At 40.6% G+C, this 276,005-nt stretch overlaps 10 protein-coding genes and 1 long non-coding RNA gene across 43 annotated transcripts; 5 read left to right on the forward strand and 6 right to left on the reverse strand.

Moving 5' to 3' along the window:
• Positions 1-2,405: 2,405 nt before the first annotated feature.
• Positions 2,406-4,768, reverse strand: LOC114446403 (oligodendrocyte-myelin glycoprotein-like). Its single transcript, XM_028422036.1, has 2 exons — positions 4,663-4,768; positions 2,406-4,050 (listed from the first exon to the last, which is right to left on the reverse strand). Exons 1-2 carry the CDS (start codon positions 4,668-4,670, stop codon positions 2,664-2,666), a joined length of 1,395 nt encoding a protein of 464 aa, XP_028277837.1. The 5' UTR covers positions 4,671-4,768; the 3' UTR covers positions 2,406-2,663.
• Positions 4,769-6,953: 2,185 nt separating this feature from the next.
• Positions 6,954-9,127, reverse strand: LOC114446263 (uncharacterized). Its single transcript, XM_028421767.1, has 3 exons — positions 9,054-9,127; positions 8,905-8,963; positions 6,954-7,844 (listed from the first exon to the last, which is right to left on the reverse strand). Exons 1-3 carry the CDS (start codon positions 9,059-9,061, stop codon positions 7,090-7,092), a joined length of 822 nt encoding a protein of 273 aa, XP_028277568.1. The 5' UTR covers positions 9,062-9,127; the 3' UTR covers positions 6,954-7,089.
• A 2,839-nt stretch (positions 9,128-11,966) lies between these two features.
• Positions 11,967-30,392, reverse strand: LOC114446174 (kinase suppressor of Ras 1-like). Of its 4 annotated transcripts, none has more exons than XM_028421638.1 (21): positions 29,849-30,392; positions 23,001-23,141; positions 19,969-20,116; positions 19,400-19,886; positions 18,219-18,400; positions 18,036-18,105; positions 17,875-17,958; positions 17,663-17,724; positions 17,473-17,582; positions 17,212-17,380; positions 16,999-17,040; positions 16,659-16,707; positions 16,509-16,572; positions 16,078-16,371; positions 15,807-16,003; positions 15,633-15,729; positions 15,425-15,558; positions 14,949-15,080; positions 14,723-14,858; positions 14,440-14,573; positions 11,967-13,509 (listed from the first exon to the last, which is right to left on the reverse strand). In XM_028421638.1, exons 1-21 carry the CDS (start codon positions 30,068-30,070, stop codon positions 13,503-13,505), a joined length of 2,961 nt encoding a protein of 986 aa, XP_028277439.1. In that variant the 5' UTR covers positions 30,071-30,392; the 3' UTR covers positions 11,967-13,502. The 4 variants fall into 4 exon arrangements, with proteins under 4 accessions (XP_028277439.1, XP_028277438.1, XP_028277441.1 ...); XM_028421637.1 differs by having other exon boundaries at positions 19,400-19,889; XM_028421640.1 differs by lacking the exon at positions 29,849-30,392 and adding an exon at positions 27,710-27,758 and having other exon boundaries at positions 19,400-19,889.
• A 4,258-nt stretch (positions 30,393-34,650) lies between these two features.
• LOC114445983 (vascular endothelial zinc finger 1-like) lies at positions 34,651-47,337 on the reverse strand. Of its 2 annotated transcripts, XM_028421356.1 has the most exons (6): positions 47,212-47,337; positions 41,173-41,921; positions 37,859-37,928; positions 37,578-37,740; positions 37,375-37,398; positions 34,651-37,131 (listed from the first exon to the last, which is right to left on the reverse strand). In XM_028421356.1, the coding sequence occupies exons 1-6, from the start codon at positions 47,242-47,244 to the stop codon at positions 36,764-36,766; spliced, it is 1,407 nt and encodes a 468-aa protein (XP_028277157.1). In that variant the 5' UTR covers positions 47,245-47,337; the 3' UTR covers positions 34,651-36,763. The 2 variants fall into 2 exon arrangements, with proteins under 2 accessions (XP_028277157.1, XP_028277159.1); XM_028421358.1 differs by lacking the exon at positions 37,375-37,398.
• LOC114445984 (uncharacterized) lies at positions 42,241-43,302 on the forward strand. Its single transcript, XR_003671721.1, has 4 exons — positions 42,241-42,324; positions 42,413-42,489; positions 42,583-42,655; positions 42,800-43,302. It is a non-coding gene; the product is annotated as an uncharacterized LOC114445984 (long non-coding RNA).
• Positions 47,338-49,394: 2,057 nt separating the features above from the next.
• Positions 49,395-50,516, forward strand: LOC114446290 (gap junction delta-2 protein). The gene has a single exon (XM_028421804.1). It carries the CDS (start codon positions 49,395-49,397, stop codon positions 50,514-50,516), a length of 1,122 nt encoding a protein of 373 aa, XP_028277605.1.
• A 2,193-nt stretch (positions 50,517-52,709) lies between these two features.
• Positions 52,710-101,768, forward strand: LOC114445655 (unconventional myosin-XVIIIa-like). 12 transcript variants are annotated; one of them, XM_028420729.1, is made up of 48 exons: positions 58,083-58,219; positions 58,862-59,121; positions 59,249-59,272; positions 59,779-60,642; positions 61,986-62,072; positions 62,225-62,296; positions 62,865-62,891; positions 63,602-63,661; positions 64,384-64,471; positions 64,765-64,871; positions 64,960-65,136; positions 65,254-65,464; positions 65,548-65,690; positions 65,792-65,892; positions 65,979-66,042; positions 66,149-66,293; positions 68,539-68,709; positions 69,443-69,533; positions 69,811-70,003; positions 71,955-72,041; positions 73,644-73,782; positions 74,425-74,584; positions 74,658-74,844; positions 75,346-75,571; positions 75,717-75,826; positions 76,943-77,008; positions 78,330-78,458; positions 82,756-82,899; positions 83,038-83,127; positions 83,254-83,373; positions 83,464-83,578; positions 84,726-84,853; positions 84,940-85,094; positions 85,897-86,020; positions 86,170-86,370; positions 86,487-86,597; positions 86,951-87,055; positions 87,242-87,388; positions 87,490-87,603; positions 88,482-88,598; positions 89,252-89,335; positions 91,664-91,801; positions 91,977-92,162; positions 92,248-92,387; positions 92,943-92,987; positions 96,595-96,717; positions 97,209-98,634; positions 99,928-100,062. In XM_028420729.1, exons 2-47 carry the CDS (start codon positions 59,083-59,085, stop codon positions 98,620-98,622), a joined length of 7,569 nt encoding a protein of 2,522 aa, XP_028276530.1. In that variant the 5' UTR covers positions 58,083-58,219; positions 58,862-59,082; the 3' UTR covers positions 98,623-98,634; positions 99,928-100,062. The 12 variants fall into 12 exon arrangements, with proteins under 12 accessions (XP_028276538.1, XP_028276530.1, XP_028276531.1 ...); XM_028420730.1 differs by having other exon boundaries at positions 84,729-84,853; XM_028420731.1 differs by having other exon boundaries at positions 59,779-60,636.
• A 23,959-nt stretch (positions 101,769-125,727) lies between these two features.
• On the forward strand, positions 125,728-196,202 carry LOC114446030 (seizure protein 6 homolog). The gene is made up of 17 exons (XM_028421422.1): positions 125,728-125,833; positions 162,585-163,298; positions 163,708-163,829; positions 176,713-176,905; positions 182,965-183,150; positions 183,858-184,026; positions 184,443-184,609; positions 184,693-184,887; positions 186,634-186,772; positions 192,100-192,296; positions 192,965-193,159; positions 193,615-193,806; positions 193,884-194,078; positions 194,243-194,281; positions 194,383-194,491; positions 194,581-194,677; positions 196,104-196,202. Exons 1-17 carry the CDS (start codon positions 125,749-125,751, stop codon positions 196,110-196,112), a joined length of 3,003 nt encoding a protein of 1,000 aa, XP_028277223.1. The 5' UTR covers positions 125,728-125,748; the 3' UTR covers positions 196,113-196,202.
• A 25,949-nt stretch (positions 196,203-222,151) lies between these two features.
• Positions 222,152-224,687, forward strand: LOC114446317 (LIM/homeobox protein Lhx1-like). The gene is made up of 5 exons (XM_028421843.1): positions 222,152-222,321; positions 222,781-223,001; positions 223,114-223,388; positions 224,005-224,161; positions 224,311-224,687. Exons 1-5 carry the CDS (start codon positions 222,152-222,154, stop codon positions 224,685-224,687), a joined length of 1,200 nt encoding a protein of 399 aa, XP_028277644.1.
• A 7,372-nt stretch (positions 224,688-232,059) lies between these two features.
• On the reverse strand, positions 232,060-257,583 carry acaca (acetyl-CoA carboxylase alpha). 18 transcript variants are annotated; one of them, XM_028422416.1, is made up of 55 exons: positions 257,415-257,583; positions 256,124-256,382; positions 254,716-254,866; positions 254,407-254,545; positions 254,114-254,223; positions 253,929-254,010; positions 253,739-253,837; positions 253,534-253,640; positions 253,336-253,446; positions 253,027-253,236; positions 252,768-252,938; positions 252,130-252,291; positions 251,780-251,943; positions 251,549-251,699; positions 251,360-251,463; positions 251,042-251,269; positions 250,777-250,927; positions 250,541-250,675; positions 250,061-250,207; positions 249,781-249,969; positions 249,129-249,229; positions 248,958-249,046; positions 248,704-248,828; positions 248,459-248,572; positions 248,099-248,212; positions 247,916-248,005; positions 247,704-247,822; positions 246,588-246,611; positions 246,017-246,166; positions 245,479-245,622; positions 245,277-245,379; positions 245,075-245,182; positions 244,924-244,980; positions 244,580-244,624; positions 243,364-243,405; positions 242,584-242,799; positions 242,310-242,465; positions 242,016-242,219; positions 241,055-241,210; positions 240,816-240,962; positions 240,156-240,425; positions 239,868-239,965; positions 239,584-239,704; positions 239,300-239,410; positions 237,341-237,484; positions 237,108-237,228; positions 236,149-236,245; positions 235,952-236,048; positions 235,737-235,872; positions 235,467-235,644; positions 235,285-235,397; positions 234,575-234,729; positions 233,842-234,012; positions 232,765-232,901; positions 232,060-232,645 (listed from the first exon to the last, which is right to left on the reverse strand). In XM_028422416.1, the coding sequence occupies exons 2-55, from the start codon at positions 256,351-256,353 to the stop codon at positions 232,519-232,521; spliced, it is 7,221 nt and encodes a 2,406-aa protein (XP_028278217.1). In that variant the 5' UTR covers positions 256,354-256,382; positions 257,415-257,583; the 3' UTR covers positions 232,060-232,518. The 18 variants fall into 18 exon arrangements, with proteins under 18 accessions (XP_028278217.1, XP_028278214.1, XP_028278216.1 ...); XM_028422413.1 differs by adding an exon at positions 257,025-257,081 and having other exon boundaries at positions 241,995-242,465; XM_028422415.1 differs by having other exon boundaries at positions 241,995-242,219; positions 257,415-257,582.
• Positions 257,584-262,389: 4,806 nt separating this feature from the next.
• On the reverse strand, positions 262,390-267,042 carry LOC114446555 (T-box transcription factor TBX3-like). Its single transcript, XM_028422203.1, has 7 exons — positions 266,687-267,042; positions 266,215-266,482; positions 265,912-266,058; positions 264,368-264,444; positions 264,119-264,282; positions 263,071-263,606; positions 262,390-262,737 (listed from the first exon to the last, which is right to left on the reverse strand). The coding sequence occupies exons 1-7, from the start codon at positions 267,040-267,042 to the stop codon at positions 262,390-262,392; spliced, it is 1,896 nt and encodes a 631-aa protein (XP_028278004.1).
• Between the last annotated feature and the right edge of the window lie 8,963 nt (positions 267,043-276,005).

The raw sequence follows: 276,005 nt of genomic DNA on the forward strand, positions 1-276,005 counted from the left end.
CACAATCCCCCTTGTCTCTCGCTGCACTGTTTAAGGATAAACATTAATTTCTGTCTCTCCACCACAAGAGGGCACTTAGTGCACATGTAATCAGCATAAGTACTGATGTCATTTGTGTTCACGTGTCTTTGTGTGTATTACATAGCTAGGTTCAAAGAGACATATCTTGTATACACTCCAGTGTTTTAGATAACAGCTTGGTGGTGACAAAACTGACTGCAGCAAAGATGCATCATTTAAAAACTATTTTTACACACTCTCATAGAATTTCCTGCTTTAATATCATAATACACTGTGAGGTTCCTAAAGCCTTTCTGTCAGAACACAGTGATATACTGCATAAAAGTGATCACAGTAAATGTATGAGAACACAAGAGGGCAGTACAAAGAAGTAGACCAAGGGTGAGCCTTATTGAATGTGGCTGAAAGAGAGGAGGGAGCACACTCACAAAACGAGCCTGGGTTGAGAGATGAAGAGAGGGAGGCATGGCAGTAGTAAATGATGCTGTAGCCTTCTACACCTTGTCAGTTATTAGGAGAAGCCAGAGGAGATATCTGACACGACTTTGTGTTGTCTGCAGTGGAAATAATTGGCCGGCTCACAGGAACCTAAAGTGCTTGGAAGAGATGCTTTAAAGTTCAAGACACACACACACAACCACACACATATATACTGTATGTAGGCCTGTGGGCCAAAAGAAACTTTTGCTTTATAATCATTATATTAATAATCCTGACTATAATGTATATTGCACAAACAAGACATTAAAACATTTACTTTCACAATAAGGTTTAAAATAATTTATTAATAAAACAAGAGAAGAAGAAGAATGAGCACTATATTTTCATATGCGGACTGTAAACCACATGTTTACTTCCATCAGACTCTACTATTGAGGAGGTATTCCACAATATAACATGAATATAAATACAATATGTGCCATCATACAGTATTTTTTCTTCTCTGTTAAATCTCAGCATCATATTACTGGATTTTTCAAGGCCATAGAGCCTTATTGTTCTCCTCGGCTGAACCGCAGGATCACCAGGCTCGCACCTCTCTGTGCCATTCACAGCCGTAGGGGCAGCTCTGCTTTCTCTGTCGCAGATGTTCTTCCCGTGAGATTTTCTCACTTCTCTGCAACACAACGATACCAGTCATATAGAGCGCACTCATCTCTGGGCTACAGTCTCTGTTCCACTTTGTATTTTGGCATTCATTACTATTTTTTCTATAGTGGTTGCTCCATGACCAAGAGATAAGAGTATGTTTGTTCTGGGCCCTATCCAGGGGGTGATACAGCGAGGAAAGGTCCAGCTAAGTGCTTTTGTGCTTGGTGAGCATTTCCAATAAAAATAAAAAAATCAACTCCAAAGCAGTCGAATATCATCTAAGGAGCTCATTGTTTTTGATTTATGGGAAATACAGTGGTGTTTCTTTCATGCAGCTCTCTTGAGATTTTTATCAGTGAACAGATACAAATTAAAAGCAACAGTCTAGGTTGCTGCATATCTAGGTGGAATACGGCAAAAATTTCGCGTCAAGAAAAGCTGTTGCTGTAAAATTCAAACAGTCACCAGAAGGTGTAAATAGCTCATATTTTATTGACATTGCGGAAAACACCTGTGAGAATTATGAAGGAGAATCTTCTTTTCTTTTTTTACTTTATCAAATGTAGTCTGCTGTGTTGCACAGTATTGGCACCTCTGAGTTCCATGTGCACTACTTTAAAATCCATAGGCAGGGACATCAGTGCTGTTTAATGCAATCATAATGTGAATATCTCAGCTTTTGAAATAAACAAGCTGAAAATGCATGTGCTTTAATGCTCTGCAGCGATATACCAGTAAGTTAGCATTCCTGGAACGTTCAATCACCATGCAGATAATTTTTCTGAGCGTCACTGATTCATGAAGGGCACTTAAGTCTGAGATGTGATCAAAATACAGAAAGGGGTACTCGGAGGGTTTTCGTTAAAAACAGTGATGAAACATTGTCCGTATGTTTGCCCTCTGCTCCTCAGAGTTGGTTAGGTCAAGACCAATTTTCCACCTTTAACCCAAATATTTACAATAAACTTCAAAGACATCTATAATAAAAAAATAAACAAAAAATAAAATAAGTGATTTTTTTTTAAACTTTGTTCTATGAAAAAAATAGTAACAGAAATAAAATATTCAAATAACATTTCAAAAAATGTAGAAAGAAAGTGAAAAAAGTCAAATCCAGTGCAGTGAAAAATTTTGCAGAAATTGAAGGTTAAATCTGTGTGACCATACGGTGAAATGAAAAGCACCTTGGCCAGCCTTGAAATAGACTGTAGCTGCACATGAGCCTCAGGCATTCAGTTACATAACAAACTGCTGCCTGAATGTATAGTGCCATCATGTGCTAAGCTGTAATCATTACACTTTGTTGTAACATCCAAGGGCTTGAAAGGGCTCTTTGTAAGAGTGTTATTAGAAAAATCAAGTCAGTGTTATTTTTTTAACATATGATTATAAACAAAGAAAAAAATGTTCATGTTGGATATCCACATGTATGAACCTTATCATAAAGCCTGTTAATTTGTGCTGTAAGTAGCCTTTTGAAGAGGGCTTGTACAACTCCAACAGAGTTTTATTTGTTTGTGCTATAGGTGTTAGTGGCTGCCACCTGTGTATCAGAGGACTTGAGGGAGAATAAGAGAAAGAATGTTGTGAAATAGAGGGAGTAAGAAACAGGCAGCAAGACTCTGGCTGCTGCGGCTGCTAGGAAGGTTCTGAGTGTTCCTCCTCACACTCCTGGTGCGAAGAGTGGTTGTCTTCTTTGTTTGGATGGAGGGACCCTCTGTTGTAAAGAATCTGTCCGTGGCCAGTGCCACGTCGCCCTCTTTGGATGTTTCAGTAATGAGACTTGTGTCAGAAAAAGAGGATGTGTCAGAGGGTGAGGTTTCCTTTGTGGCAGGGATGAAATGGGAATTGGTGTGCCACAAGTGATCCACGTCAGTGGGGATTGCAGTTGTGGAAAGGTGATTAATAGTTAGGTGGGTTCTCTGTCTCTGAGTGGAAATGCTGATGGGCCTGGCTGTGAAGGAGTGCTCCTGTGACTCTTTAGTGGTGTGTGGGGTGCTGAGCAGAGAAGACGAGGGCAAGTACCACCACCCTGTCACGCTGACCGGGGAGGTGGAGCTCAGATCCTGTGCATTTGCAGCTAGAGGGGGCAAGTTGTAGGAGGCAAAGTGCCACCCTCCTGTCCTGCTACGGCGCACACCACCACAGACAGGGTGGGTGTTGCAGGGGCAGCCCAGGACATGTGCAGAGGTACGCTGAGTCCAGGAGACTAAGTAGGAGATGTCGGCATAAAAGTGGCATGCCCAAGGGTTGTTGTCCAGAGTAATGAGTCGAAGTGATGTCAGCTTGTCCAACACACCAGAAGGCAGAGTGGAAAAGCGGTTTGCATGCAGGTAGAAGTGAGTTATTCTGGTGAGCCGGTCAAGAGAGCCCTCCAGAACCCTCGCAAGCAAGTTGTGGGACAGGTCAATGGTCTCCAGGTGTGCAGGCAGGTTTGTAGGCAAAGTCGGCAAGTGATTATTGCTGAGGTTGAGCTTGGAGAGACTGATCAGTGTATTGTTGATGAAGATGGCCCTCTCCAACTTGTTGCAGGAGAGATCCAGTACTCGCAGATTCCACTGATAGACCGTATCATTCTTGTCCAGCAGCTGGATGCGGTTGGAGGTGGCATGGAGCTGCCAGAGGGAGCGAGGCAAATCCTGGGGAAGTTTGCTTAGCCTGTTGTAAGACAAATCAAGGACGCGTAGGTGCGTGTACACTGTGAGCTCGCCGTCTAGGTTGTGAAAGCGGTTGTGGGACAGGTTGAGGGAGCGTAGGTTGTGCTGCAAGTCGTTGGGCAGCTGCCTCAGAGCCCTCCAGGAGCAGTCCACCTCCCTGTGGCTGTGGCTGCAGGAGCACACTGAGGGACACACAGCCAGAGAACCTGTCCCCAGCAACAACACGAGCACAAGTTCCAGAAGGGCCTCATTAAGAAAACGCTTCAGCAGCACATGCCTGCTGGAAGACAGACAGGGAGACAAGAATATAAGTGTTTATAGTACACAGCAGCAGAAGGCACACTAGTAGAAGTGAAGCCTGCAGTTACCTTGGATGTTGAAGACAGAATATCTCTCACACACATACTGTACAAACACACACAGGTAGCACATCACTTCATTGTTTGCCAAACTGACTCTACCCAATTATACAGTCATGTCTTCAGAGATAGCAAAATCCTTTAGATGCACCATTAGTCGTGCATTGAAATGTGTCCTTTAATACAACTGATAAACATTTGACCCGGACTGTAAGAGGATATTTCTAGTCTACTGAAGAATATCATTCATCACAAAGGATGAGAAATCCCTGCAGTCATCCTCCCTGGCATCAGTTTGCGTGTTCAGTCATCAGTGGTTGTCAGCGAAGTCAGTCCCGTGCTCTCAGAGGAGGAGAACTAGCTCAATAGATGGGCTTTTATTAATGACTCCACAGAGAACCCATGCATCATCTGGTCCAAAGGCAGGCAAAGACACAGTTCTACTCTGCTGTTGGAACTGCAGTATAAGTGAGCCAATGGGTGTGGCAGAATGTGTGTGTAAAATAGAGTCTTTAAATTTGTCCATAACTCACCTTCTCATCTTATCATTCCAGGCACTTTTCTCTGCTCCCCCCTTCTTTTTTTTTCTTTGCTGTCCAGCCCTTCTTCTCTTCTCCTCGGGACCAGCTGGTGCTCTGCTGAAGGTGATTTTTTTCTATTATTTTTTCTCTCTCTTCTTAGTTCCCTGATGAATTTGACCCCTGCTCACTTGTCCTGTTCAGTTTTTTTAAAGGCTGCCCTCTCTGCCACGGGTCCTTTTAGGAAAGAGTTTACTACTGCCTGTTATGGATCTTTTGGGGTTGGCGCGATCAGGCACTGCAGACTCTGGATTTACTCTGTGCAGTGGAAGTGAGCAAGGAGGGGTGGGGTGCTGGTTGGTGGAAGTATTAGGAGGAGGAGGGGGGTTGAGTAAGGAGAAATGGAGCGCATAATGAACGGGTCTCTGCATAAAAGACTTCTACAAAGGAAACTCCTGAGTCCCTTTTAAATCTGCCAGCGTTTAAGATTTACCTCTGCATTTAAAGTGACAGCCATTGTTGTGTTTAGATTAACTGGCTGGTTTTCAGTCCTGTTTGTATTCAAAACAAGATCGGCTGTTATCAGTTATCGCCTAAATCTGTATTATCCTCCCTTAACAATGTAATGATGTGCTGTAATTGGCTGTTATTTTCCCTGTGCAAATTTAGAGGGTGCCACAAAAAATAGCACCAAGATTTATTGCAGAGGACTCTCCCCCACTGCAGCTTTCTACCTGTCATCAGCAATACAAGCAACTCTCCATTTTACACTGCATTGCTGCACTTCCACCAGAACAGTTACACCGCATCCCAGGGGACATCTAATCAGGCTGTAAGGTAATAAAACGTGACAAATTCAACAAAGTCATGTTGCATCACTGCGTGGTGTCTCTGTTTATGCAACCACAGCAGACGTGGGATTCATTTTGAGCACTTGCCTTCACTCAGTGGTCATGTGAAGCATCCATCTCTCCCTCTCTGTACTTTCCTTTCTTGCCTGCTTACCCTTCCTGCCTGCACTGAGATTGAAACTTGTGTATCCTGTCACTGTCCATTCCAACAAACCTTCACCTCCACTGTCAGTCACAGTGCAACATGCTGACAGTTTGAGCTGTCTTTCCAAATACTGTAGCAGCAGCAGAAAGAAAAATCACACAAATCCTCCATATTTGCTTCAACTGTATGTTTGGTGCTATGGCACAGATGTATTGCAGAAATACCTACAGCATCCCACCATCACGTAATACCACTTTAAACCACAAGATGGTATGGTGAGTCACTGTGCTGTATTTGATGGACAGGTTAGCAGTAACCCTATAACACTGTGTCCCAGTATGGCGCAGAAGGAAGCAACTCACACTGCTGATTGTGCACAAATACAGGCAAATACAGTTAGTTTAATATAGGCAAATTTACATTTACATTTATTGAATGATAGCCCCTTGAGATGTAGAATCACATTTTCAAGGGATACGTCTGTATCTCTTTCTATGTGAGTCCATATCTCTCACATACAACATTGGAAGATGATGAATGAACCACCTGTCAGGGGTTAAATCTGATCAATGAATCATACACAATAACATGGCATGACATATCACATGACGTATCATATTTTCCATTACAATAAGGGTACTGCACAGAATACCACAAACACCAATATTATTAGCACCGTGGGTCGTCACCATCTCTCTCTCACACATACATAAGTGCCAAAATACCATATGTGCTCATAGATGCTGATTGGTCCACACTGCTTAGCCTGGGTAGATGTGTTGGAGTTTATGATCTCATGAATCTATTCAGAGTCCAGGTGCTTTGCATAGTAGGGTTTATTTTTGTACCTTTATGCATCCGCTGTACAAAAAGAGTTGCTTCTCTATTAGTGCACATCAGTCAGAGCAACTCAAGATATTTCCTTTTGCATTCAGATGTGTACAGTGAACAAACTATTCAGGCTTTTTTTTAATAAACAGTGCTCATCCATCATGACGTCACGAGTAAGCCGATGAACGAAAATGAAAAGGTTTTTTGTGTGGCTTTGTCAGCTCTGGCTGAGGTGAAAGAGAGCGTTCTTTCCGAGTTGTGCGGCACTGCCTGGAAGAGGCACATTCACTGCTTGCTAATCAAGCTGACCTCTCTCTCTCTCTCTCTCTCTCTCTCTCTCACACACACACACACACACACAGACATGCTCACATGTTACACGACTTAACGGCTGTGTAGTATTCACATCAGGTTAAGGTAGTTACACTTACAAAAAAAATGCAGATACAATACAATACAATACAAACATGCACAAAATGTATTACAATAAACATTTTAATATCATAGAACATTATCATGTGTTTTCACCAGTATTTGTAACAGTTTAAATGAAATTAAAGCTGCAGGAGGAGAAAATAGTTGCTCAGGAAACTTTCTGGCATTGCACACAACACTCTACGGGGCATCCTTCGGTTCCTCTGTGCCTTTAGATGAGGAGGAGGCTGCTACAGTCGTGGCAGACTGTGAATTGCTGACCTCCTCTTGAGGCTTCGAGGTGGAAGAATTTTCCATAGCAGTCCCAGCAAGATCACCTGAAGCCTCCTCTTTCTTGGCAGTGTCTCCCACCTCCTTCTCTTCTCCCTCCTTCTTCACCTTCTCCCCTTCATCCTTGATGGTGCCGTTATTCGGCTCTTCCTGTGTTGGATTTAGGTCAGACATTAAGACGGTGGTCTCTTTGACTTCTTCTGCTTCTTCTTCCTCTTTTTTTGTCTTGCTTTTGTTCTTCTTTTCAGTTCCCGTCCAGTACCCGGAGCTGCTGATCAGGTTGTCATTGCTGCTCAGAGCTTTGATACGCCTGTTCAAGTGGCACACCTTCCACGTCAACAACAACGTAGATGTTAAAAGAATGGCGCAGGCTATGATCAGTCCACCTGTCACCATGAGCACTGTGAGCCAGTCCTTACGGTTAAGGATCCCATTAGGTGTGGTAGTAATGGTAGCAGTGGTGGTGGTGGTGGTGTGTTGGGTACCAGTTGGAACCTGGGTATGAGGGGATGTTGGGATAGTGATCAGCATGGCGCTGGTTTGGCTGACATTAGTGGAAGCTGTTGTTTCCATGTCATTAGTTGAGATGACGGAAGGGAGGAGCACACACAGGAGTTCTGTGCAGCACACCAGGAGAAGCAGGCCGTTGGTCATCATGTTGGTATCTGAGAAGATCACAGTTTAGTCTTAGATGAGCTTTAATACACACTTTTATTACATTTAGTCTAGTCACCAACATCATGTGAGTTTATATGTCAACACTTTAATGGTAAACATTACAAACATTACATTTAGTTTATATAGTTTGCAGATTATCCTAAGACATTAAAATGCAGTATAGTAGATTTAGCTGACCAGCTTTTTATGGATTAGTTATATACTTTGGTTTTAGGTTGTAAAGCTACTAGTCTTGCTCTCCATTACTTGTCATTTCTATTATGAGTGTTTCCATATGGTGGTTTTAAAGTAGAATTTGGCCTAAGAAGGAGAAGCAAAAATATTTCTGTAGTTCTCATTTTAGTTAGTGACTAAATAATTTGTGGTTTTTGTGGTGTAAGCGACTACTTTTTAACACTATTTTTGGCAGTTATTTGATAAAGGGTTTTTTTTTGTAGTTGTATTTTGGATTAGTTTGTATTTTTTTTATTTGTTTCACATATTTTTAGATTTAGTTCTTCTGTCAGCACGGACATACAGGGAATAAAAATAACCTTGCACTAATGTGTGATTGCTGAGAGGATTTACTCATCAAAATGAGGATTTATTTAAAAGACTGTATATGTAGATGGTAAAATATGATTTTTGAACCTGTAGATCTGTAGGTGTTTGGCAAATCAAGTGCTAAAAGAGAAAGATTAGATACATGAGTGGATAAAAAGGTCATGTCAGTCAGATTAGCTTCTTGTTTTGAGCTGAGCCTGCAGGAGACAGCCATGTAAACTAATGGTTAACTGCTCTGAAGGATCAATTTTATATGTTGACATAAGAGATAATATAAAACATAAAATAATTATTTATAACACATTGCAGTACAGAGCAGACAGAGTGGGGGTATATAAATAAACACGCACATATTTTTATTATTAGCCTTAGTATATAATACAGCTGTTGATTTGTCTGTATGAATACTCTATATTAACTGTGAAGACTATTCCATACATTATTTTTTAACAGTCTGTTCTAGCTGGGTGTAAAGGTAAAATGTACATTTCAAAATATACTTACATTGTTGGTGGTCTTGATATATTTCCAAGATGAAGTTTGTATGAATAAATGTGTTTGCGCTGTGATGGAAGAAGAAGAACTGAATGATGAATAAACAAGAGAAGACTGACAGGAACCCAAATAAATGATACACCCATCTTCATGCTTACTTCTCCATTTAGACTATATTAGGAAAAGGAAGTGGTTTAGTGTTCAGTTGCTGCATGGACATCTGTGGCCTATAAAATGATATGATCACAACTTTCGTTCTCTCTTCACACCTACATCTAAATAACACATAACATATAGCATCTTTAGTCCAGCCCACACAAGACGACAAAGGCACCAAAGAAACCACACATTGCATCATATGTTGCACAAAAATGTCTCTTTGAGCGCTGCAGAAGCTGATGAACCGCCTCAGCTAAACATATATACGTCATCTTTTAGAAGCAGGTAGATTTTTTTTATGCTCAAACCACATAACCTCAGTCATAGTTCCAGTCTAATGTTGTGCACAAATATGCAGGGCCTGTAGAAACTGCTGCAGCACATGTTTGCTCATAAGTCACATCCAAAAATATACACGCTGTACAGCTGCTCAACAGTAAAATAAAATAGTAAATTGTATTAATTTGCATTGTCTAGTAAAGTTCCTCTTTCTCTGCAGTTACCGTACTATTACCGTGCTGCTTCCTGTGCAGCTCTGTGCACCTGCAGCTAAGCAGTTTAGAAAGACATCTACCAAAGACAACACACTAAAAAAATCTAGTATCTCAGGATGAAGGGTAGAATCTAAAATCATTTCTTAATGGACTGAAGCATAAAATAAATCAACATATACTACATGCATAGAACCTACAGTATACTGCTAAGAAAATGCAAAGTATGCCCTCTGATGCCAATTTAATCTGTGAATCATCTGGTTACAAATGTGTGCAGAGGGAAGTGAGGACTGACAAAAGCCCCACTCTTTCCTGTAAGTGATGGAAAGTCCCCATTTGTCTGTAATAACAGTCTCAGTGGACACACGATAATGGCAGATGTGTAATGTTTGTTCTTGTGTGTGTACCTTCACTTCTATAAATAGCTGACTGGCTGGCTGTGATGGTGGACAGCTTCATTAAGGACAATCCCAAGGCCATCAATTGATGGCTGACAGTTGTAGCAGTGGGCTCAGCAAATGTCAAAATAGCCTCCAGAAAGTCTCCCTCTCCCCTCTCTCTCTCTCTCTCTCTCTCTCTCTGGGTGCTTTCACCTTCACTGTGGCTGATTGTGTGGATGTGTATGTGATTTTTAAGTTTATTATTATCACCTTGTAATTAGAATATGCATCATTTTTTTAACATATAACAATGCAGCAGTTTAACAAAACCACTAATTGTCATTGGGGGACTGACCTCCAACTAAATGGAAACAGTTTTCCTGTTCACCAAACGTGTGTGTGTGTGTGTGTGTGTGTGTGTGTTTGGGGTGTCATGTGATTCAGTACCAGTTGGAGTAACAGAGCTTTTTAGCCTCAATAGAGGATACAAGGTCCTCTCTTTTCCATCGGATTGATACCAGCATACAGATCTCAATCCATCATTCTTCAGTTAAAGCCACACTTCACATGCAACCTTACTAATAATAACACCCTTCAAGGACTGAATGCAGACGGTATTTCTCATTCTATAGTGACAGCTCCCAAGGCCTCATATTATAAACTCTTAAAGGATTCATCACTGAGAAGCTGTCTGGAGTTTCCTTGCTCTCATATGCACAATATTAATCCCAATGTCACAGGTCTAAGCTGCTTTTAGATCTTTGAGATGCATTAATCTGAGTTTATTTGTTGCTGAGAACAGTTCTGATAAAAAGCAGCAGTGTGGGTTCCAAACAGAAAGACAGATGGTGACCCCCCTAATGCTGTCTGTTGGCTCTTTATGCCATCTAGAGGCAGAATGAGAGTTTGATCACTGTGCAGCTGCTGCAAGATCACACTGCTCTACTGAAATGAGATTCATTAGCGACCTTGGAAATAGCAGTCATACAGGAGAGAAATCTGAATCAGCTTTGTGTAATTACAGATTTAAACGTCTTATATTAATAGCCTTTTCTTTTGACGAGTGGCCTGTGAATCGAGATGGAGTGATGGGCAGTTGCTGAGGATACTGCAACTCTTAAATCCTTCAGTTTTTTCATTTAGAGTCATTATGAATTATTGTCCTATTATTAATAGGTTTCCATGAATGCAGCTGAATGCTCCTGTATGATGTCCAGGTTTTTTTGCTTCTCTCAGCAGTTAAATCATCAATAAATTTCTATGTGTCAGAGCCACTGGCAGCCACACACTTACTGGGTCATAAAGTGCTGCGCATTGTTGGCCTCTTTCCTGCATTTTGATGTAGGCCTATTTTTGTTTTATCATTCAATTATTACTTATCTGCAGTCTTGCAGGGGCCTTGGTATTGAAATAAGTTTGCCTATATGTCCTGGAAATGATGTGTGTGTGTATATATATATATATATATATATATATATATATATATATATATATATATATATATATACATATATATAAATATATAAATGAATATGTGTGTGTAAATCAGACTTCACAAGAGTAAAAAAGGATTCAGCACAACACATAGAAAAGGGCCAGAAAATAAAACAGTTCTGGACATAGTGGACAGATGAAACAAAGAGTAAGGAGAGAGCTTGGACTGAGTCATTATCAGAAGCACTGTGACTGTCTGATGGCACTGGGTCATTTTCTGTGTCTTTTTTGATTTGGCAAAATGCAGCAAAGTCGACTGGACAGCACATTATACCGACAACACACTAAAGTAACCTGGGAGATTCTGAAGGTGAAAAAGCTTCCACACTGAAAAGCTTTTATTTCTTATGTTTGGCTGAAGCTTCTGTTATTTATTTTTAATATTGACCTAAATTATTATTTTCAGTCACACTTTTTAACACACCCACAATGCACGATTCAAAAGCAGTAACTGGAATGTGTTATGAAGGTATGTTGAAGGTGACACCAGTTTTTCCAGCTGCAGTAAAAAAGCATCTGCTCTGTTGTTACATGACAAGCCTCATTTTATTGTCCTCCATGGATGGAAACAGAAACTGCGTGTACAGAATGGTAGTCACATGCAATACAAAAATATGAATTTTTACAATAACATAAAAAACATGTATTGGCCCGTTTCTAAAAAAATTGTACAGCTTTTATACAGTATTTTATACATGGAGAAAAATATAAATATATATATATATATATGTACATATCTGTAATATGCCATAGCAGTACCTACTCAAAAAACTGTGATGTATTTTTACATATAAAATGTTTGTACAAATATTAGAAGAATCCTCTTCATTTGCTATACATTAAATAATGTATGTACATTACATACCATTGGATTCACAAAAAAACAACAACCCTACATTTTCCGACACGGTACGCTCACGCACCCACACGAAACATATGAATACAAGCACGCCAACTGAGGCCAGCAATCACTAACAGTATACACAAGCACGCACAAGAGGTACTGTTTAAGGAAGATATAGGACACTTTTGCGCCAGGTTCCTGATTTATCTTTTGTTTTTTTTCTTTTTTGCGCAGAAAATAAAATCAGAAGTAACTCACATGTTTTTAAGGTGCACTTTACACTTCAACAGATGGACATTATTATCATTATTATTATTAAACAGTCAGCCAGTGTGTGAATTTGATCTGTTTCTTCTTACTTTTCGTGCCCCGTTTTTCAAAATGCATCCAATAAACAGTGAATTTACCAGGTTTATACTCCCCAAAAAAAAAACGACACACAAGCATATCAAAGCCTCTGAGACCCTCCTGAAGAGGAAAAAAAAAATAATAAAAACACTGCAACTATTCAAAATAAAAACTAAATCACAAAAAAATAGTCTGTGGTATTATCGTTTTTTTTCCCTGTTGACAAAGTGCATATTGCATGGGCTGGTGAACATATCAGCACATGCCGTCACACAACCCCTCCCCCTCCTCAAAAAAATAAAAAATAAAAAACAAAAAATGAGGGAGAGGCAGTTGATTTGAGAATGTCACTCAAGCAGCGTCAGACCCTCGGGAAAAACACAGCTAAATGAAGTGGTCCATTTGGTAATAAGGTCCATTGTAAGTCCAGCAACTGTGTTAAACTGTGTGTGTTTGTGTGTGTGTGATTCAGGAAGGGAAGAATAGCCATGTGGTCAGGACCCCCCGGCGAGAACAACCACATCACAGCAGCACAGAGAAGGTGAGCGGGGCCGAGGACCGGGCGGCCGCCAGCAGGCACAAACCACAGCAAACCAGTCAATCTCAGCACAGACACTACAAGCCTCAAGAAGAAAACCCAAAGGAAGGCCAAGAGATTTCAGACAAATGGAGGGGGAAAGCGGGCCACGCCTCGGTCCACCGGTTCTCTCTTCCCAACAAGAAAAAACGCAACGGTTAGACATGGAAGATCAGACTGTGGATTAGTGGAAGCGTTGCCTGTTTCGGGCAGAGGCAATGCTTTGATCAATCCTGTAAGAGTTAAGGATTCAGGAGCATGCAAGGCAGACCCAGGCTTTGTTTTGCATTGCTTATGTTTCAGAGCGACTGCTACAACCTAGATTAGAAAAAAAGAGAGAGAAAAGAGCAAAGGAAGACACAAACGTTAGACGGTTAGTGAAAGTAACAGGCTTCCATCCACAAAAGCACACGTAGATTAGTCACAGTCAGTGCATACATACAAGTCCAGATGTATAGAATTGTTTTAAGAGTCATGTGACTTCACATCTGTCACATCATACATTTAAACAGCTGTACAATGGTGAGGCCTTTAAATTAAAGGAAAAGCTATAAAGAGGTATGTAAGAAGAAGATGAGAAAAAAAGCAGGAAACATGGCAGGAAAGTGAAGCTGCAATAAAGCCGTGTGTGTGTGTGTGTGTGTGTGAAATGTGCAGGATTATCAAGTAAATTATGTTCATTTTACTAAGTCGTTACTCACACCTTCAAATAACAGCTACAAAATGGCCCATATGAATAAGAGGCTGACATGAACTGCTATCAGAGTTCAGATAGTTCAGATCAGTTAGAAAGCAGGCAGGATGGGAATGATAACAATAGATCAGTCATTTTTAATATATCCTCTCTGGTCTGGTGGAAATTGCCATGGCATCCAATAACCCAATTGTAAAGAATATGTTTCTATAGTAAAAAAAAAAATCCAGTATAGATATGACATCAGAGCGCCCTCCTCTAGACAAACCTTTCAGCCTCTATTCAAGAATTTTGAGTAAATGTGAAATATATGGCCTTAAATCATATTTATCATTATAATATTATCTATAAACCACACGTCTTTTGTCTGACTGCAGAGATGAGTAGTAACAAAGTGCATTTTTATCAAAGAAATCCATTTATATCCATTTTTTATAAATACTATGCAGCCCCAACTACAAAGGTCCTCACTGTCAATCCCACTGTACCACAATTTGTTTTTGTAATCACATGTCCAGTGTCTTCACGTCCTCTTTCACTTCTGAGATACCTACTCTGCAGACTTCCAGAAGTGTCCAGGGTGAGACAGCCTGCGGTTGAGTTTGGGCAGCTTCTCCAGCATATCTGCCAGCTGGGTGAAGGTCGGCCTTTCCCTCAGATCGTACGCCCAGCAGGTGGAGAGGATGTCCTGAGATAGGAAATCACTTTGGATCAATACACCTGGCACAGCAATGACTCATGCACTCACTGGACTATGGACTACGATTGATTGATATCACTGAACTTAGCTGTTAAGGCAGAATAAACATCTACAACTACAGACGTGCTTCTACTCACAGTGACCTCCTTGCCCAGGCTGATCTCCGCCAAAACCTTTTTTATGCCCTCTCCGCTCCCCACCTGCCAGATGGTAGCTTCCACAGGCTGGTTAGTGATTGGCCAATCCCTAGCTTGAAGCTCATACCAAATTGTGCTTAAAAGGGAGGAAGCAGCAGCAGCATTATTATTCTGTTAAGTGATGAAGAAACAGTTGAAATAATGTGTGTGTGTGTGATGACCTTACCCAAAGGCGTACACATCTGCTGCGGTGGAAAAAGGGAGGCGGTCTTCATTGTTACCTGGGCTCATCTTGCGCACAATCTCCGGTGCCAGATAACAAATCCAGCCATGAGGGAGTTTTAGTTTATTCTCACGCCTGGAAAAAAAATTAAACAGTGACAAATCAAATGAAGCGGAAAATCCTGGTGGAGAGACGCATTAACCTGAGTGGAAAACACATTAACAAAAAGCAGCTCATCTCTAAACACAAAACAGCTACTCATGAAGCCATACACACAGGAAGTACAAAATTAGTGTGCTCAAACTGTACTTCAAAAACAAAGAGCATGAAGGAAATTACTATTTTAAGCCTGGCTGACAAGGGAGATAGACACTGGCAGGACTACCACTTCTGGACCTTAGCTATTATTACAAATCAATGGAGGTCCTGTGGTAATAGCAGTGGTGGTGTGAGCGGTGTCTCGAGTGGCGTTTACTCACCTCCCCTCCTGAACGACTCCCGAGATCCCGAACAGCCCGAAGTCTGTGATCACCACTTTATTGGTGTCGTGAAAAACGTTCTTTGACTTCAAGTCTTTGTGAACGATGCCTTTGGCGTGCAGATAGCCCATTCCCTGCATCAGAAGGCAAACAGTGAAGACGGAGCCTGGTGTGTGGTAATGAATGATTTGCTCCTATTCAAAATTACCTTTACAATCTCCTGAGCGATTTGTCTTGTCTTATTTATATCCAAAGTGTTTTTAGTGTCTCGAACCACTGAATACAGCGTCCTCCCTTTGCAGAAACTGAGAGAAGAAAACATTAGTGTGTGTATTTGAATTTTTTCTTTTTTGTTTGGTGTGTTCGATATTTCTGCTCCCACCTGGTGATGATGGCTAGGTGGGGTGGAGCCATGCAGGCCCCCATGAAGAGGACCACATTCTCGTGCCTGGTCTGCCTGTAGTTCATCACCTCTTTTTTAAAGAGCTTAAGATGGTCCTGATTGTTCCCGTCAATCTCGAGAAGTCGGATGGCTACTTCACCGTGCCACCGGCCTTTGTGCACCCTGCCCCAGCGGCCCTGTTTGAAACAAACAAACAAGCTCAGTAAATCCATCTTCAACACGTTTGCTGTGAATGTGTAGATTTCCTCACCTTTCCTATCAGTTCTCCGAGGTCAAGCTGCTCGAAAGGGATGTCCCATTCCTGCAGGTAGACGCTGGTCTGGCTGGCCTTACGGGAGATGGGGCCTTTCCACTGGTTCCCCCGAGAGCTGGGCAGATCATCCAGCTCGTCGCACTCGCCGTCTGAGCCCATGTTCATCCTGATCTCCTCCTCGTAGTCCTCCTCATCATCATCCCTTTCGTCCTCATTCTCACCGTCTTCCTCCTCATTCTCCTCCTCTGCATCTGGGTCCTCATCCTCAACCTCAATTTCATCCTCCCCTTCCTGAAATAATGGTAAATATGGTAAATTTTAAAAAGACAAATTTCAGAGCATACCAATTAGCAAAAAGTTTATTGACGTAAAACTGTGGAAATAGCAGCTTGAGACACAAGAATGTGTGGTTTAAAACCAAACCTTACCTCCTCATCTTCATCTTCTACCAGCTCAGCATGTATGTCATCTGCTGATTGCTCTATCTCACTTCTGTGGTTTTTAAAAAAAAAAGATCTCATCAGCAGGAAAATCTAAATTGTGCAATTTGAATTTGAACTGCCATAAAAATGTCTTACACTCTGTCATGGAGTACGTCAGAGTGTAAAATTGCCGGGCTGGAAACATCTGTGGGGAAAAATAAACACTGTTTAGAGAAGTGTGAGAGCACATCTAACATGTACAGCAAATGACTGCTCATGCAATTCCCCCCTCTCACCAGCAGATGGTACCAAACTGCTGTGTAAAGATTCTAGTACAGACAACACAGTGATAGAAAAACAAGAATGCCACAACAACTTCCAAAAGCTAACATGCAGGAGTCAGAGAAAGCTGCAGGGAACCTAAGGTGTTTGCAGAGTGAGAGTATGGAGTATAATAGCAATAATGTATAATGACACTCTGGGACAGTCAACTCACCAGGGAAGATAAACTGCTGTCTATGCTGAAAGTAACAGGCAGCTTTTATAAAAAGGGGAAAGAGAGATACATATGACAGGGAGAGAGACTCTTGGTTAGAGAAGCTTCACATTAGGAGATCAGTAGTGTTAATATGCAGAAAGAGAAGGTGTGAGAAGAAAGGCCGGACATTTCAGTGTTACAGTACATGAGCCTCTGTTGCTGTATTCTTACCTGGGAAGTTAAAGCGGCTGTCTCGATGGCCTTTAGGCGAAGGGTTGGGCGGTGGGGTGGCGCTGGGGGGGTTGCTCTGTTGGAAGGGGGCTGGAGATGAAGGTGTGGATGAGGTGGTGGAGGACGGATTACTGCTGGAGTCCAGCTGGTTTAACACTGGAGGATGATCCTGTCGGGACAACAGTTCTTAGTTAATCAATTTCATTAAGTATCTGCCAAAGTTGTGCATACATTGTGTTGTTGAAGGCTTATTTTTTTTACCTTCTTTGTAATGGCCTTTGGTAACGTGCCAAACTGCGGTGCTTCTTGCGGTCGGTCCACAGGGTTGTTTATGTCCGAGGGAACTGACTCCGTCCTCCGAATTTTGGCGACTGCAGGAGAAATTTGGAACGTATTAATGCACAATAGAGGGTAACTATTAACCGCAAACTGAGGGTGAAACAAAGCTTACTTGGTAGAAAGGAGATTCTGCAGGATGGAGCTTCCTTTGTGCATTTGTTGTGGCACTTCAATCTGCACAGAAAGCAGGTAGCACAGAAGAGGATTGCTAGTAATTAGTGAATGGCTCTTATAAACAATTCCTCAAGTCCAGACTGAGGATCAAGTCCAGACGGAGCGTCCTCATACTATTACAAACAAGTCAAAAACACCCTTTCAACTCACCGACAGTGTTTGCACTTAACCCCAAACATCATGTTCTTCTGGCAAACTTGACACGTCTGGGACAGCCAGGACTTGGTTGAAAACCTGTGCAGCCACAGGGACGCATGTTAGACTGACAGTATTAGATTTACAGTGGAGTTATGTTTAAAAGAAAGGTGTACCTGTGTGTGACTGCTAGACCTATGTCTCTCCTCACTGCTTGTGGAGAACTGCGATGAACTGCTACGTTATCTACACACAAGGATGCAAAGAGAGCAAGATTAAGTTTAAAATACACAGAACTCCATAATCAAACGTATATTTAAATTGGAATTTTTACAATATCTGCATGTTAAATGACTCACTCTTTATTGTGGTGTGCTCCTCCATTAGGGTAGGCGTTCCGGGAAGGGTGTAAGGTGCTGTGTTGGGAGCCGGGGTGATTCCCGGCGTCCGTGCAGACACGATAGGATAACGAGACGGCGAGTCCTCACACCCATTACCGTTCACTTGCATATTCAGGAACAACTTATTCTTTTTAACACACCTGAAGCGCAGCAACAGACATACCAGCAGGTTCAGTATAATGACTGGGCAGCTCTACAGAAACACTTGTACGCTTTACCTGTGTAAGGTGCAGGTTACATAACAGAGACACTTTGGAGTACATAAATAGCATTGGCACAGGACTATCAGGGTGACGTGATTAACACCCAGACTCACAAGTCACACGGACTAAAGCAACCAGCGGTGCCAGGTTGGTGGTTTAGGTGCACATGCACAAACACATGTGAGGAATCATGGTGAGAAAACGTACACAGTTTTTCAATTTTATCCTACATAAATTGTTAAAAATGAGGATAAACTAGCAGAATGTGTTTGCTGCAATGGATCCATGTCAGCTGTGCTTGCCAGTTTTTTTCAACCCCAATAAAGCTTTCTATAAACTGACAGGATATTATGGATAAACATGTGGCTTGTTTGTGTATGTGCGCCCAATCACAATAGCGGAGGAGACAGAGAGAGAGAGAGGGAGAGGGGGAGAGAGAGAGAGAGAGAGAGAGGGAGAGAGAGAGAGAGAGAGAGGGGGGGGGGATTGTGTGTGTCTTGCCACCTCTGAGCATTAGACCTAGGAAATACTTCCTGTTTTGACATGACTCATCTATGGGAATCTGTGTGGGGATTAGCTCTGCTCATACACTGGGAGAAAAGGAGCAACAGGCAGGATGTGAAAGAGGGAGGGAGAGAGCCAGCATGAATGTGAGTGCACTAAAGAAAAGCTCTGCTCCGGTCTGGTCCAGTCTGAATTGAGAATGAGACACTGAACAGATGTGATGCGTGTTTGTTAAGAAAAAAAAACTCAACTCTTTTAGTTACAGATCTGTATATTCCTACAAAACAATATAAAGAATCTGATTCTATCACAACCCAAGCTGTCGCCACTGCCGCCAGAGGATACTCGTTCAGTTCTAATTTGACCTTTTTATGAAAAATCTGTGAACTAAGTGAATCCTGTTAGTCCACACAGTTTTAGCTCAGCACTCACTTGTTGGCAGGAGGATCCTCGATGCGGTTTCCAAGCTGGGACTCGTGGCTTTTGCTGCGTGTCAGTGTGATGTTGGGAAGCAGATGAAGCACCTTGCGGGACGGAGGCGGAGGTGTGCATGGGGGTTTCAGGCGGTGTCGCCTCTTTGAGGGTGGAGTTATAGGTGGGGTGGAGGTGTGTCCGTGGAGCCGGGCTGTACGTGCTAAGGTCATGGGGAACGGGTCCGTGAGGGGGCTCTCGCTGTGCATGTGCGACGCCAAACCCTCCGGCGTGGGCGCCGCTGACATCGAGCCCGATCGAGGATGAGGAAAGGTAGCACTGGGAGTGGATGGGGTGGACTGGATGGTGGATGGGCGTGCCAAAGGCGAGGGGCTGTGAGGACGGAGTGGGGTCCCCAGGTTGGATAGCTGGTCTGCGGTCAGCAGGGAGCCGCTGTCTCTCCTGGTGGGCTCGGACAGCCAGGCACTGCCATCTTCCCTCAGTTCACCTCCTCAGAGTAAGACAAAAGAAACACTGCCTAAATACACTGCAATACTCACAATCACAGCGTTCATGGTGTAAAAACATACCAGATTCAGTTGCACTCTTCAGGCAGGAGAGGGCAGCACCGAGTCTGGCACATTCTTCTGAATTAGACCCAAGTCTTCTCATTGTATCTCTCACCTGAGCACCTGTCATCTGCAGTAAGGCATCCAGGGACAACTTTGCCTCTACTGCCTGCAAAGGAGCAACACAAAGAAAACAGATACTTAATATTAATCACACAGAAAATTCAGATACTAAGCAGGTCATCCAACCTCTGACACTATTCCTGGAAATCAGTAGTAATCCTGTTTGTTTCTTCTTATCTGAGTGGGTAGATTACTCCAGGTATCACAGGCATGCTCAGGCCCAATCACAGAGGAGTTGGAGTCAAATTGTAGTCTAAACAGAGACTTTCAAGATCAAACATTTTATTCCTGCATATACAGCAGTAAGATGATAATGTGTCTGTTTGAATAAATGAATACCAGTAATGCAGTTAATTATTACAGCACATGATCTGCTTCGTGCAGTGAAGTGAATCTGCATCAATAGTGCAGCTTTGAATTGATTTTTGTTGACCACGGTTTAGCTAATTGGTTGATTATAGTGGAAACAATTCATAGAAGAAGAGCTCTTGAGATTCACATACTGCAAATACTTGATGCATTTTCATTTCATTACAGTATACAAAGACTATCAATGAGGATGGATCATCATGGTTGTTTGATTGTGAAGTATTTAGCTCTACAATTCACTGATCTGTGCTGTATAAACAATTAGTATTAATATTAATAATGTATGGAGAATTATAAGCATTAAGAATAGAACCAAGTTTGTTGTTTTGACATCACTTATCAGTCAGGTTAAAGCCTTGCTTTGAGAGGGCAAACGCAGATCACAAAACTAGGGCAACCTCCCACACACATGTGTACACTGTAAGCAAACTGAAGCATGCACATGCAGAAGCACAAACACACACACACACACACACACACACACATGAGTGAGTGATGCAATAGTCAAAAGTAGCTGTGGGTCCTCTACTCCCCGCAAGCTCCCTAACTCATAACCTTACAGTGTAAGCACCACGAATAGCATAGCTTCTGCACATGATTGTTGTTGTGTTAGTTAATATGAAGCCTCCCAACAGGTTGGTATTTTGGAATTATGTGTATTCAAATGCACACGCTGAAAATAGGAATTTATTAAGCAGTCAAACTCTTTTTGTTAAAACTTTCTGGCTTGGTTCAACATGCATTGGCAGCCTTTTCCTAAAAGGGATCCCTGGGTTAATCAACATAAGGCTACTTAGCAGAGGCACAGACAAAATTAATTAGCTCACAGAGACACACGTGCTCATTTAAGAGGGCTGCCAACATGGGATCCACATTATGCAATAGCTCCCTGTGAGTTGAAGCAGAAGAGTTGTATTCCAGTACAATAAGCCAACCATAATCGTTATAATGTTTTCAGACCACCCGTTACATAATCCAGCTCATCGTTGTACAGTGGAGTGAAGCGATGCACTGTAGATCACATTCTAATAATGTTTGATCTAAATGGGTCATCAACATGCCATGACAGCCTCACATCAACTGAGATATCCCAGTGGTTATACAAAACATATAAATGAGCGCTTGCTGTTTTATCATATATATATATAAAAAAAAATCTCATTTTCTAGAGCAAAACTGAATTCTTTGAAAGGAAGTGAGGTTTAAACTGAAAAGCACACAGAGCGCCGAGCAGATATGACTAAACCATAAACAGAAGCCAAATAATCAGATATGGGAACGGAGCCATAAAACAAAACAAAAAACATGTAGAAGCCTGGGACATATTAAAGAATAACAAGTGCAGAAACACGTAAAAACAAGCTGGCTTCAGTTAGGTCATAAAAACAAAGACAAACAGAGGAGAACAATAAAAACATACAGTGGCTGAGAGGGATTAAACAGTTTATAACGGCGCAGGAAGGAGAGCCAATGAGAGGACAGAAAGTACAACACAACAACATTTTGTTAGCTCGTGTTTAGCAGCGATGGTGACCGTTTACATATGCAAAAGCAAAAAAAAAAAAGTATGCCTTGCGCTGTAATATTACAATAACCAGCTCTAATCTTACAATACAATCTTACATGTCAAGATAAATAAAAACCCACAGCAACAGCCGCACATAGCAGTCGGACGACATTTCTCATGATCAAAAGTGACCTAGTTTCAGCTCTGTATAGATATCTACCCCTGCACAGGCGGGCTAAAGGTCTACAGACGAGCAGGACACTGACCATGACCGGAGACCTCTGTGTACCCAGCAATTGCACATTCAGGCTGAGTGGTGAAGCCCATGGATATGCATATCTATACGTGCTGTTGTTTCAGAGAAATAACTGTTGCATAATGTTTGATTTTGTGCAATCAATCACACATATAATGAGAATTTAAAATATAGATTGTTTCGGAAGTCAAGAAAGTTTGTATTTGAAAAGTCTAAAAAAAGGATGCAAAAAGTCTAACAGTACATACAGTCTGATACAACTATTTATAGTAGGTAATGTTACAAATATTATTCTACAGCTGCACTTCTCCATGTAACATCTGCACCCCCTGTGAATTATCAATTGACAACCGTACAGCATAAACAAATGCTTGACGTTCACGGAATTTACTGACATTCAACATTAAAGCTGTCCATCAGTTCCGATAGAGACCGTTATTACAACAGCTGCAGAAAATGAATGCAGTTGATGTGAATATGTGAGCCTCCTTTCTTTTGTGAAATTCCTCATACACTTATAAAATGCACTCTGCAGTCTCACAAACATGGCATCAAGCTATAAATGGAAAGATAGATTTACAAGCTTCCAACAGGAGTTTGCACTTTGCTTGCTGCTTCACTATTTATACTGAACAATCTCATCTAGCCTGCATTCTGGTTTAAATATTATGATCATAATAATAAGGAAGCTTCTCTTTCAGACAGGCATTTTAATGGCCACCACCTAAGTATGTCCTCCTGCACATGTGACAGCAGGACACACTGGATGTATTTGATACAATAAACAACACGGCCTACCTCGATGAGCTCCGGTCGCAGGTTGATGGTGCGCAGCCAGTCTCGTAGGTGTGGGTAGCTGTCCAGGGCCTCGGGCCTCTCTGTCTCTGGCACTTTCTGCTTGCACTGCAGCTGTTTACAGATGTATTTCATCAGCTTCACCTGCAGGGAGCAATAGAGAACATAGCACAGATAGGAGGGGCGTGTTAGACAGGGGGAGACTCACAGCATGATAGGAGCTATGGCAGAAGGAGCAGGCCTTTGCTGTGAAGGGTATCTGTCACACCTGTATTAGCAGTAAAACAGCCTTAGTGTGGAGGACACAAAACATTCACTGTATATGCTGCAATTTACTTCCTGGGAGAGAGAATCAGTCACCACTGTGGCTGTAACAAGAGTGACATAACACACTGACCTGACAAATATTTTCCATTATCTGTTGCTCTCGCAATACAATAACTCAGATGTATAAATATACTAATTTAATGTGTATTTTTTTTCCATTCTGAACTCAGTGTACCTGTAATGTTTGTTTCCCTGTGGCCCCGGCACACAGGACACAAGCTAATTAGATATAAACTGCTATTACTTCACAGAGGAACTAATGAGAGCATATGTGGTGCTGGCATAGTACATAAGTGTATTTGGAGCAAGGAAGCAGTGAGTGAGAGTGACATCAAAGTGCCATATGACTATTCAATTTTCCATTTAGTTACAGAAGGACAATGCTTTCCTTTCATCTCCAACTTTGAAGCAACATGCACCTTTATGTCACAATGAACCACAAGGTCTATCTAAGATTGTTGTAGTGATATTTACAAATGACATCATCATCAAAAACTGTCTGGAAAGGACAATACGCTTCGCAGTGCGCCGACGGGTCCGAACCACTGATGTTCAGCCAAAAGTGAGGCTTGAGGCAGACAAGAAGAAGGACAAAGACAAGGAAGCATCACTTTCTTTGTCCTCATCCGATCTGAACAACCTTTAAAATGTGTTACCAGCGTGTGAGGAGAGAGGAAGAACAAAACAAAGCCTATAGAAAGAGTCTCCTCCACATCCTCAGGGCAGCAGTGAGTGTACTGCTGCACAGAAACCCACAGAAGCCCTCATCTTGCTAATCAGCACATTAATGACTAAATCCTGGCTGTGACCTTTGCTGTAGCTTTCAATGACGTCAGGCAAAAGCCAAATGATGACAATGATAATATACATCTGTGTGACCCAGTGCTTTCTAAACCCTAAGTCAAGTGCAGTGGTCCTGTGAGTAAGTATTACAATGAACACCGCGGTGTTGGTTTGCAGCGGCCGGCATTGTGCAGCTCAGCGTGACTGTATAGTGTGTCCTTATCTCACAGCCTATCTGTAAGAGTCCATTACAGCAGGCAGCACCTTCAGATGAGCCACGCCGACACCAGCTAGCTCTAGACCTGCTGCGCACCTTTCGAGTGCCTGGGCAACAATGATGAGCGTGTGTCTTTCTCTGCTCATTCAGCTTCCTCCACACGCCGTGCTACAGAAACTCATATACTCTCAGAAAGTGTGGCCTTGGGATGTAAAAAAAAAGGAAAAAAAGGCTGCTTCACAAAAGCATGTAGGCCAGAGAGATGAAAGATGTGAGAGAAATAGGATGGAAAGGAGGTAAATACTCTACATGACGACCCTGAATGAAGCTTTTGGCCTCTTCATTAATTATTGGTTGCACTGAGAGTGTTAGGAACTAATAAGATGGAATGTAAGCTAATAACACAGTGGAATTTTAAACTTACAAATGCTACTAAATACCGGCCCTGCATATCAATATCTAAATAATCTTAAAATGATTAAAAAAAACACTATTCTGCATCTCAGAGCAGCTCCTTTCTCCTCATTTGTGCTGGAAACCTTTATACTTATATACACACATGCAGCTAAACAGATCAGAGTGTTTCTTCGCATTTGTATGACCAAAAGTCAAAAAATGTCTCAGTGTGGCTAAATGAGCTAGCCTCCTGCTTTACCTCCCTATACACTAGTGCAGTCCTGTGACGTCAGGTTACCTAGCAACCCCTCTTCTGAGTCGTCAGCAACATTTCAGTGGGATTTTCCCATACATGTGAAACATGGAGCTCAGACACAATGCAACTCGACATACAAATGTCATCATGCGTCTCCACCTGCTGTGCCAACAAAATGTGACCAATGTTTTTAAATCGCACACAGCACTCATTTTTACCTATTATCATCCTAAACAAATAAGGTGGATTACACAAGCACACATGTTCCAGGATCCCTCAGTGATATCATAAGGATGTGTGTGTTTGTGAGATAATGACAGGGCCTTCGCATTATTGGTACAGAGTGAGAGAAAGCAGTGCTTGACGTGTGGCCTGGAGGTGGAAGGAGGGGGAGGGAGAAAGAGCGTCAGAGCCCACCTGTCAGCAGAGCTAACCAACGCCATGGCAACGACCTAATGCTGCGAGAGGGGGGGGGTGGGGGGGGGGTTGGTAGGGTGAGTGACAGGCAGCATGTCAGCCACCAGAGAGGGGAGAGGAGTCCCAGCAGTGGTCGGACCTGACACAGCAGACTTATGGAGCAGATCCTACTGCTTCATTTGTTTTCTCAAGGCTCTTGCTGACACTACGATGCACCTGCCAATGATAGCATGGCCTATCTGAGAACTGAGTGACAATTTTCCAGCATAGATAATGATATTTTTGCACAGGAAGGTCAGACGATGCGCACACATACACGTTCTTATGTAGATAGATCTGGAAAGCTGACGGACATTTAAAGCACAAAGAGTTTTATCACTGTTAGCCACAGAGAGACATCACATTCTTTTGTTTTTGGTTGCAGCCTGTGGGTTCGTCTGTCTTTACATGTGGCAGCATTAATCAGTGTCACAATCTAAATGGAATGTGACAGCAGGACCGTGGCACTGGGGCAGAAAGATTTCAAGGACAGGTCAAAAACAAGGCTTATCTATGCAGAAGCCAGGTCAAAAGGGAGGAGGAGTTGTCTGCTGGGGTGCTCAAGACAAAGACCTGACACCCCTCCTCCATTTTTGTCACCACCAAGCCACACTGTGTGTGGGGGGCAGAGTTTCTTGTGCTAATGTGCAAAGTGTCTGTACTAACAGCCAGGCGCAGCAGCTCATGATTTGGAGCTGAAGCAAGACGGAACGTAACTCATCCTGAGTCTGTTTAAGAATAGACACAGGCCTGCCTACACTGTTCAAGCACATCATCTTATTGGCTACACCTCCCATACTGTAAGACAAAAAGGAAACAGAGTCAGGGTCAGCGCTGATAGTTTGTTGTGTTTCCTCTGGCCCTGTCTACTTCTAGGCCTCCGACACACACACACACACACACCCATGAACACAGCGACTGTCATGTCATAAGCAGCAGCCCAGCGGATTGGCTTTGATATTCCCCTCCCCTTTCCTCCCTGCTCTCCCTCCTCGCACAGGCTCTTTGCGCGTCATTTGATTTTCTTATTTAACAACCAACCCTGAAAATGCGTAGGAAGAAAGATGTCTAAATATAGATACAGCCACAACAGCTCGCACCACGAGCGTGCAGCATACTCTCTCCAACACCATGAGGAGACAAAACAGAGCGACGCTTCGCTGTTTGCTCATCATTACAGAGAGTGCTGATTAAAATAGATAAGACAGTGGATCGCTTTTCCATGTAAAGGTTTACAGCTATGTTTGACATTATGTAAAACAAAGCAAAACACTTAAGTTGCTGGTAATAGGATGCTTTTAAGTTCTACATGTCTGGATCATGTATCCTGGTTTGCATGAAGTTAGATAAACATACAATATAGAAAAAAGACAGGAGAGCTACAGTACAAGAAACACAGTGGCAGAATGAGAGAACCAAGCTGAGTGGGATTAACATGTGAAAAGTGAAGTACCAGTTGGAGAGGCCAGTATCATTATCCTCTCACTAGCAAGGCTAGAAAAAAAACACACACACAGTTCAAGTGGAATAATAAAGCTCTCTCAATGAGAGAATAAAGTGAGTTCAAGCCGCTCTTGGTTGCACTCCAGTGTAATACGGGAACCATAACTGCTCTGACCTCGCATATATTGCTCAAATGCAATATGTGAATTTAAATTGCTTATAGGTTCAAGGTTCAAGCATGTAGGTATCCCAGAATCTCAAGACCACAGCGCCCTGTCCATCAGGCGCCTCTCTCATCAGATGGATTTGGACACATACATCAATTGACATCATGTAAAACATTCACCTATGACTGCCACCCTAATCTGCTGAGGCAAGAGAAATTCACAAGGGAGGGCAAAAGCAAGAAGTGAAAGTGCACCCGTGTGGCAAGATGTAGTTTCAAAACATGGTGCCAGTAAAGACATATAGGAAGTAAGACTGCTGATCAACACGGCACCCCGTAACCTGCCACAGACCCAGAAGAAAGAAGGTCTTGGTGTGATGATTTCGACAGATTTTCATCATTCAGTATCACAAACTAAATATAATATAATATAACTTTAATTAACACCACGCAAAATGCAGAAACGTTTACAAAATCAGCATATGGCAGTTCAAGGAAGTTTCCTCTTGAGCGGTGATCTAAGACGTTGCTTACCACATAGTGTGTGTCATAAATATACACAAATGAACAAACACAACAGCAGTATGAACTTATAATAAGTAAGGCAATAAGTAAGGATACAATGAAATAATAAATACACAAGCAGAAAGTTTCAACAGTGTCCATACCAAGTGCAGCAACTAAACATCAGTGAGCAGATTGCAAAACAAAGCTTCCTTGTCGACCTCGCCATAAACTTGAAAAAACTAAGCTGAGGTAACCTCACTGACAGACACTTCCAGAGACGGCCTCCCCCACTAACCACCCCCCCCCCCCCCCCCAATAACGGCCTCTGTAGGCACAGGAAGGCCTTCAAGAAACATGTGAGAGCGACACAGGGCCTATCCATTGTCACGCAGAACAATGCCGATGCAAAAACCTATCTACAAGACAGCATACCTCAGGAAGTACTCTGCCAGATCACGTCCTGTTGCAGTGACGAGCTACACATGACGACGGATGAAAAAGAGTTGGTGCATGTTGTAGGCCGTGAGTTCACATTTCTTTGTCCGGGCTTTGCTTTATAGGGTACAACAGATTTATTTGCTCCTATATTGCACACAAAAAGCAGCAGGCTGACATGAACAAACTGATTTGCTCTGGTTTCAGTTAATAATCTGATTTTTTTTTTTCATTTAATACCAAGCTTCTTTACTTGAGCCAGTAAAAAAAAAATTGTTCCCACACAGCATCTTGCCAACTTGCAACCGATGCCTGCCAGCCAGCCAGCCTAGGGAGCTACCAAATCATTTTGGAGAGAGTCATCTTCTCACACTGGTCTGCTTTGTCATCTCTCCCTAGTTCTGCATCATTTTTTTTTGCTTACTTTGATACACACACCACAAACACAAACGGATCTTTTCAGCAGCTGATATTGCGTTGCTAAGGCAAACAAGTCGACAGTAACAAGATTACAGACACAACCTAACTTAGTGATTTGGAAACCACTTCATTGTGTCTGTGTGTGTCTGTCTGTGTGTGTGTGTGTGTGTGTGTGTGTGGCTGAAACTGAACGCTCTGGAGCTTTCTGGAACGATAGTTTTTGGGGGCAACGGCATATTGTTCTTTGGGTGCTCAGTTATACAGAAATAAAACAGACATGGATAATTGATAGCCACGAGCCAATCAGGACTGAATATTCCTTTTAGCCAAGGTATAAGGCTTGAATAAAGCATGAACCGGAAAACCCATCATGTCTCTTGAATGTCAGCATGAGCCTACAAAGATACATTCATGTCTCCTCTACATGTTCACATCTCATCAAAATACACGGTATCAGCCATTTATATCCCATACCAGCCCCCACTCCATGTTCCCATCTCTCTCCTCAGAAGCAGGGCCCATCACCCCCTTATGGCACTGCTACCAACAACACGAGGCTTTACTTTGCATGACACTATTCCTTCAATCCATGACCATACACATCCCATAAGTGGAGACATGCAGGTCTGAGATAAAACACCTATGAGCTGAAATAACAGCAACACTTGACATAAAAAGATATTGATTAATCAGGTTTGGATCAGAAACATCATTTTCATATTCCAATATGAACATTATGACCGTTTCAAATATGCAAATTGAACAAAAAACAAAACACACATAGCCTGGTGTGCTTCTGATGCCTGCATGCGCCTTAGCTCCTATAGGACGATATGCTGCCCTACAAAAAAAAAACGATGGCACTTGCGCAAAGCAATGTCAAGTCATCCCAACACGACTGAGGACTGAATCTGCATCCAGATGCAGGAGAGAGCAAGCCAACCCTGCCAGCTTACGGTTCACACAAACACACACGGAACACGTTCTGCATCTTATTTTTGTGTGTTGCATGGTCCCGATGCCGAATTATCCAGTGCAGGGCTGACATAAATAATAGCAGTATCAGATTATTGAATGTGTGCCATTAGGCCAGGCTGGATTCAGATGCACGGCACCGCGCTGACAGATAATACAGAGAAAGAGGTCACATAAAAACACGGATCGGGCATGCAAGAAGACCGATGTCTCCACCGCTTAGGAATATTCATATTGCATGAGTGCATTGCCATTGCTTGCACATTCTCATCGTCATCAATTCATTGCATTGAGTCAATGCAAGCGACAAAAATGTGCACAAGCTCGCTGGCACTGACAGTGCGCCTCGCTTGCTACCGATATTCCGCCTGTGAGGCGGACATAGCGTTAGGGCTTCATGACTCCGCAATTTGCCTAGACTGCCCTGTATCGCAGCACGGGGCTTTTGGCACAACTGAAAAGATCTGTACCTCCAAAGTGCGTATCTCTTGCTGTGTGAGGTCGTTGGACGCGGCGCACTTGGTCCGTAGCCCCTGTAAACTGGAGATGGAGATATCAATCATATTCTGGATGAGTTCGCATTGATGTAGTGCGGCCATCGCTGCGCCACCGCCGCCGCCACCGCCGCTATCCCTCTCCGGCTGCTCATCACTCTCGACCATCTTCCCACCTTTCGCAGACACCCTATCCATTCCTCAGCATTGGGCACGGCTGGAAGGGCTGGAGTCAAACTGTTAAGCTAAAATAAAACACATGCAGCACGGTCCACGGCGGCGCAGCGTCCTAGTGTGGAAGTTAGCTGGCCGTAATTGTCCCCCTGCTCCCAACGTGGAAAAGTCAGGATGCAAACTGGATATATTATAAATGTATACTTGAACTCAGAACAATATATTCTCGGCGGCGGTGAAGAGTTCCAAAGTCCAGAAATGCTCGGCTTGTATTTTCAGTCCGTATACAGGCTAACGACGAGAGGATACTCAAGCGTCCACCGACAGCTCTGGCAGAGGCTTTCACCGTCTGTCAGCTGTTGGGAACATCATGGGGCGCGGTGCACTATGGGAAGTGAAGTCATATAGATTACAAAAACTGCACTCCGCTGACGCTACGCCCCCCCCCCCACCTATGTGCGCATGCGAGCGCGCAAACAGCCTACAAAACAATACTATAGGCTGATAGTGTACAATTATCTGCTGTATGGAGACAGTGGAATATTATACAGGAATATTACAAGCAGCCTATGACAACAATGATGATGGCTGCGTTCCATTTAGCTGTTTAGCCCTGTCGCACTTCCTCTACTGATATTTCACATATATACATTTCCATATCATCTCAATATTATTTTTGGTGATAACAAAGCAAGTTAAAAAAAAAAGGTGCGGTGAAATAATATGACAATGTGCATTGCAGGGGTGCTCTGAGAAATTCACCCCCCCCTCCCTCCGTCCCCCCTTCTTTCACTGGCACCAGCACAATGGTACAGTCGAGGCAGGGCTAGCAATTGGGTGCTGAGAATAATCACTACCTTTCACCTCACTTACAGCACCCTGCACTGTCATTACTGTGTTGAGCTCAGCTGATGCACCAAAAGGCCAACTAGGACTTTAGGATTGCGATTCATATACTAAAAGATACTTTTAAGTGTACATTAATGCAATATTTTACAAAGTAAAACTTAGTATATGTATTCATTAATCCATCCTGTGCTAGAGGGTCAAAAGGGGGGACTGGAGCATCTCCAAAGATGTCACCCTGAACAAGTTGCAAGTCTATCGCAGGGCCACACACACACCTCAAAATTGGGGCAAATCTGATATGTATAAAAATCAGAATTCAACAATGTGCCTTTTAAAGTGAATGTAGCCTAATACACAATGAACAAAGTATGTGTTCAGTTTGGGACTAGAATGAGCTGCAGTCAGTGAATGATTTCTTGAACACACATGATGGTAGCAGTACAGGCCTCTTTTAACTGAGATGTGATTGAAAATCAAAGGGGCTATTATGGTTCATCGGCCTACATTGCTGTGGAGTAAAGTTTGTCATACCCTAAAGTTGGCTGAACAAGTTGTGAAGTTGTGAGAACACAGTCACACAACGAGATTTCAGCCAAAAATGAAGGGAAGAAGAAGAAGAAAAACATTTGTTACCCTGAATTTAATCACATATAATACAGTCAGGGGTGGAATGAATGTGCTGGTTTCCACAACCGCTCAGCAACAGTACACATGGCTTATTGCAGCAATGAGGGTGTGATGTTCCTTCCTTTAATATACCCTGATTATACAATTGAACGTGAGTCACTTGTCATGAAGCTCTGTGTTCCTCCTCTCCATCTGTCTATCTGTCTCTTCTCCTCTTCTGACTGCGAGTTTACAAAAGAAAACACGCCAGTCCAAATAAGCAGCCCCACATAATAAGAGTCAGGCAGTGAAAGAAGTGAAAAACTCAGAGTGGTCTGAGTGGTACACCGCTGACCAGCTTACAATTACCTGAAGCCTCTGAATCAACAACAAAAATCTGACATTGACTAACTATAGAAATCTGAGCATTGCGATGATGTAATGACAAAAAGAGAAAGTTTTAGGCATGAAGTATTGTTGCTGCTGGCCCACCATTTGTCCTGCTGAGATAACAGCACAGATTTGATGGTGACATGCCAGCAGAACACCATGCCAGTATCAGCTCATCTTTGCCTTCAAAATCAAGTGGTAACAGAAGGACCAGCAAAGCAAAGGCCTTACAGAGATACTTAACGTTGGTAGTGCTCACACAATAGGCATATACTGGACATAAACACTGAATAAAAGTGATTCATGAGTGCTAATGATGGCCTAAAATGTAAGGTATATATCTATTTTTTTGGCTCATTATGTGCATAACAGCACTTTAATGACTAGCAGTGATTATCTATGTTGCTACTTAGCAATTCAGTTAACAGCTCATGAAAATATGAACACAATAAAAGCCACATTTTCAAACCTCATTGTTGTATGTCTCCAAGTCAAAATGTATGTCAAAGTCTCACCATTTGTTCCTCCTCCACCTTGTATTCTCTCTTTTTGCTGCACTTCTGCTAGTAAACAATGTGCATTGTGCACACAGGTTTTAAAAAAAGGAGTAAAAAAGCAGCACACATAAGCAACGATCAGCCAGCTGCCACGCACCAGTGACAGCAGAGCTGAGGACACCGTGATCCCTTTCTCAGCCTGATGGTCTGTTAAGCTGTTTAAACTGTTGTACTATTGGACAGCCAAGACACCACGCATAGCATGGAGCTCACAGCTTCAGATTAAATTAGAGTGTGTGTAGACAATCTGATTCCAGAGTCTTTGCAGGTCCAAGATGTATCCTTTCCAGGTCTGCACTGAGGTCTGTGCAGTCTTCCCATGAGGACTTAAGCACAACAGCTAGCAGGTGCTTTGCAAAATTTGGATACGTTTGTCAATAATAATCAATATAAGAGGACACATTAAATGGAACAGTTATACATGCTGGCCTTTCTCTCCATTTTAATGCTACACCAACCAATTCACCATGGGCTATATGAAATTGTGTGTTACAATCCAGGAAATGTTGTGTGTGTCATAAGGGCAGCAAGAGTCACATAGGTGGGTTGAGCAAGGTTCCCATTAAAATGTTATGCAGTCACTCATGACAACATCCCACACTGTGGAGCAATTCAAAAGAAACTGTGTGTTTCTGTACTTCTGGCCTCTCCCTGTCTGTCAGCAGCAACATTTGTATTACAACTACAGTATTAGAACCACTATCAGATGTATGTATTTGGCTATGAATAGAATAAAAAATGAAAGTATACATGTATTAGGGTGTTTTAGTAAAATTCAATGCAGGCATTGTTGCCAACAACTCAAGAATTGTTATAGATTGATGGGAAAACACCTTTAAATTCATAAAAATTAATAATTATTGTTCTTACTTTTGGCCTCAATGAGCGAGGAGGCAAAGGGAATAAGCTGAGAAAACAGGTGTAGATAAATCTACAGACACTTTATACATAAAACATGCACAGACAGCACCACCTGCTGGATAACAGTAAAAACTACCATTCCTCATGTTCCAGGACTTCCTCAGCGGGTGCACAAAAATCAGGAATACTCTTTCACATACATTTTTATCACCTCCTATTTATTTTCACTCTTACCCCTAATATTAAAGTATGCACTGCTTAGTTTGGATATAAGGTAGTAGTGCATACTAGGGAATACTTCAGTGTGCATAAATGTCCACCAAAAGTGCCAAGACTGTCCCTACATTGTGTATGTTACATGTTGTTTTCTTTTTTTATTAGCTAGTCGCTATAAAATTAGATTTTTGCGTTTGTGAAGTCACTGGTGCTGCTGGTTGTCATGTCTCCTGTTGTCCAGGTGAGGGTGCTGTAGGACCAACACACTGGTTAGAATGGAAAAGAGAAGAGAGTGAAGCTGCTAGAATATGAAGAGCCATTCAGTCTGATCAGAGCACTGGGTAGAACAATATAAAGCAGACTAGAAATGATTATTCTGCTATAACACAGGGTGAGTGTGTGAGGCAGTGGGGGCGGGCTGAGCTCCTGAGCCTGCAACCAACAGAAATTAGTGTCCACAGCAATAATAAGAATGAGTAGCTGCAGGTTCACAGACCAAACACTAGGTGGTGGTATAAGCAAAAACTAATAATACTAATGACGTGTGATGAGAGAATGATGAGTGTGTAGTGATGTTTTAACATGTCAAACAACACCACTCCATTTCTGAAAATTATTTGAACTTAAACTCACATCACAATATATAACATCACATTACTGGGCTGAGCCTCAAATCACTGCCGGGCAGTTTGGAGGAGGCTGGGAGGCTCAGACACGGCTGTACTAGGGTCACATGCTCTTTGTTTTGATGCACAAACATGGAAATGCTCAAAGAGATGTTACTTCTGTGGTATAGATAAAAGAACCGATTGGTTCAATCCTTCATCTGATTGGTGCATTTGGTTTGCAGAGACCAACAAGAGAAGAGTTGTTGTTTCTGATCTGATAAAATGACCCACATCACCTGTGATGTGAATTTTAGGTATTTACACCAGCACAAGACCAAATCTAAAATCATCAGTACAGCCACCTGTCCCTCCCACCACACCACCAGCATCTCCAAGAATCTTTGACTGGAGAAACAAATGCTCCTTTCAGGAGTTGGTAGTCGGTATTGTGCATGCTTCTGAATTCTATACTCCATAATGTATGCACACCTACTCTACAAAACACTTAACACATAAACACATTTGATAGTTTTCTTTTATTTAGACAACCCAAATAAAAGGCACATAACATTGCGCATGTTTATGTAATAATTTGACAAACGTACATTTAAAAAAAATGTAGGAATGTTTGACCTTTCTGCTAATCAGAAAGCCTAGCCTCTCATATATACAAAATTATCAATGTTAATGTTCTAATACAAAAGATTTATAAAAAAGGTTATCTTATCTTTCACATCTATTGTGACTACCATATCCTTGGAACTAAAATAGTTTTGTACAAAGATATACATTCAACTGCTTTAACAAGGGTCCTGGAGTTTCCAATTCATTGTTTTACGGTAAAAAAAAAAAAAAAAAAGTTTAATTCCACAAGAAATATGCAGTTTATCACATTACCGTTTCAAATTTGGCAAACAGGCTATAATAGTGTATCTACGTAAATGCGTAAGAATGAACAAAAAAAAAAGCTACACTAACATTTTGTTTAAAACAACCGAAAAAAAGACAAACATGCATATTGCATTTTTTCAGTATGAACCGAACCAACTCAAAGAGCTGCAACACTGCTGAGATAACATGGCATTCATTCAAAAAATTGTTCATGTTCCAACAGCTACAGTGTTCAGGGTCATGCAATGTCAATCTTGTCCCATTTTTTTTTTCCATGGACACAAACTTGCATTTTTTTAATCAAAATTTCAGTTCGTAGCCACAAGACTATGAAGACCGAACTGGACTTAAAAAGAAAAAATAAAATCAAAAAAGGTACAGCATTTATTTCATCGTACAGTAAATTTTAAATGGACGGCTGTTTAAAACCAATAGGTCTTGGACTTTTTGTTCCTGATTCAAGTCACTATAATGCCAAATGTTCTGGGGTATCCAAAAAAAGGAACGCATTAAAAGGCAAGAATCAAGATACATAAGATATAGATTTAAAAAAGGTCATGAGTAATGGGCTTTCTGTGTGTTTCCTGAGTGAAGAGTTCTTAGAATGATCTTGGGGCTAAAACAGATATATGATAAATTAAAAAAAAAACAAAAAAAACAAAACAGTGTACAGAAGAGTCAGCCAAAACTATTTAGTCACCATTATGATGACAGTAACAGCCTGAAAAAGCTTCACTACAAGGCCAGGCCTTTCTGTGTTCAGCCACTGGATGGCCCTCAAGTGTAGGCTGGCTAACCGAAACACTCGAGACTCCAATTTGATCTTTGATAATACTGCTGTTCACCTGCATGTAGGATATGCTTTCAGTGCAAGACTCGTTCCATTCCGACTTCATGGAAAAAACAAACACTACAAAAAAAAAGGCAAATGAAAACAAACCTTTGCGTTTCCATATAAACAGAAAAAACAAAGTACAAATATTTCATAGTCAAGAGGACAGTGTCGAGACATCCGCTTGAATGACAAAAGCAAAAAAATTAAAATGCTGACGTGAAAATACATTACTATGTCAACTGTACAAGTTAGTCACTGTACCTCAAGAGCATACCTACTATCTCAGAAGAAAAAGAAACGCTATAGAATTGTGAAAAAATAATCTTCCATGCAAGTGGAAGCTGCTGTCCCTTTTACTAGACTCGTTTCCTATAACATTAAATATTGATTAGCAGGCTATAGTTAAAAAAAACATACAAAGTAACACCCAGAGCCTTTGGGAGAGAACTCATAAAACATCAAAAACAGCAATTTATCGTTATTGCTTCAGTCCATTCATATCTCTCCTTTACAAAAGCACAGGTGTGTTTTTCTATGGAGTCCTCAAAGATGGTTGAGGACTCCTCTCCTCTTATTTGTCAAGATACAAATCACAGTTTCATCTTTCTAACTGACTACACTAAGTCTTATGCTGTCCTGATTTCAGAAATCCTACTCAAATCCTACTCAAGTGTTCTGCACCATGTCAGTCACCTAACCTTAGTTGGGACACAGCTGTGACTTGGGGAGCTCCTTACTGGCCACAAAGCTCATGTAAATATTCACTTCCAGGGTTTGATGAAATGAACATTGTTCAGCGGGGGGAAGGAAGAGCTGGGCTTGAGGTGCAAATACGAGGACAGGAGTCTCTTGTTTCACTTCATTTTCCCTTTCTTTCTGGCCAGTTCTATGCTGTCTCTCCTTCTTACCATGGTGGGGAAGAAGGCAAGACTTGGGACAGAAAAGGCATGCTATCCACTGGCCTCATTGCGATGTTGAGCGGACCGGCTATATTCATTGGCATGGGGGTTGTGATTGCGACTGGGTGGGCGATATTCATAGGCGCTGTGGCAGGGATGTTGACAGAGGCAATGTTGACAGGCCCAGTGATGGTGACTGGATGCTGGAGGCTGACTGGAGATGTGATGTTGACTGTGTTGGTGCTAATGTTCATTTGTGCGGCTATGGTGACTGGGTTGTTGTTGTTTGCGTTGCCCCTGTTCATCGCTGAGGTGATGGGGGCAGAAATGGTCACAGGTGTAGCTGAGGCAGAATTGCAGACTTCATTACCATCTGGAAAAAAAAGAATATTTAACTTTTATTAATTGTACATGTAGCTCAAAATATCAAAAAGTGCAAAGTAAAATGTATCACTAGTATTTTCATGTCTGTTGCTAATCAAGGCTGCTGCATTTACATGTAATACATAAATGTCAGAAAAGTCATGCAACTGCCATTTTGTAAAGACACTGACATAAACAACAATATTGCAGAAGGCTGCACACATTACAGAAAATAATAGAGCACAAGACTTACAGACAATACTGTGGTTGGTCTGACCTAGTTTCAAAAACACAACACAATGGTGATTTGATTTACACTTTCCAATTGCATAAGATGCTTCTTTAATTACAATTGCAGTCTATTTACTGTCCCATATCGGAATGAGTTACAGAAATATGCCGAGAATGTTGATAAGAATGCCATCATGGCAGGTGTTTCTGGTGTGTGTTTCAAACCTTTATTACAGGAGTTGAAGTTGGTCTGCCCATGAGTCTTCAAATGACTGGTGATGTAGGCTGCGCTCAGCATCTTCCCACAGATGCTACAAGTGACCTTGCCTTCATGTCTGATCATGTGAGAACGGAGTCTGTCTTTGGTGGCAAACGCAGAGGTACAGGCCTGCAGAGGCACAGCAACAGGGTCAAAAGGTCAAATGACTGTCACGACAATTTTAACAATGATTTAAAAAACAAAAATCTAGAAATTCATAAAGAAAAGTCTGGAAAATGACTCTTACCGTTACTTGACATTTAAACGGTCTTTCTGAGGAATGCACATGCTTCACATGGCAGCTCAAGTGGTCTGGTCTAAACAAAAACAAAAACAAACATGTAATCTTTCAATTTGATGCACTCGAGTCACCCAGGATGTCCTTTTGTTACTCTCATTGAAACACAGAAACAGTTGACTGGGTATTCCTAACTGAAAATAGAATTGAATAAAAGGGAGGAAAAGCCTAAAACTACAAGAGAGATATTTGCTAATTTACATTTTTCATTTTTTTTTTTACACAGAATTTTAATAATGTAAAGAAGGCTTAAACGGTTGAACAGTAAGAGTAACTTTGTGACAGGACAGGAAGTATCAAAGAAAGGTTAAAAAACATATGCAAGTGCTTTATTTATTAATAAGAAGCACAACACGCAAGAATGAAGCGAAAAGCCTCCTGTGCAAATTTCAAATGCATCACAAGTACAGAAGTGTATGGATGTGCTCTGTTTCCTTTGATAATGAGGGGATGGGTACAAAAATCCCTAAATTTCTGTCAATGGTGGTTAATTCTCTCTGATCAATCATGCGTGAATTAGTTTGACCTACTTTCAAACACGCACCACAATGAAGTGTTTTTGGATTTTCCACTTGACACTTGAGTAAACAGTCAGTTTGCTTATTATTACCATCAGGTTATTTCTCATCTTTGTCATTACTTATAGAAATATGCATCATGAGAGTTATATCTCCTCTAAAGATTAGGAGTAGACTATAAGGTACAATGTTCAATTCTCTTACAGCATTAGTCCATGAAGTTAGAGAGAGATACTGCATTTCTAAATGCCAACTAATGGGAATATGCCGAGTCTATTGTATTGTATATGTACCTATAGCCTATTCTAAAACATCAATAAACAACACCTAAAACTGACATGGCTGGAAAAAACGAATACCAGGTGTGTTTTAAATGTCACAACTACGACTCAATTTATATGTATACATTGCTTCCTTTGGCTTGTCTACTTCTGCCATTCTAGAAAAAAAAGCTTAAGCAAGAAAAGCAAAAATTGCTGCAGTGTATTATTGTTAAACTAACAAAAAACAACAACAGATAAACACAGATCCTCTGTGTTTATCTGCTCTACAGTTTACAGAGTTCATATCAAAACAGCTATTTGCCTCTTGACCTTTACAGTGAAACTCCAGCTTTCACAAATTCTTCTTGGCACTGCTCCTCCTCTGTCAGCGTGTTAGTTCTAGTGAAGCTGTGAGCTGAATCATGCTGGAAGTGCCATAATGGAGTGAGTAAGGGTTACAGCTTTGGCAGCTGCAGTCAAACCGGAAAGTTTCATGCTGCTGGATTTTTTTTTTTAATACAAATGAGAAGAGTCAAGTACAATCCTCTCAGTGGTGCCATGAACCGGAATCAACTTTTTTTTGTCCCCCTGACAAGGAGAGCAGACTCCAGACAGTGGTGGCCTACAGATCTGGCTGAGTGGCAGTGACTCAGTGCCCTGTTATTCAGTCCCCATTCTCACTTTCCAGTATGCTGATGAATCCCTACCCCACGTCACAGTGTTGGAGGCATGCCTAAAGCTGCCCTACACAGCACAGTGCTAATGTTACAGATTGGCCAGGGTGCACTGCTGATGTTTGTTGAAGTTGTATCGCAGCACACAACTCTTATACTATTATTAGCATCTGTGCTTAATCAATACTGATTTTAAAACAAGGTATTCCATAAGGGCACTCCAAGAGTGACTTTACAAATAGTTATTACAAATAAAATGTGTTGCCCTAAACATTACAGCATGGTTCACTGAATTCCCAGGGGAAAGAGACTGTGACAAGCTGGCGGGAACTGCAAAGTGACAAGTGACGCCTCCCCCTCCCCGATACTCCACTGGTGCTCTCCCATGTGCGACTGTTTAAACATGTGGTTAAAATGGCATGAGGTGGGGTGGGGGTAGGGGGGTCATTACAAGTACAAATTTTAAACTGCTTACCACAACAATAAATAAGAAAATATAGCTACAGGGAAGCTACGTGGCCTGTAGAGGGGCATATAATCCTTCTATATGAAATCACAGTGCAACTGATTAACCCAAACACCACAGGCTGCATAATTCACATACAAGTGGTTGCTATGGGGTTCTATACCAGCAGTGGGGTTACAGTTCAGCCTATTTTGGTAAAGCATCAAAATATATATTATACTTGGTGAGTATGATTTTCTTTTACTCTTTAAAAGACGAGTACTTCATTAAAAAGTATTGTAGATTTTTTGTCATTGTGTTATTTTTAAATCTCATTCAGACAAGTCAGGACTTTTCTCTATGTCCCTGGAATGCAACCACCAGAGGGTGAAATTAGTTTCTCTCTCCCCTCTCATAAGAATAAATTAGATCTCACATTCATACTTCCTGTTTACAATAGCCTTGTTACTTGTTGATTGAAAGCACATGGATAAACTAGAACAGTACAAACCTTTTTTTTTGATTTGCCCCCATTTTCTCACAATCTAGTATGTGTCATACCAAACTCCTCTACATATAGAATAGTTGCAGGCCACCTGCTTTTGTTGTTTATTATGCTATTGCAAAAGAGAAGTACTACATATGACGTGACGGAAATAACTACTTTACACCTGATCCTAATGGCCACAACTGAAGACAGAAGCCACCTGCCTTAGAAAGGAGAGCTGCAATATCCTTTATATATGGAGTTACTGTAACACATTTTCAGACTGGGCAGGACATTTATAGCTGCACTTAGATGTACATTGAAAATGTCACAAATACTAGTTGTGCATCACATGCAAATGTGCAGGACTAATTGGCAGTACATAGACTCAGTCTGAAGAAAGAAAACTAATTTCTGAGCCTGAATAATCATCATAGTGATAAAGGTTACTTCCTTGCTCACACAATCACAACTGGAAGTGGGTGTGAATGTTAGTTAGATTATTCTGATGGAGAACCTCACCTGAAATGCATCCCTAACAAACCAGGGCTAGTGCACTGACAACCACAGGATATTTGGCTGCCCCTTAGGAAAACCTTCAGTGGCTCCACTAGGCTAGTCTCAAAAGCAGGTTTATCAACTGGAATAATGCCAGTAAGTAAATCCCAAGATTTAGTTACTGGCATTGGTTTATACACACAGCAGTGCATATCAATGGAAATGTAGGACCCCATTGCATAAGCTTCAAAATCTTGGTTTGTTTACCATTATCACTACGACAAGAGTAAAGATGTCATCTCCCTCAGATTTCTCAATTTCTTAGGAATTGCCCATCTCTCTGGCAGCTATGCAACATAAACAAAAACAGATCCTTACCTGGAAAAGCCTTTCCCACACACAGAACAAACATAGGGTTTGTGAACTCCTCCATCATGGGACCGGACGTGGTAGGTCATTCGGTCCTTCCTTTTAAAGCGTTGCTGGCAAATGGGGCACTCAAAAGGCTTCTCATCTGAATGGGATAGCTTATGACGATTCAGATGGTAGACATCACGAAAGGCCTTGCCACACATCTCACACCCATGGTTTTTCTTGACAGGTTTGGCGGGTTTCTTAGGGACGTTCTGTTGTGGCACATTGCCCATTGCAGATGTCATAATACTTGTGCCTGAGGAAACTGATGTGGTTGCTGTGGAAAGGATGCCAGCTACTGTGGAGATGTAGGAAGAGTTGCCGTTGTTCTCGCGTGGCATGGTTGCAATCATGGGTACCATGGTGGGGGCTGTTTGGGCGGTCTTTTTCGGACGTGAAACCATCTTGATGCCGGTGTGACTGGACTCATGGCGTCGGAGATGGTAACTGTCACGGAAGGCCTTGTTACAGTAGCCACAGACAAAGGGTGTTTTGCCTTTGTGTTCCTTCTTTATTGCAGGCAACGGTGGCCGTGGACCTCCTCCGCTGGCTACATTGTCTTTGAGGAGATCAGCAGCACTGGTAGGGGGTTTCTGGTCTAGTTGGATGGGTAGGACAGGCTTCTGGTCAACTGGTTCAGCTCCTGCATTAAGAAGTGGCAACAGGCTATTCTGGGCCACCTGGTGCTGGTGGTGGAGGGCTTCATTTGCCTGCTGATGAAACAAACACATTTTTGGTTCAGTCAAAAAATGTAATAAAAAAAATTCAAGAGATCTGCTGACCTAGAACTTGGTAGTTGGTCACACACAAGCTACTAAGGGAAGGTGATTCAAAAAAAAAAATAGAGAATGAAAAAACTACATGAGTTAGTAAGTATTACTGAATACAAAATGGACACTGGTTCCGTCATTAATAAGGTTGATGCAGCGTGCAACTCCTGTAAAAGAATCCAAATATACTGGATGAAAAATGATCCCATCATGACGGTGCTGATTCATCATGTGACTGCAAAGCAAGCATACCAAATTAGAGGCATAGCAGAGTCCAGTTCAACAGCAACGAAGGCCCTTGAAAGGCAGACCGTTGGTTCAGCAGGAGCTCATTTAGAAGATATGAGTGAGCAGAAGTATAGTTTTGTTAAAGTGCAATTTATATATAGGTCAATATATCTTAAACTAAATCAACGTTTTGTGCTGTTGTGTAGGTTATGTGGATTACTTTCTCCAGAAAAATGGCTTGATTAGTCAAGCAGCTGTCAGAAACTGAATCACTCGGCTTTGGGTAGTTATGTTTAAACTAAAGCTGGAAATTAGCCTTTATAACAGGATTTGTAATTGTAACAATTATGCACCTTTTTTTGTTAAAATGCCACAGATTCCTGTGACTAACCTCCCTACGTCTACTGAAAGTAACAAGGAGGCAAACGCTGCTGGAAGTGCCTTTAATGGTAATTAATTTCTGTCATTGACTCTTAAGTATGTTACTTTTGTTAAAGCAGTTTAAAAAAACCTTTGCTGTAATATATCTGCTAAAGACATATGTTTTTTTTACATGATATCCAAACTATTACAGTTGACACTGTTTTTTTCAGTAAACGGACACTTTCAAGAAAACTATGTAGTCAACCACCAGCAAGAAAGGACAAGGTGAAATACTTGACCTTTCCCTTTGAGGTTCAATCATCCATCGAAGAAGGCCAGCCAAGAAAGGAGTTGCAAAAGAGGAGGCAGGGGAAAAGAAAAATGAACCACACAATGTCCTCCTTATGTCATCTAGCCTATTGTGAAAGACACAAATCTGAGCAGTGATGCACTCGGGCCTCAGCAGGGGATCTTTGTATGCTCATCTTCATTGATTTGGCTCATCTATTCATGAGACAGGGACATTGTTTATCCACACACTACTCAGCTAAACTAGACGTCCTTCCCTCATATGCAATAGGACCTGGGAACTCATGGAGAATGCCACCAAGCTCAACTATCCATTTGTCTGAGCACCTGCTTACACTTGCCACCTTCCAGGATTAGTCATCATCATGCCAATGCAAACCCGTCCGCTGGCACACCAGGGGTGGGGTGGGGGCTTTATGTTTGGGTGGGGGGATACCAGCCGGGAACCCTCTTTGTGTAGCTTGTGAACAGCAGACGTAGCCACTGCAGACAGCCTGGCCTCTACACAGAGGTGCAGGGCCTGTAAGCTGCTGTGCCTTCATGCAGCTCTGACCATTTTGACACAAATGCGCTCTGACAACTGGGGCTGCTCCCTCATAAATAACATCAAAATGGAGGGAGTGTCCTGATGGCTCCGTGGGCCACTGTAGACTTGAATTGAGCTCATGGTCTGAGTTAGATTATGCACTGTTTTTCTTTAATCTTTTGTGTCACACTCTCCAGCTGCTTGGTGAAATCCACAATATCAATAAACTGGGACTGATAACAAAAATGAAGAAAAGAAGAAGGAAAAAAATAATTTTTTCTGATCTCATTTTAGAAGTTGTTCATTGGCTGTTCCATAATTTGCTGAGTGAGCACAGACTTAGCAACATTACAGAAGCAATGTAACCTCAAGTTTTGTTTAAATAATGTGTAAAGCTGTACAAACACTACACGGCTTTGGTGCTTTGCTTGTGGTGGTGTTGGTCACAAGCACATACGTTTTAGTTCTGCTAAGAGTGACCAAATGCTTTAAAAAGATAGTCTGATATATATTCATTCTGTCACTGAGGTTTATAGCGCCTAATATAGCTGGATGACATCAGCTATTTTCTCAAAGCCTCACTGTGAAGTCCTTCTCCCACAAACACTAAAATCAATTGGCAAAAATCTCTTAAAGAGGAGTCATTTAATGCAGCACCCCTACAGCAAATAGTCCTGCCCAGGGACTAGAAGGAATAGAAACAAACATGTGTGGGATGGAGTGTGGGTAAAGTCTATGAAACATATTTCCTGGGAGCACAAAGAGTTCTTTTGATTCAGGGAAACATTTCCAAAATATGGCCACAAATAGGATTTTATTAAGAGTCACTGTATCTGCCAAAAACAAAACCTAGTGTGAAACCTTACAAAAAGTAAGATAGCTAGTATACATAACATTTCTGATGTAGCACTTATTCGGCAAAGACCAAAGCCCATCATGGAATTGGTCAACGTTAAGGACAGAATAACATTATACCCTCCCTACAAAGGGTGATGTGCAAGACTGATTGGCAGTACATGGACTCAGTCTGAAGAAAGAAAACTCATTTCTGAGCTTGAATAATCATCATAGTGATAAAGGTTACTTCCTTGCTCTAGTGGTATGATTCCAATATCTAAATTGGAAACCAAACATAAAATTGTACTTCATCAAATTAAAAATAAGTTGAATTCAAACATTGGCTGGACCCTGATGTCTTCCATAATTCAGTGCTGAACAGTAACTTTACTACTGCCACCCTTTTTAACCATCATTAATGACATTTGTTTCACCCTTTTCTGCAACAGGTAAATTATCCCTTAACACTGTGTTGTAAAAGCCTAAGTACCAAATGAATGAGCAAAAAAAAGGGCAAGAGATTTCTGTATTTACCTCTTAAAGTGAAACTAGTGCATGCGGCTATAAGTCCTTGACACAGGGAATTAGAGGTTTACAACTGAAAGCATCCATTCACATGTTTTGTATGAATCAAAACAGATCAATATATTTTAAACAAGCCAGACTGATAACAATCCACAGCAGGCTAATCAAACAAAGTTAGTTTGTCTACACGAGGGACATTTGACACACTGAGTTTTTCTTCAGTGGCTATTGCAGTTTCCTGAGAAAGTCAAAATACTATTACAGGAATTAGGACTATGGCTTTCTCACTTAAGGGCACTCTGCCATTTGCCAGTTACTTTATGGCACTGTTGTATCACTACAAATGCAACAGCCCCAAACAGAATTTTCACTGGGTTTTCGATACATATTACATTGATTCAAACAAGGAGGAATAGCTCTACTTCTGGTTTATCCAACAATTTGAATAATTCAAACAACTCAACTAAGCATTCAAACAATATGTTTTAACATACGCCTATTATTAAAAACTCATTCCTATCAACTCCGCTGTAGAATAACATGATGAAATACCTATGCTAGAAAGTGTGTGTTAATTGATGGTAGGTGAACTAACTACAGCTCTTCTAGCATCAGGCGCCTGAATGATAACTGCACACTGATTTACATGAAATTGACACAGTAACAGTGTGAAGTACATAATACATGCAGGGCTTCTGGCTAGATGCCAGATACTGCACAACAAACAACACTGTCCATCTGCCTTTGCATCACCAAGAAAAAGTACTCAAAGATATGAGTAAGCGATCAATCTTTGACACCACAGAAAAACGGTACACATGCCACAAAAAAAATCATTGTGTGTCCAGAAGGCTGTGATGTGCATACAACACTGTCAAGTGTGACATGAAAACAACCAAAACACAACATTCTTTTCACCCCTAAATTGCCTAATAAATAAGCTATCAGAGTATTGATGTTAACTTTTGCAGTAATTATTTCAAATGACCTTACAGTTCTCACCAAAACCACACCTGGCCATATGAATATATCAATAAGAAAGAGCAACTCTGCTGAGAACGTTTAAAGATGCAGATTTACAGATTTTTGTGAATGACTGCTGGAAAGTTCATTCAGGGAATTCTTCCCATGTAGAGTCTGTCACACCCACAAGAATGTATGGGAGGAAACTTGGATAATATCTTTAAAAAATCCAAACCTAACCCCCAAAAAATGTTTAGGATTTGGAATCAAACTCGACATGTCAAATTGGCGAGAAAAAAAAACTATTTTGAATATTTTTTTAATTAAAGTATTACAAAAGCAAAACTACATTAAGACATTATAATAATAATAAGTTGTAATACATGTATATAGCCTTTCCGAAGAAACACGTTCAAATCTTTAATTTTTCATGCTCACGTGAGCTCCACTCTTATGCTAAGTTAGGCCACAAGAAAAAAAATCATCAATTTCAATGAACAATAGCCTTTCATCTGATTGCACGGTGAATTGCTCTAAACCGTGTCAGAAATCACTCCCAACAGCAGCACTCACTTTGTGGCACAAAAATGTATTTCTAAAATGCGCAGTGTCGTTGCTAATTTCAAATCTGCTCCCCTCGTTGCTAGTGTTAGCTGATGTTGTGTGCATAGTTTGAATTCCTTTCCACCACGGTCACCAGAATAAATAGCTTGTTAATAAACACAAGAGCTAAACAGCGTTGGAGATCAAGTCGTATTACGTTAGTTTTGCAAGCTCATTACTGCAGCCTCGCCCATATTAAGCTAAATTAGCCAACGAATGTAATGAAGGCAGCCTAAACATCGTTAGCTAGTTGGCTAGTTACTGACGAACCGGCTGAAGCAAGCGGAAAGTTGACCGCGGACTTGGGAATCGCCGTTAGTAAATCTCAGCCACTGATAATCTAAATTCACACTTTTCCGAGGTTTACTGGAATCATCCCCTTTAAAATCGAAATTAACCTTTGTATTATTCGCGCTACAACGAAATTCGCCAGCGGTACATCTCATTATCTTAACGGCGTCCCATCAAAGCCTTCAGTCAAAGGAAAAAAACAGGTCTGTCTCGATTGTAACGGTGCAGTGGCGTCTCCAGCTTTACTTCAAATGGTCCCGCATGTTCTGCTGCCTTCTACCAAGGCAAACAAACTTAAAAAACACCAACGCCGTCGAAGTATTCAACATTTACAGTCTGAATTTTGGTACAACAGAAAACTAGCCGCGTTTTCACACAGGGTTTGGAGAGATTTGTTTTTTTGTTCTAGCGTCATTCCCAAGCCTCACAGCTGGAAGCCTGGATTCATATACCATTGTTTTGCTTGGTTACTTGTTCTTGGTCTTACTCGTTTTAAAACTGCATTTGCCGCTATTATATACATTGCTTATCGGTTTTTACGGTTGTTCTGCGAGCTACCCCAGTTTCCGTCCCAAATATACAACTTACTTGAAAAAGAAACGTACTCCAGCTCGGCTCCATTTCCACACTTACTAATTCTGTAGGAAACCTAGTAGAAGCCTACAACAAAGCAACCAAACATGGCAGCTGACACAACTTCCGGTAACCTCGAGGGCTGAACCACTTGGCGTAGTATTTGGCGGGGGGTGGAATACGTAGTATTTTAAAAGTAATTTATTTAAACTTTCAGGGGGCTAATTAAACATATGTAACAATAATAAAATATAAACTCATAATTTAGGTTGAAATACATTCGCAAAAGCTTCTTTGGCTTATTTCTGTTAGAATATCACGATAATGCATTGTGGCCGGGTTCGTGAACACCCCTCTGAATGGATTTTCGCTGATGCTGTGAGGGACATTTGTTATATTAGATAGTCGCATGTGGTTGTGCTATAATTGTATTTCTGTCGCTTTCTGTCTGTTTTTATATGAATAAAATAAAAACGTGTAACCTTGCATTTCATTTCGACGTTTTCTTCTTCCCAGCAGTGGAAATGGTTTCAGTTCAAATCATTTTGCGCGCGTAGCAGTTTATTTTCATTCATGGGAGAGGGATGAATGAAAACGACAGAGTCCTTAAACTGCACAGATTGCCCAAAAACATACATTAGTTCAATCCTGTGTTGTGAATACACCAGTAATGATTCACACACAGACGTTAAAGTATTTACACAAGTAAATATTGATCATTAATTCAGTGCAAGAATGGTCAGATGTGCAAATATTTACTAGAAAACTACATCGTTCCATCTGAAATATTTAAAAACTGGCATTTGGCTGACTAATCTACATCATTGTATTGTTCTGAAGTTTTGGACCTGCCCCTGAGAGATTTATTATGAGATAAAAATAAAAACACAGTGTGACATATGTAAATATCATTTAATAACTGATGACTGTATTGTAATAAGTGCTAAGAGAGAGAGAGAGAGAGCGAGTAGATAAATATTAGGGATACAAGATCCCTCTCTGTGGTCAAATGATACCTCAAACCTTGTTGACAGCCAAGAAAAAAGTACAGAGCCTCTGGAGTTACAAGAACACAATGTGATGCCAAATGACCTTCATAAGCACCAAGGGGTTCTCCCTGAAGCTCAGCTTACAAAGCAGACAATTATATGTCATCGTAATCTCTTTTAGTTAGAAGGATCATGCAGATTTTCATAGTCTGTGTTTGTTGTGAACTATCTAATAAACAATACATTGAGAACTAACAAATAAACATCATGTGCAGCTAATATTAAGCCTATTCAACAAAGACATGCTTTGAAGGCTTACCTGGGTGTCAGTAATGGCAAATGGGTTCAGATTGCTTATCAACAACAGGCAACAAACAGTTATGCAAGGTGAAAAGTTTCATCATTAAAACTATCGTATGCAGTTTGATGTTTATTTAAGGTGAATAATAGTAAGTTTAGAAAATGTTCTTCTGGAATATGAGATGTGTTTGGGCTCTAAAATTAAAGTGTGCACAGATCCATGTGTGAATCAGTATTGTGTACACTCTTTCCAGTATGTTCTTTGAACTCTCTGCTCGTCAATGAATGGCTGTTCAGTGAAGGTGCCCCCATTGTACATTTCAATCTTTGTCCCACTGTACATTGAAAGCCTTTATTCACATACAGTGCAATGAACGGTTTCAGTTAGAGTTAGGGAATATGTGTGGTCAGCCCATTCTTCCCTTATCCGGCTCAAAAGACACGATAACGTCGCGCAATGAGCTCCACTTGAAAATACAGTTATGCCGATTGCTTCCTCAATATTTTCCCTGCTTTGGATAAGGAAGACTCAGATTCTCCAAAGGTAAGCTCCATAAAAGACCATGGTCTACGTATGACAATTGTGACAATGTTACTCAGTGTTTTTCTTTTCAGTCAATGCCAGATTGTAACGTAAACATAAGCCTATGACACATGGAGATAGATATTTTATGATTAGTTCTGTATATTTACTGTGAATTTCTATGTCAATATATAACATTTAACAATTTAATAAAACATTTGAACATGTGCAAACACATCTGGTTTCATGCACCTGCTCCTTTAGTGAGAATCTTGACTTATTATCATTGATAACAACCTTTTCAGTTAAAATGATTCTGTTTGGACAACACATACACACACATTGCGGTTGCTATGAAAAGTGTTGTGTGTATTGTGTTCACAGAAATGGGGGACTGGTCCATTCTTGGCCGCTTCCTAACAGAGGTTCAGAACCACTCAACAGTCATCGGCAAGATATGGCTGACAATGCTGCTCATCTTCCGCATATTGCTTGTGGCCCTGGTGGGAGATGCCGTCTACAGCGACGAGCAGTCCAAATTTACCTGTAACACCCTACAGCCTGGATGCAACAACGTCTGCTATGACACGTTTGCTCCTGTCTCCCACTTGCGCTTTTGGGTCTTTCAGATTGTTCTCGTCTCCACGCCTTCTATTTTCTACATTGTCTATGTTTTGCAAAAAATTACCAAGAATGAGAAGCTGGAGGTCAAGAAGGTTGACTTGGTACCCAGGACCTCTCCGCTTTTGCTGGAAAGAGATGGACATATGGCAGGAAATAAAGAGACAGCACTGGAAGCTGGTTGTCCATGTGACACCACCTATAACAATGAGGACTGGACCTCGCAGGAAGATGAGTGTGAGGAAAGGAGGCAGGTGGAAGATGAGATGAGAGAAGTAGGAAAGGATCCCACCCAACTGTCCAGCCAGGTGCTACTCATCTACATCATTCATGTTGTGTTGCGCTCCATCATGGAAATCATCTTCCTAGTAGGACAGTATTACCTATTCGGATTTGAGGTGCCACACCTGTTTCGTTGTGAGACCTACCCGTGTCCAAACAGAACCGACTGCTTTGTGTCACGAGCAACCGAAAAGACCATCTTTCTCAACTTCATGTTCAGTGTCAGTCTGGGCTGCTTCATTCTAAACATTGTGGAGCTGCATTATTTGGGCTGGATATACATATTCAGAGTACTGTTCTCAGCATGCTGCACATGCTGTGAGTCGGACAGAGACCCGGTGCACCAGGTGGAATTATATTCTGACAGCAACCCATTGTTGCTTGAGCTCAAGCACTCTTTGAGTGGAAGGGTTGTCTTACAGACCACCTCTATAGTGTCCCGGGACAGGAGCTGTGGCATTCCAAACCAGGCCCCGGCCATCTCCTTTGAGACCGACTCCACGCTGGAGTGCACTTCCAAGAGAACTTCAGATGAAAAAGAACGCACTAAAACTAGACTGCACAATGTGGCTAAAATAGGAAGAAGCAAGAAGTCCTGGCTTTAATTTTTTTTATTATTATAATGTATTTTGTTTCACATTTGCAGTTGTGTATGCCTAAAAGATGATTTTTAAGGTGAAGTATGTAGTGGTAATTATTAAAAAATCTGTAGTAATTCATGAGATTTAAGGGGAAAGCTGTTACAGATCCAGAGTGTTCCACCTGTGTGGAATATGGAATGATTTGGAAATGCTTTGGGTTGAATAGATGAGGTGATTAGAATGATAATGCAACAGTTTGCAACTAAAACAGTGTATTGCTAGTATGCATCTCATCTCACTTGTTAAATGTGCATTGCTCTAGATAAAAAAAATACCATAAACAATCCTTTAGAAACATCGAGACGATGTTTTTAACATCGTCCAATAAAATCAAACCTTTTGTTTAGCTTTCTTGAATCACATTAAAAGCTGTAAAGCACAGGCACTTACGTTTAGTTAAAAAAATATATATGTTAGTTCTTTTCATTTTTTTGTCCTTTAAAATAATGCTGAAAAAATGTTAGTATATGAAGATCATGTAATATAGAGCTAATATTTGAGGATTTCTAATATCCACACAATCCATAGAAATGTAAAAGCTGGTATGAAGTAAGAGTAGTCACACCACACAGACACAAAAATGTAAAATATTATGTCTGAATCATTCATATTTACTGTAAACCTATTCTAGTAAAACATGAGACCAGGAGGTGTCACTGCTGCCCAGTGTACACCGGTGCTTACTTCAAGTACTGTTGGAATTATTTTAATATGAAGTTTAGCAAACACTGACGACCTAAACGCTTTTGTATAGACCTAAGGCTAAATTTAATACATAGAAGTGGAAGATGTTTTGCATTTACTTGTTGGAATTAAATATAAATATTACTTTAGTGTAAGATTTCTTTGTCTTAATTTTCTATATTATTAAATTCTTTGAAAGAGATCATTCGTGTGTTGTCTGACTTATGACATTGTATTTTATTACAACCCTGTTGTTTTAATCCATCAAACCGCAAAGGCGAAAGCAGTTGCTCTTCTCTAAAGCTTTGCATCCGACCACATTTATCAAAAATCGGAGCTTACGGGAGGCATTTGAAGGCATCACAAGTACATGCCTCGCACCTACTGACAATTCCATGGAAGAAAATGCTGAAAACTTCTAGTAACACAACAAGGCTGTCAATGGTTTGCAATTACAGGTAGGTAACCATCGTACCTTCTATCAGCATGTACTCTGAGTTATTTTGTAGTGAATGACATTGTTACACTGCTGCTTAAAGTGTTCCCTGAGGCCACCGGTGCTGGAGAATGAGGGCAAAGCAGCTTAAAGGGAGAGCATTATGGTCAGGCTGCGGACTTGTCATAGCGACAATGTAGAAACAAAAACAGTAAATTCAGTAAAGCTAAAGAAAACATTTATGTGAAAAGTTCACATATTCACCTTAGTGTAAAATACTGTGGTGTAAATGTAGCGTTGAGTTCTATTTTATAGCCTGTGTGACCCCAGGGCATGTGGTTAATTGTGGATTAGTGCGAATTTACTGTTTATACGTTCACAATAACAAAGCAGGGCTACATGCAGCTTCGGTGAAGAATGTCATGTAAAAATGATCACATGTTCTATATCCGAAAAACAAACAGGATATCTAAACCTCTGCTGAACAGTGTCTGTATGTAGGGCAACTTCAGTATGCTGGTACAGATGTGTCAGTGGGAGCTACAGAGAGAATGACAGAATACATTTCAAAAATAGTAATTGTGGACCTGTGTGTTGACTCAAGAACAAAGTGAGATTAATATAAAAACTTTTCTATCCCTAACAAGGGATAAGGCACATGTATTTGTTTGTTATTACTAATGCTATAAACGAGAGACATAATCTAATTGAATTGCCAGTTCAAGCTCTAATTAATTCTGTATCAAATCTGCTCATAGGTAGGGTTTATAAAACTGTCCTCTAGCACAGTCTGCATTGTACAAGTGCTCACAATAGTGTAGGCCACATAGTAGGCTCTGCATAGGTTTGACACAGAAGTGTATAAACCTAGGCTATCATAGTGTATTATACTTTCCTCTTAATCTTCTTTTTACTTCTTCCCTACAGATGACATCATCCATACCCAGTTTAGATGCCCTCAGGTACTTTATCAGACTCCTTTATAATAATTAAAATGAAACTAACAGAGTAAAGCTATCAAACTTTTATGAAAAACTTAAAAAAATTCAAATATGTTTAACCTAATCAAAAAAGACAAGGAAAAGGAGAAAGAGAAGGAAAAGGAATTGGGCAAGAAGGAAAAGAAAGACAAGAAAGACAAGAAGGAACGTATGTCCCAGGCGGAGTTAAAGAGCCTAGAAGAAATGAGCGTTCGTAGAGGCTTCTTTCACCTAAATCGAGGCAGCTCTAAGAGAGAATCCAGGAGCAAATTGGAGATCTCTAGCCCGATCCCAATTAAAGTCGTAAGCAATGCAGAGCTGTGCCTGACGGATCTAGAGGTTGAGCGTCTTCACAACACCTCAGACCAGGATGTGGGGCAAATAAGTGCAAGTACTTCTGGTGAAGATGTGAAGGGAAGCGAACTGGAACAACACCGTAGCTCTGTAAAGGAAAGAGCAGCTAAATTTGGGGAACTGGCTAAATTAAATTCTTTGGTGGGCCAGAGGCAAGTGACTTTATCCCAGAAGGAGGCAACTAATCTTCCTGGGCAGACTGTGTATAACTCCAAGTCCCACTCTAACTCAGGAGGCACCATCACCGTCCACATTCCTGAGATGGTGGAGAAGACCTTCCCTGGAGCAGACCTTCAGTTGCCTGTGCTTGTTGCTCCACCAATCCCAGATGCAAGACAACTTGAGCTACAGAGGCGCAACACTGGAGATTTTGGCTTCTCTTTGCGAAGGACCACCATGCTGGAGAGGCAGCCTGATGGAGGAGTGTGTCGGCGCGTGGTACATTTCGCAGAACCAGGCGCTGGAGCAAAGGATCGGGCTCTGGGCCTGGTGCCAGGAGACAGACTAGTTGAAATCAATGGGATCAACGTGGAGAACAAAAGCAGGGATGAAATCGTGGAGATGATCAGACAGTCTGGAGAGACGGTCCGGCTAAAGGTGCAGCCAATTTTGGAGCTGAGTGAGCTGAACCGCAACTGGCTGAGAAGCACTCAAGGCCTACACAAAGATGTTGTAAGTAGTACTGTTAAATCATGCATAATGAGTGATTGAGAGTGCGAGTGTTTCTAGCTTCTTGTTAGACAAAATTTCATCTGTCTGCATTGTGCAAAAACACAGCTCTTTATTTAATATTTTCTGTTGTCTACAAATCCTGGCTTCCAACAACTGCTAGAGGCTTAATACCTTCAGGGGGTCCATCTATCCTGTTGTTTTGAAGTCATTCTGTGAGGAATCCCTTGATGGAAACCTCAAAATCGATGCTAATATTTACTTGAAATCTAGAATAAATTTAGAATTTGGTGCTCAAAGGTCAAAGGTTGTTGTGAACTCAGAAAACATGTTTTTGGCCACAAACCAAATCCTGACCGTAGCACTTGGGAGGAATTTACTTCAAATTTGGCACATGTGATGAACTGAGTAGACCTTTAGGTTAAGGGGTCAAAGGTCACTGTGATCTTCCAAAACTTTTGGCCATAATTCAAGAATTAATGTGGCAAAATTTTCCACAATGGAGGAAGATAAACAGTTCAAGTGATGAGATTTTATATTTAAATGGTTAAAGGTTAATGTTACTTTTCATATACAGCATTATTTCAGATATACAGATATAGAAGTGCTCATTGACTTTTGGAGGCATCACTGTGCCCTGATATGATCTCCTTTTGGACCTTAAAATTTCACAATTGTAGAAGACATTCCTTGTACAGTTTTGGTGTAATTAATACATGTGCACTTTAAAAGGTGTGTTCTTGTCTCATTTTGTCTTTCTTGTAAACATGTGGCTTTGCATCCACACAGTGGATGAAAAAAAATGTCTGGATCATGGGTGGAACTGTTATGACACCGATAATGTGATTTTGTGCTTGTTTGTTTCCCCCATACAGTGTAGAGTGTTTTGAAAGAGAGAATGTGTTCGGGTGTACATATAATCCCCCCCCCCAACCCCCACCCCCCAGTCCTTTGACACCCAAACAATGGGACGCTGAAGGAAACAACGGCCCAAACGCCGCCGCAGCCCATGGCCATATGGTCTTGTAAGACTTGGCTGGGAGCCCATTCAGTTCTTTTCATCCAGATAATCATGTGCAACAAGTAGAGAAGCATCAAGTTAAACTCTTTATTAGCTGGCACAGCAAACACCTGAATTTGAGCCCTTTGTTTGATTTTTTTTCGGCGTAAGTTCAGACAGTGGGATGGTCAGGGCTAGGGAATGTTACTGTTGATTATTTATCCGGGTGCTGCTGTGATCTTTTTGATTCAAGTGTAAATACAATGTCACACTGGTGTTATTTAAGTGAATGACTAATGCTACAGTTGTATAATAGACATTGTCTCCTTTCTTTGAGAATCCATTGGATACAAATTAAGGTGAACACAACTAGAGACACAATCCATTTTCTTCCCTAGTAGAGATGCTTGTCTCTGTCCTGCTTTGTCCTACATTCAACCAGTCCTGATGATGATTATAAGACAGGCCATTTGAAAAGAAAAAGCAGAAAATGTGCATGTGAGACTGACCTAGAACCAACAGCACTATTTATAGGTGGTTATAATAAGATCTGGATCCTAGATCTAGAGCTCTGCAACACAGATAACATCCATATATGATACATTATGTGAAAGGACTTAAACAGTGTTTGCTGTTCATGTGATTGTCGGTTAAATATGAAGCCATGAGATGATTAGCTTAGCTTTGCATTGTAACTGGAAGCAGCTAGTCTGATTTAGCTCGTATTTTCTTGGATAGGAGCAGTGACTTAGTGGAGTCCTGTCATCACCACAATGTTGCCAAGCAACCAGTGAGGATCTTTGTAACTGCACTGAGAATACAATAAATAATAAGCCTGTTACTGAACAAAAAAATGGGATTGGTATCAGCTAAACACCTGCTCTCCTGCAGGCTGCTGTCTGTTGTTTCTTTGGTGTGCAGCTTCTGATCACAGTACAGTCAGAAGGTTTTCTATAGGCTGCATAATATGCCGTTAAACTCCACACAAAAATCTGTCCGGCTGGCATACAAAATAGAAATCTTTTCAGTAATCTTTATGTGCTCGTGGTGAAAACGTATGCTTATATTCTGCATAAATATGAATCAAATAATTTATGTATGCACAAAGAACATGTGAATTGTTTGTTTATAGGTTATAGCCACCACAAATCCTTCTTCAAATCCTTGTCATTTTGTCATATAAGTGGGAGTCTGGATCAGTCAAGGTGGCCCATGGCTAACCTGATGATATCAAATGTTCCATATAATATCCCTGTATCACGTATCCCTCATCCCATGCTGTACATTTTATTCTTTCTGAAGCTGAGGCACCGTTTTATCATTTGAAATTAGCAAACGGTGTAATCTCTTTAAGCTACCCGTTCAAATTACATCATTCCTATTTCCAGTAGGGAGATGCTACAGTAACAGAGGAATTAGCTCATATGTGGATTAGAAAGAGGCGGAGCTTTTTAGGATAAAGTTGTTTGGTTCATGATAGTGACAAAACCTTAGACATCTTTGTTTAATTCTTTCTTGTTTATATGAACGTGATACAGAATTTCATATTTTTACTTTGCACAGTGACACGAGGCAGTGAGTGTTTACAGTTTGAAATAGTAACACACAAACTTCTTGAGGTGTGATGTCAGTCAGGGGGTTATAAACACTCTCATTAGTCTCATATTCATTGAGGTTGTGAATGTCTCAGTGCTCAGACTTTCAAATCATTTTGCATCCCCACTGTGCTGTTTGATGTTGAATTTGTCTTTGGCAGTGATGTAAGACTATTTTTAGTTTCTGCTTCCTTCTTATATCTTCAGGTGAGATCACACCTGGCTTTCTTTTTGTATCTCCTACATGCTCACATGGCCTACTTTCAGGAAGAAGTTCAGATTTTCAGGCCTATTTACTATTACTGATTCAAATCTGGGTCACATCCTGGAATTTTGATGGGATGTGATGACCCATGATTCATTTCTGCTCTAAGCTTCTGGATGTTGGACAGACATTTCATGTGATTTTTGACTTGGAGAATCAGTATGGGTACTTTAATCTCTCAGCTCCTTTCAAAGAGTAAATCAAGGAGGTTTATACTTTATATAACATTATATGATATTATACAGCACATATGTCATATTTCATTTTTTGCATGTACATATAGACTATTTTAAGAAGGTGGGTTTAAACTGCATTCTATTCATAGCATAGGAGGATTTAACTGGGTCAAAATCAGCAGTGTGTATGGTGTATCAAATCCTTAATCTTTGGTCTGCACCAACCGTGTGTAGACAAACAGTGGACACATTGCTGTGTCCCAGTAACAGACTCTGGGGATTAACAGTCTGTGCTAGTTAGACCAGCCAGGCTGTGTGTTTAAATGGATCCTAGTGGAGTGCTTCCTAATATGTGAATTTCTCAGCTTAACATCATGAAGAGCATGACTTAATAGATTTCTGCAACACGGCAACATTTTTACATGTGAAACATCACCTAACATCATCGTTAACATAGTAGCAAATGATGCTACACTTCTGATGATGAATAATGTAGCTAAGCACAATCCTATTGTATTTAAGATCTGGTTATCTGAGGAATGAAACCGTCTGTGTGCTCATGAAGAGAAAAACAATGCACCAAAATTGGATTGACTCACCCTGCAGTCAAGCCTGTTGCTTCATTTCCTTGTTTTCCTTGGGTGACTACAATCCAGTGAGCTTAATGCCTTTTTTACCCAACAGGTTTTACAGCTTTTATTTTAAAATGTCAAGATGGCTTTGATTAGGAGAGTACTGTAACTTAGTGCCAGTAATTTCTTTTGAAAGACTTGAAACACTGCAATACATTTTACTACAAATAAACATGAACTGGCTAATTGTTATTGATACTACTCTGTCATTGGGGGTTGACTTTAATTAATGTTATGTTTTGAGGTAAACTTAGTACTGTCTAACTCAGTCAGTCAGTCAAGTCTGTTCATTGGTTTATAGCTCCCTCTTGTGGTGAACATGCATATTAAATATATTTGTGGCCTGGGATAAACAGACCTGTAGTCCTGTGTTTGCATACTTTTCAACCTTGATGTGTGCACAGGGAGCCATTGGAGGTTGTCTCTCCACGTGTCTTTATTTTGTTACTTTACAATGCAGTTTTCTTGAAATAGAAAAAAAGCATGACATTGATGGAAGAACATTTAAAAGCTGGCATAGCACCTGATGAGGGAAACTTCCGTTTGATTCCCTGTCATCAGAAGGGGAGTGACAGGGAAAAGTGGCAGTTGTAATTGATGTGGCTGTGCAAATTCTATTTATAGCCCCTCTGTATTTCAGCAGCTGTCCCTCTTCCATCTCCCTGCCCAGCTCCACTCACATTACCCCCCCCTCCGCTCCTCAGACCACATTTTTACTGACTGACTGTGACCCCGCCCTCGAGGTTGCCCTCCCTTTCTCCCACGGCTAGTGAGTGTGCACTTCTAACAGACCCAGGTCTAGCCCTACCTTGGCCCTGGCTACACTGCTCCAGTGACAGAGCGAAGATCGGAAGGTTTACCAGGCCCAGGGAGAAGGTAATGGACTCGGGCCTCTGGTGGACTGCGTGTGTGTGTGTATGTGTGTCGAGTAGAGTAATCTGCTCAGGGTGAACTGAGCTTAGCAGTTCCATGAGGGCTCTGATGGCGTCTCAGAATGGCCTCCTTTGCTGTGGAAACTATTTATAGGAGTGGACTCTGATGAAACAGAGCCAGAGATGGTGAAACATGCGGCTATGCCACACATTTTTCTTGCACGTCTCCTCTATGAGTAAAATCTAAACTGGATATGTCTAAGACATTTTACAAATTGAAATTTTTGTGGTCCTTGAAAATAGCGATGTGAATTTGTCAGAGCTCTTGGTTCATGTTGTCAGTTGGTATTGCTGGTGTTGCTGTTAGGCAGCAAAGTGCAAGTCAAAGGTTTCCTGATTGATTTTGTGTCATCACTGCAAAAGAAACACGTTCAATACACAGTCATTTCAGTGTGGTGTTTGAGGTAAACTGTAGTTCATCACACACAGTTGTAGGAACTGATTTAGACGGAGGCCCACAGATACACAGATGTTTAGTCTTGGAGTCTGTCTTGTTATAGATAAGGTTCATGTTTTCTATCTGTCTGCTCTGTGTAAAGAAACCAACCACTTATTTCTTTATCTTGTTCATGTGTTCTGTTCTCAGTGCTGCATGGCCCAATTGCCGTGTTGCTGTATGACCCGTTGTGTGCAGAAAACAAGTCCACAGTATCCCACTCCTTCACCGCTAAATTTCCCCTTCTCCACCACTCAGCACTGTGCATCCTCCCTTCATCCTCAGCCATCCTTCTTTCCTCTCTCTCTCATCATTCCATACATTTATTCTCCTCGTCGCACAGTCAAATCCATGACCTCTGGCCTGTCACCATGGCATACAAATCACGCTTTTCATTCTGGGAGCAAAAGGGAAGTCTTGCTTTGTGTTTTTTGCCTTTCAGTTCATATCTACATCTTGTTGCTTGTTGTTATAATATGAAAATCTTTAGTCTGAATGTGTGGTTTGATTTTTTTTGTGTTGCTTCCTTTTGTGTAGGTTAAAGTTGAGAACAAGCCAGATGTAAGTGTCGTATTCCATTGCATGTGTTTGGCTAGTCGTTGCAAACAGATTTTGTGGACTGGTTACTAATCATTAATGGGATGGGACCATGGGCTCTGGATGTTAGCTTGCAATTGTTCAAATAGGAATTGACAATTTAAGTACAGGCTGGCATGGCTTAAGAGCATGTTCATTAGTCACAGGAACAGTACTGTTTAATGAATATGATTCCAGCAAATGTTTGGTAACATTTTATCTAAATGTATACTGCTGGTCAAACAATCCACATTGTAGTTTTTAAATGAATTTACTTCAATAGAAAATAGATAAAACTGAAGTAATAAAACTTACAGTTTTGTTTGGGTTGTGTGAGAGTGTTGAACTGAAATGTATGATGGTGTGTATTAGTTTGACACACTAACAACGATAGAAAAACTAAAAAAAAAATAATGATCCCTGCAGAATCCCAGTTTATCTGTGTCAGCTAATGGAATAATTTGCTCTGTTACTGCTCTCTTTGTGCCCAGTCTGATGTCGATAGTAGTCAGCCTCAGGTAGTCACTAAACCTGGGCTAGACACAGGAAGTGGTCCACAGCCAACTGCACCATCAGCTGAACAATCTAATAGTAACGTAGCCATGGGAGGCCCAGACACTCCAGGAGATGGGAAAAGCTCTGATGGTAAAAAGGTGGTGAGGGTTGTAAGAAGAGTGGTAAGACGTGTGGTCCCTGCTGGAACAGAAGAGCAAGACCAGGCAGCGGTTTCTGCACCTGCTGCAGACTCTGTACTCAGAAAACCCAAAAGTGCTGCGGTGGAGAAGGATGATATATCCATGGGCCTGACCAGTCTTATGGGCAGAGGGAGAACCAAGGAACACCGGCCTCGTACCCGCACCCAGGACCGCAAAGAGGACATGAAAGAAGAGGTGAAACAGGAAGAAGAGAAAGAAAAGATGGAGGAGGAAAAAGCAGAGGAAGCTGTAGCTGTGCCCACTACCACAGCTCCAAACCCCCCACCAAAGTCCGATCCTTTGGCCCCAACTGCAGGGTTCATACCTCCGCCCAAGTCCGACCCTTTGGCCCCACCTGCAGGGTTCATCCCCCCGCCCAAGTCCGACCCTTTGGCCCCACCTGCAGGGTTCATCCCCCCGCCCAAGTCCGACCCTTTGGCCCCACCTGCAGGATTCATCCCTGCACCTAAACAGAATCTGTTGAGTCCTCCACCTGGTTTCATTCCTACCAAGAAACCATCCAGCCCAGTGCCCCCAAAACAGAATCTCCTGGCAAGACCTCCAGGATTTATCCCTATCCCAAAGACAGATCCTCTGGCTCCTCCAGCAGGGTTCATACCAAAGCCTCGTCCCCTTTTTGTGAAGAAACCAGAGGTACATGTATGTTTGCTTCTTCAACCTCTGGGTGGCTAATGGCAATACACACACATTACTCTTAATATAACTTTCTACATGAGCTGATTTTCTCTTGTTAAGTCTTCTTAACTTCTCATAAACTTCTTAACTTCTTCTCATAAAAATGAAGCCATGAAGGGAAGCAGGATACATGTGCAAGTTCATGATCAGACCTCATCAGTGGGTATAAGGGTGTGCTCAAGGCCTCCACTTTGGTAGTCTGCTCAGTTAAAGTTGTCTCGTAGCACTGAGCTGTGACCTATTACCGTTTCTGCAGCCACAGACCTGAAGCCCTGCACTCTCTGTTGTAAACCACTGAGGCAGGGACCTTAAGGATCTTTTTAAAGAATCAGGAGTCAGTATTTCAGATATCTTAATTGTGAGTTAGACATTATTTTTTAAACATTTCCAGGCCATACCGATACTTCGGTCTGAAAAGGTCATTCTTTTTTTCCTACTGTTTGGTTTCCTTCAGCCCAGCAGAAAATTGTGTCAGCAGATGTGAAGACTGGCCAATAGTTAGGCATTGTTTTGGTGTTTTGGCTTAGATTATGGTGCTCCAAGGGAGAGACAGGTTTTTTACTTGGGACAGGTGCAACAAAAACCATTGTTTGTGCTGTTAACAATGGCAGACCTTCATCATCAGACTGTCATCACCATCAGCAACAACTAAACTATCCATGAAAAAAAAGACATGTTTGACGTGTTTTGGGGCTTTCTCTTGGAAGTTACATTGTTAAATGTGAAACTACCATTGTAATGGCCTTATTTAGGAATGATTTGAAAGTAATGATTTTATTGTGTTCAAAAAGTTTTTAGTACAACAACTTCAACTCTATATATATAACTTCAAGTTGAGGCGAAACTACATATTGATCTGAGTGCTACAGCTGTATGCAATTACAGATTGATGTCATAACAACAACTTTTGATGGTTTAATTTCTCTCTCTTTAGAGATGAGCAACCAAGAAATCCCCTGAGACCATTCTTAATTATTTAATTACTTAAAAGAAATTTGCAACAGATTGTTGCTTAAACAAGCATTGACTAAGAAAAGCCATGAACCATTATTCTTTTGCTGCAGCGCCTAATGATCCAATTTTCTTCAATAGTCATCAACCACATCCTCATTTCCTGATTGAATTAACTGGAAAATTAAATTAGTTTGAAAAAAATCCTGTAAGGTTAGATTTTTTTTGTGTGTGTAAAATCCAAAGAAATCACACCATTATTTGTCATCATCATCATCATCACCATCTTTTCTTCATCTGTGTGTCTGTGTGCATGTTTGTCCATGTGTGTGAATATCTACATACTTCATGTGAAGGTAAAGGAACCTTGTCCCCCTGCGCTCCCTACTGATAAACCAACCCCTGTAGCACTCCTTCACACCCAGTCTTCACCCACTGAACAGGTGTGTGTGTGTTTGTGTATTCATATTTCTGCAAGTATACACATAAAAGAATGTGTTTCTCACAATACAAAACATGCCTACTCACTTTTCAGTCTGTATATAATATATGCATTTAGGAATGACCTCTGGGTCACTCACTCATCCAATCATAGGTCCCAAAGCTGATTCCCACTGAGGAAGACTACAAGCGTGTGAAGAGGATTTTCACTGTTGATAGAAATGAAGTAACTTTTTCTGTGCCTCAGCTTGTTTGGTTTGTGTTTGCTATGCTTCACCAAGGCTTAATCAGCGACCAACCTGTGTCATCGGCCTGCTTTCTCCGAGAGAGAGGGGAATTTTTAGATATAGATATTTCCAAAGTCCTCTCTGGTTACACTGCCAAGAGGCTTCCAATTACAGGGCTTCTATGAATGATTTTTTTAGCAATAAGAGCTGGAACTGAGTAAGCCTCTGTTCATCTCCAATTTTCCATCTATAAGTGCTACCTAAATTATGTCTTATATGATTGATTTGTAAAACACTCTTGGAGATGGTTTGCTTCTGGTAATGGGCGTCTTTGTATCTATTCTGCACTACAATTACGTTATCAGGTCCAACTGTGACAATAGGCATTGTGATTATTGTTTTGGCAGTATCGCATCATATGGCAGTGAACTGAAAGCCTACAGCACTGAAAGACACTCATCTGATCTTGTTTGTTTTAAAATCATGTCCCATGTCTCTACCTTTGCTTTTCTGTGGGTCACTGGAATCCTGACTCGCTGCTGTCCTCTTTGCTGTTTGCATGGCTAGCGTGCCAGAGGCCACATATCCTCTCAGGTATACAGCCGGCTCGACCGCGGTGTCGCCGCACTCCCTCGGCAGTAGAGTGCCGGAGTCTAAGCCTGTTCTCCTCTACTGACCCCTCACTGCCCTACTTTGTCTGTGCCTGGCTGCTCGGCTTGTTTTTGTCCCCACGCTGCTTTCGAGGTTCATGCAGAGGCCTGGAATGTACTGATTTGACATAAACTAAAGGGGTTTTCAAGAAGGGTTTTGAGAATTTCAGCAAGATTAATTTTACCATTACAGCCTATAATTCTTAATTAACCCTGTGTATCATGCATGGTATTGCTGACTTACTCTTCACACCCTCATAAGAGTGTGTGCTTATTAAATACTTTGCACTTAAACAAAGCATGCATTGATACCTTTATTTATTGTATTTGTATTGCTCAGTTTATTAGCATTAGTATTGTTTTTACTAAAACAGTGTTATCACTTTTTTAACCACCATGAGACCTACAGACTCAGTTAAAACAGTGCAATTCACCTTCATTTTCAAACTGCACTGTGAACTCCCCTCTTACTTCTCTTACCATTGCCTAGCTTTTAAAGCCATTGTTGTTGGTCTTGCTGCTGCACTAAATAATAATAATATGGAATTTTTCTTTTGTTTTGCCCATTATGCCACATTTTGCATTGTGTTGGAAATTGCAATTAAATGTGATGTTTAGTTGTTAAAATAAAACCCTGCTCCTTCCCTTCACCAGTCCAAGCTTGTTGAGGACCCCGTGGCCATCCTCCAGGCAGCGCACTCAGCTGCAGCTAAGGTCTGATCTCGGCTAGAACTGGTTGTTATTCTTGTTGCATCGCCCTTATGTTTCAGAGTCGTCTGTTTTGTGGCTGTTGTGTGTAACCAAATAGTTAGTGTGTTTAGAATGGATCTGTAGTTATCCAGGCAATCTGACAACCTACAAAAACCTTTCCCTGTAGCTCTATTTGTTGATGTCTCCTATTAAGGAGTCAGGACCCGTCATGTAACCACAAATGTCAAGATAGAAAAGACAAAAGAAAAAACAATGATGATAGCTTGATCGCATGTGTTATCTGAATTGAATATTTCCATGCATGAGGCTTCAAACAACATGCTTTAGCTGGTTTGGCTGCATGCTGTGTTCCATCTTTTTTCTTGCAATACATGAAAGTCATGTATTTTTTCTTTGTATTTATGGTTATGATGAAACCGCTTCTTCCACCTGTGAGCTTCAATGAATACTCTCTGAGCTCTGAAAGGTGCATTAAAAAGGGGAGTCAGGGGAACTTCTTTAGGGGGAGGGGTGGATGCTGGGGTAATGGACTTGACTGCATGTAGTGAAACATTTATTCACACTAAGAAAACCCCTCCACTTAATACGCCTTGTCTTGTGCCAATGTGGACTGAAAGTTAATCAGGTCTAATCTAGGACATTTCTATAACTTCATTATATAGTTGATGATAATCACTTTTGTATGTTATGTAGTTATTGGTTGCATATTTCTCATGTTCCAACAGGGAAAGACTGAAGAGCAGATTATAGCAGAGAAAGTCTGGTACAACACAGAAAAAGTATGGCTTGTCCACAAGGATGGATTCTCCTTGGGTAAGGCAAACTTTAACTGTCTATTGTATTTATATACTCTACCTGTTTCTCTAATCTTGTTTCCCGTATTTGCTTGGTTTGAGGGATGAAATTTGGATGACCCCATACAGGCTACTCCACTTTATCCTGACTGTGTGTAATTAAAATAACCATATTTTCACCTTGAATATTATTAATAAAAAATACTGCTGTCTTACATTATCAGTCACGTAAGATAAGACAAAGCTTCTCCACTTGGGTCGAGATCATATGTCACGATAAATTAACTCACACACTCTTATGTGGTGACGCAGCAACTCTCCTGAAGACGGAGACAGGCAGTCTGCCAGAAGGGAAGGTGAAAATCCGCCTGGAGAGTGATGGATCATTATTGGATGTCGACGAAGATGATGTAGAGAAGGTATTTAATCATCAAATCAGCTCTGAACCTCATCAATTACCCATGACACCGGGTGAGTGTACGACCACCTCTTGACTTTGAACTCTAGGCAAACCCTCCGATGTTCGACCGGGTGGAGGACCTGGCCTCTCTGCAGTATTTGAATGAGTCGAGTGTAATGCACTCCCTGCGGCAACGCTATGGTAGCAACCTGGTGCACACCCACGCTGGGCCCAACATGGTCGTCATTAACCCCATTAGTGCCCCTTCCATGTACTCGGAGAAGGTAGGTTGCAGTCTTTTTAGTACAGTGTAATGACACATTCTCTTATGACACAGCTTACATAAGAGCTGAGTGAGAAGAGCATGAAGACAATCAACATGTATAACCTATGACTTTCAGGTGATGCAGATGTTCAAAGGCTGCAGAAGGGAAGACACCGCCCCTCACATTTACAGTATGGCACAGGCTGCCTATAGGAACCTCCTGACCACACGCCAGGATCAGTCCATTGTCTTGCTGGGCAAGAGTGGAAGTGGCAAGACCACTAACTGCCAACACATCATCCAATATCTGGCTACCATCGCTGGAAGCACCAACAGGAGTTTCTCCAGTATGTAGGAAACAATGCACACATGTTATGAATGTTGTGAGAGAGTCCTCAAATGTAACAGCATTTTCTTGTGTGGTCTGTAGCGGAGAAATGGCAGGCGGTCTACTCGGTTTTGGAGGCTTTTGGAAATGCCTCTACCTGTATGAATGGGAATGCCAGTCGCTTCTCCCACATTGTTTCTTTGGACTTTGACCAGGCAGGCCTGGTAACCTCAGCTTCTATACAGGTACAAATAAACCATGCCAAACCTAAGTGATTAATTTTTATTGCCTTTAATTATGCTATTTTTTTGTAAAATTAATATCCTGTTCTGCTGTCACATTGCAGACCATGCTTTTGGAGAAGATGAGAGTGACAAGGAGACCAGAGGGAGAATCCACTTTTAATGTCTTTTACTACCTGATGGCTGGAGTAGATAGCACTCTTAGGTCAGGATTAATACTCATGCCAATTAAAATCACAATACCCCACAGTTCTCTAAATGGGATGTCTTCTTTGTATTTTTCTTCCTCAGAACTGAGCTGCACCTCAACCACTTTGCTGAGAACAATGCATTTGGAATCATGCCACAGACTAAAGTATGTGCTACTTTTTAATGTACAGGTAGACAAAAATAAATAAAACAAAAACATTACTTTTAGCAGATACATAACTTATAGAAGTATTTTTACATGAATCCGCCAGACAGAGGATAAGCAGCGGGCCTCCCAGCAGTTTTCCAAGCTGCAAGCAGCCATGAAGGTCCTGGGGATTAGTGCTGATGAGCAGAGGGCCCTCTGGCTCGTCCTTGGGGCCATCTACCATCTCGGGGCTGCAGGTGCTACCAAGGGTAAGACTATAAAACCTGCTGGTTTTGCCATTCTTGCCCCTTGTTGATGGGGAGGGTGTTAGTCATACCAGCGACTAAGATAATTCCTATTTTGTGCAGCCTAGCATACAAGAAAAAACAAGAGCAATGTCAAAAACTACCCTTGTTAGCCAAAAGTTTCTTTTTTATATATAAAATTTGATTTGATCTGACACATGTCAAGTCTGCATTATCACACTGTTGGTAACATTGTGTGTGTGATGCAAGACAGATGTAATCCTGATAACTGAATAATGCATATGCACTTTAGAAGATGTTGCTTAGTGCACAGGTGGTTGCACAGTGCAGGTTGTTCAAGCGTGTTGCACTGATTCATTATGAAAGTTAAAAATAGCAGCAGAGCTGATCAAACTTAGGTGAAGAAAACCAGCTGTTGGTGATGTTTCTATACTAATTAACGTATAGACAGAGCACAACTGGCAAAATACCAGAGTCTAAATGAATTAGTCTGATTTAAACTAAAGACCTGACAAAGATGAATCTCACCATAAGGATTAATGGGAACAACAGTCCTCATAAACACAAATGCCTGTTTATGTTTTATATTGGCATTTTCAATAGAACTGCTTTTCATCATTATACGACTTTTAGTTCAAAATTAGATATGTGCTACTTGTAAGGTTGTCACCAAGATTTGTTTTATTATTGGGGAGGTAAGTATGACTCATATTTTATTCATAAGTATGAAAAGCCCCGAGGCTTTGCTTTTCCAAACAATGATTTTAAAAAGCATTTGATGATACATTCTTTTTATGTTATTCTCTTACAGCAGCACTTTTGTACCAATACAACCATACATACAATACAAATATATTGTCATCTGTTTGCCATTGCAGTGCAAATCAAATACTTATCACAATAATACACAGTGCAGTGATACTTGTGTGTTTTCAATGTTACTGTGTTTTTGATGTTCATCCATTCCTCACTTCCTGTCTGCACTTCAATAATCAGTCTCTTATGCAAAATAGCTTTCCAAATTATTTTCAGTGATCCCCTCCAGCTGGCTACCAATCTTTCTGATGGCAGCATAACACCATCCAGGAGTAGTTTACAAAAACAGAAACAAATATTGTCTGTTACAGGGAACAGCAGACACTAAATAACTTATTGTCTTTTCTGCAAATGACTGGGTGACTTTTGAAATTAGTCTTCCAGACAGTAATTCTCATTAAGCTTTAATACAGGATTAGGTATTAGGCCTAAGAGCTGGCACATTGATAACAATTCGCTTGTGTTTCCCTGTCTATGGGAATGTTATATGTATCCATAAAAAACTCTACACATTTGTTGCCAGGGCTGAGTTTGTTTATTGACTCTCACATACAATATTAAAACAGTACTGTATATAATAGACGTGCATTGGCAGTGCACCTTCTTTGTGTAACACAAGAGGGCAGCAATGATCTCTAGTCCCCTAATAAAGGGCCAACCTGAAATGAACCTGCTTTTACTCTGTTTACTGTAATGCCAACACTTACATCTAACAAGTGTAGCTAAAAAAGGGGCTTAGCACAATGTGAGTCTGGGTAATTTTGAAGTGCATACACTCCTTGCTGCTTGATTCAGTAATATTCAGTTATATTGGCAATTTTTCCTCTTTTTGATGTTGTAGCAGAATTGAAATAACTGTGGTGCCTATCTATCAAAGCAAATGTTTAAATGTCTTTGATTGTCTGTACAACCATCCTGCTTATCATTATGAGAGCTGTGCAAGGCTTCTGCAGCACTGATGAAACAGATAGAGCCCTTTCCTCTCTGTGTGAAATCCCCCAGTTTCTCTCTTTAAGTCTTAGAAGATACCACTTCATGGTGGATTAAAACTGAATTTTGGACTCGTATCTGCATGTTTCCATCACTCAGCCACTAGATTAAAGAGAAACTTGTGTCTCCCAACAGAAGGCTTTATGTAAATAAATTAATTGCGTCCCTTAATGATAAGTTTTCCTTTCATTCTTGAGAAGATAAAAGGAGCAATTATCACTTTGCAGTCATGCTTTCAGTACTAAACAATACAAGCTGTTTGTAGTAGTAGTAATAGTATTTTGAACAGGCTTTTAGTGCATGTTCCTATCAGGTCTGTCAGTGTTGGCTTGACCAGAATCATAATGGTAGCCTGTCAGAGATGGAATTGTCACAAAGCTACTATGTGCCTGGAATAGTTGGTTGAAAAGGGCTAATGGAGGTTTTCATGCATGTGTCTCAGCTGGCAGGAAACAATTTGCTCGTCATGAGTGGGCCCAGAAGGCTGCCTACCTGCTGGGCTGCACCCTGGAGGAGCTCTCCTCCTCCATCTTCAAGCATCAGGCCAAGGGCACCCTGCCCAGAGCCAGCTCTATCCGCCAGCCTTCCGACGAAAATGGCACAGCAGACGCAGGTACTCCGCAGACCACATTTACCAACATACTCTTCATCCCTCACAGCCAGCACCCCCCTCCCCCCTTTTCTCTTTGTCACTCTTTTTCTACACACACACACATGTACAAGCACATGCCTCTGCTCATAACCTGAGGGAAATTGCATGCACAGGAGAAAGCAAAGCTTATCATAGTAATGAATACCCCAGCTTTACAATAGCTATTGACAGATAAGTACACACACTATGTTGGGACATGCAATTTTGGACCCACTCTTCATTCATTGTCCTTGAAATCATAATTGCCTCACATTGATTTTTCACACATTGATGTGCAGGACTTCCATCAAGACTGCAACACATTTTGAAGGGCATTAGGATACAGTTAAAAGTCCATCACAGTAGGGATGGACAGAAATGACCTTCTCTGTTTCTCCCTCTCACACATATATACAACGTAAATTTTAGCACAAATTAGGAGAGCCAAACAGGTGGCCATCGCCGTGAGGCACAGACATAAGTATGCGCCGTTTGATCTGACCAGTTCCAAATCACACTGTTTTGTGGGGACTATTTCAGACACATGCCTCTGGGCATAATATGTTCAAACATGATGCACTATTGAAGAAAGTATGTGACTAGTCATTGACAGCTCAGAACACACACACAATTCTCCCTCATTCAGTTCCATCTCCTGTTATTTGATGATTTGAAATTTTGCTGATTTGTTTTGTCTGACTGCTTCTCACACCAGGATCCAAAGCCACAGGCATGGAGTGTTTAGAGGCCATGGCGTCTGGGCTGTACTCTGAGCTCTTCACCATCCTTATATCTTTAATAAACCGGTTAGTATCACATTCAATATTTTTGCTTTTATATTAAAAAATGTTAAATAATTGCTAAAAATGTCCATTTTTAGAATTTTACAATATTACTATAACACATTACTATAATTTCATATGATCGTTCCTAATTTAATGAGTAGTTCTGGAGGATAGGAGGCTATTTTTACATGCTAGTGTGGATTTATGTTCAATTTTGGGGGTATGCAGTAAATGTAGTCAAAAAAAAAGCCATTTTCAAATATTGCAATTCTAATATCTACATGCATGTGTGCTTCAGGGCCTTGAAATCTAGCCAGCACTCGCTGTGCTCTCTGCTCATCGTGGACACACCGGGATTTCAAAACCCGAGGCTTGCTAAGCGTGACTGCGGCGCAACCTTTGAGGACCTGTGCCACAACTACACTCAAGAACGTCTGCAGACCCTCTTCTACCAGCGCACCTTTGTTCAGGAGCTGGAGAGATACAAAGAGGTATGAATATGTGGTATGATGCACTGTGCATGCACTCTTGCTCTATATATCTCCCTACTGTCTCCTTTGTCTGCTTCTTTCTCTCAGATATATCAACTCCAATAGTGTGTGTGTGTCTTCACACATCAGATACACTTTCCATCCTACCTGTCACAAGCATTGACAAGCCAAAGTAGCTCATGTGTTAGACCTTCTCATTAGTAATGCCAGTCATCACCTCTTGTGTCGAGATCAAAGTAAAGTCATCAGACATTTGCCTTTAGAAGACATGACCAGCCGCGCGGCCCAGCTCCCTGATGGAGGAAGTATTCTTCTTCTGCCTCGACCAGAATACATAATCCCCTGGGATTGGAGATATTTATGGATAAATAATAGATTTTTTTCTTTTATTAGTAACAAATAAATTAATGCATTCCAACTTTCCCAACTCTACACCCAGAAATGTTCTTATTGAAATCTCAGCTGATCACACTTGTGTTAACCAGAAATCCTGACCATATTACTTTTAATACGATGAACAAGGATCCAGGGATTTCCCACCCACAGCCTCTGCCTGGGAGAAAAGGGAATTGGAGCAAAATGAAGTATTGCATAAATCTGTGTAGAGTAATTCTCTCTTGTCTTATAATAATAATATAAGCCGTGAAACTAAAACTGAGTCAAACTCACCCAACAGCAGACAGCGCTCACACTGACAGGTGGGTTAAACTGACGCACACCAGGTGCATGCTTTATGTGTTTAAGCATGACTTTAGCAGTTTGGGTAGTTTTTGTGTTTTTACTTCTCCGCAGCTGAAACAAAAACCATTTGGGCCACTTCACATACACAGTCGAGTCAAACACTGGCATCTGTCATGGCCGCACTATTAGTACCGCCAACATTTTCAACCATTTCCAGTGCAGCCTGCACTTTGTCACTGTGAGTGCTGCTTGCCCGTCCTGCTCTGGTGAAGCTTGCTTAGTGTATTATTTTCCACTTCAGCCCAGAAACGTTACCATCGGTAATATTCATGAAATCTGTTATCAGTTTCTGGTTATTATAGTAGATGTTTGTAAAGTGTTTTATAAATATCATTATTCTTTTGTATTGCCAAACGTACTACAAGTATCAAATCATATAATTATTCATTTTAAGGATAATTAGAAGATCTGTTTCATAACATTAACAGATCCAAATCCAATGATGTTGAGTTGACTTCTCTAGCAACACCTAAGCTTTGTGTATTGACCAATCAAAATATCAATCTGAATTTTCCTTTGCAGATATTGCAAGTAGCCCTCAAACTAGTTGGTGCAGCAAATGTGAAATACTTCCATACAGCAGATTCATTGTCTTCCCTCTCTTTGTTTGTTGTGAGTCTGCTGGGATGATGAGCCTTTCTTTGACACTTTTGACACTGCATGTGCTGCAAACACCGAAGTGAACAGTTTGGCCCTATGGATAACTGATCTACATGGTGGGGTAGTGTCCACATGTTTAGTACAAACAAAAGAACTGAAGATCAAAGAACCGAAATCACACACAAAGATGTAGAAACATCAGACCGGGAGCTCAGGGGCATAAAGAAATGCAAGGGAAACAGGCACACGGCATAATTACACTAATTATGTAACCAGACACAGGTGGAAACAATGAGGGCTGGACAGCCAATCAGAAAGGAGGGGAAAATGACAGGAAGTATTACAAACAAGTTGACAACCAAAATAAAACAGGAAGAACAATGAACCAAGAAACAAAAAGAAAATAACTTGATCACAAAACAGAGAGTAAACCAAGCTAACATGTGGAATAAACTTAATAACTAAAAATAATATACAAAACAAAAATAATTAAAACCATATTTTGTAAAAACTACCAAATAAGAGGAAAATACAATAGAGCTAAACACAGTAAATGATGTATCATCACACATCAATAAGCCTGTCATTTTGTCTGCCTGTCTTCCTTCAGGAGAACATCGAGGTTTCCATAGATGACACTGATCCCAGCACATCTCTGTCTGTGTCAGTGGTAGATCAAGCCTCCAGCCAAGCACTGGTAAGTTCATTCATTTTATGCCTCTTCATTTTCATCTTAATAATATATTACATTTCTCACTTGCATAGCCGCCTATTTCTTGATTTTTTTTTGTGTGTGCATGAGTCTGATGTTGGGTATATTAACTGGCCCCTAAATCAAAACACCTAAGGGACTTACAGGCCTTTCAAGCTCTATATTCACATAGTAATCTCTGGGTACTCTTTGCTTTAATTCAGCAGTGAATAGCGATTTTTTCTTAAGCATCAGAAGTTTTCTTTATGCCGGTTGTGCTCGGCAGAGGCTAGAAAGAGAGGGTGGGAGCAAGAAAAGAAAGGTTAGAGAATTGACTTCAAGAAAGAAAATCAATGTTTGGCCTTTGCAGCCTGTGATCTGCACCATGGAAACAGAAATGGCAGAGTTTACAGAGTCATAGATCACTTTGCTATAATTCCAATGTGTTTGGTTTGAGTGCTTTACTTTTTAAAGGGTCTCCACACTAATAGGAATGTCATCAGAAGCAGTGAACTGTAGTGCATCACACTAAAAACCAACCAAAAGGAAAAGCAAACACAGATTCTTCAAAGTCATTTCTAAAGTCAACTTTAAAAATCTCCTGCTCAGAGCAGAAAGATGTTTTGATCAAAGATTGTCCTTTATTATTTATATTTTTTGTTGCTTAGATGTCTGTTATCACAAACAGACCTTAATACTAAATTCATTGCAAGCCTCATAGTTGTCATATGTCTCCTTTAAACTGATACCCTCTGTTGTATTCGCAGTCAGTGTGGTGTGCACTGCTGATAAAGGATGTTTCCAGTGCAGCTTCCTGATGTAACAAAGTCAGAGTCCCCGGGGTGGATGCAGACATTAGCCATGTTAATGAAGCTATCTGTGGTGGACGTTATGTTTCTCTGAAGCTTGTTTTAATCCCCAGAAATAATAGTGCTTTATTCTAAATGTCTTTAGCCAATAAGGAGTTCCACTCAAAACCTAGAACTTGTGAAAGTCTGTAATGTAAATTGATGGTATCATACCAAACAGAACAGAATAGCCTTTAGTCATTAGAGCGGGGTTTTAATTTCCTCTCTGTGTTCACACTGATTGTATTGCTTTTTAATCCCGTTTCCCCTTCTACTCGTATTCAGAAACTTTTTGTTTTCTAGGAAATTGATGATGCTATTATACTGGTGAAGGACACAGGGACCACAAATGCTTTTGAAACTTTAAATTTCACTGCTAATATCATTATCAGGCCCGTCACAACTGGCTCAGACTTGGAAAAGACATTTAGGGGAACAGCTAACATTAAAAGCAGAGCAAAGCGTTTAGCTTTTTAGGAATAAGTTTCAAAGTTTTTCATTAGCAGTTTTTTTTGGTTTTTTTGTTTTTTTCATACCTAGGAAGCGGATAAGTAATAGAGGCCTAAATATGCTCTAAATCATGAATGTGTTCGCATTAAACAGCTAAAATGAGCTGAATGTCCTTGTGACAAGGTGGTTTGTTGGTGTAATATATAAACATAATATTTTTTGAGGCAGACTGTTAGTACAGTGGGTCAGCGAGGTAAAACAGAATGTAAAACAGGATGTGTGACCTTTGAAGCAAATGTTTATTTGACAGGTGCGGACAGTTCGAACAGACGAGGCACGGGGCCTGTTGTGGCTGATGGAGGAGGAGGCTCTACAGCCTGGGGGATCAGAGGAGACACTGCTGGGACGTCTCTTCAGCTACTATGGACCAGCTGAGGGCGAGACTAAAGGCAGGGAGGGAAAAAAAAAACACACACACACACACACAGAGGGGGGAATTTACCACCTTTTGTCCCATCTGTTTTGATATCATTTTCATAAGAGCTGAGGTAGAACTCACTGATACGGGAAACAGGTTAATGTACCAACTCTAACAAATACTTATGGTACTATGAGTGTTTTTAGCACTCTGCTCGCTGCTATCCTTTTGTTTCCTGCTGTATGGGACCATAGTGAATGGGCTCTTGATAAAAATTTTGTAAACAGAGCACTATATCTGCCAATTTAATGAGCATTGTTATACGAGTAGATGAGTCATAGAATATCCTTGCCTTGCACTGTATCTTGCTGGCAACCACTTTGGCACTAGCCAAGGTTACAGCTTTAAAATTTGTCCATTATAAAATAGAAGGCAAAGTGTCCATTTGTCTCTCCAAAACACTAACTAGAACCTTCTTATTTAGACTCTTTATGTATAGCCACATCATGCTAGAGGCATATTCTTGCATTATTTATGACAGTACTGTACGGACACATCTAAACTACCTGGACAGACTATGTATGCAGTGTGTGGCAGACTGCATCAGAGTAATCAGGACATGATGCATGTTTTAATTTTGGGAATATAACAGTTAATCTTCTGTTTACATTAGGACACACTTTCCTGTTAAAGAGTGAGAAAGATCATCATTTCCTGTTGGGCCACAGTCATGGAACTGACTGGGTGGAGTACAACACCCTCGGGTGGTTGAACTACGCCAAGCAGAATCCTGCATCTACCAATGCTACAAGCCTCCTGCAGGACTCTCAGAAGTGAGCATCAAACTCGTGTCCTTGCCGAAGTGAAATATCACACAGACTCATGCTGGCAATGTATCTCTTCCAGGAAGGTCATCAGCTCGTTGTTTATGAGCCGAGCAGGTGGAGCCACCGTGCTGTCCGGTTCTATTGCAGGCCTGGAAGGTGTTTCCCAGCTGTCTTTGCGACGTGCTACTAGCATGAGGAAGACCTTCACCACGGGGGTGGCTGCTATCAAGAAGAAGTCTTCGTGCATCCAGATAAAGCTTCAAGTGGTGAGGATAGAACAAACTAGCCACTAAGCCTAATGTTTGTGTATAGAATACTCACCACTTAAATTCCCAGAAATCATGAGCATTGGTCCAGGTTTCACAGGGAGCTGTGATATAAAATTGACATGTGAAAAGCTGTACATTTGTAAAACAACAGCATTGACAAATTGCTTAATGCACAAAAGAAAAGTGATGAGATGAAGGCCAGCGGTTGGACTGCAGCCAAAGAAATTATATTAACCCCGCTGTTAGAGACCGGCTCTCTGGCTGCTTTTTTTTCAAGCATCTTTTCTCAGATTATCTTTACTGTCAAAAGTCAATCATTATAGGGTCATTATGTTTGAAGAAGTAACACATTTAACATGTAGCTATTTCAGGGTTGCCATAGAATTTTGAAGTGGAAAAGTTAAGCTACTGCTTATCTTTAAGTACTGTAAATCACAGGAAAATACTGCATTGACCAGTGACCTTTTCCAACTGACCCTGACCCTCTGTGTTCTCCAGGATGCTCTTCTCGACATGGTGCGGAGGTCCAGAATTCATTTTGTTCACTGCATATTGCCCAAGGCGGATGCCCTCAAGGCTCTCAGTGGATCCCTGTTCAAAGGAGCAGAATTGGAGACTCAAGGGGAGAGTGGAGATCCCGGCTTAATGCAGCTAGATGTAGCCTTGCTGCGTGCTCAGATGCGGGGATCTAAGCTGCTTGATACTTTACGTATCTACAGGCAAGGTGAGCTATCTGCCTAAATCACTTACTTAGTGTAGGTGCAGAAACGTAGACCTCCACATGTTTGAAAGAAGAAAAACAAAAAGCTCTATGGAGTTGGAGCACTCTACACGTATTTGCACAGTAACATTATCCAGTACTTTCACAGGTTACCCAGATCACATGGTGTTTTCTGAGTTTCGACGGCGCTTTGATGTGCTGGCACCCCACCTCACCAAGAAGCATGGGAGGAATTACATAGTGAAGGACGAGAAGAGAGTAAGTCAATCGGCGAGAGAGAGAGTAAAGTGCACACAGCTCCGCTAGTGGCCAAGTAGCAGTGAAGATTAATGCTGTAAAGAGGGAGCTTCATTACATCTGCCCCTGATTTGTCAGCAGCCGGCTGACAGACAAATAAACCTTCATCAGAGCTATAGCTAATGGCCTAATCAACTTAACCTCGTCGCTATCATGCACTGTGAAAGAAGCAGATCGGTATTGTGGCTCAGAAGGTGCTTCACTGCAATCAGTGATACAAAATGCCATTTAGCTAGATGTACATATCATCTATGTGTAATCTGGGCATCAGAAACAAGTGTCCAGGGAGGTTTTTGGTACTTTGTTGTAGCCTTTGTTTTTAAAAAAGGTAGAAAAAGACTGGTGTGAGTTTTATTATTTACTATGGATGAGGGTTTGTGTTGTACAGTGTACACAAAGTACAGTGGGGAAGAAAAAACTAAAGTTTGTGAGTAAGAAAGAGAGAGAGAGAGAGAGAGAGCGAGACAGAGAATGGGGTTAAGGGAGAGCGTAGCTCTTTCCCCCTGTGTAGGGGTAGAGTTTCTGTGGAAACACCAACAAACAAAAGCCCCTCAGTATTCGTGGCAAATCTCTCCTGGTGTAATCTAGATGTGTTCTTTCAGGCTCAAGTAGAGAGAAGAGGCTGAGACAACAATACGGCTACAGTATACACAGGCTGGTAGATGGACAGGAGAGAGAGGAGGCTCCGAGCTGACTGATCATGTACCTCTGTACATAGGATGTGTGTGTGTGGGTGTTCAAAGCTGCAATAGGGCCAAGAACAACAGTGGGTCACGACGAATAAGCCAGGGGCAGGTGGATTCTGGAGGAGGAGGAGGAGGGGGGAGAGGTTGTAATTGGTTTTGTGACTGTTCTGAGGAGCCAAACTTACTTCTTTGGATTTTTTTTTTCAAACTAAATCCAGTTGAGAATGGATGTGAGAGAAGAGGGACTGTACCATTAATTTAACATGACAACATAAGGGAATTGTGGACAACTGGGCTTCTTGGAGCTGACAGTAGAAGTTCCCATTGAATCCAGCTGACGGAAGTTTGTGTGTGTGTGTGTGTGTGTGTGTACATGTGTGCCTTTACCCAGGCGGTGGAGGAACTGCTGGAGTCCTTGGATTTGGAGAAGAGCAGCTACCACATGGGTCTGAGTAGGGTGAGTAATTTCATCACATCTCAAAACAAACAGTTTTAATAAATCTTTCACATGAAGCACTGCCTGTTCTTCTGCTCTTTAAACTCTAACAACAGAGGTGCAGCTCTTTTTTTTTTAAATAACACTTGCTGTCTGGGGAAGTGTGTCTTTTATTACACCTGTCCCTCTTTGAGGTTTCATTGCCATGCTTCTTTTGGAGAGTTGCCAAGCACGATCTCTTCTAGTCTTTTAGCCAGTGGCTACCCAAGAGGGACATGTCTTACCCTGCTCGATTATGTGACCGTAATTCCCTCTTCCTTTTCAGGTCATTAAAGCAAATTCTCCTGATTGATAGTCCTCTTTGTTTTTTTTTACCACAAGCTGTTATATGGTAATCAGAGTAAACACTGCGTAGAAACTGGGGCCTAATCCTATCAGCTGGAAAGTGGCCATCAGCCAAAAAGGAAATCAAAGGAAACAATAATGCAAGGAAGAGTGGAACTTATGCTCCCAGATATGCGCCACGTACAAGTCCTCTTTTTACGTGCTGCCACACTTTAAAGTGTGAGTCGGCCTCAGAAGCAGACGAGCACAGTTGGCCATTCACGACGGGTTCCAGTGGCGTCTTAGCAACATGTCTCACTTGCATGCCAATTACGGTAACCTTACATAACCTTACAGCAGTGGATTCACCAGGATACAATCTGCCGTTAGCTGCTCGTTTTAAACAGAATACTACATTCATCTGATGATCATGAAAGACTGCTCAAACTCCACTAAGCGACTTAAAAAGTATTAAATGCACCACTTACCCCAACTGGTTTGCACATTTCCAGTTCAAAGCTGCTTCATCATTTCCATCTTCTGCTTTGTTAACACATCACATATGGATTTTGTAATTTATAAAGCACTGGGACTCGTGTAGAGAGACCTTGGGTGGAGACAGCTTTTCCTGTCATCATCCATCCGTTTTAATAGCTCGCTGCCATCATATCCAGAATGCATTTTCAGCACATAATCCCTGAAGATGGGCTGTGACGTGATCTGCTTTCTGTTGGCTGTTTTACCTTTGGCCCAGATTAGGAAGAGACAAGGCTGATTGTCCGAGATAATAACTTAATCACATCTTTCTCACTTAGATAAGACTCGCTTGTCTTGTGGATTACACTGTTCTCTATTGATTTGTTGTTTCAGTGCATTTATTTACTTTTTAACTCTCTTCTGTTTTCACACTGAAGCATGGCCTCTAAATCGAATATCCTTTTAGCTAAAATTAGCATTTAATGGTGTCCCATTGATTTCACCCTTTTGCTAATATATATTTATGTATGATTGTTTCTAGCTGTTCTTCAGAGCTGGCACCTTGGCTAAGCTGGAGGAACAGAGGGATGAGCAGACCAAACGGAATCTAACCCTTTTCCAAGCGGCCTGTAGAGGTTACCTGGCACGGCAGGCATTCAAGAAGAGAAAGGTAAGCAAGACACACACTGATATAAACAGGCAGCGAGCATAGGTAAACAAAACACTTTAAAATGATAAAAGAAGCGAGACATAAGTGAGGAAAAATGCACAAACAAAGTCCATTTTGTTGCACAGGCAGAGCAGGTGAAGTAGGTCAAGTAGGTGAAGAATGTGAGCTTCAGGGCTGAAGGCTAATTTTAGTGCTTGTTTGCTTTGCTCTTGGGGTAGATCTCAGCAGCTCTGCTGTAAATCTTCAACTAATTACAAATAAGTTCTCTAAATCTATTTCCCAGACCCTCCTCCCTCCCTGCACTATAATCCATCCAATTGGCTTTCCAGATGGGATATTTGATAGTGGTGCCTCCACTTCTATTGCATTCTATCAGTCTGGTCTGCTGCCTCAAATACCCATCTGCTCCAACCAATCTTCCATTTTTTTCCACCCTAGTCAAGTCCATCTCTCTGGACTTCATACATGTCCCCTTATGATGTATGGAGCCTACAGTCCTTCCTCTTCTCTGTGATTAATATTTAAGTGGATGTGCTGCTTCAGCTGGCTCGTGATGAACCAGCAGAAACAAGAATCAACATTACTGCTCTCCATCCACATCCACTGCTCCGTTTTATACCATGCAATAAAACTATTAAATTGTCATCTTTGGAATACGGCAAATCAATATGACATTTTTATGTTACTGGACAATTGGAGGCTCAGAGGTTTTTATTCAAACAACAAAGCGGGCTAAAAGCAGCAGCTTCATAGAACATGTAGACAATCAAGTGCAAAGAAACATTTAAATTGCTTAGCAACAGTGCAATTACAAGATCCATTAGCAAAGAAACAATTTGAGTTTGCCCCCTTATGCCCTACATCCTGCTAATGTATCTATGTAAGACTTCATTTATTTGTAATTATATTGATCTCAAACTTAATTTAGGTTGGCAAGGTAACATGCATGCAAGATGGGGATGAGAGCAGCTCAGGTGTGCAAAGCTTTAGGGCATATGTTACTTTCAAGCTTCGTTTCTCTCTCAAGTCCCATCAAATTTAAATCAGGTTTATTGATTTTGGAGGTGTATAATAATCAGAGTTAGACAATGTTGTCAAGTTTACATAGTAAACATGAAGCTTAGTGCAAAAGGAAAAGTCCAGCTTGACTCCATCCAATGACACACACATAAACCAGGCTGACGCACCATGTAGTTCCACTGTCCAGCCCATTAAGCATTTGTGAAGTTAATGAAGGCTGATGAGGTCAGGGGCCAAGCTGACTGAGAAATGAACTGTTAAAATGTCTTTGAGGGTTTTTTTTTTGCACCATATTGAAACAGGAAGCTGTCAAATACAAACAGTTACCACCTAAAAAGCATGGGCAACAGGGCCTTTGCGGCTGCTGCTCCTCGTCTGTGGAACAGACAGGGGATGCTTTTTCATGAAGCCTGTTCTGGCTAGGACATTTTATGCTTGTTTTCTTTCTGTTCTTTCTTCTTTTTTATTCTTTTATCCCCTATTTGTTGATTAGTTTAATCAGCTTTGCTGATTTTATGTAGCACTATGAGATTTGCTGTCAAATGTAAAGTGCATTATAAATAAAATGTATTATTATTAACAGTTACTCACGGATTGGAAATTAAAAGGAACATTTTTAGGACTTTTCCCACTAGTTTATCTATAAAATGTCAGAACACACTAATTAGTTATTCATAATTATAAAGCTAACACTCATTAGCTACAGATCTAGTTGTCAAGAGTGAAGATATATATATAATAGCAGCGAAATGCAGACTCCACAGATAAATGTTAAAATGAAGGTGAGCTTTACTTTATAAGTAAACGCCTGAAATTTAAAACACATAAAAATCCCAAAGATCCAAACAGAAGCTTAAAAGGATCCAATGGAAACAAAAATTAAACAAACAGAATGGAAACCACTCAGGAACACACAGGCAGGGTCACATCAGACTGGACACAGTGGTAACATCACAGGTGGGATCACAGGTTGCAAAACAGACAAAAGCGATCACAAAGCGATCTTAAATACACAACGTCTAACAAGACATAGGTGAACACAATCAGGGCGGGGCAAGCAATCACAAAGGAGGGAAACACTCTTCACAATAAAACAGGAAACTTAACCAAAACAACCATGAATATACTAACACAGCAGCCTTTAGTCAAAGCATACAGCATACAGTCAGTTATACATGATGTCCATTAGTGTTCATATCCAAGTCATGGCAAGAGGATCCGTACTGTAAACATTATAGATAAGTTAATAGGAGTAATTTGGTGTTATACTGCTAAACATAGACATGGAACTAAATATGTACTTGAGTCCCAGTGCAGTGATTCATGCACTGGCTACTTCCCAGTCTTTCCAATAATGAAATAATTTTCACTATTCAAGCACATGCATCGATACTATTCAACATGTGGTAAATACTTTTTCTCCTTGCAGTAATGATCTGAAGGACGTTTTTCCCACCGATTCTAATTCTGATTTAATTAATAATTAATTAATAATTAATTTGTGAGTTGGGGAACAGATTCAAGGCTGTGGTGGATTATTAAGTGATTTCCATTTCATCATTCATCATTCCATCTCCGCAGCAAGGTTTGCTTTTTGTGTTGATGTTAAAGCTGAGAATAATCATTGAATAATAATAACATCCACTCGCATTCTTGCTGTTACCTTGATGTACCTCTGTGAAAACTGATAGGACTCGCATGCCTCTCTCTCACGCTGTTTAAAGGATCCAGTGTAAGCAGGTAGAGTTGGATGGTAATTTGCCTCCAGAACAGTGCGGATGGTGAAGCCTCACAGACACTCGCTGGTTGATGTATAAGGATGTGACAGGAAGTCAGAAGTTCCTGTGATTGATATTCTCTGGCATGTTAACCTTGTGGAGCCGCGCCAAGTCCATGTGACATTAAATGACAAAACCACAATTTTTCTTTTATTTATTTATTTATTTTTAAACTCTCTCTCCTCAAGGGGACAACCTGACATTTTAAAAGTTATTTTTCCTCAGCAGGCACTTACCATATTGGGAGTTTTGTCCTTCTGGTACTCTGTTTTTATTTATTTATCTATTTATTTTAGACTATTATTATAGTATTCACATTAAATCTGTAAACAGCTGCATAGATAAGCTAGCTTTAGTCCAGTGATACTGTACCTATTTATTTGAACCCCCCCCCCCTCTCCATATCAACAGCTCACTGAAAGATAAAGCTTCATCACACAAGGGATTCAATGGGATGTTTCATTCATTTGAGACATGCAGTCTCATAACCCGCATAACAAATTTTGCCATTGTGAAGGACGTCCTCTGAAGTGGTACATTTCTTTGTATGGCGTGCACCTCTTAAGCCCAGAAATGTAGCTCTGTTTCAGTGTTGGAACGCCAAAAATTATTGAGTTACTTTAAGGAATAAAGTATTTTAAGAAGAAAAAATGACTGACATATGTCATATATTTTGCAGAAGGCAGTCTGTATACTGACATGTACCTTTATGTGCACATTAAAAACACATATAGAATACTGTGAAAAAGAAAAGAAAGCATTTTCCTTCTCACTGTTGTAATTCCACATCACACTATCCTACAGTTGTCACACTTTCTTAATGTGGTATGAATAGCAAAATGTTTATCCACGGGGCTCACGGAGCATAATCTTTTGTTTGTCTCCTATTCATTTTAGACTAAGTATGACAAGTGAGCCCTGTTTAAATCTTCTGTCAGAGCTTTGCTGCATTTTGCTGCACGTCAAGCCTTTCACTGTGTGACAAATCCTAATTGGTCATAGAGAGTACCTTCAGGGCAAAATGTACCTGATGCTGAGAATTGTGTTGCTCTAATTGGGTTTGCCCATAATCTGCTGCTGCTAGAGAGCCTCATGCATAAGCAGCATGGAAATCGTGTAATACTTGGAATTAGCTGCCAACATGTTTGATTTAATTAATCAAAAATTAGCTTCCAGCCTTGGAACACACTCTGTAGAAACTCTCCAGAGGAGAGCAGGCGAGTCATGGGATATCTACTTGCCCAAACAGAAGCGATACTGCACAAGAATGAAGTGTTTGTTTTCATTTTTTCATTTTTTTGTTTGGATGGTGTGGATGATACGGATGTAAATCATTTATGTGATACCTGTGCATCACTTCTTTTGTTTCACATACATAAATGTTATATTGATATATATACAGGATACCTTGAAGGATTATTATTTATATGACATAAGTGTCGCTATCCTCTGAGAGGTACTGTGTGTGTTTCACTTCTTCTCCTTATGTGTGTTTATAGATTCAGGATCTAGCGATACGGTGCATCCAGAAAAACATCAAGAAGAATGGCGGCGTAAAGGACTGGCCATGGTGGAAGCTTTTCACCACAGTACAGCCCCTCATTAAGGTCCAGCTCACCGAGGAACAGATGCGAAACAAAGACGTGAGTGGGCCTCTCTAAAATGCATCACGTGCAGTGTGGCACTTCCTGTCATTAATGTTCTACATTTCTTGTAATATTTAACGTTTTTAGCTGTAAAATAACAAATAACTTATATAGCTGTGTTCTATGCTGCCCCAGGAAGAGATACAGCTGCAGAAAGGGAAGCTGGAACGGGTGGAGAAGGAGCGAAATGAGCTGAGACTCAACACAGATCGATTGGAGAGCAGGGTGGGTCCCAGTGCCTGTGGCAATGCATTCTGGGTGGACAGTGTTTGAGATCGGTGGTGGGGCTCAGATACTCTTTCATTTAAGTTTTGTACTTTTGCATAAATTCCTGTGTGTGCTCGTGTTTAGATTGCAGACTTGCTGGCAGAGCTCACTGATGAGAGGAGCACTAGTGAGTCAGCATCCCAGTTGCTGGAGAATGAAACTTCAGAGAGGCTCCGTCTGGAGAAGGACCTGAAGGATCTGCAGGCACATACACAGACTATATATATATATATATATATATGTTATTTTTTATGACTGGCATGCTAATTGTTAATTAAAATGTATGTATTCCAGGTTAAGTCTGATGCCATGAAGAAACAGTTAGAATCACAGGAGATGGAGCTGATGGAGGCGCGGCTCATGAAAACATCAGAGCTCAATGGGGAAATCGACGACGATGACGACGCTGGTTAGTGAGCAAGTGGCGTGCTATATATATATATATATATATATATATATATATATATTAATGTATTGTTTCAAACCATTATTTGATGATAAATTTGAGGATGTATTTTGGGCCATCATTTGTTTTGAATGCCCTAATGAACTGCACTTTTTGATGCTTGCTTAATCTTGCCTAATGAGCATGTCAGCTCAGGTCAGAAGCAGAGTTTACTGAAGCACTCAGACTCGCATTATCCGCGCAGTTCTCCCTTATACTAATTGTAGCTGCAGGAATTCAGCAGCTTTGTTTTAAGCATGACTTGGTCACATTCTGCATAATACAGTTAAGTATATTATCTATGTTTGAGATTTACTGCTAGGGGATTATGAGGTTTGCTCCTAGGCATACAACTAATGTCTGTTGCTGCCCCCCCCCCCCCACCCTGCTGGGAAAGAGAGCACCTGCTGAGAGCATATTGTCCACCAGGCTATTTTTTTCTTCCCCCTGTGTTCCCACACCCTTCAACCCACCTTAGCAGACAAGCCATTACAGAGCATATCAGAATTTTTTAGATGAATGAGAAAATAATCGTTGGGATCAGAGCTGGTGGCCCTGCAAGTTGTCATTATGCTATATATATGCTAATGAGCAGCACTGATGGAGGAGCCGGTGTTGGTATGTGAAGGAGAAATGGACAGCCTCTAAAATGATAAGGCTTGGAAATGAACCTGAACCTGAATGTCTGCCTGGCCGCTGTTATAGTTCTGATAGCCCCTGACAGCTCCAGAATTAGGGTCGGCTAAGAACTGTGGAAAGTGCCACTTAGACATGTCCCTCTCTAACTACTATTGTGGCGTGCTCTGAATTCTTACCTAAGGTTTATCCAAGATTAGAGTTGAAACGCAAAAGGCTGCTTTGTAGTTTCCCTGTCGAATTCTCTGACCTCATAAGGTTGGGATTTGATGAAAGAAGTTTTATTTCCTGAAAGATTATTTTTTATTTCTTGTGCTTGAATTTGATAACCATCACAGCCAGTACAGTGCTCTCCATAATCCATCATTTCTGAGCTTTTGAGCCTTCCTCTGTGTACCCGGCTAGACCTGCATTAATGGCGGCAGACACACAAATGTCACAGAGACATTTTCTGAATTGTACATCTGTCCTCCAGCAGGCGAGTGGCGAATAAAATACAACCGAGCCATTCGGGAAATGGACTTCACCAAAAAGAAACTTCAGCAGGAGTTTGATGACAAGCTGGAGACAGAGCAGCAGAGCAAAAGACATCTTGATAGAAAGGCGAGAAGATTCACACAACGGCCATACGATTTCTGATGATGTGATTGATAAATAAAATAATATTTGTGTTTGTACGCACGCTGCAGGTGGCTGATTTGCAAACAGATAATGAGGATTTGCAACGCTCTGTGCAGCAGCTGAAGAAAAAGTGCCAGAAGATGACCGGCGAGCTGCAGGACACCAAGCTTCACCTGGAGGGCCTGCAGAGCCGCAACCATGACTTGGAGAAGAAACAGAGGAAGTCAGTTTCCATATTACTCTCTCACTTACTGTCTGTCCTTCTTTTCTTTCATAAGCACACACTAGAGTCTCTCTTTTTTTCTCCCCCAGATTGCCCTATGCACAGGCCCGCTTGCACAAGTTTTCTTTAATTTAAGTAGTGACTGAGATGTTCTGTAATCTGTGGAATTGCATTAGCTGAGAAAATGACTCAGACTTTAAGCACTTGAGAAGCCATCGCTGTGGCAGAATGCGATCTCTCCCCTGTGGCTAATTGAAGATGCTCTGTGGGTGAAATTATTTTCAGCTGCGCTTCAGAGAGAGAGAGAGAGAAAAAAAAAACAGGGAATTACAACGAGCTGACAGCATGAAACACTTAGCTGTTGAGTTCACTAACCATAAGTGTTTCTGCCCTAGACAATTGAAGAAAACATTTAGTGCATTATTACAAGCCAATGGTAAATTGATGGCTAATAGAAGGGGATAAAAGTGGAGGCTAAGATAGAAGTAGTAAGAAATTGATGTTGGGAAACGTGTCAAGGAGGGCTTACTGCCTCCTTATTATCTTAAAATCTAGTAAGTAAGTAAGGAAATGAATGATGTCTTTATTAGCCTTTATTTTCCTTTCAAAACATCTTTTTGTGAGCTCATAGTTTTAAATAAACTAGTAAAAGAATAGGCGCCATTCCCTCTGTATTATGTTGGTTATATTGCATAGCAAATTAACACATAATACACATAATTAGTGTAATTGCAATCAATTCCAGTAACACTAAATATGCATCTGTTTTGTATAAACTGTGCTGTCCATCTGCCTGTTTCAGAGTTGACCTGGAGCAGAACCAGGCTAAGACCGAGGTGCAAACAGAAAGGAGCCAGAGGGAGAAGCTGGCTCGAGAGAAAGACATAATGACTGCTGAGATGTTTAACCTCCGCCAGCAGCTGCAGGTAAGCTACTTTACACACTCCAGATGAACTCTGGTCTCCTCTCTTGGGGACGACATGTCTGGTTTCCCCTTCTGCTCCCTGCCATGACATAACTGGGCTGGTCCAGATGTATGCTTGATGCTTCACCCTGCCTCTTCACCCACCTGCAGGACAAGGACACCGAATTGTGCTCTGCCAATGTGAAGGTGCAGCAGCTAGAGGCGGAGATACAGGATCTGTCCTCCCAGGAGTCCAAGGATGAGGCCTCTCTGGCCAAGGTCAAGAAGCAGCTTCGTGACCTGGAGGCCAAGGTGAAAGACCAGGAGGAAGAGCTGGATGAACAAGCTGGAACCATTCAAATGCTGGAACAGGTATAAGTTTTTCCTGCTCATACTCACGGCTTTAACTCATAAATTTGAAAATTCTCACACAAATTTCTTGTACGTTTCTCTCACTTGTATCCTCTATGTCCTTGTCTTGTACTCAGGCTAAGCTGCGGCTTGAGATGGAGATGGAGAGGCAGCGGCAGACCCACTCTAAGGAGATTGAGAGTAAGGATGAAGAGGTAGAGGAGATCAGGCGGTCCTGCGCTAAGAAGGTAGGCAGCTTTTGAGCTTTTTTCAAATTATTCATAGCCTCTTTTTACTGGATTAATGATTATTTAGACCCAGTCAAGGCCGCACTGAGAAACACACAATTATGTTCACAAAGGTGTGTATTTGTTGCATAGTTTAATATTAGAGTGACTTATTTTGAGTTGGCCATGGTGGTTTTTAAACAACTCTTCCACCTAACAACGGTTATTCCAATTATTAAAGATTTTTGTTTTTCTGTATTTTAATAAGAAAATGTGAAGTTATATGCGTTCAGGGTGGGATCTACTTATTTGTGATGCTTGTTTATCAGCGATCATCTATTTGTGCATGACACTCCTGATTGTGTGTTCTGCAGCTGAAACAGATGGAGGTGCAGCTGGAGGAGGAGTATGAAGACAAGCAGAAAGTGCTGCGTGATAGAAGAGAGCTGGAGGCCAAACTGCTCACTGCCCAGGACCAGGTACATCCCTCTCAGCCTCCTGTCTCTTTCAGCACAGTTAAGTGTGTGCGATTTAGCGCGGGGCCACTTCTTTTGATTGGAAAGAAAATGCTTTGCACGTTTTGAGAGGTGCTATGGTTTTTGAAGGAGGATAGTGAATTGTGTGTAACAATACAGTGGAGTGTTATTTTTTTTATTGTCATTCAGGTGAGCCAGAGAGATGTGGAGACAGAGAAGAGGCTGAAGAAAGACTTGAAGAGAACCAAAGTACTTCTGGCTGATGCGCAGATCATGCTAGACCACCTGAAGAGTAACGCCCCCAGCAAGAGGGAGATCGCCCAGCTCAAAAATCAAGTATGCGATGTGTGAAAAAAAAGTTCTGAGCATATAAATCCTTGATCTTGGCCCCCTGATGTTCATCCCTCACCTCCTTTCCTTCCTCCTGTTTCTCACAGCTGGAGGAGTCAGAGTTCACTTGTGCTGCAGCTGTAAAGGCTCGAAAGTGCATGGAAATTGAAATCGAGGATTTGCATATCCAAATGGAGGATGTGGTCAAAAATAAAATATCGGTGAGTTTTGACATCTTTTGTTAATAATGTGTCTTGAAGCGTGCAGCTTGGTGTTATGTAGAGAGGTCTGAAACACGGTGGGAACGGTCTATCTGTACCATAATAGAGCATTACCCCCCTTTTTCAGTTCACAGTTTTGATGAGAGAAATCATTTGCATAAATACGTCTATACTCTTGTTTTGATGAGGAAAGAAAACAAACAAACACTATTTAATTAATTGAAGGCCTGCGCCTATCAAATTCTCACTCTTCAAAATGCAGCAGGGCTCTAACATTAATATGCATACATCAAGCCATGGTGGGAAATTAAAATAATAAATGCCCTTTGGCATATGTCTGATTTCAACATTTCGCACTAATGGATAAATAAGCTTTGTCAAATTTTTTTTTTCTCCTTTCCATCTGCTCATTAACGGTTGTCTCATGGGAGCGCTGCCTGCATTTTAGGCTCATAGACTGGGGATGTTTGCGTGTCCGCGGATGACACACAGAGTGCTACGTGTCTGTACTTCGCCCGCTAATTGCTGCATTTATGGCTAAGGAAGGACTCGTAAATGTCTGAGATTAGAGAATGCCTATCGAGAGAGGGGGCCCCGAGTCTCCCACCGCCCCATGAACACAGGAGGATGAGCTCTAAATAGGACGCCACCAGTATGCTGCACTGGCTGCACATTTCCCTGCCTAAATGAATCAATTGATTATCTTCAATTGGTCTCATCCTCCAGCCAGAGCCCCATCCAGATTGTGTTTCATCGCCATTAGATGAGATTCTAGGACTGCCACGGCCCCGGCCAGCTAATGACCACTTATCATATTCAATAGCTCATGAATAAATCCTGTCGTTTTATACTAAAATGTGTTTCTCTCTCTCTCTTAGTTGGAGGAACAGGTCAGCCGTCTCCAGAGAGAGAAGAACGACCTGCAGTCTCGCATGGAGGAGGATCAGGAGGACATGAATGAGCTGATGAAGAAACACAAGGCTGCAGTAGCTCAGGTAGCACAATCATTTCAAGCACCTTTGATTGCTTTTGAAATGTAGCATTAGCTCTCATCACAGCTACGCCTTAACTCACAAGAGCAACCCCGAGAGAAGACAGATGAGTTCAAAGCAAAGGCGAGCTTTTAATAAGTAAAAAAAATGTCTAATGTCTAAAAATACAAACCAAAAGAGTTCACAGGGGTAACATCACAAACAACACAGACACAACAGACGACCCGATCAAGACCTAATACACAAGGGTAACAATCAGGGCAGGGCAGGTAATCACAAAACAGGAAGTGAAACACACACAGATAAACAACAGGCTTTCAAAATAGAACAGGAAAAAACTAACAAGAAACATACAACAGACTAAAGTGACAAAGAAAACCAAGGATTTAAATGAAATCAAAACTAACCTAACATCGGATCATTTAAGTATTTAGTTGTATCTCTTACATCACTGCCATCACACAGTTCTTTCAGTGGCTTTGAAGTCTGGAGGACATATTCCCCTCTAAACACAGTGCGTGCTCTGAAATCACTGAGATGCAAGCTGCTCCACAGCAGACCACACTGTTTGAGATGGACTTAGTGTATCTATAAACCATTAATAAAGATCAACATATATTCATCTTTATGTCTGTATATGTGTATGTGTGCTCTAGTCTGCCAGGGACCTGAGCCAGATCAGTGACCTGCAGGCCCAGCTGGAAGAAGGCACAAAGGAGAAGCAGGAGATCCAAGAAAAGGTACAAGTGAAAGTGCTCAGCAGTACAGCTGCCTGCAAGGAACCTGAGCGCTGCCTCCACACTTCTCTCTGATTAGGCCCGGGCTTTTCACAGAGTTCTCTCTGATTATGGTGACCAGAAATGCTTCATTTCCGTAGCAGCTTTCTTCTCAAACGTGCAATGCAATTTACATGTAAATAGTAAGAATGAGCGCAAAATCAGAGTAAAAGGGGAGAAAAATGTTCACAGAACATATATTTAAAGGCGTAACCTCAGCAACCCAACAGGAGGCTTAACTAATTAAGTTATTAAAATAAAATGAAAGCACTCATTCTGATTCTTTTAACAAATATCTCTGAAGTTGACCCTCTTTTAGGGATTTATTGTGTTCATGTATTTATTTACAGCATCAGATTTCTGGTGGAATGAAAACATGATGTAGTTTGTTTATCCAGTGACTCAGCTATTGATGTGATACAATGCAATAAGTGGAGATAACAGTGGAACCTTGTTACAGTGAGCTGCCCATTATATGCATGATTCATATGATTATTTCATCAACTACAAAAAAAACAGCCAAGGCATGTTTCAAATGTCAGGCTACCTCTTAATATGAATATGAATCAGACATAAACAGAACACAAAAATAATAGAATTGCTGTAGTTACAAAACCATGATAAATGTTGGTAAATAGCAATTTTTCTCAGAATATATTGTGAATGTATTCAACTCTGCTCTCACAGGATGCTATGCTGAGTTCACACACACACACACTTTGTTGGGAGTGTATATTAGCATAAGAACTGGACTGTGCACCAAGCCCCTGTAGCTCTGGTATAAGTAATGGCTTTAGCTATTTGCGTCCAATATGTATTAACACATGTCAAACAATGTGAGGTCTGCTTGTAAAGAGCCAGTATTAGCATGCTGCAGTCTGGCCAAGCAGCCATATGCGGGGAAAGAAAGATCCTATGTCTTTATCACAACAGTCAAACTTAGTTTTTTTTGTTTACTGAAAAAAATAACAACATACTGGCAGTCATTTTTGTAGCTGCTAAGTATCAATATTGTCAATGTAATAGCATGCTGACTTTACATTTAGCTCAAAGTCACAGGGCTGTCTGTATGGATACAGGCAGCTGTTACACAACAGGCTCCAACTAAAAGCTATGCATTTGAATTATTCATACGTCTTAAAGCAGGAGCCACACTCTCCTTTTCTGATTTGGCCTGTTTCTGAGCTGATTGTTTAAATTACTGTATACTGCCCTTGATGTGTCAGCTAATGGCTGAGGCTTCCTGTAAATGTGGATCCATGTGGTGAGGTTAATGCACCTGATTTCAGCCTATGTTGATAATAGTGCTTTTATCATATTTTGCTGATGGAGCATTATTTGTTCCTAGGATAACCTCTAGGTGTGCTGTGGCAAAATTGTTTTGAAAAATGAATTTGGTCTGCGCTATTGAAGCTGAGTGTAGATGGAACACGACATCTTTAGTGCACATTAGAGTTACAGGATTTTATTATTTTTTTATAGATGTGCCATTGACTAAACAAATAAAAACCATCTGCTGTAAACAGAATAATGCTTTAGCACACAGACCTGAGCTCCTGACACTCCCCAACAGCACACCCTGTTTCCACTTTATTAAGATATTCGTGTGCTGATGCTTTGGGCCACTCAAGGCCCACCCATCAGAATATTTTTGGCTACACTAGAGACACACAGCAGGCTGTAAGGCATTGTTAAAACCTGCCAGAGTAGGCAGTGATAGCTATCTAAAGCATCTGACCTTGAAGTGGTTATCTCATCCCTCAGTAGGAGGGAAATCTGGCTTCTTTAGTAATATCAAAGGAGAACTCCAAATCCTCCTTGTCTCAGATGCAAAGTCCCTCATTAGGTGCCATGCTGCCTTTTGGGCCGTTTTTTTTGTTGTTGTGACGTATCTTTCTTCCTTTTATCAGTCATGAGAAAACGATTCAGATGGAACAAACGTGCTTCGCATGAATCCCCTTTCAAAGCCTGGGAAATGACTGCGACTTGCTGTTACTCAGCCTGAACCACAAGCTCTTCTTTTGACCGTTTGTGGTAGATTGGAGGCTTATCCGGAGCTCATTATTCAGACTTGATGCACAATATTTATATTTACACATTGGAGTAAATTTACACAAAATGGGCACAAAAGTACACATTAATTTAGTTTTAATACATCAGCAACTTCCTCTGAAGTCTGCCCTCGCTTTAACAGAGGAAGCAGAGGTTGAGGAGAGAGGTGTGCATTGAGCATTTCTCCTTAGGGAGTGATTATGTGTGTTTATGCATGTATGTGTGCTGCTCCTCCTCCAGCTTCATTCGCTACAGAGCCAGTTAGAGTTCCAGGAGCAGTCCATGGTGGAGAAATCTCTGGTGAGCCGTCAGGAGGCCAAGATCCGAGAGCTGGAGACCAAGCTGGAGTATGAGAGGACGCAGATCAAGCGTTTGGAGGTGAGATTGTAAAAGATGAAAAGTCAGACTATTAGAAGGCAGAGACATTGTAATATGTAATCTTTTGCATAGCTTCATATTTTTTTAAGTTATGGTGAGGAAAATATATTTGTGTTTTCATTGTAATCATATTTTGATTACAATGAGAACACATTTGCCCAATTCTCCTCCCCAGAGTCTGGTGGGTCGTCTGAAGGAAAATCTCGAAAAGATGACAGAGGAGAGAAACCAACGCATCGCTGCTGAAAACAGGGAGAAGGAACAGAATAAGCGCATGCAGAGGCAGATAAGGGACATAAAAGAAGAAATGGCAGAGCTGTCCAAGAAGGAAGCCGAGGCGAGCCGCAAAAAGCACGAGCTGGTAAGGCCTCAGTTGCTGTGGTGACCTGATAGGATTCACTAGTGGTGGTAACCGTGTTTCTTCTGTGCTGCTGTCCATTCACCAGGAAATGGACATTGAGAGCTTAGAAGCAGCAAATCAGAGCCTGCAAGTGGACCTAAAGCTGGCCTTCAAGAGGATAGGGGACCTGCAGGCCGCCATTGAGGACGAGATGGAGAGTGATGACAATGATGACTTGATCAATAGGTACAGTGCAGCCAACCTCCCAAAGATCTGTAATGTAATTATTTCTTTGTAAGTTGCGGGAAAGTTACAAAATGCAAGTTTTTTTTTCAGCAGGCTGTCAATCACAACCTGGATCTTTTCTTTCTCCCACTTCTTCCTACAAGAGTTTCTGCCTAACCTCTTTTGTGCTTTATGAGTCATGCTACACTCTGTTCCCCAAATACTTCTCAAATGGGTTAATTTGCCTTCCTGCTTCTGATCTTTTGTGTCTGTGCCGGTTTTCCCTGTTCGGTTACTCCTTCCATCTTTGCAGCGGGGTTCAGGGTTATGCTAGCTCTGAGCCCACGGAGGTAAACACTGACTGCAATAATACAGACACCCCGGCTCTATGTGAGCACGCACGAGTTGATTTACAGAGGCAGTGCTCTACGTGGAATGGAGAGTTATTTTTTTATTTATGTGTAAAATGGTTTATTTGGTGTTATCTTATTTTGTCCTCACTGTATGTATCTCACCTTCTCTGTTTCTCTTTTTTTTCCTTGTTCTCTTGTCGGTGTGTTTCCACACTTCTGGCAGTTTGCAGGACATGGTGACAAAATATCAAAAAAGAAAGAACAAAACGTGAGAATGGAAAATGCATCCTTTGTTTCTGTCATTACGTTTTTTTTCTCACTCACTTTAACCACAGGAGAGAATAATGCAGTACTCCTTATCCTTTCAGTTTGTGTTGCTGTTTCACAACAACACTGCAATAAGGGGAAGTAATTTTAAATAGAATGGAAAGCAGCGTCTGTTTTACACACCTCCGATAAAAGCTACGCTTAAAGGATGGCCCCGGCGTTTCATTTTGTTTCATTTTATTTGGTGCCAAGTGTCTGGAGGTGTCAGCCTCATTGGAGATGTCAGAGATTGTTTTTTTCCTTCCTGCGGAGGAATGCGAAAAAAAAAGATCTGATGGCATGTGGTACTTACTAGATAATATAATAATAAATATCTCGTTCATCCTCTTTGAAACCAATCTCACTGCTTTGGGGGGAAAAATCAGCAGTAAAAATATATATATATAAAAAGATAATACTGCATTATTATCTCTATCTCACCATGCTCTATTACGTCTCATTTGTTTGGATCACTGAGCTCTGAACATCACTGAACTTCATAACCTGTGCAGCATTTCCCACAGCACATGCAACAAGTTCCACACACATAATGATGAGATATAAATATATATATATATATATATATATATATATATATATATATATATATATATATATATATATATATATATACATACATATAATTTGACTTTATTAAGCTATTTCTAAAGACTGCAGATATATAAGTCACAGTGAGGTTTCTTGTAGTGTGATGTTGTATTAGCGTTGGACTAACTTACATGTGCTCTGGAAGGCAGTGTGATGCATGTACCTGTGAAATGACGAGCACACTGTGACTGTCAGGCTTCACAATCAGCGAGTGGTGCAAATCACAGCACTGTTTTAACTCCACTGACTTGATTTCCACGCATGGAAAATGGAACTAATCCATCTCATTTCATAGTGCTGTGAAACATTTAACTTCAGATACAGTTCACCTTGTCTTAAAGTGTGTGTGTGTGTGTTTGCAATGAATGTTAAACATGACTGATTTCTGTTTTCTTTTTGGTTTTTATACAATGAGAATGACATTCGGCAGCATGTTCAACCATTCAAACCTTCATCAGAGCATTTTTCTTTGGTTTTAAAGAAGTCTATAGTTTCTAGTTTAACCTTCTTCAAAGAGACATGCCATCATGCTCTTCATCACTTTCTCTTTTGGTTACTAATTTTTCATCAGACAGCCCGTGTGTTCTCCTGTTCTTTTTGTGCAACAGATAGAAAAAAAAAACAAAACAAAACAGTGATTTGTCATGTTTACTTAATTGCATTTTCCCTCCTTTGACATCATTGCATTAGCAGCATGGATGAACAATAATGGAGGAGGTGATTTTTCCTCTAATTATAAAGTGGAATTTCAAATGATTTACATGATTATTCAATACTTCACAAAGCTTCAAACAAAGGTTACAATAACATGGTTGGTGTTATTGTAGGGAAAGAGAATGAACGTTTCCACTCGATGTACTGCAACATATGTAAATGCTTGACTGACTGTTAAAGTTGCCATTTTTTCCACCTTTAGCACAAGGTGCTAATTATCCTCTGGTATAAGGTTAATTACATCACAGAGAGCGTAGCGCATGCTGTTTTCATAATTAGCTCATGCTATAGAGAGGCGGTGCTACAGTATGGCTTAGTGCTAAATTGATAGAACCGAGCAATGAGAGACTTGATGCTGAGTGTAAGTATTTGTGACAAAGATTTACAACCAGTGCAGGCCAATTGTCAGAAGCGATTAATGTTCACTTCTAAAGTCCCGGGGCTTGTTTGTATCTACGAGCCTCAGGACTGGTTAGCTAGTAGTGTGGGGCCAAGGACAAATCGTTTGTGACACCATTTACACAGCATTCAATTGCAAGCCACCTTTTATTTTGTGTGTTATAGAGAGAAGGGAGATGATTTTTTTATTTGTGTGTGTGTGTGTTTGCTGTGGGCTGGTGTCAGTATTTTGTTGTGTTATATATCATCATGTTTAAAAGTCAGTGCATCACTGGGCTGACAAATGGGCAACATGTGTAATCAACTTGCTAGTATTAATGAAGCTATTATGTTTTTTTTGTTTTTTTTGGAGGGGGGGGGGGTGCAGTAGACATGAGAGGGAGTGGAAAATAAAAGGGATGATACGTAATAGCTGAGCTTTGAAGATTTGCGCTCATTGGACTATGAAGCACCTCAAACTCTAAATTGAACAAGTCTTTGTGTAGAAGCTAATATAACCACTTCATCATCGCCTTCCTCTCACAAAGCCAGAGCTTTAAATCAAGATATTAATACCACTTTCTGCTGAAATCCGAGGCTCACTCTGTGCCACCACCACATTTCTTGTTGTTTTTCTATCCCCCAAAAAGGACGAGAAATAAGGATTGAACACACACACACTCTGAGCTTAAAGCTTGGTGACAACGTACAGACTTGCATAAATGCACATATGGCATGTGGACGAATGATAAAGCTCAGCAGTCTGGCTCTCATCTCACACCTCTCGGAAAAAAATTGTATGTGCACCTTATAAGCTTTTTGCAAACATGTTCCGAGGCTCAGATAGATAAGCCTGTCTACAAAGGACGGCTCAGTTACCTGCGTCTCTCTCTCTCTCTCTCTTGGGCTCATTTTTAATGATAGTCAGCTGTCTGTGGACACGGTGTGAAATATGACAAATATTTTAGATTGATGAAACATGAAAGTTACCGCAAGGCTGTAAATATTAAAGTCTGACATTAATCAACAGCTCTTCGACAGCGCTGTCACGAATATTTTTAATATACCGTTTGCTGTCTTGAAACTAAGAACTGTATCACAGCGGGTGTAATTTTCTCCTCAGCAACATACGTCAAACATACTTTAGGACTCCAGAACATGTGGGCCTCATGTGCAATCTCCAAACTGTCTGTGAAAATTTATTTTCATCCTGCAGCCAAGGAAGGCAGTATATCTAACACCACAAAAACATCTCACTAAACATATTTTGACCATGATATTGAGTTAGAGGTTCTGCCACTCCGCTCTCCTCCTCCCGTCACATTAACCTTCTAAGACAATTGGACGCATAATTCAGAATACTCAACACAGTTTTGAAGCGAATGAATGAGGGCCGATCGTATCGAGGTGGGATCTGCTGCAGCCTTTTCATCAGGGTCTGTAGGTCTCTGTTTATTGATTGTCATGTCAATTGGCAGGGCCATGAGGCCGTCTCATGGCTCCTCTCCAATAACGATCACCAGGGGTGTGGGCAGGTGACAAGCTGTATGGATGCTCCCGGCTTAGAACCAGGCAAACGAGTTAATTATACCTCCAAGAGCTTCCATCTGCATTTTTGCTAATGTGTTTGCAGCTCATTTGTCTGTCGAGATGTCAAGAAAACCATTCAGTCTGTGTGAAATTATCATTTTACAAATGCAGCCTGTCTGATTTGCCTTACATAATACTAACTTCCCTTAACATTTTGTGTTGTTTCTGTATAAATTAAGTCCAAATTGTCACTAATAGTATCAGTTCAGAAACAAACCGTGCATGTAAAAATGACTGATGAATGATTTTTGGAGCAAACTTTATTTTGTCTTTTACAGCGGGGATGAGACAGAAACAGATTCAGAAGTGGAGGACCGTGTGGATGGAGTTAAGTCTTGGCTCTCAAAGAACAAGGGCTCCGCCAAGACTCAGTCAGATGAGGGCAGTTTGAAAAGCACCAGGTCAGTGCTCACATCCGTGTTACGTCATGTCAGACACCATGTGCTGTACATCCCTGTGGTAACATACTGATAAAACACCCCAGCCTTGAAAAGGCCCACCATTACCTGGGGCAGTTTGCAACAGAAGGATGGCCATGCCATGTGATTGGGTGTCATCCCTCTCCCTCTCTCTCTCAGTAATATGTCTAATGACAGGAGGCGGAATGGGGAAGCGGCTGCTGTCAAATATATTGAGGTGGCCTGTAGCCAGTTGGCACGCCTGCTAAATGATGCCTCTGCCACAGTTAGATAGATCTTCTTGCTGGTTCATTGCCTTACTTTCTACAGTGTACACTGTGCATAATAGCCAGAGGTACAGTGTATGTTCCCAGACTTTAGACATGTCCAAGGACAAGATTTTTATTAATTTGTTTTTGTTTTTTAACCAAAATGTGCTATTCAGATTTTCTTTTGGCTGTTTCTGTTGTCAATTTTATCATACAACCCTTTAGATATGCAGCAAATGCAGATACCAAGGAGGTGAAAGAAGGTAAGGAGAAGATGAACGGCAGTAGTAAAGATGGGAAAGAGGTGGAACCGAGCCGATCGGTGTCTGTCATGAGTTCCCTAAGCTACCGGAAACGCTCCAACTTAAAGGACTCTATTGGAGGTACAGGCGACGAGAGCTCCTTGTTCAGCACTCTGAAAGAACAGCCTGACATGCCAGACCATGCCTCCATTCGCAAAGCCAAGTCTAAGTCTGGAGATCTCCAGGAGGATTGGAAGAAGAGCCAGGCACAGGAAGACTTGGACGACAAAGGTTCCGTCATCTCCCAGGCTTATTCGGAAGCCACCAGCAGAGCCAGGAAAGGCTTTGAGTCGCGCTGGACCTCCCGCAGCAGCCCTGAGTTTGATAAGGAGTCCATGGTGTCCTCTGTGGCTCCCAGCAGGATGTCAACCAGAAGGGGCATGCTGGACATGGATGATGACAGTAAGTCGACCATCAGCAGCGTGAGCCGCACCAGCCCGCGATCTCTGCACCGCAGCACCTCCTGGAAAGATGACAGACGCAGCAGCTCCCGTCTATCCCTTGCACGTAGCTGTGGCCTCAGTGAATTTGGTCTGCATGTAGATGATGAAGATGATGATGATGGTCAGAGTGTGGCTTTTAGTGAAGGGGGACTCTCCTCTTACAGTCCACGCTCCCTGAGTCGCAGCATTTCCACTCCGGCTCAGCAACGCTCCTCAGACAGCGCTCTGCCAGACTTATCTGAGATTAAAACAGTCACTCACCGCAACTACTTGGACCCCGACTTAGAAGCTGCAATCAATGAGGTGCTGAGCTTCAAACCTATAAAGTTCAAACGCAGCAAACTTGATGAGTCTAGTGGTGAGGAAGAGGACGGGAAGAAAGGGCAAGGCAGTGAGGACAGCAGGAAGAAGGCAGAAGATGAGGGGCTGGGCTGCAGCACATCTAGCCTGCTGCGCTCTTCATCAGCCTCCGCTTTGGACTATGGAAATCGGCCGTCCAGCACCATGAGTGCCAGCAGCGCCCGCAGTCGTAAAGATAAGAAAAGTAAAGTCTCATCATCGGAGAGCTCCTCTTCCTCCTCCTCAGATGATCGCCACAGCAAAAAGAGCTCAAGGGGAAAGAGAGGCAAGAAGTCTAAGAAGAAATCAAAGAAAAAACAAAGCGAGTCCGAAGATTCCTCCTCCTCCTCTTCAGAGTCCTCATCCTCCTCCAACTCAACCATTTCCTACCGCAGCTCTGGCAGTGTGAAAAGGGCCCCAAAGCAACAACCTTCTGATGACGATGAGAAGGAGCTGGGAGGTCGCGGACAGTCTAACAAGAGAGAATCCAAGACGAAACACAAAAAGATGGATAGCTTGGTGATGAAGTACCTCTACAGACCCGACAGTGACTGAGTGCAGAAGAAGGTGATGCCTGGTGTGATGATAACCAAGGAATCCTGACATAGATGTTTGGGATGTTTCATATAATACACTAACATTGTTTGCTGTGTGAGAACTAATCCTAGCTCAGCAAATCTTTACCTACATTTTTACAAAAAGTCACATTGGCCAATCAAGGCCTGCTCCAGGGTTTATGCTCTATTACTGCAATTGTGATACTATTATAAAGAACTGCTGATACCCAAAACCATTTTTCTACTATGCAAATGAGAGAGTAAATAACAGCCTTGTAATGAGTCAGTAAACACTGAGGTTAGTGAAAGTGTTTCGGATTCTGAACCTCAACTCCGTCACATTAGTGCGAAGAGAAGAGTGGCTCTTCCTCTGGCACAAACAGACGCTGGCAATGATGGAAAAACACAAAATTACACCAATTTCTCTCTTTACATGTTTACCGCTGTTAAGAGTGAACACTTTGCATCATAATTAAAATACAAACATTAGCTCTAAGCTTCAAAAGCTATCTATTTTCAGAGTCATTTCACTGACAGTTTTTGGATGAAAGCCTTTCAGTGTGACCGTCGGTATACAATAAACATTTCATATCAACAATACTGTTCGCTGTCAGTGTTCAAGATAAGTTTTCATGTTAGCAGCTAAACCCAAACACTGATTTTAAATAACAAAGTGTCACTTTGACTGCAGATAAATGTGCCTGGAAGTAATTATTAGGACATTTCAGTTCTCATGCATGACACGTATTGATGTTTTTCTATGGGAGTCGTCAAACAGCATGAAGTCTTTGTTTTTAATGTTACTCCACCACTCAATAATAATAATAACTTTATTTCACTGCCTTGTAAATATTAAATGCCAGCCCTTGTTTTGATCACATGCAGTTTTCACAGCTCAGGTTCACATAGGTGGGACATGTATGTTCTGCCTTTGTGTACATTAAAGAGCATCACCTTTGTGAGTCCTGAGCTCTCTATGGTAAACTGAAGTAATGCAATCAGTTGACAATACAAACTATGATGAAAAACAGTTCAAATAACCTTATTATGCACTGAAATACAGTTGTGATACTCATGCATGGAAGTGTTTAGTGTGTGACATCATAAATGTGGATTAAGGAATAAGGTAGCATTAACAGTGTGTGTATGCTGTGTGTTATTTACTGACCTCACCTTGCAGAGTGTGGCGACCTAAATGCTTGATCCCACGCCATATTTTTCCCTACTGTGTTTTTTTCTCCCCCACTGTAAGTAGTCAAGTAATGATATAATGGTGTGTCTGTTTGTGTGTTGACACCTATAGCCCTCCTGTGTACCGGAGACACCTTAGTCTTGGCAGATCTGATGAAGAGGAGGAAGTTGACAGAGGTTCCAGCAGGCAGTCGCTGAGGCAGAGCGACAGCGAAGGCTTATTGACAGAGAGCGCGTCATAACCCACATAGCCAGGCGGGCGACCTTGGTCTTTTCAGTGACACCAATCACACAGGAAGGGACACAATTCTTTTTCCCCGTGACTTTATTACTACTCATCACAGCCAGCAAGGACAGAAAGAAGTCGCACGACAGCCGGACATTTTTATCATGCTTTACTTACTGCGGTGCACCCACCCCGCTCACAAGCACTTTGAATAAGTCCACCTCACAGAGCAGCAAAGTTAAACGCTATCAGAACTTTCAGCTTTATTTATAAGAGCTGCTTTTCAGGCAATTTTAAGCACTCTTCTGCACTCTCCTCTGACTATTCACACACAGCTCTGCCAAGAGGATTTAGATAAGCTCTGCTCTGGCTGGACTTCTTCAAGAAGGTCTGACCAACTATTAAGATTATTCTTATCTCTTCTCCCATTAATGTGGACTAGCGCCATGGAAGGAATTAACCCATTTTTAATTAATTATCTTGCTGTAACTTTACATGTGGCTCTTGTTCCAAATGGAGATATCCATCCTCATGATAGTCATGATTGCTGACGTGATGGCTCTCTCTCTCTCTATATATATATATATATATATATATATCTGAAATGCTAAGAAGTGGATTTAAATTTTGATCATAAAAAATGTATATATATTTAAAGATGTCTGATATATGTGGAATCAAATGAAGTAAGATTTTCTCAAGCTAGACGGAGACATATTTTAAGATAAAGGTCATGTCATATTTCTGTGTTTTGGCTTTAAGTGCAGTGCATGCTGCAATACCTTTGATTTGATTGTGTCATTTTTTTTCTTAAAGTTCAAAGGGAATGTATTTGTTTGCAGTTCCCATAGAAATCTTTAGAACTGGCAAATACAGGTTTTTTTTGGTAACTATGTTTGACAAATCACAGCTTGTTTAAACAATGTATCCTTGGATACACAGTAGAAAGATATTTTTTATGATGCAGTTGCAGATTGTCTTGAATTGAGGGGTTATTGGCCGTTTAAGTAATTTCATACCTTTCAGTACTATATAAGGTGCCAAATACCATCACATGAAGATGATATGTACATTACGATAGTGAATTTTGGCATTTTTCAGCACCATGTGTCAAAAAAACAAAACAATATGCTTCGGTAGCCTCTTTATTTGCACTCATTTACCCATCTGTGTATTATTCATAAAATTCTGCCAAAAATACCCTGAAATTAAAGCCAGTCTGCTCGTGTAACTCAAAACCAGAGTGTTAAGACCAGATTGCTTGTCAGTATGTTGCTCTTCCCACATAGAAGTTTCTCTACATTTTGGCCTTACGTGATTGTGACCTAATGAATTTTAAATTTAAATTATTATCTTGGTAGATTTGAATAAGATTGTCTGCTCATGTGCAAAGAGAAGCTTAAAGTGTCTGGCTTGCTACAGTTATTTGCATATCTTCTCAGAAAAGGCTAATCTGCATTTCATGTCTTATTTTCTCAGAAATTTTTTTTCCCGGCTTCAGACATTAATATTAATGTGGAACACTTTGATGTCAGCGATTCAGAATAGACTTGTTAAATGAAGAAAAAAAATAATCAAAAGCTAAGTTGGAGTTGACATTACAGATAAAGTTTGTACACTCCATTGTATCTTTTTAAAAGGCTTGTCTATTTTCATTATTGCAACTTGTTATATGAGTGATTTTGAAGTTTTTTTTAGCAAATAAATTCAGCTGTTTGTTTACAGAATCAATGCCAGCATACTGTACTTGCAGATGATACATAATTTTGATGCAATTTTGAATGTACCCCCCATCAGAAATGAGTCTGAGAGATGAGGAGAGGGGAGGCAGTACCATTTTAGCACAACACTGTTGTGTTTGATTAATTTTAGCTCATCTGCCCTGGAGAAACATCTCATCAAACCCATCCAGTTACCCCAAGAGACTACGGTGGAAACAAGCAATTCATAGAAATGATTAATCCTGCGTAGAGGGAAACGGTGCTTACACTACCTTGCAACATTTGGGCTGTTAATATGAGTGCTGCACAGCTATTTTCAAAGTTCAAAACCAAGCTCGGGGCAAATTCAGGAAGATCAAAAACCTCCACACATCAATCTCTATTCTGCATAGGTGAAACTCACCTAGATTCAAAAGGATAGGTGGGTTTTTTTTTTTTTTTTTGGATTAGCACCTTGGTTGACATTCGCATGCAGTGTGGGTTTTTCTCTTTCCCTTTATTTATCCAACCAATCTGTAATCCTCACTCCTATACACAACCTGTTCTGGTGCTTCACTCTGTGCCAGGGAGCTTTCGCTGTAATTTCACTTCACTTGCGTGCACCCTCTGGATGGCTGCATGTTTCTGCTTAAAGGCTTTCCATTGAGTGACAGATTAAATTCTGCTCGCGATTTTACTTATTTGGGCTCTAACACTGTTTCACAAGCCACTGGAGCAGGAAGTCATTAGCTCGACAAAGCCAAGCAAGTCTGTGTTTACGGTGCCACCCTCCCTGTTATTAAAACAGAGTGGTTTGGCCACAGACGTTTGCTGCACTGGGGGGTCCAATACTGCTTCTCCCCATAGACAGCCCTATACAGTAATACAGAATGGCAGCGCACCATTTCCTTATCGAGTACAACATCCGATCAAGCTGTTTCCTCATGTTTTCCCTCAACCCCCGGTCTACTGCTTTGTCATCTCTGCCATGATGACAGAGATGCACCCTTTAAAATTACAAAGCAGATGGAGAACAGCCAAACTGAGTCACAACTCTTAAATAAAACCATGCCACCTCCAGCAGCTGTGTTCTCCAGGTACCTCCTCGCTGTGACCTTGGTTGGAGGCCACCCTGCCAGGCAGTAAAATATGTGAGTGTGCATTTAGAGGGGGGAAGGGAGGGAAGAATGTGTTTATCAGGCATCATCCTCAACTATTAGTGCTGCCGGTTTCCTGCTGGATGCCTGCTGTCAATAAAGCGCTGATTGGAGGCACTGGGACACTGCCTGCAGGGACCAGGTGAGGAGGCTGCATTCATTTGCAATCCTGAGATGAAAAGAAGCAGCAGAGCTGCTTGGGCGCCTCTCTTTGTTTGCACATATCATTTCCACTCTAATGAACACTGCACAGTAGTGGGGCCTTGTAACAGGGCTCAAAGGTAGGCTCAAACATTGTTTACATTTTGCATAGGTCTTTGTGGGGCTTGGGGAACAATAAAGCATTTTCTCTTACTGTGTGGGACCCACCATAAATGTGAATCATTTTAGCACCCACAGCAATGGGAAATCTGTGATTTATACTGTTTCTCCCCAGTCTAATACCCAAGCAGAGTGTAAACCTTGAAAACAAATTGCTGAAATCCTTGGTTTGAATAAAAAAATGTTGTAGTCTATCATTAATTTCAATGTTGGATTTGTCTCTCTATCTCCAATCCACACTATACAGGTGGCCAAAGCCTCCTGCTGTGCTCAGAGCTGTTCAGCGCTCAGTGTCCCTGCCAAAGGAGAGCTGCTGCCCCTGTCGCTGGTGTGTGCATATGTGTGGGCGAGAAGGAAATGAAGACTTAGGATGCACTCTACAGCAGTCCACTACATTTATAGGATTTGAATACCTAAATTGCCATTCCACCTCAGCTTCCTCTGCAGGGAAACATTAGAACATTTTACCTGTTGAATCAAGACCTTCAGCACTGTGCCAATGTGATTTAATTTCACCTTCTCTATTATGCTCTTTAGTTCTTCAACCTCAGACTTGCTTAGATGTAGAGAAGTGGTGCGGAGCTGTTAAATGACCATTGACACCTTCCTTTTTTTACCCTGCCTTTAGCTACACTAAATGTGAACATAAAAATGATCTAAAATACTTTCATAAAAAGGGAAGAAAGGTGGATTAAATAAACTGAAATCTCTTCTACACACAAGATTTACATCATATAAAACAACTATTGGAGATTATTTCATCATTTAGGTGAATTCTATAACAACTTCACCACATTGGATTGGAAATTTGAAAGGGTTTATACAGTAACTGTCATTGAAAATATACGCCGTTGTGAGTGGCTATCAGGGCTCTTTTTTGGGGGAACCCAAACATTTGCCCTGTTAGTCCACAATAATCAACATTATTTTTTAATCTTTTTATATTTATAATTTGTGTTTTAAAAACTCAATTATACTAAATAAAGATAACAAATAAGAGACCTTTATTCACAATTTCCAATTAGAAATCAAACAGGATGCTATAATATACCATGCAGGCCATTAAGTCATTGCTGTACTTATAGCACCTCATTTAATGCTACCAATATAAGTAGCTTAATTAGACAACACAGGATGTAATTAGATACATTTATTATCGCATTATGTAGAGCAAACACTTTGTCTGGCTATTATAAAGGCTCGGAGGACAATATGGTGCTCATTAGAAGAAGAAAAAAAAAGCACCTTAAATGATGTGTGACCACATCCAGTCACATGTGGTTGTTATACTTCATACATCTACTGTAATTATTAATGACTTTGAAGGACAAAAGTGTCTACACAAACTGGTATACAATACACTAGTCAGAATATGTCTCGTTTTTAATTCCAAGCCCAAAAAGTCCATGACAAAGCTCATGTCTGCTGTTAAACTGCAACTTCATTGTCCATAGTAATCAGCAGCTAAACAGATGGGAGGGTTGACATGGACGTGGGTAGTGAGAGAGATTTGAGTAGGAATCTTTTTTGCATTGTTCAATGCAGTGATAGAATTCTAACTTCTCCAGAGTCCTGATGGGAGAAAAAGTGTTGTGCCATTTTCTCTGCAGCTATGCATTCATGTACTGATGGCGGCTATTCCCAATGATCCCTGAATACCAGATGCAAGCGGGGGGCCATATTGTTTCCACAGATAGACAACCTGTTCTCTTCATTATCATCACATTGTGCAGAGGAGGAGCTTCTCCCCACACCCAAAGACACCTCAAGTGCCAGATACTAATTATTTTAGACACCTCATGTACTCTAGATAAAACTTTAAAACTTGGGATCTTGAATAGCAAAAAGACAAATCTAAGCGTAAGTGTGAAAAAAAAGTACATACTGGTGACTTTATCAGGATCTTTATGAATTCTTCAACTATGTCAGTGCATGAGTCAGTGCGCTGAGAGATAAAATGTTCTCTACTTGGTGCCAGCGCTTGACAGCTTGGTGGTCTTTACCACCAAACTCAGTTGCGTCACAGCTATAAACTGATAGATAGCAGGAATTAACTATGCATCTAATTAAAGACTTTATAAGCATAACTCAGTGAGCAGATGGAAGTCATTGGTGTGTTTGGAGTCACTTTATTCAAACCCCAGGATACTGCTCCACATCATACCCAGAGGAACAAATTCCTCCTCAAAGTGGGATTCATTTAAACTAACTGAAGCCTGTATAGTGGACATTTGGCTGTACGCTGGTGGAGCCAAATGTCATTGAGGGGGTTGGCACATGCAGAGTAAAAACGCTCTGCTGGAATGTAAACCAGATCTCAGCAGTCATCATAGAACATATGCATATGACAGGTGGTGGGAGAAATCACCTTAACTCAGAGTAATCCTGAAATGTTCAATAATGAGAGATGCTTTGTGGTTGAACTGGTTTTGGTTGAGAGGCGGGATGCACAAATATTTCTGTGCACCACAACCTCAACGCAAAATCATCACGCAGACGGTGCTTATATCAAAAATTATACAGTCGGAGTGTAGAAAAAGAAAGTAGAATTATTGCCATATGCCTCTACTAAGCACCCATAATACATGTACTGCCTACTTACTATATGTGGAGTTCATTGTAGGGGAATATGTAGTGAAGTCATCGGTTGCAATTTTCATGATGCATTATGGGAGTTCACCACTAGGGGTTAATAATTCTACACATTTGGACAGCACTACACAATGGTGGACACACTACATAGGACACTATATAGTGAGTTGGAGGTGATTTTGGACCTCTATTTTCACAATGAAGATGACCTGTGACCTTTCTCATAAAATTAAAAAAAAAATCATTAAATCATATTTTTGGCAAATACATTAAAAAAAAATAACCATGGTGACCTTTGACCTGTAAATTGTAATCACTTCGTATCCAAGGCCGAGTGAATGGATTAATAAATCCCTCAAGGTGTTCAGGGGATGCTGGAGAAATTATACACACATTTGCAGGTCAGAATGAACTTTTGACCTGCACATGCTAATCAGTTTATGCTTGAGCCCATGTGGATCATTGTTTAAAATTAGATATCACATTCACAATCTTTGGAACAACAGCCTCAAAAACAACAACAAATGCCTTCCACCAGCACTGAGGAAACAAAATCTGATGTCACCAACCTCTGTGTGTGCGTTTGTTTCAAAATACATCGGAGTGCCTGATGTTTGTGCAGATGTTTTTCAAAGGTTTAAGCTCTTATTTTTGTAGTGATTGGAACAATGATATTTTCACTTCCTTCTTGATCCCCGACTCTAAGACATCATTTCTTTTCCATTTCAACTTAACCCTGCTGAAATTGGGGGATAGCAATTTGAAGCAACTGCTAACTGGAAGATCTAAAACAGTTATTCAAGGAGGAGAATCAGTCAACAAGACCAAAACAGTGAGTCATTTGGAGATAATCGGGTCGTGAATAGAGATGTGAAATTGCACGAAGTGGTAAAGTAGTGCCTCAAATGTATCCGGAGATTGACAGCTGAGCGGTGAGTGAGTCAGACGGATACTAATGTCTGTCCTGTCATTCGGTCTTCCCTTTTAGCAGGCTCCATCTCCAGTGCCCATTTGGGACTGAGTCTGAGTGACAAGCCACTGACATTTACCATCTCTCAGCCTCAAAGTGTGGGCAAGCATGACCGTATCGAAATGCGATCTCACTGGATGGAGGGAGTCATTAGTGAATTTTTAAACTTATCAGGATACATAATTACTATAAGCAGTGTGGGTTCTCCATTTGAACTGTTACCCTGTTGGCTTTCAGTCTATAAATTACTCTTTAGTACAAGGTCATCACAGAATTTACAGAGATAAAGACAAACACAAACACAGAGGTGAATATTAGTCTTGCTGGTAATAATTTGTAGAATATTCGCCCATTTAACTTTTTCTGAATTTTCTGTGTTATCCTTATAAAAGACAGAAATAATGTGCTTAAACTATAAGCTGTAGTGTTAGGGAATATTGTCCTTGCAAAAACTCTGTGACACAGCACCTACCTAATCACAAAGTCTAGCAATGTTGCTAGGAGACTTTATGTCCAGACAAATGGCAGACTAATAGGCGCTGAATTATTCAGTATCGGCACTGGAGGTGATGCTGTTAAGAAAAGTTATATCAGCGTGGAAGGACTATTTTCCTTCTGAGACTTAAAAATGGGCTTCATCACTGGACGTTCAGATCCATTTATGTATAATATTTCCTCACCTTCATCCTTTGCAGCGCTCATTGAAGGGCGTGCAGAGAGAACTGTGTTTTTTTTCTCTGCTCTCTCTCCTCTTTTTCCAGACCACTGCTCCGGTTACACTGTATGCAAAAGAACTCTTCCTATTCCATTGGCACAAATTAATCTACACCACCTGTCCACCAGTACAGTACAGTACAAGGGCATATGCATTCATTTCACTCCTTCCTATCGAGCCAAATATACAGAGACATGTAATTGTAGAGAGATAAACAATGCAGTGCTTCAATGGAAGGTGAGCCCTCGCGTGTGCTTGTAACAGAATGGCTTCGAGAAGACTTGAGAAATGTTGCTATAAACATACAAATCAAAGCAAAGCTCTTATTGATGCCGCGTTTTGTATGGTGCTTCAGTCTCTTTGTCAGACTCTTCAAATGGCTCTTAGCTATAGAACACTGAATAGGATTGGCTGGGAGCATTTTCCAGGAAAATAAATAATATTTTGAAATATACATCTTCTAAGCTTTATGTATATATGTTCATATAATGTGCAGGCACTTTCCAGGTAAAAGAGATAGGACATTCAATATATAATAGAGGCTAATACAGCACTGATTTAAAAAACTGCAGTTTCTTGAATGACCACTTGAGGCTGGCTCTAAAAGCAAAATAAACATAGTTTTAGTTAGCTATAACTATTTAACTTATATTTAACTTAAGGCTTATAGGCTAAAGTTGTGCATAATTAAGGGTATAGCCTTGTTTTGTTTGACACGTGGGCAACACCCATCCACCTCATTTCCACCTGTGTTCCACCACTTGTCCGTATATTGCCAACTGTGATCTTTAAAATGCACGGTCACCTTCACTGGTATTAGGTGAATGCCTTCTAGCTTTCAGGGGAACATCAAAAACCGCTTTTACTCATGAATTCATTTCCATTCATCCAAAAATACTCTACTTATTGCAGGACCGGGCTACACTTCCGTAACCACTTCCAGATTCTTCCTGATTGCACCATAAAAAGATGATTTGCTCTGCTGGGCTCAGTCTGCATACAGCACCACCGGCTCATTGCTGCAGACACCATTTAGACATGGTTTTCTTTCAACCAAAACCACAATATCTTTCCATCTACCACTGGGAAAATAAACCCTTCCTTTTGCATGCCAATGTATTGTGTCGCATTGATGCTATTGTTTCACTTGCCGACCTGTACACAGAGGGTTCAGCCTGTGAGAGGTGTATAAGGTGTATGTAAGAGGCTCGTCCCTAAAGAGCTGGTGGTTGCAGCAAATCTTGAAACGACTGCTTCAAATCGAGCAGTTTGGGTGATGGATGGCCTTGATGATGTATGGCTGCTTCTTTCTTCCCACAGGCCTGCATGGGTTGTGTTTGGTCAAGTGACCTCCGCTTCCTGTGCATCCTGGCTTGTCCCTGGGGCCCCAATCTGCTGTCTGAGTGTAAATATGATCCATGGCAGATGCTGACTGATGGGCCTCATTGTCCAAAGGACGGATATAACATCCTCTAAAGTTTGTTCCAGCCAGGCACACGGTCTGAAAGTGAGATAATTCATGCACTTTAGCATGTGCAAAAGTAAAAAAATGAGATTATATGATAATAGTATGACTGAATGAAAATTGCTTGCATGCATGTTTGTCATTGCTCTCAGAGATGGGTGTGGCTCATTAGTGCAGGTAAGAAATGTCCCCTTTCTGCAGCAAAATTACCATGGTTATCTGTTTTTTTATGTGAATAAACCTGTGGGCATAGCAGGTAATCACAAGCGCAGGAAAACAAAACAACAGAAAGTCAAATGTTTCAACATAAAACAGGAAACCATGATGAACCATGGATCCTGACAAAACTGCACAGAGCAGTAGACTCTTTAAGACTGAAGATGTAAGTGGAGGCCTTTTTTTACTCAGCCAGATGTGTGTGCCGTCTATTAATTTTATCACCCTTACTTTTGCTGTGCGTGTAGCACTCCACCAGCTAATGGGTCACTGAACTTCCATAACGCAGAGAACTGCCAGGCGCTGACACAATACACCCCCCCATATCCACTCTGGTAAATACACACACTGAGAAATTAGATTTGGCAGGTCATTCAACTCCCCCCTCAGGGATCTGCAACTTTGCGACTGGATTTGTGTGTGTGTGTGTCTTTCAGCTCAAAATAAACAGCATACCTCAAATGCTGATGTGTGGCGTTTCACCGATTTGACCATTACCTTTGACTGCTTCAGATCTTTCATAGCAATGTGAAAAATGCTATAAAAGGTCCTCTCAGAGTCAGTCAACTGCCATTTAAAATGCTGAAAACATTAATACTAATGGATGAAACATCATATCTATCTCATTTCTGCAACAGAGGCATGATGGTGGAGCTGCTGCCTTTACAGTACATTTGAGTGCTTACTGTATCCTCTGCAGCTTTTTGGCTAGTGCTGGTGGCGCTGCTGGAGGATGAAGAAGTCCTGCTCTCAGCTCTGTCAGATTATTCATGTATGTCCGCTGCAGCTCCCTTGGCAACAGTCAAGTGAAGGACTCAGTCATTCAACACATGCTGCACTCTGTGCTGTGGCGGTGCCCTCTGAGCATCACACACACACATGCACACTTTTTTAAATCATTTGATTTAAAATCTAAACATGTTACAGTGTCCTCTTCATTAACTCATGCTGTCCTTCATTAATGCTGCCACTGTGAGCCACGATTCTTTCAATACAAAGCACAAAAGAGAAACCGTGTCGTTTGACATTTGCTGCTTCCACATGTCAAACCGCGCAGGCTTAACCGAGAGACAAGAAGAGAGACTGGACTGTCAGCTTAAGAGAAGATAAACATATATTCTCAGATAAAACCATATACTTTTAAGCCAATATTTAATTTTCATGACAGTCAGGTTAATAATCTGGTCAAACTATTGTCATCATTAATGATGTCACTTGTTATAATTGGTATAAGTTTGCACAAATATTTGAATGAGCTAGCAGCAGCAACACACTTGACGGACAGCTTGAAACAATTTTTTTAGGGGGATTGCTAAAATGTTGTAAATTGTCTGTCGGTTGCTCAGAGGGGAGGGGTGGGGGTCACTCTGGCACATTGCTATGTTGTGCCACTCCTCGGGGGCCCTTTTTACAGCCTAGGGCTCCATGAAATGTCCTGCCTGTCTGCTGACAGAGCAAACAGCTACTGTATTCACACAGCAAGTATGACAACTGTTATAAAAGGGGAGGAGCGGACACACGCAGGGATTCAGCACTTCATTAGTGTGATAAAAGTTATCAGGTGTACCTTTCTGCCTGTAAAAAAACTGGATAAATGACTATCATGCCATTCTGTAACACACAGACTATGAAAGGATGGTAATATATTTGTGTGTGTATTACATACAGTAACAAAAAATAGTTTTCTTTCATTAACACATTCCATCTGAATATCTAATTATGTGTCTTCGCTCTCCAGTAGTGTCCAAAAGTTCTCCATTTTCACAAGTGAACTTGACTTACAGACAACCTCCACACTGTTGTTTTTTTGAGTAATTGGTCGAGACTGATGTAAAGATATCCAACCATTAGCAGTATAACACTGGTAATTGAGGTGTTAAATTCTTCTATTTAAAGTGAAACCCTCAGTGCAACCCTCAGTGCAAGGTCAGTGATGGGCTGGTTTATTTCAGAATATGTTGAGAATGAATTAAAAAAGGGAAAATGGATGGAGGTTATGAGCTCATCATGTTTCATGTCATTTTCACTAATTGCCAAACTGAGTGCTAAAGCTTATGCTGAATGAATTTCTGCAGTGTTGGGTGATTGTGTATTTCCTGGGACTATGGCTTTTTTGGGTCATTCTTCATATGTATGCATGTATGTATAAATATATTTTAATATATGCATATCCATTTTGTCCAGCAGTTTCCAACAATCATAACATAGTTCCATCAAATTATCAGCAGTAAAAACAAATCTGAACACTGAGGTTAAGACTTTTGTTCATGTGAGAAAAGGTCACACACACACACACACACACACACACACACACACACACACACACAGTGTGAACTGTGTATAAAGTGGAAGGCATCCTGCTGCTCCACCTAAATTACATTCTGGCAGGTGTAAAAATGTGCTCAGTGAGAACATTCTATGCAGGCTGATTGTACACCTGCTTGGCTATTTTGCAGGTGCTATTCATGCTAGCAAAGTCATGGGCTTCCTCTAAGGCTCCATCCCAAGTCTCAGACCAATAAGTTCTGTGCTGAGCAGCATGACAGAAAGCTCATTGTGTTAATTCCAAAAGCTAACTGGATCGACCATAGAATTGTGTTTCCAGCAGACAGGAAGCTTCATTAAGTTTTTTCCAGTTCTGTTTCACTGGCAGGATTCTTGCTATCATTTTTTGCTTTCCCAGAAATGCAGTGAATAATGAAATCGGCTGGGTAAAATATTGAGTTTGGATGTTTCCAGAGAGACATAAATACTTCTGTAACATTGGTGAGAAAACAAATAGCTGCTGCAGCAATATCAGTTTGAGCGTTTGCTTGTTTATCACTGCAGTATATAACTTTATATATGACAGAGCTGACCACACAGCTTAGTATTATAATACTAAAATGAAAGCAATGCAGTGACACTTCAAAAAGAAGGTAGTTAATCTGAATAGGTAAGCTGGCTCTCTCAGCTCAAGCAGAGGAAGGCAGTATTCAAGTATTCAGTATTCATTAGGCTGCAAAGCACTTTGTTTATTTAAAAAGAATTTTCATTTTCATATCATTTGCATGAAAAAAGCATCACTGAAACATCAGGGGTGGATATCTCATTTCTCAACAGCAGCTACTGAAGGAAAGGTGGTGCCAAAAGGGTTACTGGTCTGCATCTGCAAAGAATAGGAACTTAAAATGACTATTTAGTTCAATAATTAATGCTTTGTCCTGCATTCTGGAATCTTAGGTGGTGCCCATGTTGCTGGTGACGTATTTTTTTAGTTTTTATTTTAAAGCTGTTCACTTGAAGGTTAGTCACAGACATCCAGAAATTGCTGCACAGACTCTTGCACTAATATGTATGGGGGATGGTAGATGGTGACCTAAACAGCTGTGATGCATTGTGTGTAGTCTGTTATTAGCATAAGTGCTTTTATTGCATATTATGAAAATGATATACTCATGTTTACAATGACATGGTGAGAGGTCCCTGTCACATCCATAGGGCATGTTAATGCCAATAAAAATGCAGTCTGAGCTGATTACTAGATATTTTTTTATATATTTATTTATGGTCAACATAATACATGAAAAACACCAGCTCCTTAAACCCATTGTCTCCTTTTCCTCTTTATATAAAATGTAATTAAAGTTCTTATTATTGTATTCAATAGAAAGGCTCTTGAATGTTTACATGAAACTGTGATACCTTTTGCGGCTGCAGGACCGTCACCATGTTACGCACTTGTGCAAGTCACAGAGTTTATTTTTGGATGTGTTTAAATGTTGCTTTCTGCTGAATATTAATGGTGCTGTGGAGGTTGCACACAGGTTAATTTGCGTCCTTTCTGGTGAATAACTAAGGACTAATGTATAATGCATAAGACTGACTGCTTGGGGCTTTGCCTTTGTCTCAGGTGTCCACGTTGGAAGTCTCCATCTGAAGGAATTGCTTAAGAATACGCTGTGAAGGCTAGTGAGAAATAGTTTTCTGCTGAGCGCTGTACTTTGTTTAGTTTTGTAGTTTTGCTGTGTTCTTTCTTCTTTCTTTCTTTCAGTTGTGTGGTGTGTTATACATTAAAGCTGAAAAAAATAATATACAAGGCCAGAAGTTAGAGATATTGTGTATTGCTGCTACCATCACTGCCAATGAGCTCCATCCACGTCTCCAATGTGCTGTGTTTTTTGTTGTAGGTGTTTGATGTTTGATGTGAACCCCCCCCCCCCCAGTCCATAATAACACTCAGCACCAGAATGGATATATTTTAAGTGTATTTTCTCTTCTGTTTATAAAGCAGCGCATGGCTCCATCACAGTACTCTATGACAGTGTAATCTCCAGACACTGTTTTGTAAAAGGGACGGCGGGCTTGAGAGGCAGAGGCTGGTGAAATAATGGAGGGAATATATGAGAATGGCCAGAGGCTCCTGGTTGTTAGCTAGCTGAGTGAAGCTGCTTTGCTGGACTAGTTTGCAGACCCCTGGGCAGCCAGTCCATGTAAACAGAATATTTATTTAATCGTCTTCTTGGCATGTGGGTCTGATCCAACACAAGTAAAATGCTGCACATGGATTTATTTTATTTTTTTACTCTCTCTGCTTGCAGAGCCTGGCTTCCGATCATGTGTAAACCTTTCCCTGCTTATTGATTGGTTTGTTTTTATATATATATTGATTGAAGGGAGCATGTCAGTGGAAGATACTGATGCTGTTGTTAGTTTGTTGATGAAAACATTTTGCTGCTCGGCTATTTAACGTGGATGAGCAATTTGAACATGTGTTTCGTTGCGAATGCTGGGGGGAATAAAGAATAAAAAACAAAAATTGCATTGTTTGAGTGTGTCTCTATGTGCGCGGCACTATCTTGTGATAGCGCATGTCTTGCCCCATGTTGTGAGCGCTCCCACTGAGCTGTAATAACACACCTCACTGCTGTCTGAAATATTCATAGCCAGGTAAGCCCATCACTCTGACTCAGTCACATGGATTCCTTATTATCACCACCCCCTCCCCCTCCTCGCTCTCACCCCCAGGTCACTTTATTCCACCTGCCTTTTTGCTGTATCCCAGTCACCTCTCAGCTTCTGTCTACACCTTGCACAGCCACCCGGTGTTGAGCCTTAAGCTTTCAAATGCCACTGTCCCACTCTTTATTGATTTCTTTGTTCCACTGGCTTTCAGCTGAGGGTTAGCAGGATCCTTTCGGATCCATGATACATCATTTTTATTTGTGGAAATCTGTTCATTAAGTTTTCATAATAACAATAATGCTATGGTCCAACATATGGATATTACACTATAAAATTGGACTGGACCTTTTGGCCAGCATTATGGTTCTGTATGTCAAAATATAATGAATTTACTCAATAAATATCTCCAGTCTGTTTTTGTTAGCAGCAGTGTCTGCCACTCCGCCACTGGTATCAAATTACCTGCCTATGCATACCAGCAATGTTCGGCTGCTCTTCTGTTATATTTCTGATGAGGAAATATATGCACTGTTCTCCCACATATTACACACATAAAATGGCCTTGGGGTCTACATATTTATTATAGACACAGCGTTTTTTGTTCATTCATTTTTCATGTGGTTTCCTGCTGTTTGCCACTTTTATTAAATATTAAAACTACAATGCATTGTTTTTCTAATGACATGTAAGCGCATAAAAATGTCTATGAATTAATCATCCGTGTTTAAGCATTGTTTCTTGGCTAGGGCTAGGAAGCAGATGTACAAAAAATATGGTGCGGTTGCTATAATAGTAAGAGCTCAAGGGCAAACAAAACACAGTATAATCTCTATTAATAATAGGGAGTCATCCAGATAAATGGAAGTTAAGTTAAACCCAGATATTAATAAAAAACAAATCATTCTGTGTAAAGAGTGAGTTTTTACAGCAATAAAAGCAATAGTAAAATGTATTTTATACATTGATGTTCTAGAGGGTGGGGGGCACTTCAAATTAGTGACAGAGTTGGTGTGTGACTTTAAATGTGATCAATAGTATTTTAAGTTTCACATTCATTTCATCTTTCCATGTATTACATACTGACAATCTGCTTTATTTATCTGTACTCAAGCTAATCTCTTGCTAGACACTGATACCCAGTGCTGGTGTTTTAAGCATTGTAGCTAGCTCTGTTACATATATTAGTAGAACTAAACTAGGACTCAGAACAGTATGACTTTAATGATCTGATCTGTGGTTACAAATGCAAACTGGGCATGTGAAACAATGATGACTACAGTAAACATCCAAGAAACCAGAGAGCAGGTAAAGAGAAATACATACTTAATGTGTATAAATCCCCCCTGGTGCTGTAAGGTCAGCAGTACATATCTCCAGCTCTTCCAGCAGAAGTGAGTCCAGAGAACAGAGCCAACAGAGTCAACCTGAAGGCCTCAGCCGAGCACCATCAGTTAGATCCTCTGCAAGCACAACACAGAATGGAACAGTAGCCTTTTCTTTCATGGAGTTTTCTTCAAGTTTCTTTCTTCAGATTAACAGAGACCTGCTGTTCTTTAACAACACAGAAACTCATGCCCAATCACACTCTGGAGCTTCTTATAAAAATCATTCTTTTGCTGGAGTAGCTGGACTTATGATGATTTGGCTCAAGGGCACATGGACACGAAGAATTCAAGCCCAGATCAGTGTGTGAGTGTGTGTGTCTCCCATTAATATTGCAAAAGCTGTCATCATAATCCTTTTACAAGTGATATGTGTAATGTCACATATCCAGCAATGAGACACACAGACCTCCACAGAAAACCAACAAGGCAGAACTAAAAATAAATCAATTGCTGGAAATGTCATGCCTCCGGGTCATAGTGGTGGTAGCATAGACTATGCTATCTGTCAGAATATTGTTACTATGTGTTTTTTTTCAATGTAAAATGTTTATAACTATGCTAGCTACAAGAGGGTCCAGATCATGTCTCTGTTGACTGTTTCATTGAGCCTAACACAAGTATAGGCCATTAAGAACCCACACAGCACTCACACAGTGAAGGGACATTAAATGAAATAGTGAAGCATGGAACAAATGAAAGCAGCTGGCAATGCCAAGCACACAACCCCACCATTCAGAATGAGATATTTTCTGCTGAGATGTCACAGAGATACATTTTTCAAGAAGCCCAGACTGTGAAGTAACCAGAGTCACCGATGATAAATCTGAAAATATTACCAGATATGGCTGTGGAGCTGTTGCTTTTGAGAAGGTTTTTATACAGTCTTGATTCTGTGTACACATCACACACAGCGGGGGCTAAACAAAGGTGAGAGGTAGGTATGATCTGGAAATACTTCAGGTACAGTGGAGATGATGTGGCCGGCGTGAATGTAAAATTGAACACTTGAGACTTGAGCAAAAGATAAAGGTGTAAATAAGGATTGGAATTATTTGATGCTGGGCTTTGAAAAGAGGTATTTTTAGCAACAATACAACTCTAGTGTCCTTTTGTGGAACAGTGTGAGTCACAGAAACACAACAACAAATAAAGAAGCCTTTTCCATTGTGATGGAGTGAACAGTTTGAAGACACTGAAAAAAAACTATTCAGTGCAGTCATTCAAACATCACACAAAACACCACGTCATAAACAATCTTCACAGTATAAGGGACCTTTGATAACTTTAACAGTGCTTTGGTCATCAAATGAGCTAGACTGCTATAATATATGGTCATTCTTTAAAGAAAAATGTAAAAAGTACATAAAATGTTTCACTTTTTTTAATCAGAAAACCATCTATGCTTCTTGACATTGTTATTTCACTTCACTCCATCAGTTGTCATCGTACCATTCTGCTGGGTGAAGAGTCCAACCTGAAGTGGACTTTCAAGCAGTTACTGTAGATGTAGATCATTACTTCATGTCCAAATGGTTCCTCAGAAGAATGTGTGTGCATATTTTTTGCAAATATTCTTCTGCTAATTAATTTGAAAATATAAATGATGATGTATTTGCATTAATATCATCATCAGGCTACAGTAGTCAGTATTCTTCATTAAAAATTGAAGTGGAAAGTGGTTTTGGTATTTGCTTATCATTTTCACACACACACACATCTCACTGGCTACAGAGTCTACATATAGTACATTTTCATACGTTTACCTCTAAACTCAACAGTCATCAAAGTGCCAATTCAACCTGCCAAAATGTTCTAAAAGTGAGAAAAAAAGTGAGAAATGTTTCCAACACTGAAAATTTAGTTTTAATGGTGAGCAAAGCGTCTGTGATGTCACCCATATGATAAGCCATTTTGAGTCCCTGTTGGAGAGTTCATGACCAGACCGTGAAACATGTTGGCAGTGTTGCAGTACGCTTAAACTTCCGGAGCAGGCAAAGGGGGCGGGGTTGTTCTGTGAGATGGCATCCACCTATTACTTAGTCACACCCATAACTATGCATACTTTTAAGTCTAAATATAATACACTGTAGCCCATAAAGTTGGAATAAAATATATATATTTTTTTACCTTTTCTCATGACATGATTGTGAAAACATGATGTATTTTGGATAGATAATGTGTATATCTTTATTGATCAATCTCTTCCAAACATTTCCTCCAGTCATCACTGACTGAGACCAACTCAGTTTTTGTACCAGGCTGTAAACATGTTTACTTCTATGTCTATGGGGATTGACTCACTTTTAGAGCCACTCCCTAGAGGCTGCGGGATGAACTGCAGTTTTCACATTTTGCTTCCTTTCTCAGCCACAGAGGTTACTACTTTTTTACAGCTATTATATACTCATGCGACAATTTCCAAGTGTACATTTTTGAACCTCACTTCCCACTGATACAAGCTTTAAGTGATGTCATCGGTCAATTCAATATTAGTTCAGCCTACTTTGTCTGGCTGAGAGATGAGAGATGAAACCTCTGTCACCACAGACACCTAGGCAGTCATCTATTTATGTGAAAATCTTTAAGATTAACTCTAATGCTAACCTTGGGTAGTCTGAGACTTTTACCATTACATTAACTGTTCCATTGTGTCACAGCCAGCTTTCAGTAAAAATGTAAAACATGTGGTTACATTGATGAAAACACAAAAGGTAACTAATGTCGCTGCACAGCACACCAGTATTGATAAGCGGAGTGTAAAACTTAGCCTTCTACTTATTGGCAGGGTTCAGTCAGATTGTCACATCAATGAGAAATGTGTCAGAGTGAGCGACTGCAAGGAAGCGAACAGCAGAGCAAGAAGCACATTAAGGCTGGAACAAAAGAAATCAAATAGCCTTTTCAGCCTTTTCATTAAAATGACTTTTTTCTGTACAATATACTTTTTTAATTGTATAACCTGAAATGTGTTTTAATACAATAACGACATTCAAATGAAATTTAATGGTGACTAGAAAGGAGCAGGGCGAAAAGAAAAAGAAATACTCAAATTCGCCCACTGCCTCCCATTAGAGTGATTGCTAATACCTTTTGAAGAGAATAACATAACTTCTCAGTCATCGCGGTTGTCAGTTTGAGTCTGAGAGCTGCACAGTGATTGCCGGCTGGAGGCAGACAGCGCCTTTATGGCTGAGAGTGGAAAAAAGGCAGCAAATTGAGGAAAGTGAGGTGAACGGTGGGCAAAGATGAAAGCCGGAGCTAAAGTGGCAAGACTTGCATTTCTGCGATTCAGGGCCTGCACGCTTTAACAGGATGCCGTGGTGGACATATATATATGTGTGTGGAGCGAAAGTGTGTGTGTGCAGGTAGAGCCATTGTAATGTGCAGTCACCCGCCTTCAACTGCACTTAACTTCTCATTAGGGGTTCAGGTGACATAAGGCAACAACCTGTGACCAACTAGGCATGCTATATGGCCGATACTAACAGGGGGAGGAGGAGGAGGAGGAGGATGGAGGTGGAGTTGTTTGTGTGACTTGTTGTCACTTGTCAGGTAGCGCGGCCACTAGCCTTGAGATACTTGGCTGTTGTCTGAGAGTGCTTTATCATCTTGATAAATGCAGCCTTGGAGCAGTGCACTATCAGCATGCTCTGAGGCATGAGACACACTCTGACTAATGAAAAGAGAAGGTCAAGGAGAGGGAGGGGTGTACAGAATGCGGGGAAGAGGAGAGGAACAGAGATGTGGAAAGAAAAGTACGGGACAGCATGTCACGCTCGTCATGGAAGGTCTGTGTGAAAGATGGAATGCTAATTTTCAAGCATGGAATGAAAGCTAGTGTGTGATGCTGAAGCATCTGATGTAGTGGCTGTGTATGTGTGTGTGTGTGCCTCATAAATGAATGGTTTAGTAAGACCAGTTAGACTTTCTATATCTCAACAGAATATCATCATCAGAGTTTCTCCTTGCAGCAGTAATTTCTTGCCTCACCTTTTCAAAACACTCACTGCACCATGTGCCACTATGCTTCTAATTACATCTGACAAGAGGGGTTACATTAATTTTCTTGTACCTGTATTACAGAAGACACATTCCTTCTATCTTGAATGTTATTACAGCAGGTGTGGAGAATTTCTAGTGCTAGTGTTAATTTTGGAGTCATCAAAGTGACAGCGCTGAGCTTGGGAATCCTTTCAGGCTCATTACCATAGTCTGCTGAATCTATTGGCAGGGCCTCGCATGACTGGGCAGCCTAGCCGTCAGATAGAAGCAATGATCTGGGAGAGGTATAGGGAGGGTAGGGGGTAACAGATGCTGTTCAGTCTTATGGGGTCACATCCCCTCCACTATTACCACTGTTGGGACAAAGTAGTGAGCGCAGCAGCATTCACGCTCCTCAGGTTTGTTGTGGAATCAGGCTCAAAGAAATGTTTTCTCCTACAGATCATCTCCCTCTTGTACCCGACATCTTGCGAATCCATGCAGCAGTATGTAAAAATCTGAAGCTGAAGAGGTCAAAGGTCAGGTAGAGCCTGATGTACCCACTTCTCCCTTTCTCCTGCACAACAGAAAAACAAAACAAAAAACAGAAAGGTTTGAAAAAAAACTGTCTAGTCCACAGATGACTTGCTCAGAGGGAGCTCTTTTCCAATACGTGGTAATGAGGACTGTGCAATTAACTGGGCTCTGAAAGGAGGAAGTGCACAACAAAGGGGTAGGAGGGGTGTGTGCGCATGTGCTTGGGGGGGGGGGGGGGGGGGGGGGGGGGTACTTATTCTATACAGGCTTGTTGAGAAAAAAACGTGATGTTTATGTGGAAGTTGGGGCATTGCACCAGCAACAAGCAGACAATATGAAAACAGGGACAATAATAACTTCAAGGTAAAACATGATCTAGGTTTAGATTCCCACCAGATGAACGGGTCATTACCTTTTTTTTCATTGGTGGTATTGTCAGAGTTGGAGAATCACCAATAGACATTACATTCTGATAGTGCTGCACAATAATAATCCAAATTACATTTTTTACTTGGATTTTTTTTTAAATCTGACAGACAAGAGATATACTTTAACAGAATGTTAGGGTAATATTATTTTTCTTACTTTTGAAATAGAACATTAAACATTCTGAGCATGTACGATCTAGATATATCTCAAAAGTGTGTGCTTGGTATTAGCAGCTGCTGTAGCTCTCTCTTGGGCAGCATGACCACACCATGGGCAGTACAGCTGCTGTTGTAAGATGCAATCATGCATAGTGTTGCATTTATGCTCTGCACTATTTCAGGAATTTTTAAAAGAAGTTTTGTGAAATGTGTTTTTCTCTGCATTGCTGGTGAGAACAAGTGATGGGACAGTGGGAGGTTGTTGCTGGGCTGCCATGTGAGTGAGCCGGTCATAGCGTGTAGTGAATTTGTGATGGCCTAAATGAAACTAGTACAATTATAGAAGATGTAGGCATTTAAAAAAATACCTGTAACAACTGAGTAGCTTAATTGTAGGCTTAGTCACAATATAAATAAATTAGTATACTGTTGTATACTAATTACTAATATACTAAGTGTTAATCAATAGATTACACAAATTACTTGTAATAAATGTCCAAGGACTATACATGTATATTTTAAATTGTCCTATTTTCAGCTTTTTTAGATCAGCCTGTTAACCACCAAATAATAACCATGTACAATAACTAATGTAATGGATATTCAGTGTCTCGTGGGTTTAAGTGCACCATTGTCTGAAGGCCACACTCATTCTTCTCACCTTACAATGTAAGGTTGATGATGAGTTATATGCTGTTTTTCATACAGTATATTAACCTCTTATTTATTTGTCTTTAAGAATTTAATGTAACACTTTGTAATGTATTCTTCAGTCAAACATTGTAATACTCTGATAAGCTGCGTATGAGGCTCTGAGCACAACACATTTTCCTCACTGGGCATCATCATCATCATCTTCATCATCACTTACCAATGTTTACTATTAAATGTGTAAAAGCTGCAAAGAAACTTTTTTAATTCTGAGGCGTCGGTTCCAGTGGCACTAAGAAGTGAGAACAGATTACACTCTTTAAAGTCTCAGCTCCTGTCTGTTTACACAGCCAGGAAAAAAATGTACATGTTGTGATAAATGGGTGTCATAAAAAAAAAAATCAAATTTTACATACAGACAACTCTTTAGCGATGTTAATAAATGATTATAGAGTGTATTTTTAAGATCTGCATTCTGAGTAGGATTAAAAATACAAATTGCTTTCTTTTATTTATTCAGTCCGTTGTTTCTGCTGTTAAACTAAAGGTACCATATCTATTAAGATTTTTCTATAATAAAAAACATGATTTGCCGAAAAAAAAACAACACAACAACACATTCCATTCATGAAAATCAATATTATTAGAGAATCATGTCCCTGAAAATCATTAGCAGATAAAATACCAGCAGCTGTTCTGTCTTCTCTTAAAGTTTAAACAGTTTGTGACTTTTTGAAAAACCTCCTCATAGTGGATGAATTTCGGTTGGTCAGCTGGAAACAACAAACGCAGCGTCAGATAAAAAAATATGCTATTGCCAACCATGCTGATTCAGGAATATGTTATTTTTTACTACAAAGTCTGACATTATCCCCAAACCTTTCTCATTTCCTGCAGCTGAAGTCTGATTGGAGCGGCTTAATGCAGGACAAATAGCAGCAAATAATAACGATAGCGATAATAACGAACGACAAACAGATTTCAGCACTGTGCTGTAATTGCGATTGTTGGCTGAAAGAGGTCACGGTTCTGAACTGTGAATGTAATGCATAATGATTAGCCCTGTATGCATTTGTGAGTCATGTTACTGTGATATTGTTGCTGCCTGTGACTGTAAAATGGGCTGTAATTTGGAGGTTGTAATGCTGCGTGGGTAGACACTCATTGATAGCATTTGGCACACAGCCTTGCTTGGATAAAGCACTTAGCTGAGCCAGTCAATCTAAATATCACAGACAGTGCTCTGAGTCAACAGGAGTGGGTTTGTTAGCGGAACACGCTGTGTAATAATCAGTCAGTCCTTAGATATCTAATGAACAGTCATCATAAAATGTTTTTACATAATCCTGCCATCTAAGATTACCTTAATGCTTGCCGCCGATGTGTGCCTCATTACCTTGGGACATCGGTCATTTCATTTCAAGGGTCTGATTTTCATTAACTGCTCTGCCCCCCTACCCATTAGCAGAATGAAGGCTCGGCTGCAACCATCTGGCTGCCAACCAGACCTCAGGGCTGCTTTATGGCTCCATTGAGCTTCACTAAAGGGAAAGTTGCACTATTAGAGTCTTTTCGGCGTCAGGCAAGAGGGAGTGATGCAAGGAAAGTGTCCCATGCTTGGGGGATGTTAGGGGTGGAGAGAAGAGAGATAAATTTAGAAGACAAAAAAAAGAGATGTTGGTGCAGCGATAGAGGAGACAGTGAGGCAAAGTCAAATAGAACCTGAAAGAAAAGTCAACAAAAGGAAAAAAAGGACAGTACAAAGTGTGCCTGTGTGATCACAATGAGATTTTAGAAATGAGTCCCAAACATGTGACGGAGAAGTGTTCCGACTGATGATAACACATCCTGTTTGTAGCACTAGGTGTACACTTTAATGCTTGTACTGGACACATTTTATTTTTAGACAGAGTGGCTTTGTTTTGAAATAGCATCTGCTTACACATACAGTTTCAGTGTCTCCAATAAAGACTGACTCAGGCCTTTATTCCTGTGTCCCATCTCTGTAATTGCTTTTATTTTGATTCCGTTTTGCTACGTGTGGTTCAGCCTGTAAATTCATGTCAGCCTGCTGTGTCTTCTTCTGTTCAGGTGACAGGATGGAACAGAAAAAAACATTGTTTTTGTTGCTTATTTTTCTCCCACTGCAGAATATTGTTAATGCATGTTGAAGTTAACAGAGTGTGGGCGCATACCAATTATTTTACAGGCTAAATTAAACCTCTTTGGCTAATATGACCTAGATATCTAAGGGGGTGTAATGATAAGCAAAGCAGATACTATCTGTTAATACTATGTGAACACATACACATGTATGTGCGAACACAAGGATGCGATTTCTGATGAATGATGATGGCACACTTTACTTTCATTAAATGCTAGGACAAGAACAGTGATGTCATACTTTATTGATCTTGTTCAGTCTCAACACGGACGTCAAAGGTCATTGCCCAGCCACATATAACAGCAACTCTTATTGTTTGGATTTCAGTTGACACATGAGACCAGGTATTCCTCAAAGACTCCTCCGTAATTGTTTATTATAGCACATCCTAGCTTTGGCTCGCCCCCTTAGTAATCAATTTATGAACCTGCACTTTATTCATTAAAAAGGAAAAGTCTCTTGCAAGCACTGTGCAGACATACATCACTGACAAATAGTTACAGCCCTTAGACATAAACTGAACTTGAAAAAGGGACGAAAAAAAAACATGACCCAAGTGACTCGGAGCATGTCACGGTTATTTCCAGCACCTGAGGAACATCTCACCTCAGGGCTTGTCATGCACAGCGGAGTTTAAGCTTTACTGGGAATTGGACTGAAAAAAAAAATCCACTCAGCTGCAGTCCTGACTCCTGTGGGCACAAAAAGTAGTCAGAAAGTGTATGCTAAAATTAGGGTCAGAAATGAAAAGCAATGCAATTTAACGGTGGTGAGGATGATGGCTGGTTAACAGACTTGTTCATGTGGAATACCTGACCAGCAAGTTGAAGACAAGAATGGGCTCTTCACACAGTTGATCATAATTTCATCTACCACATATATATTTTTATGGCAATGTCGTACATGTAGAGGGTTGTGTCACACTACACTGCACTTTATCACAGGTGATAAATTCCCAATGTGTATGAAAAGGAGGGGTTGGTCCTCTTTAGCCAATAGAGGGCTGCATGTTCAAAAAATAGAAAACCAAAATAGTACCCAACATGCACATGCAAAATGTATGAGTGGTAAACAGTTCTGTTCTGTCCAGAAGTATCTCCATGTTTTGGCAGCTTTTTTTGTACCTGTATTTTTCACATCCTTACCTTGTTTTTGCTTTCTCCTGATTTATAAAAATCAACTCTTTTCTTACAGTTCCTGTGAAAGTTGTTTTGCTTTCGTGGCTCAATGTACAGCTTAGTGTGGCCTTAGATGAAATGTCACACACTTACTTTACTTTGCCAAGACAGCTCCTGAAAGGTGACACCAAAACATCTTTATTATCCTATGGTGACTGGCTACTTTTAAACACCATAAGCCTCCTCCATGTCAGTAGATCTCAACCACAATACTGAAAGCACTCCTCAAATAAATCCAGCTGGTCCTACTATTTGACCTCTACTGCACAGACTCTGCCCTCAGTCTTGGGCACAATGGGAGGAAGTGGAGGTGCCCATTTTTCTACAAAATTATATGACACTAAATGGTTCCATCTGATTTCTAAAATAGACAGACTTTCTGCACAATTCCACCCAAAAATATGCAATATTTGTCAGATTCATCCTGGGTATATATGAATATGTTCACTTGTTAGAATCTGTGCATGCAACCTTTTTGGTTTGTATACGCACATTTCTCTCCATTGCTGTGTAAAAAAAAGGCACAAATAAGATACATACAAATCATGTGTAATCATGCAGGATTTCAATAGTAAATAAAAAAAATAAAAGAGCATAGAGCATTGGGTGCTTATGGTAAACAACAGAAAAGTAAACTATGTGTACCTATTGTCAGTTGCATGCATTGTGTTTATTTATAGAAATAAATTGTGTTTATTTATAGAAATAAACACAAAGCATGTTTATAAGAAAATGTACCCGACTAAACTCATATGAGCCTCAGAGAAAGGCAGAGAGATCAGCACTGTAACTCCAACTAACTTTGAGGAGGCTGTTCCATCAGCAGACGCTAGGAGCTGTCCGCGGTGCTGAAGCCTCGGCTGCCTTTTCTCTCCATGTGCCGACAGCTCACTCACACGCCAGGAATCCGCTTACTGAGCGTCCAAATTAAAAAGCGACCTCGGCATTTTCACTTGATTATTCTCGTCTGTCCTCACCGTGGAAGTCCAAGACCAACCCGTGCGCTTCTCTTTGTTTTACGCGCGTCTCAAGCATCGCTTTGCTTGTTTTTTTTTTCTCCTCCTCACCACTGGAAGTATTCTTGTTTTAACACAAGGACGTGCTCTGTAGCCGTGCGCGAAGAGCGACCTCGACTTTAGAAGACATGTGTATGAGACAAGACTGCCAGTTGAAGACCGTCTTCGCGGTTTTGGTTCTTGCTGCCGCCGTGGCCAAAATACACGGGCAAGGTAAGAACTTGGCTCTGGTACGCACTTTGTGGAGATGTGCACTTTCGTCTGTCAGACGGAGGGTTACGTCTCAGTGCTGGGCAGTGACATGAGGTTCACAATTGTAGATCTACAAGTGTGAATGGGGCTTGTGTTTGTATTTTATAAGGAGACACAAGTTAAACTGACTTTTGGACGCATTTTTTTTTACACTCAACATAATTTTGAAAAACACAAATACAGGCCATAATGGTTTGTGGCTTAATATTTGTAAGCAAATGATGAGAAGTTTTAGATTTTATTAATATATGTTTGACAATCAGTTACATAACAGTGTACACAACTGTGAATCAGAACTTCACAGAGCTGCACGCACAAAACATCTGAGGTAAAGAGAACTTAACAAACTGAACGCAACGCTGTTATGAACCATCTTCCAGCGGGATATTTATTTGTTTATTTATTTACCGGAAAAAAAACACCCGGAGCAAACAGTCAGGAAGTGACTTGTTTGGACACCGAGGTCCGTGTGACAGACGGTGTTCGGTAATAAGACTCTAATCCTCGGGAATTGCTGAAGATTATTGACCAAGCTGTTTGACACAGTTGAGTGCCTGTGGGAAGCGGCTACGGATTTATGCACAGTGGCCTTGTCCTAATTATTTCTCCAGTGTGTGTGTGTGTGTGTGTGTGTGTGTGTGTGCCCTGTCTTTATCACTATATGTTTTCTAATAGAAAGTTGTGTGTTTCAGCAGGTTGTAGGGGCTGATGTTTATATATCTTATACATCTCCCAGTTAGTTTGAAATTTGGATGTGGAAAAGGTGGATTGCTACTTCACTCAAAAAAAGTTCTCCATCAATATGTCAAATTGATGCAGTAATTCGAACGCTCTCTTTCCTCCTCTTTTGATGATGCCTTTTATGAAATGTTGAAAATGAGCACATTTATGAGGGCAGAAAGTGATTACTAAACAATGTAATAACTGTGAAAATGAATTCATACTGTCTGGGCTGGTTCACTCATTACATTCTAGCCCATTGAAATACTGAGAAGCAATTCTGCACCGGCGCCTGAAACAATATTTTACACTATCAACAAAACACCAACTGATTGAATTTCTAGGGGAGGAAAGCTGCTGCTTCATTACAGTAACCTATAGAATTTCAGGACCTTTAATATAAGCAAAGTGCAAACATCCTGAACACACACAGAAGACGTCTTCCGTTGTTTAAATGTTAATTAACTGTTTGAGTGCAGTATAGTGTATAGCTGCAACTATTGTGCAAATCCCAAGAACGCACCTGCCCTGTTCACTCACTCACTCGCTTTAAAACTCCAGGGAGAGTAAAAAATGCACGCTGCATTATTTTTAGAGCAAAATAAAATTTAACAGCCTCCATTAGTGAAATCTCTGCTGTTGCTTAGACAGCAAATATTCACAAGCTCTCTCCAAGGTGGGACATTTTCATTTTTATTTTTCCGAAACTTTGACAGCCTGTCATTGTCAGAAAGGTTGGAGTGTTTACTCATTCACAGAAATGACTGAGGTGGTGGTTTTAAAAGAGGTCTTAGTCTCTCATTTGTGGCATTATCAGTTGCTGTTGTAGTGAAGTTGCTTCTGTCTGCTACCTAGCAGGGGGATAAAAAACAGCCATCCATCTAATTCACTGTCAGATTTTGGGAACTGTGCCTGTGGATGGAGCGCAGTCACCACGCTATGGTGCAGAGAGAAACATCTTTTTCTAATTCATAATATGAGTAATACATGACAGTTGAGGCTGATAAATCAACAGCTCATGCATTAACACTTATCATTTGCATACTTTTATTCAATTTGCATTGCTTCTATTAAAAGACAACCAATGTTGTTTTGGATTTATTCCTATTAAACACTAATGGTTGTATATACATTATGTGTGTGTGTGTGTAGGATATCCTTTTAATATGTAGAAAACAATCACAGGCATGAAAGCATTTCTCAATAAGAGGCTTAGATTTATTGAAAAACATATAAAGGATCATTGAAATTCTGATCTGTTTACCTTCAGACTTTATGTGAATAAAATGGCTCCAATTTGGTACATGTCACATCGTTACCAAACAAATGCATTTATTAATATTTAACATATTTAAAATATGACATGAACTGGTGAGGTATATGTGGAACAATGCTCACTACAAACACTCTAAAAAGGTCCAGTGAATTAACGTTTATTTAAAAGATTTTATATACGTATTAAAAGTGCTCCACTGAATGATTTGTAGAGACTGAACTCACAGAGTGTATGCATTGTACTGACACCTGTTACCGCTACAGCGCAATAAAGCTGCTCTCATTTAGTGCATGCTCATTCAGCTCAGCAGTCATTCTCCTTGTTTGTCTCACTAAAGTTGCAGGTTACAGAACTTTCTTTCGGCATTTCATGAATTGGTTTGTTGTTCCTATTCAGAAATGTGCAGATTTGCCAGGATCATGGGGGATAAGATAAGTTTTACTCAGCTTGTTGGTTAAAGTGCTGCTTTGAAGACTGTGCTAGAAATATCCTGTAATTCCAAGAGAAAGCAACAGAAATCATTCAACACCTGTTTGTTGGATTGCCAGTTATTAACTCCATCAAGAGCTATTCAGCATCTGTGTGCTGTCATAATTAGTTTAACTTTCCCAAGGCCTGTCAATGGTAAATGAGAGTCATTATGCCAGAATGCCCCTCTTCAAGGCTTGGCGCCTGCCTGCCTGCCTCAGCCCCTCTCTGTGCCTGTCTCGGTCTCTTTCACTGCCTCCTAGGTGGAGCTCACAGCTTGGCTGAATGCGACTCATTTTCAACTCTTCATGTGCAAATGCCTCTCTCTCGCTCCCCGAGAATGTTCTATGCATCCTAATTTGACTCATTGCCTCATATATTTTCTTCCTCAAAACTGGGGAGCTTTATTTGTCAAGTAAAAAAAAAAAGAGAGAGAGAGAGAGAGGTCTATTTTTGCAAGGATCTTTTTTCGATTTTATCACTGTTTTGCTTGGAATGCTTCTCTAACAGCTGGTTTTACTCTATAGATGAAGTCCTGGTGTGCTTGCTGAATCAGCTTAATCTCCTAATTTTAAAATTGAGATGTGAAGAATAAAGGCATTTTCTTCCCTTTTTTCACTGCATACTAAATGCTTCATTAAACAATAAGACATTTAGGTAGTTAAAGTTATATCATCTAAATGGAAAGTTTGTATAACTGCAGCATTACATGCATTTCCCCCTTTGGAATCCTTAATAAAATGACATTAAAACTGCTATCACTATGGTTACATGGTTTTCAAGCAATTTGAAAAAAGCAAAGAAAATATAGCTATACATTTAAGAAATGTAATTTATGCAACATGCAGTGTATTTCAGGTGGATTTGACCCTGATCTCAACATGCATTTACACAGCTTAGAGAGAAGATACTTGTTTTCTTGTTTTGTTTGTTTAATCGGTTTGACAGTTTGGATAGACCTGAAATGGGTTCCTGCGTTTAGATAATTATGTGAGAGGTTTCTCCAGCAGCCTGTGTTTTTGTCTCAACACAATCATCTCTTCAGAGATTTAAAGTAACAGCTTTACAATGAAATTGTCAACATGAAGCCTCGGCGCAGGAGAGAAATTTCCACTGGAGAGAGAAGGAGACGCTCCCCTCTCATAAAACCAGGGGGCCACAGTTTCCTGCAGGGGAGGGCGTAAGGCTCAGAAACTGTGCCTGGCTAACTTAGGAGCGTGGTGTGGGGGCAACCACTTTTAATTTCTATCAAGTAAAGAGAACGCCCTGTAGCAAAACTCTAAATGAAGAGATGTCTTCCACTTTGTCAAGACACTACATCGCAGGCTTACTTTGTACCTGTTTTGCCTTTGGCCTTGTGCCTTATCGATCCCACCAGTCGTCTACTGGAAAAAAAAAGTGAGCAGCCGTAGCCTCCCCCAGGCTGAGCCTCCTTTCCGCACCTTCTTACGCTGTCCCCGGCTGGTTCCACACCCCCCTAATCAGGACTGGCGTATTTTGCGGCTGCAGTGTGGATGGCTCTCTGAAACGATTAGGCTCGGGGACAGCTCTAGCTCTCTTCTCCTCCTCTCCACGCCAGATCCCATCTAGAAAGCATTTCATCTGTGGCAGTGGAAAGGCTTATGCAGGGTCGGAGAGTGCTGTGTGGAAATCAGCAGGTAATAGGCTGTGTAATGTGTTTGGGGGAGTAGTTTTAGTATTCACCGTTAGTTCTGACCTCTGGCAGGCTGAGCCACCCCCACAGTAATTTCCTCTGAAAAGATGTAATTGAATTCATCAGGATGAGTAAACATATTATAAGTAGCAGCGAAAGATAACAATGTTGTGGATAGATCAAGGAACAGGATAGGAGCTCTGCAAGTAATTGAAAATAGTCAAAGACAAACGCAGGAGAAGAAAGTGCATGTGCAGGACACTGAGGGAAATTATTGCATTTATAGTTTGTCGGGCTTTTCAGTGGGCTTCCATGTCTGTTTTCATTTTATTTCCACCTCTACCGCCTATCACAAAACTATTTTTGCAGTGGAAATAACATCCCTGAGTTTGTCACTATGGCAAAAAGTATCACAGGCATATGTCCTTTTACAGACACTTAGCAGAGGCTGCGGTGATGTGACCGTCAGCCTCGTTCTCTGTGGTGATATATATTGAAGGCATGTCCCAGAGGACCTTGTGTATAATTTAGAGGTTCTTCCATCGACCGCCATCTTCAAGATATCGAACATTGTCAGACGCAAGCAACTGCAGGGTGGTCAGGCAATTGTCTGTCAGTTATAAGGCAGTCGCCTGCTCCTCTCACAGTGATGGAGAGCCGGCTCACTGTGGCCGTTCTCATCTGTCAGAGCAGACTTTAAATAAGAATAGTCGCCCTTAAGGATGGATTACTTAGCAGGGAACATCAGCAGCTCTGTCACACCACGTCATTGATTGCAGGGCTGTACAGTACAGCTTTTAATGGTAAAAGCTACACTGTGCATTTTGTGTGAAAAAGATGGTGAGTTTTAGTAGCTAATACGGGTGGAGAAAAAGCTTTGTAAACCAAACAATAGATTTAAACAATTCACAAAATAATAAATATAGAATTTTGTACATTTTTCCAGACACAATATAATCTGTTATTTGCCAGCTGGGGCCACAGGAGTCTTTTTAGCAGAAACTATTGGATGGATTATTCTGGTACAATTCTGCATGGTGCTCAGAGGATGAACCATATGATCTTCTTCAGTCATATCACCAGTCAAGTTGAAAATAGAATTGTGACAGATATATCAGTTGTGAGACATATTGCAAAAATTTAACTTTAACCATATTTAGGATTCCTTTAATACTTTTTAGACCTGTAATAACAATATATCAATTTTACAGCCATTGGCTTCAGCTTGAACTAACTGGCAAACATTCACAGTTTTCTCACTGCTTTTTCATTTTTATTAATCTCTTTCTCATAAATAATCTTCAAAAAATGCCAACCTGTGTGTAAAAAAGCCTTTTTATATTAAGTGTAATATCGATAAATGAATGAATTTGTTACAATATTTTATCTTTAGATCACAGAAGAAAAAAACATGCTGTGTATTGTCTTTAAACAGGTTTGCTGTTTGTAATGTTCATTGACTTCTCATGTAATCAGGAGGTCAGCTCTTAAATATAGCAACAGCTTAAGCAAGCAGTATATGTTAAGTTAAAGATGTGTACTAAATTTAAACCAATCTTAAAATAGAGGTTGATCCTTCAGAGACACATGTAGAGAACTGTAGAAATAGTCTGCTGTAATCACAGTACTACAGAGAGTACTACATTAACCCCCTCTCATGAGAAAAGATGATAGAACAGAATGGGTCTACATGTTGTATATGTGCATTTCTGGATGCACATGCAACAGTCTGACCCACTTAAGGCCAAGTTATTACATTCCTCTTCATACATGATTTAGTACTAATGATGTAAGCGTATGTAGGATCAGGCCTGGAGGATGAAATCACTCGGCTGCTTAGCAGATTCCAAACTCCATCTTGCTGACACCAGGCAGGAAAGTGAATTAAAATATTTGATATGACAGAAACTTTTACTGTAAACACAGTAAGAGGAACAAGACAAACAATTAAAGGCAGTCAGTGGGTAACAATAGGCACCTAACAGTCAATGCACCCATCCATCCATCCATCCATCCTCTGAACCCGCTTTGTCCTGTAGCACAGAGTCACTGGGGGCTGTCCCAGGTATCTATGGGAAAGAGGCGGGGTACAACCCTGGACAGGTCAGTCAGTTAGTCAGAATGTGAAGTTTAGCTGGTTAGACAGGCTAACAAAGGATGCTGAGGTCATGAGACAAAGTGAGGGCATCTGGTGGACAGGTGAGGTATAATGTTGTGTTTCATGTTCCATTAGCAATGTTACTAATATCAACTGCAAGGAAAAAAGCCTTGGGGGAAAAAAATATTCTGTGAAGGATCATCTGGGGGCATTTTTTTTTTTTTCACACACGTCTTGAGTTCTCTCCATTTCTGCCTCTGTATTTTGCATGAAATGTTCTGCTGCATCCTGTGTTTTTCATCAGGACAAAAGGAGCAAAACCGAATATGCAATGCATGGAGACAGGTGGCGAAGTAATGACCGGGTCAGACTCTCCACTGCACAGTGTCTGTCTGTTATTATTTCTGCATGTGATTCCTGCAGGTGATTCTTTTTTCCCCTCTAACACGTTTTTCCTGTTTTTCTGTTTTGTATCTCCTTCTATACACTGAATTCAGTAGAAGACTAAATAACATGTACCAGCGCAAAGGTTGAATATTTTTCACAGGGAGCGGTCTTCAGTGATCACAGCTGTGAGGGTTGTATCCTGTGTTTTTTCACTGTGAGCATCGTGCCTCGCCTTGACTGAGGTAGCAGGTTATAAACAATTTGATGAGGAGGGTGCAAATCTGAGAGCACAGTGAGAGAACGGAGGGGGAAAAGTCAAAGCAGTGGTGGATCTTCTCCATTTTATTAGGCAGAAAACATTAGATATGCTGCATGGTCAATGTTTTTGTGTAGAGTGCCAGAAAAGCGGGTAGGTAAATAACCCTAAACTTGAACATATTAATATGTATCAATGCTTTCATGTCATGTTTTCAAACAGACAAGTGCCATGTTATTTCATGCCTAGGTGTACACACTAAGCGGGGCAGTTGGTAAATAGCCTGTCAATGTCAGTGACCAGTCCTGCTTGAAGGTGACATGTTTGTGTTTGAGTGAACTTATTGTGGACCCCTGTCATAGCAGTTTGATTCGGTGGGTAAACAAATCTAGAGGGTCTAGAAGGTTTTAGCAAAGCTAAAAGAAAAAAAAAATCTCATCACAAAAGCGCACCACTTGGCTCCAGCGCAATTACCTTCTGTAAATGAAGCTCAGTCTGTCCTGTGAGTCGCTCGCCCTGTGTGCAGCCGGTTTGCACATACACTGTGTCAACAAAGCAGCACGGCTCTGCTTGGAAGGTGTGAGGCTGTTTACCTTTGTTGCTGTGTGGATTGATGAGGTGGCTGAGGCAGAGGCAGGGGCATGATGTGAATAGTACGAGTATTACTGTGGAAAGAGGTGTTTCCCCTCTGAGGCGGCTAACTGAGTTTGACAAAGCTGTTTCTGCTGAGAGGCTGTGGGGATGCTCTCTGGCCCTGCTCCAGGAGCTCCAACTCTGCATGTGAATGCACATTTGAGGTAGTGATGAAAGGTAATGCAGAGACGAGGGGTGGGGTGGGGGGATAGCTCCTAATAACATGATTTGTGTTGTGTAAGTCAGTGCATCACAGTGTATTTAAAATGTTTTAGTAACATGAAGAGAATACAAGCATGCTTTATCAGATCAGACCATGTCTGTGACAGTTTCTCTATAATTGTATGTAAGCCAAGATTTTGGGAACGGCAACTGGAGTAAACTGGGTTTGTGTTGATGGTTATGTTTAAGCTGGATGGCCACACTTTAAAATATGGTGTGATGTCATCTGATCGCGGACACATATAGCCTGCATATGGAGCTTAAAGAGATGATTGGTGGACTCTGACCCTGCAGCAGAGTTTCACCTCAGAGTCCAGGGTTCCTGTCCCTTCCGACACCCCCTTTGACACATCTGCAGTGTTTCATGAACACAATACTTGCTTTCACTTTCACTTACAGTTGGGATTATACAATAAAAACTGTTAAAAATGGATCATGCTTTAATGTTATAAATGCATGTCTTTTAACCCAAACACATTTTACCAGTAAAAACCTCCATTTCTGTTACTGCCATTTCGAGTCACCACGGTAACTAGTAACTACATGACACGAATGTTTTGTGAGACTAGTTACCGTGGTGACTCGAAATGGCAGTGACAGGCAGTGACATGATGAGTTCAGCCAAGAAAATGGCGGAGAAGTTTGTTGTAGATGGGAGTTTGACTTGCATTATTAGCTTTGTAAAAGAATCACACTAAACAACTTCAAACCTTTCAAACTATCGGTTTCCTTCCCATTTGCTGACATGTAACTATCAAAATTTTACATAAACCTATACCAAAGTGCCATATGGGAACTGTTGTCTATCAGCACATATTCTTGTTTATGCATGAGAGTATTTTTTCTGCTATAGATTTTCTCCAAATATGTCTTTCTCTTGTTGGATTATTGATTTTTTTCTGCTTCTGGTGTTTTGGGATTGCCTATTTGGATGGCGTAAAGCCATCCCCGTGGCTTTTATAGGAGACAAACCACTATGTGATTTTTTACACAGCTCTGACTGCCAAGGAAATTGGATTAAACTTCTGCTGTGATTTTGGATCCATTTTATTCGGCAGCCTTCCCTTTTATTGTCTGTATGTGAACTCTCTGTGTCACTATCCCTTGGCGTTCTTTTCGTGCCACCAGCACCACCCCCGTGTTCTAACCTTTGAAACTCTCACAAAGTTAAGACTCGTCCGTATTCACTGCACTCAGCTGTAAATCAAAGCCGAGATAAGAGAAAGGTTTCAAGCCAGCTGGATTTGTCTCCTTATAAGCCAATGGGATTTGTGAGTGCACATTTCATTTCACAGCACAATCCAGTCTGTCCAAACTGATTATGAAGGCAAATATGCAGACAAATTTAGAGGCTCAAGTTCAAACACATTGTAAAGGTTTGCAATGGTTTTCCCCCCTTATTTATTTGCCTCTACATTTCTCTACGCAAAACGGGTGGGATCAGATGCTGGTTTTTACAATGACTCAAACAGATGTAACTGTGCTAATGGGGACATGTCTTCAGAAAAAAACACACATACACACATAATTTAGTTGACAAAACAATCCCCCAGATAATTCAAATGCTTAAATCTATGCTATTTGGCCAAAACTGACCATTAAACAACGTCATCTGATGATGGCACCACTACAGCAGTGAAACTCTGTTGTGAGGTAGAGCCAGGTTGAAGAAAGAGATTAGCTCAACTCACCACGACATTGGGGCTAGCGGCTAACACCGTCCAAAACGTCAATACGTCCCGGTATGTAACAGTAGTATGTTTGCATAGATAAAGCACTTGTTTAATGATAATGTTGGTAAACTATCACAGGAGCAGTTATAACAGTGTGGACATATATCAGAAAATAAGGCACCCACCGCTCCCACAGGAAAACTGTGCAAAAACATAAAGACAGAAGGATCGCCATCATTTTATAGGGGGCACCACAGAAGAAGAAAGACACTAGTAGAGGCAGCATGGCAGCATCTTTACCCAGGAGTCTGCCACACCTGCTCTAAACACCACAAGCCATACATTTCTAACATTAAACACATTTTACAAGAAAAACCACAGAATAGTACGTGCCCCACAGCAACATGGGACACATTATTATTATTAGTTAGATGTCTGATTGGTCAGACAATCTTTTATGTGTTTTTGTTGTATTTTTATCTGTTGGAAGAAATTAAAGCTGCAGCAACAACAGGAAAAGAAGAAAAAACACGACAAGTGTAAATAAAGTCTTTCATACTCGACAAAAAAAAATCTTTGTTGATGATTTTCGCACAAGAAAGCATTATGCCCAAAACAAGCCGTCCCTCCTTTGCCCTCCTTTGTTGCAGCTTTGTTTTGAAGCCTCTAAAACAAAAATTATTGACCAAGAAACACACAGGCAGACGAAGCCCAGGTGTCATATTCACCATTTTCATTGACTCCTGACTAGATTCTCAGAATAGATAGATCCTTTGGGGAAAATGTTCTTGTTGTTTCCATGGTAATAAGACTGAGGATTGTTCACTTGCTGAGAGTAATCCCTTGAAAAAAACTTTACTTCGAATTAAAGAATAGCAGTAGGAAACCATCAGTTCTTCAATTAAAACGTCCCCTCAAGGTTGAAAAATAAGTGAGTGGAATAATAATAATCAACGTCATCATTCTAATATGGTGTCGAAAAAAAAGTCCAGTTGGAAAAAACAGGTACAAAAAAAAGAAGCATCAACATACATAAGAGACAGCTCTGCCATTAGGCAAATGGATGTGGAAAGCACTTCAGTATGTTTGCTCTTTGTCTCCGTCCATCTGAGGATTTGGTGAGCTTGAAGACAAACAGCCCCTTGATCTGAAAGCTCAGAATCATGGAGAAGATACATCAAAGGCCGCTCCTCCTCTCCTAAGATGTTTCCGTTAGAGCCGGGAAGATTGAGCGAAGGGAAAGGAAGATAAAGGAGGAGAATAGAGGGCAAAGTTTGCCAGCGTGTGCCTGTGTACTCAGTGTGTGTAATTAGGGTGTTTTTTTGTTTCTGGTAAAATGTGTTGGGTGAAAGATAGATTGGCTAGAGGGAAGAAAATCCTTCAATCCGGTTCTCACGTCCCCTCAGTTGCACAAGCATCATCGTGCCCTCGCCTGCTAAGTGATGTGAAAAATCTCCCAGACACTTCTTAAATGGTCTGAGATTGTGTTTATTGCTCAGATTACAGAGAAATTACACACACTGACATTAAATTATTATAAATTATGTGAGATTTCTAGCTGAACCAATAGAGAGGCCTATGTTCTTTTGTGTTGTTTTTGGGGTGACACATGTTAAGTTTATATTCAATAAAGCATTTCGACCCTTGCAGGTCCTTGGCAGCATTCTGTGTTGAGTTAATGATTAAGCAGAAAGCTGTCCTTCTGGCCTTTATTTGAAACGCTTCCTGTGAGAGAAGCTTCTTAAATTAATTATGTTTGCCTAATGAATAATTAAGCCTGGGGAAAGATAATTTGGTGTTATGCAGTGGGCCTGGCCATTGTGCATGTAGAGGAACCGGTGCACTGTGTGCCTGGCTGATTTCACATTGGGGAGTGTGAAATGAGAATTAGCAAAACAATTTGCCTCCTGTTTCATCCCTCCACCATGACTAAAACATCACAGCTGATTATGTCTTGACAAGTGTCAATACTGCACGCCTGTTTGCCGACTGTGCCGCGGACAGGTTGGTTATTGTGGTTTTGAATATTGATTGAACAAAAAAAGCAGATAAACGCGCGTCGTTCCAGATTGTAACCGTCACACAAGCTAAAGTACTGTTTTGATGACAGGCAGAAATAAGCGAGCATTAATGGCTTCTTTCCCGTGGAGGTGAGACACAGATGATAGAGATTAAGCCATGAGAGAAGACATTTAATTATCTGAGTCATGCCACTTGTTACAGCTGAATAATACATGGGAGCAGGATTTTAGGATAATGGGCAATCTTATAAGGCAATAAGGTTTGTAACTAGGACTTAGCTGTCAGTTATTTGAATGTATTACAAATTTATTGGAGAAAATGACATTGCTTTATATTCTTTTTGATGTTTTTACAATGCATTAAAAAAAGGTTCATGTGATCTAGTAAATTAACCCCCATCACACTAAATGAACATAATCTTGGTCGCTCAAATATACTTAGATAATACCCAGGATAGGATGTCAAGGCTCTGCAGCCTGGCAGTATGTAAAATAATCCTATCAGGATTATCATGTCCACCATACTGATGAGCACATTACAATAATCACAGTTCAATAGAAGGAAATTAGGCTGTGATGGGTCATTCTGCATGATGAGTATGAGCACTTTACTCTCATACTTTTTGTACTTCTAATTAATGTTGATTTATTATATTATACTTTTAATAGATCATTTTTTAACTGTGGTGTGGCACATGACAAGATTTCCCCACTGTTTTTCTTGTTGGTTAACATTAAGCTTGTTTGTGCACCAAATATTGATGACAGCTACCTATAATTCTATAATTCTACTAATAAAAGGCCATCCTAGCTTTCTTTCTTTCTTTGAAAGATAGCTAAAAGGTCCATCCATCTCATCATTAGGTATAGTTAGAGTTTAGATTTTATAGTTAGATTTTTTAGTTAGATTTTTCTTTGAATCCATCCTGAATTTGTGACCAAAATGCTTCTTAATACTGAAAACCTCTCAGGCAGCAAAGAGGCAGTAGAGAGGTGTTAAGAAAACACTATTCCTTGCATAGAGAAACAAACAAACAAAATATCAATGCCAAATCACACAGCTCAGATCCAAATGGCCCTCTGTGTGTTTTAGCAAAAATATGGTAGGTAGAGTAATTTGCAGTGGAATCTGTACACACATGATAGATTCACCTGGGACTGAGATCACAGACAACCTCTGCAATTATAAAAAATTACCAGACACCTCTAGATAATACAGGTCCCTTGTGATTAGGTCTTAAAATACATTGCCTACTTTAGAAATGCAGGACATCGAGCACAAAACCAATTTAAATGTTTATTCATGCTTCTTAATCATATACACACCTGGCTTAGATACAATGTAAAAGGCAAACATCACTGACAGTTTCAATTTTCCTAACCTCTGTGATTTATAGGTTCTATGAGTCAGTCACAAGGAGAGGAAAAACAGAAGGAAAGAAAGACAGACACACACCCTTTCTGTCTCCTTGTCTCTTTCTCTCTCTCCCTTTTGTCCCTCCCTGGTTATAAAGACTTGCCAAGAAATCATTGGCTCAACAGAGAAAGGGCAAATCCTCTTCAACCAATTTAAATTCTCCTGAGCACATGGTGCTGACTATTCCAAACTAATTAATAGACATGTCATGAATAAAAACACTTTGATTATGAAAAGAGGTTGCCCTCTGCCTCCTTTTAGGCTTGTCATTAGTATGAGGACACATGTGGTGAATAGCTGGAGTGTTACTACCAGCAGCCAGAGACAGCCGCAGATGCCCTCTCTTGATTAAATTCCTTGCTCCATGTTTTATTCAGGGATGACTGCATAGACCCAATGCAACTGTCTGTGATTAGCTCTACCTGTTTCAACAGGAGAGCTGAGGCCAGAAAGACCAGGAGGGCAAGACATATTCAAAGAGCAGGACGAACAAACATGTGACCCCAGAGCCCCGTCTCACACAAAAGCACTTCATCACCCACTACACTCCAACTCACTCAGAGTGAGAGAGCGGGTACATGAGCATGACTGCAGGCACATCAGATTTCTTTCTTAAATCAGATCTGTGGGACAGACTGTCTGCACTGCTATTTGCAAGTGATCAGATTGGATTTGTGTGTTCATACATCAGCAACCTATCTGAGTCGCTGTGGTAACAGCATAGGTGTGAAGATACGCTGATGACACAGCTTAAAGTGTTTGTGTTGTGGTTGGGTGCACGTGCCTACTCACATTATACTCGGCACCTAGCAAGAATTGATTCTAATAGTTTTGGTAATAATGGAATGGACAGGTGAGGAGAGTGACCAAATCGCTATGATAAAAACATCAGGAGCAGACCTCAATGCACCTGAAACAACACTGCTTTTTTTGGTTGTGCACATTACTGTATACACGTATAAATTGCATATTTTTCTTTTTTCATATAAGAAGGATATACTAGGATCCTAATTTCCAGAAGCATAGTACCTGACTATGGATTGCCAACATGCACATTGTTAGCTGTTAGTGTTTCAGTGACCACTTTATTGATCGCATAGTACTTGTGTAACATCTTGGAGACGTGCATGGTCTCTGAGCTGTTATAGATGACTCTGTGGTGCCTTATGTTCCTCTGCAAAGCGAGGTTCTGGCTGTCAACATGTGGTCTTCAGCCCAGCTGACTTGTCCCAAAGGGGAACCGTACCCCCTGCAGGAGCCATCTGTATCTCGGACAAGGCTATCCATCATCCTCGCTGCAGCGCTCAATTTGGGTTTTTTTTTCTTCTTCTGGAGACAGCTTCAGGCAGCATCGAACAGCTTTACATGTACGTGTTGGTAATGAGAGCCCTTGAAACCAGCCTAGTGGCTCTAAAAGACAGCCCAAAGGGCTAAAGGGAATCAATGAGTCAATCCCTGGAGTTGAATCCCCCCATCTATCCTCCGGGGTTGTTCCAAATGTGGAATTGTGTACTGCTCGTGTTATTGTTGTGGACACAGCATTAAGAGAAGAAAATGTAGTTGTTTGTTGATTTTCATGCACAAACTTTAGTGTTGCTTTGAAAGGGGGACACTTTAAAGTTCCTATTATAAGCAACCCTGAATCTGTATAGATCATTTGTAGTGTACAGTCCAAACACTCATTGGTCCTTGCATATTTTGATCATAGTGTAACTTCTCTTGGGGCATCCTGGCATTATATTTAAGGCACTAATGGTTGTTTTAAATTTCAGAGCATGTTCACATTTATTTCTACCAGGCATGTTGACTTATAGCTCACATTCATTTACATGTATGGGGCAAAAGTCATAAGGAAATGCGGATTATATGCAGTTCATGGAATTGTGTTCACTCATGCTTAAGGGCTGCCTGCTGCAACCACAGGAAATTGCTTCTCATTAATTTCTGCAAACCAGACTTTCCAAGTAACCTCCAGTCATACAGTGCTGTTTTAAACTCGGGATGGCACTGCTGAGAAACAAATACATACACGTCACACAGCCCAGCCCAGCCTTTGATGCACTGCAGGGACAAGAAAACATCCTTGGAAAACCCCACTGTTGAGTTAAGTGCTGTTATCTCTTCTAGTTGTGTTTGGTGCCGTCTCAGTGAGTTGATGCACATTTCCTGGATTCAAAGTCTGTCGCTGATGCATTCATGTGTCCACCACGTAGAGCGGGCTGAATCCATTTTGGTGTCAGTAAATTCAATCACCTTCAACTGACTGCTGCATGCTGACGGTGCTCTCAGTGGCTACGGGGGCTTTGGAGAGAGAAGATAGAAAAAAGGATCCTCTTGGCAGGGGCGGGGAGGGAGGAAGGGGGGAGAGAGAAATGTCATAGCCCACTGCCCTGGCCAGATGAGGCTGTGTTACACATCAACTTGGCAGCTCAAGACGAGATAGTTGCAGCTTATCATATGTAAGCTCAGGGAATGAGGCCAGTGGGCATTCCCACATTTTGTGTTGTTGTACTCGGTCCACATCTCTACATTACAAATCTCATTCTTCATGGTGGTGTGCTGAGCTCTCACGCAGTTTCTCAATAATCGCATAGACTGGTTGGCGACGCATCTAAATCCCTCTCCTACAGGTTCCAATTCCACAATCGACTTGTTGGGATGTTTTCTGAACCAATAACAAATGATATAAGCAACAACCTCCAGAAAACTGGAACGCTGAAGACACAGAGGTAGAAGCATAACGCCTATTCATCTTTCTATGCCAAAGATCAGTCTATTCAAGATACTGCAGCTGATAAACAAGAGAAACTCACACAGTAAGCACTACTAGATTATCAGAATGAGGCATGACTAGTTCCTAGCAAACAAAGAAACAAAAAACTGAGTAGGTAGATGAATATCATCAGCTTATTTTGCACAAATTTGCAATTTACCTTGAGTCTGGGAAGGTAGGAACACTCTTGGCGGTCCATGTATAAACATGAACACACTTGTGGTAATAAATTAGAAGAAAACAGATTCTTTAGATTGAGACAAGGTCTAACACTGTTAATCACTTATTTTGTCAGTATCTTCTTCCTTTTTTAAGTCTAAGCTCAGCACTGATTGTTCTATGCACTTTAAATATCAATGATTGATATCTGAAATGATCAACCCATGAAATAGCCAACAGGTAATGGCAGTTTTCAAACAGCAAATTACCCCCTCTCAGCTTTGATTGTACTAAATATCTGACATCAATGTGAACAGGATTTCTACTGACAACAGCGTGCAACATAAAAAAACCTATAAAACACCTTTGCATCCTTGCACTTTGCCCTGCAGACCATCACGCTGCACCATTAATGCAACAATTAAAAGCGCATGTTCTTATAGAATATAAAAATGATAATCCAAACTGGAGAGACTTGCTGCATAAACCAGCCTGGCATCTGTACATCACTGTGGCTGGTTAACAGCAAGACAAGCATATAATAAAGTAATTAATTACATAATATAGATAATTTGACACCCCATCCATGCAAGAATATCCAAACAGATGATCAGTTGCAAATATTTCTACTTTTTTTTCATCCAAAATTTCTGCTAAAATTAAACTGAAATCTCAGGACTGTCTTCAAGTAAACTGCAGTTTTATCATTTCACTTTCCCAAAAGGTTCTCAGACAGATTCAAATCACAAAATAACCCAAGGCTTTGTGGCTGCAAAATATTACCGTGCCTTCATCTGTATTACTGGAAAGTTTCAGGTTTGCAGTGGGATGGGTAACTACAGAATGCTTTGAAAACCAGTTCTATTGAATTTCTATCACTGTGTTTAGTTCACAAGATTTGTGAGCTGATGTTTTGTTTCTATTCTTAGACAGACAATCCTCCAGAGGGGCCTTTCCTTTTATTTTTGATCACACAAGAATATATCCTGATTTTTTTTCCAGTAATGATCCCCATCCTCCACATGTGCGAGACTGACAGCAAGGCTCCCTGTAGACTAACAGCTAGTAACGGTGTCAGAAATTAAAAGGAACAACTCAACAATGTGGATATACAGAAATCTTTACTCTCAAAGCATTAATCATATGTTGAGAGCTCTGCTTCAGCCCTTTAATGGAAATTACTAGATGTTTTTACCAAGAGGTATCATTTTCTTAAACCATGCTGTGTAATTGCTCAACACATATCCACAAATCCTTCTGAAACTCAATGTCAGCCCAAAGTCATCAGTGTTCTCTGTCTAAAACCACATTCCTCTTCAACAGTTTCAGCCAGTCGTCTCCCACATCAGCTGTAAAGATGACTGCATGTGACTAGAACATGTGGCCGAAGGACTGTCGCTAATAACCCGAAATTACATTTCTGCAGAGAAACATATGGAGACCGCAGGCTGTGAAATTGACTCCGGGCTGCAAAATTAAAAGACAAGAAAAAAACCCAGTGAGGTGATAGCTCAGGGGTGGGGCATATTCTGCAATGTACATCTGTGTTACACTGCAATTCAATCACTGCCCTTGATCGTCTTCCTTATAGAAAGTCTGATGCGGTGTGACTTCTGGAACCAGTCAACGAGACGCACCGACTCGATGTGGGAGAGAGATGATGCATTTGTTCATTAGGAACTCTCTTTGCAGACTCAGACCTCTCATCAATCCCCTCCAGTTCGCACACTCAACAAGCACAATCAGCTGATGTCCATGGTGAATAAGGAGAATTAAAAACAAAAATTGCCGTGCATCACAACAACTGATGAGAGCATAAACTGCCAAATATTTTCAACTAACCTCTGGCAAGTTAATCTCATCCAAAGTGGATTAAATATTAAATAGTTTGGCACGTGCAAGGAAGGAGAGCAAGACGGCGAGTGAAATGCCAGGAGGATTAAGTTGGAGCGGATATAACTCGGCAGCAGTAACATGCTATCCTAGAGTTGCTGTTCCTCAATAATAGAAATGTCAGGAAGTGGAAAGCAGAGGAGGGATAAGGTGGAGGGGGGGGGGTATCCTAAATGCAGGCCTCAGAAATCACAGCTAGTCATTGAATTCATCACTATTACCTCCCACTCACAACAGCTTTTAAATGGCATTAACCTTTGCTACTGTGGAAATTCATTCTTGTGGTGTTAAAACCCTGGTGAGGCTTATCATTCAGATCATTTCTTTTACAAGCCTGATCTGTTCAGTGAAACAAACATTAAAACAAAACCTGAATTGCGAAGTAAATGTTATCCATAACAATTTCCATGCTTTATTTTATAATGTTATATCTCTCCCAGAGCGATCACATTGTCAGCATCAGTAATGCCTATAAATCCTACTGTGGAGGGAGATTAGTCTGCGAGAAGTGCTTCTGCCTGCAGTAATTAAAATTCTGCTGGATGGCCGGGGTTTCTCATGCCATCATCTCATCCAAACATCACTCGCTGTCTGTCTCACTTTCTTTCTTTTTCATTTTGTCCCTCTCAGTAGTTTTAATCAGTTACAATACATTTCCGGCCTGATAACAGCATATCTTTCAAAACATAAGTGGATGATGCACAGGGAGAAGAAAGGGCCTTTTGGAAAAAATAAAGCCAGAGATTGGCAATGACAGATGTCTGCTTCAGCAGCTTTAAACCTTATTTCCGGGATCATGAGTATGTCCCAGCATTATCTAATAACATCAGAATTCTTTTTTCGCATAAAAGAATCCTGTGACACCATAAAACGTCATACAAGATAATGGAATGACCACGGGCTGGACAACTCATCAATGACTTCCCCCCCTTAGGGCTGTAATGGGCGATGCACCCCCTTCTCCACTCATTGTACAAAAGAAAGGCAAAAAACAACCAACAAGGAAAAAAAGCATTTGAACAGATTAGCATTTTAAAAGAAAAAAACTACCTAAGCTACCTAGCATTAAAACCAAGTATTTGAGGAGTATTTGTAGTTTTTAAGTTGTGGGCAATGTACTATCTACTAACTTAGGGGAGGCCATACTTCAACAGGCAACCTGCTTGAAACACAAGCAGAACGTTCATTCTGCTGTAGGTGGGCATGTTAACATGGAGATCTGTGGGGTTGATCGCTATTCCAGGTAGTGAGGTTCCTTTACTTCAGCCTTGATGTTTTCTGCTTATAAATACATATGTGCAAGGCTCACCTATTATGATGTTGATAGCTGTGAGATACGTATTTATGTACATAGCATTTATTTTTTTCTTTGAAAAACAGCATGGCCTTCAGCTGTTGCTGTCTAAGTGAACTTGGTCTACTTGCTGTCTCCGTCAATAAAAAAAATAATGTATTTTATTTATAGGACTATTGTTGCACTCAGTTACATACAGCCATTGTGCATCTCGTAACATCAGCAGTGCAAATTCAGTTGCTGGTGTCTCGATAATGTATCATTTCAACAACCAAATTTGACACTTTACATCCTGATTTGACCCTAATGACGTATTAGAGACATGAGACATCAATCCCATCAGTGTGCGTTCATCTGATTGTTCTCTATCCATTTAGGATTGTGTTTGTTGAATACAGTCTTACTTCCTCATATCGCAAACATATATTTCATTCCAACTGTGGATCAGCAAAGAAAGGGCTTTGTGAGATAAAAATATTTCCTTTGCTTTTCCTCACCCCTCGGTTTGCTACATTAAATCCACCTGTTTGCGTCCGGGTGAGGAACACAAGCTCTTAGGACAGACACATTCTCTTCATTTTAGCTACACACTCAAAACTGACGTGACAATATTTTTTTTACAGATGGTGTTTTTTTTTTCATGTCCTGAGAATGACAGCAGTCAAAGAAGTAACACACATAAAAAAATACTGTAAAGCAATCAGTTTCTTATCTAAATCTGTCAGAAGGCAATGCTGCCAACTCGGTGAAGCTCAGCAGTCTGAAAAATCTTTGATGACAGTAATCTGGCCTGTTTTGCAAGCTGTGCAACAGACCATTTTCTGACTGTATGAAATGGCACCATCGATCCTGCCTCTTTTATTCATTTCTGCCCCGTTTTTTTTGTCACTTGTTGCCTCAGATGTCAGCTGTTTATGGTGTGATTGGTCATCACATGCGAAATTGTGCAGCTTTTAATCAGAACGATGTCCAGCAGTTGGATTTTTTGTTTTATGCTTTCAGCGACCTTTTCCGTGCCCTGAAACTCCATCTGTGCCAATTTAAGGGTCATCACTTCATCAGTTATCTCTCCACTATAACAGCAACGTGACCTAAACTCTCCATCTGCAGCCATCAGACTGAGAGTGATAGATGGTTTTATCTGTAAATGTAGCCGTTGCACTACACTTGCGGACATAAATTCCCACTGATAAGAGCACTTTACAGGCCAGTGTGCAGGTCAGTGCTGCTGCCATATTCCTCTGTGCTGTACGGAGGAGACATCTGGCTGCTCATTTTTATAAATTATAATTATATAGAATGTGGCAGTAAATGAACTGTGATGACCCTGCTGAATAGAACGTTTCTTTGTTTACACTATAATTATACATGTTACCATAAAAAAAACGACCTTAATGTAAATTTATCTGAGATATTAAATGCATGCATTTCAATGCACAGTCAGCCATCAGAGCTATTTAGGCGAACGTTGGTGGATGCGGGACAGTGGGGAGCACTGACTGAAGGAGTGCGGCTCAGTGAGCAGCTGGTTATCTGGATTAGAAAACTAACACTGAAAAATTGTAAAGTTTTAATGTGAGCACACTCCAACACCATGAGACTAATTAATTCCAGTGGACCAAGCATACAAAAACCTGATTAATAAACAGAGAACCTAACAGATCTTAAGGCCATTTATACTTTTTGCAAAAAGAGTTATGCACCCACCATGTTTGCTTGCTGGCCTTCTGGACATTTGTCGCTGGTGTGTCCACAAAATGTCAGAATACATGCTGTACATCTAGTAAACTGCAGCATTAATATTTGCTAAAATGCACAGGTGTAAACGGTCATGATTTCCTTAGTTAAACCACCCTCTCAGACTCAGTTAATATCAGAGCTGTCCACCATGCTGACTTACAGGTTCCGACCATTTAACCTTGTGGCTGGCTCAGCTCGGAGCGCTGACACTCTGATGTGTCGGGTTGCCTGCTTATTCACCTCCCCTGTGGGACAGAGGAGACAGGTATATGGAGCCGTGTGAGGGCGGCTGGCTGACTTTGTAGTGATGACAACTCATGCTGTAACAAGCCCTTCGACTCTATTATTTAAATATTTAAGTCGCAGTTTGCTGGTGCCACCGAGGCCTCGGGCCATTTTGAAGACCGGCCATAAACCTGACTGCAAAGTCACCTGTCAAAACAACAGTGAACACTCTGTTTTGCACTGAAAAATTATAAATAACTGCATAATGACAAATTTTAATGGTTGCAGCTGCATGGTTATCTGTCTGTTTCACATATTTCTGCCAACAAATATCAGGCTACCAAAGCTCTTTTCACAGGAGGCTCAGCTAATCAAACATTTAACAATGAGACAATGTGTATCACATAGTTTCCAGTAATGCTGGCTACCCTGTGCTGCTAGTTCTACCAAGACTTAGGGGATTAGACCCGGGTTGTATTTTCCATGGTGCTATAGACCACTTAACCCTGTGCTGCTTGCCACTCAGATTAACTAACTAATGTGTATATATATATATATATATATATATATATATATATATATATATATATATAGGCAATATGAGAAAGTGTTGAGAGAGCACAACCATAACACTAATTGTCTCCTACTTCAGCTAGATAAAACAAAGTATGAACTGTCATCTGCGGTAATTAAATGGTTTTGAGAGGTTTTTGATCTTTAAGATAATAGCTGTTCATAATCCAAGCTCTTCAGATGAAATGCCTCCTTATACTTAAGTAGTACCTCATGTACTAATGTGGTCCTCATCATACCAGAGATGATTTCATGACATTTACTTCATTTCTCCTCTTAGTATCTTGATGCTAACATCGTAACGCAGCGCTACCTGCTGGGTTCTGGTGCACAATGTTCAAGAGTGTGCTGTTGACTCAAACCCACTCACAGCCCAACCTACAAGGGAGACAGAGAAAGTATATTTACACAAATATCTGAATGCATATATATAAATCGTTCCAATATGAAAAAGATGTAATTTCTATTGACCTTTTTAATTAAAAAGGTCAGGAACATGTAGAGATGAATGTGCTGCCAAATCAGAGCTTTACAGAGGATAATAAAATCACAGAATATTAAGACATTAATATCACATATAGTATTGTACTAATGGCATGTTAACACACCTTTACCGTCTGAAAAATCAAAACATCTTCCCTGATACTTGTAGCCAGACCTTTACCATACATGTTACTGGCTATGTGGTAGAGCTAAGCAATGATGAAGGATGACATTTGTGATAAATGCACTGACCATAAACTGTCAAATCATAGCAGAACCTGCCTCCCGGCCGCTCCCTCGGTTACGCTCTGCACCCTTTCCCCCCCCTCCTGTCTTGTCCGTGTAACTCCCCTTCAGCTGTGCGGTGTGCGTTGGACACACTTGGTCAGAGAGTTCACTTTGACGGGAGCTGAGTGAGGAAGTGAGTCACATAGTAGCCAAAAGGCATTAACAGCCAACTTTAGTCACCATTAAACATCTCTTCACCTCTCTCCACTTTTGTACTAAAGATCCAGGCTGCTCTGGTAACTCAACTACGAATTTCAGAGGAAGAAATGTATTGAAGACATACAAAGACAGATAAACATATATGAAAGGACGCTGCAGATAAGTGGATGGCACTGGGTTACCTACATCTGCTGGCACACTTTTATTTCCTTCATCTCTTATTCATTGGCAGAGTTTATCTCACACAGACGACTTGTCACTCTCCCCCAGTCTTTTGTCCTTTTAAAAAATACATTGAATTATTCACCCTGCTTCATGCGTGATATTGCCGCTGTCAGTCCACATCACTTTGAAAACAGATAAGAGAGAGAAGTTTTTAGGTCATGTTTGTGTAACCTGCCAGAGGATACTGAGCAGCATTCATGCTGATGGTGAAGGTTTATCTTTGTTACGTGGACACGGATGTGAAGTGGTATTTTGGGTTTGTATAAAACTTAGTGTAAGTATGTTGGTTTAAAATGCATCCTGTACCTTCAAGTGATCACAGGCATCATCTGTGGATGTCTTCCAGTTCACACATATCAACAAGAATGTATCTATGCTGTGAACGATGGTAATGGATCTTTTTGCACAGCTTCTCTTCATATTCACGTGCACGTGTGCTTGCAGTTGTTGTGGCTACTGGACACAACAAATTTGCAAACCTGCAGATGCATTTAATAATAGCTTCACCCACTAAAAATATTTTATATGCCAATGAGTTTTGGGGAGGTGTTAGCACAGCAATCACAACAACCATGCTGCAGGAGCTGAAATTAGGATTTGTATGTTTTTAATGCTAAATTCAAGAGCAGCTCATCTGTTGTGCTGCGTAGATACAGAATAGACAAATAGCTTTGATGTATGTCTCCTGCATGCATAGCAGCTCCAGGATTAGTGCTGGCGTGGGTGTGGTGACCACTCACTGTGTCTTTAAAGACCCTGAGTAGTGGTGTTAGATTCTCGAGAGGGTTCAAAGAGGGGTGTACAAAAGACACATGAAAGAGGCAATTTTCCTCATTGTACGAGTACCATCGGGTGCTGTTGCTAGTCACCGACCAATTAAAGCTCCTACAGGTTCTTTCAGGTCATTTTTATTCCAGGTGGCATCTAATCAATGTGCCTCCTATAAAATAACATACAGCTGATTCACATCAAAGGACGTACAAGTGTTTTAATGTGGACTGCTTTGTAGCAGGACTGAGGACTAGTATTTGACACGGGGAGATCTGGATGTGATCTGGATCTCATTTTTCCTTCTAAGCCCCCTGTTAGCCCATTGTGTGTGGTCACACGTTAGGGTGGCCAAAACACAAGGTTTAACAAAAAAAAACATCAAAACCAATTCACCGGCCCACACCACAGAGATGCACCAAAAAAGAAAAAAGAAAAAGGAACACAAAACAAGTCAGAAATTCTGGAAACATGCAGAAAAACAGCAGGGCACACAGAGACTAGACTAAACAGTCTAAATACACAAGGTAAAAGGAAAAGGTAGAAACAACAAGGGCAGGTCAGCTAATCAAAAGGACAGGGAGACCAGGCACAGACAGGAAGTAAAGTTAAAATGAGCCACAAAGTTTAAACAAAGTTAAACAGGAAGTACCACTGGCAACCCAAAAAAAAATATCTACATTTCAGAATAAAAGTTATGTACAATGACAAGGTGTAAAGACTTTTCTAATAAAAAAAGAAACAAACAAAAGAGAAAATAATATATACACAGCAAAACAAAGGTAAGCTTATAACTGATAAAAATTTATTATCAAAAAAAAAATAAATAAATAAAAAAACACAAGCCAGAAGCACAAGATCTAACAAAACCTACAGGTAGAAATAATGAAAAACTCTAAGAGAGAAACAAACACTGGAGCAAAGACATGAGGCAGGGAAATGAAACTGATCACAGAAGAGATGCATAGGCTGGAATAAGACAAAAACCACAGGTCACCGGCACGGCACGTGGTTTAAATACACAAGGTGAGGCTGAGGAGACACAGGTGGAAACAATTAGGGTGGTGCATGCAATCACCATGGAGGGAAAGCTAAAGAGTAGTAAGACAGAGACGAGGAAACATGATTAAAATAAGACAGGAAGTTCAAATACAATCAGGTAAAAATAGAACTATGAATTAACCAAAACCAGGAATGTGATTATGATAAGCATAAACTCCCATAAATAAGAAGTTTAAAACTAGAGATCATGACACAAAGTGAAAGAAATCAGTTTAACAAGAGCCGGCAGCCTTCGATTCATCTGAATGAAGTGTCAAATTTTAAGTGTTGTACGTGTACCAGAATGATACAGTTGATACTGGGGCTAATATTATGATTTTTCTGATTATTTTATTGGTTCTTATCATGGTCATTTGATCAGCAGCTGCCTCCACGGCTCCTTTTGGCATCTTATGTTTGTTTTTATTGTGACATTTGTAATTGCTGAACCATTCATCAGATACACAGAACTGTTGCTTGCAGGGATCTATAATTAATAGAAGTGGGTTAATGGTGCAACAATTTAATGTCACCCACACAGCAGTTCAGCTGCATGAAGCAGGGTGAGAGAGAAACACCCCCTGATGAGTGCATTGTTCTCACTGAAACAAACACACCGTTGGAAATGTATATTAAGCAGGATATGAGCTGGATGAATGACTGGGCACTAAAATTTATTTCCTGGCTCTAAAATCCATTGAGGCTAAACCACTTTAATTTTCACTCTTATTTTTTTGTTATTTATTTATTTTTTTCACCCACTGCTCTTCCACACAGATTTGCTCTTGCACCACATGTGTTTGTAGATCCTCTTAGGGTAGCCAGGCTTGAAATCCAATTTTTGGTGAAGCTATAAAGCAAAGAAAAAAATAAATAAAATAAAAAGTTTACAAACTGTGCTGATTCTTCATTACACAGACGGCGAGGACAACTTTTCAACTTCAGTGTGGCGATTTTTTATGTGTATGTGTGAAATCTGCATGTAAAGTGTTTGTTTCCAAAGAATAACAGCTGCTTGCCAAGAGAGTTTCTCATCATCATCACCATCATCTGGGTTTTTGTTTGTACCATCTGCCAGAGCTCCAACTTCACTGGTTCTGCTGATGTTCTCCAATTACCTGGTATTGTAATTTACAGCACTTCATAATAATGCACACCCCTGCACAATGAAGCAGGGCTCTCCTCTTCCTGAAAAAAAAAGTTTAAATTAGATCAGAGCAGACTGATCTGGAGTGTCTCAATCACATGTGAGTACACTGCTCGACAACACATCATTAAAGCAATAAGATGCAAGAGGTCGCGATGACTACAAGAGCTGTTCTTGGATTGATACTGTAAAGTCGATGGGTGTTTAAAAGACGCAGTGAAACTCTTGTAGTGTGGTTAGCACAATTAAAAAATGGATTATCCATCTAAAGTATAACAAGTTTTACACTGTAAGAGTGCAAAAAAAAATTTCATGTATAAGTTCCATTTTTGTGACATCTGTATAGGGGTGACAGGCAGGTGGCTCCACTCGTGCCTTACCTCTTTGCCTGTATTTGGAGTTTAGGTTGACTGTGATGCTTCTAACATGGTGACGGTTGAGTTTCCCACAATGATTAAAAACGGCTCTTTAGGAACCTACGGAGCCCCTCTGATGACATGGTCTAAAAATACATAAATCGTGGCCATGAAATATGTATAACGTGTGCACAAAATACTAATTCGTGGCCACAAAATACTAGTTTGATCCCATTAAATACTTGTTATTGATGGGGCACACGGGAGTGGGCTGCCTGACGAGGGAGCACCCTTTCCAGGCAGCAGGTACAATGAGCGCCCCTCTCTGGGGAATGCGATGGAGCACAGGGGTGCTCCAAGAGCGCAGGGGAGCATGGTGCCCAGCCAGGACTCACCATCCCTGGGCAGCAGGGAGCAATGATGGAGAGTCATTAGAGGAGTTAAAGCTCCCTGCTGCCCAGGGAGGGTTCTCCCTGGCCGGGCAGCCCACTCCTGTGCACCCCGTCAATAACAATACTATTTTGTGGCCACGAACTAGTATTTCGTGAGCACGATTTATTTATTTTTTGACCATGTCATTAGAGGGGCTCCATAGAATACCTTAGGGAGTGACTTAAAAGATATATAGCATATGTGCTTGAGTTTAGAGTTTTCTTTACAAGGATTACACCAGTGATTACTCTGCTACATGGGGTACATGCGACAATCATAGAAATATGATTAAATAAATAATATAACTACTTTAGACAAAACTACATGACTGCTAAACAGCTATTTGTAAATTTAAATGTTTATTTAATCCTCTGTCCCTTTAATTTTTTCACATACTTAGCACAACATGCAGGGAGAATGTGAATCACTCAAAATGTATATTATCTCGAGTGGCTGGCTGATGAGCATGAATAGAACCGCTGCTGTGGGAACACCGGCATCAATTTTTGTAGCCCTGTAATGCAGTGGTGGCAGACATATTGTTTTTTGAGTGGGAGGCTGTTGACCTTTAGCTGCACTTCTTCTTCTTCTTCCTCTGAGAGGCCGGTAAACTGATTGGGACTTCATTACTGTTTGAACTGTAGAAATTATTGAGTCAAAGGAAGGTAATACTCATAAGCACTATGCATACATAAACACTTGATCTGTCTGTGTATGTAGCTCAATTTTGCTTCCAGTCAGGCAGCCCCTGCAGCTCTGGATGCATTCAGACAGAGGAGATGATGTAAACTGGTGACTACATCTTTATCATTTCATGACCCACACAGGCACAGACGTATAAATTCATTAGTGTTTATATTTATGCAGAAAAGCTTACTGCTACGTCGATTTTTACCTCAGAACACAGTGACTCTCAGCACTAAAGGGTCCTATACCTCTCAGACCTCCACAGGAAGCAGCACCATCCATCACTGTCAGTGTTAATATTGTTTACCCTCACCTCCCAATAGGCAGCTTGTGTTTTGGTTTACAGCATTTATGTTTTTAGACGTGTGTACTCACAGGCCCTCACCTGGATTTGCTCTCCTGTAACCCCCCCTGCCAAATCACATAAAACTAATTTCAACATTACATGCAGCCGGCATATTAAAATGCCTCTGGACACACATTTCTCTCTCTGTCGCAAACACTTAAACCACTGCCTCTACAAAGTATTGTTGTTTGTGCTTTATATACTGGTTCCATTGTCAAGATCGCTTTGAAAAGTGAAGTGTTTGGAAAGTTGTTTTCTTTATTAAACATAGATTGATAAATGCTACAGCAACTACCTAGAGTCTGCAAAAGTCTTGCTAGGTTTTGATCACCCTATGGATATCTTATGGATTCTTATGGCAATTTTTCTCTGTAATAAAACATACCTCATTATTTTAATAAAGAAATTTGCATCATTAGATTTTTAGAATAGGAAACATAGGAAATAACGGCTCAGTTTACACATTCATTACTAAGGGTGGACATTTGTTTACAAGATTCAGCTTTCTTCCTACAGTCTTCCTGGGTGGATGCCGCATTGCCGCACATTTTGTTCAGCTGTGTGCGCATTTGTCACAGCACGGAGCTTGACATGTTGTGCCGCATGTGCAGTGATGCTGCATGGCGCAAAATAATAGGTTTCAGAGCACAGCCGAGCAGTGTATTGCTGCAGTCTGTCTGCAGGTAAAGTCTATGGTGACACCAGTATGGTAAGTGATTGTTTCTGTGCATTTTCCGTGCACATTTACCCACAAGAGTCACCTGCCAACATGCTAATAACATAGCTAGCATAGCCTTAGACTGGGTGGTCGCTGATTGGTCAAAGTAAGTCCATGACAGCAATAGATGGATCGTTCATTCAAGTGCCAGCCCGAATTCAAGATCAACTTCTTAAATGTGTAACAGACCATCTGGCACTATCTGACTCTAACACTTCAGCCTTTAGTTGAAAAAAAAAGTGTGAACAAAAAAAGTGTCAACATAACCGACTAAGTGCAAAAAACACTAAAATAGAAAGCTCTATTGAAAGAAATAACCCTGCATTTGTGATCAAAGTCCAAACGATAAACGCTATCCAGCCTTTTCTCTGAATATCGTCTGTACACTTAGATGCAGTTTAGAAGGAAGAAAATAACCCCTCAAACAATAATAACATAATTGTAGGTCTTTTATCTAGCTGAGTGGTTGTCTACCCTTAAAGAAAAAGATTCAAAACTCGTGTCAAAAACATACATCAATTTCAAGCCCATTGTGTCTATGCTCTTTCTGGCTTTTCTGTACTTCCCAAGACCCTTTGACCATTTCTACTTTATATTTCTTGCTTGGTTGCTTTAGCAGAGTGCACAGAAAACACTGACATTGCCTAGATTCTGACAGATTTAAGTGCAAAAACTCATTCCAACCAATCCAGTAAATACACCAAGGTCAAGGTCCATACTTGAATATGTCACATCTATTTTTTCCCTTCAGTTTCCTCTTCAGCAATATTAAACTTGTTTTTCTTATCTATAGACGTGTCACACTGTGTTCCTTTTTTTAGACAAGAAATGCTGAAGGAAAGTGCAGTGAATATTATGGATCAGAGTGTTCATTCAGTAGATTTAATCCAGGTCTGATAGCCTAGTAGCCATATCAGAAATCTTTGGTAAAGTATAATATTCAGTTCATTATCACTTAACAAGCTTCTCATGTGGAAATGAGCAGCAGTGGCCCGGAGCGAGAGATCAGAACACTAAGACCACAATTTGTGATATCACACCAAATGCTCAGGCTGGTTTTCAGAGACGGGTGCCACAGAGCACCGCCGTTTATCTTTCTGAAACATGACTCAGCATGGCTTGACCACTTGTGGGTTGATGTTGCTGTTCAGCAATGAGACACAGTACAGTGCCTGTGAGATTATACTAGTGTTAAACAGGAGTCTGGAGTGTGCACCGCATCACAGGAGGGTGCCAAATTATAAAGGGCTAGACTAACACAACAGCTGGTCAGGTGAGGAACAAGGTAAATTGTGTAGGATCTTAAGTCTGGACTTACACAGACGCACAGCCTGCATCTGCTTCATGGCAAATGCCAGAAAGCTTAATTAAATGGAAGGTGACTCTGCAGGAAAAGATTCCCACAGAGTGTAAAGCTGAGACAACAGAGCTTTGCATGTGTGGAGCAGTTAAAACAGTTTACAGTGTGGATTTATTTACATAGAATGTGTTAGTGTAGATATTACATTTTAAAAGGCTCATTTTTAATTTCTGCTGCAGAACAGTGCCAAGCAGGCCATACTCATTGACTTTCAACCTTTGTCTCAATAGCCTAGCCAAATCCTGCCATGCTTGCACAAACCAGTGAAAATACAAGCTTTATTAACTTGAACAGAGGAACACTGTGTTTGTTGCCAAAACCAAGATAGCGATCTTGTTGGCGCTTCAATTTCCAGATGGTCTCTGCTGTCTGATAAAGAATTGGGGGGAGTTCTTGAGGCTGGAATGAGTCTTTCTTGTTTTTCTTGTGTGTCTTGTCTGTGAGACGAATTCGGTGTTAGAACAAGAACCTCCCCACGAGATACAGAGCGTTGACAAGTGTAATGGCCTATGTAGGCATGTCAATCTATGACAGGTGCACCGATAAGGTTAAGAGTCACCAGCACAGGTCCTGTTGTGGTGTTTTCCCTCAGCTGATGGATTTGTTACGGGGCTTGGAAATCATTTGAAGAGGGGCAGAGGATGTGGTATCAACCAAGTTGCTTTTAAATTTGCTGCTAACGTCTGTGCTGCCAGGAGGAGGTGTTTCCATTATATGCCACACATCAGAGCATAAAATAGTCATGTGGTTACCCAGAGCTAGGGTTAGAAGGTCAGTCAAGTCAATCAATTATCCAAATCACCATTAACAGTCTACCAGACTACTGTACTCCAGCTACCATTAAACACATCAAGGAAATATCCCACGATACAGTAATCTACCACAGATTTTAAAGTTGTAGGTCTTGTTCCACCCACAGCTCTCTACCTAATTGACTCCACCATGGAGTAAATGAGAAGAAAATGAAAAGATAAATTACACTAATGGAAGGAAATGAAGTGTGAAAACAGACATTCCTCCTAGTATTTTCTAGGATGCGGCGCACTGGTAAATTGAAATACAACAAAGATTTGACTTCGATATGAGACAGATTCTGCCGTGATTACAGAAGACGATGCAATTTTAATGCCAGGCGTTTGTGTGACAAGGAGCAGTCTCTTTTTTTAAAAAAAATAAATGATACAAAGAAAAGAAACAATGCAAAGAAATCAAAATAGTCATAGCTGTGAGAGTTTGTAGAATTCAAATGGATTCAATCAAAAAACAATTTATCACCAATTAAAATGTATTCAACAGTTCACTGTAGAGTTCGAATTTTCTGGATGGCCCATTTACCCCCTGCAGCTTTAGTGCTTTACAGTAGATTTTATGCAAATAGTAGTGCTGGGTATAGCTCCGGTTTCGTTCTGCCCCAGCTTAAAGGTCACGGGCTTATGGGCTTCCCAGCACCATTAAGACACAGTTTGTTTAAAGCCTGTCTGAAGGACGATGCTCAATGAACCTGAACACAGACAGGCCATAATAAATGAAAGGTAAAAGTTATGGTTCCGCTCAATGAAGTCAAAGGGCAGATGGAGGATAAGAGTGCATCTCATCTCAATATGCACATCCTCTCTGTCTCACAGACAGTGATGCTTCGAAATGAGACTGTGCATGCAGTCATGGATGATCTGTCTTTAGACTGTAAATTACTGTGTGTAAAGAATGTGACCTTTTGCTTTTTGTTTGTTTCTGAAAGGCTCACTTAATTAAATTTTCTTCATTTCCTTCCTGCTACCTTTTCTTTTTTTTTTGTTGTTTATTTATTTCCACTTTCATGCACCTGTCACACCCACAAGCAAAATTAAATGATCAATTCATTAAGTCGACTAATGGAATCATTTATCAGTTTCACCTCATTATTTCCTTTTATAGTCCTTCCTTATCGCGTTATGCAAACAAGTCTAGAATCTGCACATAGCACAGGAGGAGCAGGAAAAGTCACTAACGGGAAATTTTCACCTCGGGCCTTAGAGTAAATTCATGAACGCAAAGAATCCTAGAAAGAGTCATGTAGAGTGATCTGAAAGCTTCCTATCTGAGCCCAGCGGAAGCCACTTATTGATTTGCTTGTCTAGTGGTCTCTCTGTAATAATAAGGAAATAAAGCCCCTGGATATTAGGAGATTGATGTCAATCAGCAGCCTGCCTCAAGTGTGGCTTGTCCCATCTTATTAGCGCTCTCTCCATGCACTGAGTGTTCACTGATGACTCCATTGATATGCAACTGAAGAGAAGAGGCTGTCTGTTGCCATCTTGAGGAGCATTCCCCTATGATTGCTCACTCTGTCATCTTAGTCAGTGTAGACTGAGAGTATGCCATTGAATCAGTCACTTCCATGGAATATGTCAAATGTAATCACAATGGCTTTATTTCAATTAGATCTATAGGCTGCTGCAAGCATGTTATAAAATTTGAAAGGTCTATAAACAGTATTTTCTCTGAAAAAAAATATTAAAAAGGTCCAGGCATAAAACATTATTGACTCTCCCACACCATAACAAGTAACTTAATAAAAATGTATGCAAACTGTTCTGAGGGACCTTCACATATGATGTGGTACTTTTTTTAGGGCCCAGGCATCGGCCAATTCTGGTGCCAAATGTCTTCAATATGTTTTGTCCGGTGTCATTCGATAATGGGACCAACACAGCTGCAAACGCCTTTTAGTAGGTTTGAGTCCCCTGACACCAAGAGCTGTGTTGTTTTTGCCTGCTGTTTTTTAAATTTTCACTGTTGATTTTGGCTAAATTTGGCATTAGAAATTACTAGTTTAAGGTTAGATCAGGGTATGGGATTAAGTAAACATCATTTAAAGACACACAAAATCATAACACTAAAACCATTCCTGTTGTGCCTTTGCCTTTTTCAGTCAGCATTGTGACAAGTCTCCATCCCCATGAACACATAAAGGGCCAGATGCGACCAGAGAAATACACGTTCTGTTTTTTTTAAGGGCTGAAATATTGACCTCATGTGACGTTTTCCTGGTGAAGGCAGGCTGCAGGCAGACTGCCAATTATCTATACACCCTTACGAATTCTCCATCCCAGCAAGTAGCATTACCATTTATTTTATATCCTTTTTTAAAATTCATACAACATAAAAACTACCACATAGCAATTGGTTTAATTAATAAAAAAATACATTTAACAACCAGGTTAGGTTGGTGCGTGTCATATATCTTGCCTGTTAATGGGTTTCGACACAACTGGTGCTTCCTCTCCGATCCAAACATTAACATGCTGTACTAAACATGCTCGAAGCGACTAACTAAATTTCCCCTGAGACAATAAATGGTATTTTATTGTATTTGTGCCGTAGCTCAGAATAAGATAACACTAATCTCATTCTGTCATGGTAATAACCACCTTTAATTTATAAATTAGCTCTAATTACCCAGCTACTGTGTTGTGTGATGTGATGGGCTCACACACACACACACACATACATACACACAACCTCTTGTGTGTGCAGCACTGCTCTCTACTTTTAGCTGTTGCACTAAATTAAGTTCCCGGGAAGTGCAGAGTGGGGACGGGAAAAAAAATGGCTTTTACAGATGTTAACATCTGTCATCTCTTTGTGATTTATCACCAATCTTGTCACAAGTCTTGTCACAGAATGACACCATGCAACGTGCCAATGTGTCACGGGTTATGATAGCCTGACACCCATTTTGTGAGCCTGACAGAGCACATCATGATCACTTTGTTCTGAAAGTACACTTGTTGTGTCCGTGTATTACAGTACATGCACAATACATTTAATTTGGTTTGCAGGAAGATGTGGCTTTCTCTAAGAACAGGGCCTACCTGTGTTTTTATAAAGAATCAGCACCTATAAAAGCTGTATTTTTTGGTAATGTGACAGTTACACAAGATCAGATAACCAATATAAATTATGCAATTGCACAATTAGCTTTACATTTAAACATATGCAGGCTCACAAACATTGTGATTCAGGATAATCAAAAGCACTCAAATGAATGTGATTATATGAGTGTTTTGATAATATATTTTACTTATATATCTTACAAACTGCTTTACCTAAACTGCAAATACTGAATTAAAGCCTATAAATGCACCTTATAAACTGCAACAGTGGTAAAATCTAAAATATTAAAAAAAAAACAAGAGAAAAGCTGCTTTGAAGAAGTGGCAAAAGTTGTGAAAAATGACTTTGCAGACATGATCTCCTCGGGCAGGTCATTTATAAGAATAGGAACCCTGATTTCGTACATCAAATGATAAATAATGATCATAATAGATGAATCTCATCAATATTTTCTAATTATTTTTTGATTAATGTATTTTTTTCACTCAGACAAAAAAGCCCTCAGATATGTAAAAAGTTTGTTGTGATCCATCCATATACGATTTAAACAAACTAATAACAACAATAAAACAATTTTAAAAAGGTGCTGAAAATTATAGTGTGTTATAGAATTTCTGCTGTGATCTCCCAGCTGTAAAGACCTAATTAATCGGTTCAGAGATGTGAACAATATGCTAGCAGTACTCCTCTGTAATCACCGCAGTGAGGTCTCCAACCTGTAAGCATTGATCCTGTATTGATCTGCGTATGAGAAACTCCGGTTTAACCCAGTTCTCCATTCTCACTCTCCACATCCACTCAATATTCTGACTGAAGGGCAGCAACTGGATGATCAAAGCAAAGAGCGGGGACAAAGATGAGGAAACAGGAGGTGGGGTTTAGTTACCAGTACGATGCAGCAATTAATACTAGGCTAGAACATAATTCCCTGCTTTACCATACAGTATGTGTCTGTGGTTCCTTTGTACTTCACAGTCACAAGGAGTGAGGGAGGGATAGTCTTATCAACTTCAATCATTCATGAAGACCTCCCTTTACACTCTTTATTCTCTCTGGTAGTGAGACATGTCAAATATGCTTAGTTTGCCTTTATAGCACGGTTTTGGCTGCTCTTGTTGTGACAGAATAAGGCTACAAGGAAATGTTTCTCCTCCATCTCCAAACATCAAAAGGTCTTTTGAATTGCTTCTGTCGCCGAGGAAGATGAATGTGGTGTTGTCGCATCTGTCAGTAAAATGTAAAACTATGTGTCAATTCTGTCAGCGTGGGAGAGGCTTTGTAACAAAATTGTTTACTCTTCCCCTTGAATAGCCTGATCAAACTTTTATTAGCGTGCTGCGCGGCGGTAAATCTGCTCTGCATCAGCAAAACACTGCAGATGCTACTTTCGAAGTTTTATGAGTATAAAGCAGAGCTTCTCCTCTGGTGGCACGCTTAATTTTCACATTTATTCAGGAGCCATTTCTTATTTAAAACCTTAAAATATGTTCCCTGTTATGGGAACCATTACAGGATAAGACACCCAGAGATTAAACAGGATGGAGAAGAGAGACTGTTACCTGGTGACAAAGGATGTGTAATCTGATTCAGAAAGCGGGGGTGGGGGTAGGGGGGTTATGAATTTAAATGCTGGGGTTTCAAGCATTTGCATTCCTAAACAAGGAAATGTAACCACATTTTCTATTATATTTCACTTGGTATTACCATTTAAATGTCAACTAAATGTGTTTATATGAATCTTACATCTGTTTTGATGTCTGACTCTGTCCTCCTCCTCTTGGAGCGCTGCAGCGCTCATGCAGGGATTTCTCACTCATTTGCAGCCTGTGTCAACAACATCCTTTCATCTATAAGCGTGAAAAGTGTGCTGGCAGCTATTCTGCCTCATTAAGACAAACTGTCACCCCGAATGCAAGCTAATTAATGTGTCAAAGCTGATGGTATTGTTTCATGCGGACACATCAGAGGATTAGATGAACTCCTTCATAGTTTACAGTATTTGTCATTGTTGTATTGCACTGGGAAGATGCAATGAATTGAGAGTAAATCACAAATATCCAAAAGCAATGAGCTCATCTCACTTTTAAAAAGATAAAAATTGGCAAATCTTGTCCAATCTTAAAAAGATAAAAATTCTGCCAACACACCCGGCATTCAAAACCTAAAGAACAACATCTTCACATATAAATGAGGCAAAAATCTTTGTTGTAATCTGAGTACGTGTAAGTGGCACAAGCAGCAGCTGGAGTGCATTCAATCACTTCACAACTGTCCCATCTAAGCCACTAAGGACACGCAAGGAAGTTCATCTTTGCTAATGTTTACTCTGCCTGGAGCATCTGAGGATTTGCAGTCATTAGATTTGCCCCTAACCGCTCATGTGGGGGAAAATCTAGATAATAAGTAGAAATATGGCAACAAAAAAACAACAAACACAGCATGAACCGACCTTGTGTAGCTGAAGAAGCCATGATGGAGTATAAAACGGCTCAAATGACACATGTGGGCTTCTATAATTACTCCAAATGAATGCGTGTAGGGATTTTAGTATACGGTGATAAGGCTGATAAGACGGATGTCACTAAAAGAAGAGTAGCAAATATTTACACTTACTTACAAGCCTTCAATAAAGCATGCATGTGTCTGTCTGGGCTGTTTCATGAAACTCAGTGTGCTCAGTCTAGTTTTGATGGATTACAAATGTCACAACACAAGCATCTTTTGTTGTAGCTTTTACAGCGTAGATCAGATATCATCTAAGTAATTAATTTATTGGATTTGGAACACTAGATTATTTTGTGTGTTGCATTTTAACAGGTTGAAATTTATTGTCTATTCACTTGGTAAGTGCTTTTCCAAGTCTGAGTGGCATGTTGATGTGTGTGTCAAGGTTGTTGAATTGGCACATACACACACAAGCTTGAATTCTTGAGGCTGTTACCCATCATTGTGGTTATTAATCAGCTATCAGAGCCCTGAATGATCGTTTTCAAAAATGTGTGCCACAAACTTATTAAAACATATTAAACTGGTTATTAAATGAGTATAAACTGTGCCACTGTCCCTCCCTCTTGAGCCACACATTTGCACGCACACACATGCACATGCATAATGAACTGATTAAAATAGCAACAAAATCTGTGTGGAAAATTATACAAGAGGACAGCCTCTCACATCATTAAGCATAATTTTGCTAGATTGTATGCTGGCTGAGTTGATGATTCTATAATGAAACTGTCAAAAAGACGTACTGCCCTTTTATACTGTACTCTGTGCTGCTTTTGTAGTTTGCAGGAGTGTAATATTTTACTTAACATGTTACTTTTTTCTCTCTTAACTCTCAGGTCCAATGGAAGGGATCAGTAAGAGGACACTCAGCCCAGGCAGGGACCTTATCACACACTCATCAACACAGGACACAGAAAGCGAAGTCCACTCGGTCACCACCGCCTCACCCGTCAACATCCCCAACCACCAGCCTGTCCTCAAGGGTCTAATGCTCCATGAGCACCTACTTACAAGGGACTTCCAGGGGGACCAGCATTTCTTTAGGAAGGATGGCTCTGTGGCAGCATATCCCACCATGCCAGGCTCTGTATCTGCACTAAATGCAGGAGACACCGTCACCCAGCTCGTTCCCCACGAGGACGCCCCGGCCTTTTCGGACATCGCCACTACAGCCACGGCGGCTGCCACATCCCCGTTGACCACATTTTCTCCCACGACGCCGGGGTCGCTTGTTTCTCTCCCTCAAAAGAAGTCATCAAAGGAGAAGACCAGGGGGGCAGACAGAGCAGAGCCAACAACAGACTCTCTAACTACTCAAGTGATGCCAAATAATAGAGGCAGCGAAAACAACCCACGGGGAAGTCAGCCTCAGAGATGGAGTGCTTTTCCTGTTGAAGCTGCCACTGCACCGTCCTCAGTGAGAATTGAGGAAGCAAGGGAAACAGCACGGAAAAGCAAAACCAGCCCTTCAGCTTCTCAAGAAGGAGGTTCAACCACCATGTCCACAACTGTTATCACAACTACCACCATCACCACCTTACAAACATCCGGTGAGTAACTGCACCAGGGCAGGCAAGGGTTTATAAGTGACATTGTGCCAGAAATAGCAATAACATCAGAGTTCAAAAATTAGAGAATCTCTGCATGAACACACTGCATCAGGTCATCAGCATCACACCGTTCTATTCATTTTGCATTCAGCACACTGCGATTCATCTCTCCACCAGGGATAACAGAGCTGCTCATGTGTCAAAAACAATCTGATTTTTCCTGATGTGTCCTGGCTGTCCTTTCCACTGGCCACAGAGGGCTGAAGGCCTAGATGAGCAGCATTGGAGAGGATATCTGCAGAGATAGTTAGAGTTGTTACGGGGCCAGGGAGACACAGGTGGGCTGTCAGAAAGATCAGTGGTCCGGGAAAACGGGGGAATCACTTGTCTTTTTTACTGTCTCCCACAGAGCCATGCGGTCTGAATTTCACTGACCCAGAGGGTAACATTGAAATCCTACAGCAGCTTGACTCAGGAGTGGAGTGCAACTACTTGATTACTGTCTACCTGGGATATGGCATTGAGGTTCAGGTTAGTGCCACAAGACTCACTGTTGTTGCTGATGTGATGCTATGTATTCTAAAAGGACTAAACATTTATTTTAAGAGATGACTTCCAGTGTTTAGTCTGTCATATACAGCCTGTAGATAAAGATGGATGACATAACAGCACCCTAAAGGTGAGCCCAAAACATCTCATATGGCTGCTTGCTGCAGTATAGGCCACAAACCCCGCCTCCTTCATGTAAGTAGATATGGATGTGGAATGAAATAAAAGCTGAGCTGTGTTGTACATGAGCTGCGTCATCCATCTTCACATACAATCTATGATAATTGAAGGTATGGCTGAGATGGCGAAAGCTACTCTAGCTTTTTTTTTTACTATTGGTGTGCAGGTAGTTTATCAGATCGTTGTTTATGGCTAACTGCATCAGGGAAAATGAGACTGCAGGCTCAACCATAATAACTAGTAGGCGGCTACAGCAAAAACAATTAGCTTAATAGAACTATAAAGCTCATTGGAGGTGGGTGGAAAAGCATAATGGGTTTGTCAGAGTGAGATGATTTTCACCATCTAAATGATAGGTATTTGAACCTTAATTTCTCTATTTAAATCTTGATAAAACAACTCTTCATATCGACATAACTCTGCAACAAAAGGATCTCATTCAACCAGTGAGGACTTATTTTTGGAAGCGCTTGCTTGATAGAAACAGACAGCCAGTGAATTACAGGGGTGAGTGGGTGGATGAGGGCACAAGTGACAGGGTCTGTCTCAGGTTGAATGTTTGCTTGGTAAGTCTTTTCACAGAAGGTTATAAAAATTAACTGTCAGTGTGTGTGTGTGTGTGTGTGTTCCCTGGCATTTGCAATTCCTCAAACGCCTCATTTACCAGTGGAGACTTTAAAATGTGTGAGCTTTGTCTTGCCGTCTCTGGAGGGCTAAGATAAGTCTTGACAGAGTATATGTTTGAGAATCTGCTTTTCCTCAGAAAGCTTCCTCTGGGTAACTAAAGTAAATCTTGAACCACTTAGATGCAGACGCGCGCACACACACACACACACACACACACACACACACACACACACCTGCATGTGCACACTTCTGCATTTGATGTATATGCTATTGGCTTTCTCAACTTCTTGAGTGCATTTAGAAGAAATATATTTTTGTAGATGCTGAAAACTTGCAGAGCTAAAAAGAGAAATATATACATGTGAACAAATAGGGGGGCATTGCCTCCCTCCCTCCCTCCCGCTAAACTGATAGTGATCTGATGGCAAACTATACAGACAATTGCTTTGTACGGTTGAAGAGAATGAGCAGCCAAGGTCTCTGTTCCTTGGGAACACATAAAGTGACTGAAGATGGGGGAGATGGAAATTGAAATCAAGCATGTGTCATGCCTTCTAATCAGCAGTGTGTGGAGGACTTCATCCTTGAGGCGATCCAGGTTTCAGGGGTTTAAAGGCTTTAAAATAATCACAAAGCAGACCTGTAGAAGAAAAACTTATGCAAGCAGGATCACTTTCATTCCCCATACATGATCTATAACCTGGACTCTGGAAGCCTGGAAGAAGACTGGACACATGTCCAACATTATGAGAAAGAGACGCAGCTTAATTCAAAAATTTCAGATCTGTATAGATGTAAAAATCAGTTCTTTTATTATATATTATTAAACAATATGTTCAAACTTATGCGTCTATTACCCTTCAGGGAATTAGACTAGGTTGACAATGTCCATGTTGTCATCTTAAAGGTAGGGTAGGAGATTTCATTCTGATGCACTTTTTGTTAAATTAGTGTAACTTCTCTTTACAATCCGATAGCAACCAATTAGTTCGGCAGTTTCGCATTAAAATGAAGAATATGAATCATCTGTGGAAGCTATAAAATGCTAAAAACATCAGCCAATCCTCCGAGATGGCCCTGAGCAGAGTGTTGGCTGGTTGTCACTCTCTTCCTGCCCTGCATGCACCAGAGAGGTACGTACATGATGGCCGAAGTCACAGACTTCAGGTAATGCGCGTCCATGTGATTGGGAGGCGTGGCTTCGGGGTGAGCTTCGAGAGAAAGGGGCGTGTGTTTACTTTCGATCTTGCTGACTCTCACTGAGTTTTCAAAATCTCCTACCCTACCTTCAGATGTAACAGTCACCTCTTGGAACAGGCAAAATTTCTTTTGCCTGTTCGTTTTGTCCTTAAGCATGGAAAGTTTGATGATTAATTAAACAATTGCCGCTGCAGAGAATCGACTGAGGTGCAGTTTATTTCTTCATTTCTTTGTGATTTGTGTCTGCTGTCTCTTGGACACACATAAAGAGAAATAAGACCTACGTTAAAAGCTCTTATCGCTGACTTTGATTGTCAGAATATCAATAGAGTTTTTTTGTGCCAGCAGTTGACACAGGCTCAATAAGAGTAGAAGCTGTGGGAGGGACATTATGGTTGAAGTGCATGTTCATGTTTTGGCAGCCAGCCTTCGTTATAGAAGGGAAATATCATTATAGCAGACAGAGCAGCAATTTTCAAGGGTAAAGGAGGGAAATTAGATGAAAGAAATTCTGCGAAGGACAGATGTGGAGTCTGTAATAAATATTTATGTTGATGTTGTGCACCAATGGTAGGGAAAAAAAACGTAATATATAAATAGGCAGAGTGTCATTTCCAGCATGGAAAGACCCGTCTGAATTCTACCAGCACAAAATATCACAGAGATTGGTGAAGAATAAATAAGCAAGATCAGACCTTTTCTCTATTTAGTCAATACTCCTTTCAGCAGTCTGGCAGCTTGTTGGAGAGGGGAGGATGAAAAATGTATCAGGAGAATTTACCGCCCTCAACCTGATGGTTCAACCCCCCAGCATATAACGCATCACTCCATCTGGTGATTCCGACCATATTCCGATTTATTTGCACAATAACTGTACAAATATTAGGAGGGCGTTATGACACAACATTTAAGTATTTTTTAAGTGAAGTGTTGTACTGCACATAGTGTTTTTTTAATCAAATACATAATATATTATGCAAAGGGATGCTACTATAATAAGCATATTTGCAGGCATCAATAGCTTTGCTGCCCCTGATGATGTGGACAGCAGCGCTCATTTGCATTTAAAGCTACAGACACAAAGCACAGAGCTGTGTAAAGGTACAGTAGATTACATGATATTTGGTAATGTAATCTCAAAACCTAAAAGATAGATTCTATGGACATGAAATTGTTGGAAAAATAACATAATATGCCACCATGATAGCCAAAGAATGCTATTACGAAATAAAACAGTTTAAGTTCAATTCCATCATTGGTTCTTTTGTTTATACAAATACAATAAAACGCTTTTTGTTTTTTGTTCTAATTTTTAATTATATGAAAGGTGAGTCTTGTTGATACAGATCCTTTTGGGTGAAATTATGGTTACATGAGAATCTAAAAAGTCAGCAGGTTTGATTAAATAAGTGTTTTTTTTTTTAGTCCCAACTGTGTAAATATGCACATCTTATTTCTATATCCATCTCCTCTCCACTACAGTCCCTTTTGCAGTAAGGTTTTTTCAGAAGACAGATTGAGCTTTCCCAGCTGTGGCATTAAAGTACTTAAAATCTTTTTTGGAGCTTTTTTATTTTTATTATTATTATTTGATCAAATAAATCCACTGGGTTAGCTAGCTATCAGCTCATTCCAGGCCATCTGTTCTGCTCTGATTGTTATGTTAGGTTATGGATAGACCCAGAAGCAGACCGCTGACGAGGGGTAAGGTTAAGGGTTTCTTTTAATCTTTCAACCAAGGCAGCTGATCAAGCAATTGTCCTTGAGGAGGAGGGGGGGAAGAGAATGAATGGCTGGGCAGGCTGGCTGGTGGCTACTGGCTGGAGGAGAGAGCATGGCGAGTCCAGAGTCATAGAGAAACAGGGAGAAAGGTATGACTGAGAGGCATGCATTTGGAATATAAGCAGGGGAGATGAGGAAATTATATCCTGTTCAGTGATCTACCTACCTGGGTCTGAAGGACTGACCATCTCTGCTCTGTTTCCTGCCACATCCTGCACCCTTGCTAAGAGAGAATGTATTATGTTGGAAGTGCTTGTTTATACATTTCCGGGGTTCGAAGCCTTGACATGGTCAATTACTTCCACTGCTACAAAGGCTTATTACACTGGTGTTGCCTTTTATTTGCTGGCAGGCTTAGAGCTGCATCATTCAAGAAAGATGATGATGGAGAAGACTTTTTGAGATCTCCCTTTTCACTCTAACTATTTAATTTCCTTACTTCCCTCCCTTTTACCATCTTGACCTCATTTTCCTTTCATCAAGCTCTTCCGCCTATCTAAGTTATTAGCTCTGCTTGAAATTATTTGAAAATTTTCAAATTTTCTTATCAACTTACAAAGGTGCACACTTGTGGTAGTAATGAAGCAAACCAGTCTGGTTTTAAATGTAAAACTGTCCGTCAAGAGAAAAGAAAACACTTTTATTTTTGTTTGTTTCCTTAATTAAAGCTTATAAATATCAAACACAGGCCTAAAGTCTCGGTAGGGGAAATTATAGTTTCCAAGTTTTTCATCCTCAGATGAGTGAATATTGTTTCAGACAATTCCAAACAAAGCAAAAAGAAAACCAAGCAAGGCTATAATGAGCTCAGGGCTAGTTGTGCTAATGAATTACACCTAAGGTGGGATGGCTGAGGAAGATCATCAATGAAATCCCGCTTTTTAAGGATTGAGATGTTCCAGAGGATGCCAGGTGTTTATGGCTGGCCCTGACTTGAGGTTAACGATTGGTATTTGATGCTGCCTCCGTGACCACACTCCTCTGACTCCAATCAATAGTCATGTTAATAAGCAGCACCAATACTTGACACTCAGTGCAGGGTGAATTGCTGTATTGATCCCTGCACTCTCATTTTAATTCTAGTATTTCTTACAAAAGAAGTGAAATGCACTTGGCATTGACCCAGCTGAGGGTGTCTGATGAGGGAGGGGAATTCAATTTGTTTTGTTGGCATTCAGTGACCACTAGTGCTCTCATCAGATTATATAAGGGTCAAAAGATAGAAAGTGCTATGAAAGCAATACTTTCTCAACCCAGAAGTTCCTCTTTAAAATTCAGTGATGAATGTAATCCTTCCTTTTCACCTCTGGCATCCTAAAAGCGGGGTTAATGTTTGTCTGTCACTTCAGTCCCCAGCAGCATAAACTTACAGGACGTAGCAGATGTGCGGTAGAGAAACTGAGCCTTACTGAGTAATGGAGGCCGAGGCAGCCTTGTTGCCTTTAATCAGTTTGAGATGAGGCAAAAGGAAACCTTCATCATGCTGTGCCGTGGGCAAGTAAGCCAGGACATAAAGAAGGCCAGTTTGATCTTGATGAGCTTTTTAGGGTGTCAGGGCTTTGCTGAGATGAGTTTTCATGGGGCTCAGCCATCCTGAGAGGAATGCTTTCAGGTGACACTAATTGCTCCTCCACCCAGCTATAGCTGTCATAAAGGGAGAAGTCTGTTTGGCAGAAGGCTAAGTTCTCTCTAACTCCTTCACTGTCATGATGAGGATTGGAGTGTAAAGAAAGATGCATGGTGGAAAATATGAGGAGTAATCAGCGATGCATGAATTTAAATCTATGCAGAAAATACACACTGCAGCAAATAAGCTGAGCTGTCAGGACCCCAGAGGCACCCCAGAAAGTGAGGCTGATTTATTAGAAAGCAACAATCTCATGAAATTACTTCTAATGCAGAGATGATCTTTATGTCTGTGAATCTGAAATTATGGTCACTATCTACCCAGTATGACATTAAAAAGGCTACATTGGTCATCACTGCAGAGGGCTGGGTATCTGTGAGACTTTTTATGCTGTTTTGTTAGGTGAATATACATAAACACATACATATCCTATATTGCATTTTAAGTGATTTAGAGCAGCAATAAGCCCTTGCTTACTACAAAGAGCGGTATAAAACATTCAATTAAAAATGTCAAGATTGTTACAGCTGACTGCATTTACATCAATGTTTCTCTATATTAGAGAGATAATTGACAAACAGAAACAGAACAATGCAACCAAAGGTCATTTTACACACAGAAACAATGTTTGAATACGTACATAAAACGGACGTTCTTCATCAAAAACTAAAACTATCTGACTGCAAGCATGTTCGTATATAAATGTTAAACAGCCAAACTAGTTCCATGTTCGTATGTAAATGTTAAACAGCCAAACTAGTTCACTCATTTAAGTGATGCTAACAGTGTGTCAGTGTGCCAAAAAGTGATCGTTTGCCAAAAACTGATTTCCGTAGCGGACCGTGCATTGCCAAGTGTCTGTATAGCCTGAGTACGGCTGTTTGGTCTCATCTCTACTGTTACTAGCGCACACATATTTGTAACCCCATGTCTACGGTTATGGCTTATGAATTATTTTGTAAAATGCTAACCAATAAGCAATTCAAGTTTGGAGACAGAACTAACCTCAGGAGCACTCTTCATGGGCAATCATTTTTTGAACTGAACATTTTTTTGGCTATATATATATATATATATATATATATATATATATACTACTATATGTGTATATACTACACATATATATATATATATATATATATATATATATATATACACATATAATTAAGCTTAAAAAAAAGATCATGGTCGGGTTAAAATATTAAGCAGCATTGTTACATTTCATAGTTTGTCTAGGGGATTAGAGGAAGCAAGAGGCCAGGAGGCAGAAACATGGCCACTGCTGATGATTTATTAAAGAGAAACAACACAAAATAGCTGATCTCGCAGAAGATAATCACGACTCACTGAACTCGAAGGCATTCAATCAACCATGCACCGAGCAAACATCCAGATAAAGATCAAATGTGCTCAGGTTCCACTGGACAGAGCAACAGGCCGGCTTACTGGCAGCAGTCATATCCTCCTTCAGCTTAAATATACACATGAGTAAGAGCTAAAGTCAAGTTAGCTGTAGTTTGATCCCCTGCTCCACTGGTGGTAAGGGTGGTACTTGCACACAGAGAACAAGAGCACTCACACGCACGCACACAGTAATAAATATATAAACTGCAATTCCTTAAATGACCACTTGAGGTTTGTTCTCATGACAAGCAGGGTTTACAGCCTGGTACAAACAATGTTTAACAGGGACCACCTCACTGCGCTTCAAATCTTCTTTTCATAAGCACTGTGTGGCATCACAGAGGGCTTTTACAAGCTTATTTGTGCCCCAAAAAATGATTCTATGTTAACATTCCGGTTTTTGTTGTGAAATATTTTGCACACTTTTTTTCTTTTATTGCTAATCTCAGGAATGAGAAGGGCACAAATGACAATGAGGAAGTGTAGCATTGTATTCGGTCGCTGGCTCTAGCAGTGCCTCATTAACATTCAGCTGTTGGTGATTGGTATGAATCCATTGTTTTAGACAACAGGGCAACCAGGAAATGGCCTTGGCTTTTATATTTAGAGGTGAATGTTCAATTAAGATAACATTTTTTCATATAATGAGCACTGGGATTCGCATTGAGAGATTCACACAAAAAATGGATGTGGTGTATGAAGATGTTCATATGTGAGGCACATAGTGGGTGGCGATGAGGTAGGTGCATTACCAGTATGCTCCACTGTATAAACCAGTGGTTTTCATCACAGTAATGATGACACTGCAGCTGGTGAGTCCAGTAGCTGTTGATTTATTGTGCCCCCCCCCCCCTTCCAGCAGCAGGGTCATTTAATTTCCATGTATGGTCGTATCATTTTGATTACATAGGGCTCATTCCTGCATCAGCAATAGCTCCTTTGAGTCAGTGTAAATGTTCATTTGCGGAGCCGCCACCAGATGTTTGCAACAATAAAATATCAGCGAGAGCCGGTCTCCACGGACAGTTAACTCATCCTGTGTACTCGCAGATAAATAAAGATTGCATTCCATGTGTGTGAAAAGTCTGATTCAGTTGACAGATTTGTTTATTTCCTGAGACCCCGGAGAAATATTTGTCTCTTGTCCAAAGTGCATTTTTATCTTTTGTTTATTTATTTATTTTAAAGCAAAGTGTCACTCTCTCTAATTGAAGATTATTTAGTTTATCTCTCTCACTCTCTCTCTCTAACTGTATGATAGCAGCACTGTCTTTAGTCACAGATTAAACACCATGCCAGGCTGGTTTCTGTTTGGATGTGATAAGATGAATCTTCACCTCTGCTCCCTGTTTTCCTCTCGTATAGTTTAACACTTACAGCTCTGCAAAGGTCATGGTTAACACAGCAAGGGTCAAGGTATTCATTCCTGCAAAATGCTGCCATCCTTTGAAACATCATTGGGAATATTTCTTTTCATTGTTCGTGTACTACCAGTTGTACTGTGGCCTTGCAGGATGGCGTGCTCATCACAATGGTTTGCTAGAAAAGACAGAGGCTAGAGGAGATGACCTTCTCTTCCCTGGTCCTCTCATTGATTAGGTCCCAAATGGAAAAAAAATGGAACAGTGGTTGGAAGTGAAAGTGCACTTACACAGAGGGACAGTCTTACATTTCTTCCATTGTTTGGAGTTTTTTTTCCCCATAAGCTGAATAAAATCACTAAACAGACATTTTTTCCCCTTCAACACAATTCTCAAAATGGAACAGCACAGTGTAGATGGCATCCCCTGATAATGTTGTGGTTAGTGCAGAAGTGTGCTTGGTCAGCCAAATCCTCAGTCTCACAAATGTGTCTGCTGAGGCAGAGATTCCAGCAAGGACTTACAATAAGGCTGCTCTCATTACAGTCCAAAGGAAAGTGTGTATGTGTGTGTGTGTGTGTAGGTGTGTGTGTGTAGGTGTGTGTGTGTGTGTGCAGACACGTACAGTACATGCGCATGTACATGGGTGTGAATGAGAGAACGACAGTGAGAAAGAATTCCCTGTAGGCATTTGGCAGCAGCACTGGTGAAGATAAGGTAGTCTGATGTCTCCTGACATGGCCAATGATTCATAATTGAGGCAGGACAGCTGTTGCTGGCTGCACTGACAGGTCCCAGGGTGGATGACAGATGATAGGGCCCTCTGGGGCCGAACTATCTATCAGTCCAAATGTTCACTGTCCACTGTCTGCTCGCCTATCCTTCATACGCCTGCCTGGTGTATATATATATAGGTAAACTGAGCAGTCAGTGATCTACAATCTGTTTGAGCTCGCTGAATATGTTCATTTATTGCATTTTATAAAATCAGCTTTTTTCGTGTAAGTGGTATAAAAAATACATATTTTCATTATTACAGTAATACTACAAGCTGTCTGATCTTAATATTTACTATTATGCACATTCATATTAGATGCATTATTTATGTAATATGCATAAATAATGTATTGTACGAGTAGGAGGTACAGAAAGCTCTCTGAGGAGTGTATAAGAAAAAAAATGACAGAAAAGAATTACAAAAAAAAATGAAGTTAAGAGCAAATGAATACATGCCACAGCAAAGACAAAGAGGTATTGTAAGGTCAAAGCATTTTATTTATAGAGAACAATAAAATAGCACCTGACCAAAGTTCTTCACATTGAAATTTAGATGTAAAGGCACAGAGTGAGTAGAGACGTAAATATGATTTAGAATGAAAGCAATCATGCTGTGATTATATTGAGACCCCTGCAGGATACCTTTTTAATATAAAGTTCAAAGAGTATGTTCAATTTAGACTGAATCCTCAATACATCAAATACAGGTTATTAAGTGCATTTATTTTTGAATCGGTAACTTGATTGCGTCTGAAGCCAACATGGTCCCAACCTGAAGTGCCAGATGGTTTGTCACACGGAACCATCTGGGAAATGTCCTTGGAAACAGTTTGAAAAGGGTAGGCACTTTAAAAAAAAAATCCATCCATCTGTCTATCACAAGGCAAACTTCAACCAATGAGATTGCTTTTCGGTGTCATCATAGATGCCTCTAACATAACAAAAAAAGCTTCACAGAATGTCACAGGTCTGTGGTGCACCCTTAAGTGCTTAGCGTGTGATCCAAATCCAAAAATTTCAAAATATAATACAAATATAAAAATAATTATGAATAAAATGACAAATTACAGTCTGATCTCTATCCCAGGCTTGTTTGCGAGCTTGAGCGATTGTGCTACAGCTGCAGGGACTGCTCTGTTTACTCTGTGTGATTGTAAAGCTTCCTCTTAAAATGTTTGAAATGGTTTTTTTCGTGTGTGTGTTTGCCATTATTGTTGTCACAGGGTTTCTTGCAGTGTATATAAATCTTTTTTTTGCAGTATTGTGATCCAGCTGCAGCCAGTGGATGTCAGGGCTTCACAGGCAGGAAACAAATTAGTGGGTGTCCAACGTTTTGATGGTAGGAAACAATGATTTTCTCAGAATGAAGAAAAAACATCGCCTTAGCTCTATAACAGTCTGCGTAAAATGTTAAGACAACCCACCTGATAAAAATGATGTTCTTTCACAACCATATTAAAATTTTATTTTACCAAAAATACTAAAATTCTAATAAATATCCGATGAGCTTGACAAAACATCCCCCACAATTCAGCTCTATCACAACTGTGAGGCCAAAATGAACAACCTTGGCCTTTACAGATCTGAACTACAGAAAGCCTTCTAATCTTTAACCAAAGTGAGGCTTACAAAAACTGATATTTTCTTTCCAATTAATTGAAATTGTAACCGTTCAAACATTGAGTCAGTAGACATGAATATAACTGAACATCTATATGAGTCATAGGTGGCCATGGTATAATATATTCCATTTTACAGCACATATGGCAGGAACCCCCATGGCAGAAGGGAAGTCAGTCAATCACAATACAATTAAACATTCCATAATTCCAAGTTAATTCTCCGAGACTCTAATTTCCTAAATTTGTCAGACTAAATTGCAAATCCGCATTTCCTACGTTTCACTGCTATTCCTCCAATAAATGAGTGCCCACGATAAAGTAAGGAGGAATAAATGAGAATTATGAAGTTATGACGAGCAAGTAGCCCAAGTAACCTGATTTGCAAAACATCCAAGCCCTCTCTATATTAACTCTGAGAGAGAGAGAGAGAGAGAGAGAGAGAGAGAGAAATTCAAGTGAAAAAGGAACTGTGCCTAAGGCTTTGTCATTGCCTTTACCCTTGAGGAAGGGAGAATCTAGGATTCTAAAACCATGTGACATTTCTTTATTTCTCTGTGACTCTGCTTATTGAGGCTCATGCAACAGCTAAAAGAAACTAAGCTGCAGTGATAACAGAAATAATTCTATCACACACACACACAACAATGGGATATCTCATTTCTGACTATTTGATCTGCTGTTTTTCTGAAAAAAATCGAATCATTTAAAGCGGCTGACCTCGCGGATCATTCAGGAAGAAGTCACCTCTAAGCTCGGTCTCACAGTGTCCATTAGCCTCTCTGCACTCATTGTCAGCTCCCGTTCGACTGAGTGACAGTTAGCCTACGTGACCAAATTCATTTTGCTGCCACCATTGTAAATAGTGCTCATCCTGCACACTGTCTCAGCTTTTTCCAGGCTGCTGCACTAACACTCCTGCACACATACAGTATTACCTTGGGGACAGCAGACGATGGAGGGCAACCTTTTTTTCTGCCTCATGGCATACCTGACACCTGAGCCCCCCCCCCCAACCTACATAAGACAGTTATTAGCTTTTAGAACATGTCATAAATTCCACCAGAAGCTTGAAATAGAGGTGGTTAAATTAGCTTCAATGAAGCGCTTAGTTGAAAGTTTATCGGTGAATCAGCCTTCTTTGCTCCAATTGCCTTCCACAAATCTTACTATTGTTTTTTCAATAATCAATCAAGATAGTGCCCTTTACAAGAAAGTGACCAAAGTGCTTTCCAATAAAAAGAAATAAAAGGTGTTTCTGTGGTATCAGTGGTTTTCTATCACTCTCTTTTGGAGTCAGTCTCAAGTGGCTGTGCATGGAAGTGCAGCTTTTGGCACTTTTGCATTGACCGTGTTTATCAGCAACAAACCCATAGCACCAAAAGTGGACTGTTAGCAGTTATCAATTGCCTTGTAGATGCAGAAGAGCATTGAGTGGTGCATAGGTTGGTTCTTTGCAGAAATTTTATTCGGCCTATGAGCTTGCTGCTAAAAGGAAAAAGTAACTTCCTTCTAACCCATACAGCAAGTAGAAAAAAAAAGTGCTTTAGTCAAGATTCACATGCAAACACAAGGCGACAGCACTCTTTAATCATACAGAATAAAAATCATGGCCTGCTGCTGGATTCCTCTTTTATAGTTCTGCTGGGAATGAATCAGATGTTGCTCCAAAAGGTGTCAGTACTCCATTATCCAGACAGCTTAACTACATGCAGTACTCCTGAGATTCCCTCAGCAGATTTAGCTGCAGATGCTGTTCAGACCTGTTGAAGATATAAAGCACTGCTGCCAGAGTTGCTTACAGGAGGACATACAAAAGAGGGATGATGTGCAAGAAAAAAAAACATGAGCAGGTTTGACCCAGGCAGGTTCTGCAATGACTCAAAAAAAAAGAAAAACAATCTGGCAGCAGGTTAACAAAGAAATGACTAAACCAAACATCTCCTGCTGTAATTGTGTTGGTAGAGCACAGTAACACAGCAGGTGACTCATTTTTCAAACAACATTATTAGGCTAAAGTTGGCTGGAAACAGGAACGCAGCAGTGCTTGTGCTGAATTCAACATGGTTGGTGCACAATAAGATGGGCGTTTAAAGTCTGCAAATTATACCTATTTGTACTTTTAAAGGGAGAATGGTGAGGCTAAAAATAATTTGTACTAACCGTTCCTCAATGTGCTTCAATGGTCAAACAATGAAGAGTTTGCTGCTGTGATATCACACGGTGTGTCACTGCTGCTGCATTGCAAGTCTGTATTTAACTTCTGACATGATCTCCCTCTATTTTAGGTGCTAAATGCGAGCGTGTTAGAGGGAGAGCAGGTGACAGTGGAGGATACAGGCGGACAAGAGCCCGTCCTCCTCGCCAATGAGTCAGTCCTGATGAGGGGTCTCGTGCTGCGCAGCTGGAGCAACCAGATCTCCATCCGTTTTCGGAGCGAGCAACGGCACAACGCAGCACTGCTCCTGCTGCATTACCAAGGTGAGCAGGATAATTTGCCGTCACATGAGTGAAACACTATGCAGTGATCAAGACCTTTATGAGTTATTCTATGAACTACATGTGTCTGGAGGATTGTAGAGGTCACCAGAATGCAATACTTTATTATTCATAATGTTTTAAAGGACTCTAGGATCTAGGATTCTAACATGTCTTGCCAGCAGTCTGGTGCATATTTGTTCCTTTTCTGCAGTGGCAATGTACAAATACAGGTAATGCTGGACTTATTTTGTGTACACCAATACTCCATACAGGCCATGTCACCATGCTGACACAAAGCTGTAGTTACAAAACAAGACAGCACATACTCTTTGCTGCTGAACAAAATTAGCAGAATCCCAGAAATCTATACCTCCTAGGTGTGTCAAATTCCATTTGCCATTTACACATTAAATCAATAAAAAAAATAAAGAAATATGATCAAATACAGTATTTAACTTGTTGCCTTTATAAACAGTAAAAAAACAGCGCCTGTATGTTCTCCGTAAATATGATATCCCATAATTCCCTCTCTCTCTCCTTCTGCTCGTTTTGTGCGTGACATCGATCTTCCGTGGCTGCAACAATGTCCTGTTTATCTTAGCAATCGCACAAAGTGGCCGCCAATTACATGCCCCATCGATTTGAGCTGATGTTGGAAACCGGTGGACAAAACATTCATTCCACCACATTACTGTGGCACTTTCATCAGCTGCAAAATGAAAGAGGACCATCAAAACAGTGCTGCTGATGCGAGATAAATCAGATGTTTGAATACCACTGTGGTGTGGTGTGGTCGGGCTCAGTGATGACGGCGAGGGGTGAGTTCTGATCACAGAGGGTGATGCATTGCTGTATTTGTGTTATATTATCTCAGTAGGTGCACTGCTTCGCCTCTTCTGGTTGGCATGTCGTGAATTCATATTCACTTTAATTGTATGTAGTGTAAATATTTCTCACAGATTTATTGATTAAAGAATGATACCTCCCACCAACGCTGAGAGAGGTGCAGGCCGAGTCAGTAGGGATGCTACATACTTGTTGTCATGTTATAAATGGAAACTGCTGACTGCTGCACATACTGTTAGCCACACTGCTTCATAAAGAACATAAATTAGGGAATAAATGCAAGCGTCACACTAATATAGTGAAAAAAAAAAAAACATAGATGCTGAGCTAAGTTACTCCCTGAAACTAATACTCCAACAAACAACCTCTGCATGGTTTCAAATCATCACTCAAAGCAAACGGCAGATTTCTTGAAGTTCAGACATATTGGAGACACAGAAGATATTTCAATTTGTGTTCCTCTGCTTGGTAAGCACAATATCGCCTTGTCCTTTATAATGGGCTGTGAGTAATGTGATTGGACAAGCGTGGAGAAAGAGACAGAACTGTGGCGAGACGGATCTCGGCTGAGGGTAATTAATATCTGCTACAGCGTTAGCTCTGTGCCTGCGATGGCAGACTGATGGATGCCTCTATAACATCAGCTGTGTGCCTGACACTTGGAACATGATTAAAGGTGTGTATTTATGTTGAGGGAGCGGGAAGTAGGAGTGAAGGTACGACGCAAGGCTTACCACTTTTGTTGTATGTCTTTATTACTATCTTTTCCTTAACACACATGCACACACACACACATGCAGAAAGTATTTAACAGCTTTTTTACTACTGGTAAAAAGTATGTTCTGATTTGTTTCCAATGAAGGGTTTGCACAAGGTTTTAAATGAACAACTGAGAATTTTAGGTACAATTATAAGTCAAACATTTGCACTCATTTTGGATGTGGATCACCACCTCTTGTCAGTCAGATGTAATTCCAGTGTGATGAGCTGTGTTCCTACCATTTAAAGGTCAGCTTAAATTGTCATTTTGTGATATTGTGATGTATAAGGCTTAATCAATGGCGTCGCCAGGGGCTGTGATGTTTTACATGAATTATCGACCAGCTTTAGCTAATAAGCCACATTGACAAAGTGAAAGCTGGATGTTGTGGAGCCCTGTGCTGGCAGTTAGCCACCATTAAACCACAAGTTCTGAGTAGCAGCATTGACGATTCCGGCTCTAGTCCTAAGTTATTTCTGTTTAATAGCCTTTATTGACTAAATGACCATTAAAATTGAGTTTTTAATCCAACCACATAAATATCAATAGGCCATATCACGTCAGAGCTGCGGTCCGGCTTTCAACAACTGACTCACTTTCTCAGAGACAACACTATTGATCTTTCTGTAAAAGGTAATGCTTTGATGCACAGCCAGGACAGGAGTGACAGTCACACACGCCCACACGTCGCCTACTATACCCAAGGAACTGCTGTTATATGTGTTTATCAAAACAATAACAGACCCCAGATGATTAGTCATCGTCTCTCCTTGGAAACACGTTCTTCTCTAAATGTCAGTGTAACACATACTGCATAATCTGCTCCAAACTCACTGTTATTAAGCATAATAACAATCTGTGCTACATTCATTATTCCTGTTCTGTTTTCTGTCACCCCATTTCATTATCTCCTGCCCTCACCTTGCTCTGTACCTGAAGGGATGTAGGAAACACGTAGAGCAGTGAAACAGTTTATTAGCCCCTTAAATTGAAATGCATTTTATTTGTTTTGTCCTAAACGCACTTGGTAACTTACTATTACTGACTTCCTCCGCTCATCTTTTGTGCCCTAGCCAACAACATTTGGATGTTATTGGTTGAAGAGCAGCATTCTCAATTTGGAGTACTCGGGCAAATGAAAAATGTGCATACAGATGAATAAGGCTTATTAATAGCAGAGCAGAGAGAGTGACTGCAGGTGTCACAGCGGGCGCTCTATCAGGGAATGTTTACTTCCTTTAAATGATTTGCAAATGTTGATCTTTAAGCAGCTGTTGACAGAGGGCTGAAGAACCTGTAACTCATTATTGGATCCAGAAAACACATTAGTGGGTTTTTTTTATTTGTTGACAATAAATATTGGAATTTTATATAGAGCATGAAACTGCAGGGAATGCTTTATATACAAAAAAAGGGGGAGTGCAAATCAATTGCTCATGCACAGGTAAGAATGAAAGACAACATTTTCCTCTGAAGTCTTTGTGAAGAAATATAAAACGATTAGTCAAACTAAGTTCGTATCATTATTAAGGAACATTTAATGTATGTATATATGAATACAAGTTTTAAAACCTGGCCTGCAATGTCAATTCATCAGCTGATATCCACTGTAGCTCTACTCATAGGGAGCAAACATTGGAGAGAATGATCAACAAATTTTCAAAAGAAATGGGCTATAACACAAGTCCACACTTGTACCACTGCGGGTTCACCTGTGTATCTATAACCTCCCTTCTACAGGAATACAATAACTACTATAAAGACATAAGCTCCACATCTGTTTGCTGTGACTCTATTGTAGCTTGAGCTAATCTTCCTGGCTGTCTGCACTGTGGATCTATTATTTCTAATGGCAAAACAATCAGACTTTATGGCCCAGCATCACATCTACTGGAATGGAGGGAGCACGTAATTTAATACTTCAGGAATTGGCTTCACAATTTTTGCCTCTGGCTCTCCCACTGCACACTCAATAGGGATGTAAATGCTGCTATGATAATGGCAATAACTAGGTTCATTGGAGCTAGTGATAAACTATGAATGGAATGGATGACCCATGGGCAGTGTACTTTGTCCCCGTGGCTCACTGATTTACTGCAAAGGAAAGGCCTGCTTCATTACTGTGGAAACCAGTGGCTTGTGTAAAAGAAAAACATAAGTCAGTGGTTTCACAAACCTTTATGGCCATTATGCATTTAGAGCCGTTTTTTTTCCCCTGAGTTCAAAGATTGATAGAATGACATGGCAATTTAGCTTCACGGTAATGGTAGAAAACATCACTAAAGTGTTTTTCTTCTATAAATGACCAGCTGGAATGAAAGCACTTCAAATCCAAACAGCTTCAAATTCACCTTATCTGTTTGTGCTGTTTAACCTCAGCTTGCATGTCAACCAAAGACCCTGTTTATGAAGAGTCTGTTTTTTTTTTCCTGCACGCTTCAGCTTTGAGCTTTCAATGTTTTTGAGGCTAGTCTCAAAGGACCGGTGTCAATATCAATTAACACACGTTGCAGGACCTGTTAAATGTGTTATAAGCCACTTAAAAATGAAAGACACTGAAAGTTCCACAAGGATTTTACTTCTGATTTCAAACTTACAATGCAGTGACCTGTGCAGTTCAAATACAGAGTGCACATCCTTTAAATGCCAAGCTTTTATTTAAATTCAATTTAAAGGTGATTAAAGTGAATAGTGTATGCACCCTCTCACAGAATATTGTAATAAATCTTGGCTGGGCAGAGACGCTTGAACCAAAACATCCTCATGAAAAATGCCACACTCTTACTTTAAAGCTGGATGGACCTAAAGCTCAAATTCATCTGATAGTAGGATTGATACAGCAACAACAAAGGTCTGCATAAGAGTAAGGGTTGTTGATGGCACTAACCCTGTACCAGACTTTTACCAGGTTAAATGCTTCACAAACATCACCTTCCTTTTTTTGTTGTTCTTTCTCTGGTTGGTTAGATGTTTAAAAAAAATGAGGGTCAGGTTCAGGTAAAGATAAACTCACACATTTTGCAAGCATAATTGTTCCCTTGCTGCCATTTTCAGCTACCATGGTAACGATACCATGGTGTCAGATATGTGGTGGAGTAGAAATATCAGCATTTTCCTTGAAGTAACAACGACAGGAAAAGGAAAAAGAGCCTATTTACTAAAAAAAATCATTATTTTAATTAAACCTTACCAATTATTTTAGTAACGAACCCTTTCAGTACAGTATTGGGACATGTTTGCATTACATAGACTATGTGCAGAATGTGAATAAAAGGGTTCTGGCTGTCTGTGCCAAGGTTGGATAAACTATGTGCATATTGTTGCTTTAAAACTCCAAACTACATTCACCTTTTAAGCTGAAGCCTAACATGCAAAGTGTTAACTTAATACGCTTTCTGCTATCGTAACAAAAGCCAAAGCAGTTCCAATTATGCTCTGTTGTTTCACACATTTCTAGAAGTTTAAAAGTTTTAGTCTGGTCATTAAAGTGCCTACACTAATGAGGTAGAACAGTGTGGTTATTAGACAGGAAGAGAAGGTTGTTTAATAGCTTCCATTAAAGTCTTGTTTAGCTTACTTCATTATCCATGTGAACTCCATCCCATCCTGCAACATTTATTTAAAAGCGGGGACAGAACAACAATGCAAAGCGAGCCTGGGAGCATTGATCTTACTGTGGTGCAATAGCGGCTCTTTGACAACCACGAGAGAGGCCGTTTCTCCTCCAGCAATGGCGTTACAGACCTCACTGTGATGTTTCACCGATCAGCAATACTTTCATTTGTCAAAAGTATTTGCAGCAAACCGCAAAAGTGATGGTAATTACTGTAATGCCACAAACATGTGCATTTGCATACTGTCTGCACTGGTAAACTGCAATTAAGAGATGGAGTGTATGTAAACAAATTTGAAGGTTGGTTATAAAACATCTCTAATTGTGTGGGTGTGTGTGTTTGAGAGGGAGAATAAGGAGGACAGATAGTTGAAAGGTTAGATTTATTTGTACAAATAATTGGGAAAAAAACAAGAACTTCTAGTCTCTAGGTACCCACAGTTGTGGCTAATATCAGGCTCTGACCGTGACGCCCTCCCTGTCACTTTCGTGGCTATATCTGAATGACAGAAGGCACTTCAACAGGCTGATTAAGCAAAAGGTTACTTGAAAGGGGATTAAGTTGGACCAAGCAGGTCTCTTGATAACTCTCTTTATCTTAGAACAGCACTATAATTACAGACTTGATAATTATCAAGATAATTAAATTTGGTTATAATTGTAAGCCTTCTTTTAGCCTCCCTCCAATGACATATTGCATATCATATCAGGCAGATTACAGCAAAGACCAACTGATATTTTTTTTTTTAATGACACATAGATCTCGATGGTATAGTTTTATCCTTTTAGAAATCTTCAAGAATAAGTTGTCTCATTCGTGATGTCCTTTTCTTTCCACAGCCTTTGTGCTCAGCTGTGCATTCCCCAAAGAGCCTGCAGGCGGAGAAGTTTCTGTGACGCACCTCCACGCTGGCGGTGAAGCCTACTTCCGCTGTTTCACTGGATACAAGCTGCAAGGCCCCAAAATGCTCACCTGTCGCAATGCAACCACACCTTACTGGAGCGGAAAGGAGCCCCAATGTGTTGGTAAGGACAGAGTAGGGCTGTTTAAAATCACTGATAGATGAAGATCTTACTGATGTAATGTGCACCAGCCAAATGTATTTTATACTGTAGCACCCTCTAAAATTATTTAGATGTTTTAACATTTGATAAATAATTTAATTATGGCAAAATGTGCTAAAATATTTTGAAACCTAAAAAACTAAATATTGGAATAAGCCTTTCTGTCTTCAGCTTTCCTCCAGAAAACAGGTGATTTTGATTAAGGAACGCTTTCACTAGGTTGTCTCCTACCGAGTTGATTAGTCCCACTCAGAGGCCAAATGAGTGTGTTCGCATGTGATTAGCAGCACAGGGAGCTATTCTTCGGAGACAGGGCAAAACAAGGCCATTGGACCTGGCTGCCTTAATTAGAGCAGGGCCACATGACTATCCTTCTCCTGCTGGTAAAAACTCATCTGCCTGTTCCAGTCTTTCACTGTGCCTGCCTGCAGCTGCTCTGAACTGATAGTGTTAGTGCTGCCGTTTTGCTGTTCTCTTCACAAACAATCAGACCCAGGAGAGCCGCCTAGTGTAGCCCAGCCACAGTCCACTGGATATCGATGCTATCTGTGCTCAGACAGACTTTTCTCCCAAATCCGCCTACCGTAGTTGGTGTCATTACTTTTCTCATCTAGTTTCACCCTCCAACTCTTTGTCCTCTTCCTCTTTTTTTTTGCCTTCTCATATAGCATCCTGTGGGGGGATGATAAAAAATGCCACCTATGGTCGCATCGTCTCTCCTGGTTTCCCTGGCAACTACAGCAACAATCTGACCTGCCACTGGGTTCTGGAAGCCCCTGAAGGACACCGGCTTCACATTCACTTTGAGAAGGTGGCTCTGGCAGAGGATGATGACAGGTAGGGTATGCAAAAAAATTAAACATATGCTGAGAGCAGAAGTGAGCATCACTTTCGGAAAAACTGAATTGTATTGCTGCGGATAGAGCATTAAAACTTTAAAAGGCTATAAATGACCGAAATCTCTAGGGAGTGACAGATGAGTTTGAAAGGACCTTTTATCATTTTAATCCCTTACGAGTGTTCTGTCAAGCAAATGAATTGGAAGGAGCAAGGGATAGGAGATGGCAGCTGCATTACACTTTCCTCTGTAACTACTGATCCACATTGCTATCGTCATGCATGGCCATTCACCTCATTACAGAGTGTAAAATGTTATCACAAAGTTATTACAGCCGCAACTGGAACAGTGAGCTCTCGAACAGCTTCTAACTTCTCCTTCCTCTACTTCTGTTTTTTTTTTCCTTTTTTTCTAGGTTGCTAATTAAAAATGGCAACAACATCGACTCTCCACCTGTGTACGACTCCTACGAGGTGGAGTACCTGCCCAACGAGGGTGTGCTCAGCACTGGACGTTACCTCTTCGTAGAGTTCACCACAGATAGCACGATGACTTCCACCGGTACTGCCATCAGATATGAAGGTAGGCCAATCATGCATGCTGCATGGTTTGATTAAAAACAAACATAAAAAAATTACTTCATTTTGTTTACTTTGTGTTCACAGCTTTTGCAAATGGCATGTGCTACGAACCCTTTGTGAAGTATGGCAACTTCAGCAGCAGCGACTCTACCTATGGTGTGGGCGCAGTGGTTGAATTCTCATGTGACCCTGGCTACACGTTAGAGCAAGGTTCTGTGGTGATCGAGTGCGTAGATGCACAAAACCCACAGTGGAATGAGACCGAGCCGGCCTGCAGGGGTGAGTGCAAAGACGTCCAAATAATGTGGGCTTTAAAAAAGAATGGGCTTCTGATGGAGAAGAATTTAAGTCAACCACCGTATAACTGACCTAAGGAACCAAGACTTTCCATCATGGGCTCAGTCATTGCAGGGGATGGCGAAACCTTTTTGTCCAAATGTTAAATACCACCGGCAGTTCACTATATCTTCCTAAGCTGCTTTCCTCTGATCCATGATAAGTTTCCTCCTAAAACTGTAGCAATGATTTGCTTTGATATGTGTGCTTGTAGGGCAGATTTTAGAAGTGCTCGAGATTAGAGGCATACAATAGCTGGCCTACGATGATCACTGCCACAGCGCACAGACGATGCAGCATATTTAATAGCATTCCTACCCGGAGTCCTTCTCTTCTCTCTGTCACACTCATCCCACATGACATGCCGACCTTACTCCTGCTCTTTAATGCCTGCATGGTCATTCTGCCACAGAGGGAAATTGAAAAGCTTTCTAGTAACACTGGATAGAAAGAAATTTAATTTCTGCTCTTGCAGGTCATGGTCACCAAGCGATTTAATGTTCGTATGCAGTTTTACAAGGATCGTGCCAAGGAGCCTGTACATTTTCAATTTCAGTAGTATTTTATTAAGTACTAAAGGTATAGAGTGCAACTTTTCCATACAAATTCAATACATTCTGTCCTTTGCAAGACTGTGAATAGGCCCAGCAGGTGAAGCTTATAAATCTGTCAGTCTGTGAACTTTTCCATGCTGGTTCAACAACAGTGATACTACAGAGTAGTGAATGCACTTCATGGATGAGCAAACCAGCTAGCATTGTTTTGAGAAAAAAAACAAGACTGTACAAGTTATGAGACTGTTTCCACTGTAATGTTGGCATTTTAATATCTTCTTGTGACTCAATGAAGAGGATGGCCGTGTCTCAGGTGCAGGACTTTTTATGTGTCTCCAGGTCTGGAAAAGTCCCTGGTAGATCAAGCACACAGGCTGGTTGCAGCCTCTGCAGTGATGTAGGCACTACAGCGGGCCGTAATGTGTATGGGGGGGGTCGTAATTTACTAGTTGATCCACCTCCTCGTCTATGGTCATGAAATTTAGGTAATGCCTGAAAGAGTGCGGTAGAATTTTGTTTTCTCCATAGGGTAGCCAGGCTTACTCTCTGACATCAGGTTCAGAAATTTGGGTTGCTGTGCCTCCACATAGAGGAAATACACTTAAGATGGCTCTGGTGTCTGCCCTATGGGCACCACCCTCTGAAGGTAAACGGCCACCTAGATGGTGACCCTGGTGCCAACCCTGCTGGAAAGATTACGCCTCCCAGCTGGCCCGGGAGCTAAGGGAAGTTGTTGGAGACAAGGGGGGTCTCCCCTGTTGCTGCTACAACTCTGATAGACTAAGTGGTTTGAAGAATGGAAGAATGGATGTCATTTTTCTACCCAGGAGGTTGCAGCTTGCTTTTACTGTGTGAGCCTTTGACAGTGACCATATTCTGTGACCCCATGACAGTTCAGCTGTATAAGTTATGTGCAAGCATTACATTATGTTCACTGCCAGAAAAAGGAGACAAAGTTTGTGCTCTACAGATTTAAGCCCATGATTTCTATGCAGAACTCATGAACATCAACATTTTTGTTTATCGTAGCTTCATAATCCACATAATTAAAATCAACTGAACTTAATTTTCTGAGTCATAAAATTTGTTACGGTTTGTTTCTTAGTTATAACCTGCTGTGTTTGTGTGTTTGCAGCTGTGTGCAGTGGGGAGATCACAGACTCTGCTGGTGTGGTGTTGTCTCCTAATTGGCCAGAGGCCTATGACAAGGGGCAGGACTGCATCTGGGGTATTCATGTGGAAGAGGACAAGAGGATCATGCTTGACATCCAAGTGTAAGAGACTGCACCAAGGTGTAAGGCGAGAAATCACACAGGGAGGTGAGGGAGGAGGTCAGATTGATCCGGGGATGTTTAGCACACCGTCTCCAGACGGAAACAGACACGCTCTCGGTTACTTTGTCATCTTTTTTTTTTTTGCACATTAAAACATCCACATGGGAAAGTGTTTAATTAGATTTTTTTAAACATCTGCTACATTAAGAATTCTGTGTAGCTTCCAGCTCGCTCTCTGACCAGATTAGCCTGTAAGCCTCTGCGCTCTCACTTCCCTGGTGTCTGCCTCAGAGTTGGCTTTGAAATGAATATGCTCTGGCAGTGAACTACTCTGAGCCACTTATCCAGCTCCCCAACTGTAATTCAGCACACAGATGTCAAAATAGACATGCACACACACACATACAAGCACTCACTTTCACCTTCCTTAAAATCTACTCAAATGTCCCCCTACACACACACACACACACACACACTCGTGTATGCACATCTGTTTTTTCCTTACACCGGGCTGCACCAGTTATTGGTCTGAATTGAACTGAAAATGATCACATTATCGGGTTCTCTTCATGGTACATGGAAATTAAAACAAAAGTAAGTGTGTTTGAGAATCTGCACCACTGTCTTGTTATCGCCTATGGATTTTATCTGCTCGCTACGGTTGGGCATTTTCTCACACACACACACACGCATCCTATAGCGAGCACAGAAAACTACAGTATAATTGATTCGTGTTATTGCCTGAAGCACTTAGAGACAAGAGGGCGCAGAGAGGTTAAATTTAAACCAGTGGGAATACTGCCTGGGGTTATAGAAAAACAAGAGTCAGTGGCAATTCTCAAGCAGAGGCTATTGTAAGCCATTGGTCACAGTGGTCATTTATGCATGCTGGCATTTGTTCCCTTTCATTCTGTTATTTTCCACACCCATAATTCTCTCTCTTGAATAGTGTGATAAAATTCAAAGATTTAATTATGGCATTAGGTCTGGATACCGTGCAGATATAAATACACAGTAAGGGAACACCAATTGGAGAATAAGAGGTAAAAATCATGAATAAACAGTCACAGACAAGGACTATATCCAATGCAGTTCAGTATAGAACAACAAGTGAACACATCACCGTTAACAAGGCCCGAAGTTCAGCATTCAATGTCTGTACCAGTTCAAGCTACATTCACAACAAGTACTGTGCATAAGGTAAATAGCTTAGATTTAGAAACAAATTATTTACATCTGAGTTATCAGAACGCTACTGTCTTTTAAATGTACATGTAACAAGTCGTGTGAATAAGGACAGAGCATTGGAGAGTACAGTATAACATGCAATCGTGTAATTATACGATTTGTCTGTAGATTACGCTAAAGTAAGCATGTGGGCAAAAGTGAAATTACTTCAGCATTATGTAACAGTGTCACGCATACATGTGACATTTACACTGACTGATGTAATGCCTCAAGGTGTCCCTGCACGTTAGAAAGGAATGCAGATCACAATTTCTCCTGGCGGGCAGAGGTTGTGCTGCACAATAATATTGCGGCCCCTCATCCTTTACAAATGTGAAATGCTTGATGGCTGTGCATCAACCTTCCCCTTGTGTGCTGTCGACAGGAAGCTGATGTCAAAGTAGACAATGCAGACTGAAAATATTGTTTTTTTAAATTTAAAATACAATAAATTCTAAATGTATCCTCACTAATTTAACAGTTAATATTAATAGTAGATTTATCCATTTAGTGAGAGATCAAACTCTGATATAAAAAAACATAAAGCTAAAATTATTTTAGCAAATACACAATAACTCAACAGTTTGAAAATGCATTGAGCTTTAAATTTTTGCAAATGGTTCCTGAACATGCTCAGTCGTGTATATTATTACATAATCACAATGAGTATAATGTCCCAAACAAAAGTCATCTCTCAGGCAATGAGATATGAGCCTCCACTCAAATATGATCCACAGATGAAAGAATAATAGCATCAAAGGATACCAATAAAAAAACAATGTCTGAATGCCACACAGGCTTTTGTGTGACCCTGTATGCCTTTCTGTTCTTTAGATGGAGATTAAGACTTAGTGATTAATGTCACCCGGTGCACCTAAGGTAAAAAAAACAAAAAAACAAAAAAGATCAGAGAGGATTTTTTTCCAGTGCAGAGGTAAACAAGTTGGATTTGAGCTAAACTGTTTTTATTTATTCTGACATTTTTAAAAAACTGCACCACCCTTAAGTTTGTTTTAATCCACGCCACATGAGGCTGTAAATTAATGGTGCTGTGGCCAGCTTTAGTTTATCTCAAGGTTGGTCATGCGTGACTTTGTTGGGAGTAGAAACCCACAGACCTCACCATTACCTTCATGTCTGCTCCGCTCAGCCTGAGAAAAGCATTCCTAAAGGCCTGGTCAACATGCAATTTGTGTCATAGTGTGTCTGTGCGTGCATGCATTCTGCATGTTGAAGTGACAAAAGGCTCTTGTGGATAAGAGCTGTCTCATTATAAGGGTGGGCACACACTTTTCCACATTAATGAGAATGTTTTCTGTATTATCATTCATCACTATGCCTGTGCTGGCAATTACAGAGGAGCAGTGTGCATAATGAGGACTGATTAATTAATTTAGGCCAAACAGGAGGGCTGGCTCCTTGCTAATTAGCATGGAGCATGGCTTGAGCAAGAGCCAGAGACGAGGTTACAGCTGATATCCCCACCTGTGGAACACAGCTAGGTAAATGGTAATAAATTTGAGCGTTCGGAGTGTTCTGTATCTGGAAATGTTTCACCGTAACATAACAAGAAAGTCCCCAGTATTTGTGTCAGGAGTGGAGTCATTTTAGATTCGACATAATGGGTTTACAGAGTCCTCTAGTGGAGACTCTGAGCATTGCATGCTTCCTGCACTCCAGCTTGGAATGCGACCATGTAGAAACTAAAGTTGTTTTGATTGTCAGAAGGCGAAGGTGTGACACTGAAAGCAATTTCCATCCTGTATGTGGAGGTTTGCAAGGTCCTTTAAACTCAAAAGGTCAGTGAAGGTGACAAAATGCCCTAAGGCTTGTGGAAAACCAAATGCCATCCTCTCATCCGAGCTGGTGCCATAAGTATGCATAGGAAGATCTCTTACAAAACAGATCCTGGGCCACCTGACACCTGGGCCATTTAATGATATAAGTCAACGACGGCACAAATGACATGTTAGTCAAGCCTTTCTCAGGCTGAGTGAAGCACATGTGAAGGGTAATGGTATGTTCTGGAGGGATCAGGCTGTCCGGGTTTTCTACTGTCAAGAAAGCTACGCATGACCAAGAAACTAAAAGCTGTTAGATTGCCAACTGATGGATCCTTTGTTGCTGGGTATACATGGAGGTAGAATACAGTGGTGGTAGTGACAGCAGGTGAAGGACAGCTTGACAAAACCCTCCTTTGTTTCCACTGTTTACATCTCCTCCATACATACATGGAGAGGCTTGTCACTCAGTTCCTCACTTTACTCTAATGCATGCCACTGCATTCATCATTTATGTCTAGCAGGAGAAGCCTTAACACAAAAATACAAATATAATTCAGGTATTATTCTGGTTTAAGAAGCAGCAGGCCCATGAATATACACCTTGTGGATCTAATTCTATTAGTTAATACTGATAGTCAGTAAAATATGTTGATTGTTCCAGCAGCTATAGTCAGAGGTCTCTGGGGGGAGTAAGAGATTGAGTAAACAGATGTGGTTCATTTATTTTTCTCTCTCTCTCATTTTAATATGTAGAGTTTTGAGTGATTTTGCCTCATGGGTGCTTAATGTTAGAATGTCAGAATAAGAAAAGAAGCAGACAGCACCAAACTCTAGTACTTTCCATTATGAAGACTGCTGGCACATACTGTCCTCTTGATGTCAGCGAGAGAGAGAGAGGAAAATCCTTCTTACTGACTTATAATGTGTCAAACAGGTGCCTCACATCAGTGAACTCAAAGGGCAATCAGTGCGAACATAGAAGTACAGCTCTTAGAGAAGTTATATATCAAGCATGATGATGTAACAGAGTTTAATTGAGGAAGCAGCAAAAAACATCTGTATATGTTCTACAATTATTGTTCCTAACGCACACATGTTTTAATGATGCCAATTCTGACTTGTCATATCTCCATGAGGGTGAGTGATTAGTCACTGCTCTTTGAAACCTTGCCACAGTATGACCTCTCTATGAAGTCTGATTCTATGTTCATTCATGCAACCTCATTGATTTGCAGCACCTGTCTCTTAATCTCAGTAAACCTTTCAGAGACTGCTTCTTGTTGTTTTCTTTTCTTTTTTTTATTCATATCTGGGAACTGTGCCAGGAAGGAATTTGACTGATATAAGTAAAGATTGCATTAACACTATAAATATGCAAATTCTTGTTTAGAATGTTGTTTTTTGGCCTGAGCCAACTGTTAGTTAGACAAAATGAGAATATGGTTGGCAGCCTAAAAGTACATCTACAGAATAAATATAATAATAATATATGATTGTGTATATATATATATATATATATGTAGTCCTGCTCATGTGACGCGATATCTATATAGGCACCGCTCCCCTATGCACAAATGAAAAATAGCCCTATGCTACAGTCAGTGTTAACTTCTAATCAGCATACAGCCAAGCTGCACTGCCATTTTGACTTAAAGCATGCAGAGCAACCAGTTACTCATGCTTATTATACCAGCAGGGTACAACTGCATATGTGGCTTATTATTTCATTTTATTTTTTTTCCATGTTCTCTGTCCCCTGTGTATGAATAAATGTCAAGTTTTACTGAAGCGCTATAAAGAGAGGAATGGCATATGAATCTCCAAATGGAAAAGGTTAATGCATTCTTAAGTTAATCCTTCACAGTGGAGATTCTGTCAAACATGTTTCTTGACTACTGTACATTCAAATAACTGCAGGCAAACATACTTTGGATATTAATTTACTTTTTTTTTTACATATCCTCTACTGCAGCTTTTTTTACCTTTAGTAAAAGAAAGTTAAAATGGTTCCTCCCTCTAAAATATTCCTATATTATGCTCATGAACCCATACATGCACATTAGTACCTGTTTATGAGGGTAGTGTTGGGGGGAGAAGAGAAATACATCATGAATTATTTAGTGTTTACTTCACATCAAATCCAATATAAACAGAATTTAAATTTTCCAAGTACTGCTGACATTGCCTAATATCATCAGCTTTCATCAGCTATGGAAAATACACACACACAAACAATACTCAGCAAAGCACCACAGAGCTATGAAAACTGTAGAGTTAAACCTGTATTGTCTTTTTTGTTGTTGTTGTCAATCCTAGCCTCCATGTTGGTAAGAACGACTTGCTGACCTTCTACGATGGGGACGACCTGACGGCTAACATCTTGGGCCAATACAGCGGGACACGGCCACACTTCAAGCTCTACACCTCCATGGCTGACGTGACTATTCAGTTTCAGTCAGATCCTGCGACTAATATCTATGGCTACAACAACGGCTTTGTGGTTCACTTCTTTGGTAAGATGTGGCGTTCTTTGATTCTTTTGTTAAATAATAACTTTCTTCTGGAAATGATTGGTACACTTTCCGTGTGCAATAACCACTTACAAGACACACACACAAAAAAATGGTGAGCATGGAATACAAATGATACACCTGGCAAGTCTTCTGTTTTCTTGCTGTGCCTCCATCTATCTGTTTTCTGGCGTATCCCAGGTGTCCTGGATTAAATAACAACAAACACACGAACACAATAATAGGGTACACTTTAACATCAGCAGTTTTTTGCCCAGTGCTTTTGTGTTCTTGGCCATGTGCTGTGCAGTAGGGGAGGCACAGACTGACTGGTGCCAAACCACATGCTGTGTTCCTCACAGCAAACATCACAAGCTTCTATTTACATTTTCCTCCCAAGCCGTTGCTGTTTAGAGCACAAAGAAGAGAACATTTTGCAGTCATTCCCCGCTGAGGTTGTTGCATATTAATGCCTGGGTTTCCTTCAGGATCCTCATCATCCCTCTAGAATCCAGATCCTATATTCTATAATAACTGAAAGTTTTATTTGTTTATACCAGAAAAATTAATAACAGTGGAAAAGTTCTGTATTCCTACACCATTTCTGTAGCTTCTAATATCCTGTCTTTCCTGTAAACACAATAAAACACCAACCGCTCCGCTGCTCACAGAGGTACCGAGGAATGACACCTGTTCAGAGCTGCCAGAGATCACCAATGGCTGGAAGAGCACGTCCCATCCTGACCTCATTCACGGCACCGTCATCACCTACCAGTGTTACCCTGGGTTTGAACTGGTAGGCTCTGAGATCCTCATGTGCCAGTGGGATCTTACGTGGAGCGGAGATGTGCCAAGATGTGAGGAAGGTAAGAGGAGGCACACAATGTCATAGTTTTTGACTACTTATACAACCTATAACCATCCTCTAAGTGCTGAACAAACACAACCATGCCCAGGTCTGGCATCCAGGTCAGGGTTAGGTTGTATGCAAAGCCATCCTAAGGGCAGCGTCACCCTTTGACTCGTGAAAGGTTATCAGCCTTTAGAGATATGAGTCTTGGTGAGTATCTACCAATGTGACCTGAAGTAAAATCATGACTTCTCCCATCAGTAAGCCCAAAGAATTCTAAAATGTCAAGCAGGTCAGGGATCAAGCCAGATCAGAGACTCTTAAGCTGTGACCCTTTGGTCCCAGTCATGCTTCTTTAACATCTATTGCTTCCCTCAGTGCATGTATTTGTTAGAGAGGCTACATTAGCTATTACAAATATTGTCCACCACCACAATGATAAAAACGTCCTCTCTTTCTGTGACGCAACAGTTATGACATGCCAGGACCCTGGAAATGTGGAGCACAGTCGTAAGGTGATCGGAGGCAGCCGCTTCACCGTTGGATCGACGGTGCAGTTTATCTGCAATAAAGGCTACATCCTGTCTGGCCCCGGCCTCCTCACCTGTTACAACCGGGACTCGGCAGTGCCCAAGTGGAGCGAGAGGCTGCCCAAGTGTGTCCGTAAGTCACACAGCACAGAAGTAATCACATACTGTGATGACAGGAATAAAATAATAAATCAAATATCTTCTCCTCAGCTGAAAAGTATGAGCCATGCAGGAACCCTGGTGCTGCATCCACCAGCATGCAGAGCTCTGAAAAAGCCTTTTACCAGGCAGGAGAGATGCTGAGCTTCTCCTGCCACCCTGGCTACGAGCTGCAGGGCGAGGCCACCATCTACTGCATCCCTGGACACCCGTCACAGTGGAACAGCACTCCACCTGCCTGCAGAGGTAAACCTTCAAACTGAAGCAGACACTTTAAAATGCAGCACAGCCTAGACGGGCTATTGATTTTTTTTTTGCTGTTTGTGAATGCAAGGTCTTTTGACTTAAAAATGCAGGTTGCTTCATGTTGCACAGCTCCGGTCCAAATAACTGCAATTATGTCTTTGTAGCATCCTCAACGCAGTATGTGAATGAACGCAGGCTAGATGGTGAGTTTCCAAACACTGCAATATCAATATATTGATGTTTCTTTGTAATGAATATTTCACAGAATAATACATGTGTTTATGTTTTTTTTTTCCTTTTCAAGTGGTTAATGTGGATTACAGCATGGAGGGAACCAACATCGCCCTTGCCGTTTTGATTCCAACTGCTGTCATCTTAGTGGTTGTCCTCGGGATTTATGTGTACTTTGCAAAGTAAATAACTGCTTGAAACTTTATGTATTTCATTTTTTTACAGAGTGAGTCTTTACAGAATGTTTCTTGTTTCTCCACACTTTACCCAGACTGCAAGGGAAGTCTATCAGAATGCCGACATCCTCGCCACCGTATGACAACATGACAGAAGAGTCAGCTTTCGACAACCCCATATATGAGAGCGGAGTAAGTACAGATGTCATGAGCATGCAAGACGTGGATTCGCAGAACACCAGTGTGTTGTCCTGATCCTTTCCCATCTGGCGGCCATCCTGTCATCATCTCGTGTTTCACCAGCAGAGGGCACCCTCCACCTCATCTTTCACCACCATGCCCATCATCAGTTGATTTACCAAAAGGACATTTCCTTTCACCCCAGTCTGTCTGTGTGTCAGAGGTCATTTACATTCTGGGTGTGCATTCTTCATCACTTGGAGGAGTAAGAGTGACACATTAGACCCTTCATCATAGTATCTCATATCATTTACACGTATTGCGTTAGATCCTGCAGTGATTTTTATTCTAGCTGTAATGACGTACAAAGATAGTGCCAGTTACCACTGTGTGAATAGTGACTATCCATATACATATATCTTCTCTTTGTTTATTGCTCCCCTCTCTCTGCTCCTTCAGCACTGGCAGCCTCATTCTAGATACTAAATTCTGCCAGTATGTACTAGAGAACAACTATGAGGTGAGATCTTCCTCTGATGCTGAGAGCACACTAATATATCTGACTACACCACTAACCAGCTGCACGTTGTGTTCAAAATCTAAGTAATTATAAACCACACAGACTGGGGAGACAACTTATTAAGAAATGCTAATTGTGGATAGAGCAAAATGTCAAACCTTCTGTGTTTTTTCCACATAAAGACACTCCTCTTCCTCCTTGCATCTCTGCTGTCGTCAACATTTCAGTGAAACTGACGATGTTGTTTCAGTGACATCTTTGTTGCATGTGGATTGTTACTGGTGTGTTTTGCAGCACTTGACTTTAGGCTGGGTGTATGTATCTATTATCTGATGTCATATGATGCTGAAATATCAGAAGTAGGCTACAAAGAGTAGATAAGTATACTTGACATTACACTGAATTTACAGTTCATTTGCACACAAAATTGAAAAGCACAGATAGGGAAGGAAAGATGTTAAAACAACAGCTATACATAAAACATGATGATCAACAAGATCACCATCTTTACTGTAAACAAACAGATTTCACAAATGCACATTTACCTGAGAGAATCAGTCAGGGCAGACATTAAACAGACTTTTGCCAACGTCTTTGTAAAATTGATGATATAATTGACCTAAGAAGGCCCCGAGTGCCATACTAGCTATAAGAAACACTAAAGTTCACCAACAGTTACAAATAAAAAAACAGGGACAAATGAGGCTAGTTCATTCAAGGACAGGAAAGACATTCTGTTCTCATAATGTTTATACTCATCTCTATGTATATTCACACTTTATTTTAGGTTTGACAAATTGCCTGGGGCGTATTTTTTTTTTTTTTAAAGAAAATATATTTTGTTGCTGATGACCTGAGACGTTTTGTATTTGCAGAATTATTCATCATCCCTTTTAATTGTTTGTCTGGTCTTTACAGGACAAATGAAAAATATTAAGATGTCCGTTTAGAGACCTTAAAGCAAGAATTGCTCAAGCTTTGCCTTTTGGGACCCTCTCTGCACTGCTCATCTTATCCTTCAATTTTTTTTTTTTTTTGGTCTCTTTTTGTTTTTTCCATGTTTCCCTTTTGTGCGTTTCACTGTAAATATGTCTCTCTTTCCACGGTCTGACCTGTGAATCTGTCAAACACCATGGTGATATTTTTTATAATTGTTGATGACCATTGGTGATTGGATGTTTTTGAGTACTTTTTGATGCCCCTAAGTGGCAATTAAAAAAGAAAATGAAGGGAAACGTCTTGAGATTCTTGAGATCTGTTGGATACAATTCCCCCATCACAGAACGCTTTTTGGAAAGTTTGCCATCATTACTTTCTTTTCTTTTTTGTGTGTGTATGGGCCTGCTCTTTGTAAATAAACTGCCTGTCCAATATGAGTGCCTCACGACTGACTATAACCTGAGAAATCACACGTGAAAATGTTTGTAAAATCTTTTAAGAATCATTTTCTATCTGTAGGTCTGAAGTCATTAGCATATATGCTAAGATGTACATCTTTTCCATCGTACACTTTCTCTTTAAGAACAAAATGATGCCCGATATTTTCCTACCAGCTGATGCGTGGGTCAGACTGCGTAAAGGCTCAGAGGATTTCTCAGACACACGGGGACCCGTCAGCTATGCATACAACTGATTTTATGTCACACTTTGAAGTCTCCTTCGGATGATAAGTAGCATCTAGCGTATATGTGTATGTTCGAGAATGTGGTTGCTCCTCAGTATGAACAGACCCTGACATAACAACCATTGACAGGCTGAGCCAAACTTCAAATTCACAATTGTGTTGCAAAATCCTGCAGTGTGCAAAATAAATCATCAATGTACAGGGTGTTTACAAAGGGTCATGCTGTGGTGCATCTTCTTGTGTTAAATTTGTAGATAACAAAATCTTTCTTTCAGCATCAAAGCATCACAGATGGTGCAAACACACCCAGGAAACCAAATCACCATCAACAATCTATAATCCTGATTAATAATAAAATAAACTGTTATTTAAAGTGTTGTCATTGATTCATTCATGTTTTTTGGGGAAACATAGTGCAGCAGTGTAAAATGCCTATGAGCATAACATAGAAGTTGCTTAATTACATTGTATGTATGTAATTGAAGCCTGCATGCAAGTAAAACTGATGAAATGTAGTTTACTGTGCACATAACGAGTGACTTGGTCACAATAAAATTTGTCATACTCTTCTTCGCCTCTAGATGGCAGCATGGTGATAAGCAGGGCTTGATGTTGCATATGAGACAAAATGTATTTAACCTTTTAATATTAATGAATGACATCAAATAGTGTCTCCGATCCACCAGAAAAGAAATAAAATATTCAATTTTATGGATAAATAAAAGGTAAAGAAAGTCTATAGACTTCAGAAACTATTATTATTGAAACAACCAAATTACAATGATACAGAGAGATAATGGCTATTTAAAGGTCAAATTCCCAAAGGTTATGTATATTATAAGGCAGATATTTCTGGTCCAAATAAGTCCCGGATGTCTCCTTAAAGAAAAAAAATATGTCCGGCCATTTGTTTTGAATACTTTAAAATATTTTTTTGATAAAGAAATTGTAATTATAGGAACAGCATAATCTCTCCTGTCCTGTGACTCTTCTTTCACTCTGGTCCTCTTTAATTTGCATAATGTTAAATTACATCTGAGGTACATGAGGTGCATCCAGCCAGAGGGCTTTATGACTGTGTCATGGTTGTTGTTTAGGTGCCTGTGTTTAGGTGGGAGCTGGTTTGTCTCAGCAGATCGTTCGGGGAGAAGTCACCCATGATTTCAGCTGAGCTTTCACTCTGATGCGGGGGACATGGAGCAGCTTGAGCCATTAAAATGTAAATTTCCTGTGCAGCCTGCAGAAAGGGGACCAGGACTGGGGGGATTTACTCATGTATTAACTTGTTTCTATTTACTTCACATGTTAATCACTGAAAAATTGGTCCAGTGTCTGCTAGTGAGGGGTAATTAAAACATGTAATAAAGCACAAATAGAAAATAATAAAACACATTTTGAGCATCGTCTCTTAATGCCTGTGGTTCACAAACTGTGCGAATGTGTTTATAACCTCCTTCATAAAAAGAAAAGCTAAATGAATACATTTGTACAACACAAAAATATAAACACTTGACATATAGTCACATGTACTTAAATTTAGTTTAAGATGTATCAGACAGAAGATTACCAGCAGGTGGCAGTCTACTACCAAGTGAGCTGTCTAAGGGGAGGTCAGCCATGTATCAAGTGCATCATGAAGACCATCTTCAACACTTAATACTCCCACAGTGCACTAGTGGCAGGCTTGTTCACAATTAAACTAAAATGCTCTCAATCCAATGGAGACCGGGACATGGCAATTAACCCACTAATACAGCAGACCATTAGACCTCCCTCTCTGTGTCGATGGTCCCAGGGCATCCTGTACACTTACCACAGGGGCTGTGGGGTACATATTAACAAAGATAGTTTAATGTAATGACCCATTGAAAGAGCCTGGTGTGCAGTATGCACTGGGATGGATTTTGTAGCGTTCTTTATTTGTTGTTTTTACATGTATAGTTTAATCAGATTTATTAGCGCTTTGATGGTCCATCCTGAGGCTTCTTTCATTTTCTTTTTTTTTTAGCTCTGTGTTTTTAGCCAAGATTGACAGGAAGCTCATCCTCCCTCAAGCATGAGTCGATTAATCTGTTGAATATGCTATTAAAACAGCACAGAATAAGAAATAATGGAACAAGGGCATGTTTAAGCTGTCGCTTCCGTTTCAGTTAGCACTAGGTGCAGGAGAAATGAAGGTTGGTGCCCAGGTTGAGTGCTTTGCTGAGGTTTTCACTAATCTGACCTTTGTGCACAAATACTTCCTTTTAAAGGGCCACCTCTTTTTATAGAATTCTTATTTGTGCACCATACCACAAGGCCTTACACTCTTTTGAGGTTTGCAACAAATGCAACAATTAGATTTAGACAAGGACATTTAAATATATAATTCTGAGACATGGCTACACTACAACAGTCTGAGGGGTGATGATGAGGTGAGTGATTTTGCATTAATGTAACAAAGTGGTTTAAAATTTGTGGGTTTTTTTTTGGAATTATAGACAATTCTCCAAAATGCCACTGTACTGAACTCGTTTCTGTCCCATGGGGGAACCACAGCTGATAAGACAGGCAGCCATGTCATATCGCACATACAGGGCTCACTGTCTTTGTTAATACAAACTGCCGCCTTAGGAAGCCATTTTGCAGAAAACAAAGGGTAAACCCTCTGCACGCCTCTGGTGTTGCTTGATGTGGCACGATGCCAAGTCTCCCTCTCCACTGTACATAGGGGGTCTGGGGTTCCCTAATGCACCAAGACTCATGTAAACAAAGAACTACTTGAATGAGATGCCATCTTCCTACACAATCCACTAGAAATTCATCATTTTAAAGTTACTTATAAAATCATACATTCTTCTCTTGGCAATTACTACAGAGGATGACTGCTGACACTCAGAATACAGGATCATAAAAGCAAAAATATAACCTTATTTCTAGCCAAAACTTTATTAGCCAAGTTATTACTACTGCACTTAGTGTGACATTTAGTTCTCGGTCATTGTTTAACCTGATATTCCAACATCCCTGCCACAGATGAATAATATTATAATAGACTTAGCGTCATGCAAACATGCTTATACGTTGATAAAATCTGTTTATAATGGTGTTTATCTTTACCTCTTCCTACAGCACACAGTCAGACATTTGACCTATGAGGTGCAGCAAAAAGAGTCTGTTGTTGTTTATTTGCAAAGACCACTTGATGATTAGCATTTAAAGGTGTAAAGCTAACATTGAGGTCCTGATGATTTAAAAGATTAGAAGTTGTTAGACTGGGACCAAATAAGAAGGATCATTGAGGAATCTCCTTTTTGACCCGGTGAACACTGGCCAAGATAGCCTTAAAAGGACAAGACACAGAAGTCACAGTGATGTACTCTATGAGCCTGACCAAGACAGAAGATGCTTTTCCTTCCAGGATGCTCTGCTGGTTTGAGATTTAGGGGTCTAAAGAGAGAAGGGGACAAAAGCAAGAGAGCCAGAGGGCGGAGGGGAGTGGATGAGCCGGCGAGATGATAATGCAGCATGACACCTCTGAAATGAATCCCTGGTTACCATGGCGAAGAGGCAGGACGGGACAGTCTCTCAGGAGGCTCAAATAGAGCCAGCTGTAAATGATGTTTGATTAGTATTTAGATCATGTTCCTGCCCAGCAGAAACATTTTGTCAGCCATATGTGCACTAGTACATCTGTCTCGGGCAAATTCACTCTTTACAGTATATTAACTCTAACTGTGGATTCATTGAGCATCACTTGAAACATATGGACTTGCACTGCTGATATCATCTGTCCTATATGTAAATGTTCAGCAGACAATCCTGTTTGCTAGAAGCTTAAGAGCAAGCAAACATGGATGGTCTGAGCTCTGGTATTTAAACACGCACCCCAGCACGATAGGTTGCTTGTATTTAATTTATTTGATCAACTCGGGGCATTTTATATGTAAATGCATTGTTGCTTATCTAACTATAGAATTTTGAGTATTTGCATATGTGAAAGGGTGTACTAGAGGTCATAATACCAGGAGCAAGTAGGAGAAATGTCAGACCAGTTTGGCTGTTGCACCTATAGTGTGAATTACTGAATTATAGACTATAAATGCCAGGTGAAGTGTGCAGTAACTGAGCTGGATGAATTGCGAGCGGCATTCATGTGGGTGACTGTGTGACTGTTTGCCCCCATGTCCACACACAGCTAGTCTTGTTTCAGTGCTGCCTTTGCACTTCTCTGTTTTCTCCCGTCGTCAGCCATGCCTGCGATGGACTGCTTACCAAGCCGAAACTAATCACATCTGACTGCTATCTGTCTCCATCAATTACACACTGGGTGCCTCATGCCCTCCTGCTACCACGCAGTGAAAAAGATCCTATGAAGCGTCCATAATAGACACTTGCTGAATGTGTGCCGAGCAGATATTTTGGTGTGGTTTTATTCAGCAACCTCACCTGCTTATTGAGTGCCATTTGGAAATGGAAGGGGGGGCTGAATGAGGGGGAGGTCTGTCGGTGGTGGTTGTGGAGGTGGGGTATGTCAATCACAGGGCTAATGCAGATTGACAATCTCTCACTCACAATTCAGTCAGTCACTACAACAGTTATCAGCAATCCTGACCTGCTGTGGAAACACAATTTAAAAGAATATGCAAAGGCAGGTCAGCAGGGCCTGGCTGATAATCACTACTATGTTCAATAGATGTTAATGTTATACCACAAAAAGTGATATCACTATTGATCATGTGGTTAAACTTAATGTTAATTCTCACTTACTTGAAAGACAAATTTTGCAGTGAATGAGGCGGCCATTTGCTCGAATTTGTATTGCTTTACAAGACTTAATGTTAATAAACATAAAAGAAATCTTTGCCATATTCAGAAACATCAACATCCGTCTTTCTGTCTTTCATCTTGTATTTGATCTTCCCCTGTCCACCATCCTTGATATTCCTCTTCTTCATCACCACCTCGTCTACTTGTTCACTGTCCGGCCCGTGTTGCATGTACGTGAGATGTCTGACAGAGACGGATTGCTCAGCCACAGCTTAAAGGTGACTGCCTTACTTTGTGTTCCCTAAAGCACTGGATCATTGGAATCCATCATAGGGTTCTATAGAACAGTTATCTAAATGAAGGAGACACAACAACAGATGGGGAAAAGATGGGGACTATATATAGTAATAAGAAGAATAGACATATGAACATTAGAGATGAGAGAGAATCAAAATAGTGGTGCAGAGAAATGGTGAGGAGCTTCACTTCTGGTCACACAGGAGGGTGTTGGGTGGTGGGGGCTCTGCTGGGCATGAGCATGGGGACATTTATCATTATTGGCTAGTGCCTCCATCCCTTGCTCAACCTGACATCCCTCTTGTCATTGACATAAATCATGATTTCTCCATAATAGATCCCCTTTCTGCCATAGAGGGAAAGAATGCGCAGTTCTTATCGATCTCAGCCTCTCGTCACTCCTCTTCCTGTACATTTCGACTCAGTACAGTGATCCATAATCATTATTAACCATCATTGATTTGGAATTTGTTGGACGCCAAGTAAAGTTTGTTTTTACACGGCTTAATTTGGATGCATGAGGTACTAAGAGGAGTAAACAAGAGTTGGTGCAAAGCTTGTGTACAGCCAGCATTTTAGTTTAGTTTTGTTTGGGGGGAAATTATGCCAAAATAAAATAAAAAATAACAGTTTTATAATCCTTTAGCTAAATAAAATATTGGTACAATATCACATCTGACACAAAAATCAAAACAGTAGACAGAGTAAGGAATAAAAAAAGGAAAAAACACAGAAGAGATCTCCTTAACTTGACCGAGCAGAACAGGTATTTAAACATTAATAACTCCACTGTTGGTTTGAAGTTCAACCTCATTTGTCACACCGCACACTAAAACCATTATTATATACAGTACACACATCTCTGTGCCTGTCCTGTGGTAAAATTTCAAAGCATATTTTGTTTATTTTTGGTATTTCAGAATAACAAGCCTTTGTTTTTAAAAGGTAAAAAGAATTAAAATCAGCACCTGAATCATTAAAAGTCATAAATACTTCATTTGAGGTCTTTTTATAATTAAACATTAAACTTTAATACATTCCTTAATATGTTAACCAAGAGGGACTACAGAACTATATTTTACAAGTGTCTTGATTAATCGTTTAGGAGCAAATGCATTTTCAAATTATACTATAATTAGTCATTTTTTAATGTTGTGGCTGAATGTATATATGAGCAGCGAATGAGAATTGCAAGTCTTTGTTACCGAAAATGAAAATATTTCATTAAAAAATACAAACATTAACTCCACTGAGGATGATTTTGTTCTTTTGTTTCTGTTTTGGAGACATAACACATATATTGTCCAATCAGAAGAAAGCTACTTAAAGGACCATCCACAAAAAAAAAAAGACACCGGCTTGATGTGTGCACACCCATTCATCCCCTCTGCCACATTCACAGTATGTAATTTTAAAGCCATTTATAAAACAGTAGCAATGTATAGTATGTCCATTTGGCAAAGCAATGTCAGAGCATCAATTAGCTCTGGTTATTCATTCCATTTCACTTTTTTTAATGGCCGTGTTATTTTTGAGTCGTTCTTATTTTTATGCTCTGCTCTAAGTAACTGACACCTTACACACAAAGTGTATGTGCGTGACACATTTGGACATATTATTATTATTATTATTATATACTAATACTAGAATAATATAAAGCCATATTTTCAATAAAAAAATTCTCATGTGCTCCATGCTAGAAAAATATAAATAAATAAAATAAAATAGATTTTGATGTATTACAAGCTCATTTTAATACATTAAAGGCTTTAAATGAATGTACACTATGGAACTATATGGCTGTGGTTCCTTGTCCTGCCCAGTCTTTAAAGCATGATGAAGAGGGAAAGACAAATTCTCCCACACCAAACTGGAAGAACAACAAACACACAAATTTATCAGCTAAATACCTAATTTACCCTCTAGTGCTGCAACAGTTAGGGAGTTTTTAAAATGGTTTGAATTGTTAGTATGAGAACCGGAACATTTGTGAGACATTTTGTTCACTAAAATCCATTGAAAACAGATTAATTTATTAATCGTGGACAAATAATAAAGCAGAGGATCATTAGCTGTAACCATCGTAGCCTGCATAATTCATATTTCTTACTTTTAGAACTTAAAATAGACCAGGAGTACTTTAAAGCCAAACCTATGGAAGCCCGTTGTTCTTTATACTGGTTTTGAAGTTATTTAATAAGCTTCAGCAAAAGTAAAATTCCATGTTAAAATGATATTAATCAGTGCAATTTATTACAATATGTCAGTTACAGGGCTGATTTCTGCGCTGGTGATATACCTCATGACAGAAGAAGGTGGGGGTCTAAAAGACGAGCCAGCTCCTTGACAGGCTTAGTTGATGATTCCAGGGCTTAGCTACGTGCGAGTGGATTAAATATGAGGCCCATACATATAGAGCCTAAATAAATGATTGCAGGGTTAATTGCAGTGTTCTAGGCTTTGGCTAATGAACTGTATTGCACTAATGATAAAGCATGAGCTCCTAACTGAGCTCAGTTCTAAGGTTCAACATCCCAGATCTCCTCATAGCCACCACAGCTCTTTCCAAGATAAACCAATCAGGAGGAAAATGCTCTCTCTTGTTTGATAATTAGCATATTTATTAGATATCTCTCTATGAATATTATTTAAAAAAGATTCAAAAGCTTTAGCAACAAAATTGTGGGTCTATTTCCAAGGCTGCAGGGAGTCTATAGTCGTCATCATCATCATCATCATCATCATCACTGCAGTGTCACTGCTGGTGCAAAACCATGGCAAGAAAAGAAGGCTGTTTTCTTAAACAAACACTCAATCCTATTTCTGAGGCCTGAGGGTATTTTCTTCTCTGATAATAGCAGCTTATCCTCTAATGACCAGACTTCAGACAGAGCACGGTGACACATAAAAGGTTGTCATTAATCAATCCGCTAAGGAGTGACAAAATAACACAAGGCTTCTGCACACCGAGGTAATCACTGCAAATTTGTGTACACATCACAAGATGCATTGTACAATAACAAAGCTTTGTGAATGTGTTATGTTATTATTGTAATATTAAATAATTAGGGATTAAGCATAGGCTTGTAGAATTGGGTCACAACAACAACACACACCACCTTGCTATAGACATCCTCTGTAGTGAATGAGGCTAGTAAAGGCAGACGACACACTGAGTGTCTTAGTAAGTCAAATAAAAGTAAAACGTACTGATCAACACGTACTAATAAAAATATTAATATTTTCTTTGACTATAGTCCCCTTTCTGGTGTTATCATTAAAATTCCACCAGTGTACATTCACTTCATGCGATGATTAAGAAGTGGGGTTTCCATTGCAGACATAAGTGGATCATTATCGCATCAGAGTAATAAAAACCACTACATCAGAAGTCCAGCTAGAGTTCATAACCTCAGCAAGCCCAGTACTCCACTCTCATTAAGGCTGGGCAGTGCTTAGTGGCAATGCTAATCAGCCAGACGGTCGCATTACACACATCCTCTTTGCAGAGTGCCACTTTGCTTGTGAAATTGTAGAAGAGGAGTGACCACAAAAATATGAGACTCTTGAAATAAAGAGCTCTTACTGTTAATTAAGGAGAAATTCGCCCTGTGATTTTGTGCGGGCTGCAAACCGAAAATTAAAGGATTTTTCTTCTTTTTTTTTGGCTATTAAAGGAAACATTAAACAACATCGATACACGTTTATAGACAGAAAAACACATTTAAAAGCTTCAGAAAATGTTATGTCACTTCTTGGAGTTTAACAGCAAAATGAAGATAAGTGGACCATCTAACTGCTGAAACTGTCAAAGTACTTCAATCAGCCAGCAGAATGGGAGATGGGGGGTGTTAGTACAGTAAATGGAAGGGTTATTATGGCAGATTGTGGAGGCTAAAGGCTGTTGCCTCTCCACCTGCTCTCTGTGCTGTTTTCTAACACACATATAGCCTCCTCACCTCTAATGGCAGTTTACAGAACGTTTACCCACAACTACAAGTGTCATAATTTCCTCTAACCGCTACAATTATGCCATTTTTTTTTGTCATACAGTTTATTAAATGGGAACAACAATATCTCTCATTATAAAATGTGCTGGTTGTTGTACAAAGGCTGCAGCTGAACTCGGCTGTAAATTTCACCCTTACAGTCTAAGGCTTCTCCAGTTTTGTGTGTGTAAACAAAAAGCGGGACAAACGTTTCACACCTGACAAAGGCTGTAGACAAAAGGCCGAAAAATGGCAGCAACATGAAAACTGATTATTGCAAGTGTGTTGTCAAGAAGGTCCTGAAAGGTTATTTTTGAAGGGAAAAGATCAGAGTTTGTTATTTTTATGTGTGTCTGCAGAGTTGTGTTTATATAAGTGGTTATTTTGTTATGACATGTTAGGATGTCGTGTTCATTGTGTTCCTTGTGTTATGATGGGACAGACCGGGGCTAGCCACTTCACATGATACCTTCCAATTACACAATCTTTAAGAATATAATGTCAAAACTGTAATTTCTTCAGATACTAATATTTCATCATGCGGCCACTGGTTGCCTCATATTGAGTCAGCCTTGTTTCTTATTCAGAGGATGGAGGCCCTCTATTTCTAATAATGGATAAACAAACAAGCATGACGCGCCCGATGTGTATCACTTCGTAATTTAATTACATTTTGATGGTGAGCTGCAAGCGTAAGAACCACCAGCGTGTGTATGTTGCAGTCAGTGTCATGCACGGTTTGTTGTATTAAGAGGAGGGCGCAGATATGGGTTTGATCTTCAATTGTAATATTATACTTATGAATTACTGATTTCTGACACAGTCATATTTCTGTCCCTGATCTGTCCCTGTTCTTTCAAATATTATTGGATTTTTAATGTAAAATTGAATCATAAATTTGAATAACGGCTTACGGTCATATGTAAGCAGCTCTGTGTGGATTAGTACCTGACCTTTGTGCTGCGAATATGTCCCCCACATGCTCTTTGTGCACTGGTGTGAATGGACAATACTGTGCTGCTCTGGCAGGCATGTCTCTGATAAACCAGCGGTCTCCCAAAGGCACTTGAAATGAGCCCAACATCATTTACATGACAGTGTTTCCACAACGTCTCTGTGAGCATGCCGGGGTCAAACCAGTGCACCGTGGCTTTAGATGGAAGCACATGGTGGTGGTGCTTGGGAGGGTGGGGGGGGTGGTGGTGGTGGGGAAGTTGCAGACCCAGGGGAATACCAAACACATGAAACATTCTCCTTATCGGAGAAGACATGATGCAGAGCGCTGTGCAAAGATTCCAGCCCTGACAATGCTACATCACAATGACAGACAAATGTGTGATGGCAGGAAGCCATCTAAATATTGATGCACCCTTTCAGCATGACTGTATATTGTAGCTAATTCATTGGCACACTGGATTACACTGTAGTTTGCATTAAAATGTCCTATATGGGTAATATTGTGTCCTTTGCGGATTTTCTTGCAAATTATATTTTCTCTTTAAGTTACATTCTGCTGGTCAAAATTACATTAATAGAAGCTGATTCTGTGTTCAGACCAGGCCTGGATTAGTTTTTTAGAAATAAATACATTTTTCATAATCACAATGTTATTGTTTGTTCTGACAGCGCATGCTGTTTTTCCTGAACAGACCTGCATGTAATTTGCAGATTTGTACGTGTGAACACATATGTAATATTCCTCTGTGCTCCTCTGTAAGGATCAGAGAGCCCAGCCAGGCTGAGTAACACCCATGACAAGCGGGGGGCCTTTATGGACTTTCTTGATCCCTTATTCTCTTTCCATTTGCTTTCCCCTCCTCCTGCCATGACAGCACAATTAACCATCAGGCACACAATAGGGGCACATGTCCCCAAAGCCGCGGCCAGCTCCCTCAGACCTGTACATCCTAATAAGGATTAGGCAAGAAGTTAACAATGAATGAAGAAGTCCTCCAGGAGCCCCTAATTCTATTCTGCTCTGTGTCACTTTCCATCCAAGGCCATTCACAAGTGTGTGTTTGAACATAAGGTATAATCCTCTTAAATATCAAAGGTGGACAAATCATATTAATTTAGACATTGCTTCCACAGGTCCAAGGGTGCATTATGCTCTCGACATAGAGCCCCAACGTCACCATCTGCTCTGCTTTCTCACATGCCCCTGACCAACACGACAATTCTAATAATAATAATATAATAATAATAATAATGTTCACAAAATCACAAAGAGCTTATGTGGACATTTCACAGGATGTTAACGATGTTTATATTATCAGTCCCCCTGACACCACAAACTTCAATTTATTTATTTAGGGTAAGAAGTAAAGAGAAGATCATCTGAAAGAATCCATGAATTCATAACAACATTAAACACATTTTACAAGAAAAAACACTTCCATTGTGATGAATCTGTGCCTCTCATGAACTGACTTTATGCATGTTCTGTTTTTGAAGACTGAAATATCAACCTGACATTATGTTTTCCAGGTGAGGACGGGCTAGAATATCAATGAAAGTCGGAGCGTAATACTTGTTCTCGTCACTGATGTTACATCTGTCCACTTCTGCAACCAACTTCAATTCCACTTGAATCTTATCACCCTTCTGCTGCCCTCTCAAGAAGATAGCATATACACTCTGACATGAATTAGCCCCAGATTGACTGATACCACTTCACCCAGGGGAATGTGCGATTTTAGGAGTCCCTGGCGTTTCTCATCCTCCACCCCCCCATCCACCCCATCCCCCTTCCCCCCTTCCTCCATTCTTTCTCTCTGCCTCCTTCCCCATTCTTGTCACTCACTTGTCTGATAGGCATCAAGCCTTTCCTTTGTCAGACAGACAGGTGCTAGAAATGTCTGATGGAGTAATTTGCAACAAATGTACAAAACATGACTGATGAGAAAAATGTCATCCCAGTTGGTGGAAAATACAGGTGTGCTGCAGATGGAGAAGAGAGGTCCATTTCCATTCGTCACAAGTACTGACAGATGGTCCCAGTTCTCATTTCTGTTTTTCTGTACTACATCCCTCAGCTCATTAATGCCCTACATCCTCTGCAGGTTGATTTATTCTCTACTTGAAGTCGGTGCTTACCACCACTTGAAAATACAACCTGTGCATTTTAAAAAAAATAAATAAAATGCAAGTGGAGAGGGAGCAACACAATCTATAATGTATAGAATCAATGTGTGTAGAAAGCCTTTTTAAACTGCACTTAGCATTGAGAAGGGTGCATTATAAATACAGGCTAAAAACACACTTGATTCTAATTTACCATAAGGAGACTATATTTGCTAACAAAAATGTTCAATGATCTCCAACAGCTGCAAGGTAAAGGTGGAGCTAGTTGTATTCCTTTTGACAAAGGGTATAATCCTCTGCTGGTTTGACCATAGCATTCGGTCTATATCATTGACAGTAAAAACTATGGACAGAGCTTCCGTGATATCACCCGTTTGTTTCTGATGAGCCATTTTGAAGCTCGGTGGGAGGCTCCGGGACGCTCCGCCGCCATGTTGGCAGCGTCCAAAACTCCAAAAATGAACAAAAAGGGAGGCGGGCGATCGTGGAAGCAGGAAACTTGCTCTGCGATACGTCAAACGCCCATAATTATGCGTATTTTTAAGTCCGAATATAATTAAAATGAGTGAGTTGATAAAAAAAAAAAATAAAAAAAAATAAATAAAAAAAAAACCAGGCTGTAAACATGTTCGTTTCTGCTTTGAAGTTGGACATTTGGGAGTCTATGGGAAATGACTCGCTTCTGGAGTCAACCACCAGGGGTTGCGGCATGAACTACAAGTTTTGACACTTCCGCATGGGCTTCAAGTCTGAGCGCCGAAGGTTGCCACTTGGTCTACATACATCGTTTCACTACATAAACCTAACCAAGTACTTTGATGCCCCATTGTGGCCAAATGCTAAATCATCTAGCATGTGCATTCACAAGAGTGGCAGAGCAATGAGAGTCAAACATGGAAACATCACCAACCACATGTTGCATACTTTCACAATCATGGTGGAAACACAATGCGACCTGAGCAAAATAGCAATCCAATCCAATCCAATCCATCTTTATTTATAGAGCACCTTTTAAAAGACAACAGGGTCAGCCAAAGTGCTGTACACAGCCTACCAAGCATAGAATAATTGACTAATAAAATAGAATAAAATGAAATAAAATAAATATAAGTTTGATAAAACATAGGAATATAAAACCATACAATAAAAAGACCAGTCAGGGGTAAGAACAATAAAACAAGTAAAAGTCAACAACTCAGAGTTAAAATGCATTCCAGAGTAAAAAGATATGTTTTAAGTGATGACTTAAAAACCATAAAAGAATCCATCTGTCTAAGGTGCAAAGGCAGTTTGTTCCACAGTTTCGGACCTGCGACAGAGAAGGAACGGTCCCCCCTGCGTTTTCTCTGTGTTTTTGGGACGACCAGGAGAGACTGGTCAGCTGACCTTAGAGAGCGAGCAGGGCAGTGGGGCTGGAGCATGTCTGACATGTACTGAGGGGCGAGACCATGAAGGGATTTAAAAACAAATAAGAGAATTTTAAAATCAATGCGAAAAGGAATCGGGAGCCAGTGCAATGACTTTAAAATCGGAGTAATGTGCTCACGTTTCTTAGCCCCAGCATCACTGGGCCCAAACAGTATGACCTCTGTCTTAGTGTCGTTAAAATGAAGCAGATTTGCTGACAGCCAGGATTTCATTTCCTCAACACAGTCTAAGAGTTTTTGAACAGAATGAGTTTGGTTTTGTTTTAAGGGCATGTAGATTTGAGAATCGTCCGCATAAAAATGGAAAGACACACCATGTTTACGGAGAATGGACCCGAGAGGAAGGAGGTATAGGGAGAAGAGGAGTGGGGCCAGAATAGAGCCTTGGGCCACTCCACAGGTGAGAGGGGCAGCAGAGGACTCAGCAGACCCCACACGGACATTAAAACTTCTCCCTGTCAGGTATGACCTAAACCACTGTAACGCACTGCCCTGGATTCCCACACAGTCTTTCAATCGAGACAGGAGGATGTCATGGTCCACTGTGTCGAAGGCCGCAGCGAGGTCGAGCAGGACCAGGATGACACAGTGGCCAGAGTCTGTGGCCAAAAGAACATCATTAAAAACCTTCAGTAGTGCAGTTTCTGTGCTGTGCTGAGTTTTAAAACCTGACTGGAACACCTCAAAGATTTTTTGTTCATCTAAAAACCCATTCAACTGACTAAAAACAACTTTTTCTAAAATCTTTGAGATAAAAGGGAGTTTTGAAATCGGCCTAAAATTTGAGAGGACAGAAATGTCCAGACCAGGCTTCTTGATTAAAGGCTGCACCACGGCATGCTTAAAACCATCAGGGACCGTACCATTTATCAGACTGCTGTTTATAATATTGAGCACATCTGGAGCTACTGTTGGAAAAACCTCTTTAAAGAGACGGGGTGGAAGGAGATCCTTAGGGGAACCAGAGGGCTTCATATGACCAACAATGTTCTGGCAGACCAACAGGCTCAAATTGGTCTAATACAGCAGGGTGCGTGATCAGGTTTGATGGGTTAGATAAAGGGGGGTGTATGAGGGCTCTGGTGCTCTCAACCTTGCTAATAAAAAAGTGCAAAAATGTCTCGCATAGTTCATCAGAAGCTTCCAAGCAGGCTGTTTTGGGAGCATTAATAACATTGTTGATGGTTTTAAACAGAACACAGGGATTATTACAGTTGGAAGCAATAATGTCAGAGAAATATTTAGTTCTTTCAGTTTTTACAGTTTTCTGATAGTTGCGCCAGCTGTCTTTTAAAATTTGAAAAGACACCTGTAGCCTGTCCTTTTTCCACTTTCTCTCCGCTTTTCTACATTCACGCCTGGCTGCGCGTGTGACGTCATTCAGCCAGGGCTCAGGACTAGGTTTTGCATGCCTAGTTTTCACCGGAGCCACAGAGTCTAAAATAGACAGGCATTTAGAATTAAAACAAGAAAAGAGTGCCTCTACGTCTGCGGTACAAGGATCAGCAGTGGAGGTTTGACTGAATGAAGCTGAGAATTGAGAAGCAGTGGAGGATGTAACGACCCGGTGGCGCTGCGCAGGAGCGCACGGCTTTTTGACCACAGGACATGGGAGCAGAAAGTCAAAGACCACAGGCATATGATCTGAAAACGATGCATCGTACACCTCTAAGTTTGCAACAGAAAAACCATGAGTCAGCACTAAGTCCAGAGTGTGTCCGTGCTCTTGAGTAGGACCAACGACACACTGTACAAGATTAAAAGAGTCAATGATATTTAAAAAGTCTTTGGCCAGTGGTTTGTCCGGACAGCAGACATGAATATTAAAATCACCAAGAATTAAAACACGGTCGTAATTTGGCATAATTTCAGCCAAGAAATCAGAGAAATCTCCCAAGAAGTCTTTGCTGTATTTTGGTGGTCTGTAAATAACAGCGCATAGCACTGGGAGAGACGGGCCCAGCTCAAACACATCGACTTCAAAGCTGGAGTAGCATATAGAAAAGACCAGCTTGTAGAGTTATGGCACACCGGAAGCCCCATGTAATCACTGTGAGATCTTAGTTCTAAGGAAACAGTGATCTAGCTGAATTGTCTATGCATTGGAAGGATAATAATATTAAAAATCAGTCCTACATCTGTGGTCTCCCATATTAAAAAAAACAGTGCTTAGTCAGCTTAACACTCACCTCAATGGTTAAACCATGGTGTATGAAGACTAACAGGTGGAGAGCAGAGCAATGAGCTTAGTTGCTGGATGAATCACAGGTGTGCAGGAGACTGCAGGTCACATGACTGTGGAGAGAGAGAGAAAGAATGTGATACATCCAAGTAAATTTTAATAAAAATAATTTCAGTTGTATTATTGAATGCACTGGAACAAAGCTGCAGCTAATCCATATAGAGAGCATCCTTTTGAAGCTCTGTACAAATAATAATAATGCTTTAGAGAATCATTCCATGCCAATCAAGAATTATCTGGGGTTCAAAAAAAAGAAGACTTTGAGTGTTGGATAATATCAAGTCTTAGTTTTTGGTTTCAGGCAGGCACAAGTGTATCAAATCATGTCGAGGTAGGTAAACAACAGATGTAGTGGAATAAAGCAGCCTAATCCTCTAAGTGGAAAAATAGAATTAAGAATTATTTAGGAGATTAATAGAATTTAAATTGGAAATCTTCGAACAAATCCCACCGAGTCAACGTATACTTTTCAATAATCGGAAAGCATTGTTTGTTTTAATCTTTTTCTGAGCCTCATCTTTCACTAATTTTAACCTTTGTCTAATGAGTGATTAAATATGAATGTTTTATGGGGTATTCATAAAACTTGTGTTTAAAATACTTCTCTCTTCTGTGCACTGGTTAGAGTGATGTTGTCAAAAAAGACACACAGCAGGTTGAGATTTCCTCTGAGTGCTGACTTTGAGACACAAAGTTGAGCAGCCATGAGTGACTGATTTGCCTCATCTTTGTGAAAGCAGTCAGGTTCTTGTAGACACAGACAGGGGAACAGAAACAAAAATCAATACACAACAACACACAGAATCCAACACAAACACCTCAACCAAAGGTTTTCTTTCCAAATCTGCTGTGACCCTGAAATGACCATATTCTGCTATTGTTCCTTCATACCCATTGAAGGGATAAGACCCACACAGAATTGATTGTGTCTCCACAAACTGGATGCAGTCATTGATCCTTCTCACTCTTTTCAAAAACAGCAGAAAAGCTTTTGTTCAAGTGACAGATACATCTTCCTTTCCTTCGTTTCTAGGTGAGAATCTTTATCACCGACCACATACTTCAGCAGGAACACAAGAAGACATAAACCAGACTGCTGTTCTTCATGGGAAATGCTCATACACTGGATCAACGCTTAGAAGCTGATTTTTTTTTCCTACAAAACCCACTTCCTCCTCTGATCTCTCAATGCCTCCAGAGACCTGAGCCCATAGGTGTGCTGCAGCCAGCCGAGCTGATCACAGGTCCTGTGTTACTACCTACGGTCAGATGTGAAGAATCAAACGGTTCTCACTCCTCCTTCCTGTCTCTCTCTTTAATTCTCACTCAACCCTCGTGGGAGACAGGAGGTTGCGGCTGATCAATTGGCTGCAAATAGCTTTATTGACATGACAAATGTTACATCTGCATTGATGAGGCTGTTTGGACAAACAGTTGGCATAGTGATAAAACAGTGGAGACTGAAGTAGCATGAAATTAAGCAAAGAAAACTTTTTATTTCCAACTATGGTCATTTGGGGAACTAAAGACAAATATAAAACCACAATCTTTTTTTTCCTTAACTATCTTTTATGTTTAATTGAGTTGACTAAACAACTAGAAATCAGTAAATTTCACTAGGAAACATAACAAAACAAGGTACAGGTATGACATTCATATAGTGAGGATTATAGAAACAAGTACAAAAAAAGAACTATAAGTCATATTAGTATGAATGATAGTTATAGAAAATAAATAAATAAAATAATATATGAAACGATAAATAAATGGAAATAAATATATAAATAATGTAATATTATGAATATGTTCTGGAAATCAATTACCGTCAATGTCAATTATCATATTTTTTGAATACACATTGTTCGTAATGAGAAAACATCTGATTCGAGATGCAAAATCATTTCTGCTGACATTCAAATATCTGACAGATTTAAAAAGTAAGGGAACGCAATTAACCCTAAGCATACAGTAACATGCTGTGCATAATATAAAACGTGGGCTTAAAACCACCTGGACGCTGGTAAAGCCTCAAATAACTGTGTGACTTTGGGAGAGTCTGTGTTTAACACCGGCTCACACAGTACGAATAAAACACATGCGCTCTCACGTCAAAGCTCACAATTTACAGTACTTACACGGTGCGATGTTCAGCTACGACTTCAGCTGCTCTCAGGTGATCCCATTGAACCGGAAATAAAACCTGTCTAACCCGGAACTGTTGCTATGCAAATGTTTGTGTTGCGTGTAGCTGCCACAGCTCGTCAAACACCAGCCTCCATCACTTCTGTCCAACGCCCTGTGGGCACCGCCATGTTTGTTATCATCGAAGCAATTTCGTGTAGGCGCAGCTGTGACGTTGCGGGTGAATCGCCTGACGCATGCGCAGTTGGGGAAAACGCAGACGGCCGTGTGTCTGCTTAAACTGTGCGATCCTCTCACGAGGAGCGACAAAAAATATCAAACATGTCAGAAATCCAACCGTTCATCCGATGTTCATGCGACGGATCAAAATCAGACCAAAAAACGCACAGTGTATGCAAAGCTTTAGTTATTTATATAAAAAGCCATAAAGGTGTCACATGTATGTTGATTGATGATTAGCCTTATTGCAGGAGTGGAAACAGGTGTGCTCAGGTTGGAGCACCAGCTGCAACCAGTTTGGTAAGTTCACTATAAATACTGTCACACCTACCCTACCATGTAGCTCGTTCCACTCTCTTCCCGGAGACTTGATTTTTTAACTTCTACCTTCTTATGCTGTTGTGTTTTTTGTGTTTTGTTTTTAATGTCTTTGGTACATGAATCAAAGGGCTGGGCAGACTGAATGTGATCAGCTGTTCCACTCTCAGTCCATTAGCACTTACACTCCCCTGACTCTCACCACCCACTGCCCTTCAGACTCAGCCACTCCGACAGGCCTCATGGTGACCAAGTGTGGGATGAATAATACAATGTATAGCTGTGATTATACAGTCTTTGATATATTATGAATACAGCTTGATTTGAGCCTTCCTGCTTTTCCGTCTACAGGAGTTAACAGGTGAATGAGGACTCCCAGTTTAGCATGTCCTAACTTTTTAGCTAGCACACGTGCCATCACACTGCTCCAGCAGCCTTATTTTATTATTATTCAGCCTCCAATAAGAACCCACAGATGCAGTATATCTTCTCTCTCGCTCTCTCTGGGGATATTGACCTTGCCAGTTAGGTTCTGGTTGGCTGCACTGTGCAGAGATGTTGGGACTGTCAGAGGAAATATACAGTCCATGTCTGGAACCCAGGTGTGCTGAGGAAAACTGTTAAATTTGATCATTACTCTTGTAATGGTGCTTTTTATGGTTTGTTCACAAGGGTCATGCGCCACAGCAGAGCTCTGTAGTATAAGGTCTGCAGACAGAGATGTTGGCATCACTTGTCAGGAGGATGATATTAATGCAGGGAAAGCCACTGGAGATAAACCTGTTGCAGAAGTGAATGATTTAAAGAAAGGCTGATATAAAAAAAAAGTGATAAAGCTGAAGATAGAATATAATATATTGTCCCTTTTTTGACTTTATAGCTGGACATTTGCAACATATGTATGCCTGTGTTGATTTGTGTTTTGTCGACTGGGCTGGAGGCAGGGCCAGGGGGAGGAGAAGGCGATTCTAACGGCTTTTTGATGTAGACAAATGGCTTACAGATGGCCCACTCAATATATGTAAATGAGTTATAAAATACGGGAGGGGCTAGCAGTTCAGGGCTAGTTCCAGGTTGCTGCATCATGTGACTACAATGGATTGATCGGCCTCCACGCTGACATTTTATTACATATGCTATCTAATAGTCCATGTGATTAGCAAAATAAGTGCTGAATCAAAACCTTTCATATACCAGTCAGTAAATAAATATGGATGACGGCTCATCTCTGCAATTAGGGATTTTAAACATTAACACACAAATGAATACATAACATGAAAACACAAAGGATGATGCAAAGATATCCACCGGTGGAAACAGCCTTGGGTAGTTCTTTTAAAGATCCGGCAGCCTGGACAGTTTCTGACTGAGGAGATAATCCTCCTCATTCAGCCATCTCAGTCTGCAGACAATGTCCCGGAGGTAAAGAGCAGCTAACACATTCCAAACAATAATGTTCAGACAGTGCAAATTGTATTTACCCAGGATTCACCTTTAACATTGGAATGAAAAAAGAAGCCCCAAATGCGATTTAATGCACGTGAAGAATTAATCCTGAGATGAGCACAGGGTAATGTATGGTAATTATCCAACAGGATATTCTTACATAGCGATTAGCATATCTAGGAGGCCAGACAGGGAATGGGAGGGCAGTCTGAGAGGAAGGAAAGGACACAGCTGCTGATAAGGAGCCCACTTTTTTTTTTCTTTTCTTCTTTTTTTTATGTTGATGAAAAACGTGGATAGTCTGGCTACAGGCATGTACTCACTCTCCTCTGCCTGTTCCTCTCTATCTTATACTCACATACACAGCATCAGATGAGAGTGCATGTGGATGTGCACACACATTGACAGCAGAGAAGGGTGGGGGTGTCATATCAAGAAAGGAAACAATGGATTTTGAAAAAGAGAAATTGCTCAGTCCACCTGGGACCAGGAGCATGATCGCATGTTTCTTTGAAACATTTCTAAATATACCACATATAATATGGATTTTGTATTATCTGGTAGGTATTAGGATGATGGCACTATGTTTTCTCAATTCTCAATTTCTCAATTCTCGTGAACTGGGTGATTTCACTTCTGACAATATGATGCTGAGAAGAGATTAGAGGCCTTCTAGATTTAAAGGGATGTTCCCAATAATTTAACTAAAACTAATAAGAAAATAAGAAAATGTTTTTTTACTGCACTGTAAATATGATTCTGTGCTAGCTGGTTAGTATGCTACAATGCATAGATGCATTTTCACAACATATCAGGTTTGAATCTTGTTTTTGATATAACATATAGCAACTTAAAATACTATTCATAGATTGCATCAGTATAACAGCACCTAAACTCCTTATTTATCTAATGTAGCAGTACTTAGAGTTTGAACAATACACACAGGTTTCAACCTACATTGTCTTTTTCTTCTGTCTGCACTCATTGTATAATGTGACCATGAGCCACTGTATCAATTCTGCGTTTGGCATTTAGGTGTAATCAGCCATGTAGGACACCAGCTTGCCAAGAAGCACGTCCCTTTTGTGAGACGCCCATCTGTTTAGTGCATTGGGACAAGCCCCAGTCCCAGAGAGCTGCTGGAATGAAAGGGTTTGAGTGTGAGAAGGCCCAGCTGAAAAGACAAGGGTGGGCGGCCGCATCAGGAACACAGCCTGTCCCAGGCACTCCTGCCATCCACCCCTATTCTAATGCAGCATCTATGACTCCCCTGCTTGCATACAACTCAGAGATCAGAGACTGACAGATGCACCAGGGGGAAGCAGTATGTCTGACACGTGCATGGATCCACCCTTTCATGCATGCAGTGTCTGTATTCTCTCCCTCTCTGTTAAGCTGTTTAGCAAATATTTTCCTATTGACTTGACAGTGTACATATTACCAAACCTTGGTGACCTCTTAGCGGGACATATCTGTGTGTGAGCCCAGATCAATTCATGCAGTATAGGCTCCCCCTCTCCGTTCTTGTTGTCAGGATTCAGTGGCTTGGCTGGGTAGCATGGGAGCAGGTGATAAGCTGCTATAGGCCAGTCAAACCATTCCAGCAAGAGTCGTGACCCTGCTGCAGCCGGGCTGATTATATCTTACCCAGAGCTGCTATAGGTCTGGGAATCAAGCTTCTATACGACAGCCTGAATCACATCACCCCTGACTGAGATCACAGCAGCTGCACAGGAGATAACAATAACCTGGCAGTAAACAGCTGGGATGAAAACATTTTTTTGTTTTTTATAATAATGACATATTATATATATTACTTTTCAGCATGGTTTGAGCATTTCAAATGCCATAAATGTTGGAAGTGGTTAACCATTTAGTTTTTGCTTTTTTGTAACTACTCCCCAGACATGTGATGCAGGTGACCTGTTCGTGAGAGAGTTGGCATGTGTTGGGTGGAAAAGAGGTCCATATGCCCTCAAGTACCCCCCTCCTAGCCACTTTCCCTTTAAACTTACACACAAGCACGCTCCTAACTGACAGCAGCTGCATTGATGAGCACAATGCGTGAGCCGCGGCAGCTCAGCTGGCCTCACTCCCCACTTGACACCAGTTTGACCCCTGGCATGTGAGTCGTCCTCCCCGAAGACTGCTCCGCCTGTAGCCTGTCTGTCTATCTCCTTTCCCCACACACGTTGCTTCCAGGCAGGACACACACACACACACACAGCAGCGGGTGCATCCTGAGGTCAGCCAGGTCAATTAAATTCAAACTGAGGATAAATGATTTGTAAATCATGTACAAATAAGGAACTAGTGCACAAACGATGAGTTGAGGTGGTGATGAGTGCAAGAAAAAAAAACAAGATTTTCAAAGAGTGGTCATCTACCACATGCTCACACACACTGTGCACAAGCAGCAGCATCCGTGATGTATCCAGTATGAGTGAGCTTGAAAGGCTTGTAATAGCTCTCCTCCCTCAGGGACAGATGACACCAAGGAAACCAAACAGAAGCCAATGGTATGACAGAGAAGTGTGAGGAGGGGTGAGGAGGCTCCGTAGCTCCCCTCTGCCATTCTGCTCCTTTACAACTTTACAAAATAGCCTTTTAATTTGCTGCCGTGTCTGGGGTGTCTGAATTGTGCCTGCATCAATCACCATCATCACCAGGACCGCGGGCACTCTGTCCCATGGGCCCTCTCACTGAACGGCCCCCCTCAGGCACATCACTCTCTCTTCACTCATATGGTGTAGGCCCCCCTCCTTTAGTCCGTGCATGTGCTCACTTTTGACTCTATACCTACACTCATTCATGCTTGAACCTAAACACTCAGCACTCTCGACAGCTTTATGATTGAACCGGCTTTGTACAGCATAATCGTGCATTTCATCTCATTGCTTCAGTGCAGACTTCACAGAACTGAGAACGACCTAAACTGTTCTGCTAAAGTCTCTTTATTCACAATAGCTATTTGATTATACACATGGGATTTATCCAAATAAAATTACCCTTACTGGTTAGCTTCAAGATGTCATGATTATCTCAACCGCTCTGTCTGTGTAATGCACATTTATAGTTTTCAGGATGACACAAATGCTTTTGACAAAAATAAGGTGATTTTATTTAAAACGAAAATACTGTCAATCATCTGGTGCAAAGAAATTGGTGGTTAAAAAAGATTTAAGGTGGGTTTTTTTTGTTTTGTTTTTAGAGATTTAACCATTTGACAGCAAGCTACAGACAATCTAAAGGTGTAACCTCTTACCGGGTTATGCTAAGATGGTTCATCAAGCTTTTGAAGTGCTAAATGCAACATCACAGCTAAAAATGTGCATTTTCCACTCATACCTGATCAGATACTTGAACAATGAGAAGCGTTAAGCTGCATTCACCATGTTAGGACTCAAGTCACCCTATTACGCAGCGGGGAGCTCTCTAAGCTGTCAGATATCCTTGTTGTGCCATATTGTGTGTTGCTGGGTATTTTTTTTTTACATTTTCTATAACTTCCTCAATCCACTACTGCTTAATCAGTTGTAATTGACTTTAATTAGCATCTAGTAATTATTTTTGTGAACAAATAATTTGTATGAATGGTCCCAGTGGGTGGCCCTGTTCATCTCGTTAGGGCCAATTAGCTGCAATTAACAAACACTAATCACATGCCTTTTTTTCCCCATTCCAAAACAAACAGCACGCACCCTGCCAGATTCCTGTGCTGCTGAGAGACCTGTGTGTGTGTGGGTGAGAAAGAGAGAGAGAAAGTGGTGCTGAGGACCAACTCAATGGGACAGTCTTCTCATCAACACCTCATGAATGAAACACACTCACTGAAGAGAAGCTTAACTTGTGCTTAATACACCTCAGAGGCATCAGGTTCACAAACAGAATAAAGAGGGACATCATTTATTGCTGTTTTTTTTTTGCTCAGTTTTACACTCCATCCAAACAGACTCTACATTTTCCAGTGGCAAGCAAAGCAACACCAAAAGAAGAAACAAGAAAATACACAATTAGTTATTATTGCACCATAGTCTCTAACATGGCTGATTCTGCTTTTCTTCTTCTAATTAATGTATTGCTTGTTTTCTATTTTTTCAGATAAGTTGTACTGTTGATTGATTTTTTTAAAGTAGCTATTGAAGTTGTTTGATTGGTTGTCAATAATTTAAATCCACGGAAGCTGTGTTAAAAGTTTAAAAACAAACTAATTTAAAAATGGGGAAACGGGCAATAAGAGACGTTCATGGACGCACACCCACAGTCTGTTTTAAATTATGCTGGATTGAATTTATGATCTCGTGTTCCTACTTGCCAAAAATGTAGAGAGCGTAAAATTTAATAACTCAGCTCACATTTAATTTCTTACTGCCGTGGACGTTTAGATATCAGAGACTAACAGAGTTGGGAGCCTAGGTGGTGGCGGGGGGGATGCGCTATCTCCATCCCCATGTGCACCTACAAGGCGCGATAACGTCTGTAAGAGGCAGCCTATCGCCAGAGATTATAACCATTAGCGATCCCTGTCCCTTCATTGAAAATAAGAATAATGCATTTCAATCTGTGCGTGTTCAGCACGTTCATCTGTCCTCTTCACATCCTGCATGGATGGACCTGCTGATAATTTGTCACCTGCCACTGATTCACTCTTATTTCCAAAAGGAAATATATTCGTATAACATCGTCATTGAATCGTAGGAGGCCATTCTTAAGAGAGACGTTGGCTAATCCTAGATAATATTTTTTATTTTTTTTTTGTTACAAGTCAAGTTCTTTTTTTAAAACTTTATATAATTTATTTTTCTTATTTACGTTGTGTGTTTATGTCTTACTAAAGTACATGAGTTGAAGTGAAATAAAAAGCCTTCTCATAGGTTGAAGACGGAGCTGACGTCACATCTTTCCTAAATGGCTATAGGGTGAGCTTCACAAGGTGCGCTCATTACAGCGCGTCTCACACTGAGAGCTCATCAGAGGAGGAAATGGGACACAAATGACAACAGTGAGCGCGCCAGCATTTTCTCCTTTTTTCCTCTCTGCTGTCTAAACAACACTGAGGAGTGACTTGATTTATCAGCCGCTGTTTTAAAAGCCTTTTTTTCTTCTTCTCTGCTTTTGCGTAAAATTGCGCACTCCGGATGATTGGCGGTATGATCTCCAGTCGTTAATTTTATTTCAGATATGCTGCCTGATAGTGTTATTAAAGTATTACTTTTGGACCCGTTGGCCTCATTTGGATTGTTGTCCTGTGGAAATGAAGCCCTGCTTTTAATCGCGCACGGATGGTGATGTAATCACACAGAATCATTTGGATACAGTGGATTCCCTGGATCATATAAGATCACGCAGTCAGTATCGAGGTGACTGGGACGTTGAAGAAAAAAAAAACATTACTTTCCACACAGTGGACTAGGGAATAGGTCCAGACGATGCTTCAGTGTGCTGGCTGTGAAAAGCCTATTGTCGATAGGTTCTTGCTCAAAGTTTTGGACAGACCGTGGCACATCAAATGTGTCCAGTGCTGCGAATGCAAGTGTAGTTTGACTGAGAAGTGTTTTTCACGAGATGGGAGGCTGTATTGTAAGAATGACTTCTTTAGGTAAGATTGTCATTATTATTTATAATGATGAAATCAATGAATGGTTAAAGTGGAAATTTAGAAGTCCCCTGGACTGTATTAGGGACTGCGTGTGTGTGTGTGTGTGGGTGTGTTTCGAGAAACACAGTGTGTAAAATATATAAATATATTATCTAGGAATTGGTTTCCTTGACCTTAATTGCTCATGTGTGTTTGCTGATGGATGTGTAGCTGTACTGGTGGGATGGCACCTCTTGTATACATTTGTATTATATTATCATTATAGGAATCACACAGGCCTCGTATTAATCTAATATCCTCGTATTAAGGATATTATAATGTGCAGTAATCTAAAAACATTTGAATGTGACTCTGATTTTTATTTGTGGGCCAGCCTGAAATCAGTCTTATAAAATGTATATATTGGCAGCTATAATTCATTTGTCTATTTAAAACTTTTGTTCTGCTTCTCTATAAAAGGACGTTTGGGACCAAGTGTGGAGGGTGCGCCCAGGGGATTTTACCCAGTGATCTTGTCCGAAGAGCCAAAAGCAAAGTGTTTCACCTGAACTGTTTCACCTGTGTGATGTGTAACAAACAGCTGTCCACCGGAGAGGAGCTCTACATCCTGGACGAATTCAAGTTTCTTTGTAAAGAAGACTATCAAAACAACAACGGGAAGGACACAATCCTCCTTTCAGGTATGTTCTATTAATTATTCTTTACATAATATAAACACATACACAGTGTGTGTGTTTTTAATCATTTTAATGGGATAGTTCTCATCCTGTAAATATTTTTGTGCCTCTACAGTAACGACTTGCAGCGACCAAAGTCTGTCCCCAGACTCTCAGGACCCACAGGACGACGGAAAGGACTCAGAGAATGGACATTTATCTGATAAGGACGCGTGTAGCAATGAAAACGACGAGCAGAGCGCCGCCGGGAAACGACGCGGGCCTCGGACCACCATAAAAGCCAAGCAACTGGAGACCCTGAAAGCTGCTTTCGCGGCCACACCGAAGCCCACCAGGCACATTAGAGAGCAGCTGTCACGGGAGACCGGGCTCAACATGAGAGTCATCCAGGTATAAAGAAAAGGCACATTAATAAGGAAACGAAAAAATAATTGAGACTATATTAAATATCACACCCACTTGCAATATCGTTAGTCCCATGTGAAATGTGTGTAAATAATAAATGTACTAACCTCCCTGCTCTAAGAAGCATTTGTGCCCTCTGGCTTTTATAAATTGTAAACATCCTTTGAGAATTTGATGTTCTTCTTCTCTTTCTCTCTTTTTCTGGATCAGCTTTTTAAACCAAAGTCTGGGTTTTTTCTTAATCTTTTCTCCCATCGCGCCCCTAAACCCCTTAAAAGCAGGACTCACTTAACACTGATGTTCATGTGCATTAAAAAACGCTCCCTTGATAATTTTTTAGTGATCTGTTGCATCCTTCTGCGACATCAAAATGCATTAAAATCGAATTTCAGGGCGGTTAGTATTAATTTTCTTATGCGCAAAATTACGCATGCCTTTGCGCATGAACCAAACCGTTCCTCTAATTTCCAAATATATTAGCTAGATTGAATTTTCTTTCCTTTTTCCATCTTTTAAAGCTTGATTTTGTTAGTATTATGAATGAAAGAAAAATCACCACTGTTGTAGGGTGACGCCTTTTGTTTTTTAATTTGTCCTAAAGGTTTGGTTCCAGAATCGAAGGTCTAAGGAGAGACGCATGAAGCAGCTGAGCGCACTGAGCGCCCGAAGACACGTGTTTTTCCGCAACCCGAGGAGAATGAGAGCCATGGGAGAAAGACTGGAACCAGGAGAGCTTGGACACTTCTCTTATTATGGAGGTGGGATGTGACCCAGAGTTTATGTAATTCTTGCAGGAAGAGTGTCTGTTAATTGTAATAATCCAAAAAAACAAAACAATGAAGACTTCATTGTCCTTTTCTAAATTCTGACAGGCCTTGCACTAATCCAAACATTTCTATGAATACAGATTATCCTGGCGAATACTATGGCTCAGGAGGGAATTACGAGTACTTCCAAGGCCCACCTTCATCCCAGGCTCAGACTCCTGCAGACCTGGGCTTTGTGCCCTCCACGGTCCCAGCTGGCACCCCATTAGGAACCATAGACCACCACCATCCAGGGCACCACTGCCCCGGAGATTTGCAGTGTTACTCTGACACAGTATCTCATCACCCTGCGGACTCACCTAGTCCAGAACCCAATGGACCGGGCTCAATTCACAGCCTCTCCAGTGAAATGTGTGGCCCGAGCACACCTTTCACCACTGTGTCTCTCAGTGACAACGGATACAGCAACCAGCTGTCACAGCCCTCCTCAGAAATGAGTGAAGGCACAGTGTGGTAATCCAACAATGAACTACAAGACACTCCTCAAATTTGAAGGCTATTTATTTATTTATTTATGTATTTATTTATTTGTCTATTTATTCATCCATCTTGTTTAGAAATGTTTATATCATCTGTTTAATGACACGGTGACACTATTTATTGTTTCGAGTTGATTAAGCAAGTGTTGGGCCTCACAGATCAAGCAATAAATAAATATATTTCTATATATTTCTTAGTACTGTGCAGAAGTTTCAGGCACTTTTGAAGAGTCCCATTCCTAGAAATTTACAGTCAAACCGGAATTACACCAAGAAACGCAAGCAATTAAAATAAAATTCACATTTACCGAAGTCTATGACGTTATTTTTCCCAGTTTTTCAGGCGTAACATTTTGCACAGCCCTGTGTGTCCTCAAATTCAAATGTGAACGTGCATGATCATGTCTATATCACCTCAGTGTTTTATACACACACACACACACACACAACAACAACAACAACAAACACCCTCCATAATGCATCATAACACACACATCAGACCAAAAACGTCTCTCAGGACTGTGTAAGCATGATTTTTTTCTTTTGTTTTAATTAGTCAGCTATTCTCGGTTATTTGCCTTCAAAATAATATATTTATAAGTCTGAACATTTTATATGTAATGAAATATGATTTGACTCCAACCTTATATACATATATAAATATTGTACAGGGCAGTCGATTGTTTACTTAAAGCTCCAGTGTTCAGGGGCTTGAATTGCAGCTGTATAAACCTTTTCATTCAGATGGGCAAAACATTTAATGCAACAAACCAAACTTTTGTACCCATGTTCTATTTATGTGGTCAGTCACTGTGCTAGTTTGTATTATGTCCTCATTTAAAACAAAAGGAGAAAAAAAAAACAGAAAATACTAATAAACTGTTGCCAAATAAAAGCACAGCTCAGATACTGGATTACTTTATTTATTTATTACTTTCTTTATTTAGTTAGTTATTTATTTTTATTTTAATGTTAATAACATTATGACCTTTTACTGTACAATAAATCACACAGTATTGAGTTTGTTTTTATTCCTCTTGTTTTTTTATATAATTTTGATTATATAACAAAAAAGATTTGCTGAGGTGCACTTCATGTTTTTATTTTATTTTTATGCTTTATTTTATTATTTATTTTTTTGTTTATACCGGTCAAATGAGGGAGAGAACTCCGTACGTATGGGTATTTCTCATATAACGATCCTCCTCTTGAATCTCCTACCAGTGGCAGACAGTATTTAAATAAATACAGAATAATAATTCAGCTTTATCTGTAACTGACACTGCAATCATCCTAAAATGTTACATAGTTCCTACAGACTTTAAACTAGTTGTGCAGTTATCCCTTCGAGGGGTGAGGGGGATTGGAATCTGCTAAATAACCACTAGATGCCACTAACTCCCACACACTGGTCCTTTAATTTACTAAAGCATTGAATACTACTCTACTATTGTTGCAGACCAAATTTGTGCAAAACAGGTAAACAGTATTAACACATTTATCTTATTCACTTTAGGATGTCCTCATCATTACAGCAGCATTGCACCCAGCTGTTGGTTGGCTAGTGTGACACTGAGAGTTGCTGTGCATTGCAAGTTCAAGCTAAACTGTTAAATTCTAGAAAAGAGAACATGACATCAGGTGTTGTAAGGGGGGGGGGGGAATGATCATCTTACAGTAGTGGGCATGCAATAATGCAAAACTTTGAAAATACCACCAACAAACTACTACTGGATTCAACTCCATAATTTCAATCCCTTGTCTGGAGGAGATAATGCTATGCAGCTTGTGTAATCCCTGTTTATCTTAACAAAATGCTTTGATGAAGAGAGAGATTTGCAAGTCAAACGTGAGGCCAGCAAATCAATTCAAATCTATAGCTGGCAGTGATAATAGCAACTGTTGAAAAATAAAGATTATACACACAAATCTAAGTGCTCTTAGTTATCTTCTCATTTATCTAAAAACTTCAGACAGGTGATGGATGCAACAATCTGACCGTTGAGTTGAGTGACAGCCAGGTGCGTACCTCACACACATGTCGACAAATGTCAAAGGTGTTCATGAAAACAAAGGAAGAAACAATACAGACAGCAGTGGACTGTACTGTACTGTAATGTGAGGAATTGTAGATTGTTTTTATTCCTATAATCTAAATTTTATTTAGATTTAGCCTTGTTGGTTTTGTTTCTTTATGTCTTTTTCCTATTTTTTTCCACAATCTGGCCCAATTTGCTAATTTGACTTTTTCTTCACTTTTTTTTTTGTTGCTCCGGGCTTGGTCGTCGACTTTCTGCATGAAAATCATTCACACATACAATTTTATAATCAATGCCCACAGTAATAGGATTCCTCTGGCCGTGGGCAATTAATACACTCACCCCCCCCACCCCCTTCCCTCTTTTTTTTTCTTCCTTGTGCTGATCTGAAAGCTACGAGACATTGGCTTCTCCTCATTTACATATTTATTGCATTGGACTCAAATCTGGCGAGTGATTGATGTAGAGCCTGCCTCCTGAATTTTTAGCGACCCATTATTATGAAAGACGTAGAGGAAGGAGGGAGGGGTGGGGTGGTGCTGTAGCGCATCAATGTACTTTTGATTAAAGTTGAAGAGGACAGAATCATGAGTGTTCCCCACCTACTTTCTTTTCCTGCAAGGGCTTAATCTGAGCTGAGAAGATCTGAGTGTGCCGACTAGTCATTCATTCATTCACAAAAACCAAAGCTGGTTTATCAAGATTTGATCAGTGTTGCTGTAAAATTATTGGCTTTTTTTTTTTTACTTTTTCATAATTCGGACATATTCAACAATTATACTGACAGGCAGTAACATAATCTTCTGCAATATCACAGCATTTCCCACAGTGAATTCCTTCGGATCACTGTGTGTTGTTGTAGCATCAGTGGGGACGTGGAGACAAAGACACACAGCGGGTTGATGCTTCTCTCATTTGCAGTCAAGCATGTAATGTTTAAGTGTGGAAAAAAGCTCTGCTTTGCAAAATGTATGCAAGTGTGTAATGGGAGGTGCACGAGTGGGGTGGAGGTGACTGTGGAGAGAGCTGTTAGTCCACACCTCCTCTGCTTAATGATCTTTTTGTGCCATCACAGTAAATACACCTGATTCAGATGTAGGCCTGAAAGTAATCCAAACACATCATCCACACTCCAACATTAATTTATCAGTCGAATTTAGACAGATGTATCAAACCATAATCTTGTTACATGATATGAATATAAGCTATGTTGTCAACATGGCACAGTGATTTCACTGGTTGGCTGCATTTGTCCTTCAGAGGCAGAGGACACTGGACACAAATCTAACCATTGCACAGGCACTGTGAGGTGCAGTAAACCAAGAGTTCCATGTGGAGTTGGCTCTCCACGCTCCGCTGATATGCCTGTAATTCATGCATTTTAATGTGGCGCTCCTCCCAAAATGGGACACACCGCTGGACCTGTGTTTGCAACACTTACAGTCAGCATCTATGTACATTCCTATAATGAGTGTATGTGTGTGTGTATAGCAGAATACATGTTCTCCAGTTCAGTGTTTTCTTGAGGCCATCAATCAATCAGGATTTTTATCTTGGCATGCTACATGGCAGAGACAAGAAACTTTACAAGGTCACAGTGTATGGACCGCACTATTATTACTGCTCCCTTAAAAACAAGCAACAAAAGCAAAAAGTATCCACTTCTACTAACACTTCTAAGTTCAAAATGCATGTTGTGTATCAAACTCACATTTTTCACTCCTGCTATTGGAAGGAATAGGTCACATACAGTAACATGTAGTGCATAAGAACAACTGGATAATAATCAAAAGTTACAAACTGAAACAATGGGCATCTGCCACTCTCATTGGTTGGTAAAACAGAGCAATAAATGACTATATAAAGCATTTGGAACAGTATCTAGACAGTGTTACTTTACAAAACACTTGGTTGTGATTAGGTTTAAAATAAAATAGCATTGAACACATATAATGTGGTGCAACTTCTCCTATCTGCAACAAGTGTCTCCACTATCTTCTTAATAATATTATTATTTACACTGAAGGATGCTATGTAAATATTCCTGCTTGTCGGAGTTGGCTGAGATACTGAACTTTTAACTAATACATTTGCATTTACAAGATTTAATGTTATTATTATAAAGATATTTCAATATAAATGACTATAGGGACCATTGATACCTGTTTTCTGTTGCAATCAACCTAACATGTTGATCCATGTTGCCAGCATGACTTTAATAAACTATATTTTTACCAGCACTGATTGAGGGACACAGCAACAGTGGGTAACCCAGCCTTGCCCGCTCCTCCTCCCCTCTGACGACCTGAAGTGATAATTGTGATGTATGACCAAAAGGTGTGGCACCGTGGTTGCTGACCTTTCCACATTCCCATACTGGGCAACCTTCACCATCACGCTCCACCCCCATTCCCCACCATCCACCAACCTTGTTTGTGAGGCTTTCACTCTCCCTCCCTCCCTCCCTCCCTCCCTCCCGCCTCATTCTCATTCTGTGCCTCGTGGTTGGCTCCGTGTACGTGGCTCGCAACGCTCCGGTGGCTCCATGAATGTTAATGTTGGGATGAGGGGGGGGGGGGGGGGGGGTACAGGGAGCAGCTCCACCTGGTGTACAATGCACATCTATAAGAAGCTTTATACATATTATGGTTTGTGTTGGATAAGCTATGGACACACTGGAAATGCAATTAGTGGTGGAGATGATCCCAAATACCCAAATATTTCTGTTTACACCACCTTTGGTAATTTATTAATGTGCTTGTATTGAGTTATATGAACTATTGAAGTCGTATAATATTTTATTAATTGTCTTTATATGGTGCATGCCACTGCATTGACATGTTTTTAAAATCACTGAATTATTAATATGTATTCCAAAATTGAGCAGATTTCACATATACCTACTTCAAGGAATATTTTAGTAACCAAGTACAGTTTTCTCTATTTTCAGACTAGATTGTTATGGTAACTCTATATTGGGTCACAAATGTAATAACAACAGGCACTGTGCAGCCTGCAGGTAAGGGAACTGTTCTTTGACCCAGAGGTCATATATTCCATCTCATACTGGCAGGACAAAATCTACTGGTTCAGACAACTGGAAAGCATCTTGATGTGACTGGGCTGCTACTTGCAGTATGGCAGAAATGTAAAAAAGGCAGGCAGGCAAGACGAAGATGTGATGAGCTCTTCAAAACCCTCAGCCTGGAGAGAGCGAGAACAGCTGGGGCCTGGCACTCCCTCTGTGTGGGTCTGCTCTTTGTCACGGGCAAAAGACTCTTGTTTTCAGGCAGTAATCAGACAGCCCTGGGGCTCTGTAAAGACCCTGTTCTCTTTTAATCTCAACTGTTGCACACACCCTGCTAATTGGAATCCTGCAACTGGGTCACAGGCATTGTCTCTCAAGTGCTGTCAAGTCATTGAGACGCGTGAATGTGGAATTATGGTTGCCTGAGATGCATGATTGAGTCTCGACTCTGTGCTATCTTACTGCCTCCAATTCAGTCTCATCACAGACTCTGATTTTCATGACTATTTCTTGCTGATCTCTCCTCTGTTATTGTCACAGCTGCCTAAAACCAGTGGGGCTTACAGCAACTGGAAATAAAATCATAAACCATTTAGATTCTTTGTTGTAAAGCCATGAAAGTTGGCATTTCTTCTGACAATTTAAAGCTGCTTCAAATAAAAGTCATTCTTTCTAAATCAGTTATTAGAGAGAACATTAACTTTACTGTAAGTTTTACCTGTCAGTCTTCTTCATTCCTTTCTTTTGGTCGAGGAGGAACCTGATTGTGCAGTTTGCCTGTGATTAAAAACAGAATTAGCCAGGCTAGCATGCCACCACAAATGAGCAAAACCCCTCTGGGAGAGCAGAGAGAGACCAAGCAAGGCACATTTCCAATTATACTGCCAAATGACTCATTTTCTTATTGGGCCTTCTATAATTGTGGTGGGTATTGGGTGGATGCAACTCAATTTGTCTTACATATTTGTTGGTAGGATGGTAATAGAGTTGACAGAGCCATGGGATGTTATGAAAGAAAAAAAAAGAAGTATGAGATAGATCCCTCAATATTTGTTTGATCTGCTTCATCCTCCTTAATACTGTTGAAGTTTAAAAGCCAGAAAGAAAATGTCACTTTAATCATCTGTGGATTGAGGAATGGGAAGACTATCCTTTTTCTAGTAATCAGGAAATGTCTCTTCAGAGTAATGGACTTTGTTCTGACTGCTCAAAATTAATGAGGCTTCCAAGTGATGTGATTATCTGTCCCCTGGATCACCAATATATATAAATAATTGACAAATTTAATTAGTGCAAAATTCTTGGAAACTTTTTTGTTTAAAAACACATTTTTGGGATTTTTTTCCTTTCTCACACAAACACACTTGGTTGGTTGAGCTTTATTCAGTTTGCAGACACATTTTTCTCCATTGTCACATAGGAAACAACCAGTTACTTATAAAGCAACCGCACAGCATGTCAATACAGGCACATAAAAGGCACAGCACTGACCATGAAGCATACAGAACGACAAATACATCTGTTTACCCAGTGCTATTGTTACGTTGTCCTTTCCTATCAGTAACAAACTCAAGTAAAGGAGTTAAATGTGATTCAAAAATTAATTTTAAAAAACAAGTGACATTTCAAGTACACAGCATAAATAGAACAGTTTGTGGATTACAGTAAAATTAGATCAGACAACGACATAATAAGTCATCTTTCAGCGATCAAAAACCAAAACGACTGAACAAGCACACTATTATTCACTTTATCATCGATTCTCTTACTCTCACTTTGTGCGTGCAATGTGCATGAATGTTTGTAGTCTCGGTCTAACTTTTCTGTGCAGCTTTGAGTCTGGCTGCAATGTAAAAGCAACCGCAAGCACCGAAGTGCCTCAAAAGCAGCATGTACTGTGTGGGGTGAGAACAGAAGGGACAGCTGTGGTTTTGTTGTGAGGCGAGCTGCCCATTGCTCACCGCAGGGTAACTATGAAACAGTCGGGCTCTTTAAAAAAAGGACCTTTTCCCCCTGCTCCCTGCTGGGCACCCCCCCCCACCCCACCCCTGTCCAAATCTGTTCTAGTGTTCACCGTCTTTGTTCAGTAACTAAGTGCTCCTCAAACCCCCCGGCCCCCCATCTTTTTTTGCTTGCACCTCCAGCAATGTGTTGTCTAGATGGTCATCAAAACACTTGCAAGTCTTAACAAGCATATGTCACAAACCAAGATGCATTTTAGCAGGACAACAACATTGTTGTTTCATATATATATATATATATATATATATATATATATATATATATATATATATATATATATATATATATATATATATTGTGGTGCACACTCCAGTTCAAAAGGATGGAGACCACTGATTATCCTGGAAGCAAACTATGTAAACTCTTTATATATATATATATATATATATATATTAGTAGTTACTTGATATTTCTACTTTCTGACTTTTTAAATTGCACTTTAATACAAAATACATGGATTTATCTAAACTAGCACAGATGTAAGAGCATTTATAAAATGTTAGATTTGTCAGTCATCTGAACTCTTAGTAAGAATCATTGCCAACGATTCATCAGAAACCTGGCAGATGCCAAGGGCCATCACGTTGGCTCCTCCGGCCTCGGTTTTCAGGCCAGGCCCCAGTTTGGAGCACAGCTGGCTAACCCAGGCTGCTTTGGCTGTAGGTGCAGCCTACTCTGTGCATTAGCCAACAAGGCTAGGGGGGGGGTGTCAGGCTCCTGCTAGGAGGAGGCTGACGTCTCCATAGTGGACAGGATACGCACCACCTCGGCCCTCTGCGTGGGTGAGATGTGCTGAGTCATGTGCACAATGGAATCCATGGCAACCTCTGGGTTGGCTTGAACAAGGCTGGAAATAGATGGGGTAACAAAAGAAAACACATGATTATCCAGGGAAGGAATGGGAGTTTGTTACCTACTGTGCATGAGTTAGCGATGAGCATGAGTAGTTTGCTTTTGAATTATTACCTGCGAATCTGCTTGAGGATGTGATCTCGGCGGATGTACTTGATGTTCTCGTCGATGACGGACCGTGCACCCTCGTCTTCGGCGAGCTGCCTCTCCACCCATCCCACCACCTCTTCGTTGTTGTCCCACAGATATGCCTGGAGAACACAGAGGAGACAGATGAGTCATTGGAAGCAGAGACCATAGGAAATTCTGTTTTTGGCATGTATAAATAAGCAGGTTTACTTATCATATAAAGGATAACATATATAAAACACCATGGTTCTACAGATAAATAACAACAACAATAGAGATGGACAGGCACAAAGTGGGGTGCTAATGTCTTGTTGACTGATCCTGATAGGAAAATTAGTATTCATGAGTGCTGGCATTTCTGATCCCAAACAAAGCCAAGCTGGAGGGCTTAGCAAAGATTTGGGGCTAGAGGGGTTTAATGGGCTCTTGCCTTTTTTATGAACAGTCCTGCTTGAGGTCCGCAAGAACATTTAATGCCCTTATTAATCATTTTTAATCTGTTTGCTTTTAATTAAGAAACAGCGTGTTGCTCTCCTATCTGCACGTGCCAGGGCTGTGATTAATTGTGGCTTAAGACAGCCAGTCCTGATTGGGGTAATGTATTAGCTAACAAGAAGGCCACTTCTTAAGAGATCTCAAACACTGAGCCTGGGTCTCGTCACCCCTGCGGCTGGTCCTCTGAGCCCTGAGACTGGAGCAGGAAGAAACCACACTGATGAATCTCTGAGGGATGTTTTCAACAACTACAAGTTATCAGTCTATCTGTATGTGATTTAATACGAATGCTTACTACGTCTTCACTGGTGCATCGTGTGGAAGAAATAGGTGTTTGAGAATGAATAATAAAACCCTCTGTAATCATAGGGTTAACATGATGTCAGTGCATTTACTCACTTCCTTGTTAAAAGTAAAGATCTGGTCGTAATATTATGCCATATAATACACATTTATTAGTATTTATAAAATCTATGTAATATTAGCTGTCTGTACAATACTTGTAATTCTCATAAGAGTTGCTAAACATTAAAAGATAGCAGAACAAAAGATTGCCGTAGATTTTACCTTAACAGCCCCCTCAGCCTCCACAAACCAGCGGCGCAGCATCGCCTGGATCTGACCGTCTGTCAGCTCGCTGTTGGCTGCTTGGATCTTCCTCTTCACTGTGTCTTCCAGCAGCAGACGACGCAGGCGCCAGTAAAAGAACTGTCGGGACGTCTGCCATTCAAGGATATCCTAAGAAAAAGCAATTGACAAGAAACTACCATTACACACAGCTTGGGTGTCGCATGCTTTACGTATTATTAATAAGTGTTTATTTTCTGAAACTGGTTATACAGTAAATGCTGTATGGAGGGTTCAAAACATTCTTAAAAGCTGTATATTGTTGATTTATTTATGAAAGTAAGAAATTAGAAAATAGATATCTCTCTCTTCTTCAAAGGTGAACATAGAGCAATTTTCCCTATACACTGTGTTAAAAAAAGCCCCCTGACTGTCATCCATCTGTGAAACATCCCTCTGGTCATGTGAGCAAAGTGTGTGTATGTGTGTGTTTGTATGTGAAAGATGGGATTGTGAAGGGCCTGCCCGAGGCTGCTCTGCAGTTGCTAAGGTGATTGACCAGGGTCATCAGAAGATAATTATAAGGATGAGTCTCGCAGCCTTGGTGAGACCAAACATTATTCACTAGGCAGGTGTAGCAGCTAGACTGATACCAGCCCCAGAGGCTTTTCAGGTTATTCAGATGCTGCACATTCATACTGTAGAGATGCAGGGATACAAGGAAAAATCTCACCGTGATAACGCCTTTTTCTTGCATGCGACCCGGCGTGTCATGGAGGTCTGCAAACTGCACGGCCACCTGATGGTAGATGGGCAACAGAAACTCCTCGCGCTCCTTAAGCTTGGTTTCCAGCTCTTTTCGATCAGGGGTGCTGAGCTCTGGGGTTCCTGTTATGGTTTCAAAATAAAATCATAAAACACAGTTGCCACACCATTTCTGCCTACAAGCAGAGTATATGATATAGCAAAAAGCCTAAAGTTCTAGCCTCACATAAGTAACATTGGTGTCTCACCAATTCAGGTCTTATAGAATTAACTGCCAACAGCATTTTATTTTGGAGCCCATCCCCAAACCCCTGTCTGCTGTCAAAGAGTGATTTCTGTCAATTCCAATCTGTAAGCCCTCAAAACCCTCAACAGTAAACCTCAATTCTATTGGTTCGCCTAAAGCGTGAAGCCATTGCAGCATTGGACCAAAGCAAAATCAATAGCCTGCACTGGAGAAACAGGAGACCTAGAGATTGATCTGAGCAGGCTGTGATTGACGCGTCTCCCAAGGGACTGCAGAAAAGATGACACAATCACCACCAAATAAAGAATGACACTGAAAGCAACCACACATACTCCACCCTGAAATGCCGCTCCGTGCTAAAATGAGGGCGTAGCTGAGTAGGATGACAATACCAGTAAGCAGCTATAATTAAATTTCAACTGCACACTCACCAAGTCTTTCAGCCAGGCCCATGTAAACCGGATCTACTCTTCTCATGGTCTTCACCAGGTCCTTCTTCCTAAATTTGATCTCCACTGTTCCTTCAGGCTCCAACACTCCACCTCTGAAAACAGGAATGATTTAAAGGTGGTTCTATAACTGCAATCCAAATCTTTTTTTCTGCGAAACTCACCGGCTGTCTTTGTCGGCGTACATCTCCATGTGACGGGGGTTGATGGTGGGATCTATAACCACCCATGAGCCTCCTCTCAGCTCAGCCTGAGGAGGGATATAAACCAGAACAGGCTGCTTGTACTCCCTGAGACCATCCACAATGTAGGCCCCAAACTTCAGCACCTGGTCGTACATATCTAAAAAGGATCATTTCATATAAAAGATATATAAGAGATTAAAAAAATGCATTCAGTCCCTGCTTGGTTGGTTATAGTGGCAGAAGAAGTACCTTTCATTCCACCAGAAAAGCCCCTCCAGTTGGCAAACACTATGAGAGGTAAGCCCTCTCGGTTCAGGTCCTTAATAGCCTGGGCAGTTTTGAAAGCTGAATCTGGGAACCACACCTGCCCTGCCTGCTGGATGATCTAAATATAGAAATGAGAAAATCAGCAACAGTGCATGGAGTAGTTGGCTGTAAATATTCAAAAATTAAGCGAACCTTACCTTTGCTTCTGAGTCTAAATTGGCTGGATCGGCTGGGATTGACAGCTCCACTGACCTGGTTTCCACAGCAACCACTCCTGTAGGTATCCCACCCAGTCTGTAAAAAGAGGCCATTCAGTAGTATCAAAAAACATTACTTACATTTACAAAAGCCTAAGACAATTACTGCATGTGACTCAGTGTAATGTTTTGTTTACCTGGCTCTGCCTACCACCACACTCTGTGCCCATGGCTGCATGATCTCCATGAAGGAGCCATGGTCAAAGAAACCACTCTGCCAGGAGCCCTTTGGAGCTTTATACAGAGAGAAGGCAGAAAAAAAGGAAGAAAATAAAGTTGAGCTAATATTGCAATTGCAAAATGCACAATTTTCCCTAGCTTTCCTTTGTAGCGCTCAGCTTGTATATATCTTTTTTTTCCTCAGAATCTTGGCAGCAAACGTGATGGATGACTGTATAAGCAGGCTTGCTCAGCTCCTTTTCTCTGTGCACACCCTGAGAAACATGACCAGCCTGGGAGGTTACCATTCAATTAAGCCTTGCAACTCATCACTACCAGAGATGTTGACTGCCTTCCCACACAATTGCCCCCACCCCTCAATATCTTTTCCATCCCAAGCTGTAATTACACTGATGTGGAACCTGCTCAGTCCTGACCTGCAGTGTAAAACACAAGGCATCAATTTTGGTGCTGATCTTGCCTTTAGCAGCAAAACGTTAAGCTTCACAGTTTCTTTCTTAGTTTCATAATAGCCTTTCTCATGTAATAAATTACTCTAACCTTTAACTCCAGGGATATCAGGCTGAAATAATAAATCTTTATATTTACTCTAAATAACATAACACTTGGTGTGAATTTTTTTAATCATAACTAATGATTAGTAAAGGAAAATTTGACGTGTATAAGTTATCTTGTTTGCCACAGCTAATGCTGTATAAAGTGGAAAGATAATGGTTTAGGTGTTGATTGTCCTTAATAAATAATGTGTTATTGCAATGAGTTTCCTTTTGACTAGTCCACACTATATGAGTGTGATGTCATCACTGAGCTTATTAAAATGTTAAGAAGTTTTTGTCTTTAACCTAACTTTATGTACTTTGAGCAAGATGAAGCTATTACATAACATAATCACAGAAAATTCTGATTAGGCACTCACTCTGGCTTGGACGTCCTGCTAACATCCAGCGAGGGTCATAGGGAGCCTTGGTAGGCACAAACTCTATTGTCCGATCAATGGAGTCCTTGGCTTTGAGGATGGGCGCAGGACTAGATATACACTGAAAAAAAAAGATAATCGCATTATTTGGTTATAGGGTACATATTAACCCTAAAAAGATCTACATGGCTTCACAAATGCTGTAGTATTCATTGAAAACAGCTGGGTGTTACCTTGGGCATGTAGGACAGCCACTGCAAAAGTGTGAAGACTCCCTCAAAGTCATCGCAAACTGTGCAGTGGGTCACGCCATTGTTGTGCATGATCTGAATTCCACCCAGTTGGTTGTTTGATGTGTACACTTCTCTTCCCAGCACCTAACACAAGAGAAGGTGTGGATTCATTAATAAGTCGGATTTTTCTCAGCTGAATCCCAGTCTTGAGGTCTGGATCAGCGCTTTCATTATTAAACGTCCTCATGCTGGCTGTCAACATGAGCTGTTAGTATAACCAGGTAATCGGTTAGATCTCACATAGAGCTGCTAGCTAACAGCTTTCATACAGGTGATCACCATCTGTTCCTGAGGGATTTTTTAACAGACGACAAAATCGCACATATGGAATAATCAAAACCATTTGTCATATGTAGTCTGAATCATCCATTTATGTATGACTATGTGGATGAATGACTATTATATAAGAGTAAGATGGAAGCCACCAAACTTCCTTTATCTCCTTGTTGCTCATATGCCAACCTAAAGCCATAAAATCTCACTCCCAGCCCACCCTATTTTCATAACCAACCGGGAACAGGTGGCAGGGCCGTGACATGGTTCCATAAAAATCAGAGAGGAGCTCAATCCCTACCCTCAGCTCTCACCTTTTCAGCCATCATTTACTTTCTTTATTACCATTAATGGTTATGTATCTGGCTACAAATCTAGGGCACTCTCCTAAAGCTGTCAGGAAAGCCGGCAGCCGCATGAAACATTGCAGTCACCTTGACATACACAAAACCCCTGTGCCTCCGGCCATCGCTAGCTTCATTAAGATTCCACAGCAGAGAGAAGAGGAGGAGATATAGGAGGAAGGAACAGAGGGAGATGACTAGGAGGAAGAAAACGAGAGGCCAACCAGTAGTAACTGCTCACTGGGGTATTTGTGCTAGTAGTTACTATCCAGTCCCCATGAAAATATAGTGCTTTCCAGCAGCTAATGAAATGATGATCTCTGGGTGGCAGCCTCCTGCTCTCCATTAGATTTCAGTTAATAGCCAAGAAACCACATGATAAATGGGCAAAAAAAAAACTATCCACTTATTTGCTGTTCTTGTTAAAAAACAGTATTTTAAACCAACACAATTTTTAACAAATAATATATTGCAAAACACCACATCCACATTGTAAACATCTGCAAGTAATTATTATTATGATTCTGCTAAGGCTAAACAGCAGGGCCATCTAAAAACAATTGAGCTTCCAGCAAATAGGTATGCCATCATTGGGCCATTTGCATGGTTTGTCATGTTGCGATCTGTCATCTAATTTGAAATGGAGTCATCTTAAAGCACTGACAAGGACACAGAATGGAAAGCAAGACAAATCAGTGAAGCGTGCAGGCACACGCACACACACACCAATCAACTGTACGCAGGAAAACAATCTGCATCAGCAAAACTTTTCATTTTGATTAAAAACAAATGATATGGGTGTCCTGCACTGCAGCCTCAGGCATGTCACTCTATTTCTATGCAAATACAACTTCATGGTTCGCTTTCAATTATTCCACTTTGAGTGGCAGGCAGGCCTTGTGGCTGGGATAGGAAAGGGAATCCTAGTAGAACAGAGCAATGCAGAAGGAACGAGCTTTAAAATTGCCCGATCAGCGAGTCGGAACAAGCTTCAAAATCGCACTTTTCTCATTTTGTTTCATTAATGTACAAAAACATAATTTGCCTCTCATCAGAATCTGTTGTATTTTTGCACAGTAAAAAACACTTGTAAACACTCTAATCTGCTTCATATACATCCCATAAGAGATGAAAAATTCCATAATTAACAAATACAGCCAACCATGTAAGGGATTAAATTACAAATACTATAAAACATTTAGAGATGGGTCATTTAGAGCTTATTCTGCTCTACAGCACTTTTATGTTTTGTTAAAAACATTGTAAAAGAAATTCCCTGTACCTTATTGAGGGCTCCAGCTCCAGTGAGGATGATGTGAGAGTTGTCCACTTGGATGGTTCTTTGTCCAAGCCTCACCAGATAAGCCCCAATACCAATGGCTCGACATGTAACCTATAGGAAATCATTTCAAGGCTTCACATATGTGCAAGGTAACTGCATCATGGCTTATCAATTCCTGCCTTTGTTATTGAAAAAGCACATATACAGACGTGCACAGATCAAGGCCAAGTAGCAGACCAGATGTATGAATGTATTTTTGTACACAAGTGCCACTTCAGTCGTACCAGATTCATGGTGATGATCTCCTCATAGGCCAGAGAGGATTCCCCAGCAATCATTCCAGACCCTTTCAGATTCTCCACACCCAGCCCTTCATCTTTTCCTATAATGTCAGTGATCTTGTACCTGCATAACAACACATATATTGACCCAAAGCCAGATGTGACCGACCACATCTGCCACCTGTGCTGCTTGCAGCTCACAAGATTACAACAGATGGGTGCATGCTTAACTGTACTAAGTCCCTCACATACAAAATTAAAAGCTATTATGTATAAAAGAAATGTACCTGGATTCTCCTTCATCCTCTATGTGTTCACAATGCACAGAGTTTAGAGCTGAAACCTTCTTGTAATCTTGAGGTGTAAGGTAGAGGTACTTGAAACCCTGCAGATAAGATAATGATTACAATTTATACATTAAATACCGTGATTATAGATGACACAGACAATAAGTCAACTATATTTTAAAGGCAAGGAAAGAAACCCAAACATTGGGCATCACCATATAATAAATGATAGTATGCATGTATAAAAGTGAAAAAAAAATGTATTTGTCTGAGTCTCGGCTAACTCACCTTGTATGGGTCAGATGGATCTTGCCATGCCACATGGAACATGTGTCTGATTTCCTCTGCCAGGCCAATGCGGGCACCACTGTTTGCTGCGATGTAGAGTCGGGGGATGCCGCTCTCTCGTGCCATCTCTGAGGCTCGCAGGAACAACACGTCTTCCTGGGGCCCGAATGAGCCGATCTTGTGTGTGATGTCGTTGCTTATGACAATGATCTCACGGCCTGCAGGATACTCTGGCGTTCGCAGGGTCATCCTCCATGCCACCATTCCAATCTGGATAGAAAAAAAAAGTTACACTTCAACAAAACAAAAATGTCTCTACAATAAATATTGTCTCAGTGGCCCCAATTGCTGCTTCATTGCTGATGCAGCATTTTATCTGTAACATGTAATATATATATATAATATATAATAAATAGGAATAATACATATACAGTGGGTATATATTTTTTGAGAAAGAATTTCTCAATGATGCATTAAGCACTGTCATTTATATAACTATATCTAACAAGCACTAAAAACACAGCCATAGGCACACAGAGACACCTACAGAGTGAAAGGGAAATTACATATGTTTAAGCAAAATGTGGACATATAAAGAAAAAGGTGATGCTATTGAAGGTAATGGTTATGCTGTCATGTATGAGGTGTAAAAACACTGACCTCGTTGCCTCCTGGCAGTCGATTCATCTGCACCAGCTGACCTTGAGCATCAAGAACCAGCTCAGTGAAAGTGAGCAGCTCAGAGGGAAGAGGGCATTTAGGCAAGTGAGCATAGGCTTGGGTAGAATGCCACAACTTCTTCAAGGCCTTAAACAAGAAGAGTAGAAATATTTATTACTCAGTAAAATCAAGCTGAAGTAATATATATTCATTCCATAAGTCATTTCTGTACTTGGTACCTGTCTGAACATTTCTGGGAAGTCGTAGACATACGTGGTGCCCAGTGATTGTGCCTGAAAGCGCTTCGACTGCAACAGGTCCTTGGTGACATAAGGTGTATTGATGAGCATGCCATGCAAGGGGCCTTGCTTGTCTCCATATGCTTGAAACATAATCTGTAAAAAAAAAAAACATGAAAACTGTCAATTCACAGATATACCTCAACTCCTTTAAACCCTTAGCAAAATGTTGAACATACTGTTATGATGATAAATGTATGACTCAATACAAAGCATCAGATTCTAGGTCCAGCAGTGCTTAGATTATATGTGTGTTTTCAGCAAGAACGTCTAATCATCTGAACACCTAACATCCTAAAAATGCTCAATTAAGTCCTAGTACATCAACAAAATGTCACTCCAACGTCGGTCCTTCCAACTAAAGGTAAATGTATCATTTTGGCACTGCCTTTCAAAAAGCTCAAGATGTATTTATAGACATATTAAGGAGCAAAAAATGCCATCTTATCCATGGAAACAATGTTTAAACACAGCACAAACTAGACACTTCTCACATTCATTATAGAATAAAGCAACCAATAAGACCAAAAAAATGAGAAGATAAAAGTGAAATGTGTACCATGGCTAATCAATTTTACCAACATTCAACCACTACTGATAAAATGGGAGTGGTGATGATGGATGGATAGATGGGAGTCTATCTTACCTGATCCCCTGAGAGAATAAACATATTATGAACTGTCCACCAAGCAAAGGGCAACATACCATACTGGATCTCTACTCCGCATCAGTAAGTCCTGAATCTTCTATACTAATGTCTAAGCATTTTTCTATAGTTATCTGTTAATTGTGGTAGCTGAGATTTCCAGGATGGAACTGTAGCCATTTGCCTATGACTGGACAATAAATATATGGGATGGAAGATGTATGAGTGCCCCACCTGACGATCTTTGGGCCCCACCTGTCCTGTACGGGAGTCAGTGACCTCCTTGTACAGGCTGATGTCCAGGTAGTAACCAGATTCATTAGTTAAGAAGAGGCGGATGGGAATCTGTTTCCCTGTTGGAGTCAGGCGGATGTTAATTTTCAGCTCGGCCTGCAGGACACGCAGCTTCCATAGACGGCTGCCGTATCGCATCACCATGGAGCGCACAGACTCCTCAATCTTGGAAGTTTGTAGAGAAAGAAGAGTAAGATGCAAAAACTCTGGTAATAATATGCCTTGTGCATTTGTATGTGTTTTTGTTTCACAAACCTTTGATGGGTCCATGATGACTGTAGGAACAAAATTGAGGAAGATGTGATTGCAGTCAGTCCGTACGGTTGTGTTGTTGAACGCCACTTCCAGTTCATCCATGGCTTCCAGCAGCAGACGTTCTGCTTCATTGTGAAGGTATTCAAAGGAGGCCTCCTGTTGAATGAACAGACCAAAATAACTGTCAATAGGGGCTCTTATGATGCATTTTTAATAGAGCAAAACTCCCATTTTTCACACATAAACAGTTCCTTGTTCTTTTTTGTATTCTCACCTTTGTGACCAGATCAGAGTGGCGGATAATGGCTCGAACAAAGAACCTGTAGTCTGTGACCTCTGTGCCCACCTCCACCCGGGCTGCACCCAGGTACAGGTGCATCTTGTGATTGGCGCATGGGATAGCAGTTAGAGCAAAGTTGCGCATGCGGTTAAGCTCCAGCTGGAATGCTAAAGCTGGCTCCAGGTGTCGATAGATCCTGTCCTCCTCAAACTATCGCGAAAGAGGCAGAACAAAATTACAAACATTGAAACACAGTTTCAATACATAGATTTAAATGAGTTTGTTTTAAGACTTTCCTGAAAGGCTTTAAGCCGGGTTTTACTGCTAACATCTTTTACATTAACAGTTGTTCAAATTGGCAATTTCACAAGTACTGAGTTGGTGTAAGAGTAGAAGGACGCCTGTGAGCCTCGCACGGTATTAAGTAAATGAAATCTTGGGTAATCTTAATCTGAGAGAGCTGCTAATGGGTGTCATTTCTCTTAAATGGGAGACGTAATTAAAGAGTTCATTACTTTAATGAGTTTTAGTAGTGTCATTGTAGTGAGACTATAACTGGGTAGCGGGAAAAGAGGAACCATCACTGATTGTGATGGAGTGTATTTGAGCGCTGATAGAGTGGTGGTGATGAGACTGTGTTGTTTTCAAATCTAAAGATTCATGTTTTTTAAAAGCCTTAATAATTAGTTACAGGTACATTAAGCATACTAACTGCACATCCAAACACCCGTTTACACATTTGGACAAAAACAAAGTAACAGTGTTAACATTTACCTTGTCTCTGGCACGGAATGTGAAAAATTTGGGGAATTCCCTCTGTGTAAATAATAGTGAGATAAAGTCAGAAAAAAATAAAACAACAACATGCAATAGTTCTCAGCCTTAAGAATGACAATACACATGTCTGGTTTCCTTAAATTACACTGGGAGTTAAATATGGGGTAGTATGCAGGGATCAGGACCTTCTTCTACATGCAGTGGGCCCTGTGCCCCCTTCTACTGCTGCAATTTATCTATCAAGGTGTATTCACAGAGACAGAAAGCTAACATAATAACAGTAATAGGCTATACAAGTGCCCCTCACTATGGCTAATGAATAAAACATCTCTTCTTTTTCGGAGACATGTGATCCTCTGAATAATGCCTGGTAGCCCCGTTTGACGTTATCAGCTGAAGTGTCCCACTTGCCAAAACAATGCCAGACCGATTGGAGACGCTCTCATCAACTCCCAGCCAATGTGATAATGAGAGCGCTACAGTAGTAGCACACACACACTGGAAACTACTGCAGCCACGTTTTGACACTGTGATTGCTTATCTCCAGGACGGAGTGAACGGAGGATAAATCTTTTTTAGGGATGAGCATGCATAATAGTGAGAACTCTTCATGTAACAGGGGGGGCACATAATGATGGTGACATTACTTAGCATGATTTCTTTCATCAGGGTCTATGGTGCCATCAAAAGAAAAATCAAAGCCTATTGTCAAGATGACAGAAGAGGAGAAAGAATTGGGCATTTCTCAAAATTTAATCCTGCTCTAAATCCCTGTCATTATTGCTGTCATCTAAACGTTAGTGGCAGTTCTCTTGATAATGTCTCAAAGATAAATGCTGCCCTGTGTGTTACAGCACAGTAGGCAAGGAGCATTACAAAACTGACATGATTAGGGGTTCAGTCCAACTACCTAGATATCCATGCTATAAGAAGACCTCACTATTAACTGGTGGAAAGCAAACTGTTGCCAACCTAAACTTTTCTTAAATCAGATATATTTTGTTTATTTGAGCTTGAATAAAGCTCCTATTTAAATAAATAAATGCCTTGTAAACTAACAGCCAATCTACAATCTCCTGCCAGTTGTCTGTTATCTGATACTTTACAGTGAACTTTCTCCATAATAATGTGTATTTTCTTCATTGGATGTGTTCAAACTGCAAATGCAGTGAGGCTGCATACATCCAGATTTCTTTTGTTTTCCACTACTTACATGAAACCTTTGGTCCACCTCACAGTTGATTTGCTTCCTGAAATCCTGACATCAATAATTCAGCAAAAGCAAGGCATGCAGAAAGAGAGACACAGACAAACACAGAATCAAGCAAAATTTCAAAAGCAAATAATTACTATTACAATTTTAACTGTCCAAATGTCATTGCCGTACGAAGACTACTAAAGCATTAGTCGGTATAAAAGGAAAGACGAAAGGACTGGTTCATTTATGACATTTTGGTACATGCGTTTCAGAACATCTGAATTGGTGACATGCAAGGCAGCGGATTGTGAAGACTAAGTAAGTAATTACTCCAAGTAAATATTAATAAGAAGCCTAACCTTCTGAGCCACAAGGAAAGTCAGCCTTCGGATTCCGTGTTCGAACAGCATGGACTTCTAGAAAAAGAAAAGAGGCAGAAAAATATCTTTGAGTTAAATCTCCCTTCCTGAAAATCAGAATATCAAAGGCCCTATCTTAAACATGTCCCACCTTCGACTGAGTGAACTCCCGGAACATGGATGCCAGGCCGTCATCGTCAATGTCGCTGTCAGTCTTTATAGCCACATTCAAGATATGGATAGGCTCATCCTGAATACTCTGGATGACAAAGAAAACACACATTTAATTCTAGCTCACACAGTCACACAGGTCAATGACAGGCCTGTGACTGGCAGAGCACTGTCCTGGCCACCTTGTTGTCCTCTTCACCATACAAGACAGGGTTGCCTCCCTCTGGGAAGGTCGGGCTTGGGGGAGGAGAGTCCGAGAAGCAGATCAACACGTCTTTTATGTTCCTAAAAAAATAAATGATGAAAATCATACAGCATCTATTAGTCATGTAATATTATCTTCTCATCATAGCAGGGTTAGAATTCTTTAATGTGAGAACCCACTTTGTGAACTCCTGGAAGGAGCGGAAGGAGACCATGGCTCCCATACGCTGACAGGGTGGTGTAAAAGATGTGTCAAGGAGGACATCGCTTACGCTGGCCACATGTACCATGCCATAGTGATTCAGGTTGGATGAGAATGACATCCTGCAGTGCAGACAGAGAACAATAACAATGAGAATGTGTTACGCTAATAGACCGGCTTTCTGAAGATGTACCCAGTCCACCTTTAAGAACCTCATAACAGTTTTCCGTTTCGTCGCTTTTAATTTCTGATATAATTTGAATCGTGCTGTAATTATAACTGAATGAGGTTCAAATATAAAAGTGAGTGAACAGTAATGTAATTCCCCAAGTGAACACAGTGTTAGTTAAATTAAAACAAAGGAAATATTGTTTTCATGAAAACAGGAAAATTTAAAAACCACCAGAAAGAACCTTTGATGTTTTCTTTTTACTGGGTGTTAGTCCTTTGATTTGTAAAAGACGCCCCAAAAGTTACACCCATTGTAAGCACGGAAGAAGTTTTTGTGTGTCAAACCTTTCCACAGATTCCGAATCTGATGTATTTTTCTTCTCAGGATTATCATCCTTAGATTCACTATCCTGTGCTTTAAGGTCCTGGGGTTTAGCTTCCTCTAATTTAGTGTCCATGGGTTTTACAATGTCAGGGATAGGGGCAGACATTTTCCTGGCAGGACAGTCAAAATGCTTCAGTTCCAGATATTTGCATTGTTTTACAGCAGTTTTTCCTGAAATTCTTTGTAATATAACAGTTTAAAATTTGCATCCCAAGTTATTCCAAACATTACTAAAGAACACACACACATAAGTTAGGAATTTACTCACTTGTTTTACAAGACCCTCTCACACACACTCACACACAAAAAAACAACAGCTTGATTGCTATGGGCCATGCTGCTGTCTGTGAAATTACCTAACTCTGCCCTTGCCAACCAGACTTGTTGAATGATTTTTATTATTAGAAAAAAACAGTTGCCTAAGTAGCAACTTGATAAATAATTTCAGCTTTAATTATGGCTTTGATCATGCAACTAACTAAGATCTACAGTCACTAGTAGTCTAGGCAATGAAAAGAATGTTTACAATACCTGTTTAGAGTGGGGATGTTCCCTCTGCAATCAAACAACATTGATTACTAAGTGGTTAGTGTCAGGCATCAGGAGAGGCAGACAGTCAAGGAGTAGCAATGTGTGTCAATGTAAATGTCTGTGCGGGTATGTATGTATGTATGTAACAAAATCGAAAGTGGGTGCAATAAATTGAAAAAAAAAAAGATAAAATAAATTGAATGTGTCTTTCTTGCTGTAAACACACATTTCACTTCCTGACTGCTCCATTTATAACATGCATTATTAGATCCAAAAGGCTCTTTGTCCTGAGGTGTACTCTGAACAAAGACAGAGGACCAGCTCATACTGTCATTAATGAGCCAAAATGTTAATTCACACATAGTAAATCACAAGCATGCAAAAGAATGAGAATACGACAGCATTCACAGGGGTTCTCTGGCTAACTGGGTTACCAAGCTAAACCCAACACAGCAAAGACTGCATAGCAAGCAGATACACACACAGACGGTGTGAACACAATCACACAGGTAGGATGCAAAACAACAGAAATGCCACAGTACTGTCTGTTAAAGCTTTTTTTCAAATGCTGAGCATGTACAAGACAAATCCAGACTTTGCCCATGTTTTTCTCTGATTCTCCATAAGAGCATCTTTATGTTTGTCTCATGAGAAGGTGCACCTGACATGAGACTGATGAAGCTGTGAGCTTTTGTTGTCGTCATGGCGCTCACACTTTTTGATAAACCAAGAAAAGTATTTTCAGTCAAAATACCTTCTTTGCACATGAGTAGCATTTACACAGAAAACAATGATGAACAATGAATGAAGCAGGAAATACTGGGGAAGAACTGTGGCACCATGGATCAAATATAAATGAATATTATCAGTGGCTTTGATATACAATATAATGATTGAAGTACAAAAACCTAAATGATGAAATGTTAAATTATTCTATGTGGAATAGGCAGAATAAAGCTGCCAAATGATGTTGATGAAGGGAGTAGTTGCTGATTCTGCTGTCTCCTTGCTGTCTAGAACACTATAATAATTATTGACTCCACAGTGTCTTCAAGAGGATGAGAAGGAGAGCAAAAAAGTAATGCACAACATTACAGGCATTTTTATATGTAGTACCTGTTGGGATGTGAGGTGGGAAGCATGAATTGGAACTCTACCACACACGTGTTGTCCTTCAGCTGTCGATGCTGAACACTGTTCAGCTCGTAGGCAATGTATGCTCTGCGGACGTACACCTGTGATTATCAAAGATAAAGCCACAGACAGTGTTAGTTAGATAAATGAAGCGTGTGAAAGTTTGTCAAATGTGACATCATTAGTCCTCTCACCTCAAGGGCAGCCATCCTGACTACTTGGTTACTGTGATAGAAGAAGTTGGGCAGAACATCAAAGATGGAGGTCTCTGATAGGATCAGTTTCTAGAAAAAAAAAGAGGAAAAATAAGCCATATTGGACATACTTGTAGAAAAACAGAGCAAGCAACAAGAGTGACACTTGTATTTATAGATTACCTGCAGGTTCTCAATGCAGAACTGATGCCCATACATGTCGATGGCAGAGAGGAAGATGGACTCGACCTGGTTGTGTCGTAGCTCATATGAGGGAAGGTGAGACGCTATCAACACCTGGAGAAAAAAAAAAGATCAATGTTTACCATTAGCTATAACATAGCACATTATTTCATTTTTGGGTTTTTCCATAATAATCTTATAACTTTCTGCCATAGTTAGCTGTGTACTGACATCTGGTGGTGAAATTCTCAGCATGAGAGCATTTACATGTCACTTTAGAAGCATGCAAACAGAAAATGATTGCATTGACTTCAAGTACTTTTGAGCACAGAACATGCAACAAATTTCTCCAAAGCTGACCTGACGCGCACGCAGTGCCACCTTGGCATTGGTAGTCTTGCTAAGCTGAGTGAGTTCAGTCAAAATGGCCATGAGTTCATCTGTCAATGTTGGATCACGGCCACACAGCTGATCCTAGCCACAGGAGAAGGCAGAACATAAAACACTTCTTTATCAACTGCAGAGAATTAGTTTCTTCACCACAAGCTAAACATTTCATTCACAGACTATTATACTGTTCTGACCTAGTAAGTAAAGGCACTTACAATCAGCATAGTAACCAGCAGATTTTTCTTAGTGACTTGAGCATGGGAGAAGATATAGTTGAGCACATTGGCCATGTCACCTTTGTTTTCTTCTCGCAATGCAAACACACACTTGTCATAGTGACCTGTTAACAAAACAAACACATTAGTGCTGTAGATTTAGCAGAAGAGAACTGAGGCAAAAGAGCTCCATCAAGTGGAGAAAAAAAGTCAATGCACCCTACTAAACACTAGGGTCGGGTGCTGTTTCTCACCATTCTGGAACTGAATCTCTACTTTCAGGTACTGTCTAAGCAAGTCCATCACCACTGCCTTCATGTGACCTCGGATGCCGCTGCGGTACCTGTTGGAGACAAAAACAGTTTGCACCTTGCACAAAGTGATCAATGTGTACAATCTTTTATTTTGTTGAGTATGTTGCTCACTTCTGCACCAGCTGAACGATGCTTTGTGTGTTCATGAAGAATACTTCTCTCTCTGACTTCTTGTTGAGAGTAGCAGCGTGACTGTCCAGGATGTTTGCAATCTGGAAACCAAGAAGATAAACAATATAAGTGTTTAATCCCAGCCACAGTGGAGGACCATAAGTAAATAATCCTAGTGGCACTGATGACCCCTCAATGTAACGTGTTACATTCAGACTGTGCACCAGTAGCAACCGAGGCATAAAATCTCAAAGCAAGACTAGAAGTAAATACTGGACTGAGGTATGCATGTCTTAAAATAACATTAAGTGCTTTTCTTTACTTTACATACAATAATGCATGCATAAGATCAACATATTTTTAAATAGAAGGAATTAAAACTAGATAAATCACACAGACACCACAAACTGATGCAGAACTGGTATTTTACTTTCTCATATTCTGCTACTTGGATATATTTGGAAATGAACCCTTTGCATAACAAACTGTATGAAAAGTCAAGAGAATGTGAACAAAGTTCAACTGGACTCGAGAAATCAGCCTGTCTGTACTCCAAATCCTGTTTAGCATGGAAACCTACTATAACATAACAAAAAAATGCAGGTATGAGCAAGAAGAATTCTGTGGGTGTGTGTATGTTTTAGTGACACACCTGTTGGCTGGGGAACTGGCAGAGCACTGAAGTAATGTTGCTGGCATACTGAGCCATCTCCTTCTTAATGGATTTCTCCACAGCAGGAGGGATGCGACCAGACACACTGGTCATGATGTCTTGAAGTTCCAACAGTGGCAAAGAGGGATCACGCATAGTTTTCATCAGCCTTTCCACCCACTCTTTCAACTGCCCCAGACACAATAAATACATTCTTGTGAGGAACAGATTGCAGTTGAAGGAGCAAATGTTGGCTGTGTCGGAGTGTATGCACTCTTACCTTTCCACTGAAGAAAGGCTCAGGGAGGCAGTAACCATTCATTATGTGGACAAGATGATCCAGTGTGTTATGGAAGACCCTATGTAGCTTCTCACCTCTCAGAGCAACAGCCTGGATAGAAGGCAGGGCCCCTGTGTGCAGCTCAGCCTGTGAAACAAACACAAATTCATAGGTTTCAAATGTTCCAACAAGCATGGACCAATAGTGTGGTGTACTAGAAGATAGATTGAAGACACACCAGTGACATGTTTACCACCACTAGCCTACTATGTATTTTCCAACTATTAGCCTGCTCGTAACGACAGCTGACTCATGCACACACCCTCAGATAATGGAGCCGTCCCAATTTTCTGCCTCATTGACTCAAAGTAATATGTCACAAGACACCCAAATAACAAATATAATTCTCAAAGTGGGAGTGAAAATTATTTATGCAATGCAGCAAATACCACAGAATGCATTACAACAGCCATAAAGTACCTGTTGCACTCTGCTTGGGTCATCCAGTTGCAGTTTGGCAATGACGCAGCCAGGCTCCAATGCTGCTCCAGCCCTCTTCACATAGTGAATACAACCAGACTCTGCAGCCGTCAGCGTCATTACCATCTTCATCACCTGAAATTTTAAAATGATTAACGTTTTATTTATCTATACAACACAGCAAACAGAAATATGGTGGTGTAGTGGCACACACAAAAAACCTCAAAACATTGTACCTCTATTTCAGCGTAGCACTGGCCAGCAAACACATGCCCGCCATCCTCAACTGTGTACTGAATGAGCTTTCCTGCTGAAGGAGAGCGCAGCAGCGAAGGATCATTTTCCTTTTCAAAAACACACGTCTTGTTCCCAATTGTGATGCGATACCTGTGTAGAGAAAAGATAACTGAACAAGTCTGAAGATGCAGAAATTCAATGTGCACCACAGATACACTGTTTACAGTTGGAGTAACTTCATCAAGGCTTTGTTTTTAATCTTACCGATCCACCTCTTCCTTCATGTAGGTAGTATAGCTGCTTCCATCATAAGACAACAAAAGACCTCCATCGCTTAGCCGATGGACGTCCACCTCAGCAGAAGAGTTGTTCATGATGACTACGTAAGAGTTGGGAGACTGACGTGTCACTGTGAGGACGTACTTGGTACCTTCATAGATTAGCTCCACATCCACAGTGTTGAGTAGTGTGTGTGCTGGGAGCACTTGGCCCCTGGTAAGAGAGAATAGAATTGTTATCTTTTATTCAAATCTCCACATAATACATAAAATGATTTCTGAGATACAGTATGTCCTTTTTTACCTTTCAAGGGAATGCAGAAAATTGGAAACACTGTTCCTGAGATTGACATCTGCTACATGCAGTGCGCCGCTAACAATTCCCAGCATTGTATCAGGACGCTCTGCCTGCAAGCAGCCATAATTTAAGTAAACATCATATACACATATATATGTGTTGTCACTTTTATTTTAGCTTGGACATCAGGCATACCTGCATCTTCTCTGAGATAAGCCTATCCAGCCATCCTGTGTCAATGCTGTTGTGCTGAAAGCTTTCTGTTTCCAGCAGCTTGATGAGGTATTCCACTGTAGTCCTGAAGTCTCCCCTGATAGACAGCTCCTTCAGAGCAACCACCATGTTGCTAGAAATTGACATAACATTATGTTAGATAATTGCACAGGAAATGGTTTTTAAGTTTTCTAAATTGCTGAGTTCACTCACGAGATGGCCTCTTCACGATTCTCTCCCCAAGAGAAGCAGTGTCCAAACTGGGAATCAGCAAACTCATGCAGACCTCCAGCTGCTGCAACACTGAAGTAGCCCCACACATTTTTATTGCTGCGGAAATTCAGCTCTTGCACAGTTCCTGAGCTTGGTTTGAAACCCTGCAATCACACACCACATTTAATCTTCTTAGGAGCTGAAAAGAATCTGGCTAAAAAAATGGCTAATTTGACATTTATCAAGTTTAACATCTAAAACAACAATGCTGCTGTTAATTGTAGAAAAGAAGAGGAAATATATATATATAATATGCTGCAAGTATTTTGTGTACCAGGGGTGAATAGTACCTCATCAGGATTTTCACTGGTGATACGTGCTGCAATGACATGGCCTCGTGGGGAGGGGGTAGTTGACAGACACTCAAAGTCTATTGGACAGTCACCCCAAGGCTGGAGCCCATAAAGCATCCTGATGTCTTTGATCCGGTGAAGAGGAATACCCATAGCAATCTGTCAAAAGAGGGTGGCATTAGTACAACAAATGTTTATGCTTATGTGATGGTCAACGGCATAACGTTTAGTTGTCTATACTGTCAAGATATAACATTTTTCTAACATAGCGGGTGCTGTTGTGGTCTTGATAAAGACACCTTAAGCTATTCCCTCAGTAGCGTCCAATCAGCTTGACTACAAAGCCTCCCCAGCCCTTCAGCTTGACTGCCCCTGACCTATTTACGCACAATCCCAAACAATGCAGAAGCGACCACGTGACCTACTGCTGCTACAGCCCTGTGTCTACTACAGTGCTTCTGCACATTGTCTCCTTCTTTTGCAGTCTGTTGCCATAGTGACAGGGGGCCCATCAGAATAGTGATGGTGTTGGAGCGTGATAATTTTGTCCACAGCAGGACAGGCACAGACGCAGACACACTGTATGTAATGTAACAGTGTTACGTAGCAAGGTCGAGTGAGCAAGTGACACTGACCTGCAGTTGAGCAGCAGGCAGGTTGACATCAGCCACCATCTCTGTGCAGGGATGTTCCACCTGCAGACGAGGGTTGAGCTCCAGGAAGTAGAAGCTTCCATCCTGGCTGTAGAGGTACTCCACCGTACCCGCGCTGACGTAGCCCACCATCTTAGCCAGCTTCACTGCACACTGAGGAGAGAGAGCAGCTCTGTTCAAAGAATGACTGAAGCTGGCTTAATCTTCATTATAAGTACTGTACAAACAAAATGGGTTAAACCTTTTCCATGTCCTCAAACACATCAGAAGTAGCAATAGTAGCAGGAGCCTCCTCTATAATCTTCTGGTGACGTCGCTGCACCGAGCAGTCTCTGCCGAACAGGGAAATGGCATTGCCGTATTGATCAGCCAAAATCTGGACCTCCAAGTGGCGGGCATGCTTGGCGAGTTGCATGACGAAAATGGGTGACCCTGGAACCTCTGCCTGGACCTGGACACCAAAGGATACAGTATACGATTGCATTACCCAAATGCAAAGAAAGAAAAACACAATTGTAATATAACTTGAGCATTTAAAGTTTGCCTTTACCTGTCTGAAAAGGTTTGGGAAGTCATCCGCACAGTTGACTTTACGGATCCCTTTCCCTCCACCACCTTCTGAAGCCTTCACCATTACAGGGAAGCCGATTTTCTCTGCAGCCTGGCAATGAAACGTAAGCGTTTAATAGATACATGCAAGTATATACACACACGTCATTATGAACTGCCTGTTGGATGCCTTGCTTACTTTCAAACCATCTTCTACATCCTGGATGCAGCCGAGTTCATACACATCATGAGGAACGTTAATGATCTTTTTCTTCTGATTGTTCTCGGCCCAATCCACTGACAGACCTGAGTAAGACAAATAGGTGACCTATTGATCATACAAACTTTTTACTGCAGGTGTGTGATGAATACATTTCTTATGCTGCAATGAAATGATACCCAACCTGATCCACTCCAAGGCAGGGTTGGAATGCCAGCTGTCTGAGCCACAATTGATGAAGCAATCTTGTCGCCTAGAGCCCACATGGCTTGACTTGGGGGACCTGGGAAACAGGTAAACAATATATAAAAAAAATATTTTAAACATAGAAAAGATAGATGAAAAAGGGCAATAAAGTGACTGAGTTGTCTTACCCATGAAAGCAATGCCATTCTTTTGAAGAAGCTCTGGGAGTTTGGGGTTCTCTGAGGCATGACCCCATCCAGCCCACACTGCCTGTTATTTATGAAACAGTAGGATAAAAAACAACAATTAATTTTGATGATTTATTTATTAATGTTAGTGGAATAGCTACATGGGTTTTAGAGTCTTGTGGTACCTGAACAGGTATTCGTTTAGCAATGTCCAGAATGAGTTCTACGTTGGCATAGTTGTTGTTATTTGTCCCTCCTGGCACAGGGACATAATGATCTGCCATTTTGATATACTCTGCAAAAAGACAAAAAAAAACATTGTAAAATGATATGACATTCTTCACTTCTGCTCAACAAGAGAAGTGGACCCGGATGATATAGTGCATTTTAAAAATCCCTCCCTCTTTTTTTGTCCATAATTGAAGCACTAAAAGCTGAAGAACATACTTTTCGTGTCAATGTCCATGCTAAAGCTCACCTGCATTGGCCTTTAGATCTTCTGGGGTCACCATGACAACAAAACGGATTGCCCTTTCATTACGGAACATCTCATACGCCCAGCGGCGGATGGAGCGCATGCATTTAACCGCAGCAATGCCATTGTTAGCGATAAGCACCTGTATCGGCAAAAAAAGTTGTGCAGGTCGTTAGGTGTGTGATTATCTGTGATGATGTCATTGGTTTTCATTTTTATAGACGATGTATTGAAATGTACAGCACAGACAAATCAGATTTTTGGAGCATGTTCAACATCAATTTAAGTAAGCAAAGAAATGAAATCTGTTACCTTCTCAATGACCTTGTTTCCACCGAAGCGGGTGACAAATTCAGCAGGAGAAGCCACAGTGAAATCCCTCTGTAAATCAATGCGCCTGCGATCTCTGCCTTGTTTCACCAAATGCAGCCCTGACATGCTTGATCTGTTGTTATCACAAAAACTATAATAACAAAGAGGACCTTTGCAACACGCAGTTATAGTGTTATTATATATATAAATATACTACACCTATGGAGTCTTCTAAATCACTGACATCACCTCATATTCACATGAAACATGTTATTTCAGTAGCTTACTGTCTCATAGCTTAAACTCTACAGCTTTACAGAAATGGTTACAAACTTCCATCCATAATGACGTCATTCATGGTATAAACTATGATAATGATCAACAGTGATGATGAGGGTTGACAAAATGGTGTTTGACAATAAATTTACTTTCATCATAAATAGTGGAAGCCAGTGTTGTGCAGAAGTCCTCAAACATGTTTACATGTTAAGGCATGTGTTTCAAACCAGACCTGTAGAGCTGCATGAATCAAGCTCCACCTCAAAAATGAAGCATGAAGTCAGTGTGTAATAGAGGGGGGGAGGGATGTCACCATCAACTGGAGGGTGTGGCAGAGCCTGGGCTTGTTTGGCTGGCTGGCTTGTGTGGCCTGATACTGCATTGTTGCATCACTGCCTGGATTACCGGCACAAGACAAAGTAGTGTCTACTCAATAAAGGCTCTGATTTCAATACAGCAGTGGAACTGCGAGAGTTCAGTCTGTGCTATGTGAGAGAGAGGATATTGTGGAGGTGCAGAAGACAGACACCCCCAACCAGTATTTCTAGTTTTGAGTTAACCCCCTTCTGCCAGTTATCTGGGCTGACTGGAAACTGCAAATAAAAATGTCTTTTCTGATTACAGTACAAAGTAACTGGTGGCAGGTATAGTCCAATGTCTACAAATGTATACAGAGAAGACAAGCACAAGACAATTTCAAGTCCTGACACACAACTCTTATACAAAGATTTTGAAGGGAGGTAACCCTTTCTTAGTTATACTAAGTACTAAGTACTTAGTTATAGTAATACTTGAAGTTGGCACAGAGACTACCGGTAAATACTACTGCAAGCATTAAAGCAAGTTTTATTAGTACTAAAAGCCTCCTTTTCACAGCTGGATTGGAATTTTCTGTGTGTGAATATTTTACAGCCTTCTCAAACCAACATTCTGAAAGCTGTGCCAGCTCTCCAGGACAACCTCACACACTCAGGACACAGAAACCACAGTTTTTTTCACACATAGTGTAAAAAGGAGGCTCTCAAGGAAAAGTACAGAGACTGAACAGAGCATGCTCCGTGTCGCCACAGACCTGCTCCACACAAACTAATTTAAAGCAAAACGCTTCATTAGAGATTAGAATTCTAACCTTAAATTGTGGACGGGGCCATCAATGTGGTCAAAACCCATTTCATAGGTGCTGTCAGAGCTACCAGAAGATGGTGACAAGGAACGATTCTCCTTTTCCTCCAGCTGCATGTCCGGCTTCCCTTGAGTTTCATCCTCCGAGTTCTCTTCCGACACCGATCCCACAATGAAGCGGGAGTGCAGCGATGCCACGGAGGGCTTCTTCTTGGCAGCACCTTCCTGCTGTGCCATTGCCGGGCGACACGAGCAGGCTGCAAACACTGACAAGACAAAGAGCAGTGTGCAGCAACAGTTATAGTGCAAGTGGAACAAGAGTCCAAATATCAGGGTACAGTTCAGGGTGACACAAGAGTGACTTGGCTGAACTGTGATGCTGTTTGACATATTGCAAAAGTGGATTACATAATTTGCTTGGTATTGCTACACATGAACTTAAACTGGAAGCAGTTTATGTAGGTTATGAAAAGTAAAATCTCTTAATGTACCAGAACAGGTTCTTAAGAGTATTTCAAAGGTGACGAAATAATGACAACTGATCAGATCTGCAGCACCTTGAATATGGGAAGGCTGTTTAATAAGCACCTATTTACGGTTGCATGAATCATTTGTCAGCAACAATATGTGCATAAAAACATAAATACTTTTACCTAAGGAGGTTAACTATCAGGGCAACAATGTGCCACGCACTTACCACTATTAGCTACTGTTTTGAGGTAGTTAGCTTCTTTATGAAGAGCTTTCTATACAATGCTAATTAACGTCAGCTTATAGAAACAAACAAAATGTCTTCTTATTACCATGTTGGTGTCAACCAACCTCTCTAGTTGCTACAACTACTTTTTCCCCACCGGTTAGACCAAGTGGAAAGAGTAGACTCTCTCTGGTAAGGCACACCCGCTTACCTATCGATAGCTGCTTGCGGGACCAGAAAAACAAGCCGAGCACTGCAGCCAGACACGCTGTCAATGAGAACCAGGGGTACATCACAAACAGAAAGCAAAGACTGCATTTGGCTCGTCAGTCAGACGAAACTGACCCAAACGCCTTGTCGACCTGTCACGTATAAACTAGCGTCCAAAACGTTAGCCACAGATAAGCCGAGGCTCAGATGCTAATAACGCTAGTTTACCAGACAGCAGATAATAAAGCTATAATGCCACAGCAACGGCACTGACGCTGTAGTGCTGACTAACTGCACTGCAGACCGGTGTACTGTCCTGCAGCATGGACAATCAACAAGGGGCAGACTGTTCTAACGTAATCTGAGATAAACATCTAGGCTAGCAACTTACCGGCAGAGATAAACGGACAAGTAATCCTGAAATATTTGAGGCAAACAGATCGATAATTTAACTGTGTCTATCAGACATCTCTGTTTCCAGTGATGGTGGGCCAGAAAAATCACTTCATGATGAGGTCACAGAGCTCCAGCAGACGCTTCAACAGCAGAGAGTGGGGTGATGTGATGATGCGCAGGCAGGTTACTCCTGGACGTTGACCTCTGGCAGCGGCTTCCGCTATAGAAATAGACTAGTCAGAAAAGACGTCGCAACTAAAATAGCGCACACAGCTGTACCTGCACTTAATTGTATGTAATTCATAAAGTTAAAAAGGGATTACACACACACAATATTGTGTGAGAATGTGTGCCATTACAGATAAATACATTTTAAGGTCATCTAAACATAACATTTATTTATATTTTATTTACCACTCACCAAGCAGAATCAAATATTCAGATTGGTATTATTTTACTTTATAAATTCATCAACCGTCATTGATATTATAAACATTAATGTTAAAGAGTTATTTATACAGTTGTCACAATACAGATTTTAAGTTGTTCGTTTCGGTAAAAATGATAATAAAATGCTTCTAATCAACATCATTACAGTTTTATTAAATGGCAGTAAAAAGGCGCACAGTAGGTGAGTCCTATCTATTAAAACTACATCTATGAAGGGTTTATTCGCAGAGGACCAATCAAATGCTAGAGAATGTTTGTGGGCGTATTTCGGCTGTCAAGAGAGGGGCAGGACCCGGAAGAGGTGGTCCTTTGTCATGCATGTACAGCATGTGCAGTTTAAAAGGGGACACGTGCAAATTGTTGGAACAGAGCCAAGACTCTTGGTTTGTTGTGTGAGAAAGGTGTTGCAAAGTTTCTGGTCCTCGTGTTCCTGAACGGTCCATCTGTGTTTGAAACCAGTTTGAAGACATTTTGTTGGAAGTTGGAAGCCGCCTCAGGTAGCCTATAAAGATCCGGTTTCTGTTAACATAGTCTAACTTCAGCCCTGTTTAGGAATGTACTAAAACTGACTGCAACCACCAACCTTCCGGTTACTAGACAACCCTGCTATACCACTGCGCCACTGTTGTCCCATCAAACTAAGGCTGTCTTTCATGTATTTAATTAATAATTGACACCGATTCCATGTTAACTAATAGAGACTTCATAAAATCACTCAAATGTAGAAGAATAAAATGCAGTGTTGTTACAGTTGTGGCCACTAGATGGCTTCAGAGGCCTGCTGTTTGTGAGGATATGCAGTCAATTCCTGCACAAGATCTCTTTTTTTAGTAACAAAAAACAAGTGTGTCTTTTGTGTAGATTGCATCAGATGTAATAACATAGAAATCAGTGCAGTTTCTTCAAAACAACATTTAACCTACATAGGTGACATAAAACAACTTTGCATATCAGATGTTGTTTCTTGTATACTTTTAGTTCGAAAAGCCACAATATTCAGTTCATTAAGGTCATCTCTAACACATGTATTTTGCTTAATTCAAACCAAGTTACAAGCATTTTTTCTTTCTAATGGCAGCAGTATCACAGAAACAAATGGCTTTAGGTAGAATCTGTGTTAGGTTAAATTATTCATATTATATGCTACATATGAATATATAATTTCTTTAACCCATCTGTGTTGACATCTTTGTCTTAGCACTTACATTCAGAGGACATTTAGAGTAGCAGTGTACTGAGCTCTTGAGCTCAGTACAAAGCAAAGCAAAGTCTAATGAATAAAAAGTAAAAAAAAAAATACCACACCAGCTATGCAAACCTGTGAAAGTTAATAGCTTTAGTGTAGCTGTGAGACAACTGCTACTACAGTTTCAAATACTGACGATCAACTCTCCACAACTGCAGTTAAACTGAGCTGTAGACTGTCAAACTTTGCAGTTGACCTCCTCTCCACATTTTTGAGCCAGTGGAGAAGTTTTCATGGTACAAAGATTCGCTCAGCCAAGGAGAAAATGTACACAACAGAGGTTTAAGAGCAGCACAGTGCACAGGAGGGCTTTTCAGATCAATTGTCCTCCTTAGAGACCTTAGTTTTTTTTTTTGTCTTTTTTAGTTGGTGAACATCAGTGAAGGTGAAAAATAACAGATTGTAGTCTCTTAAATACTATATTATATGTGTATCATATATATATATGCGCACTGTATAGATTATAATGAATTGGCCCCACTGCATAATTTAATATATATTTAATATATTGTGGCACTAGTGGTATTTTCTCTTTACTGTGAATTTTGTAAAGTTATCTTGTAAGTTTGGTAGGTTTAAGACAATGAGAGAAAAATGCATTTTAAAAAAAATTAGGTTAATTTGAATTTTCATGAATGAAATAAGAGTATTTGATTATTTGGTAAATCATGCTTTAATACTTGGTAGCAGAATCTTTGTTGGTGATCACAGAGGTCAGACGTTTCTTGTAGTTGGCCACAAGGTTTGCACACATCTCAGGGGGGATTTAGTCCCACTCCTCTTTGCAGATCCTCTCCAAGCCATTGATGTTTCGTGGCTGATGTTTGGCAACTCCAACCCTCAGCTCCCTCCACAGATTTTATATGGAATTAGGGCCTGGAGGCTGACCAGGCCACTCCAAGACCTTAATATGCTTCTTCTTGAGCCAACCCTTTGTTGCCTCGGCTGTGTGTTTTTTGGATACCCACCCACGACCCATTTTTAATGCCCTGGCTGAGGGAAGGAGGTTCTCACCCAAGATTTGACCGTACATGGCCCCATCCAGCTCCCTTTGTGCAGTTGTTCTGTCCCCATGGCAGAAAAGTACCTCCAAAGCATAATGTTTCCACCTCCATGTTTGACAGTGGGGCCTCCTCTGAATCATTCAGATGTTCAGTGGCATGGGGACCTTGCGGGCACTGCAGGATTTTTGTCTTGTTGATTTATGTTACATTTTTATATATGTATTATGAAATTATTTTGGCAACTGCAGCCTCCAGAGGTTTCTCTCTGTCTGTGTGTATGGGTAGGCCAAAAATGTCCAAATTATTGATACATTGTCAATATGTCACCTATGTCTTAGAAGTAAAACTTCAGTGTAGCTTGGGGACATGTGGTGGGCAATGGAATTAGCAACTCAGGTGTAACTTTGCTGTCACAAGCAGACATGTTTTAGGAATCGCCCGGGCAAGCATTGAACTGCACTCATGCATATACAATAAAGTGCACTGCAGACCTGCTCGTTTACCCTTTAGAGGTCTAACAGGGCAAGATAGTAGTATTTGTAACACAGCAACATGTTTAACCTAAAATGTAAAATGAGGCAGCAACATTTGGCCGTTATTTATTCTGCTGTTTAAAAGCTGGAGTTTTTTTTTTATTTTTATTTTTATGGAATACCTTTCACTGTAGGGCCTTCAAAGTGACTAGAGTGAGCGGCGTAGTGTGAAGGGCAGCTGAGGACAAGGAGGAGAATTCAGGACAGGACCAAAAAAGGTCTCACCCTTTCAAAGACAATACAGACTTACACCAATGAAAATGGAAGCTTTGGTTAAATTAACTTAAAGGATTAAACCTGAGATTTAGACAGACTCAGATCTGCTGTAGAGAGTGCTAGTCACCTCTTTCTTGGCCAACTCTCTTTAGTTAATGTGTTGCGAATTGTCTAATTGCATAACAGAAGTGTAAGACGTGTTAAACACATCACATCCAAACCATTAAGGCTTCTTTTTTTGTACAATAAATATATCTAATAAATAAATAAATTAGAATTAGTAATACTGCAAAATGTGTACAACATCTTTTATTTAAATTGTGGGGAGAAAAAAACAACCTGAATAATCTGACAGGCAACATGTCTCAGATTTGTTTGTTTTTTTTACAGAAACTTCTTAAGTGCAGGTGAAAAAAAAACAAACAACAAAAAAGTTGAAAATCCTGAGTTTTCCCTTTAAAGTTCACGGTGCAACTGCACAGTGCATCACAAAAAAGGAAAATGTGGTATGTGTATGTGTATGTGGTAAACATTTTCCTCATATCTCATTGGCAGGTTTAATAGTGATCATTTACAGTGTTCAGTCTCAGAAGGCTTTGATCGCTCACATTTTATACAATTTGTGAAAAAGAACAATATTTACACAATCATACAGAATAAAGCTGCAAAACATGTGGTATAGTTTAGGTTAGTAGAATTCTGTGCAAAAGTCAGATTTAGGTTGAATTAAAGGTAGGGTAGGAAATTTCATTCTGAAACATATTCTGAAACATATTCATTCTGATGCACATTTTAATTAGTGTAACTTCTCTTTTACAATCCTATAACCAATTAGTTCGGCAGTTTCGCATTAAAACGAAGAGTATGAATCATCTGTGGAAGATATAAAACATTAAAAACATCAGCCAATCCTCAGGGTGGACCCTGCGCGGAGTATTGGCTGGTTGTCACTCTCTTCCTGCTCTGCGCGCACCAGAGAGTTACTTGCATGATGGCCGAAGTCACAGCTCGTCTTTAGGTGATGCACGTCCATGCAATTGGGAGGCGTGGCTTCGGGGTGAGCTCCAAGAGAAAGGGGCGTGTGTTTACTTTCGAAATCTGGCTGACTCTCATTGAGTTTTCAAAATCTCCTACCCTACCTTTAATGTAAAACCTCAAGAAGCACAGCTTGTTTTTTCACCCAGTTAAATTCAAACAGGGGATTGAACATTGTCATCAGTGTCATTATTGACACAATCTGTTGTATTGTCAAATGTATGTATATTTAATACATTGTGTGTATTGTCTAATGCTAATATAATTGGGCATATTTTGATTTATTTATGTGCGTTAGGCAGTTTTGTCGTAATACAAACAGCAGCAACACACAAAAAATGTTACATGCAGCTCTGTAAACTTGTCTGTGTGTCCATCCCTACATGCATGGTTAAAAACATTATGAAAGAGTCTATGGTGGAGGCGGTGCTTTATTATGTCCTCCTGGTAGATCACATATATTTTGCTGCTTCATCAGCAGAACCCTTAACTTTGGTTTGGGGGTGAAAGTGTCTTCAGCTTGGCTTTGGTTTTATAACCATGAATGTCTGACATGGGACTTGGCTCTCTGCTTCCAGATTTGGACAGATCAGACTGTGAATGTGATCTGCCAGGCGGTCTGGTTGTTGGCAGATTTTGGCTTGAGGTGACAGATGCAGGGATCTGATAAGGGCTGAATTGAAACCAAGGCCGAGTGTTGTTGCTGTAAGGGTGGGTTCTGGTGAGGGGTGAAGCCGCCGCGCCGGTGGGGAGAGATGGAGCTGCTACGCTGGATGCTGCCATGTAGTGGTACGGATATGAGAACATTCCTCCAAAAGGTGACAGTGAGAGTCCCTGTACATAAAAAGACGATAAAGATGTTACATTCCTGATGCAACATACACACTTTACATTTGTTATAAACAGTCAGTTGTAAATATCCAGGGATCAAATCAGATCAGTTCTGAATTTGACTTCTAAACACAAAGCCGGATCAGTTCAGCAGAATGAGCTGAATTTAAGCTTATTTTCTGGCAATGTAACTGCTACTTTATTTTTATAAGCTGTTTACTTGCTGTCTCGAGTTCTTTGAGGACAAAGTTTAAAGACTTTGGCAGAGAACAAGAAGGATAAAACAAGGCCAGTTACCTTAGGTAACTTTTAAAGCAGTCATGCAGCGCAGCGTACCTTAGAGGCCAGCATGTGTTGCGACAGGTGAAACATGAATGGAGATGATGAGGTGATGCTTTGGGAAGATTGGACTCCATTGTCTAATGCACTTATTCCAGGCAAAGAGGGAAGTACATGGCCCATACCCACAGTGGATAAATCCTCTGGTTTCACTGAAAACTGTCCAGGATGCAGCAACAAAGGTCCCCCAAACTTAAGGAGAGAATGGCTGTATCCACTTGAGAAATCCATGGACTGGCACTGGCCAGCAGGTAGAGGTGATGAGCTCTGTGACTGCTGCAGCAACATCAAAGGCAGGGCCCCGTGTTTGTTTTTAATCATCTGCTTTTCAGAGGAGTCCACCTCCGTGGAGTACCTGTCATCAGATGTTTTAAATATTGTTCTTCCTTTCGATGCGTCCTGACTGTTGTCACTCTTGGTTAGATCAGTCTTGTTCCGCATCTCCTCACTTTTTAAAGGATGTTCACTCCTGGAGCAGCTGGCCTCAGCGGTGGCATCATCGTGCAGATCAATATCTGAGTCGCTTTCAATATCTACAGGAGGGGGAGGGGAGCATTACTCGTAAATAAATCATGTAGATCAAAGCACAACAGCATATTCATGCACCTTTAGTAAATCTTAAGCAAAAGCTGAATCAATAAAAGCAGTCCCACTATTATTAATAGATATAGATCTGTTGATTTGGTGTGAGTGTAAGAAGAAACTACAAATAATCAGAGCAGGGAAAGAGAAAGGGTGTTTTTTTTTTTTACGTAAAGGTTAGTCTGACCTTTGTTTACAAAGGCACACATCTTTGAGCATGCCAAATTTAGACTTGGCTGCAGCCTAAATAGCCACTAATGATCGTTGTGATGCCTGATGTTGTTCATAAAGGTTGTGTCAGAATATCCCAAGGACAAAAATCCTGTTTGTTTCAGAATATGTATTAGCATATATGAATAATAAAATGTAGTATAGTGAAAATCATTGTGAGTTTGCTGCTATAAACATTGGGTTCACTCATACAGCAATAAGGGTTTACTAAAAACATTCTAAGCTGACCCACCTTGGCAGGCTGACGTGGAGATCAGTGGGCTGCTCACCAGTTCCCGAGGTGAATAGAAAGATTTGCTGGTGCTGGGTTGTTCGCAGGAGTCATCAGAATCTGTGCAGTCCTGGTCCGTTTTGCTTTGGTTGTCTTGCAGTGATGAAACGTTTAACTGTTTATTCCTGTGGATCATATACATTAAGGTCACATTCAGACAGATGTACAGTAGGTATGTCCCAGTATTTTGATGTGTTAGTTACAATGTACCTTTTCTCTCGTCTCCCATTTCCTGTGTCTCTGAATCCTTTGGCAAAGGGATTGTTGTCAATCTTTAGCTGCGTAATCTTAATTAGGAAGAAGAACATTATATAAGTTAATGACTTCACATTTTTTTCTAATTTTAACCCTTTAAATGTTCATTAAATGTTTGTTGGTTTTTGTTATTGTGGCACCAATAACACAAGTGTACGCCCCCCCCCCTTTTTTTAATGTATAGGTCTCTACCAAACGGTTGACATTGTGCTTAATGGTAACATAACTAAATATATAGTAATAAATAAATAATTACAGTAGTATGATGTTATTTTCCCTACAAAAACAAAAAAGAAAGTAGAAAAAGCCAAATGAGTGGAAAAGAAATAATGTTATGTCATTTTATGAACAGCACCATGTGAACTGTTAGAAACTCAAAACAGTGAATAAAATTGTGTTGTCTGGCTTTAGATGTTTACATACTGTGCTCTATAAAATCAAATTAAGTTCCAGCACTTTCAATAACTCTACAAGCACTTTATTTAGAACAACTTCTGTAGTGTTCTGTGCAAAATATCTAAAGAACTTCTATTAGATTCTTGTATAGAATAAATTTAACAACTTGTTTTCTCTCAAATGAAATCCACAAACAACACCATGGAAACCTTGTCCACTTTATTTTTGATAGTATGCAGTGAAGCATTTCTTTTCTCCAATCAAATAGAGGTACAGAAGCTGCATCTTACACAATTGTCAGTGTGAATTGGCCAAAGTCCAAAGCACTCATAGCGCACAAAGCGCCCTGCATGTCTGAAGGGTCAATGCCACCCATATGTTGATTGTAAGCAGAAAATTAGTGATGGGCATTTGATGAGAATCCTTGCTTTATCTTTAACAACATGAATCTCCTCTTCGGCATGATGTCGGCTATCACACTGAAATGTGATTCAAGTTGCCAGTAGTCTTCCATGGCTGGGAAGTTGAAAACATTCATTGTAGGCCGAAATCTTGGTCTTGATTGGATCCCTCAGCTCCTGGGCAGAGTACCGATAGGCGTGGTGAGCGATATGTTGGTACTGAAAAGGTGTCTTTACATCAGGGTTTATAAAACTTGCATCAGGAACCTGGAATTCCTCAACGTCAATGTGACATCTAGTGGATTTTTTTTAACCATAGCATATGTCAACCGAGTGGTAGAGATGACTCAATGCAGTAGAATTATGTTCATTACCTTTAGGAAATAGTAACTCAAAATGTGCTCAGCCAAAGGACTGAATTAATAACTATTTATTGTTTCAATTTTTTTTTAAATTTATTTAATTAATTTTCTGGTAATTTTTTTGTTGTTAATTTATTTTGTTTGTTAGTGTTGTAAGGGGCCAGGGCCGCCAAAATCTTAGGGCTGCCCCTGCCCCCTTTTAACACTGAAGCTTGCTTTTCAAACCACCTTGGCAGATATTTTAGACTTATCTTTCCAATAAATTAAAGCCGTCCATCACTATAAAACAATCAATCTCCGTCTTGCGTCTGTAAAGCAAAGTGGTGAAGGACAGGGTTACCTTTTCATTCTGATAGGCAGTGACAGCGATGAACTCTGTCTCGGGGAAAACATAAGTCCTAAAGGTGCTGTAGGGAAGCTTCATTATGTCGTTGGCTCTCACAATATGGAACCTGGGCTGGTACTTGTGCATGGAGTTCAAAATTGTCTGAAAAAATTACAAATAAATAAATAATATTAGGATTAAAATCATAGAGCTTATGTGGCATAACCGTATAATATTGAAAAAATGTGCAATGGAATTCCCTTTTGATTATATATTTGTAAAAGAAAAAAATAAGCAGTACAATTGTCAGTGACTTACAAATCCATGCTTATCCGAGATGTTATTGGTGAGTTTGAGTTTATGAAAAGCAACGGGCTTGCTCATCCACTGCTCTCCCTTGGACGGACTGTCTGGATGGATGTACATGCGCTTTGGCATCTCTGGGTCAGCTTTTCCAGCCACCATCCAACGGGAGTTGTGAAACTTATACCGGCAGTCGTCAACGGAGACAATGTCCATCAGCAGGATGTACTTTGCTGTTTCATTCAGTCCCTCCACTCGTACTTTGAAAGGTGGAAACATCCTCCTGTGATGGATGATATTCAATATCAATATCTGTGATTTCTTTTCAAGTGTGCTTTCAATTAGTTCTGTTTAAAAGCTTGCCTTGCAAAGTTACCACAGTTAGGTTATCAATCAAATTAGAAGATGATTTCGCGCATGAAATTGGCGTTAAACCATTTGGCACCCTGCAGATAAATTGGCACATTTTGCGCAATGATTTTCTTACCTTCCTGATTTTGTGATAACCATCTCAGTTCCCATTTTGTGAAACTCATTCCACAGATTCTTTGATTCCAGTGTAACCTTCGGGTCATCATCCACCCAGTCCTCTGGCTGCAGGCTCTTCACAGACCACGGATGCGCTGGCCGATTTTGGCGTCCCAGAGCTGCGTGCAGTCCGGCGTCAGCGGTAGCCTGCTCCGACAGAGGCTCTGATAAGGAGGAGACGTCAGGGGAAGTCAGCGCTGGGAAGAACGAAGGCTGTGCGCCGGCGAGGAAGGCTGACAAGGATGAGACACCTTGTCGATGAACTTGGAAAGGATGGTAAGCCATGGAAGTCGCCGTGTCAACTGGATCTCTCATCAGGACATCTGATGTCTCGATCAGTTTTTATTGTTGTAGGCGAATGAGACACATCCAAACTACAGCAACCTTTTTAAGTTTTACAGTTTTCTTTCATGACAAAGACTTCTTAAGAGAAGGGGGGTGTAAATTTCCACAAGTCTCCAGCTGCTGTGGAGGAAGAAAAATAAGACCCACCAAGAAGAGAGCGCACGTTGGGACCATGGGTAAAGCTTGATAAAAAAAAAAAAACATGCAGTAGCACCAAGCAGCGAGAAGAGGGGGAGTCAAGGGCATGGCCGTGACACAGTCACACGGCTGCCCTCCCCTGCACATGGTTCACTAACGAGTTAAATTTCTTCGACAGCGCGGCCCAATCCAATTGGGGAGCGGTGGGCGTGGCTCAGAAAGCCGGATTTCAGGCTATGCGAGGACAGCATGCATCAGTGGCACAGCATGAATGGCGAAAGTAGCCAATAACAACAACGACAATAATAACAATAATAAAACTGTACGTTTACATATTATATGATTACAAATATTATTATTAAAATTCATATTCATATAATCTCATTTTTTGTATTAACCACACAGCCTCACAGCGTCTCCATTCCGTTTTTAGGGGGACTGCGTGAATCTGTTAATTAAAGAGGACTTGGCACCGGTTTGCTGGCCTCCCCCACAGACCCCAAAGCACTCTCCTGTCACTTCACATTTAGCCATATTAGACTCTCCAAATCCTCAAGTTGCCTGTTCCAGTTTTTTGGAGAGCAGCCTACAGGGTCCACACTGCGTTAGCTTCATGAACCAAGAAAGTAAAGGATGGGGGGGAACCATCAGTCAGTCTTAAAGTGAGGCAGAGATGGATGGATCAGCCAGCAGGCTCTTTGACAATGTGCGTAAATAAATTACAGACATTGTTCAGTCTACCCAAATCATTAAATCTCTGAAAATGTTTACGCCAACCTAAACATATTGAAAGTAAATGATGTGTATGCTGTATGGTGGATTGAGTTAATGTCACGAGAATAGTTAGTTAATTAGTTGTAACACTTGTTACAGAATCTAAATTAAATTACTTCATTAAGTGATTTCAACAGTGAAATGAAAGCAGCATTTGTCTTAAAGCTGGGGCCAAGTACCCTGTTTATTCATTTATTATAATAAGAACAGGCAGTTCTTTACTTTTAAAGAAGTTTTTTGCACTTCTTTGATATAAACATATTTTTTTTCTTGGACTGAACAAATCCTTGAGCTCCAATGAGTGGAAGTGCTGTGTGAAGTGGAGTGTTGCTTGAGAGTTTACAAGGCAGGAAAAGCTATAGTGATCTCACGGGTCCCACAGATGATGAATGAGTCCCGAAGGTGGTGAATGGTAACTCGTAATCATTGCCATGAGATGAGTTCAGAGAGACACAACTGAGAGAGGAAAGGTATAGGAAGACATCATTCTCCATTCCTTTGTGTAAGTATTCACTGGAATGTTAGCCTGTCTGACACAGCCATTGACATCACGCTGCAATAAGTTTGGGGTTGAAAAGATGTGTGTTGGTGGTGGTGGTGGGGAGGGGGTTTAGTTTGGATCTGCTTTCCCTCACTCAGCACTGTTGTGAGGGATGCACCCTCCGTTTTCCTCCTTGTTGCGGTTCCAGCCGCTAGCATGAGAGAAGCACCAGAACAGGAAGGAGGCAATCAATCTGAGAGATGGTGCATGAATTTCACCTCTCTGGTCACAGTCCACACCTGGGACAAATTCAGAGGAATGTTAGGCCACTGAGGGTTCCTGGTAAGTCATCTAAAGGGCAAACCAGTAAAATACATATCACATCTGAAGGTTGGAGAGCACTCCTAAATGACAAACAGGAGGAAGAGGACAGGAAGATAACTTAATGCTGAGCAGAGAGGTCTACGGACCGGTCACTTCAAGTGTTGTCTGGGCTCTGTAGGGTCTTGTTTTAATTATGAAGTTATATTGACAGAACATGTGGACCTTAGCACGTGTTTTCAGATCTTAGATACTGGAAGAGCTCCAAAAAGAAAGGGGGAAGCATAGCAGGAAAATAATATGTATTCAATTAGGGAGTATCTATGCTGGGATTTGCAGCCTCCTCAGACTATATCATGACTTCAAGCAACCACACATATGTGTTAGTGCTGCCCATGCTTGTGTGACAGATTCATGACGATATCACTTTCCGAGACTTCAGTGAACTATTACTGACCCCCAGCAGAAGGGGATATTAACCAACAAAGGGATGAAAATGATCCACTGAGGAGCTAAACACTTTGTTCTGGAGATTTGTTTTGTTGTACACTTTGTTTCCAGACCAATTCAAAATCTGGAAAGGCTTCTGGGTGCTTGCAAGCCGATTCTTTTATCATGTATGACATAATCCTTTTAGAAATTAAATCACCAGACACTTTAAACTTCTTAATTTAACGTAGTTTTCACCATTCCTAAACATGGTTATGGAGCTTTTGGATGATTTTAAAGTACCACAAGTTTGTCTGGGATGTTTTGATAATTGTTTGCCATCTGCTTTCAGCCCACAGGGTGCTAATAATCTCATGCACAACTGGCCCATTCAAGAGCAGCAGGGTCTCTTCAACACTGGCCTAACACTGCCTTCTGTTTAAAAAGCCTTAAGTTATTGAAAACCAACATATCTCATACAGACACAGACACTTACCGTACCAGCCATTGTATTATCAGCCTAGTCTAAGGCCACTGAAGCAGACTGGCCTTCGGTTATTCCTCTCACCTGACCTCCATCCTTACTAGCTTTTAGAATGAAAGAGGAAGTGAATGATACAATGAGGTTCTTGAATGTCTCACTGGATTACAGAGTTTCTTTTACTGTATTTTTTGTATTATTGATATGAAAGAGGGAGAAGCAGAGAGCCAGACTGCTCTTACAACGTTTTGATTTGTTGTGTGAATGGCTTGTATGTGTATTGACCTCTGAGATCGAGACGCTGTGTCTACCTAAGAAACCTAATGCAGCAGTAATTAATTTTACCTCGCATTAACCCATTTACAGCTGTGTTTCAAGCATAGACTCTGAGCGTCTGGGATTCCAACTTAATCTAATGACACAGAAGCAGAGACGCAACTAATTTTCAAGAGAAGCCCGAATCATTGTCCCTGCTGGAGGGACTATAAATATATAGCCCCAAATTTGATTAGGGTCAAATAGACACGCCGTAAGAGACGCCAGTCAATTCTAACCCTTTTAAAGCCTCGTGAATTCCCACTGCAAAGCGGCACTGGCTGCTATATAATTAGCAGCTATTAAAGGGCATCTTTTGTTCACTTAATAGTATTAAGAAATATTTTTGCTTCTTAAACAAGTTAAATGGCTGTATGACTCTTATTTTGGAATTAAGCCCAGTTCTTTATAGAGTTGAAGCACCGTCGCACCACCATCACTCTGTTTGTTTAGATTCATTTGATTTACAGGAAGATGTGTTTTCCTACAAATTCACTTAGCAGGCTTTCAGACAGACTGACAGTCTAACAAGAGACTGACAACTACGTGTGTGGAATTTAACTCCAAGTAGGTTTTTAATAGGGTAGATGACTTAGATTTATTCTTTTATTGTTAAATCAAATACAAGCACTACATCCAAATTAAAGGAGTGTAATACCATTTAATCCTGTAAATTCCAAGGTGGGCTTGAATTTATAAGCCCACCGTGATAATGTAACATGGTGAGCATGTTATCTTTTTTTGTTTTGTTTTTGTAAGGAAGTGTCAGCACGGCATTTTTCCACACATCCTGGATCAGATTGGACACCTTGATCTTCTGTCCCTGTGTGATCTCAGCACATGTTTCTGCTTCAAGAACTTATTGTTACTAATCTTATGTCAGTGGTTTTACTGTTGTATGCAATTTGGTGGATACTCGTAATAAACCTATCCAGTTGGAAATATTTAATATTAAAATAAAAGATTTTTGGATCTACTATTAATGAGAACATGCTGTTGAGGAGCCATCCAAGACCACTTTGGAGACTCAGTGGGATGAGAACATGTTAATAATTTTGACTTTGACTTCTGTCTGAGAGCATCATTAGCCTCAAAGGTTTAAAACTTTTGTCTGTGGCATGTTTCAGCTCTCTGGTTGCTTTGTTACATTACAGTAGGCTTTTGAATAATTTACCCCTTGTTTCACCAAGCCTGTCACTCCTGTGCATTTTCTGGGATCCATAAGCGTCAGAGGTAGCCAGCAGAAGGCTTCTGTAGAGCTGTCTTTTAACGCATCTGCGACCTGCCTCACATAAGTGTTTTATTTTATTTATTTATTTATTTTTTGAGCATCATCTTTCAGTTCTCTTCGAAGTCATAGATGCCATGTGAGGGTTTCTAAGTGTCGTCTCCAACACTTTCTGTGTGTGTGTATGTGTGTGTTTTTCTGAAAGCAGAAGGGACCTTTCATAACTAAATAAGCCTGCCTCTGTGCCTGAGGGCATCTGACAGTGCTGGATGGGACCTGAGAGGACAAGGGGACTCTATAATACTCAATATTACATGGCGCTCAGAGCAGCAGCTTGGCACTCTATTCCATACAATGTTGTAGTTGTACATTAAGGGGGTCATTTACTTTACAGCCTTTTCTGCGACTCACATGATTCTTTATAAACAAATTACTATGATGTGCTAATTTGCAATTTAGATAAAGTTCTAATAAACACATTTTAAAGAAAAAAAATGCTACTACCCAAATGGAGCATAAGTAGTCACATAGTTACATATAGTGACATAGTGAATTACTATTGAACACTATAAGTTCAATCAATGAATGAAGTAACTATGCATTAATATTCCATGTAAGTGTGAAGTAGTCACATAAAACCAGTGTGAGATGACCGTTTTCCTAGGTCCAGGTGGATGTTTGTCCCAAATTTGAAGAAATGTACCCATCGTGATTCTGAGATATTATTCAGATTGGGACAATGGTCAAAGGACACCAGACTTTTACCTTGGATCCTTCAACTAGCTGCCTCTGTGCTCCCCCTGACAATTATTAGAAAAATAACTATTAAAGCAAAGATAATAATATATTTGTATGTCAATGCTGAGAGTGACACCCATGTGTTCATACACAGGGGTAATAATGCCTTTATGTTCACTCTTACAAGCCACTAAATAGCAGTTGCATGAGCATTTGTGTAGTTCTCTAAAAGGCTTTGTAATTGGTTTAGATCCCTGAGAGTCCAATTATGCATCCTGGGACTTTAACAGTTCAACTGACAATTAAGCACCTATTGAAGGAATAGTAAGGAGTTGTAGGTTTACTCTCAACACCAGGATTCTTCTGACACATGACTGTATTATTTGCTAACTTTGGCTTTGAACTGTAAATCATTGTATTTCTTAAAAAAAAAAACAAATGGACCATGGAAATTTAAATTTTCCATTTTGACAAGAATTTATTTAAAGTGTAAGTGAATCCAAACCCGTCAGAACTGGGTTTAAGTCGAAAGGTCAGACCTTTCAAATCCAGTTAGGAAAACAAGATTCACACCGAGGTTGTAACCTGACGCTGAGCGGATTCTCCGCTTGACCTCTCCAACACCCCCGACCCTCTGTACATGTTTTGGTGAAGAGCCATGCGTCAATAGCAGAATAAAATCCAAGGCATATCAGTAGAATTGCCGAGTTGCAACTCTCCTGTTTTTTCCTCACCTTCACTAGAGAAGGGACTTAGGCATCCGGCTTACAGCTGTTCTTGGAGCCACTGATAAGTCCCTATGAGACAGTTGTTCACCCTCTCTGCTTAACTTACTGACACAAATGCCATGTGATCCGCAAACAGGAGATGTAGTTGTGTCCTAGTTTAGCTATCAACAGTGACTTGGCACCAAGCTAGCCAAACCACTGCCTGAGCCTTGTATTTCCTGGAATTTCAACTTAACGGATCGGGTTAATTTGCTAATCCCCCTCCAGTCTTACCTGCAGCTAAATCCATTAATCAGTTGAATCATTGTCACATTCTGCTGAGGGATTAATGAATGTATCACTCACAGCTGTAAATATATGTGAAATGTCAGTGTAGCTAGTTACAGGTAATGCGTGCTGTAAGTAAAACACCTTCATTCATGCTTTTATTCATTTGTTCATGTCAGTGCTAACCACCTGTAGAATCTGTTTTCTAAACCGTCGGTGAGTACACAGACAGTGAGAAAAATCCAGTGGGATCCCATCAGTGGTTAAGTGAGATTACAGCTGTAGTAAAGTAGACCATGACAGGTTTGAGAGACCAGTCCTCAGAAAATCTGCCATTGAGTGAACTGAGTTGGGATTATTATAAATAAGATCACAGACACAAGTGGTTAAAATTAGGCGTCTCTGTAAATTGCCTGACCACCTGGTCTATTATTGGATGAAGGGATTAAGAGTCATCCTTGGAGCTACCTTGCTGTTTAAAGAGCTAATTGAGAACAATGTTAGTGTTTGATGTGATGGCTTGCTAGTATTTCAAAATACTTACTACTTGTGTCTTGCCAGGTCTAATATTTGTCCTCTTATAAGACCAGTCTCTTTTTTTTTTACATTTCAGGATACATCGGGATTGACCACTTCCTAATCCATGAACCCTGAGATTATTTTGCACAAAAATCAGCTGTCATCTGCTTTTCATAATCCACTGTTTAATTTAAAGAACAAATTAATGGTAGGGTGGCATTGGAGGAAACATCAAATTCATAAGGCTCCATCGTTGTTGGTTTGTCTGCATGTTAAGACACATATGTGGGGAGGTTGTGTTGAGTATGTGAAAGTGTCGGTGGTGTTAAAAGCAGCAGCAGCAGCAGATACGCTGGCACTGACAGAGAAGGCGTTGGGCGGCTCCTGGGCTTCCAGCACGTCCTCCTGCCTTCACTTTCACCTTAATCCAAACTGAAAAGACAACACATTCTAGCGAATTCAGTCACTTGAGAGCTGTCTCTGTCGCCAGCAGGAAATTAGGAATGAGATCAGTCAACTATTTCTTTTCATTTCTCCTATCTGCCTGTTTTTTGTGTGTGTTTTTGCCTGTAACAGTGGCATGAACACAACAAGGAAAACAGTGTTGTTGTCTTAGCACAGTTCATTTGTACAAGCGTTTACACTTTCAGCCAGTCCTCCTCTGAATCATTCAGATGATCCGTGGCAAACGTCAAACAAGCCTGTACATGGGCTTTCTTGAGCAGGGGCTCCGTGTGGGCTCTGCACACAAGGTTCCATTGGTGAATAATGGCACCAACTATTACCTTCTCACCCAGCTGCTTGGCAATGGTCTTGTAGTCCATTCCAGCCTTGTGTAGGTCCACAGTCTTGTCCGTTACATTCTTGGAAAGCTCTTTGGCTTTTGGCCATGGGTAAGAGTTTGAAATCTTGATTGATTGATTGCTTCTGTGGACAGGTGTCTTTTATATAGGTAAGGAGCTGAGGTTGGGAGCCCTCTCAGCTTCTTACCTGTATAAACGACACCTGTCCACAGAAGCAATCAATCAATCAAGATTCCATTGCATGCATTTTTGTTATTTATTGTTCTGTCTCTGTTCAAATAAACCTGACTGATCATTCATTCGTTAGTTGGCAAACTTACAAATAAGTTAAAATCAGGGGTTCAAATCACTGTACATCATGCTGTTTAACATACAATAGACTGCCTGATCAAACAGGCATAGCATAATGTTCTAAGAGAAAAGCTGAGTGAAATGGTGAAAATGGTGTCAATCGGTTGACGATCAGCTGAGCTGGCTTGGTGTTCAGAGTGATCAGCTGTGACAGTGTGTGAGCTGTACCAGAATCATTCCCTTGCCTTTACTTAAAATCATATTACATTTTCTCACAAATTTTTCTTACAGGAGAATTGATCAGATTTATCAGATCAGGGTTGTGTCCTTTTTGCACATTGACTCTCAACACCTTTTGAATGATGAACCCTGTATGTTGTTTTACTCCAAGCCTCAGAGATTTTTTTAGATTAAGAGCATTATAAGCTAGAGGAGGTCAAATGTGCATCCTGAAGCAAGATGAGGACATGAGTGGAGGATTAAACACAGTCTTCCACTGTGGCTGCACCACAAAACTTCGTTAACAAACTGAAGAGTGCTTCCTTCACACGCCATAAAAATCTTAGCAGGTCACGTATGGGTGGCGACTTACGCTAGTCTCACACATATGCCAAACACTGTGCTCTATTCCAATCATAGATGTTTTTTTGTTTTGTTGTGCTTGGTTTTTAAAGCCTTAAGAGCCCTGTTTAATACAATCTGCCCAATTTTTTGTTCAATATTGATATTGGTGATGCCCATAAATTGGAATAAAATGTTTTACATTGTGACAAAGTGATTTATTCTTAGACAGCATGTATCTATATATCATACCTTTATGTATCCATCTCTTTGAAACATATCACAGTGGAAAAAAAGAAATACTGGTATGTCTAAGAAAAGAAAATATATTCCAACTGTTTGGGGAGTGGTGTATATATAGATACATATTAATATAATAAACAACCCTGGTTATTGCCAAATCACCAATTGTATATATATATATTATCATCACTGTATTTGTGCGTTCAAATGCTCTCTCAGAGCCCAACATGATATGACCCTACTGCCACCAGCTTAATATTTGGACATGTCAATCTGCCTTAAAACAGCACCTTATGTGTGAGGTGACCGGGGACTTAAAGACTGTTAAGAATCTTAACCTCATCATAACCTCTCAATCTGGCTTTAAAATGAGAACAATCTTGGGCAAAACCGTCTTACTCCCGCACTGCTCCAGACCACTGCTATTGTCACAACAGTGGTCTGGACTGATCAACTGGGAGGTCAGTGCAGGTCAGGTGCTGACGCAGCACTGGGTGGGTGGGTGTGCACTCATCCACCCCATCTGTGTGGTGTCATTATGACTTCTTGGATCTTAAACAGAAAAAAAAACAAATTATGAGAGTGATGATGATTTATCATAAAGCATGTCTGATAC

Source organism: Parambassis ranga, chromosome 14 (genome assembly GCF_900634625.1).
Source record: "Parambassis ranga chromosome 14, fParRan2.1, whole genome shotgun sequence".
Lineage (NCBI taxonomy): Eukaryota > Metazoa > Chordata > Actinopteri > Ambassidae > Parambassis > Parambassis ranga.

What these genes read in the sequence shown, in the direction of transcription:
- LOC114446263 (XM_028421767.1), bottom strand. An exon ending in ATATCAAGACCACCAACAAT is followed by an intron (nt 7,845 to 8,904) that starts GTAAGTATATTT and finishes TGATCTTCTCAG; the next exon opens with ATACCAACATGATGACCAAC.
- LOC114446174 (XM_028421637.1), bottom strand. Translation starts at nt 30,070, where the DNA reads ATGGATAGGGTGTCTGCGAAAGGTGGGAAGATGGTCGAGAGTGATGAG. An exon ending in GAAGAGTGCAACTGAATCTG is followed by an intron (nt 19,890 to 19,968) that starts GTATGTTTTTAC and finishes TCTTACTCTGAG; the next exon opens with GAGGTGAACTGAGGGAAGAT. An exon ending in TCGGAGAACTGATAGGAAAG is followed by an intron (nt 16,004 to 16,077) that starts GTGAGGAAATCT and finishes TGTTTCAAACAG; the next exon opens with GGCCGCTGGGGCAGGGTGCA.
- LOC114445983 (XM_028421356.1), bottom strand. Translation starts at nt 47,244, where the DNA reads ATGGAGCCGAGCTGGAGTACGTTTCTTTTTCAA. An exon ending in CGTTTAAATGTCAAGTAACG is followed by an intron (nt 37,741 to 37,858) that starts GTAAGAGTCATT and finishes GTGCCTCTGCAG; the next exon opens with GCCTGTACCTCTGCGTTTGC. An exon ending in CTTCAACTCCTGTAATAAAG is followed by an intron (nt 37,399 to 37,577) that starts GTTTGAAACACA and finishes TTTTGAAACTAG; the next exon opens with GTCAGACCAACCACAGTATT.
- LOC114446290 (XM_028421804.1), top strand. Translation starts at nt 49,395, where the DNA reads ATGGGGGACTGGTCCATTCTTGGCCGCTTCCTAACAGAGGTTCAGAAC.
- LOC114445655 (XM_028420729.1), top strand. Translation starts at nt 59,083, where the DNA reads ATGGCATACAAATCACGCTTTTCATTCTGGGAGCAAAAG. An exon ending in TGAAGAAACCAGAGGTACAT is followed by an intron (nt 60,643 to 61,985) that starts GTATGTTTGCTT and finishes CTTCATGTGAAG; the next exon opens with GTAAAGGAACCTTGTCCCCC. An exon ending in CAAAAAAGAAAGAACAAAAC is followed by an intron (nt 92,988 to 96,594) that starts GTGAGAATGGAA and finishes TGTCTTTTACAG; the next exon opens with CGGGGATGAGACAGAAACAG.
- LOC114446030 (XM_028421422.1), top strand. Translation starts at nt 125,749, where the DNA reads ATGTGTATGAGACAAGACTGCCAGTTGAAGACCGTCTTCGCGGTTTTG. An exon ending in GATATGGCATTGAGGTTCAG is followed by an intron (nt 163,830 to 176,712) that starts GTTAGTGCCACA and finishes CCTCTATTTTAG; the next exon opens with GTGCTAAATGCGAGCGTGTT. An exon ending in TACTGCCATCAGATATGAAG is followed by an intron (nt 184,610 to 184,692) that starts GTAGGCCAATCA and finishes TTGTGTTCACAG; the next exon opens with CTTTTGCAAATGGCATGTGC.
- LOC114446317 (XM_028421843.1), top strand. Translation starts at nt 222,152, where the DNA reads ATGCTTCAGTGTGCTGGCTGTGAAAAGCCTATTGTCGATAGGTTCTTG. An exon ending in GGACACAATCCTCCTTTCAG is followed by an intron (nt 223,002 to 223,113) that starts GTATGTTCTATT and finishes GTGCCTCTACAG; the next exon opens with TAACGACTTGCAGCGACCAA. An exon ending in ACACTTCTCTTATTATGGAG is followed by an intron (nt 224,162 to 224,310) that starts GTGGGATGTGAC and finishes CTATGAATACAG; the next exon opens with ATTATCCTGGCGAATACTAT.
- acaca (XM_028422412.1), bottom strand. Translation starts at nt 256,353, where the DNA reads ATGGCACAGCAGGAAGGTGCTGCCAAGAAGAAGCCCTCCGTGGCATCG. An exon ending in CTAAACGAATACCTGTTCAG is followed by an intron (nt 254,011 to 254,113) that starts GTACCACAAGAC and finishes CATAAATAACAG; the next exon opens with GCAGTGTGGGCTGGATGGGG. An exon ending in GATTCGGAATCTGTGGAAAG is followed by an intron (nt 245,623 to 246,016) that starts GTTTGACACACA and finishes TCTGCACTGCAG; the next exon opens with GATGTCATTCTCATCCAACC.
- LOC114446555 (XM_028422203.1), bottom strand. Translation starts at nt 267,042, where the DNA reads ATGAGAGATCCAGTTGACACGGCGACTTCCATGGCTTACCATCCTTTC. An exon ending in TCTCGGATAAGCATGGATTT is followed by an intron (nt 266,059 to 266,214) that starts GTAAGTCACTGA and finishes TAATTTTTTCAG; the next exon opens with ACAATTTTGAACTCCATGCA. An exon ending in AATGGGAGACGAGAGAAAAG is followed by an intron (nt 264,283 to 264,367) that starts GTACATTGTAAC and finishes TATGATCCACAG; the next exon opens with GAATAAACAGTTAAACGTTT.